This window comes from Balaenoptera acutorostrata, chromosome 15, assembly GCF_949987535.1.
Source record: "Balaenoptera acutorostrata chromosome 15, mBalAcu1.1, whole genome shotgun sequence".
Lineage (NCBI taxonomy): Eukaryota > Metazoa > Chordata > Mammalia > Artiodactyla > Balaenopteridae > Balaenoptera > Balaenoptera acutorostrata.
The window spans coordinates 25,953,951-26,242,308 of record NC_080078.1 but is presented as its reverse complement, the minus strand read 5'-3'; the positions used below and the strand labels follow the sequence as shown (position 1 = coordinate 26,242,308).

General features: G+C 46.4%; 3 protein-coding genes, 2 non-coding genes and 1 pseudogene across 13 annotated transcripts in view; 1 reads left to right on the top strand and 5 right to left on the bottom strand.

Moving 5' to 3' along the window:
- The window catches only part of MYH11 (myosin heavy chain 11), a 106,366-nt gene extending 39,833 nt beyond the window's left edge, over positions 1-66,533 (bottom strand). For 2 of the 4 annotated variants that reach the window (XM_028168049.2, XM_028168050.2), the window contains exons 1-10: positions 66,189-66,533; positions 58,240-58,396; positions 34,129-34,156; positions 22,426-22,528; positions 20,790-20,810; positions 18,458-18,550; positions 15,242-15,305; positions 13,249-13,347; positions 9,894-10,037; positions 1,886-1,981 (exon numbers count right to left, since the gene is read on the bottom strand). In XM_028168049.2, the coding sequence (XP_028023850.2) occupies positions 1,886-1,981; positions 9,894-10,037; positions 13,249-13,347; positions 15,242-15,305; positions 18,458-18,550; positions 20,790-20,810; positions 22,426-22,528; positions 34,129-34,156; positions 58,240-58,396; positions 66,189-66,533 (1,150 nt within the window). The remainder of the gene's footprint in view (positions 1-1,885; positions 1,982-9,893; positions 10,038-13,248; positions 13,348-15,241; positions 15,306-18,457; positions 18,551-20,789; positions 20,811-22,425; positions 22,529-34,128; positions 34,157-58,239; positions 58,397-66,188) is intronic. The other 2 variants (XM_057530214.1, XM_028168051.2) reach the window with 1 other exon arrangement.
- Positions 66,534-68,077: 1,544 nt separating this feature from the next.
- LOC114238632 (small nucleolar RNA SNORA25) lies at positions 68,078-68,204 on the bottom strand. Its single transcript, XR_003623952.2, has one exon. It is a non-coding gene; the product is annotated as a small nucleolar RNA SNORA25 (small nucleolar RNA).
- Positions 68,205-91,616: 23,412 nt separating this feature from the next.
- CEP20 (centrosomal protein 20) lies at positions 91,617-106,783 on the bottom strand. 4 transcript variants are annotated; one of them, XM_007188335.2, is made up of 5 exons: positions 106,688-106,783; positions 103,329-103,526; positions 100,959-101,043; positions 97,249-97,385; positions 91,617-91,880 (listed from the first exon to the last, which is right to left on the bottom strand). In XM_007188335.2, the coding sequence occupies exons 1-5, from the start codon at positions 106,713-106,715 to the stop codon at positions 91,804-91,806; spliced, it is 525 nt and encodes a 174-aa protein (XP_007188397.2). In that variant the 5' UTR covers positions 106,716-106,783; the 3' UTR covers positions 91,617-91,803. The 4 variants fall into 4 exon arrangements, with proteins under 4 accessions (XP_007188397.2, XP_007188398.2, XP_057386200.1 ...); XM_007188336.2 differs by lacking the exon at positions 91,617-91,880 and adding an exon at positions 96,004-96,403; XM_057530217.1 differs by lacking the exon at positions 91,617-91,880 and adding an exon at positions 96,004-96,347.
- A 12,207-nt stretch (positions 106,784-118,990) lies between these two features.
- Positions 118,991-147,994, bottom strand: LOC103016642 (transforming protein RhoA-like; annotated as a pseudogene).
- Positions 147,871-282,046, top strand: ABCC1 (ATP binding cassette subfamily C member 1). 3 transcript variants are annotated; one of them, XM_057528350.1, is made up of 32 exons: positions 147,871-148,040; positions 188,176-188,352; positions 191,155-191,280; positions 194,060-194,197; positions 195,402-195,527; positions 207,249-207,310; positions 209,109-209,240; positions 218,703-218,933; positions 219,624-219,801; positions 221,049-221,210; positions 224,179-224,271; positions 226,365-226,568; positions 235,128-235,274; positions 236,863-236,950; positions 239,638-239,713; positions 241,920-242,046; positions 244,909-245,085; positions 246,990-247,157; positions 249,187-249,370; positions 256,552-256,578; positions 259,392-259,482; positions 261,408-261,540; positions 263,850-264,057; positions 266,125-266,435; positions 270,637-270,836; positions 272,224-272,350; positions 272,922-273,023; positions 275,616-275,762; positions 277,052-277,210; positions 278,304-278,470; positions 279,569-279,763; positions 280,337-282,046. In XM_057528350.1, the coding sequence occupies exons 1-32, from the start codon at positions 147,993-147,995 to the stop codon at positions 280,443-280,445; spliced, it is 4,620 nt and encodes a 1,539-aa protein (XP_057384333.1). In that variant the 5' UTR covers positions 147,871-147,992; the 3' UTR covers positions 280,446-282,046. The 3 variants fall into 3 exon arrangements, 2 of the variants coding, with proteins under 2 accessions (XP_057384333.1, XP_057384334.1); XM_057528351.1 differs by lacking the exon at positions 256,552-256,578 and having other exon boundaries at positions 280,337-282,045; XR_009005303.1 differs by lacking the exons at positions 278,304-278,470; positions 279,569-279,763; positions 280,337-282,046 and adding an exon at positions 276,062-276,512 and having other exon boundaries at positions 277,052-277,175.
- Positions 215,853-215,983, bottom strand: LOC114238637 (small nucleolar RNA SNORA24). Its single transcript, XR_003623957.1, has one exon. It is a non-coding gene; the product is annotated as a small nucleolar RNA SNORA24 (small nucleolar RNA).
- Positions 282,047-288,358: the final 6,312 nt, after the last annotated feature.

Genomic DNA, 288,358 nt, shown 5'->3' with positions numbered 1-288,358 from the left:
GTGACCTCACCCCCAGTGTTTAGCTAAAAGAGGCAATGATGGGCTGGGATGGAGGTGGGCCCCAACTGGGGTCTTAGGGTCAGAACTAGGTTCAAATCCTTGCTCCTTTCCCACTTCCTAGCCATGTGATTTTGGAAAAGCTACTTAGCTTCCCAGACTCTTGCTTACGAAAAGGGTCAGCTATTTGGTACCTTGTTGGGTTGTCAATGGGATTAAATGAGGTAGGTATGAACCTGACATATAGTTAAATTCAATAAGCATTCGTTCCACCATTCCAAGATATATGTTGCAACGTATGTAGTGGAAAAAATATTGGAAACAACTTAAATGTCTATTCATAAGGGAGCAAACAAATATATCACAGTATTTTTATAAGATGGAATACCAAATAGCAGTTAAAGCAATGACCTGGCTTTTTCTTTCTCTCTAGACCAGTGGTTCTCAGCTGGGGATGATTTTGCTCCCACGGGACATTGGCAATGTCTGGAGACATTTTTGATTGTTACACTAGGGGATGCTACGGTTAGGAAACCCTGATCTAGGCAGTTGTGTGTACAGAGTAAAAAAAAAAAAAAAAAAAGTTGCAGAATGATGCCTACAGAGTGATATCATTCATGTGAATTAAAAACACACTCACAAAGCAACACTGTATACTGTTCAGATACATGTGTGTGAAATTATAAACATAAGACCAGAAGGGTATGTGGTACAGTACAATTGTGGTTGCCAGGAGGTTCAGGGACTCAGTTGGGAGAATAAGAGATGTCAGTCTTCTCTATACTGTGTTTTGCTTCATTCTAAAGACAAAGATGTATTTGAAAATATTCACAAATGTCAATTCTGAATGGTGAACATGTGGGTTCTTGCTGTATTCATGTAGTTCTGCATAAAAACTTGTTCTCCAAAAAAAAAAAAAAAATCCATTAGCTGCTTCCTTAACGTGAAGACTAGTGATACACGATAGTTTGGATGTGTGAGGTGGACGATAAATAGTGTAGTTTTAGGATTTTTTACCATCTCTTTTCAAGGGTGCTCTTTTGGTTTCTCTTTCCCTGAGGGTCTCTCCTCAGAGCGAGGATTCCTTTAACCTGCTATATCTGGGAGTGTAAGACATAAGAAACAACTGGCAGCCAAACTGGGAGCTTGGAAAAGCACCCCAATATACAGCCTGAGACGGCGATGTTGAGGCCACAGGTGAGCAAGTTGGGAACCTAAGTCATCCTTTTGCATCAGCCGCCAACAAGCATGGTGGTAGCCAGGCCATCTTTTCAAAACAGGAAACACTGCTTATTTGCAGGTAGGGCTGTCAAGATTTAGGAAAAATATAGAGGACACCCAGTGAAACTTGAATTTCAGATAAACAATGAACATTTTTTAGTATAATTATGTCCCCAATATTGCCTGGAACGTACTTACTATCAAAGATGCTTATCTGAAATTCAAATTTCACTGGGCATCCTTTATTTTATCCGACAATCCCATCTGCAGGGAAACGTGAGGTCTGTCTCCCCAAGACCGTATATGCCATGAGAAATGGGGTGGTCCCTGTCTCATTTCCTGCTGTATCCCAGTGCCCGGCATATAGCAGGTGCTCAAAAATATTTGTTTAATAAAACAAATGAGTGTGGGGTTTTTAGAAGAGGCACTCCCTAAGGATCCTGTCTGATCCAAAACTTAGTTTTTCCCCCCACTCTCTGACTCAAGAACTTTCCACATAGGATCTTAAGCAGTGAAAAGTTTGAAAAAAGAGAGAATTAAGTGATAATAATCTAGTCTAGTTCTTGTTAATGCCCCAGATAACCTCATCCAGAAAAATAAGCAAAGACAATGTGACCTTCCCTCCCATCACCAAAGTCATCAGTTATTATGAAAAAGCAGCAAGCACCTGTGTTATCTGGCATGGACGCCTGGTCTGTGTTTCTTTCCTTCTTGAAGACAATATTCCCAAGTTGCAGGACGGATGACACCACCTTCAATATGGCTGAAGTGAGGAGAGAAGAACAGATAAGACACAAGTGCCAATACCAAGGTTTGGAGTCTAAAGGTCATTGAGGACCCAGAGCCGGCCTACATCTTTCCCCTAAAAAGACTCAGTTCTGAGCTTTTAGGAGAAAGCCAAAGCACCCCAATTCCCTGCTAAGAGGGGAGAAAACCTGGCTGGGAGGAACAGAATATTTTTGGATGGTTGCTAAAAACCTTGCGCTACAGTGGAATACTATGCAGCAGGGGATGGCAATCTATAGCCAGTGGACCAAATCCGGCCCAATGCCTGCCATTGTAAATAAAGTTTTATTGGAACCCAGCCACACTCATTCACTTACATATTGTCTATAGCGGTTTGCATGCTTAATGGCAGAGTTCAACAGTTGCCATGGAGATCGTATGGCCCACCAAGGCTAAAATATTTACTCTCTGGCCCTTTACAGAAAATGTTTGTCAACCCCTTCCATACAGTAAGGAGACTGAATGATTTATGACTACAAACAACAAAATTGCTGTATATCTCACAAATACTAATGCTGAACAAAGGACTCCAAATGCAAACAAGAACATACCATATAAGCCCCATTTACAGAACGTTCAAGAACGGGCAAAACTATGCTGTTAGAAGTCAGGGTGGTGGTCATCCTTGACTGGGGGAAGCTACTAGAAGGAACAAGATGGAGCTTCATGGGGGCTGGTGGTATTCATGTTCTCTTAGTTATAACAGGTACTAGTTACACAGGTGTGTTCAGACACATGGGAAGGGATGGAAGATGGATGGATGGAAGATGAATTGACGGATGGATGAAAGGAAGGAAAATGGATGATAGATGGATCAATGAAGGGATAGATAATAGATGGATGGATCAATCAATGGATTGATGAATAGATAGATGGAGGAAGATGGATAGATGGATGGATGGATGGATGGTTGGTTGGTTGGATAGAGGGAGGATTGATTAATGCAAATGCGTGGCTTTAGATTAACTCAGGTGCAACTCACCCAGGATTTCCAAGAAGAAATCACTGTGTTCCAAGAACAAAACCTAGAGATTCCAGCCTCCTCTGGTTCCTTAGGCCAAACGAGCAGTGACAACCTTTTACAACAGCTGTCCTCACACCTGGCCCAGCTCAGGAGGAGAAAGGCCTAGATCAGCCACCCATATGCTCCCATTTGCCACTGCAAAAATCTACACCCAAAACATGAACAAAGCTTCTGTTGATAGGGCACAGCTGAGGCAGTTTCTTTAATACCATCTATGAAAGGGGTTTAGTAAACTGTCAAGACCAATACTCACAGTTCTTAAACTGCAAATCTAAATTAGGATTGCTGGAACGTCTGCAGAGCCTGGGTAAGCAGTGAACCTCGGCACTCAACCTGGGCACTAGTGAAATTTTGGCCCAGATAATTTGTTGTGGGGATATCCTATGCATCGTTATAGGCTATTTAGCACATCCCTGGTCTCTAACCACTAGATGTCAGTAGTGCTACCCTCTCCCAAGTTGTGACAACCAAAAATGTCTCCAGACATTGCCAAGTATCCCGGGGGGGCTGACTCACGCCTAACTGAGAACCACTGGTCTAAATGAACAAAGCAGATTGATGGGGACTGTGGGGACTCAGGGGGGCCACAACCCTGCATGAAAGGGGAGAGTTGCTACTCCAGTCATGGCCACGGGGGAGGCAAGCCCAGAGCTGCCAGGCTTCTGATTTTTCCAAAGATGATGGAAACCCAGATTTTTATGTGAAATCTACCCAGGTTTAAAATTAACAACTTTCATGGCTGTGGAGGCCAGTCTCTCTTGAGGGCTCAGGCACTGCTGGTTTGCACTTTCTGGTATAGATAGCACTGTCACAGAAATAACAAAAGAATTGTCACCACTCCCGGGTCACAAGAGCCGGTGGATGGCAAAGTGCAAAGTGGAGAGGGCTGCCCAGATAGCAAGGGTGGCAAGGGCTGGCGGTATGGGGCAGTGGCTGAAAGCATGCACTCTAGTGTTAGGAAGTCCAGCTTCACCTTGCTGAGCCTCAGTTTCCCCACCTGCAAAATGGAGAGGGTAACAGCAGTACGTGCTTCATAAAGTTTATATCAGGAGAGATGCTGCAGACCAGGGGCATGGCCCAGTAGGTGTTAAATAGAAGCAGCCACCCGTAGTGGGTTGACTGGTGGCCGCCCAAAGACATGACCATCCGGAACGTGTGAATGCAACCTTATTTGGAAAAAAGATCCCTGCAGATGCAATTAAATGAGATCACCTTAGATTAAACTGGTGGGCCCTAAATCCAATGACAAGTGACCTGATAACAGAGAGAAGAGAAGATGCACAGGGCAGAAGGAAACATGAAGAAGGAGGCAGGTTGGAGTGATGCGTCTACAAGCCAAGGACTGCCGGGAGCCACAGAAGCCGGGAGAGGGGCCTGGGATGGATTTTCCCTCAGAGCCCCCAGAAGAAACCAACCATGCCCACACCTTGGTTTCAGACTTCTGGCCTCCAGAACCATGAGAGAATAAATTCCTGTTGTTTTAAGCAACCAAGTTTGTGGTAAATTGTTACAGTAGCCTCAGGAAACTAATATGCCACCCTTATTACTGAGGAACAGGAAACAGGCTTTCCCAACATGTGGCAGATGTACCACATGTACACAGGGTGGATGGTTTTAGGTGGTATGTGAAACTTTTAAAACATTTCAATAGTTAGGTACTTATTCTAATTTATTTCAAATTGTATAACCAGGACACATACTTAGTGATTGTACAGAACTGTTGTTTAGGACAAAGCCTAGAGTGGATGGGGCTATAGAAATCCACCCTATGCATAAAAATATTCAAACAATGATGATACAGATGAAACCCAGAAGCGGCATCAATTGTGAATGACTGACATCTGGAAATGGACCTAGACAGTCCCTGGGAGGATCTGAGGACGACGCTGGAGTTAGCTGCCAGGGGTTCGTATCTTGGCCATGTTATTAGCAGCTGTGTGACTTCAAGTCAGGTATTAGCCTCTCTGGGCCCATTTCACCATCTGAAGGCCCATAAAAACACCTGCTTCATAGGGTTGTCATGAGGATTAAATGCATAGCACCTAAACCCGGGCAGTGCTCAATAAAAAGTAGTTGCTATGATGTCACAATGATTATGATGGTCTTATACTGTTCTAGCTCCCTGTGCAATCTAGGGCAAGTAATTCTCCCTTGCTGAAGTCCAGGAACCAGAGGAGACCGGTCACCTGGAACCTCATGCAGCTCCAGGGCTTAGGCCTGACACCACCCTCAGCTCCCCATTTTCCTTTGGCTTCTTTGGGGAGGGTTGGGAGTAGCCCTAGATTTATAATCAAGGTTGGTATACACACTGGTCTAAGTCCGTGTCCCATGGGTGTCAGTCATTTGTACACCCTCATCCTAATGCTTGTTCTATAGGCATACCGCCTGTTCTACTATTCACTTAACATTTTTCTTTACATTCACTTCTCTTTCTTATGATTCACTTAGGTAGAAAACTTTATCTTAAGTGAAAAATCAGCTTCCCTTGCCATAAATAGATGGAAACTATAAAAATAAATACAGGAAAGATAAACCATATTATCAAATGCTAGCAAGAGGCTAGGGCCTGCCCAAGGTGCTGGACCTGGGGTCTGCTCTCCAGGGTTAAAAGGGTGATTGGCAAGTGTCAGGGAGGGGCTGAAGACCTAGCAGGTGCCAAACTGCTCCTCTCTTTGAAAGTCATCAGAAGGACTGAAGGGGACTAGAGAAGGGACCACCATCTCATGGTGGGCTTCTGCATCACTTATCACCCAGCAAAGCGAGTCCACAGTGTAGAACATTCTGGGCCCCTTCTAACCTTGGTTTCCATACCTTGGTTCTGACACAGATCTTTATTTTTAAGTTTAAAGGACAAAAGCCACCTTCTCACAGACAAAAACAGAGCACAGTGAATCATAAAGTGGGGCTTGGGATTCCATGAGACCCGAGTGAGTCCCAGCTCCAACAGTGTGTCCTTGGGTAAGTTCCTTTACTTCTCTGTACCTCAGTTTCCTCATCTGCAAGTTGAGGTAATAATGGCCACCCCTTAGGGTTGTTGTGATATTAAATAATGCATATAAAGCATTTAGCACATTGCTTTGTTCCCTGATGTCTTCACTTTAAATATATTAGAAGCATTTCCACGTAAGGCAATGTCTTTCTAAGACCATTTAAAAGGTCCCGTTGCTTTCTTTCATAAGGTCAACCAATAATTGAATAAGGCTTCTATCAATCAATATTTTAGTTTGTTTCAGTTTTTTAGTATTTAAATAAAACTGAACGTTCTGGTACATTTTTTAAAAAAGGGGATTTAGCACTCTTAGAGGAAAACATAGGAAGAATACTCTTTGACATAAATCACAGCAAGATCTTTTTTGACCACCTCCTAGAGTAATGGAAATAAAAACAAAAATAAACAAATGGGACCTAATGAAACTTAAAAGATTTTGCACAGCAAAGGAAACCATAAACAAGACAAAAAGACAACCCCCTCAGAATGGGAGAAAATATTTGCAAATGAATCAACGGACAAAGGATTAATCTCCAAAATATATAAACAGCTCATGCAGCTCAATATTAAAGAAACAAACAACCCAATCCAAAAATGGGCAGAAGACCTAAATAGACATTTCTCCAAAGAAGACATAAAGATGGCCAAGAAGCACATGAAAAGCTGCTCAACATCACCAATTATTAGAGAAATGAAAATCAAAACTACAGTGTATCACCTCATACTAGGTAGAATGGGCATCATCAGAAAATCTACAAACAACAAATGCTGGAGAGGGTGTGGAGAAAAGGGAACCCTCTTGCACTGTTGGTGGGAATGTAAATTGATACAGCCACTATGGAGAACAGTATGGAGGTTCCTTAAAAAACTAAAAATAGAATTACCATATGATCCAGCAATCCCACTACTGGGCATATACCTAGAGAAAACCATAATTCAAAAAGACACATGCACCCCAATGTTCACTGCAGCACTATTTACAATAGCCAGGTCATGGAAGCAACCTAAATGCCCATCGACAGATGAATGGACAAAGAAGTTGTGGTACATATATACAATGGAATATTACTCAGCCATAAAAAGGAACGAAATTGGGTCATTTGTTGAGACGTGGATGGATCTAGAGACTGTCATACAGAGTGAAGTAAGTCAGAAAGAGAAAAACAAATATCGTATATTAACGCATGTGTGTGGAACCTAGAAAAATGGTACAGATGAACCAGTTTGTGGGGCAGAAGTTGAGACACAGATGTAGAGAACAAATGTATGGACACCAAGGGGGGAAAGCCGCAGTGGGGTGGGGATGGTGGTGGGATGAATTGGGCGATTGGAATTGACATGTATACACTGATGTGTATAAAATTGATGACTAATAAGAGCTTGCTGTATAAAAAAATAAATAAAATAAAATTTAAAAATTAAAAAAAAAAAAGGAAATATAGCCCTGACATTTAAGACCTTTCATTGTGGGACAAAAAAGGTCACCTACAAACTTGTTTCTTATTACAGTGGATTGGAAATTCTTATGCCATTACTTTCCCATGGAGCATTGTACTTAAAGTCACAATTATGTAAATGATATTTCTGCTACTTGTTACAGTCTCTGGACTTCTGAGTGTAATTTGTGTCTCTTTTAAGGTACCTGTCATGATGTCACTATCTGTTTATTTGTGTATATGGTCCTTTCCACCCCATTAATTTCTCTTTTTTTAAAGATTTTTTTTTTGATGTGGACCATTTTTAAAGTCTTTATTGAATTTGTTACAATATTGATTCTGTTTTATGCCTTGATTTTTTGGCCGCGAGGCATCTGGGAATCTTAGCTCCCCGACCAGGGGTCGAACCCTCACCCCCTGCACTGGCAGGCGAAGTCCCAATCACTGGACTGCCAGGGAAGTCCCGAAAAAAAAAAAAAAAAAAAAAGGATTTAGCAAATATCTGGCCTTCAGCAAGTACTTAATCATCAGTTGTATTTTTTTTTAAAACAAAGATTAGAAGTAAAAACTGACTCATGTTCCAAATAAAATGAATCATTCTTGCAGAGCTGATGTCATTAAGGAAGGGATGCTGTAAGCACTGGATTCTGAAGTAGGATCCTGGCCAAAATCCACAAACGCCACCCATTTGTTATCTCATTCATGGAGCCTTCTTTTTTCTGGGCCCCAAGTTATCTCTGAAGGAGCTGCCCTTCCTTATACGTTTCATTTTGGCAACTGTAGCCATTATTCTGGGGCTCCAAAGGGGTGTGGGTGTGGGAAGAAAGCGAAATTTTCCACAATCTTGTCCTGGTGTTCCCAAAAGAGATTAACCTTGAGTATAGAGGCATATCTAACCCAGAAGAAAAAGTGTTTCTTGCACAGTATGGAAACCAGAAATATCTCTATGAGCTTTCCTATTCTCAGGACGAAATGTGTTTCTTGGTCATTGGTTGATGATATTGATCAATATTGGTCCATCACCAGAACTGCCTTTCCAGGAAGAACCCAAGTACACCTACTGCCTCAATTACTCCCCCTCCCCTCCGCCTACATGTTCTCAATGAGGCCAACAACCTCTCTACCTCCAGCTCCAAGAATGGAATCGAGACCATAACAAAGAGACATAACAGAGCTTTCTACAACCCTGGCTCATTGTGAGTAGCTCAGGAATATGCATGTCAACCTAGGCAATGTGACTCCATTCAGGGATGCAGGCAGGGAATCCACTCTGCTTATTTCTGCTGGACATAAACCCAATGGATGTAAGGGCTGGAGCCATAGCAGCTATTTTGTTGCCAAGAAACTACTGCCTACTTAAAGACAATGTTGTTGCAAGACCAAGTTCTAAAGACATTCTTTGAGTCCCTAGAATTTGCTGTTCCTAAAACCAGTATCCCTGAATTTTTCAGCTCTGTGAGTGAATCATTTTCCTTTTTGCTTAAGCCAATTTGGTCACTTGTAACCAAAAGAGCCATAACTCATGCAGCCACCTTTCTAAAACAACAATAAACCACCTAAAGTAATATTAATTTTTCTTCTTCTCCTTTTTTTTGAGGGAGTGGGGAATTCAGAGAGCAGAAATCTGTCCTGACCAGAGAAAAGTCCCTAACTAATTCCAGTGGTCCTGAGGCAGGAAAGACAGGGCCGGGCCCAAGGACAGCCTCCTCATGTATAGGCATTAGGCAGAAGGCAAAGCCACCTCTTTGTTTTGCACTTAATGAGGCCAAGACGCATGGAGGAATGGTATCTAACACAGAAATTTTGTAACATCTGAGCAAGAAACTGACCAATAAAACTGTAGAGCATGCACAATAAAAATGCACAGGTTGCTGATGACCCTATAAGACTTTTCACCTGTGGCGCTTGACTAGCAAAGGAAAATTTAAGGGAAAACATCTCTTAGAGCACAGGTACAGTGGTTTCAGCAGAAAAATGCACAAGACTGGGGGCTGATGCAACCTGGTGTAATCCAGGCCACACCTCAGCCTTCCCCTCAATGAACATTCCACCCCTAATCAAAAAGGCTAAACATTCCACCCATTCAAAGGGCTAAAAATAAGATAAAAGGGGGATCAACAACCTTGCGGGGCACCCCTCACTCACGAGGATGCCCACACTCTTCTTCGAGTGTGTAATTTTCACTTCTGCACTAAATAAACTTCTTTGTTCTCTTGCTCCTCGGCCTCAGTATGTGTGTGTGCACGTGTGTGTGTGTGTGTGTGTGTGTGTGTGTGTGTGTGCTTATTTTTTTCCTTAGTGCCTTGTGTTCCTTGCCCAAATTCTTTTGGACGAGTTGAACAAGAGCCTGGACTCTCGGTAAAGCTTTTCTGGTATCAGTACCGAGAGCAGGCACCTCGCTCTCCTCACCAGCACCCCGCCTCAAGGTGGGGAGACTTACACAGCTGCTCCTCGTCATTGAAGCCCATGATCGCCATGGCCTCCACGGTTTCCTGGAACATCTCATCGTCCTGGGCTGCCGGGATGGGCACAAATCCGTTGGAGAGGAATGTGTAGTTGTTGAAGCCCTCCAAAAGCAAGTCATCTAGAAGGAGAGGAAGACGGGGTGGTGGTCAGGAAGGCACACTTCTACTTTGAACAGGAGACAGGAACCTGGTAAAGGGTCTGGCCCATCATAATTTCTTTCCCTTTCCCAAGACTTGGACAGTTTAAACCTTCCTTCTGCTTCATCGCATAGAAGCCATCACCCACCTCATACAGTGGTGCAGGTTGTGCACTGCCCCAGGGTGCCTGGCAGCTGAAATCCAGCCTTGGCTCCACTTGCTAAGCCATGACCCCTGACAGGACATTGCATCTACCCAGAGGAAGATACACCTTTATCTCAATTGCCCAAAAGTACCCTGCCTTCAGGAACAAAGCTGTCTGAAAAGTTAGATTAATCTTTATCCATCCATTTATTAAACTTTTATCAAAATCACACATACACATGGATTTTAAAAATCAATGACTGAGGTATTGATATGAAGCTCATACTAAGAGCCTGAGAAATGCAACTTGCAGCTTCTAGTCAACACTGATCAAACAGAATTTAATGTGAACTTGACGAGCATCCCGAGGGAGGAAAAAGGCACCCTCGTTTTACAACCTTCATCAGCATTTGTCCCTGAATCACCCCAGTTTTTCCTTCTTTAATAATCAAATAATTCTCTAGCTGTATATGATTTTACCATATATATCTTTTTGGACATCTAATTAACACTGTGATTTTTGTTCTATATATGTTGTGTAATAGTTGATCTTGTCCTATCTTCACCAAACATGTTAAGCTTAATAAATATATTTATGAGAAAAAAATTAATTACTATCTAAAGGTTTATAATAAAAACACCAATTGCTTGTCCCATCTTTTCTGCAACTCCTACCTTACCCTACAATAACTGCTTTTATCTCTTTTAACTGTTTTTTTCTGGTAGTTATCATTATCTCTCTATATAATAGGCTTACTATATATTACTTTTATATATCATATTAATGGCTACTTCTGGATATGTCAAAATTAGATATTATCTATTGACTTCCTGCTATGGTGGAAAAAGATTTAGTGCTCTTACAATTGCTTTTACAATTTAGCCTCCCTCTTCTCAAACTATTTCTAGCTGAATCAGTAGAAAAGGCTTATATTAGGGATTGGTAAATCTGGTCTGCTGGTTATCTTTGTAAATAAAGTTTTTTTTAAAATTTTATTTTTATGTTTTTACACAGCAGGCTCTTTTTTAAAAAATTTTATTTAGTTTATTTTTTTAAATAGCAGGTTCTTTTTTTTTTGAATTTTTGAATTTTATTTTTATTTTTTTATATAGCAGGTTCTTATTTGTAAATAAAGTTTTATTGAAACAAGCACTCCCATCTCCTTGTCTATTTTCTACAGCTGCTTTCATGCTACAATAGCAGCCAGAGTTGAGTAGTTGCAAGAAAAACCAAATGATCCCCAAAGCCTAAAATACGGACTATGTGGCCCTTTAGTAAAAATATTTGTCAACTCCTTGTTTATGACATCTATTAAATATTATTCTCTGAAAAGTCATACTCTGTAGCTACATTCCTTTGTTGTTATTCATCCCTTTCTCTCCCAAATTTATAATTGCTTTTTTCTTATACTATTTGCTTTTATGACACTGTCCAATATATCAAGTGTCCTCTTCCAGATCAATCTTTAATTAGGCTGGATTTGATTATACTTTTGGAGGGAATTCAGCAAGATGCTTTTCTTTTTAAACAAAGGGTTTTCCTGGGTCAAGTCACTAGGAAGCTACTTGATAAACTCGAGGTTAAGTTGACCCGAGACACCAGTTAAGCCTTTGGATTAATTGAAATGCCTGATTAAAGTCACAAGGATTTGAGTCTTTGCCAAGATTTCATTATCCAGACCATGGATACATGTGGAAATATTTGATTCCCCCTAAAAGCCTAACCTCTTCCCAGATCTATCATCAAGCATACAAGTGGTTCCTAGGGATCTCAGTTGTTGACTTTATCCTCTCTTGATTTCTGGAACACCGGAGGCAGAGCACAAAACTGGAACCCAGGTTACCAAACAACAAAACTGTTGACTTTGGTGCCAAAGAGGTGGAAGAAAAATATAAACGCTTCTCTTTGGGCCACGCCATCGTGTCTGCACTATAACTGCTAATTTACCTATGTGCCACTGTCTAACATCCATTCCACCTCCCCTCTTTTATCCAAAATTGCTCCAGGTGCCAAGCAACAAGATTAAATAAGGAACGCTGCTTCCCCTAGTGGTGGAACATTGCAATACACCTCATCACAGCAAAGGTACCAGCCCACACGTCCTTTTGGTAATTTTCTAAGCAAAATAACTAACCACGGGTCACAAAACTGATGGGAAGCAAAATTTGTACTGTTCTCCTAAAATTTAGGACTTAAACTTATTACTAGAATGTAGACCATACTATGTACTTGTATTGACTGGTATACTCCTTTTTTCAGCTGTGATTTGTATATTCTTTGCAGTTAGTAGATTAACTGTTCTACATGCCTAGAATGTATAATTTCCTATTGGAGTCTGGTATACAGTATATAGTTTTTATGTGAAAAATATTTTCCTTACAACAGAGGGCAGCAAACTACAGCACATTCCTATTTTTGTAAATAAAATTCTATTGTAGTATAGCTTTGCCCATTGGTTTAGGCATTGCCTATGGCTGCTTCTGCATTACAACAGCAGAGCTGAGTAGTTGTGACAAAAACCATGTGGCCTACAGAACCTAAGAGATTTACTATCTGGTTCTTTACAGAAAAATATAGGTGACCCCTGCCCTACAAAAAGGTCAATTCAAAGTTATTTTCAAAACAGGAATAATGAAAAGTGCTTGGTTCCACTGCCCTTCCAAATTCCTTATAAAATCAGAATGCCTCTTAAATACCTGTAAGTTCTATAAACGTGCAAATATGGCAATTGTCTTTCTCCCTTCCTGGAAGGCACAGATTGTGTCTATTTGGACTTGATGTCGTCCAGTCTAACTGGGCTTGATTAATTAATTATTTAATGCCTAACTGAAATGGACATCTACTATGTCACATAGTAGGTGCTCAGTAAATGAGAATGACTGAACAGAAGCCACACTCACTCACACAAAGGAGATGCTGCCTAGAGATGTGTAGCTCTTTCCCTGGCAGGATCTCAGACTCTGTGTTAACAGCCGATCGATTAACCCTGGATCATAATGAAAGGGAGGGCTGAGATCTCCCAACACACGTCCTTGCTCATCACTTACTTCTCATCTTCTCCTTGGCTCCAGCAATCAGATAGTAAAAGATGTGGAACGTCCTCTCGTCTCTGGCTTGGCGAATCGCCCGTGACTTTTCTAGCAGATCTGGTTTGGGAGGAGTTAAGAATCCCAGGGATACCACGTGTACCTCTTGTGCGAGCATGACCTTCCTCCCCAATCCTTGTCACACCAGCTGCTGGAGGGGAAATCTCCAGGACCCGGGAGAGGTTCCCTGGAGTGTTCTGAAGAGTCTGATTGCTGGGGCAGAGTCAAGCCATCCATGCCTGGTCCACATGAGTTGACCTCCCAGTTCTGGCTCACAGATCCAAAATGAGACCACTGGGTGCTGCTGGCAGGCCCCAGTGCCGGGGAAAGTGAGGGGAACAGAGTGGGGAAAAAAGCATAAAAAGACAGGAGTCAAAGGACTCCAGGATGAAAGACTTATGGGAGGGGCATGAAATGAGATGTTTCCCCTGCAGCCATCACCAACTCCTCTTCTGTAGAGTGAGCTGTCTTTAGATATTACAGAGTAAAAATAATTACACCCTCTATGATTTGTTAATCCCTGTGCTAAATGTTTGACGTGCATTTTCTCATTTAAACCTCACAAACTATCCTAGAAGCTAAGTGCGAATATTATTTGCATTTTCAATATAGGGAAACTGAGGCCCAGGGAAGCTCAGGGAAGGCTCATTTCCCAGGAGCACAGAGCTAGGAAGTGACAATGCCAAGTGTCTGCGGTGGCCAAAACCACCCCAGACAAGGGGCTGGGCTTCAAGAGCTGGGTACCAGTTCTGGCTGGCTGAGTGACCTTGACCCAGCTGACTAGCTGCCTAGCCTCAGGAGACTGTAAACATGACCCACTAATCAATCTAAGGAGAGCTGTTCTGCCATGGGGGGAGGGGATGGTGGGGAGGCACACGGGTGGTTGGGCTCTTGTACCAGGTGGATTTCCCCATGTAAGAACCAGGCTCTACTTGACTGTAACAAAATCTGCAAAACCCTAACCACTGAAGAATGAATGATCACTTCTTCCCTGTGCCCCCAAATCCATTGGATTAGACTGTGTCCCCCACCACAACTCTGTCATGTCAGGTCATGTAGACTAATTTCTCCTCCCAACGCCTCTTATTATACAGGGTCACAAACTCTCATCTGCAATTCCCAAATCCAGAAACTTCTGAAAACCAGAACTCAGCTGGTGGCCTTACCTGTTCTGAGCCCACACGAGGCTATTTATGGTCTCCTTATCCCCCCGTAGGAGAATATGGGTGTCTTTTGCTGTATCTCATGTAATCCCTGCCCAGCTCTGGGAGGTGGGGATGGGGCCTGGTTAGTTGACCCCAGCCATGCCCTGAGCCCCCTCTGGGATGTTAAGGAGCATGAGGGGGCACTGGTGGTCTGGCGGAATTCTGATTCCTTAGATTTACAGAAACAGCTTCCTGCTTGCTTTGCCAGAAGCAGGCTGTTCCTCTGGGAAAGTTCTGTTTCCATTGATGTCCTATCTGTGGGCTGGAGCTGCTCTGTTCCTAAGAAGGACAAGGGGTCCGGGTTTAGCCTTGGACCCTGGCTCGAAAAGGATGAAGCAAAGTTCTCACGATAGCCGATGCTCAACCAGCCCTTATTCTGTCATGGTTCTAAGAGCTTTACATGAATTAATTCACTTGATTCTCACGACACCTCTATGAGGCAGGTATTATTATCATCCCCATTTCACTGACGAGGCACAGAGAGGTTGAGTAACTAGCCCAAGGTCGCTCAGCTAGGAAGAGGTCCAGTCAGAATCAAACACAGGCTGCTTGAGGTCCCCATACCTGGGGACCACCACACTACAAGGCTTGTTGTTAAGGGAAAACAACCCCAGGGGAGATTTGTTCTGGATGGCACCCAAGAGCCTAGGGAGAGAGGGGTGGCTCTTGTGCCCCCCTCAGGCTCTGGGCAGGAGGTTGGTGGGACCAAGGGTGGGAGCCCCAGGTGGCCCAGGCTCAGCAAAGGATACATGTCTCAATGTTGGCTCCCACGATGTAACCCGTGACGTCAAAGTTGATGCGGATAAATTTGCCCTGCCAACAGGAAAACACAGTTCATGGTGGTTTCCCCAGCCTCAGCCCCTCACCCTCATGCTGCAGGCACGTGGGGAGAGAGAAGTCAAGGAACATTCAAGGGAAAAAGAAAAAAACCAGAGAGAGGTTCTTGCAAACACTCAAGAATCTCACAGGTCAGCATCTCCTGAGCTGGGAAGATCGAGGGCCTTATGGCAACAGAGGAACTTAGAAAACACTTTCTCAAATCAATTTCACTTGCTCTTGCAATGACCCTCAGCCCATCATAGCTCTCCCCATTTTAAAGGTGGGGAGACTGAGGCCAAGAGAGCTAGTGGGACCTGCCCAGTGTGGTAGTGCTCCTAAGAGGTAGAGCCATGAGTAGAAGGCACATTTTGCCACACCCAGTGGCTGGAGGCCTCCCCCGCTGTCCCCCTGCCCAGAAACACGCTGGGCCTCCATGATCAATCAAGCCCAAGTTCATCCAGCTGCAAATTAAACCGCTTCTTTGGGGCAGGTGAGCATGAACAGTGATGCCAGGGAGCCACGCTATCTGAGCAGGCCCTGCATAGGAGGCTCTGTAGGCAGGGCTGGGCCATGGCCCCAGCCCCGGGGCCCATCAGATCTCTCCACTTGGAAAAGATGCCAATCCACCTGCCTTCTGCCTCAGCCAAACCACAAAACCAAGGACAGCCAGGTCCCGCATCTGGCAACACTGGCCCTTTTCCTGCTTTCTTAACAGCTGACAAAGGATCATATCCTTACCGCCCTCACCCACCTGTGATTACATGGTGGGAGGCACCATCCCCTAGGCTTGCTTGGGCCTCGACAAAACCCTCACTCTTTCTCCATCAGGAAGTGAGACAGACAGTAGGATGATTCAGGACCATGAACGTCATTGCAACTGTAACAGAGGAACCTGCTGGTCCTGGAGCCATCTTGCCTTCCTCCCAAGAAGGCCTGGGGCACCAGTGAGTGGAGACATTTCAGGGATTCACTTTGAATTTGCTCTCATTTACTGACGTCCTAGAAACTTGCACTGGGTTGCAACGCACAAATGCAGTGCTTCTTGGTGCAGCCAACACAAACCCCAAGAGGATTTTGGAAATCTAGGGGAGGGACTGGAATTGTTACATGACGGTGGCAGCTACTACTCTTAGTGGACAGGGGCCAAGGATGCTGGGCATCCTGCAATGACCAAGAGAGTCCCAGACACCAAGCATTAGCCACCTACCCTATGACTTTCAAATGTCCCACCTGACACTCATGGAGGTGAAAAACCTGTTTATAATTAGCTGAGCCTAGACCCTAATGGTGTTTTAGATAAAAACACACAAAAAATGTTAATGTTGTTCTCATGTAGGAATGTCATATCCATGTAACTCGAGAGCAAATTGTTCTTTGGTTCAGAGCTTTCCAAAGAGTATGTCATCATTCTGGAAAATCCCATCCCATGGCTTCAGTCCCCAGACGAACCCCCCCTCGTCTCAGCCTGCATTTGTAGCTGTCAAGGTCACAGTGATTCTGGTTATAAATGCAAGTGTCTGACTAGTTCATTGTGTCTTCATATGTGATCTGGCCTGAGAACTGATATGCTGAAATGCACATTTTAATTATGATTTGTTTTATTTCTCCTTCATATTATAGCAAGGGCATTGTGCTATTTTTTTTTTAATCTGATGTGTGTAGTAGGTGATGTAATCTATGACTCTAATTTTTCAGGGAAGGAAAGGGAACACTGCATAATTACTTGTAATAAGAAGTGGGTCTGGGGGTTGACAAGGCTGGGGCCCATGCGTGTGAATATGCAGGACACAGAGATACCCACAGAGCAGCTCTACATGGGCGGGGCAGAGGTTTCCACAAAGAGTTTTTCACAGGGTCCCATCTGGTGACTGACAGTTCAGAGGGGCACCCACACATCAGAAGGGGCCTCCTCACTAGTGGAATTCAGTTGCAGTCTTTCCTCCAAACTTCCTCATCAAAGTATCTTTCTGGGCTTCCCAGGTGGCGCAGTGGTTAAGAATCTGCCTGCCAATGCAGGGGACACGGGTTGGAGCCCTGGTCCGGGAAGATCTCACATGCTGCGGAGCAAAACGAGGCCCATGTGCCACAACTACTGAGCCTGTGCTCTAGAACCCGCAAGCCATAAATACTGAGCCCTCATGCCACAACTACTGAAGCCTGCGCGCCTAGAGCCCACGTTCCACAACAAGAAAAGCCACCGCAATGAGAAGCCCGCGCACCGCAACAAAGAGTAGCCCCTGCTCGCATCAACTAGAGAAAGCCCACGCACAGCAACAAAGACCCAACACAGCCAAAAATAAATAAATAAAATAATTTTTTAAAAAAGCATCATTCCTCTTAAAAAAAAGAAGTATCTTTCTGACTCTCCTATGGAGTGGAGGCCCCCACTTCTTTTGTACAACAAGATAATTTTTGTCTACGTGTCATCAACCACCTGTGTTCAGGGTTCTCCTGCCCCCATTAGGCTCAGGTGAGAAAGGCGGGGGGTGGCCCTTGGAACCTGGGAAAGCCTGTGTGGGAAGTCCTGCCTCATTGACTGTTGGCTCCCCAACTAGGCCACAAGCTTTGTGAAGGCTGGAACCACGTCTGAATTGTTTGCTGTCTAGTTCAGGGTCTGCTATACAGTAGGCGCTTGATGAAAATGAGCCAAGTGAAGAGAGAGAGAGAGAGAATGGTGTGTGTAAAAATGCCTGCCAGAATGATTGTATACAGTGGGCGCGTAATAAATGTTTATTGAAACTTGCATGTGCTTGGTACATAGTAGGTACTCAATGCATGTTTTGCTGAATAAATAAATGAGTATTGGGTATAAGTGTCTAGCACTTACTAGGTGCTCAGTAAATATTTACTGAATGAATTATGAATGTCAAATTCTAACAGGGAGCCTAGTATATAGCAGATGCTGAATGAATATTTGTTGAATGAATAGTGAGTGAATGAATGAGGGAGTGAGTGGCTGGAGCACTTGCAGGGTTGTAAGGTCAAGAGAGAACTGGAGATGCAGAGCAAAATGCTGTTGCAATGCACACCTCCATCCCTTCAGCCTCAGACGTCCCCTGCACACACATACTCTGCATTCTCAGGCAGGAGGTGACACCAGGGGACCCGAGCCTTTTCCAGAAAACCCATGTGGCTTTGCTACTTACAAATCGTGAGGAGTTGTCGTTCTTGACAGTTTTGGCGTTGCCAAAAGCCTCCAGGATGGGGTTTGCTTGTAGAAGCTGCTTTTCCAGCTCACCCTAAAATTCATTCACATCTAGTTATTGGAGAAAGTGACGCAGACACTGACAGCTCTGCCCTGGACAGATGTTGTCACAAAACTCTGCCCTTAACCCACAGGTTCTCTCCTATCCTATCACCTACCCATCTGACACCCCCAATGCTAATGTCCAGATTTACTCAAGGATTTCAGAAGAGAAACAAATGTCTGAGCTCTCTTATAGCCGGGACATCTGTAAGGACATCACCTAGGAAGGCCACTTTTTCCTAGATAGGGCCTGCTCATCTATGTGACATCATTGCCACTGAGAACTGCCACACTGTACAACACCAGGATGTCATTTACATCATAGTGAATCCATGGAGTTGTGCAGTGCACAACCTGCCCTGCTGTACACGGCAGTCCTGCTGCTGCTTATGTTTGACAAGCAGCTTTCTTCAAGTTAAATCACTACAACCCTTCTCCTGATGGTTTTAGTCCAATTTTTTAAAGTTGCAATTTTTCCTTTCTCAGGACCAGTTTTCTGAAGTCTCCTATGGAAGACAAGTAAGGAATGCGCAAAACCCACCGGGAATACTTCAAACCGACTGCAGAACAAAGCTTCAAAGCAGGTTGCTTGAGCTCCATTCATCAGGTTAAATGCAGCTGAGACTGTACACAGCCCATCGGCCCCCACTGAGGGGGCTCCTGTGCACAAACGCGGTCACGTGATTAATTGTTGCAGGAAAGGGCCAACAAGGTAAATCATGCCAGGAAGCATTGAGCTGCTCTCTGCCTATCCCCATGACACGGCGGCTGTGGACTGGCTCAGCGGTTCTCCCACCCGGATCCTCCTCCAGGCCGACCCTGGGAAGTATGGGTCCTGAGGGCTTTCTCCTGTTTTCTCTGCTTTTTCAGGGCAGTTGGGCTGGGCTAAAAAGAAGCTGGGAAAGGTTCTAGAAGGGAAAAGGGAGTGCATAGCTTTCTCCCTGCTCCTCTATGCACCAGGAGGCCATCATGGGTGGCTGTCCCTAAAGGAACAGAACAGGAAGCTACTAATTTACATGTCTATTTATTCACATGCCCTCCTCCTTCACAGCTCCCAAAGAAGATGAAAGTGTCATCTCTGTGAAAATCCCAGCCACAGTGGAATCCCCATAATTGGGACTTGTGGAAATTTACAATGAGAGCAAAGGGCTTTGCTTGACTAGTAGGAAGAAGACTAATGGGGTCACTTCTGTCAACACAAACTTGGGGTCCCAATATCCCCAGAAAAAAGGTCCCTTCCTAGAATGGGAGTTCCAGCTGCTGGGGCCAAAAGATCCTTCTCAGGAGAGCTTTGAACATGGAGATCTGGTCCAAACCACTCATTTTATGGATGATGAGACAGTGGCTCAGAGAAGTTAAGTGACTTGGCCAAAGTCACACAGGAGCAGATCCCATAAAAGAAGCCTGATTCTCCTTCTGATTCATCCATGACACTGCCGCCCAGGTCTAACTAAGATGGATTGAGTGTGATCCTAGCACACGCTAGGATCTCTTGATCTGAGGGTCTCTTCCAGGCTGGGACCCATATGCCAGCCCCCCAAGCTCTGAGTTAGAGATGAGTTTACACATGCAGTGGTTTGAGCAGGGCCCGGTTGTGTGTCGCAGTAGCTGGGGCCTTACCGTGCCACCAAAGCTAGTGCATCGTGAACACCAAGACTCCCGTTTCTGGAGCCTTGGGTCAAGCAACCGGCATGCAAAGACAGACACGCACTGCACACACATGCACAGGGACACACCAGTGCACAGGGGACAGGGCTCAGGGGAGATACTTAGGGATGATGGCAGGGAGTGGGGAGAGAGGCATGCCACAGCAGTGCCATTAACTGACTGTCAATCAAGCCAGGGAAGCTTTAGGGCCAGAAGGTCCTAAAAGGCTCAACCAGACGGGACAGACGTCTCCAGGGCCTTCCAGTCAGGGTTACCGGTGGTGGACACATTGGTGGGAAGGGTAATGGGATCCATTCTGAACTGGGGAAATCCATTCCCGGCTGGAGGTCAACCCTGGGAATTCCAATGGGTCCTGTGGGTGGCAACGCACCCCACACCCCACACTGACGTCGGACACCCGCAGGACGGTGTTTCAGTGCGTTTGTAGGTTTGGGTTGTGAAACTCGGGGATCTAGCCCATTCTACCATCAGCTACGGGGCTCAGTGGGTGTGACAGGAGCATGCACATCTAAACACACTCCGTGCCTCCCGTACACACCAGGAAAACACTCCCAGTTACTCACGTAGGCAAAAGATGGGCCTTGCTGTGGTTGAACAATACAGTATAAAACAAATGTCAGTGTTATTTCCATCACACGTACATAAGGGTCTGGAGAATACACGATTTCAATCCCCCCGCTCAGACAGCCTGGATTCTCCAAAATTCTCCAACTAGGAAAGCAGCAACTTTTCTTGGATTCAATTTCCTTTCTGTTTTGCTGCTTTCTTTTCTAATTTCTTAGAGATTCAGACATTTCAAAGTTTTTTAATTGCTGGGGCCGAGGTGCACTCTTTAAAACTGTGTCTCATGAGACGCTGTCTGAGATGTGTTCTCACACACAGAGAAGAAAGTATCTGGCACGTAGCAGGTGCTTGATAAAGATCAGTCACTATTATTAAGTATTACTATTACTTATCATCACTATTCTAGGAAAAGGAAAGGCGGTGGGAAGCAGTGTTTAACTGCCACGTGAACTTTGGCGCTATTTGTTCCTATACACGGTGCCAGAGACAGTGTGGGTTTCCTGCGTCTGTCTGAGGGAGGAAGGTTCCCCAGGCTACAGCCGGTGCCCATCCGAGATCTCCGAGGGCCTCCAGACAAGCTGGTCTCTGTGGTTGCTCCAGTGTTGCCTCTGAGCCCCAGAAGCAAGATCCAGAGTGGCAGGAACCAGTGACACCCCAAGCCTTCTTCAGGCCTCCGCTCTGCCATTCCCCTGCCCCCACCCCAAACCTTCACACAGAGGCGCTGGCAGGTCCTTCAAGCAGCCCCATCGCTTGTCGCCTCCTCTGGGACAGACGAGGCAGCGCTAAGACGGAGGAGGAAGAGAGGGATGGACCCAAGAAGGGATGATTCTAGAAACTTGCTCTTCTTTTCCTTCTAAGCCCTTAATCAAACTGCATCATCATGGGTTGATCTGTATGATTATTTGATGACTATCTCTCTTTCCCACGAGTCCAAAAGCTCAGTAGCTAGAATAACAGTGCCTCTTAGCCTCATCGCTGGACCCCATCCTGGCAGCGCCTGGCATACAGTAGATGCTCAGTCAAGGGCACTGGACCAAAGCCCGTATGCTGAGTGACACCAATGTTCCCATCCCTTGGGGTTCCCATCTGAGGAACACATGGAAGAATGACAGGTGTCCCTCAACACTAGGGAATTTACAGAGATTCAGTTCAGCAGTAGTTCTCGATCAGGGGTGACCGTGCCCCCCAGAGGGCACCTGACAATGTCTAGAGACATTCTTGGTTGCATAACTGAGGGGAGGGGTTGCTACCAGCCTCCAGTGGGGAGAGGCCAGGGATGCTGCTAAAAATCCTCCAAGGCATAAGACAGCCCCACAATTACTCAGTTCAAAATGACTTTGGTGCCACGGTTGAGAAGCTTTGATGTCAATCAACACTCCTCTCATTTCGCAGGAAAGGACCCCTCGGGAGATGATCCTGGCTAAAGCGAGAAATCACCTAGACCCAAACGGGCCCACCTAGGAGGAAAAACATCCCTCTGGTGAGCTGTCTGGGGAGGGGCAGTGAAACACAGCCCTGAGTCCTTACAACGCCGAGTCCTGGCCTTCTCAACGGTGCTGTCTCTCCCTCGGTCAGCCCACGAGCCCGGAGGCCCATCTGCTAAGTCATGGCCACAGGGCAGGAACTACCACTCACCGTGATACTTGTGTCCTTCTTGCCCTTGTGGGAGGAGGCCACCACAGCCAGGTACTGGATGACTTTCTTGGTGTTTTCAGTTTTCCCGGCTCCAGACTCACCTCTGAAAGACACGGGAACAATGACCCACTGGAAACAGCCCCACGCAGGTGTTCTGTGGGTACTTTTCCACAGCTCCGTGCCATTTGCCAGATGGGAAAACTGAGGCTCCCAGAGGGGAGGAGACTTGCCCACCACTGGCAGAGAGCTGGGCTGGGTTTCAAACCCTGCTCCATATCTCAATCCACTCCTCCCGAGAGGATGCGGGAAAGGATGTAGATGAACAGAGTAAAAGAGAAAACTGAGTTTTCCTACCAAGGTCCAAACTTAGGTTTACTTGGAACTGTCTACTTTTAAAAATAAATACTTCGTTTTCTAGAGCAGTTTTCGGTTCACAGCAAAATTGAGCAGAGGTACAAAGTTCCTATACGTCCCTGCCCCTGCCCCTTGACACACAGCCTCCTCAACCATCAACATCCCCCAACAGAGTGGTACACTTGTAACTATCGATGAACCCACGTTGATGCATCATTGTCACCCAAAGTCCGTAGTTTACATCAGGGTTCACTCCTGGTGTTGTACATTCTATGGGTTTTGACAGCTGTATAATGAAATGTATCCACTATTACTGTATCATACAGAATAGTTTTACTGCAAATTATCTATTTTAAAGACATTATTAGGGACTTCCCTGGTGGTGCAGTGGTTAAGAATCTGCCTGACAATGCAGGGGACACGGGTTCGAGCCCTGGTCCGGGAAGATCCCACATGCCATGGAGCAACTAAGCCCGTGCACCACAACTACTGAGCCTGTGCTCTAGAGCCCACGAGCCACAACTACTGAAGCCCACACACCTAGAGCCCGTGCTGTGCAACAAAGAGAAGCCACTGCAATGAGAAGCCTGTGCTCCGCAACGAAGAGTAGCCCCCACTCCTGCAACCAGAGGAGGCCTGCGCACAGCAACAAAGACCCAATGCAGCCAAAAATAAATAAATAAATAAATTTTAAAAAGAAAAAAGAAAGACATTATTAGCCTTGTTAGAGATGGAATGATCAGGCAAGAGACTGCCTTCCAGGAAGGACATAAGTACCTCTCAGAGTACCAGGATATAAGGTAAAAGTTTTAGAAGCTCCCCTTACAAAAAAGGAGAAGAAGGAGAAGGAGAAGAAGAGGGAGGGGGAGCGGGGAGAGGGAGAAGGAGAAGAAGAGGGGAAGAAGAAGAAGAAGAAGGGGACGAAGGAGAAGAAGAACTCGTTATCCCATCAGCCACTGGACAGACATAAGCCCCTTCATCCTCTGGAGAACCCCACTCTAATGGTCAGGTGGCTAGCTAATGATCTCAGTCAAGTATCAAAGAATAAACCTGGTTGAAGTAATTCATGCTAAAGTGTAAATGACTGATAAGTTTAGATCAGCAGGGCGTTGTTTGTCTTATCAAAAGAGTACTCCTAGAATATGAGCAGTGGATTATTTTACCAAAATGGCCTTCTTGAACCAGCTACCTCTTGGCCACTGGAGATCATGGTGGTGGAATTGTTTCATCCAAGGATTCCAGACACTGCCTCTGACTCCCACTATTCTCAGTGAAAGGGAAAGATGACTTCAACCAAATCTTTCCTCCCTTCTTGTCCTCTCCTCTGATTTTCTTTTGTTTTTTGTTTTTCCTTCCTTTGCCTAGACTCTCTTTTGCTGAGCTCACTGAATATTCTGAAACGTACTAATTTTTTTTTAACTCTGAATTTGTCTACCCTGAGGTCGGTTCAAGGTCCTCCACGCTGAACCAGTGCCACCAGCGCTAGTGCAGTGCTTGCCCTTTTTCCTAATTAGGAAATAAAGAAATTAACTTGCTCTGCCAAGGGCCCATTAATAACTTTGCTCATGGCTAAATGGAAGAAAGAGAGAAAGAGGAAGGAAGGAAGGAAGGAAGGAAGGAAGGGAGGGAGGGAGAGAGGGAGGGAGGAAGGGAGGAAGAAAGAAAGAGAAAAAGAAAGAAAGAAAGAAGAAAGAAAGAGAGAGAAAGGGAGAGAGAGAAGGAAGGAAGGAAGGAGGGAAGGAAGGAGGGAGGGAGGGAGGGAGAAAAGAAGGAAGGAAGGAAGGGAGGAGGGAAGGCGGGAGGGAGAGAAAGAAACATGTGCCCTGAATTGTCAGACACAACCCCATGGGTCACCATCTGGAAATCAAGTGTCTGATCTCCAGGAAGGTTGAAACATCTCTCCACGTCTCACGACGATATTAACACTGTCCTCTTCCCTTTCCTAATGGCCTTTATTCCCAATGGTCACATTATTTCGCATGGCCTCAGAGGCACTTTGTGAAATGGGAGCCATGGAGGCATTATCTTCATTTTCTTGAGGAGGACAATTGAGTCCAAAAAATTTTTTTTCTTTAATTTTAAGGAGAGAATTGACTTTTCAAGGGGAGTGGAGGCCCTATGCTAATTGTTTTACATGTATTATCTCCTTTACCTCCCCTCCCCCAATCCTGAAGGTAGGACATATCACTTTCATGTTATTACAGAAGAGGAACTTTGGGCCAGAGTGGGTAAGCAACTTGCCCTAGATCACACAGCGAGGCAAAAGCACACACAGCATTGAAATCAAGTCTCTGGTTCCAATGCAATCAGGACTCTTTCTATGACATTTCACCAAGTCATTCCATGACACAGGCCTAACCCTCTAGGAACTTGCTTTCTAAGGTCAGAGGAAGGGAATGGGGAATAGGAATTGATATTTCTTGAAGACCTACTCTATGTTATTGGGCTCAGAAATCTTTTTATTTAATCCAACAACCTAATGAAGGAGTCATTGATTATCCCCATCACCCACCTGGGGAAACTGAGGCTCAGAGAGGTTGAAGTAGTGTTCTAGGTCATAACTGCTCCTGCTATCACACAGATAGGGAATAGTGGAGTGAGATTTGAACGCAGGTCTGCTTGATGCCAGAGCCCATGTTCTGCCCACTACACTTTTTTTTTACACATGAAATTATTTTCAAACATTATTTAACACAAGTCTTACAAATATATCACATTAGTTGTGGAGGAAGTTAGATATTTTATAACTTCAGGGCTATAATTTATTATTGGCAACAAAAGGCAAAAAACCTCACTGCCAGCATGAGGGCACAGTTTGAAGCAACTGAAATCATACAAGCATTGCTTCATAAACATCGATTTTTGAGTGGCATAGTTTCAGAAAAGATTGATTTTTAAAGGATATTTTAATTATGCTCTAACAGGTGTTTGGAATGAAATGCTATATTGCAGCTATCTGTATGAAGGTTTGGTCAGTATTGATTATTTGGAATGTCTAGCTCTGCAAGAGAGCAAAAAGGAAAGTGGTTTGAAATAGACAAACTCTTGTGGCATACAGTTTATATGACTAGAGGTTGTCATCAAACCTTGAAAATAGTCTTGATGTATTTAAGTGAAAGATGGTGGATGCTAAGCTGTTATAGGAACAAACTATCCGTGTAGCTTATCCTTGGAAATTAAGTTACTGAGTTAAAGTTCTTAGTTTTAAAGACTAATAATAATCCATTTAGATCTTCTTTTCAAATCAGTTTACTCGTGAATGACTGCCATGTATTCATTCTAATTTATCAATAAATTGGCATGAAAAGTTGGAAATTGATCTTTTTTTAACATCTTTATTGGAGTATAATTGCTTTACATTGTTGTGTTAGTTGCTGCTGTATAACAAAGTGAATCTGCTATATGTATACATATATCCCCATATCCCCTCCCTCTTGCGTCTCCCTCCCACCCTCCCTATTCCACCACTCTAGGTGGTCACAAAGTACCGAGCTGATCTCCCTGTGCCCACTACACTTTTATTTTTAAAAGTGTGACAAGGAGGTAGAATGCAGGAAAGACAGAGCGAAGCCCTTACCCCACTCCATCAAGGAGTTCTTCCATATATTCTGGGAGCCTTCACTTGCCTTAATAGGCTCTTTGAAAATGTGACCAGGAACCAATGAACCAAGCCACTCAGTCATTCACACCTTAGTATGAATTATTTCAATTAGGCTAAGGTCAGAACCCTTGATAGACATCACTCCAAACCAAAGGGGCCAGGTTCTGATCAGAGCAAGAGGAAGGAGAGAAAACCTGAGTGAGGAAGACTACCTATGTAGCTGATCCTGAGCCCATTCAGATCCAAGGCAAGAATCAGGACAGCTGTGCACATAGCAACCCCAGATCACTACTGCCCCCTCCTCTTTCCCACCATGATTTCCTCATTCTCCATCTCTGCCTTCAGCCTCTCCCACCTCCTCCCTTTCACAACAAAGACACTGGCATGACCATGACTGTGGCCCTGGTCTTCTGCCTCGCAAGGGCGGGGAAATGAGACACAGACTCTGGGAATCTGCTTCTCCCCACGTGGCTGCTTGGCTCAACAGTTTCCAAGTTTTACTGATAAAAATAAATTATCCTGGGAGGTTGTGCCAAAGAAAACAACCCAAGCTCCAGGCTCATGAGCATCTGAAGATTGATGTGCTCAGGGCTGCTTCAGAAACATTAATACCTTTGCTTTTCTGACCCCTGGACTCTGGGGATGAAGATGTCTTCCTGGTCTGAGCTCCCTAAACCTTGGTCCTGTTTCTTAGGGGACTTGGTGCCCAGCTCCCTCGTCCTGGAGGAGAACCTGGACTCATGACCATATATGGCCTCCTGGCCTTGTAATTACCCCACTGCCAAGTCCTTTTAATCAGTCCAGCCTCAGTGGCTGGAAGGAGCTACCCAATGGCAGCTTAACCCCTCAGCCCCCAGCCAGGCTGGATTCATGGGTGTGTGACCTGTGCAGTCCCATGGGGACCATATTGAGGAGGGCCCTGTGCTTGATTTAATGCTCTGATGTTGCGATCTTGAATTTCTAAATAATTTTTTTAATTAATTTTTTTTTATTGGAGTAAAACTGCTTTACAATATTGTGTTAGTTTCTGCTGTACAATTAAGTGAATCAACTATAAGTATACCTATATCCCCTTCCTCTTAGACCTCCCTCTCCTCCACCCCCCCCCCCGCCCCCCGTCTAGGTCATCACAGAGCACCGAGCTGAGCTCCCTGTGCTATACGGCAGGTTCCCACTAGCTATCTATTTTACACATGGTAGTGTATCTATGTCAAACCTAATCTCCCAATTTTTCCCACCCTCCCCTCCCCCCTCTGTGTCCACATGTCCGTTCTCTACATCTGTGTCTCTATTCCTGCCCTACAAATAGGTTCATCTGTACCATTTTTCTAGATTCCACATATATGCATTAATATACGATATTTGTTTTTCTCTTTCTGGCTTACTTCACTCTGTATGACAGACTCTAGGTCCATCCACATCTCTACAAATGACCCAATTTCATTCCTTTTTATGGCTGAGTAATATTCCATTGTATATATGTACCACGTCTTCTTTATCCATTCATCTATCATTGGACATTTAGGTTGTTTCCATGTCCTGGCTATTGTAAATAGTGCTGCAATGAACATTGGGGTGCATGTGTCCTTTTGAATTATGGTTTTCCCAGGGTATATGCCCAGTAATGGGATTGCTGGGTCATATGGTAGTTTTATTTTTAGTTTTTTAAGGAACCTCCATACTGTTCTCCATAGTGGCTGTATCAATTTACATTCCCACCAACAGTGCAAAAGGGTTCCCTTTGAACAAGGGGCTCAGCATTCTCATTTTGCATGATTTTACAAGTCAGGTAGCTGGTCCTAGCTCCTAGGGTTGAACACCATTTCTGAGTCCATTTCAGCCGTGGTCTGCCATTGGTAGCAAAGCCAAATTGCCTCTGAATCTCAGAGCTGTTCAGTCCCTGGTCCTCATGTGACTCCTAACCCTGCAGCCAGCAAAGTCCTCTGGATTTGTGCTGTCCAACTCCTATACATCCTACAAAGCCCAGTTAAGCACTGCCTCTATTTTGAGTACTGCCTCCAGCTCCCCAGGCAAAAGCAGTGCCTCTTTCCCCTGCAGCATCAATCAGCAGAATAACACAATGGGCTCCAGGGCCAGACTGCCTGAGTTCAAGTCTCTGCTCTGCCCTATGTGACCGCGTGCGAGTCATTTAACTACTCCCATGCCTCAGTTTCCTCATCTATAAAATGGGTATAATAAAAGCACTTCTACGATTGTTATGAGGATTAAATGAGTGAATATATAAAACATTTAGAACAATGCCAGGTATACAAAAATGTTACCTATTGTTACTTTTACAACCATTTCTCTCCTAATGCTTATATATTCTGTTTATATCATTATCTTCAATATTCATACTATCATTAAAATACAAGACATATTTTTCTATTGTTTAAGCCAGGAGTCAGCAAACCATTCTGTAAAGGGCAGATAATAAATACTATAGGCTTGGTGGGGCCTGCATTCTGTGTCCTAACTACTCAGCTTTGCCTTTGTAGCACAAAAGCAAATGTGGAAATAAATGGGAGTGGCTATGTCCCAATAAAACAATAAAAGAACAGACAGGGATCAGATTTGGCCCACTGGTCAGAGTTTGCCGACCTCTGGCTGAAGGGTTCCATTTTAAAGTTCAGACTCCTCTAGAAGACCTCACCCACCTCTCTCTGATCTCATGTCCCACCCCCCAAAGATGCCCACATCCTAATCTCAGGAATCTGTGAATACCTTACATGAGACAAGAGACTTTTTAAATTAAATTAAGGATCTGGAGAAGGGATAATTATCTCGGATTATCCCGGTAGCCCAGTATAATCACGTGTCCTTATAAGAGGGAGGCAGGAGGGTCAGAGACAGCGATTAGGAGATACACTGCTGGCTCTGAAGATGGAGGAAGAGGCCACAAGCCAAGGAATGTAAGCAGCCTCTGGGAGCTGGAAAAGACTAGGAAACTGAGTCAGCAGGTTGTTTTAGCATTTATATACACTTACCTAAGTAGCATTATATCACTAATTTTTGATTATTCATTGTTAAACATCAAATGTTGATTTCCCATTGTGGAAGATGATAATTTAGCTCCTGTTTAACCCTCTCCTCTTTCCCCATAGAAGCAATGTGGTCACATATAGTATTTCCGGCTAAATCAACACTCAGGGTTTGCATTATAAAGATGATGGAAACACTGCACATGCCTGGGCCGCTTTGTCACTGTGATTACTCTTCCTTCTTGCCTAACTTTGATTTCCCCTAGAATTAATAATTACCTTGTCTTAGTGTTTCCCAGTTTTCTATCTCTATACATATCAACCCCAAACTTATTACAAATTTTCTAAATCTTCTCTCAATGCATTTCATTGTCTTCACAATTAAATCGCCACCTGAAACCCTTATTTATCTGGTTCAACACCAGGACCCCCAGGCCTAGCACCTGCTTGGTGCCAGTTGGTGCAAAGTAAGTATTTGTTGCCTGAGTCTGTCCTTTGGCCTTGGGAGTTTGCTGTAAGGAACATTTGGGGGAAAAAAATCTGGAAAAGCACTTTTGAAAAGCAGATAGCAGGCTCTATTTTCAAGACTATGGCAATTAGAATTCCTTAGCACCTGAACTCAGAACCCGTCATTCACAGCTCTAAACATGCAGAGAAAGTTGTGGAGCAAAAGTCTAGAAACAATGGGGTTACTGTTACTATCTGTTAATACTGTGAATAATTCTGTTAATAACATGATTTGTTGACATTGCTTTTAATTGAAGGAGATGCTAACTTTCAGTTAGAAGTTTAAAATGTATGTTTGTGTATGTAGAGGCATATGTTTGTATACACACACACACACACACACACACACACACAGAGTCATTCTCGTTGTTCACACTAGTTATGCTCTATGAAGCCACTGCAAACACTGAATTAGTGATCACTGAACCATCGTCGCTTGTAGGGGAAACACACAGGTAGGTTCCTGTGAGCTTCTGGTCCCCAAATTTTCATCAACCAATCACTATAGTATAACTTTATGTGTGTTTCTGTTTAAAGACACTTTACTTAATATATTGTTGATTCATTGACATTGAACTCATGGCCAACAGCGCTGTGACTCATGCCTGAAGGAGACTCATCTACACACGTATTTCCTCCATAAGGCACATCCCAACCTTCCCGCCCTTAGGAAAACCAGACAGCACTTCGGCACTACACTTGGTGGACGTTTTAAACAGCAAAATCACTAAAAAAAAAAAAAAAAAAAAAAAAAGCTACAAAAATTCAAAAGCATGGCACTAAATATGCCATGAAGAGGACCCTTGTTTACAGTCTGAGCTGAAACAAGAAGGCCGAGTGTCACCTTGTTCCGCCTCAGCTGGGAATGTGTGCGTCAGGGGACCCAGATTTTAGCCCCGCACATGTCCTCGAATGACCACGAAAGCACCATGAGTACTGAATTACTTTGCACCAACTGGCACCAAGCAGGTCCTCCCTGACTCACGCTTCCCGCCCTTCTGAGCTCCCAGTGGGCTGCAGAGGGGCAGCACCCCAGCTCCCTCCCTCTGCTGGTGGAGGCTCAGCTCCCAGACACCCCCCTCTAGACCCCCACCCAGAGCAGGCGGGGGTGCACAGCTCAGACACAGCCACCCCTTCAGCGTCCCCTGCGTAGACGACCCTTGACAAGTGCTTCCAATCCCTGCCAGCTTGCTGACTGGCCCTGCAGCTTCACAGTCGCCCAAGACACTAGATAAAAACACAGGTTTCCCCAGCTCTACCCCAGATCCACTGAGTCAAGAGCTGCTGAGGGTGAAGCCAGCCCATCAGTCTCTTGAACTAATTGCCCAAGACCTGATGTGCAGCCACGGTTGTGGAGAGAGTTCTAACAGAACCCACACTGGAGGTATCTGAGGTGGTTTTATGCAGTTCACGGTCAAGCAAGCAGGGCTTAGCAGAACTCTGGTTGATACAACCACGGCGCTGCATCAGAACCCCAGCAGCCAATCATGGGCACCTGCACTGTGCCAACATCGTGCTCAGCTCCCCCCTACACAGCTCCTTCAGTCCTCCCAACAACACTGGGAGGTGGGCACAACTGATACCCCCATTCTGCAGATGAGGAGACTGAGGCTGGGAGGCTTAACCAACTTGCCCAAGAACAAATTGCTGGCATGCAGCACAGCGGGAAAGCAAACCTAGATCTGTGCCTCCACAGCCTCGCCAGCTAAGCACAGCGGCTACTCTCCTGAGACATCTGCGCCCCTTCAACACTGCACTGTGTTATCAAAAACACCTTTAAAAACCCTGCAGGCCTCTGCCAGAAAGTGCTTCTCCCTCTTCTTCAGAAACAGGGTGGAAGGGATGAGGGCAGGCGGGGTCAAAGTAGGAAGCCTGGTTGGGAGCGAATGCAGGCCGTGGGTGAAGCAACCAAGGCAAACCCCTGGGAAGCCTGCAGTTTTCCAAGAGTCAGCACTGGCCCCAGGGAGAATGACAGAGGCACCTGGTGGCCCGAGTTGCCTCCCCTGAAGGGGAGAGTCGCCTGACACCAGCATTTCCTGCCACTGAGTCCCAGTCCCCCAGACCCTAGGGCATCAGTGCGCTTCCCCAAGTGGCACTCTGGCCTCCTTGAATGATCAGAAAGATCCGCTCTAACCTCTTGTCCATACGCTCACCCCAGCCTGCGAGGCCCTGCATGACCGTGTCCCCGACCACATCCTCCTACCCTCCTCCTTCCTCCCTGCGCCCCACCCACTCAGATCGTCTCTGACCCTCAAAACACAAGTGGTTCCCACCTTAGGACCTTTGCCCTCGCTGTTCCCCACCCGTCCTCCCCCAAATCCTCCTCGGGGCTTGCTCCCTCTCATCACTCGGGTCTCAGCTCATACCCTGAGTGGTTGAGCCAGGGCGGACAGGCTGCAGCTCTTTTCCTCCAAATAGATGCGCTAAATACAAAAGATGCCAGCCATTCCTCACCCCCTGATGCCACAGTCCACGGTGGGGCAGGGGATGGTGGGGCTGTGGCTGGCTCCTCAGTGAAGGCCAGCAAATGAGGTTTGAGCCCTCCAATGGCCTCAAGATTTTTAGGTCCATGTCTCACTATCGACAAAAACTCGCTGTGTGCCTCTGGGCAAATCTCATGACCTCTCTGATTTCTTCCTCTATAAAAATGAGGTAACTGGACTTGAGCAGTGGGTTCCCTGCTCTGCCAGGACACACATGTTAGTCATGACATATGAATATCTAGCTTACAGGGCTTGGTTCTTAGTCAGATATATACATCAGAGTCATATATATGAGTATGTGTGTCTGTATATATAGATATACATATACATATTCATATACATACATATATATATGTAACCCTCACAACAACCCTATTAAGTACCATTCAGCACCATTATCATCATTCCCACTTCCCCACTTTATAGCGAGAACGCGGAGCCCTGGAGAGGTTAAATTTGTACCTGAAGCTACAAGCTAGTGAGAGGCAGAGCCAGGATCGAAACCCGGGTGGTCTGGCTTGTAACCCCCACTCTAAGGAGGCTTTCAATAACATACTCGGTGGACAGTCCCTTCCATGGATGAACCTAGATTCTAATGAGACCTGCAGAGCAGTGGAGTCACATTTGATATGAAGGCTGGGGACCAACAGCCTGTAAGTCAACACAATCAATCACAGAAAGGTAAAATTGAAAAGTCCCTTAAAACATCCTCAAAGCAATGCACCTGTGGCTTGGTATGCAACGCCCCTCTAAAGCAGCCTCTGTGTATAAATGCCAACTAGATGCAGGGATTCCGAGTGTGCAATATGGACAATGCAGGGGAGAGAATGGGCTCGGCGAGGCGAGATGCTCACACCGTCAGGGCCACAGGGGAACGAGACCAGTGGAGGGACCGGCAGAGTCCCATGTCTATTCTCACCCTCACTCTGGAACACATCCATTGGGTGGATGGTGGTGACCTCACCTGCACTAGATCCGCCAGTGCTTGTTTTCCTCCCAAAGCGTGTGGTTGGTTTCTCTAAGCTACGTGAACAGTATGAGACCCCAGCGCCAACAGCCATGACCACCCCTGACACACACAACTCACGCTGGCCATAACCAGCCTGTCTATGTGCTACTGACCTAATTCTCCACCATAATTATCACCCTCCCGCCGCCCCACCCCCTCAAAGCAATATTTGGAATACAAGTGAATGAAAGGGAGATATTATTACGGAGACCAACTTGAATCCACTTTCATATTAAATGATATGAATCATTCCCGATTTTGATGCTCTACGAAAATTTCCTGCAACCCTTGTAACTGACCAGGTGTGTGTGGGGGGGGGGCAGGAAGTGCAGGCTCAGTTATCTCTGAGGACCCTTCCTGGCCCTAAGTTCTGGGACAGAGGTTGTAAACAGGTGGCCCATTGGCAAAGCCAGCCCACAAATGGACTTTATTTGGCTGGAGCTCTGTGTATATGTGTTCATGTAAATGAAGAATATTTAGTTCAGGACCTGGCACACAGTAAGTGCTCAATAAATGCTGGATTTTAAAAGCGGGTGGTCCGGACCAAGATGGCGCCAGGTATCACTGGCAGTTTAGGGGTGCCAGCCTCAGCATCAGAACATTTGTTCGACAAATGTTTAGTGAGCACCTACGCCGTGCCAGGGACAGGGCGGGGGCAGGGTGCACGGAACAGCAAACACATCAAAGAGCCCTGTTCTCATGGACCTTTTTCTTTAATAGGTTGGATCTTGACTCTAGAAAAACAAAAGAAAAAGCAGCTCCACTTACGTGCAGAGAATGGACTGGTCCTCTCGATCTGAGAACAGAAAGAAAAAAAGAGCCATGAGTTAGAATTTGCTCTGAGCTGAGGGTCTGGATATGGTGCCGCCCGGGCCTCCCATTTAAGCTCCTACATGCTGGCCCTACTGGGGGCGACAAGGGGCCAGCTGGGCTCATTGCCCAGGGCATAGGGGATAAGACCAAAGCCAAGAGGGCAGCAGGGCTCTTTTAGATACTTTTCCCGACCCCCTAAAGTCCTGGAGGCAGCCCCAGAAAGATACCGGAGACTGACTCGTTCAGGAGGCAGTGAGAATCCCTGCCCCACCAGCTCTGGAAGGTCCCAGGAGACCCACTCTGCCCAGATTAGGTCACAGACAGAACACCGACTTTGGATCCAGACAGACTGGCATTCCAACTTGGTCACTTCCCACCTCTATGGCTTTGGGAAAATATTCTTAACCTCTCCATGGTTCAGTTTTTTTATCTGGAATATGGGGTAGTGGACATTTTTCATTCGAAAATCCAGTATCCATTTCCTCTTCTTCCAAGAAGAGCATCCTACAGTCCTTAAAGATCCATGTTCCCTGCCCACCCCACCCCCCTGCCATCATGTACAGTCTTGGTGGGACTGACCCACAAGCTACCCCAGCCAAGAGGCAACAACGTTTCCTAGGCTATGTCAATCAGAATCTCTGAGCTCAAACTCTGAGCTGGATCAAGGATGGAGAAGCACAACGGAGGCCCTGAGGGGGCCTCACTTCCTGCCCCCAGAGCCCAAACAGCCCTGGTTTCTAACATTTTCTGAGGCTGGCTCCCCACTCTTCCCACCCCATCTGTGAGCTCCCCAATACTCCTCCAGAAATTCTTTTTCTAGATAAGGTCTCTGTCGCTTACCACCAGAGAACCATGGTGGGTGCACAGGGCATCGTGAGATTAAACGTGATTAAGCAGACATTACTGATCACCTTCTGCTCTTAAAGTGGCCTTAGGGGGTGGAGCCAAGATCCCCTATGAGGGACATGGGGAAGGTTAAACACCTCAATCATCAGCCAGTTAACCATAACTGAGAAAGCAGAGCATCACATCCTCTGCTAGGCAATGGTGAAGCGGCAGGCATTTCTTAACTCCATTCCCTGCTCCATCCCCACCATCACAACCCTCAGCCTCTTATGATCAAAGATCTCCTGGGATCTTGTGACATCCTCCTCCAAACCCCTTCTCAGAGTAATCTTTCTGACACGCTGAACTGCCTGATCACTTGCTCCTTAACCCTCTTCCACTTTGGAAGTTTCTTAAAACGTTAAACATAAATTCATCATATGACCCAGCTATTCCACTCCTAGGAATCTACCCAAGAGAACAGAAACATGTGTCCCTACAAGACTTGCACACAAATGTTCACAGCAGCGTTATCATAATAGCTAAAAAGTAGAAACAACCCAAATGTCCCTCTGCTGGTGGATGGATAAATAAAATGTGGTCAGTCTATACAATGGAACATTATTCAGTCATAAAAACAATGAAGTACCGATACAGGCTACAACATGGATGATCCTCAAAAACATGATGCTACGGAAAAGTCAGACACAGAAGGCTACATATTGTGTGATTCCAGTTATAAGAAATGTGCAGAATAGGTAAATGCATAAAGGGAGAAGGTAGATGAGTGGTTGCCAGGGGCTGGGGCGGGGTGACTGCAAACAGGCATGAAGGATCATTTTGGGGTGTGTAAGCTGGATTGCGGTGATGCTTACATAACTCAATTTATTGAAAATCACTGAATTTTACACTTATCTTGGGAGGATTTTTGGTATGCAAGTTTTATCTTAATAAAGCAGTTTTTTTTTTTTAAAGGATTTTCTTATTTATTTATTTATTTATTTATTTATTTTTGGCTGTGTTGGGTCTTCGGTTCGTGCGAGGGCTTTCTCCAGTTGCGGCAAGCGGGGGCCACTCTTCATCGCGGTGCGGGGACCGCTCTTCATCGCGGTGCGCGGGCCTTTCTCTATCGCGGCCCCTCCCGTCGCGGGGCACAGGCTCCAGACGCGCAGGCTCAGCAATTGTGGCTCACGGGCCCAGCCGCTCCGCGGCATGTGGGATCCTCCCAGACCAGGGCTCGAACCCGCGTCCCCTGCATTAGCAGGCAGACTCTCAACCACTGCGCCACCAGGGAAGCCCAATAAAGCAGTTTTTAAAAGCTGTCCACGGCCCCCAGTGTCCTCAGATGAGGCCCAGAAGGGGAATCCAAGGCCTCCCGTGACTGGCCCTGCCTGCCTCCCCAGCCTTGGCACTTCTATGTCCCTCACTCTTAATTCCCCAGCAACCCCACCCAGATCAACCCCCAAACGCACTCTGTGCCTTTGTTCAGGCTATTCCTGCTGCCTAGCAGGCCTTTCTCTTCTCCTTTCCCGGCCACTTCCCCCAGTCTCGAAGATGACACCTCTTCTAAGAAGCCTTCCACACAGTGAAGGAGCCAGGGGGAGGCTTGGCTGTAAATCTCCGTCAACGCTCCTAAGCTATCACAAATAGTCAACCTTGTTAGAGAGAAGAAGCCCTAAGAAAAGCCCCCAGCCTCCATCAAATAACCTGACTGCTGCCTCTAAGACCCCCCCGGACAGAAATCCTGGAGCTGTCACTGGCTCCCGCCCATCCCCAAGACAGATGTCTTCACTGCCACAACCCCTGTGCTGCCCGAGCGCCCTGCCCCAGGCTGGTTTTCTTTCTCTTTGTTTGTGTCACTGCCCCCACAGAACCATGAACCGCTCATAGGCAGAAGTATCCAGTTCTGGACCCCGCTTCCCTCAGTTTCTGGATCCCCAGCCCCTGAGCCCTAAGTCCCTGACACAGAGAAGGTGTAGCTTGGTGAGCACTGAAAAAAGCCAACCCCAAACCTGGAAGACATGAGTTTCTTGATGGGGAAGTTCAATGTACACACAAGAAACTGAGTCACTCATTCATTCATTCAACAAATGCTTTTAGGGCATCTACCAGGTATTCGTCCCCATGCTAGACCCTGAAAATACCACATAATAGTATCAGCTACTTAGCACCTCCTCTGTGTCATGCATTATTTCAAACATTTGCCTGTATTAACTCATTCAACCCCCATACATCCTATGAGACAGACTAATTTTATCCCCATTTTACAGATGAATAAACTGAGGCACAGAGAAATTTTAAAACTTGCCCACAGTTACACAGTTAGTAAGTGGATGAGGCAGGATTTGAACCCAACACCTACTATTTATTGAACACCTATTATGGACCAGATACACTTTTCTGGCCCTTTCCCTGTGTGGCCTTTGACCCTGACCCTTTTAAGTTTAAGGAAACTGAGGTCAGGTAGCCCAAAGTCACACAGCCACTTCAGGGACCAACCTGGGGGTTGAAGCATCATGCGTCAGAATCTGGGCGCTTTCTGCTGTTCCAAATACAGGACAGGGCACAGGAAATGGAACGGGGGTCCCTAGGGGCCCAGGCTCCAGCTGGATTAGGGAAGGCGTTGGGAGACAAGGCAGCTTGAAGAGACCAGCAGGGACCAGTCAAGGGAAGGAGTGAGGCCTCCTTCCCAGGCCAGAGAAGCAGCCTTACCACCTAAGGTCTAAGGTGACAAGAAGGAAACCAGGGCATGAAGTGACCTCGGGGATGGAAGGATCTGCTTCCCATGAATCAGCGTAGATCCATCCCATCACCGCTGCCACACCTGGTCTGAGAACCTTCGCTTCAGGCCCAGATCCTCCCCTCCCGTCTCCCTGCTTCTGTCCACGCCCCTGCCGTTCTCACAGGGCAGCCAGAGGGGTCTTCTTTTTTCTCTTATAAGTTTTTAAAATTTTGGTAAAACATGCATAAAATTTACCATTGAGACCATTTTAAAGTGTCCAGTTCAGCAGCATGAAGCACGTTCACATTGTTGTGCAACCATCACCACCACCCATCTTTTTCATTTTCCCAAACAAACTCCATACCCATTAAATAATAACTCCCCAGTCCCTCCTCCCTCCAGCCCCGGGCAACCACCATTCTATTTTCTGTCTTTATGATTTCTGACTACACTAAGTGTCTCATGTAAGTGGAATCGCACAGAATTTGTCTTTCTGTGTTTGGCTTATTTCATTTAGCATAGTTTCCTCAAGGTTCATCCATATTGCAGCATGTGTCAAAATGTCCATTGTATGGATATATCCCATTTTGTTTATCTATTCATCTGTTGATAGACACCTGGGTTGCTTCCATCTCTTGGCTACTGTGAATAGTGTTGCTATGACCATGGGTGTACAAATATCTGTTGGTGTCCTTGCTTTCACTCCTTTGGGGTATATGCTCAGAAGCAGAATTGCTGGATTATGTGCCAATTCTGTTTAACTTTTCGAGGAGTCGCCATACTGTTTTCCATAGTGGTTGCACCAGTTTACTTTCCCACCAGCAATGCACCAACATTCCAGTTTCTCCACATCCACATCAACACTTAACTACTTTCTGATTTTTGATAACAGCCATCCTGACAGGTGTGAGGTGCTATTGCATTAGAGTAGAAAAATCTTCTTAAAAGAGTCAGATCAGCCACGGCCTGGTCAAAACCAGCTGGCTAGTCCCAGTGGCCCCCAGTCTCCCCACCATGGCCTACGAAGTCTGGCCTGATGTGTCCCCACCCAGCTGCCTCATTGGCACCTTTCTCTCCTTACCCCTACTCAGCTCCTACACAGCCACCTGCTCCCACAGAGAACACACGCTTCCCTTCCAGGGCCTTTGCCTGGAACACTCTCTCCCCGATTCTTGCCATGGGTGATGCCTTCCCGTCATCTTGAGGGCTTCCACTCCCCGAGAGGCCTTTTCTAAGTCTCTGTCCACAGGGATGCAGGCAGTTGCCTCAGGGCACTCAGGCAATTAACCTGTTTATTTCCTTCACATCACTTAGAGCCATCTGCAATGACCTCTTGTGTTTATCTATCTCCCTGTGCTGGAAAGCAAGCTTTACTGGGGAAGAGGGGGGCTTGTCTGTTTTGTTTAACACTGTATCTCAAGTACCTGGCATATAGCAGGTGCTCAATTATATTTGTTAGATGGATGGATGGGAAGATGGATGGATGGGAGGGTGGATGGATGGATGGATGGGAGGATGGATGGATGGATGGATGGATGGATGGAAGGAAGGATGGGAGGATGGATGGGACTGGAATAGCCCATGCCTATGCATCACTGGGGACCAGAGAGGATAGTCATGACCATATCTGGGATAGGGGGGCAGATTTACATCACATAAGAAGATCTGGTCCACTCCAGGGTCAGATGAATGAGATGACTGTGCAAGCTCCATGGACCCTATGCCCGTCTCCAAACAACCTTCTCTCTATCCCCTCAGATAACAGATGGACATTCTGGTGGCCTGGCTGAGCCCAATCATCAGGACAAAAGGCAGAAGAGCCAAAAGGCTATTTCATTCCTCTTTCTCACTCTCACTTTTTCCACCTTGAGCTGGTAGCAAGGGCCACAGCTGCCCGCAGGGGCCACGTTCAGGGGGTCTGGGGAGGCTCCCCTCAGGCAAGTCTGACCTCTGAGCCGAGGGCCCAGGGGCAGCCCTCGCAGGGAGAAGGGCCACAGGAAAGAGGCAGCCCCTCCTTTGGCATCAGGACTCTCCATCACCATGAAGTCCCGTCTTCCAGTCCAGCTGTGCTGATTCTGATCAGGCCTACATCCCTGCCTCCTGCTACGACTCGTGGGCTGCTCCACAAACCTCAAGAAATAGCCACATCGGCAACTCCCACACGTGTGCCCAAGGACAGACGTTTAAGTTGGTCACTGCAAGAATATCAGCAAAAGCAGAAGACCGGAAAGAAACCATTCAACCAGTCTATCAACTGCAGACTAGCGAAATACATTTTGGTATCTAAAATCTGGTAGGGCATGGGTGGGGGAATTAAATTGGGAGACTGGGATTAACATATACACACTATTATTTATAAAATAGATAATCAACAAGGACCTACTGTACAGCACAGGGACCTCTATTCAATACTCTGTAATAACTAAATGGGAAAAGAATCTGAAAACGAATGGATATATGCATATTTATAATTGAATCAGAAAATGAATGGATATATGCATATGTATAATTGAATCACTTTGCTGTACACCTGAAACTAACACAACTTTGTAAATCAACTATACTCCAATATAAACTAAAAATTAACTTAAAGAAAAATCTGGGGACTTCTCTGGTGCTACAGTGGTTAAGAATCTGCCTGCCAATGCAGGGTACACGGGTTGGAGCCCTGGTCCAGGAAGATCCCACATGCCGCGGAGCAACTAAGCCCGTGCGCCACAACTACTGAGCCTGCGCTCTACAGCCCGCGAGCCACAACTACTGAGCCCGCATGCCACAACTACTGAAGCCCGCACGCCTAGAGCCCGTGCTCCGCAATAAGAGAAGCCACCACAATGAGAAGCCTGTGCACCGCAACAAAGAGTAGCCCCCACTCACCGCAACTACAGAAAGCCCGTGCGCAGCAACGAAGACCCAACGCAGCCAAAAATAAAGAAAGAAAGAAAGAAATAGAAGACATTAAAAAAAAAAATCTGGTAGGGCCACACAGCGGCACATTGGGCAGCCACTGAAAAGGACCAGGCAGATCGTCATGGACTGACGCAGAATAATCTCCAAGACATAGTAAGCTAAAAAATAAAAGGCTAGGTGACATAGCATTACACCTTTTATGTTTTAAAAAGAGGGATATATTTTCACACACACACATATACATACCTAAGGTGTACACACACACACACACACATCTTCAAATACTTGTGTATGTTGGATATATCGTGAAGCTACTCGACACAGCCAATGATAGTTGTCCCTGAGAAGAGGGTCTGAGGGACTGAGAACCAGCACGGGAGGGAGACCTCCCTTCAACTCCATCTCCTTCTGTCCCGCTCGTGGTTATGCTATGAGTATGTATGACTGTTCCCTCATCTCACCAAAAATGGGTGATGTAAAAATAGTCTTTACTGCTCTCAAGGAGCCCATTATGACCATGAAGCTTAGGAAGGAGAGGAAAGAAACAGCTGCCTGCCTGCAGCGTCCCCAGCAGCGCCCACCTCCAGAGTATGTGCTGTGCCGCGGGCCCCCCCAAGCTCCTTCTGTGCAAGGTGACCCGTTCCACCCTCACAGCAGCCCCTGAGCTGGGCACTGGCACCACGGCCACTTTACAGATGAGGACAGTACAGTGGAGTGAGGCGACTTGCCCGAGGTCACTGCAGTGGGCTGACCTGTGGCCCCCAAAGAAATGTCCACTCGGAAACTCAGAAGGTGACCTTATCTAGAATAGGGGTCTTACAGATGTAATTAATTAAGGATCTCCAGATGAGATCATCTTGGACTTAGGATGGGACCCAAATCAACGACCAGTGTCCTTATTTATAAGAGAAAGGAGAGGGGAAGTAGAGGCAGAGGGAGAAGCCCCGTGAAGGAGGAGGCAGGTTGGAGGGATGCAGCTGCAAGCTGAGGATGCCGAGGACCTGGCAGCCGCCTGAAGCCGGAAGAGGAGAAGGGCCTGGACTGGATTCTCCCTCAGAGCCTCTGGAAGGAACCAACCCTGATGACACCTTGATTTCAGACCTCTGGCGTCCAGAACTATGAGAGAACAAATTCCTGTCGTTTTAAGCCACCAAGTTTGCAGCCATTTGTACAGCAGCCCTAGATAACGAACACAGTCACACAGCTAGGAAGTGGCAGGCGGGGACTCAAACTGAGGTGCATGACCCCAGAGGCCTTGCTTCCAGGCCACGGCTTTGTTTTGTCTTCCTCAGATAACCCACAGCCACGCGCTGGTGGCATTTCCTTCCAAGATAAAAACAGTAAAACTTTCATCTCCCCAGTACGCTCTGGAGAGAGACAGAGGTCAGCATCACAAGAAAGTTGTGGAGGGAGGTACCCTGTGCTGGTACAACCGCCAGCTCCTTGGACTGTGCCTCCAACTTCTAGCTGGAGGGAGAAGTCTGCTGAGGACCAGAGCAAACTAGGAAACCAGCTCAAAACGGATTCAGGAAGGGGCAGAAAGGCAAGACGTGGAGGAACCAGCACCCTGTGATCAGCACCCAAGCAGAGAGACAACCCGCTGGGGCTGGCCCAGAGCCTGCACTATTTTAAGGAGTGATTTTGAGATGGACAGACGGACGGGCTATCTCCATCCATCTGCTACAGGGAGACAGGCAGTCTTTCCCAGCAGCCTTGGGAAACCTACACCCAGAGGACGAGAGATTTATAGGGTCAGATGTCCGTCCTGAGGCCTCTCCTCCCAGGTCCCCAGGAGAGGGAGTGGGCTCCAGGGAAAGGCTGGGCAGCTGCCGGGGCGGATCCATGCTGGGCGCTGCCAGGGGACCTCCGGCCTGGGACATTCCCATCGGAAACGCACCGGCTCCGAGCGTGGGAAGCTAACTGTGCCCTGGTTGGTTATGGGCAGGAGGGCTCAGCGTGGGTGCTGCTTGCTGACCCATGCGGAGCCCAGGAGACCAACTTCCCCAGGTTTCCTAGCTGATTCCTTCCCTGAGCTTGAGATCATGTCTGACAAGAGAGAGCAGAGTTCTCTGAATGTGCAAAGCAGTTTTCCCCTCAAGCTTTGCACACACTGTTTCTTCTGCCCAGAGCACCATCTTCATCACTTTTCTACCCGCCTAATCTATTCTTTTTCTCTTTTTTTCCCTTTTAGGTGAAATTCACACAACATAAATTTAACCATGTAAAAGTGAACAATTCAGTGGCATGTAGTACGTTCACAATGTCGTGCAACTCACACTTCTGTCTAGTTCCAAAACATTTTTATCAGTCCCAAATAAAACCCCATATCCTTAAACAGTCACTCTCCATCCCCCACTCCCCATAACCCCTGGCAACCACCAATCCACTGTCTGCCTCTATGGATTTGCCTATTGTGGACATTTCACATAAATACAATTGTATAATATGTGGCCTTTTGTGTCTGGCTTCTTTCACTTAGCATGATGTTTTTGAGGTTCACCCCTGTTGTAACATGTATCAGAACTTCATTCTTTTTTACAGCTGAATAGTACTCCAATGTATAGATAGACCACATTTATGGTTTCACTCATCCGTTGATGGGTGTTTGGGTTGTTTCTAGCTTTTGGTTATTGTGAACAATGCTGCTATGAACACTCAAGTACAAGTTTTTGAGCACCTGTTTTCAATTCTTTGGGGTATATACCCTAATCCATTCTTGAAATGTCACCCTGAGAGTCACCTCCTCTATGATACTTTCTCTGACTACATACCTCCCTAGATCTAAGTTGGGGACATTTCTACTCTACATCCCCCACCCCCAGGGCTGCCACGGACAGTGGTATGAGTTGTACACTGCATACCTCTAAGGGAGAACCATTCACACTGGTCACTGTAGATTTGTATATTTATTACAACCATCTTTCAGCAGATGGAAGAAAGATGCCTTGAGAAAAGGGTACATTTTTCTAATTCTATAAAGGTACCACCTGGTCTAGTGGTGACCCTGGCTCCCATAATCCAAAGATTCCCTCCATTGTAGCACTTAACCTCACCATGATCATTGTTTCACCTCAATACTTTTTAGGAGAAAAGGATTATTTGGAATGGTAATGGACCATTTTCCCTTAATATGACAGGCAGAATATTTCTTTTTCATCTTAGTAAAAATTATGCTACTTTACCAAAGAGTAGAAACAATACAAATGTCCAACTGGTAAATGGATAAACAAAATGTGGTCTATCTATACAATAGAATATTACTCAGCCATAAAAAGGAATGAAGCACTGATACAGGCTACAACATGGATGAACCTTGAAGACATTATGCTAGGTAAAAGAAGTCAGACACAAAATACCACATGTTGTATCATTCACTCCATTTATACTAAATATCCAGAAGAGGTAAATCTAGGGAGACAGAAAGTAGATAGTGAGGGGTAGAACTGGAAGTGGGAATGGGGGAGTCACTATAAGAGGCCACAAGTGGGCACAAGATTTCTTTCTGGAAGATTAGAAAGATTAGATTAGATTAGATTATGGTGATGGCTGCATAACCTTGTAAATTCACCAATAACTGGTGAATTGCATACTTAAAATGGATTGATTTATGGTATATAAATTACACCACAATAAAAGTTTTTTAAAAAACAATGTTACTTTTACACCACCTCTAAATCAAGAGATCTGATTCCTTAAACATCATACAGATCTATTCATTTTTCGACAGTTACAAAACTGCTTTTTTTTCTTAAATAAGTTATTAATTTTTTATTTGGATTACAAAATTAGTACACACCAACTGCAGAAAGTTTGGCAAAGACAAAATCCCCCTACCCTGTGATGGTTAATATTTGGATATATCTCCTTTTCATTATTTTTTATAGCGGTTTAGAGTGATTTACACAATTGATGCCATTCGATGGCGTGATTTTCTAGTCCTTTTCATTTAACATTTGACTATAAGTGTCGACCATGTCATACAGTCTTTGTTGCTGATATTAAATGGGCTTATAACAGTCCATGCGGAGGCTCCTGCTGCTTCTCAACCTCATCTGGTTACTTCCCTCTCCCACTTACATCCCAGCCACACCGGCCTTCTTGGCACTTCCCTAGCACATTGTGCCCATTCCTGCCTCAGGGCCTTTGCACTGCCTCCTCCTTCTGCCTCTAAAGCTCTTCCCCGGTTCTTGATGTGGCCAGCTCCTTCTCACCTTTCATACCCAAGTTCAAATGTCACATCCTCAGATGGAGCACCTCTGACCACCATGCATCCAGAGCCACTCCCTCAGTTTCTCTTGATCCCATCATCCTGTTTTGTCTTCTCCTTAGGGGGGAAAAATAACTCTATAATTTCATCACCTGAAAATTTTTATTTATTTATTTGCTTACTTGACAAAACTGCTTTAATGCTTCTCCTACTGGCCCATGAGTTCCCGAGGGCCAAGGGCTGTGCCTGATCCAGGGGGGCAGGGACCATGTTTGACACACAGTAGGTACTCAGGAAATGCTTGTTGATTTTTTTTTTTTTTTTTTTTTTTTTTATAAATTTATTTATATTTGCTGTGTTGGGTCTTCGTTTCTGTGTGAGGGCTTTCTCTAGTTGTGGCAAGCGGGGGCCACTCTTCATCGCGGTGCGCGGGCCTCTCACTATTGCGGCCTCTCTTGTTGTGGAGCACAGGCTCCAGACGCGCAGGCTCAGTAATTGTGGCTCACGGGCCCAGCTGCTCTGCGGCATGTGGGATCTTCCCAGACCAGGGCTCGAACCCGTGTCCCCTGCATTGGCAGGCAGATTCTCAACCACTGCGCCACCAGGGAAGCCCATGCTTGTTGATTTGAATCAGTCTCAACCAATCATTTTTTCTCCCTCTCAATCTCTCTCTCTCTCTCTTTCTCTCTCTCCCTCTCTCTCTCTCAGAAAGGCAATTCAGATTGAAGCCACAGTCAGCGCTTCTTCCTTTATTCACATATTCACTCAGCAAACAAGTCCAGGGCCCCTACTATGCGTCAGGCACTGGAAACACAAAGTTTACTAAGACCTACTTAGTCTTTGCTTTTGAGAGGCTTATGATCCAGTGTGGGGGTCAGATGGGCAAAGAACTGACTGCAAGATGTGGGCAAATGCCACAATGGGTATATGCCAGAAGTGCTGCAGAAAGGCTGTTTTAACGCTCCCCGAGAGACAGACAGTACCTCTTAGCAGCTGAGGGGACAACTGAGCCACACAGAGAAGGATGTGTAGGAATCCGCAGGGGAAAAGGCACCAAGGAGGCAGCGCATCCCAAGCAGAGGGCCTGGGCCACAGGAAGTCAGAGATGGGAAAGAGCACAGCACAGGAGCAGAGATGGCAGGGCTGGAGCCCGCATCCCAGCACCGCCTGCGCCTGGCTGAGCTGCCCGGCCCAGAGGCCTGGGGTCTGCCTCACCTCACGCCCCAGCCCCAAACGCGCCTGTCTTCCCTCCTTCTCCCGGGCCTAGGGGTCTGGCCTTGGATGAGCAGGTGTGCGGGGGAGCTTTCCAAGGACAGAAAGGGCTCCCTGCTGCCTCCCCTGCACCAGGCCTGAGTCTCCCAGGAGACGCCCAGCTCCCCACAGACCAGCTATTTCGGCCTGATCCTGAAACCAGCTCGTGGTTTCTGGCTGGGGAGCCAGAGGCCTGCAGGCTGACCATAAAAGGAGAAAACCGAGCTGGGCCTGAGAGCAGCCCGGGCTGGCTGCTTCCCTTCCTCCCTCCCGCGCCAGGCTGCTGTGGGACCCACGGAGAGGGAGGTGGCCAAGCCCAGGTCCCCGCAGGGTCACCGCTCCCCCCGACCAGGGAAGGACCTGGTCTCCACCAAGTGCAGAAAGGTGGCTCCCTCCCTAATGCCACCCACAAAGGTGGATGCGGAGGGTTCCAGACCCAAGGTCGGTGCTGGGCCTCCACCCTGGGCCCAGCCAGGTGACAGCTCAGGCCCTGCACTTGCCTGCCTGGTACCATACTCCCCAGGCACTGTCCAAATCAACCCTCACAACCACCGGGATAGGTGCCTCCTCATGGGACAAATGAGGAAACTGAGGCACAGAGAAGTGGGCGCCTTGGCAGAGCTGGGATTTGAACCAGCTCAAAAGCGACTCCCTAAACCTCTGCTCTGTAAGTCCAGGCTTTCCTCTCTCCACCCTCCTCCCCCCAGCAGCGTGGGGAGGAAGAGATTCTGGGTGGGCAGAGGTACTCTGAGAGCTTGTGCTAGACCCCGGCAGGACTCTTCCAGACCCACGTGAACCTCTGGCATCTTTAATAGCGGAACTGGCCAGCTAAGGGGGCGTGGGTACCCGAAGACCGATATCCTCCCCGTGGCCTCCTGGGCCGCAGCTCCCACCTCCACTTTCTGTGTCCTCCTCTCTGCTCCAGCCCCACAGCCTCGTGTATCCCATCAGCTCCCTTAGGCCCACATGTCACCTCGTAAGGAGGCCTCCTCTGCCCTCCCAGCCTGGGACAGTTCCCAGGGTCCACCTCATAACTCCCTGGACCTCCCCGACAACACATGTACTTGTGGTTGGATTTGATTAACATCTGCACCCCTCAGTAGACTGTGTCCCTCACCACAAGCCTCCCCACAGTGAGGCCTCAATCAATACTTTTGGACAAAAAAGGGAACAGCGGGCTAGATTCTCTCTGAGGCTGGGAGGACACAGAGCCGGGAGGCTGGAGCATGCATAGTCCAAGAGGAACACACCATCACCAAGTGTCAGCCAGAACTTCCCAAATCCACTCCCTTAAGCATATCTGCTTCTCCAACTCAATATTTACTGCTTATTTTAAAAAATTAATTCTCCTTAGCTCTTTCCCATCTGTGTGAGACACCATGGGCAGTCCACAATCAGATGATCCTTCTTCCTCATTTCCTGCCAAAGAACGTGATCGTCTCATGATAACTCAGAGGGCCAACCAGACGGGGCCAGACAGATGGAGCTACCAGCATCTCTCACACCGCCAGGCCAGATGCTGAGCAGAGAGCTGCAGCAAAGTCTCCAAGAGGCAGAGAAGCATGCAACTGGTCCCCTCCCTGGGGACGTGTCGCAGGAACACAGTCTCAAGAGCAAAATGACTTGGAATTACTTCCCGGCTCCACCTCTTAGGCAACTCAGAGCATCAGTTTCCTCACCAGGAAGGGATAAAAACCCACACATTCCAAGGATGTGAAAATGAAATGAGACTGGACACACAAAGAGCTTAAAAATACCCAAGGCCCATTCAAAAGCATAAAGTGCTATTACTATTAGCTTTTTTATCATTACCACTCCATCCTCTCTGTCCTCTACAACAGTGAGCCAGTGAAGTGGTTACAGATGGCAGTGATTCTGTCCCAGGAGGACAGGGTATCAGGCCAAGTTCAACCCTTTCTAATTATAAGGCCTAACCCAGTCCCTTAGCCTTTTGGGGTCTCAGTTTCCTCATCTGTTAAATGGGGGTAACAGCACTACACTATCTACCATACTGCCTCAGAGAATGTTTCCAGGGTGGCCAAAGGTGATGTTGCCAGGTTTGACACTCAGCTCGGGGGCCAAGCCACTCGGTGCTCTGAGCCTCAGTTTCTTCAGTCCGTCAAATGGGGAGGCTGTCCTGCAGGGGACCGGCAAGGGCCAAGGGAGGCAGGATCTATGGGGCAGTGAGCCCAATGCACATCGCTGCCCTTCCTGTCTCTGCTGAGCTTACAGGGGAGCCTCTTGGGAGTTGGGGGAGCATGATCCAGCCCCCCAGCGCCTGCCGGCCATGGACAGAGGGTTCAGACTGAGTGTGGGAACTTGCAAAGCAGACAGCGGAGTTTGGATCACTCCACTCCCACAGACTTCTCCGCAGCCTGAAGAGGGTTCAGCCAAGAGCCTGGGCTGATAAAGGTCTGTAGCTGTTTTTTTTTTTTTTTTTTTTTAAATCCCCTGAGAGTGGCCATGTGGTGCTAATTAGGTGAGGACACAACACTTCCAGTGACAGACCCGGACGGTTCCTCTCATCCTCAGAACGAAATCTCATCTGCCTTTCACACCGTCCCTCACCCCAGGGACCCACAGAGGGGCTGTGGGAGATCCAAAGTGGATTTTGTCGGGAAAGCTTTGGTGATGCTTTCCCCACACTCATCATGCTAATTTGCTGAAGTCACTAACGTCAGCTTCCCAAGTGCTGGGCCCTCAACACTAACCCCCTGAGATGTAAGGAGACAGCCCTGCAGGAGCAAACAGCCTTCCATGGGGCAGGAGGGGCCTGTGCAGCAGCTCAGCATCACCCACTTGTCCAGCAAGCCCTGGGCTTTGGAGTCTGATAAACCAAGTTCAAATCCACTCTGATACTCATGTGTCAAGTTCTTCACCTCCCTGAGCCTCAGTTTCCCCAGCAATAAAATGGGGCTAAAAATAGCACCTGCCTCCAGGGTTGGATAATCTGACCAGTCATGTAAACATAGGTCCACAACCAAAGGAAGGGAGGGAGGTAAAAATAAAGAACATTTCAAAGGAGTCAATATTTGTTACGTCTTAAAAACTATCATAGTAAATGTCATGGGAAAATTTAAGACTTTGTTGGCTTTCGTTACTTTATAGTTTAGTGTTGTTTTTATTCTGGATTACATGTGTGGGCACCATAATAGTTTCAGGGCTTAATTTAAAGGTTCTAATCTGATCCTGTCTGCCTTGTGGGTTTGTGGGAAGGATGAATGGAGATATTCCTGGAAAGCCCTGTGCATATAGGAAGCACACAATAAAAATCCACTATCACCATTATTGCTTCTTTGGAAAAGAAGGTGTGAGAGAATTTCCATCGAAAGATAGTGGGTTGAATTGTGAAAATGACTATACTACCCAAAGCAATCTACAGATTCAATGAATCCCTATCAAAATACCACTGGCATTTTTCACAGAACTAGAACAAAAAATTGCACAATTTGTACAGAAACACAAAAGACCCTGAATAGCCAAAGAAATCTTGAGAAAGAAAAATGGAGCTGGAGGAATCAGGCTCCCTGACCTCAGAATATACTACAAAGCTACAGTAATCAAGACAGTATGGTACTGGCACAAAAACAGAAATATAGATCAATGGAACAGGATAGAAAGCCCAGAGATAAACCCACGCACATATGGTCACCTTATCGTTGATAAAGGAGGCAAGAATATACAACGGAGAAAAGACAGCCTCTTCAATAAGAGGTGCTGGGAAAACTGGACAGCTATATGTAAAAGAATGAAATTAGGACACTCCCTAACACCATACACAAAAATAAACCAAAAATGGATTAAAGACCTAAATGTAAGGCCAGACACTATAAAACTCTCAGAGGAAAACATAGGCAGAACACACTATGACATAAATCACAGCAAGATCCTTTTTGACTCACCTCCTAGAGAAAGGGAATAAAAACAGAAATAAACAAATGGGACCTAATGAAACTTAAAAGCTCTTGCACAGCAAAGGAAACCATAAACAAGACAAAAAGACAACCCTCAGAATGGGAGAAAATATTTGCAAACGAAGCAACTGACAAAGGATTAATCTCCAAAATATACCAGCAGCTCATGCAGCTCAGTATCAAAAAAACAAACAATCCAATCCAAAGATGGGCAGAAGACCTAAATAGACATTTCTCCAAAGAAGATACACAGATTGCTAACAAACACATGAAAGGATGCTCAACATCACTAATCATTAGAGAAATGCAAATCAAAACTACAATGAGGTATCACCTCACACCGGCCAGAATGACTATCATCACAAAATCTACAAACAATAAATGCTGGAGAGGGTGTGGAGAAAAGGGAACCCTCTTGCACTGTTGATGGGAATGTAAATTGATACAGCCACTATGGAGAACAGCATGGAGGTTCCTTAAAAAACTAAAAATAGAACTACCCTATGACCCAGCAATCCCAGTACTGAGCATATACCCTGAGAAAACTATCATTCAGAAAGAGTCATGTATCACAATGTTCATTGCAGCACTATTTACAATAGCCAGGACATGGAAGCAACCTAAGTGTCCATTGATAGATGAATGGATAAAGAAGATGTGGCACATATATACAATGGACTATTACTCAGCCATAAAAAGAAACGAAATTGAGTTATTTGTAGTGAGGTGGATGGACCTAGAGTCTGTCATACCAAGTGAAGTAAGTCAGAAAGAGAAAAACAAATACCGTATGCTAACACATATATATGGAATCTAAAAAAAATGGTTCTGAAGAACCTAGGGGCAGGACAGGAATAAAGATGCAGACGTAGAGAATGGACTTGAGGACACGGGGAGGGGGAAGGGTAAGCTGGGATGAAGTGAGAGAGTGGCATGGACATACATACACTACCAAATGTAAAATAGATAGCTAGTGGGAAGCAGCCACATAGCACAGGGAGATCAGCTCGGTGCTTTGTGACCACCTAGAGGGGTAGGATAGGGAGGGTGGGAGGGAGACGCAAGAGGGAGGGGATATGGGGATATATGTATACGTATAGCTGATTCACTCTGTGATACAGCAGAAACTAACACACCTTTGTAAAGCAATTATACTCCAATAAAGATGCTTAAAAAAAAAAGATAGTGGGTTGAACACAGGTATTTAGCACTTCTTCCTCACCAAACCATACTAAAGTGACAGTAAAGGGGTTTTTCAAAAACACATGAAGCCGTTCAAATGAACAGGAGAGGAGAGAACAGCAGCACAACCTGGGAAGCCAGCAAACAGGATGAGTGATGACAGTCTCAGGAGAGAAGTCTAAGCTGGCGGTGGGGAAAGTGGAGAAGCAGAGCCCCCTGCCTCCAGCCCCAAACCTCAGTAACTGGCAGCCCCGGGGCCTCGGGAAAGGGGTAGAGGAAAAAAAACCCCACAAGGACTGATTGAATGTCTGTTTGAGAAGCTGCTAGATACTCCAGATACCTTCTACACCCCTGCAGCCAAGTGACTGCCCTTCCCACAACCCACAGAAGGGGGGCAGATTTATTCTCTGGAGAGGAAGAAATAGAGGGTCTCTGTCTTGGGGAACACCAGGGACCATACTGACAGCAGGAGGATAACACGCAAGTTTGATCCCACAGTTTGAAACCCTCAGCCTCTTCTCAACTAGACCCTCAAAATGATGGTAGACAGATATTTCCCCTCCAGGCAGAAGACTGCACAAGTCTTCTCTGAAGAATCTCATCAGCCCAAGAGAAAAGACTGAAAGATATAGCAGAAGTGCCCTGATGGGGCAGCCCAGCTTCACCAGCCCATAGCCAAGCTCATCATCAGCAAGCTCCTCCTGCAAGCACGGAGCTGCCATCAACTTTTTGGTGCCCATGCATTAAAGCATCCCAGATGAATGGACAGCCAATAATTCACCGGGCATCTGAAGAAAGCCACTAATAAGACAAACATAAATTAAAACAAATAAAAAAGAAAATATGCCTCTTGGAGGAAACAGAGACCTACCTGTGGAAAAGTACCCTCCAAGAAAAGGGACATACATGGAAAAAGAATGCTATAAGAAAGAAACATTCAGGAAACAAAACAAAGCTCTTGGAATTTTATTTTTTTAATGAAAGCAGTAATTGAAAACTCAATGGAAGGTTCATAAGATAAAGTTGAGGTAACTGCCCAGAAAATAAATGAGACGAGAAAGAGATGAAAATCATAAAAACAATCTAGGAATTCCATTATGGAAATAAGAAAACATCTAGAAAAAAACAGGAGAGAGAATACAAAGAGAAAGAAATCATTAAGGACATAATTCACAAAAATTTCCCAGAATTTAAGGACGTGAGTTTATAGATTATGAGGGTCCACTCAGTCTCCAGCACAATGGGTGAAAACAGACACATGCCAGATTCCACCATCATAAACAGGGGGATAAAGAAGAGTCAGGAAAAAAAAAAAGAAGCTTTCAGAGGAGGAGAAAAAACTGGTCATACACAAAGGATCAAGAATCAGATTGGCTTTTATCTCCTCAAAAATGAAACTGAATCTCAAAGCTAATGAAGCAATGCCTTAAAAATTCTGAAAGAAAACTATTTCTTGCTTAAAAATTTAAACCCAGCTAAACTGTCCCTTAAATATTAGAGAAGCATCAAGACTTTCAGATATGCAAGATCTCAATTTGCCTCACATACATCCTTTCTTGAGAAGCTACTAGAGAAAGTGTTCCATTTAAACAGGGAGTAAATCAAGGAGGAAGACCTGGAAACTAGGAAACAAGGAATCCACCATGAGAGCATTGAAGGGTATTCCAAGAATGATAAAGAAGATCCCAAATGTCAGCTACCAGTCATAGAGGGTAGCCAGGGCAGGTCAGAAGACTCCAGTAGCAATCACCTTCATGGGGAAGCTATCAATAGGATCTTGAACACATAGCTAGACATATTAAAAGGAGATTAACATATTTTGAAGGAAAATTTGGGGTAGAATTAGTGATTAAGTACATAGATAATCAAGTTGGGGAAAAAAAGGCAATTACTAACTCCAGGGAAAAGAATAATTGTACCGGAAAAGCAATCACAAGACAGTGCAGAGCTCAGCTGTGAATAACATCTACACAGTCATAATAATGTAAACTCTGAATATAGTTTTCATCAAAGTTAATACAAAACTATGTTGGGATTCTGTGAGATGGGGCGCGCATGCATGTGTGCTGGGAGGAGACAGGAGGCGCAAAGCAAAGGGGTGACTGAGCTAAATCCTCACGTTCCATGATGAAAAGTCAATAGGCTGTTGACTAAAACAGGGGAAAAATTAAGATATGAGCAATATACTCAAGTTTTTTAGTGATTACAGAGGTAATTATCCAAAAATCAGTTAAAGGGTTGATAACGGTTACCCCTGGAGAAGGGGAAATTAGAGAAGCAACAAAGGAGGGCTATTTTTCTTAATAAGCCTTGAGGAATTGACTCTGAATCATCTTCACATATACCTTCACTAAAAACAAAAACTAAAAATGGAAAAAAGGAACAAGGAATCCCTTTAGGCATGTAATACTCTAGCAGCCTATAAAACGGTGCATATGGAATGTTACTATTTGTAGGGAAATCTCAGGGAGAGGGATATAGATATGTATCTGCACACATGTGCAGAAAATATCTCTAGGAGAATATCTAATAAACTAGAAACCATGGTTATCTCTGGGGATGCAAATTAGGCGTCCAGTGCACAAGGGTTGAAAGTTAGAATTTTCAGCTTTTGAATTTGAATCTATCATCTCTCCAAAAAAAAGAAAAAAATTGAGAAATGTAAAAAGTAAACACCACATCATGTACACATACACATATACAAGCTGCACCTTTAAATGCCTACTTCTCCCATCCTCTTCTTCCCAGGGGCTTGGCTTCCTTTGGGGAGGGGGTAGTCAGTGAATTATGTCTTAGAAATCCCCTCCCATATTCCCAACTCCCCTGTTACTATTCTCAGCCAGAACACCACCCCAGCTCCCCTTTCCCCTCTTAGTAAGCCATCAAGGCTTGTAACTCCCCTCCCCTCTCGGACAACCCACCCCCGCCCCCCATCCTGACCCTGGTTGGTTCTTTTCTTTAAACAACTCTGAGAGTTCTTCCTTCATTCATCACAAATATTAACGGAGCAGCTACTCCACGCCAGTCACCAGCAAACACGCCAGAGATTCAGTGATGAGCAGGCAGACAAGGATGGAGTTTGTGGGTTTTATGGAGTTTAGGGGTCCTCGGGAACTTAAGCGTCTACGTCACATATTTTAAACATTTCATTCTGTATTCAGTGAACGTGTTCTCCACCCCTTCCCAACCCCACCTCTTCACACTCCATCCTGTTCCACAGAGGACTTGAGGAGGAAGCCACAGCTGCTAGCTTGACGCCTCCAAGATGGAAAGTTCAGCATGATTCAAGCCGAATGACTATACAGCCTGGGATAGCAACATTCACCAATAGAGCCACAAACCGGGCCCACATGTTCCTTCACAAAAACCAAATTCCCACTTTCTAGAGAAAAAAATTATTTTTCCCAAGCCTATATTTTTCTCCTTGATTTTTTCCTGAGGGGGAGGGATTTTTTTCCATTGGAGTCTATCATCACTAATTTGCCAGGAGGCACCAGGTAAAGCCAAAAGGAATACTATACGTAGCAGCTGTTGATTAACATTTAATCTAAAAAGAGCTTATCTTTTATGGTTCTGTGCACTCATGGCTGTCATTTTCTTGAGGTTTGAAATTTCAAAGTAATTTTATTTATTTTAATTAATTAATTTATTTATTTATTTTTGGCTGCATTGGGTCCTCGTTGCTGTGCGCGGGCTTTCTCTAGTTGCGGCGAGCGGGGGTATGGGCTCTAGAGCGCAGGCTCAGTAGTTGTGGTGCACGGGCTTAGTTGCTCCGTGGCATGTGGGATCTTCCCGGACCAGGGAATGAACCTGTGTCCCCTGCATTGGCAGGCGGATTCTTAACCACTGCGCCACCAGGGAAGACCCTGATATTTCTAAGTAATTTTATATTTCACTATATAATTCTGTGTTAAAATATAGAGCCTAAAAGGAATGAAATGTTATCAGCCCCAGGGGTCCCGGTATAGAGTATAACATTGCCCCATGGATGGAAAGTTGTCTAGGGAGATGAAAGTTATCACAACACAAAAATATTCTTCAGTGAGACGACTATTTAGGAAATCAGACCCCACTGAAACATCTTTCTCTGGTCTGCATCACTGTTGCCCTCAGACTCAAAGGCTTCATCTTGCCAACTATTGGGTGTCAACATCCATTGTCTTGATACAAACACAACAAAGTGGCAGCTCTGCAAAACTGTTGATTTCCCTGAAGGTGCAATGTCACATGTCCATGCCCTCTGAAAGGCCACAGAAAGTCAGATCAATTCACAACCAAATATCAGAGAGTCATTAGGAAAGGTAACATAACAGGGGCTTTGAGGCACTGTGCTAAACGTCAGATAAGTAAAAGCCCTTGGCAAAAAGTGGTGATCTCTCCAATGAGTCTGCAAAAATTATCCTCTTACCCTACACTGCAGAAATCAAGCATGACATGAAGAATGGTGTCTTATGCTCTCACATGGTTCTGTCCAAAAAAAAGTTAAGGTAAAAAAATGAATTAATTTTATACTCAATCTAAGAATTAGCATCTAGTTGAAATTACCACCAAATTCCTATTACTTGTAAAATAAATAAGCCTGTGTTCATAATTTGCAGTGTCATTTTTCAAGCCCGTCAAGCCCCCTTCCCCCTTAATCTACAGTGCCTGTTTTAAGTGATTTTTTTCTGGAACCAATTATTTTCAGATAGTCAAAACATCCTTCATTTCATGCCATCCAGTTCAGTTAGTGTATGAAAGGTTTCATAGCAAAATGGTAATGGTGGTGATCTCTGGGTGATAGAATTATGGGTGCTGGTATACTCTCTTTTGCTTAAATATATGTTTTACTTTTTCTAGAATCAATATATAAGATTCAAGTTTTTTTAAAAGTTACACATATATATTTTAAGAGCACTATAGCAGTGCTTCACTGTCACTCCCCCCTTCCTCTTTGCTAACGAAATTTTCTTTCATTCTGGTATTCAGATAAAATGTGCTTAGTGGGAGCTCCCTCAGCTCCAGGAAAGAATCAGGAATAGTCCAAACCAATCACAAATGTTCCAGTCCTCTTTGCCAATGATTGGTTTAGAGGTTGGCATGTGACCAAGTTTTAGCCAATCAGGCATAAGGGATGCCTGCTGAGAAGCTTCTGGAAAAGGTTTTCCTCTCTGATAAAAAACAGATATAGGAAAAAAACCTAACCCTCCACGTCCTTCATGCTTTTGGATATTATCACATGAGGATGTGATGTCTGGAGCTATGGTTGCCATCTTGTGACCATGAGGAAGTAGCTAAGAAAATCCCCAAAAAGTCTGGTTTTGAGCTGCTGAATTAGCTAAGCCTGAAATCATCAACCTTCAGACTATTTGCTATGTGAGGCAATAAATTCCTGTTGTTTAAGCCACTTTAATTGGTTGCTATGTTTCTCGCAAGCAAAAGCACCCCAAATGATACAAGCACTGTAACTTTGTGATGTTCAGCTTCCCAAAGAGGTGTGTGAATCACCATTTTATACTTTTCCATTAAGGGAGACCACAAAGGATTTTTTTTCACAAAAACACATACCTAACTCCAAGAGTCATCACTTTACAACCTGAGATTGTATCTCCACAACCCTCTTTGCAAGGCTCCATATTCTGGCCTTTGGAGGTAATGGTAGTCTCTCGCCTGGAGTGGTCCAGCTTGAGTCACACCTGTGGGGTTTGGCTAACCCTGTCAGTAACCCTTGGGGAACTTACACCTGAGCCCCTCTACCTTGGGGGGTTATATCTCCTAGGCACACCTGGATCTCTGCCCTCAGGAGCTTCCAGAACTGGGCTCCTTTCAATTCCCAACTCAGAACATTCCTGGAGGAAGATATTCCAGGAGTTGCAAAGTCAAACACAGGGGCCAGGCAGTTAACACAAACAAGTGCATCAGGCCAGGTGAGAACTGGGGAACTGGAGAACTCATACCCCCTCTAAAGGGGCCGCTGACAGGTGGGATCACATGTTGCCAGACGTTCCAATACTTTCAAAACAACCTAGAAATCTGGCTTCTTACGTACGATCTCCAAATATTTAAAAGTTGGCAACTAATTTAGGTATCCTTAAAACTCCATGTGGACCAAACCAAACTTATCTGAGGGCTGGATCCAGGCTACCAGTTGCCAGCTTACAACCTCTAGACTGTTCACACCTAAAAATCACATAACAATTGTGCACAGCTTTAAAACTGCCAAAGCTCTTTTCTGTTGCCCTTTCCCAAGTGTAAGGAGAGCAGAACTCCTGTATCTCAAGACCAGATCCATTTATACGAGGAGGTATTCCATTTATGGGAAGAGGCATGAGGGAACTTTCTGGAACTATTTCCCATCTTGGTCTGGGTGGTGATTATACAACTGTAGACATGTAAACATTAATTTTAGGCTGGACACTGAATTTGTGCACTTTTTGCATTCTACTGTATGTATGTTCTACCTCAGTAAAAGTTATTAATGATAGCAATAATAATAATACATAAACATGGAGGCAATATGCAAAGGTCTTCAGTGTGGAAAAGCCTGCTTTACAATCTTCACCACAAGCTGACAGATGGATCCTATCACTCTCTTTTCACAGATGAGGAAGCTGAGGCTGGAGATGAAAAGACATTTGTACAGGATCCCGCAGGGTGTGAGTGACAGCTGGTTGCAAATCCACATCTGGTTGGCTCAGCCCCAGGGCTGTTCCCCACCCACTTCCCTTCCCAGGTGAGAGTATCCTACCATTTTCCAGATAGCTGGCCTGCCCAGGGCCTCGGGCAGCCCGGGGAGGACAGCGAGCTCTGGAGCGGAAGCCAGAGCGGGCCCATGCCCATATTTGCCCAAGCTATCTGCCCTCCCTTGCCCTCCCGGGCCACAAACACAGATGTTCAGCTTGCTTTTTCCCTTTTTCAGTCACAGCCCTCCTGAGGCCCAGCGCTGCCTGCCAAACTCTGCATTCTTGGTGAGAACTGCAGTCAGGCAGGACAAGAGGGGCCCAGGGAGTGACTGTAAGCAGCCCTGGTGGGCTCCCTGCAGGAGGAGGAGCTCCATGCACCCATGGGCGGCTCACCTTGCAGCATGCTCCGGTAGGCCGTGTCGGCGATTGCGTAGATGTGGGGGGGCATCTCGTGCCGCTTCTTGCCCTTGTACATGTCGATGATCTTCTCCGAGTAGATGGGCAGCTGCTTGTAGGGGTTCACCACCACGCAGAAGAGGCCCGAGTACGTCTGCCAAACAGAGAATCTATCTTATTTCCAGAACCCAGCAGGGACGAGAGCTTGGACAAGCAGCCCGTGGTGTCCGGCCATGAGAACACCCACCACGGCCTGCATTGTCTGAGCACCACCATGTGCATTTTCTCACTTCATCCTCACAGTGGCAGCCTTAGACAGATGTGCTCAGAGTCTCATTTTAGAGATGGGGAAACTGAGGCTCAGAGTCCTAGTGGGAACCTCTTGGCATCACTGACTCTGGATATAGGGGAAGAGGAGCAAGGGGCAAGACTGGATTTGTAGGGCACCTCTGTTATAGTTTATAAGTTCTGGGTTCAGATCCCAGCTCCACTCTCACCACTGTTGCTTCACCTCCCTGAGCCTCGCGGGCTTAAATAACATCTACCACTTCTGGAGCATCTACTGTGCGCCATCCACTGAGCTAAGCACTTCACATCCATCTTCTTCTTTAATCCTCACATCCACCCTGTGACAGGGATACTATGATTTCCCTGCTGCCCGTTTGAGGAAACTGAGGCCCAGTGAGGTTGTCACCAGGTCACACAGCTGCTGGGGAATTTGGAACTAAAATCGTGACAGCTAACCCCAGAGCTCATACTCTTGACCATGAACAAAGCACACACTCCCTTGTCTGTAAAATGGGGATGAACACAGCTGCCCTTAAATAGGAATGGTCCTGACACGTTACACCACAGATGACCTTGGAAACATTACACTGAATGAAAGAAGTCAGACACAGAAGGTCACATATCACATGGTTCCATTTATATGAAATGTCCAGAACAGGCAAATCCACAGAGACAGAAAACAGATCTCTGGTTTCCAGGGACTGCAGAGATGGGGGAATTGGAGTGACTGCTAGCTGGAATGGGTTTCTTTGGGGGATTATAAAAATGTTCTGGAACCAGACAGTGGTGATAGTAGCACTACATTGTGAGTGAGTGTATTACTGCCACTGAATTGTTTCCTTTAAACTGATTAATATGGTGAATCCATATTATATGGATTTTATCACCATTAAAAAAAAAAGTCAGGAATTCCCTGGTAGTCCAGTGGTTAGGACTCGGGGCTTCCACTGCTCGGGGCCAGGGTTCAATCCCTGGTCGGGGAACTAAGATCCCGCAAGCCACATGGCGCAGCCAAAAACATAAATTAATTAATCTTAAAAAATTGTCCTATATGTATATGTATAGCTGATTCACTTTGTTATAAAGCAGAAACTAACACACCACTGTAAAGCAATTATACTCCAATTAAGATGTAAAAAAAAAAAAAAAAAATTGTCCTGCCCTACCAAGCGCAGAGCAGCATGTGAAAATGATCAGAACAGGGGAAGGGGCATGAAGATGCTCGCACACCCTGCCGTGCTGTGCCTGGGGGAGGCGCTGTCCTGGTTCTTACTGTTCCTTACTGTACGCTGGCCTCTCCCATGGGCTGAGGTCACAGCCCAGGAGGGAGGCACCAACCTGTCCCACAGGAACTGCTTTTCTAAACAATAACATCAGTGCTGCCCAAGGCTCTGATGGCCAGGAAGCATGTCTTCCCTCCAACTCCCCCGAGAAGTGACTAAAGGAGGAGGAGCAGATATTCCATCACTGGGTTTCACTCAGAGCAGTGACCAAAGTCACTTTCACTTGACCAAAGTCACCCAGCAAGACCCTGGCAGCACTGAGCTCCAACTTGGCCCACTCCGAGGAGTGGACACTGTCCATAAGGCTGTGGACCTATCCCTGTCTTACAGAAACAATAGATCATTTGTTCATTCATTTACTCATTCATTCATTCATTCATTCATTCTGTGTGTGCCCTAGACACTGTGCAAGGCTCTGGGGTTATACTGGAAGACAAAACACACAAGGTCCTGCCCACAAAGGGCTTTCAGTCATGCTGGCAACTGGTTGAAGAATGAGAGCCTCCCTCCAGGGCACCATTTGCTAAGGGACAATGGTGATGAGAGTTGGGCCTGGGCGGAGGGAGAATGATGTCCCTGAAAAGGTACAGGACTGGTGGGGGAGGGAGGGAGCAATCCCCAAGGATCTCACCACTCCCCAAAAAGGGCAAGAATGAGGTCAACATAAGGCTTATCTAAACATCCATCAGCCACTTACTGAGCACCTACTGTATACCAGGTCTGTGTTAGATGCTGGAGACAAATAAATCAATGATCATTCCTGCCCTCAAAAAGCCCCCAGATCAAAAGGGAGACAAGGACGTTCAAAAATAACATCATAAGAACAAGGATGGAGCCCAGCGTATTATGGGAGCAAGGAAGAGAGGGCCCTAACCCACATGGGGGGTGCTCAGAGAAACTTCAGTGGGGAGGTACTCCCTGCACTGAGATTTAACAGATAAGGTGCTAACCAGCTCAGGTATACAGTGGGTGCTCACTAAATGCCTGCTAAATGAATGCCTGAGGGGTCAGTTAATTACAAAGCTTCCCAGGAGCAGGGGCAGTGCTGCCTTCGTCTCTGTGACCCGGGGCCTTGCACTGGGCCGCGCATAGTAGGTGCTCAATAGACATTCGTTGAACAGGTGGCAAAGCTGTTCCAGGGCAGGGCCTGTGTATCTTGTTCATCTGTGTCCTGGTCCCCAGCTTGGGGCCTCCATGGAGTAAGTGCCCAACAAACGATCGATGGTTTGAATGAAGGCCAACCAAGCCCTACCTCCTCTTCAGGCCTCAACTCCACCTCCAGCTCCTCTCAGGCTGTGCCCACTGCCACTGCCATGTTCTTTCCAGAATGTGTCATTTACAACCCTAACCACCCCTCCAGGGACCTGGAGGCAGTAAAGGGCAGTGGTTAAGAGTATAGGATTGACTACCAAGGATTTTTTGGAGCTCTCATTCTGCTACTTCTTGGCTGTGTGTCCCTGGGCAAGTCTCTTAGCCTCTCTGAGCCTCAGTTATCCTCATCTGCAAAATGGGCAGGTATAATGGCAGCTCCTTCATTGGTTTGCTGTGAGATAGCCCTCGTGAAGCATTTAGCACAGTACCTGGTATGTAATAGGGGCTCAATAAATGTTAGTGACCATCCAGTGCTCCCTTTGTTTCATGATGATGAAAACCTTGCCACCTTGGAAACTTCACATGGAATGTCCTCTCTCCCTGCAACACTTCTCCCTGATCTTCCCAGAGCCATTTCCATCTGCTCTTTCAGGGCTCAGTCTAAATGTCCCTCCTAGACTGCAAGCTGCACACCAGCGTATATCTAGCACCCAGCACAGGGCCAGGCACATAGCAGACACTCAGTAAATATTTACTGAATACAATGAATAAAAGAAAGAAGGGAGGGAGTGAGGGAGGGAGGAAGGAAGGAAGGCATGGCTCTCCCAACTCCATCATCAGCTTCTGAAGGAGAAATGTCACCTTCCTCCTGTTTGCCTAGGACACCTCCTGGTGCTATGTACACAGCAAGCACTTAATCCATGCTTCCAGACAGATCTGAATCTCTGCCCAGTTCAGCACATCTTTCCGGGGCACAGTGGCCCAACAGGAAGGACTAGGAAGGCAGTAGCACACCCCACACAGAAGCTGGGCTTCAGAATCTGGAGTTTCAGTCTCCATTGCTCCAACTTGGTTGGTCTCACCTGACCCAGCCCACCTGCACTTGACTGTGCTTCTGCTTCCCCATCCCCACGAGCCCCTTTCCAGCTGGTCAAGTTCAGAGGTTTCAACATCCCCGCCTCCCATGTCCCAGCCGGCATCTCAGGGCCTGGTGCCACAGCAGGTCCCAGCTGCAGGCCAAGGGTTTCCCTCTTGTGACCGTATTAGGAAGTGACTCCACTTTTTCCCTAACACTTTATATGGTCAGCTGTGGAGCCCTGAGCTCCCAAGGCCTCCGGCAGAAATGAGGAACAGTGGGGGAAGGTGGAAGAGATGCAGGCTTCAAGTCACAGAGGCCTGGTTGAACCTCAGCCTTGCCCTCGTTGCCTGTGTGACTTGAGCAAGAGGCCAAACACCTGAGCCTCTTCTTCCCCATCTATAAAACAATGGATAACCGTACTTTCTTTACCAGGTTGTAGTGCAATGTCATGACTTTCTGAACATGTATCCTAGAGAAAGACCTGGTCCACCGAGAATGTGATCTGCTACAGCCTTGATTTTAAAGGGCAAAAAAGACTGGAAACAACCTAAATATCCATCAGCGGGAGACTGGCTCAGTAATTACGGCACACTGCCCTTTAAAGGAACACATATGTATGTATACAAATATACATGTATTTGCCTCTATATGTGTAAAAGATTGCTGGACGGCTACATAAGGAACTGGTGACCATGGTTTCTCTAAGGAGGGGAACCGGAAGGTGAGGAATGGGGATGAAAGGAAAAGCTCTAAAATACCCTTATATACTATTTTATTTACTATTTGCATGTGTTGTCTATTCAAAAAAATGTTTTAAGTCTGAGTGGTTAGATAGTTGTGAACAGACACAAGAAAAGGCCACAAATAAATAAATAAATAAGAAATTCCCCATTTCCCCCTCCCCCAGACCCTGGCAACCACCCTTCTACTCTTTGATTCTCTGAGTTTGACTATTTTAGATTCTCATGTAAATGGGATCCTGCAGGATTTTCCCCTCTCTCTCTGGCTTACTTCACTCAGCATAATGTCCTCCAGGTTCATCCATGCTGTTACAAATGGCAGGATTTCCTTCTGTTTTAAAGCAGGGTTATTACATTGTACGGTGTATTTACCACCTTTCCTTCATCCATTCATCGTTGTAGAATCTATGTTACATATCTGCATCCAGCTCAAGCGTGCCTTATCTTCCTCCCCTCAATTATCGATCAGCCTCAGGGCGAGGACTGGGCCCTGTGACTCTCGGCATCCCACAGAGAGGGAAGCAGGGGAGCCAAGAGCACTTAACGGGCAAGCCAGAGTCTGATCTGGTCCCTCCCCTGGCAAGTCCGGTCACCTCTCTGCCTCGGTCACCTCGTGTGCAGGGTGGGATGTGAGCTTCACTCTCGCCAGACAGCTGGGACTTGGGACAGTAGCCAGTACAAGCAAGGCCCACATCTTCACTGAGCTCCCTCTGCCTGAAACCCTTGTCCCATCTCCCAGCCCAACACCAGGGACAGAGCCGACTGCTAAGCAGTCATGAAAAATCCCAGGCAGAGAGAAGCCAGCCAACAACAACATCCAAAATAGCAAGAGAGTGCTGGACCAGGAAGCAGAGCCACATGCATGCCCCACATGTGCCATCAATGATCTGCGGCAGCTCAGGCAAGAACCTGCATCTCTAAGATTAGGAGACGGGACACTCTGGCTTCTACCTCTTCTAGACCCAAGAGGACAAGACATCAGCCAGGACCTAAGCAAAAGTGCCTTGTTTGAAATGAGCCTTGCAGAATGGAAGGGAAAGTGCTCTTCTTTATCAAGGGCAAAGTCGGGCACGGCCAGCTGCCTGAGCATCACCTGACACCCACCTGTAATAAGGGCTGCGCCTTCCGCTATCACGCGCCGGGTGAATAACTTGCTGTGCCCCCCATCTCTACCCCTGTCCTCCTTTATCTCCTCTGTCACGGACAACAGTTTCTATTTAAGTGATTAAACTGACCAGAAAGGAACGAGACAGAAGTGGACACGTGGTCATAAGACTGAAAGGCTTTTCATCTAATCTGTCCAGAGAAGCATAGCAGGAATTTGAAGATTTGATTCATTTTTTAATCTGCTCTCGGAATATAGTCTGGGTCTTGGGACCTTCATAAGCCCCTCATTTTTCCTGATTTCTATTTTGGGCTCAAACATCTGTGTCAGAGCATAGCAGGCGAGATTCATATCCAGGCCCATCCTTGACCTCCTTGGATGAAGATGACTCATCTTGGATAGGAGACCCATGGGAGCCCAGCTCCCCTCTTGCTCCCTGCAGACTGGTGTCCTTAGAAATATCCACTCTGTACCAACAGCCCCAGGTTGATAATGCTTCCAAACAAGGAGTGGTATCGACAAAAGGGACTTTCCCTGCTTAGTTAGAGAGCATCTTAGTTAGACTATCCTTAGAGAGCCTTTAGTACTCTGAGCCTCGGCTTTGATTAGCACAACATCCACTGAATGAAGTATGCTTGTCCCATCTTACAGACTAGCATACTTCATTCAGTGGATGTTGTACTAATTAAATGAGATAAAGAGGAGGCATTTATAGAATTATGAGTTGCTCCCCCATTCCCCCTTGGCTCTTTAAAAAAAAAAAACCCATTGTAACCCCCTCTGAACTATCCATAAGAAGAATAGATCATTAATTATGGTACCTCCATAGGACAGGTCACAAAGCCCATAAAGGGGCATTTTGGGGTTATGAATGAGCAATGGGGATGCTCATCACTGACTTGTACGTAGAAAGAAGAGCAGGTCCCCAGCCTAGGTGCACAGGCTTTTCAATATGTAAACACGCACTATTCTCACAAAGAAATACCGGGAATGCACCAACATCTTATCAGCTGTTATCTCTGGGGGAGGACTGATTTCTGTGTTTACTGTGCTTTTCTGAATTTTCCAAATCTTCTGGAATGAATGTGCCTTATTTTCCTAATTAGGAAAAAAATCTGCAGGACATTTTTAGAGATGACAAGGGAGTTTTGTAATTTTCACATGGTAAAACACAAAGGGCAGGACCAGAGGGCCTAAAGATGGAGGTGACTGTTTCCATAAGTTTGCAAAGAATCCAAGAACATCTGTCTGGTAGTAATAAAAATGACCATAACAGCAACAAAACTAATAAAAACAACACCTAGCATGCTGAATGCCTACAACATGCCAGGAAGCATGCCAAGTGCTTTCTTTTCATAGTAACCCAGTCTATGAGGCTGGTACTATTCTTGTGTTCATTTTACAGAGAAGGAAACGAAATTTCAGAGAAATTAGATAACTTGCCCAAGGGATTAACATACCCTTTCTGAGAGGCAAGATAGACAAAGGCTGGACTGGGGGACCCTCTGCCCACCAGTTTGGCTTAATGGGGTTACCATGTCCTTCTATATCCTGGGGAGCTGGCCCACCCCACAAGGAACCTGTACCCCTGAGTCACACATCATCTTGTCCAGACTGCCCCACAGAGCTTTCTGCAGTGATGGGAATATTCTATACCTGTGCTGTCACAGGTGTACAGCAGCCACTAGCCACCGGTGGCTGTTGGGCACTTAACATGAAGCCCAGTACAAGTGAAGAAGTGAACTTGTAAGTATTGATGCTTAATTAGTTTACATCTCAGTTTAGTTAGCCACGTGTGGCCGGCGGCTACCACATTGGACAGTGCAGGTCTAGTCCACTCTCATCTGCACAGTCGACCCAGAGGAGACCAGGTCAGTCTAGGCGTTCCCATTTGGGACAGGGAAGGCCGCCACCAAGCCTCACCAAGATCCTCAGGTCTCCTACCTACTTGACTGCCAGGATGGACCAGCCTTCCCAAGGAGATTAAGAGCTCTTCTTTATCTCCAAGATGGAGGAAGCGCAGGGAACTACTTCACTGAAATCTGCTGAGCGCTGACCAAGCGCCTATGGGATCACATGGAATCTTTGGATCTCCTTTACGTGGGGAGGGTGATTGTTCTCATTTTGCAGATGGGAAAACTGAGGCTTCAAGAGGTGAACTAACCTGTTCAATGTCACAGAACTAGGTAGGGCAGGGTGAATGGGAACCCAGGTCTGGACGATTCCATCCCACCATGCAGCCTCCCTCAGTGAAAACTTCAGCCTCCCAACCTGCACCCCGAAGACATCTCCAAGCCCCTCCCTTCCCTCAGGGGTGCAGGAGGCCAGCAAGAAGTGACTGGCTGCCCCAAGATACTCACGTATATGAGTCCTGAGAAGTACCTCTCCCTCAGGTTGTGCAGCACGGAGGCTTCATTGAGACACGTCAGCTCTGCCATGTCCTCCACCTTGGAGAACTTGGGCGGGTTCATCTTCTGGATATCATCTTTGCCGACCGTGACCTTCTTGCCATTCTCCACTAGCTCCACGACCACCTCATCCCCCTTCTCCTCCTTGATGCTGGCCGCCTCGAAGCCCTGCTTCTCCGAAGGGACCCATACCAGCTTCCTGGCGGCCCAGTCAGCCTGGGCCACTGGGTTGTTGATGAAGTTTTTGTCCACAAAGAGGAACTTCTCGTCATCACTGAGCTGGTCCTTCTGCGCCATGGTGCCTGGTTGGTCCCCTGGGGAATAAGGCCACAGGGTCAGAATTAGACCAGAACCAAGCCCTAAAGACAGGTAAAGCCCTCACCTCACCATGTCTGGGAATGCAGTCTGCAGAAACATTCCACAGAGTACAAAGGTGTTCCCTGCAGGATGGTTTATGTTGTCAAAAAATGGAAACAACCCAAAGGCCCCAGAAAAGGATCTCCAGGGGCTTCCCTGGTGGCACAGTGGTTAAGAATCCACCTGCCAATGCAAGGGACACGGGTTCGAGCCCTGGTCCGGGAAGATCCCACATGCCGCGGAGCAACTAAGCCCGTGCGCCACAACTACTGAGCCTGCACTCAAGAGCCCGCGAGCCACAACTACTGAGCCCGCGTGCCACAACTACTGAAGCCCATGCGCCTAGAGCCCATGCTCCACAACAAGAGAAGCCACTGCAATGAGAAGCCCGTGCACTGCAACAAAGAGTAGCCCCCGCTCACCACAACTAGAGAAACTCCATGCAGCAAAGAAGACCCAACGCAGCCAAAAATAAAAACAAACAAATAAATAAATAAATTTATTTAAAAAAAAAAAAGAAAAGGATCTCCATCATTGCCTGTTGTCCATCAACATGGCATGGGTACATAAACCATTATATTTTCATACAATGAAATGCTATCCGGGGTTAAGATGCAAGAAGTATGTCGAGGTGTGTTGACACAGGAAGATATCCAAGTCTTATAGTTCACTGTAAAAATAAAAGGGGGGTCCTCAAATGGTTAAATAGAGAGTTATCATATGATCCAACAATCCGATTCCTGGGTATATACCCAAGAAAAATGAAAACATACCTCCACACAAAAACTCATAAGCGAATGTTCATAGAAGCATTATTTCTAATAGCCAAGAAGTGTCAAAAAAAACCCCAAATGTCCATCAACAGATGAATGGATAAATAAAATGTGGCCTCTCCATATAATGGAATATTATTCAGCCATAAAAAGGAATGGGGTACTGATATACACTGAGCATTAATGAATCTTGAAAACACTATGCTAAGTAAAAGAATCTAGTCACAGAGGACCACATATTATATGATTCCACTTACCCAAAATGTCCAGAGTAGGCAAATAGAGATAGAAAGTAGATTAGTGGTTGCCAACAGCTGGGAGAGAATTAGAGGGTGACAGCAAAGGGGTGCAGGGTTTCTTTTTGGGGTAATGAAAATATTCTAGAATGTACTGCAGTGATGGATGCACAATTCTGTGAATATGCTAAAAGCCATTCAATTGTAGAATTTAAATGGGTGAATTGTATGGTGTTTAGATTATATCTCAGTAAAACTGTTTAAAAATGAAATATAGGGAATATTGTAAAATAGTAGGTATAATAACCCATTTTATTTAAAAGTATTTAGAATCCATATAGACAGAATAACTGGAGAAATATGCACTTATCAATATAGTTATGAGGGGATTTTTACCTTTTTTTTTTTTTTTTAAAGTTGGAAGATATTTACATTTATTTTTACTTTCCCACATCACCAACCATGGGTATGAGTGGCTTGTATCTCCATCCAGAAAACATAGCACTATCAAGTTACTATTGTATCCAGTGGAGAACTCAATCTTTGGTCACAGCGTAAAGAGCTCCTGGATTTGGTCCCATCGGCCCTCTTTGAAATGACCTAGGATTTTTACTTTTTATGGGGTTTTTTGCCAATTTTTTATTGTGGTAAAATATACATAAGTATACTATCTTACTCATTTTATGACACTAAGTTCAGTGACATTAAGTACATTCATATTGTTGTGCAAGTATCACCACCATCCAGCTCTAGAACTCTTTTCATCTTGCAAAACTGAGACTTCACACCCATTAAAGACTAATTCCCCATTGCTTCTTCCCTCCAGCCACTGGCAACCACCATTCTACTTTCTTTTCTTTTTTGTTTTGTTTTGTTTTTTTTTAAATTTATCTTTTGTTATTATTATTATTTATTTATTTATTTTTGGCTGTGTTGGGTCTTCGTTGCTGCACGCGGGCTTTCTCTAGTTGCGGCGAGCGAGGGCTACTCTTCGTTGCAGTGTGCAGGCTTCTTATTGCGGTGGTTTCTCTTGTTGTGGAGCATGGGCTCTAGGCACGTGGGCTTCAGTAGTTGTGGCACACAGGCCCAGTAGTTGTGGCTCGCGGGCTCTAGAGTGCAGGCTCAGTAGTTGTGGTGCATGGGCTGAGCTGCTCCGCAGCATGTGGGATCTTCCCGGACCAGGGCTCGAACCCGTGTCCCCTGCACTGGCAGGCAGATTCTTAACCACTGCGCCACCAGGGAAGCCCTCTACTTTCTATCTCTACGAATTTCACTACTCTAGGAACCTCATATCAGTGGAATCATACAGTATTTGTCCTTTTGTCACTGGCGTATGTCACTTAGCATAATGTCCTCAAGGTTCATCCATGTTGCAGCATGAATCAGAATTTCCTTCCTTTCTTAAGGCTGAATAATATTCCATTGTATGGATATATGACATTTTGTTTACCCATTCATCTGTTGATGGACACTTGAGTTACTTCCACATTTTCTCTATCGTGAATAATGCTACTCTGAACATGTGTATACTTTCTATTACGTATTTTTGCCATACTTATAGTTTTATAACTTTTATTAAATTTATGATCTACAAAAATAGGTACTTTAAAAACACCTTCAAATAGCCAATCCACATAAGAAAAAGATGTTCAGCCTCACTAGTAAATGAAGAAATACAAGGTGAAGCAGTGAGATATTGCTTTTCACCCACAGCTTGGATAAGATGAAAACCACTGATAGTATCCAGTGTTGTCAAGAGTGTAGGGTCCAGGCCTCTGCATACATCGCCCTTACAGATGGAAAGTTCCTAAAATTCATGCACACCCCCTGACCTGCAATTCGATTTCTAGCAATTTAGCTTAAGGAAACTGAGAATTGCTAACAGATGTATAAAAATGTACATTGCAGTGCTATTTGGAACAGCAAAACCTGCAAGCAATCCAAACGGCCTTCAGTGAGTGCCTTGTTAAATTACAGAGCATCCAGGCAACAGAATCCTATAATTCCATCCAAAATTCAAGATGTAGACTTATTTATGCCACACAAAGATTTTTCCCTTTTGAACCCTCCTACACTGTTGGTGGGAATGGAAGTTGGTACAGCTACTATGGAAAACAGTATGGAGGTTCCTCAGAAAACTAAAAACCAAATTAACATATGATCTAGTAATCCCACTCCTGGGAATATACCCAGACAAAACTATAATTCAGAAAGATACATGCACCCCTATGTTCATAGCAGCACTGTTCACAATAGTCAAAACATGGAAACAACCTAAATGTCCATTGACAGATGAATGGGTAAAGAAGATGTGGTACATATATACAATGGAATACTACTCGGTCATAAAAAAGAACGAAATAATGCCATTTTCAGCAACATGGATGCAGCTAGAGATTATCATACTAAGTGAAGTCAGAAAGAGAAAGACAAATACCATATGATATCACTTACACGTGGAATCTAAAATATGGACAAATGAACCTATCTACAAAACAGAAACAGACTCACAGACATAGAGATCAGACTTGTGGTTGCCACGGGGGAGAGGGGGAGGGAGAGGGATGGACTAGGAGTTTGGGGTTGGTAGATGCAAATTATTACATTTAGAATGGATAAACAACAAGGTCCTAATGTGTAGCACAGGGAACTATATTCAATATCCTGTGATAAACCATAATGGAAAAGGATATTTAAAAAAAGAATGTTAAAAAAAAAAGAAAAAAGAAAAGCGATAATTCATAGACAATGCTGGTTGCAGATTTGCACACAATTTTTGAACATTAAAAGACTATAAATTAATTAAAATGCAAATTATAGATTTGGAAAATAAAAAAATTAAAAATTAACAAAAAGATTTTTCCCTTTAATCTTAACATATTTATTTGTCATTTACATGCTTTAAAATCCTCATTGTAAATGCACAATTCAGTGATTTTTAGTAAATTTACAGAGTTGTGCATTTATCATGATGCTAAATTTTGGACCATTCCCATCATCTCAAAAAGGGTTTCGTCATGCTGGTCTGCAGTCACTCCCTGTTCCTACCCACAACCCTCGGCAACCACTAATCTATTATCTGTCTCTATAGGTTTGCCTTTTTGGGGCATTGCATATAAACGGAATCATACAATAGATGACTTTGGACCATGCAAAGATATTTACGATATCTTTTTAGGTTAAAAACAATATGAATAAATGGAATACTCAGCAATAAAAAGGAACAAACTACATAACAAAATAGACGAATTTCAAAAGCAAGCTCAGTGAAAGAAGCAAGACCCAAAGTCTTCATGCTCTATTATTCCACTGATGTGGAAGTCTAGAAAAGGCAAAACTATGGTGACAGGAAGCAGATCAGTGGTTGCCAGAGGCTGGGGAGGCCACTGACTGCCAAGAGGCACAAAGGAAATTTGGGGGTGATGAAAACGTTCTATATCCTGATTATGGTGGTGATTATATAACTGTATACATTTGTCGAAACTCATTGAGCTGTACACTTAAAAATCAGTGAATTTTTAAAAAAATGGTGAGTTATATGTAGATTATACCTCAATAAAGCTGATTAAAATATTTATAATAGAGTAATTCTTGTCATTTTATGTCTGTGTACACATTTTTAAAAGTCTAGAAAACTACACACTAAAATATTAAACTAGGGTTCTATTTGGTCAAATATGGGACAAGAGTTGAAAGGTGAATATGTTTAAATCCATGAGCTCATAATGATTAAAAAAAATTCACAGGTCATCCTTGTAAGATGCCGGGGAACCAACCCATTGTATTGAAAACTGGTAAAGAAAAAGAGGAAACTAAAACACTGATGCTGCCTTTCTACAAACTGTTCCTCAAGGTCACTATATAATTGACAAGAAGTCTGTCTTTATATAAAATGTCAAGTCGTTAAATGTCCTCTCAACATGGGGAGCCCATTTGTGACAGATTCTCCATTCTGTTGTCTAGATGTGTTCATGAGACAAGGTGCTGAGGCAACAGACTCTTTATAGGCCGATCCAAGGGCCCATTCCAGACCCTCTGACCATACCTGAAGGAGCTGCCCTGCTCTAGGAACACTTGTTCTCACTCAGCTCCTCCAACCCACCCCATCTCTCCTCCCCCATCCACTGTTGGTCCCAAAGAACTAAGGTGCAAGCTGAGTTAGGATGTACAGCCACCAGGACGTAGTGTGTGGTTGATCCCCCTACTTCAGCAGAAAACAATTCATAACTCCTTTGAATTCACCAACATAATCTCCACATGTAGGCCAACAAATCCCACGGAGATGGAGTAACCCCCATATCCCATCAGTGGGCCCCTGGAGCTGGGCAGCCACCTCCTAAAATGCAGACTTTGCAAGGCAAAAATCAGAGGGGCAGTTACTCCCACTTTTCTCTTCTGGGGTGAAAATAACAATAATACAAACCAAAGGCTGCCAACAAATTCACTCAATCTCAAACTTATTTTAAAGTAAAAATACAAATTAAAAAAAAAAAACAAAAAAAAACCCAAAGACTGATTTGTTCAGAAGGGATGGTTATTTCTCCTGGGAGACCTGATCTAGTAGCTCATTTTTTAAAAAAAAAAGATGGAGAAATGGGTGAATCATTCCCTAAATCTGAATAATCACTTCAGTTATTCCAAAAAGTGAACTAAAGAATCGTAGAGAATGTGCACTGTCCCAGGTTTAACAATCACATTTCCTGCATTTTAAAATTGTTATTGAATTTCTCTTGGGATGTAATGAGTCCAACATCCTCCTTTCACCTCACTTTCACTGTTTAAAAAAAAAAAATACTACCTTCTACTTAGAAGAATTCCAGCCAATAAAGGTGGAAGAAATGATGAAACTAAAATGTAGCAATTTTGGAACTCTGAATAAAATAATGGGTCTTGACAATGACTATCAATGTTGCTAAAACATCAGACCATTGATTCTCAAACTTCCTTGTGCATCAGCTTCACCCGGGCAGTTGTGGAGTCACAGATGGCTGGGCCCACCCCGGAGCTTCCGAGTCAGTAGGTCTGGGATGAGCCCAAGACCTGCATTTCTAACAGGTTCCCAGGTGATGCTGAGGATGCTGGCCTGGGGTCCACACTTTCAGACGCACCGTATGAGATGAAAAGCAGACGGCAAACTTTATAATGGATGGATCGGGCTGGCACCACCTATACCTACTCATTAACCTTAACGTTGCAAAAACAAAGTCCATCCGAGGTTATGTGCCTCCAGAGGGGTTGCTCTAGGAAGTGCCACCACCACCAATGAAATATTCTTACAAAAAGGAAAATGGGGTGGGGTTGGGGGACCGAAGCCAACAAAGCCTCTGGATCTAACGCCTATTTAAGGGAAATGCGGGGCACAGAGAACACGCCAAACAAGGTCATGGGCATGTGACAAAGCCCACAAGGTGGGAAAGCATAGAACAAATGACTCCGTTTCTTTAACAGGTAAAGTATTTTAAAAAAGGGTAACCTATAGATTAGAAGGGACTTTGGGACCCACAAAAGAAATGGGAGGAGGGTGGGGGTGAAATGATTGGCCTCATATGGAAGGTGAGTGACAGGAACCCAGGGGTACGTCATACTGCTCTCTCCACTTTTGCATATGTTTGAAAATTTTCATAACGAAAAAGTCTAACAAGTACAATAAAAGATGAACACTGATAGAGGCAGAGAAAGAACTCCCCTATCCTGTCAACATGCACATCCACACACAGAGCAAATCAGAAATAAATGTACATTTTGCTGTCTTAAAAAGCCACGCTTTAGGGACTTTCCTGGTGGCGCAGCGGTTAAGAATCCGCCTGCCAATGCAGGGGACACGGGTTTGAGCCCTGGTCCGGGAAGATCCCACATGCCGTGGAGCAACTAAGCCCGTGCGCCACAGCTACTGAGCCTGTGCTCTAGAGTCCGTGAGCCACAACTACTGAGCCTGCACGCCTAGAGCCTGTGCTTCGAGAAGCCACCGCAATGAGAAGCCCACGCACCACAACAAAGAGTAGCCCCTGCTCGCTGCAACTAGAGAAAAGCCTGTGCGCCCCAAGGAAGACCCAACGCAGCCAAACAAGTAAATAATTAATTAAATAATTTTTTTTTACAAAGCCACCCTGGGACTTCTCTGGTGGCGCAGTGGTTAAGAATCCGCCTGCCAATGCAGGGGACGTGGGTTCGGGCCCTGGTCCGGGAAGATCCCACATGCCACGGAGCAACTAAGCCCGTGTGCCACAACTACTGAGCCCGAGTGCCGCAACTACTGAAGCCCGCGCACCTAGAACTCGTGCTCCACAACAATAGAAACCACCGCTATGAGAAGCCCGCGTACCACAACGAAGAGCAGACCCCGCTCGCCGCAACTAGAGAAAGCCCGTGCGTAGCAACGAAGACCCAACACAGCCAAAAATAAAATAAATAAAATAAATAAATTTATAAAAAAGCCACCCTTTAAGTGAAAAGCTTTGAGCAACTGAATGTAACTGTCAGAAAAATAAAATTTACTTGACAACCCCTCCAAAAAGAAAAACGGATGAGCTAATCAGGGAAATTTGAACACTGACTCAATATGTTTTATCCTAGGGAATTGGTTAAATTCTTTGGTGTGAAAATGGTACTGTGATTTCACCTATTTAGAGAGTCCTTTCCTTTTAGAGAAGTATCTCCTTTTAGAAAATCGTGAAGGGACTTCCCTGGTGGTGCAGTGGTTAAGAATCCACCTGCCAGTGCAGGGGGACACGGGTTCGAGCCCTGGTCTGGGAAGATTCCATATGCTGCGGAGCAACTAAGTCCGTGGGCCACAACTACTGAGCCTGAGCTCTAGAGCCCCCGAGCCACAACTACTGAGCCTGTGTGCCACAACTACTGAAGCCCACGTGCCTAGATCCCGTGCTCCGCAACAAGAGAAGCCACTGCAATGAGAAGCCCACGCACCACAACGAAGAGTACCCCCCGCTCACCGCAACTAGAGAAAGCCCACGCACAGCAAAGAAGACCCAACGCAGCCATAAATAAATAAATAAAAAAGAAAATCATGAAGTATCTATAGATGAAATGATAAACCTGGGGTTTACCTCCAAATAATCAGGGCAAGGAGGAAATTTGGGTGTAGCCAAGATCGGCCCAGTGTTAATTGCTGGTGTCGCATGATGGAGTACCTGTAGGAGGGTTAAACTCTTCTGTCTACTTTTGCATGATTGACATTTTCCTTAAAAGGAAAGATATTACTACACAAAATTTATAAAACTATCTTCTACATGTAAGCAATGTCAATATCACACCATCTCCCACTTGGCTGTATGTCATACCCAGGACAGAGTTTTTTGAACACCAAACAGTGATACTTAACACTCCTGGCCTCCTCACAGGCCCTGGGCTAAATCCTTCACATGCAGGATCATCGAGCGACACCACCACAGCCTTAGGAGTTCCGTTTGATGGTCAGCTCCACCTTACAGACATGGAAACTGGGGCTCAAAGAGGTGAAGGAATCTGCCTGAGGTCACACAGCTAAAAAGTGGCAGAGCTGGGATCCGAACGCAGGTCTGATTCGAAGCCTGTGCTCTTCTGTCTCCTACACAAGCTTGATGGGCTTGACAGAAGCTCAGTGGAGTATTTGCAATCAATGAACCGACACTTTTAAGGCACCTAGCACAGTGACCAGCACATAATAAACATTCAAAATGGGACCCAAATCAGATGAAGTGAACTATAGCTCCACACCGTGATAAGAACAAACCTCACAAACACTTGTGTGAAAGAAGGCAAACACAAGAAGGACATACTGTGTGATTCTGTTTGCAGGCAGAACTTGAAGATGCTGCGAGCTCAGTTCCAGACCATCTCAATAAAGCAAATATCACAATAAAGCAAGTCACATGGACATTTTGGTTTCCCAGTGTTTATAAGGGTTACGTTTACACTATGCTGTCATCTATTAAGTGTGCAACAGCATTATGTCGAATGTCTAATTATGTCAACATACGCACCTTAATTAAAAATACTTGATTGCTAAAAAATGTTAATCATCCTCTGAGCCTTCAGCGAGTCATAGTAGCAACAACAAAACCACTGATCACAGATCACCATAACAAATATTGTAATGAAAAAGCCTTAAATATAGCAAGAATTACCAAAATGTGCCACAGAGACACAAAGTGAGCAAATGCTGTTAGAAAAATGGCACCGATAGACTTGCTCGACACAGATTTGCCATAAGCCTTTAATTTGTAAAAAAAACACAGTATCTGTGAAGCGCAATAACACGAGGTGTGCCTGTGTATGAGGTTCAAAACCAGGCAAATCTAACCTAAGGTGGTAGATGTCAGATGTTGTAACTGGAAGTGTAGGACATGATGGGGGTTTGTGGGGTTGATGTTGTGTTTCTTAATCTGAGTGCCAGTTACATGGGTGTGCCCACTTTGTGGAAATTCACTAGGCTGCATACCCACAGGGAGGTGTACTGTTCTGATATAAAGTGTACTTCAATGAAAAAAATTTTTTTTCTTTTTATCTTTAATTATGGTAAAATACACATAATAAAATTCACCACCTTGAGCACTTAATTGTGCAGTTCGGTAGTATAAGTACAATCAATGAAAAGTTTTTGAATGGTAGCCAAGTATACGCAAGAGGGCCAGGAGACATGTTTTATTTGTTTTGAGCAACATGACAACAAAGTGGGCTCTTTCTAATTACGATGTTGGTGAGTTGCCTTACAAATCAGAAAAGAAAAGCAAAAACAACAACAGAAAAATAAAAGGACAGAGGAATTCCCACTGCCTAATCTAGGACTCAAAAATGCAATCAAGATCAAGCACAAAGATTCAGTCTCTGTCCAGAAAAAGGAGAAAGGCTGGGTTGCTTCCCATGTCTTTGAAGTCTGACAGTCATGATGTGTGAAATCTGCTTTGGTCAAAAGAAAGAAGGGGGCTTCCCTGGTGGCGCAGTGGTTGAGAATCTGCCTGCCAATGCAGGGGACACGGGTTCGAGCCCTGGTCTGGGAAGATCCCACATGCCACGGAGCAACTGGGCCCGTGAGCCACAACTACTGAGCCTGAGCGTCTGGAGCCTCTGCTCCGCAACAAGAGAGGCCGCGATAGTGAGAGGCCCACGCACCGCGATGAAGAGTGGCCCCCACTCGCCGCAACTGGAGAAAGCCCTCGCACAGAAATGAAGACCCAACACAGCCAAAAATAAAAATAATAAATAAATAATAAATTAAAAAATTAAAAAAAAAAAAAAAAAAGAAAGAAGGGGGCTTCCCTGGTGGCGCAGTGGTTGAGAATCTGCCTGCCAATGCAGGGGACACGGGTTCGAGCCCTGGTCTGGGAAGATCCCACATGCCACGGAGCAACTGGGCCCGTGAGCCACAATTACTGAGCCTGCGCGTCTGGAGCCTGTGCTCCGCAACAAGAGAGGCCGCGACAGTGAGAGGCCCGCGCACCGCGATGAAGAGTGGTCCCCACTTGCCGCAACTAGAGAAAGCCCTCGCACAGAAACGAAGACTCAACACAGTCATAAATAAATAAATAAAAGAACGTGAATTTCTTTAAAAAAAAAAGAAAGAAGGAAAAGGGAAGAGGAGCTTGGCTTCACCCTAGAATGGCGTTTCTCAGAGTGTGTTCCTTGGAACCCTAATCCCTCAAAATATTTGGGGTGGGGTGGGGCAGGATTCAGGGAGGTTTAGACACTCTTCAGAAATCAATTCTGGGGACTTCCCTGGTGGTCCAGTGGTTAAGACTCTGTGCTTCCAATGCAGGGGACGTGGGTTTGATCCCTGGTCAGGGAACTAAGATCCCACATGCCTTGAGGCACGGCCAAAAAAAAAAAGAAATCGATTCTGTGGTCAAATCCATTTGAAAAGCGCTACACATCTACCCACCCCATCATTAAGAGGGAGAACTCCCATCGGGATATCCGAGGTCCTGACATCTGAAAGTTATTTCACTCCTTTGAGCCCATGGCTCTCAAAAACATTTAGCCACAGACCTCTTTTCCCACCAAACACTGATTAAATCCCATAGATTTGTCCTTGAGAAAATGTGGTGAGCCTAGCAAATTAATATTATTAATATTAATAATCATAGCTGCTGCTCTATCTTATTGAATGCCAGCTATTATCTCATTTAATCCCCTCAAAAAGGCTATGCGAGGCACCATTACCTCTGGTTTACAGATGAGGAAACTGAGGCACAGAGAGGTTAAGTAACTTGCCCATCATGGCACAGCTAGTTATGGTGGAATCTGAATAAAGATATATTTTCAAAGTGATCTTTTCTGCTTGGTCTACCTTCTTTGAAATAGGGAGAGAACTTGAGGACTGAAAGAAGTACAGACACACACGGGACACAGCCTGCATTGGTCTGCGGCAACTTGAAGTCTCCAGATAACTTGGTTTTACTGCCGCAAGGACTCGCCTCAGCATGCACCCAGAGCCTTGAGTTTTTAAAATTTGGGGTAGTGGACAATCAGGCAAAAAGTGTCAGGTCAGACATTAGGTGAGGCACAGGGGGGAATGCAAAGCAGTTTGCAAGACTGCAGCAGTATCAGAGAGCACAATTCTCCATGCACTGAATGGAAGGAAAACTTGGTCTGCACCTCCCTGCTGCTAGAGCAGGGTTTCTCTCAACCTCGGCACTGCTGACATTTGGGGCTGGATAATTCTTTGTTGGTGGGATGGATGGTGGGCAGAAGCCATGTAGCTTCTGTAGAGGGGGAGTGGGGGGCAGGCCGAGAGTGGGGGGAGGGGGACTGTCGTGTGTAGTTTAAGGCCATTAGCAGCATCTCTGGTCTCTACCCAATAGATGCTAGTAGCACACCCTCCCCGCCCCAGTCATGACAACCAAAAATGTCTCCAGATATTGCCAGATGTCCCCTGGGGGAAAAAATTGTCCCAACCAACCTGGAATGCCAAGTGTAGAAGGTCACATGGGTGGAGTGGGAGCACATGAGAGCAGACAAGAGACAGACACCCAGACAGCCGAACCTCAAGGAGACTCCCCACCGACCTGGTTTCTTCCCCTCAAGCCTTCCTCCCCCACCACCCCCCGTCCAATGTCCTGCATCAGCTCCGAGAGCTGAAAGGACACCTTCAGGATCATTACACAGGACTGATGGATACTACCTCCAGTTCATGATCAATGGCGTTAGCAATGTCTGACACGGCCGAGTGTGTCGGCTCCGTACACAGTCCTGTATTCCTCACCAACAACACCCAGCTTCATTCCTTGAGCACAGACAAGCTGTTTGTTAGCCTCTGTAAGACCACAGTGTTACAAGTCCTTGTTCTGCGCCGAACCTGCTGGTTGACACTGGGCAAGTTACTCTCCCTCTCTGGGCCTTGTGCTTTTCATTTGGAGATAGAAATATGGAGGGCTGGCTAGCTGTAATATTTTATGATATCTGTGATTCCAGATCAAAGTGTTGAAGTTGAACCAACTGAGAATGTTTAACTATTTTAGCTTGTTTTAGCATCGGTTTTATTTTCCTCAGGGGAACTCAGGGGTAAAAGATCTTGCCCCTTCTGCTTCTGTATTAATGGAAAATGAATAAAATACCCCAGAGCCCAAACAGTAACAGGATTTGCACATCATCAGGCCTAGTTAACAGCTTCCCTCAGTGTTTTACTGCCAAGATTTTAGACCAGAGACACCAACCCAAATGTCCCTGGGGTCAGGTGAGCAATGCAAGGTGACCCAGGCTGGAGGTGGCTGAACAGAGCCCTCTGGTCCTGCCCAGAGAGCGTGGCAGCTTCTCAACTCCCGCTGGGGTGAGTGAGAATGTGGGCCCTGCATTGCCAGATTTCCAACAGACCCTGAAGTCTGCATTTAGGGATGAAATACCCACGCCTAAAGTTAAATCACTGCACATTTTGAATGCCATGCAGGCAAAATGAAAACCCTCTGGGCCTGATCTAGAACACGAACCACCAGCTGGCGGGACCTCTGCAGAGGAGCAACTATTTCAAGGCCTGGCCCAGGTATGGGAGGAGCCAAAGTGGAGAGGGAAGCAGGGAGGGGGGTGGGCCCCCCAGATGCACCAGATCTCCAAGCCCCAAACTGTCCCCACGAGTAATCGGTACTCTAAATCTGTCATTAATAATAGGCACAATTATCACTGGGCCCTTTCTATTCAAGGGATATCGGGCCAGGCAATTTATTATATACACCATCTTGCTATGTCTCCTAAGTGTTCAGCAAGGTGGGCATTATTTCTTATTCCTATAAGACTATGGAAGTCCCGGAAGGTAAATGAAAGTAAAGGCTTTTGTTTGTAAAAGTTGGAGACGAGATTTGAACCCAGATCTGACACCTGATCTACTCTTAGCAAAAAGTCTCTTCCTTGCTTGAACTGCCTTGCATGGACTGGTCCCCGTGCCACTCCCCCACCAGCTGCACCCCCTTCTGATATCTGCCTAGCTCATTAGAATACTGTTTTTAAAGCACCTCCAGAAGGAAGTTCTTATAATCAGTAAAGCTAAATTATTTTTACCTCCCCAAGAGAACTTGGTTAGCAAGAGGTCTGGTGGCTCTCCCGGAGGATGCTTTGAGGATTGGAGAGAACTGGCCATTTCTGGCCCTAAAAGCCCTACTGTGTCTTATGTCTTGCAACTCTGGCTTACCACAGCTTAAAAGAAATGTAGTCTCCTATATGCCCATTTGAAGTTTAAATTTACAATGTCTTTAGAGGACTGTTTAGCAATATCTATCCATTTTCAATGTGCATGCTCTCTAACTTAGCAAATCACATTGCTGGGAATTTATCCTACAGATAAACTCATGTAATTAGACATAAATAGATACACAAAGATGGTCCCTGAAGCCCTGTTTATATGGTGGAGTGAAGCTGGTATGTTTCAATAAGAGGTTGTTTCAGTAAGATGCTATCTTTCCACATAATAGAATATTACACAGATGATAAAAAGAAACACCACAATGTGCTGATATAGAAAGATGAAGATATGTAATCAAGTGAAAAAAAACACCTAATTTACAATGCCAATATTCGTGCAAAAAAGGAAGATTTGACATAGAAAAGTTTTGGAAAGATGTGCAAGAATACATTAACCATGTTTATATCAATGTCTAAAGATGGGGAAGAGTGGAGAGGTGGGGAAGGAGAAAGAGGGTCAGGAGTTCTACCTGGAGAGGCATTCTACCTGGAGACCAGGGAATGGCTATAATGACCCACAGGGGTCTCAGACACTGGCCCCTTCTGAGATTCTGTATCATTTGCTGCATGCTTCACCAGCAGAGGGAAGGAAGTTCAAGCCTGCATGGGTGAGCAGGAGGCGAGCACTATGGTCCTTTCTTAGGGACTTTGATGAGGGCTGTTCCTCCTTAACCCCCAAATCACTGATGCAACTCAGAGACACCCAACTTCCCCCTGCAGGAACAACGGGCAGCGCTAGCTTCTTCCTCCATCATCTGATCCCTTACAAAAGTTTCTTCAAAGTCAACTATTCAAAACAGAACAAAACAAAAATTTCCTTCAAATTCCGACTTGGCCTTTTCCAAACTCAGCCTTTCCCCCATGGTGTGGCCATAGTTAACTGTATTTAAAGGTCAGGGGTAGAGGGAAGAGACCCCTGGGAGCAAAAGAGTCACCGTGGAAGCCAGACAGCCTCCTCCCACTCACAGGTGAGCTCTTAAAGGATGCCCTCGAGACCCTAAATGAATCAAAAAAGGGCCCATAAACCTGGTATCAGTCATGTTCCTGACACAGGTGAGGAAGTGTATCTATATTTGAGTGGAAGAAGAATAGGAACTGAGTTTATGAAAAGACATTACACAAAAAGAAAATTAAGGGCAAGTTTCTCTTTTACAGAAAGACTATACCATAAGGTTCCTGGTTCTGCCAAGTACCAGATGGGCTACACTGAGCAAGATCCTTAAGGTCTCTGGTCATGTATGTTATAAATAACCATCCACAGAAGTTCACCGGGGGCCAGATACTGTGCTAAATCCTTCATATGCATGATCCCCTTGAATCCTCCCAAAAGGGCAATCCCTTAGGCTCTGCAGTTAGAAAGAGCTAGGTTTGTAGAATCTTGTCTTCCTCATTGGCTAGTCGAGCTATCTTGAGCAAGTTATTCAGACTCCACATTTGTAAAACAGGGCCAATAATAATAGCATCCATTCCAAAGTGTTGTTGTAAAGACTTAGAAACATGATGCCTGTAAAGGACTCAGTGTGTTGTCCAGCAAAAGTGATCAACTAACATTAGCTATTCTCAGGAGCCCCATTTTACAGATGGGAAAACTGAGGTTTGGGAAGGTCAACCTGGATGATTTCTAAATTTGCTTGTGATGTTCTCGGATTCCAGTGGATTTAAAATTGGATGTGGTTTTCCAGAAAAATCTAATGTGTATCCAATTTTAGAATTACATGGTTGTGCCTACAGCATAAAATCCACCTGTTCGGATTCAATACACTGAGGAAAGGAGAAGACAACTTTCCCACCCCAAAAATAAAACTTCCAAATAGGAGAGAGTAGGAAAAGGTAATCCCCCTTTCCTCCCAAATGTCTTCTCCTCTGGACTCCCCCACTTGTTCCCAAATGGGAAGGACAAGGGCAAAGAAATCTCCAGAGGCATGACCAACAAAGCTGCAATACAAGGCTAATTTGTGAGGGGGCCCGAGGATGGCCTCATGGAAAACGCTACCATAAATGGGCATGTTTGCCTCAATCTCAGCCCTCACACAGAAAAGTAAGGATAACAAATCCATAACAAATACCTTGTACGGAATAACACGTCTACTTCAGACATGATAATAAAATACACAGTGTTTACGAGCCCTAGAAGCTTCTCGAGGAAGGCCCGGCTAGTTCACGTTTTGGACTCTTGGGATGGCAGCCCACCTAATCTAGTCATCGGGCCAACTAGATGACCCACCACAGGGGACAAACAGTGCATTTTATTTTAAATTTGCAAAGAGTCAGTTTATGTTTTCTTCAAAGAGATGATAAAGCACTTGCCTTACTGGACACGTCTGGTCCCATAAGAAACCTGATTCCAACAGAGTTTTTGTTCATGGTAAAGAAAAAAGATGGTGGGGTCAAAGGTATAGAATTAGCATCAGAGAGACACAGGAATGGGATCCACCACTTGTTAGCTGTGAGACACTGGGCAAATTACTTAACCTCTCTGAGCCTCAGCTCCCTTGTATACTAAACAGGTATCATAATGCTTCCCTTAAAAGGTTGTTGCGGGGCTTCCCTGGTGGCGCAGTGGTTGAGAATCTGCCTGCCAGTGCAGGGGACACGGGTTCGAGCCCTGGTCTGGGAAGATTCCACATGCCGCGGAGCAACGAGGTCCGTGAGCCACAACTACTGAGCCTGCGCGTCTGGAGCCTGTGCTCCGCAACAAGAGAGGCCGCGATAGTGAGAGGCCCGTGCACCGCGATGAAGAGTGGCTCCCGCTTGCCACAACTAGAGAAAGCCCTCGTACAGAAACGAAGACCCAACACAGCCAAAAATAAATAATAAATAAATAAATAATAAATAAATTAAAAAAAAAAAGGTTGTTGCAATGATTAAATGAGATCAATTAGGTCAAACGCTGCTACAGTGCATGGTACATAAGTGCTCTATCAATGGTAGTTTATCTCAATGGGAAAGCACCAAGGAAAGACTGCATTTCCTTCCATGGATCTTCAATATCCTATTTCACACACTGCTATCCAATGACTTTCAGTTCTGCTTCTTTAAGCTCCTTCTCTGTATAAAATGGCCACTTTGCAATTTAATCTATCAATTCTTAATACTGTGGTAAATGCTCGCTTTCTTGGGGTTTCTAAATATTTACTTTTACTTCTTGATAAGTATGGCTTTGAATGGTGCCTTTCCTCAAGCAGCCAAATCCCCACCAGCTCTCAGTGCAGAGAGAGAACATACAACAGGCAGTAGCCACTTTCTCTCACTTTGCCCACTTAGTGGGACATGAGAGTAACATGTGTACTGGATGCTCTGCAGGAAATCCCAGCCCAGTCTTAGCTAACGCACCTGCAGACTTTGTAAGCAAATGTGGACTCTGGCATCCGTCTGAGTATTTGAGGCCCTTGGGGTCAACCTGGATGAGATTTTTAAAAATCTGGAGGGGGGTTGTGTCTGGAAGAAAATCCAGCTGTAATAAATAAACTGGATCATAACCAGCCTATCACTCAAGGGTTATCAGCAGGCATCCTCTAGAGTGAGGAAAAGACACTCCCCTTTCTGCCCATGTGTTTTTAACTGATATAATGCATTAACAGAACTAAGCAAGCTCCACTGGAAGCCATACTTTGCCTGCCTATGTGATAGGAAATGACTTTTCAGTGAAGCTCAGCTGCACTCTTTTTGTGCCCAGAATAAAAGAAGCCTGGCTGTTCAAGCTGGACCTCTGTGATTTCTAAGGGAGCACATCTCTCAGATTTGCCTCATAACAAGAATCATCTGGGACTCATATAAATAGGGAACAGTTTTTCTGAAGATTCTAGTGTAACTGAAGTTGGGCCCGGGCATTATCTTTAATAAGTACCCCCAAGGTGGTACTTATCATTGGTTACCTTGGGAGGTGCTGGTTTGGGGGAAATCTAGGATGATGGGGCAGAGAGAAATGAAAATTGTGACCCCCCCCCAGCCCCAAGTCCTTAAGAGGAGGACAACAGATGCTCCTCACTGCTGCCCAGCCCCTGTAGGATGTCTTCTAGGATCCTTAAACCCTCTACTCAATTTCCCTTCCCCCACCAGGACCACATACTTACAGATCTCCAACTGGGGGGAGAGCGGAGAAGAAACTGGATGGAGAGCTCCTATCTGGCACACCTCCCAGGCAGGGGCATCCAAACCTCCCCGCTCGCCTGGGACGCCTCTCTTTATAGACCCGGAGCTGCCCGCGGGAGGGAAAAGGGGAGGCGGCGGAGGGGGGCGGAGTGGGTGTTGAGTCCCGCGCTGCTTCCTCCGCAGCGCCACCTGCAGGGTCCGAAAAGCGCGGCTTTGGTCCAGGCCTCGCGCGCACCTGTCGCGGCGCCGGTAGAGGGGCGCACCCGGGCGGGGGCGCAGGGGGCCGCAGGGCTCCCGGGAAAGGCGCAGCGGGCAGCAGCGTTCGGGGCCAGTGTCTGACCCCGGCTCTGGGACAGTCACCGAGACTCCGGGTCCCTAAAGAAAGGGGTTGAGCGGCCGTTGTCTATAGGGGATGCTTGAGAATTTCTCCCTTGAGTCAGTTCCAGCCGCACGGGCTTTAACCGCTTCCTCCGCGTGGGAGGAACTGTGGGGGGCGGGGGGGTCGAGTTGACATCTCTTCTCCCCGCTCCCCATTTTTCTTCGCCCCCCCACTACCTGGAAAGGGCCCGGCCGTGCTGCGTGAAGGGTAGGGAAAGGGGATTTTTTGAACTTTGCAAAGTACAAGGCAAGACTCCCCAACTCTGCTGGGAATTGTGCAGAAAGGGGAAGTTTTTACTTTTCCCAACTTGGCATCCCCACCTCTACCCACAAGCAAAAGAAAAAAAAAAAAAGGCCCAATTGTTGTGACTTCAGGCCCTGGGTGTGCCATTCACTGGCTGTGTGACCTCAGGCAAGTCATTTGCCTTCTCTGAGCCTCAGTGTCCGAAGCTGAAAAGTATGTGCGTGTGTGTGGGGGGGTGGTGGATGTGTGTGTGTGTATAATTACGTAATTTGCAAGGCGCATGTCAGGATCCAAACAGAATGTGGGTGCCACGGCGCTCCTGAAAGTTCTCTTCACCTGCTCCTCCCCGCCCCAAGAAATTCTTGCAAATGAAGCTGCCTGAAAGTTTCCTCTCTCTCCCTCCCTCTTAGTACCACTCCCTTACCCCGTGTCCGCCCCACCCCCTCCTGTGTGTCTGACACCGTGTCTCTCCATCACCGTTTCTGTCTTGTTCCGCCTTTTTTCTCTATGTCTCCGTCACTCTGCCCACCGCTGTCTCTTTCTGTCCCTCTGTCTCACTCTGTCTCTGGTCTCTGTGTCTCTGGCTCCAGATCTCCCTCCCTCTCTCGCTCTCTCCATCTCTCTCCACTCTGTCACATGCACGCACACAGGCCATAAAAGGAAGCCGCGGCGGTGGGCTGGCCCCGCGCCAGGCCGGGGACCTGCGGGCAGCCGGGCGCCCCGCTCCCCGCCTGGCCCGGCTCCGAGGTTCCCGGCCGGTCCTCCCTAGCCGGGCGGGCGGGAGACAACCCAAAAAGGGCAAGCGCAGGCTCCTTCCTGCAGGAATTCCCAGCGCCGCATACCAGCCCGGGGCTGCCGCTCCCCCTGACTAAATATGGTGCCAAGCGGCCTCCCGGCGCCCCGCGGAGGTTGAGGGGGTGGCATCCGAGGCCAGCGGGGTGGGAAGGGGACCCTTCTGCTCCCGGCAGAGCCAGAAGGGGGCAGCCCCCAGTCCCCCGTGGGTCCCAGCTGCTTCCAGCCAGAGGGTTTACAGACAGGGTTAAAGATGTTGGAAGACCCTTACCAGGCTCTGTGCTTGGCACTCGCCCCAGTCTTATCCAACAAACCCTCCCCCCAACCACGAGGTCGGGTGATGGTGGGGCCTTTATTAATACCCCCATTTTGCAGGTGAGAAAACTGAGGCCCTGGAAGAGTGAAGGGATTTGCCTGAGCCCTCACTGGGTCTGGAGCCCACTGTTGCCATGATTCACTTCCAAGAGAGACTTTAAGGGGAAATGCCCAGGACAATTAGCCTTGAGGCTAAAGACTCCTCTCTGAGGTTAGATAACTAAGTTTGAATCTGCCAGTGCCATTTTCTAGCTATTTGGCCCTGTGCCTCAGTTTCCCTACCTGTAAAATGGGAGGAACATCAGTCACTTCTTCACTTCCCAGCTGTTTGTAAACAGTCCTTGAGATGATCCATGTAAAATGGAGATAGTACACTGCTTCATGTTAGCTGCTATTATTCAAAACAAACATGAAACCAAGCAGAGTTGCACCAGGCCTGGGGGACGTCATAATGGTGAGAGCCTGTCCTGCCCACTGTTTCCTGCAGGCTACCAGTCTCCTCTGTAGAGTTCTGCATCTCAGACCCTCTCGGTCCCTTCATCCCTCCAACATCTTGCCTGCTTTTCACCCCTGAAAACACGCAGGCCCAGCTCTCTACCGGACAATGGGCCTAAGTCAGAGAGTCAAAAACAGCCAGCATTCAGTTGGCTGGGACGTTAGGGGTAAAGTTCTTCAGAAAGTGATGAATGCGCTGCTTCCCCACGTGCCTTTTAATGTCTGCACTGTAAAAGGAGTGGAAATTGTCTCTGCGTTAGTACAGAGCTGATGTGGAGCAGAGAACAGGAAGGGGGAAAAACTGAAGTTGATCATCCCCTTCCCATCCTGGAAAGATAATCCAGAGCAGGCCGTCAGAGTCTAACTTGCTGGCCTCAGAGTAAAAACGGGCACTTTTCTGGAGGCATTAACACTGATATTCCAAAGGGGTGCATTTGACTCTTTAAAGAATTTGGTAACTTTTAAAAGAGAATAATTATAATAAATTATCAATAAATGAAGGCTTTATAACAGACACTGAATTGTACTACATTATCTCACCTAATCCTTATAACAACCCTATAAAGTACTTAAACATTTTTTTTCCCATTTTGCTGTGGAGAAACCAGGTTTGGTGAGTGAAATAACCAGCCAATTTAGCACAGCTAGTTAATGGTAGAGCAGGAATCCCAACCCTGCCTGTGTGATGGAGTCCAGGGTAAGGAGATGAGAAGTCTGAGGTCTTTAACTCATCATCTCATAGTGCTCATAAGCACTATGAGCATCTCATGGTGCTCATAAGCACCAGCCAGGCAGCCACAGGATTGTCAGTGAGCCTCTCTGAGCCTGTGTTTTCTCAAAGCACAGATGGTCAGAATCTTTGCCTCAACATGGAAAGTGTTTCATACCCTTCTGGTATACTCTAGAAGTACTCAGGGACAGTGTGTGCACATAATAGTCATTCAATAAATATCTGTCCAATGCAGAAGCTCAGATGTTTGAATCTTCAAAATCAGATGCCTCCATTTTATTTCTCATGGCTCAAAAAGCCAGTTAAAGATAGAGGGGGAAAAAAAGTTACCTTCAAAAAACATTACTGTGGCTGACTGAGGGCTGTCAAGTAAGTTTCCCTGGCATGTCTTCTGTGAGGCGCTGTGTACTGGGAGTTTCCATGAACTCATGGAACAAGATAGCAGTGGGGAAATTCCACTCTCAGAGTCTTTTTTTTGTTTTTTAATCAAATAGCTTTGATTTTGCTACTAGGTTCAAAAACTTCCAAAGTGTGATTCCCTCCAGTTTTTAATAACATCAAAAACTGGGTCCAAGCATGGCTCCTGCATGTCCTTCACAATTATTTAAAAGTGCATCAGCACTCGAGTCATCCAGCTCAAGATCTGCACAGGACTCTGCCTCCTTGTGAATAAAGGGCCATCTTTCCTGACCACAAGCACGGTTCTGCTCCAACTCTCCTGGGCATAAGCACTTCGTTTCACTCATCATGGTCCCCACGTTTCTCAAGGTTCAAGACTGAATCACACAGTAACTTGCAGTGCTCTTTCCTTTATCACCAATTTCCAGCTCTGGTGTCTTGGTAACTCCGGATTCTCTACCTCTATCAGGAAAGTCCTAAAATTCTCAGTAAAAATAGTTTTATAGTTTCTTACAAAAGTAAACATATTCTTACCATATGACCCAGCAAGTCACACTCCTTGGGATTTACTCAAATGAGTTGAAAACCTATGTCTGTACTAAAACCTGTACACAGTTATTTAGAGCAGCTTTCTTCATTAATTGCCAAGACTTGGAAGCAACCAAGACGTTCTTCTAAGTAAGTGAATGGATAAACTGTGGTACATTCAGACGACAGAATATTACTCAGCACTAAAAAGAAATGGGCTATCAAGCCATGAGCAGACATGGAGGAAACAAAAGCATATTACTAAGTGAAAGAAAATATGAAAAGGCCACATACTGCATGAGTCCAACTATATGACATTCTGGAAAAGGCAAAACTATGGAGACAGTAAACAGATCAGTGGTTGCCAGGAGTTAGAGGAGAAAGGAGCGATGAATAGAGCACAGAAAATTTTTAGGGCAGTGAAATTACTGATACTGTAATGGTGGGTGGATACATGTAACTATACATTTGTTCAAACCCATAGGCTGTACAACACCAAGAGTGAACCCTGAGGTCAACTATGGACTTTGAGTAATAACGATGGGTCAATGTAGGTTCACTGATTGTAACAAATGTACCACTTTCGGGGGTCATGTTGATAACGGGGGAGCCTGTGAGTGTCTGGGAACAGAGGGTATGTGAGAACTCTGTACTTCACACTCAATTTTGCTGTGAACCTAAAACTGCTTTAAAAAATTGTCTATTTTTTTAAAGATAATTTTACCTCACTTTCATTTAAAAAAATTAATGAAGACCACACAATCCTTGCAGAATGGTTGTTACAAAAATGAAATGCCAAGTGGCGGGGAAGCATTGTCCTAAATGCCTTTAAAGGCATATTTTCACAAATGTTAATCATTCATGTACACTTGGCTTCAGGTTAAAAGAACACATCAAATTTTACATAATCATATAGGCATGTGAGTCATATATAAATGTGTTCTTGCACATAATTATAAAGCTATTAGTTTATTCTAAGCAAGCATATATGCTAAGCTTAAATTTATCATCTTCAAACGCCACCTCTGCTCTTGCTATGAGTTTTTACATTGCCAAAGTTTTAAATGTCTACTTTTCCTAAATCCCACTTCAAGTCCAATTCCCATCCTATTTTTGTATAAGTTTTCTCCTAAAACTTCTCCTGCGTGTCTGGAGGATAACTTCTCCCAACAACCTCATGAAAACCACCAGCAGTGATGTACTAATTTAGTTGATGAGTTCATGAGAAGAGTTTGATGGGTCCTCTTTGTTTATTTTTGTCTTTTCCTTCCTTGAATTTAAGTGTCTCAGCTCAGGAACCTATTTAAACTACTAGAACATATGGGAATTCCCTGGCGGTCCAGTGGTTAGGACTCAGAGCATTCACTGCCAGGGCCCGGGTTCAATCGCTGGTCAGAAAACTAAGATTCCACAACGCACGTGGCATGGCCAAAAATAATAATAATGATACTAAATGCACTTTTTCAAGCCATATGTGGCCCCACAGATTATGATACTGTCCCCTCAGAGAATAACACCACCAGCCCCTACCACTGCCACCCTATGAAGAATAATCGTCCCAGGGTGATATGGCTGATGCCAAGTACCCTCAACCTTACTCTGCTCCCTCCAACAACTAGGTTCCTGGAGATCCTGAATGAAGGCCTAGGGAGCCATCGCCAAGCCTTCTTCTGGTTCCAGTGGACATCTCTTGATGACAGAACAGTCAGAGGAACGCCCTTTGCACAAAGGTGAGTTGCTTAAATTTTTTTTTTTTTTATTAAATGATACACTGAGAGTATAAAAGTTGCCTAGGTACAAACCAGTTATAGAATAATGCATACAAATGCGCTATAGACTACATGTGACAATTCTGTTTAGCTTCTATTTTGATGATTTTATATCAGTATCCAAAATGACAAACTCCAGCATTTTTTCTTAACCTAGTCCTGCATGATTGCAATTCCTGAGGTAAACAGTGTCCACTACCAACAACCCTGCATGTAAACTAAATCCTCTGAGAAGAATTCAGATATTTATACTCCGCATACAATACAATGGAATTCATAATTGTAATCAGGTACTATAGATTTCATTTAAAAAATGGAAATGAGCCCTTATAATACTTCTACATCTGTATATGTAATTTTAGCCCACCAATAGGGCCTCTCAAAATCCTTTGACTTGTAAAGTATGGTTTAAGGCAATTTCTTTAATAATTGTCTGCATTCAGATAAAAATTCTTGGTTAATCTGTAAGGACTGAACCCTGACTAGCACCAAAAATAAAATCAAGTTTCAATAATTTCCAAAAGTAGCACAGAATCTATACCCTGAAAAGAACGCCAATTCTGTCAACTACAGCCCTTATCACCTTCCCTGTAGAAAATGTTTAAGCTAAATGTTGTCAGTGTACAGGCGCCCATGCAGTTTTGTTCTGAATACACCTTATGATTTGTGCCAATCAGGTGTCTACTATAATAGTTTGTTGTTTTCAGTGAAATCAGTCTGAAGACTCCACATTATAAAAATGTCAATAAATATCAAAGTAGCATTTTAGAGATGGCATTATAAGAGCTCTTACTATTTTTCTACCCCAAGAATAAAAATCGCCATTTAATAAGACATTCAGAGCCCATACAAGTAAGGGTTGGCCCTTTCATAGCTCATCTTGTAATTGCACAGCTGAAGGCCACATGGAGGTTAAACAATGCCATCTTTTAAAAGGTACTTTCTGGTATTTCTCATAAAGCCTGTCTCTTCATGTTTATTCCACATTCTTCACGTAATAAATTCTTTGTTTTACTTACAGCAGAATTAAAAGAATTATTCCCCCACACACACCTTTTAATTAAATCTTCTAGGAGAAGCCAAACTGTCTACGTAAAGAAGAAGTACGTCGTTACCAAGTTCTAAAGTTCAAATTTAGGTAGTAATTCAGATATTTAAACCTAATTATAAATGGTTATCTGAAAAATAGCTAGTTCCACCCCACAAAACAATCAAACTTTATAGGAATTATAGTTTTTTCTGGTTTTGGTGTTCTTTTAAATTTTTTTTTTTTAAACATGAATGAATTTTCCTATAAATCCACATAATTCCAGCCTGAAGGAAATTTAATTAATGTGCCATGGTAAAGAACAGAGCAGGGAATTCCCTGGCAGTCCAGTGGTTAGGACTCAGCGCTTTCACTGCCGGGGCCTGGGTTCAATCCCTGTTTGGGGAACTAAGATCCCGCAAACCATGTGGTACAGCCAAAAAAAGAACAGAGCATATGGCTATAAAGACCTGATTATTTTTTTAGACGAATTTATAGGGTACTAAAAAACCCTTTCATTTCTCAAAAATTTAGGGGCCTTTAAAATCTTCCTAAAAACAACACATTTTCTTTCAAGTCAAATCTGGTAAGCTAGATGACAGAGTTAGCTTTTATTCACAAATGCAGTAAAACACAAGGGGCTAAAGGTTTTGCAGAAACTCACATTTCCACAAAGTACAAATACTAGAGATGAATTCTGGTAACATTAGGAGAATAAATAAGTTATTTAATACATACAAGTTTAGAAAAAACGCTCCAAATGGAAATGTCATCTCTTCATTGTGGGAGAAGCGTGCAGGTTTTCAGTGTTGGCGCGCCTCCCCTGCTCCTTCTGTAGGTGGTCCTCTGCAATGACCAGAAGCAAAGGTCAGTACTCACCCCAAGTAAAAATGGGCAGCAGGCAAACTTATCTACATATATTATAGGATGTTATATATTTAATATTGTGTGAGTTCCTTAGATGGCTTAGGACAATTAAAAAAAAAGGTTTTTTTTAAACACTATTGAAGAAATCAGAAATGTTTAGTACTAGGGACTCACTCTAATTATTCACAAGTGTTTCCTATTTTTTTTTTTAAGTGAATAGAGTACACCCTGGAGTAAACCCATGGGTAAGTACTTACAAACTTACACTGTATGTAAGGAATGGAATTCACAAGAAAGGACTGTGTATTCAATTAGTATTTTGAGGGATGCCAAAGCTCAACTAAAAAGAAAAAAAACAAAAACAAAAAACTTTTCTTCAAATAGAAATCCTCCCAGCAGCACCCTCTTGCGGCAAGAAGAAAACTAGCATGGTTTACAACTTCCTACCAAAATCCGAAAATCCTCCGAGAAACTGTAGAAAATGTTCTTCAGCCAAAAACAAAACAAGAAAGTTCCATGCAGGTTCAGAGAAGCCCAGAGCCCCTGTGACCAAACACTGTGCTCCAGAATAGTAAAGAAAGGGCCCTAGTTATGTCTGATCCATTTCTTTTGTCCTGGGGGAGAGGGTAGCAGGCAGAAGTATTCTCTATTAAAAGAACCTAAAGAGACTTAACATCCAAATGTGACAAAAATGCAACGCAGGGACTTCCCTGGTGGTCCAGTGGTTAAGAATCCACCTTCCGGGCTTCCCTGGTGGCGCAGCGGTTGAGAATCTGCCTGCCAATGCAGGGGACACGGGTTCGAGCCCTGGTCTGGGAAGATCCCACATGCCGCGGAGCAACTGGGCCCGTGAGCCACAGTTACTGAGCCTGCGCGTCTGGAGCCTGTGCTCCGCAACAAGAGAGGCCGCGATAGTGAGAGGCCCGCGCACCGCGATGAAGAGTGGCCCCCGCTCGCCGCAACTAGAGAAAGCCCTCGCACAGAAACGAAGACCCAACACAGCCATAAATAAATAAGTAAATAAATAAATTTAAAAAAAAAAAAAAAAAAAAAAAAAGAATCCACCTTCCAATGCAGGGGACATGGGTTCGATCCCTGGTCGGGGAACTAAGATCCCAACCAGGGAACTAAGATCCCACATGCCACGGGGCAACTAAGCCTGCGTGCCACAACTAGAGAGCCCACGCACCACAATGAAGACCCAACGCAGCCAAAAAAAAAAAAATGCGATGCACAAACTAAATTCCTAAGAAAACATGAACCCCCCCAACCCTAACCCCCAATTTCCCAAACACTCTCTACAAGTAAAAAAACAAAACCTTTTTAATGACCATTTTGATAACAGGAGACAAAAAAATACAAATTTAGACAAGTTGTTAGAAATATGCAATTGTAGCACCAAAAATGCACACTAGATTTGCTAATTCTGAGGACAAGGTGATGTACACACAGTCTTGCTAGTCCAGAGCAGTCCTCATCCTCAGAGGCAGTGCAGAGTGCTAACACTACCACAGGTCTGGAAAATTCATCCCCCTCAGTGTTAGGCAACTTTGCTGGAAGAACAAGATCAACAACATCCTTAGGGCAAAACCATTTTAGGTTTTCTAGAAAAGTGTTATAAAAGAGTGAAGTATGTCACTCATGTACTTCATAGATGTGCAATAATGTTGAGCTGATAATGATTTTCTCTATTATAAAATATCTGGGCTTTTATTTATAGCAAAAACTACCTTGCTTTCAATATTACAAGCACTAACATCAGCAGCATTAATGAACTGGCTACCATTTCAAAGGTGAGTGTGCCTGTTATATAAACCCTCTTCATTTTTTTTTGTACTTTGAAAGCTTTAATAAAGGAAGTGCTGTCATGATGGCAGGCTTTGGACTTATCTTCAAATAAGAGAATTTAATTCTAGTGTTTTATATTTCAGCTGGATGACTTTGTGTAGATAGAAGGTATATAATCTGAAGAATAATTATTTTAATACCTTTATAATTTCTCAGTGTTGTCAAATAAAACTTATGTATCTTTCACACAATAAGCTGGAGTTGAGAAAGCAAATGGAATGCCTAAATGTATTACTGAAACATAATGCAATTTGGGGCTAACAATTCTTCACAATTCATTGCACAACGAGGTCCCTGTTGTGCCAGTAACATTTTTGGTGATCAAGAAAAATAATTTGCAATATCACTGTTCTCCTATTAGTGCACTCATTCTCCTTTCTGAGTCTTCCACAGAATAGGTACCCAAAGCTTTGTTGACCTGAACTCGAATCTTTGATGTCTCTGGCACTTTATACAGACAGGAGCCAAGGTAATCCAAGGACTCTTGCATCCTCTCTAGCACACCCTGCCCCCACCCACCCAACTGGAACTAAAAATACCAATGTCATGGGTTTGCTGTGTTAACACGTGTTAATGTGTACAATACCCACTGGTGACAATTAAAGAGAAACTGGCATTATCATATATTCTTGGCAAGTATGTAAAGTGGTAAAGCCTTTTTGGAGGGGAATTAAACAATATCTACTACATTTTTAATTTTTTTTTTATAGATTTCCATCTAATGTTTTTTTTCTTTTTATTTATTTATTTATTTATTTATTTACTTATTTTTGGCTGTGCTGGGTCTTCGTTTCTGTGCCAGGGCTTTCTCAAGTTGCGGCGAGCGGGGGCCACTCTTCATTGCAGTGCGCGGGCCTCTCACCGTCGCGGCCTCTCGTTGCGGAGCACAGGCTCCAGACGCGCAGGCTCAGTAGTTGTGGCTCACTGGCCTAGTTGCTCCGTGGCATGTGGGATCTTCCCAGACCAGGGCTCGAACCCACGTCCCCTGCATTGGCAGGCAGATTCTCAACCAGTGCGCCACCAGGGAAGCCCTACATTTTTAAATATGCATATGTTTTGAACCAGCAATTCTACTTCTAGGCATCCACATAAGAAAAATACTAATGCTACCCTGCAATACTGTAAAAGCAAAAAATTTAAAACATAAAAGTAGGACTTCCCTGGTGGTGCTGTGGTTAACAATCCACCTGCCAACGCAAGGGACACGGGTTCAATCCCTGGTCGGGAAGATCCCACATGCCGTGGAGCAACTAAGCCTGTGCGCCACAACTACTGAGCCTGCGCTCTAGAGCCTGTGAGCCACAACCACTGAAGCCCGAGCGCTCTAGGGCCCGCGTGCCGCAACTACTGAAGCCCACACGCCTACAGCCCGTGCTCTACAACAAGAGAAAACACCACAGTGAGAGGTCCACACACCGCAACTAAGAGTAGCCCCCGCTCACCACAATTAGAGAAAGCCCACGAGCATCAACGAAGACCCAACGCAGCCAAAAACAAAAAACAAACAAAAACAAAAGTAGATCAGTAAATAGTACTATTGATTAGCAATAGTACTATGGAATACTACAGAAAGGTAGTAGAAGCAGATCTACATAAATTGATAAAACAAGTGAAAAAAGCAAACTGTAGGATAATATGTACAGGAACAGTGTATATAAATTTAAATACGTAGAAATGACTCCTGAAGGACACCCACCAAGCTGCTAACAGCACTACCTTCTGTGGAGGGGAGGGAAATCAAGGCATTAGGGAGAGGCAAGGAGGTTAGAGGGAATTTCACATTATACTACTGATGTTTAGAGATCTACTCTTGTACCGTGTGTTTTGTTTTGTTTTTTAAGTTCTTGCCAAATAATAGGCAATAATGACAGTTCCTTACCAATACTTGGAAAAGGAACTAAGAAAACTTCTCCATATTCTTTAACTGGAAAGTGTACAGGAATGGCAATCAAGGGTGCTGACTCTGCTAAAAATGATCAGCTACAGGCTTTAGATGAGTCAATGAACCTCTTAGTCTTGGTTTTCTCAACTGTAAAATAAGTAGATGGGAATGATTTCTTTTCCAATGTTCCATGGACTTAGAATTCTAAGATATATAGAAGGATAACTCCTAGTAAAGTCAGAACTAACCTCCAAGAGATCACCCTGATTCACAAATATTTTGCTTTCAGATCTTAAGAGACAGAGTAAGTATTTAACATGATCAATATATTTTTTAAAATATTCACAATTATCTCAAAAGGCCATTAAATACTTTCTTTTTCAAAAAATTTATTTATTTTTTATTTATTTATTTTTGGCTGTGTTGGGTCCTCGTTGCTGTTCGCGGGCTTTTTCTAGTTGTGGCGAGTGGGGGCTACTCTTCATTGAGGTGCACAGGCTTCTTATGTGGTGGCTTCTCTCGTTGCAGAGCACGGGCTCTAGGCACGCAGGCTTCAGTAGTTGTGACACGTGGGCTCAGTATTTGTGGCTCGCGAGCTCTAGAGTGCAGGCTCAGTAGTTGTGGTGCACGGGCTTAGTTGCTCTGCGGCATGTGCGATCTTCCCGGACCAGGGCTCGAACTTGTGTTCCCTGCATTGGCAGGTGGATTCTTAACCACTGTGCCACCAGGGAAACCCAACATGATCAATATTGCTCATGGCAGTTCAGGAAAACTGCAAAAGACAATTTGCACTTTAGATGTTTCTTAAAAGTTTATTTCAACAGTCAAGATTTATATTTGTTCTGGGAATTCCCTGGCAGTCCAGTGGTTAGGACTCCATGCTTTCACTGCCAAGGGTGCAGGTTCAAGAAAAAAGATTTATATTTGTTCTGATAATCAGCTGCCTAAGCCCCACCTATGACTATCCTTAAAAAGAGAGATAAACTCTCAACCATAGTTGGAAACACTGAGCTATAAACCATTCAACTTAGATTATCAAATTGAGGTCCTATTGCTGATATAATCAAAACAACTGAAACCTCATTGGAAGAGAGAGCATTCTTAAAAGAAATATGAGCTATTCTCCTAAGAATTTATTTATAGATAACTACAACGCTACCACAAAGAGTACTCCCCCCACCCCCTCAAAAAAAATCCTGAAAATGCAAAGGACAACACATAAACCTCTGACTGCTCTATCTATATTCAGCAATCTTGCCTTTTTTCAGTCTTAGAGGGAAAAAAATTGATAATGTGATAAAAAGCTCTTTCTTCAGTATGCTAAGGATCTAAGCTACTCCAAAGAGTACAAATCTATGTAAAAATCAAGTTTTTCAACACTTCTTTATAGAAATTATATCTAAGAATTTTGTCTAGTCATCTCCCCACCCCTCGCAAGATTCTCCTTCTGAAAAGCATTGTTTTTCTGAGTATAAATAACACAGGCTAACTATACTGGATATAAATGGAATTAAACTTTGACTCAAAATCTTAGGAAAAACTGTTCCAAAGATAAAAACAGATAGGAAGAAAATATACTTGCTGATAGCTAAATGATAAGTCTCAGAAAACTCATACCCATTTGCTTTCTTCCATTAGGTTGTCTGCCAAGATTTGGGCTTGGAGGCTGAAGTGAAGACCCTTTCAGAAATGTATTTTGGATGTCATCCTTAGTCCCATGCAAGAAATGAGCTAAAATTCCATACAAGAGAGGTCTATAGCAGGAAGAAAATCAAAATCAATTCAATTTGAATAAATAGGAAAAGCTTAAAAATATCTACTCTTTAAAAGGTAGCCTCTGACACGAAAACAGCCAAGTAATTCACCAGACTTAAAAGAAAAAAGATGCATGGTTATCATCCAAATTGCAAACTGTTCATGCTTTTTCAAATTTAAGTGTACCATTTAACTCTAAAGACAATTTTAAAATCCAGAGAAAACACGTTAACAAGTTAAACCTCACCTAAGCTGAAATACAATTTCAATCAATGCACAGGAATCAGCTTTTTTTTTTTAAACTCCGAAGTCCAGTATAAGATTTCCCACTACCTAACATGGTCTGATACAAAACAACTATTCAATATATACTTACTGGATTAATAAATCCTTGCCTGGGTTCAAATCCTGGTCCTGCCACTTGACCTCAGCAAGATTCTTAACGTCCCCAGCCTCATAAATGTTTCTTCCTCTATAAATGAGGATAAGCATAGTCTCTACCTCATAGGGCAGTTATGGACGAAATGAGTTAATAAATGTCAAGTGCTTAGAACCATGCCTGGCACATATTAAATGGTATATAAATGCAAGCTATACAGGAGTCGGGTAAGAACTAATATTTTAAAAGCTACTTTACAGTTTACAAAACACTCTTCTCTCCCTTCATTTTATCCCCCCCTTGTGATGTCATAATCATCACCTCCAATTTAGAAATGAGAAAACCACAGCTCACTGAGGATTTGCTAGAGATTGCTTAGATAGTCAACAAACTTTACACTTGAACCCCAAGTCCCATATTCTTTTCCTTACAGCATGCTGCCTGGAGATTTACATTAGTGCCCTTGCACCAATGGAGGCTGCTCTGATGACAATAAAGAGTGGTTTTCCCTTGTTTCCAATATCACAGTTGAAAATATCAATTTAATGGATTGTCTTTTTGAGATAATCTATCTACTTATTAGCAGGTGTGATGGTTCAAAGTATGACATCCTTTCCCTTCAAAAGGTGGAGTCTAACTGCTCTCCTCTTGAGTGTGCGCTGAACTCACTTCTCAGGAACTGAGTAAGGCACTAAGTGACAGCACTTGCAACTTCAGAGTCTAGGTCATAAACGGCATTGTGGCCTCCTCCTTGCCTTCTCTCTTGGTCACTCTCTCTGGGGTAAGTCAGTTGCCATGTCACAAGGACACTCAAGCTGTCCCATGGAAAGGTACATGTAGTGAAGAACTGAGGCCTCCGACAAGCAGCCATGTGAATGTGTCACATGGAAACGGATCCTCCAGCTCCAGCCAAGCCTTCAGATGACTGCATCCCCGGCCAACATCTTAACTGCAATCTCATGAGTGAGACTAGCCACAGAAGCCACGCCCAGATTCCTCTCCACTGATAATAAATGTCTGTTGTTTTAAACCACCAACTTCTGGGGTAATCTGTTATACAGCAATAAATAACCAACTACACACAAAAGCAATTTTTCCATACCACAAAGAAACCAAGAGAGTGAGTTTCTCTATTTAATAAGATGCCTCAGCTCTTATAAAAGCTTCATACAGGAATATAAAATAGGTCTCTTTGTCTACTTTAAACCATTGTTTCCCAAAGTGTTAACTGGTCAAAGAAGATTTTTAAATTAAAAAAATTCTGTTTTCCAAATTTACAATAAAATTTACCTAAGATTTAAAATTTTTAAGACATATTAGAAAATATAAAACTACCACATTTAACCTGCAGCTTCATGAATATTAAGGTTTCTTTTTTCAAAAATCCTACTTAAAAAAGAGATAATTGTTTTTAAAGTACAGCTTCACAATGCCTTATTTGCAATTTTGAAAAACAAACACTCTGAAAACTAATTTTCTTCATAAATTTGGCACAAATTCATTTGGTGGCATGGCTTGACCTAACATAAGGTTATTATACACTTTATCCTACTTTTTGTGAAAATTCTTAAGTTTCACTGAAAAATGTTAATGTGACTATTAGTGCTACTTCAGACTTCCACTGGACCCTACACCATACATGGACCACATTACTTTTTAAAATCTAAAAACTTTTCAATGGAAATGTTTTAAAGCAATAAGTGTCTTTCAGAAAGCAAACTATTGGCAGCGTGACACGAGTTAGAAAAGAAAGTGACTGGAGAGAAACGGGACAGACGCCTCCTGAACTGCACGGCACAGGGCATGAGGACAGACAGGCGCTACTGCACAGGCCAAATTGATAAGACTCGCAAAATGACTTGTGGAGAAGTGAGAAGGAGCCAGAAGTGCAAGTGAGCTCTCAGGTGAAGACCTGAATGGCTGTATGAGGAAGCTACGAGGGGGGCTTGAAGAGATGAAAATAATGGACTTGATATTTGGACACACGGAGTTTGAGATGCCAGCAGAAATGTAGGTCCATAAATTCACGAGCTCTGTAAGATTTAAAGCAGAGTCACCAGCGTGGAGACATCATTAAAGACTCAAGACTACACAGAAAAGTGGGCAGGGGGACAAGAGGAAAAGAAAGTTAAGGACAAGACTTGGGGGAGAGTGCCCAAAATTTAAAGGAACCCTAAAGGAGCCAATGAAGAAACTGTGATGACCATTAGGGAGACAGAAAAACCAAGACAGTAAAGGGTCATAAAAGACAAATGACAAGAAGAAGTGTTTTAAGGAAGAGTTGTCAATATTACAAAACACTGCAGAAACTCAAGTAAAGCTGAGCTTCTCAAATTGGAAATAGATATATACCCACTCTTAGTGCTAGGGGCCTGGTACGAAGTACAGGTGGCATATGATCCCAGAACACTAATTTTACACAAAGATTTGAGGGAGAGTTCAATTTAATTGGCATGTCATTTAAAACATTTTAATGGTAAAAAAAATTATATCATGAAGTAGAATGAAAAAATTCAATAAACTTTTAGAAAGAGAAAACATAAGACTTCAAAGAAATTTCTTACTAGGAGAAAGCTGCTTTGATCTATGTTCCCAGGCCTCCGAGGTACAATTTTTTCTGCCATTCAGGGATCCTCTAGAAAAAGTTTAAGAAACACTAAAGTAGGAAAAAAACTAAGAAACTACTAGAAAGTGGTCACTCTTTTTCAAGAGCATAGTTTCAGTATAAACGGTGAGGGGAGAATTTTAAATGCAGAGAAGGCAAAAGAGGGGGTAATAACAAAATGAAAGCAGCGGGTTGATCTTCACTAAGTTCAGTGATAAAAGGAGTTAAGAGGTTTTTTTGGAGAGGGGAGATTTGAGTACATTCCCAAGTTGAAGTGAAGGAAGCAGTGAGGGGGAAGAGTTAAATGTGAGGAAGAAAACAATTGATAGAGCAAAGCCTCAGGTAAAAAACAAAAGGATGGATCAAGAAGCCAAGAGACATGACCCTTAGGATGAAGCAGGGGTGCTCAGTCCTCTGAAACCACATGCATTTAGCACCTACTCACAGCTGCACACCGTGGACATGTGCTAGACACACACTGGGCCCAAATAAATACCTACTGAATTAAAATGAAATAAAACCACTGCTATGCAATTATGACTCTAATACAACAATATCTGAAAACTTATTTTTTTAAAAACTTCTTACATTGTATTATCCTTTGATTCTTCAAATGCATTTAGTTCACGGATGAGAAACTGTCTGTCCAATGGAACTATGGGTTGACCAGATTCTGGGGGGAAAATCATAAAACACTGATCTTTATTAATGTAAAAAGTAAATAGGATTTTGATAAAAACCACACTTACGAGGTGTACACATTTTTCAGATTTTAGAAGAATGAGGATGGCACACGCCAAGGCACATGCAACTGTATGTGATTTTATGACTTTCAGAATAGCTACTTTGTTAAATGCATATTTTAATACAGTTTAACATAAACTTATTTTTTAAATCTCCCAATTTTGAGTTGGGAAAATATTGTTTCTATATACTAGACTTCAGAAGTCCTATTTTCTAAGAAGCCTGTAAACTAAATACATGACAGTGCTGATATCCGTTTGGCGGCAATAAATCTAAAAGTACAATGAACACTAATATGAAGTGCTGGCAAGGATACAGGGCAACTGGAACCCTCATACTCTGCTGGTAGGAGAACAAAATGTTGCATCCACTTATAAAGGTAAGCATACACTTACCACACACAACCCAGCAATACCACTCTTAGCTCTTTACCCAAGACATGAAAACAACGTTCGGCCAAACCTTGTAAATGAATGTTTATAGCAGCTTGACTCATAACTGTCAAAAACTAGAAACAACCCCAATGTCTATCAACTGATAATAGATAAATAAACACAACCATACAATGGAATGCTATTCGGAGGGGAAAAACAACAGCATGGTCTCAAATGTGTTATGCTGAGTGAAAGGAAGCAGATTCAAAATGCTACATCCTGCATGGTTTCACTTATATGACGTTCTAGAAAAGGCAAATGATAGGTACAGAAAACAACAGATCAGAGGTTGCTAGGGGTTTGAGGGTAGGAGAAGAGGTTGTCTACAAAGGGACACAGGGAATTTTTTGAGGTGATGGAAACGTTCTATATCGTGATTGTGATTGTGGTGGTAGTTACACAACTGTATGAACTTGGTAAAATCCATAGAACTATATACTAAAAATGGTAAAGAATCTTATATGTTAATTTTACCTCATTTTTTTTTTAAAAAGCCAAGACACTGTAGAAACTTGACTATTGTCATTATATTCCATTCTAGGTAAGCACAAGTCCAAGACATCTAATTGGTGATATTTTCATATTCTTCTTTTCTGATTATTAATGTATTATATAGCCATCTATAACAAACTGAAGAAAGTGAAGATACTGATATTGAAGATCCTTAAACCAATAAAAATCATCAGTCTTTATTCAGTTAAGGTATTAACATTCAGTTAACATTAAATAAAAGATCTAGAATATTAACAAAAGATCTATCGAATGGCAAGTTCCAGCACCACAAATAAGGAATCCATTCTCTCTTCCAAAATCCGCTTCATGATCTCTTTTCTTTGATGAGGCATATCTCCAAGGCACCAAACAGTCTTAAAGCACAGATTACACCCTGAACAAGGGAATCAAGTTATGTACATGCAAGGTGTTTTGATCATCCTCCCAACCTCATCTCCCCCAGCCCAGAGGCAATGCTGATCCTGACTATTGTGCATATTCTTCCAGTTCTTTTGCTTTCTTTCTTAAGAAATAAAATTTAACAGATAAAGTAAATTTCTTTTTAATTGCTGACTCCCTCCCCCCAATACTATTTCTCTCCCTCCCATCACTAGAATGAGTTTGGAGTTTACCTTCCTAATCCTTTTCTTTTTTTTAATTGAGGTATAGTTGATCTCTTCTTTCTTTTTTTATTTAAGTATAGTTGGTTCACAATATTATATTATATTAGTTTCAGGTGTACAACACAGTGATTTGAAATTTCTAAGAGATTATCTAATCCTTTTTAGATATTATGCTTTCACATACATTTGTATACAGTGCCTGATCAATACATGGTAGCAATATTTTGAGGCTTTATCTCCAATGTTTTATATTTTTTAATAAAGAATATATATAAAATCTGTGTGTATTTGTGTGTGTGTGTGTGTGTATTTTTAAAGCATATACATAGAAAAAAGACTGACAGCACATAGGGTAAAATGTAAAGAACTGTTTACTCTCAATACCAGTAAACAAGTATTTATTGTCAGTGCCAGGAATTATGATTTTTCAAAGTATGCACCTAGTTTAAGTGTTTATTGAGTTATTTTCCCCTACAATACAATAAACCTCACGAGAACTTGTTCAAGCTATGGAAAGAGCCCGTGTGAGTTTTATGTCCCAGTCATGTCCCAGATGATACTGTTTGGTAATGGAATTAGATTTCTAGGCTAAACACTTTCTGAGAATTGGGAGAAGGGAAGAGGCAGATTTCATATCAGGTAACTAACAATAAATAACCTCTTACCTGCTATGAGGACAGATGCTGTATACTTATATTTGTTGAATTCCAAATACTCCCGAATTAATTCATTAATTAGAAGGTTTTCATGAGACAATGATGGTCGAGGTTCACTTTCATCATCAAGAGCATTGAAAACTTCAGCTCGAATCCTTGCTTTTAAATGCCCTAATACTCCTCTTTTTTCCAAGGTGTCCTTTAAAACTGTTAAATATAAAATATTAATGCTTCAGTTACAGAAGAAATTTTGTCGTTCTTAGCTAAACTTTGAAGAAAAATGCTTAAAAGGTAAATGGCATAACACGCACTTTCAACCTATACTCTATGACAAACTGAACAATCATCACATTAGCTACCACAAGCCACATTTGCAATAAAAAATAAAGTTCCTAAGTTGCGATGATTTATTTTAATATATTTAAGCAAATGCAAGTTTATCCTTCCAACATCGTCACTGTCAGAGGTTACAGCCTGATACACATTCTTTAGTGAAGAAGAAAATGGGGAGAGAAATATACTTAGCTTACTGGGACCTGAACTTATCTCCCAGTGTCTCATATCTTTTCAAGAATGGTTGTCACTGCAGACAGGTTCTGTATGTCACTAAAACCCTCTGGTCCAGAAAGTAGATGATTAAAGATAACAAGTACACTCCAAAAAGGAAGGACTATGTCATGTCCTTTGTATAAAAACTGATACCCAGAACCCTTGGGAAATGGCCCATTCTGAACAAAAAGGTGGGCTTTTGTTCAGGGGGTTTGTTTGTTTGTTAAAGACAATTATGAGTTAATTCCTTAAAACAGTAAGATTTTGAAATTGTAAGCCTACTTAGAAATCTAACATGTAACTTTATCAATGCCATCTCAAGGAATCAGGGATGTATATGCTGAATGTAATCTAACTTCTTGATAAGCAAGGGTCATTATTACAAATATCAATAGTTATGATAATGAGATTTAGCTATAAATACTAATATGGATAGGGCTGAATTGGCATCATCCCTTGCAGTGGTCTGGAACCTTTTTTTCCTCACGTTGTCCTTAATAGCTAAATAACAACTCCAGAGAATTAACACATTTCACCCATAGTGCCTAGAAGAGAGAGCTGCCTAGAGGCATTATAATACTGTGCTGTATACTACTGGCGTAATAAATATAGTTTAATACTGTATTATGCTATAAATAAGTACACCACAATAATGACAATTCAGAAAGGGAGCCCAGGGACTTCCCTGGTGGTGCAGTGGTTAAGAATCCGCCTGCCAACACACGGGACACGGGTTCGAGTCCTGGTCCGGGAAGATCCCACATGCCGCGGAGCAACTAAGCCCGTGCGCCACAACTACTGAGCCTGCGCGCCTGGAGCCTGTGCTCCGCAACAAGAGAAGCCATCGCAATGAGAAGTCCGCGCACCGCAACGAAGAGTAGCCCCCGCTGACCGCAACTAGAGAAAGCCCGCGCACAGCAACGAAGACCCAACGCGGCCAAAAATAAAATAAAATAAAGGGAGCCCAGGGAGTGTATCCAAGTAGGCATGGAGATGAAATTTTTTTAAGCTTTGATAAACAACAAAAACCTGAGTCAGGTTTCTGTCGATTAAAGAGATACAATCCAAACTAGACTTTAACCTTTCTTGGCCCTTATATTTAGATTCATCCCCTCAACCTTTTTTGCAGGTGTGTTAAGAGTAGTTCTCACCCAGTCAGACTGTGTAACAGGTCCATAAAAGGAAGGTACAGCTTTGTTATGTTGGGATCATAACCGAACCCTTGTTCTCCAATTCCATCTTTAGAAATTAGACGGAGAGATTTTTTCCCCCCAATTACTCTGTATTTGCACACAGCACAGCCTCGAACTCAGCAAAGAAATGAGAATTAATGAAGCTGGAGTTAGGAAACCCAGCATGTCTCATCACTACCTCAGCGGTAGATCACTAACTCCTGCCTCACTTGTTTTCTTCAACATGAGTTCTATGTCTCAGAGGTAGAACCAAGTAAGGTGGAAAAATGTGAGGTGAAAGTGCTTTAAAAAGGTGAAAGCCCATATAAGATAACTGATTGGCAAGCATTTTCAATGGGTTTCTCTTGAACACTAAGCACATTCAGAGCTGAGGAATGCAGGAAAAGCATAAAGGGCTCCCTACATCTGTGTAGGACATTGCTTGTCTAGAGAGTTCTAGGGTTCCATCATCCTGATCTGCCCTCTATTATCATGTTTATTAAAACACTGTACCATGACAATTTCTTTGGAAAGAGCTTCTTAACCTGGTTTATATTCCAAAGTATCTTTAAATCCTCAGAAGTTGCATGCAATATTACAGGTGATATGTGTTTCCTGGGGAGAGAGTTCACCAATTCATGTCAAGTCTGTCCTTGTGGATAGAGGTATGCCTTTTTAATGATTGTTCACCAGTCCTGGGCTGCAAATATACATTTAAATCAATAATTCCTGAATCATGTTCTCAAATCATACTCTCCCCACCAAATCTCTAAGAATCACTGATTTAGAGCCTAAATTCCCTGAAAAATGGAACTGGTTTTACTAGCCGGGCAGCAGTATCACTCAGTAACTAAGACCTGCAGGTCTGGTGCAGCATCTCTAGGTTCTCACTCTGCCTCTTTCTAGCTAAATTACTTTGGTCGATCTGTTTCACCTCTCAGCGCCTCAATTTCCTAATGTACGAAATGGGCATAAGGTTGATACACAGAATCAGTTAGATAACACAGGGGCTGGGCTGTGCCTGACACATAAGGCTCGATGACTAATAACTATAATTACTATTACTTGTTTGGACATCTGCGTCAAAACTAACGGTGTACAAATGTCCTCAGCTTAAGGACTCGAACCTTTGTGGAACTTTTCCTAAAAACACAGAAGAATGGCCAGGCCAGACACCTTTCTACCTCCACTTTTTCCCAATGGAAAATCGCGACCCACCTCGCAGGTGGTTGTAAGGATGCAATGACATAAGCAAAGCAAATGGTTTAGGATTGTGCTGAACACCAACAATGGTGGTTTAGATATTGTAATCATCAGCCCGGAGGGAAAGGCCCGGCCCACGGCCTCGCCCCCGTCGAGGTCCAGAAAGATGCGCCAGAGCCCCAAGGTGCAGAACTATAGACCTCTCAGGTACCTGGGGATCCTGGGACTCCTCCAGCTCAAAGCCGGTTTAAACATTGCCCCTATGCAACTACATCCCCCCAGAGCCCCCGCGCGGCGGCCGCCACACCCTCTGGATGCTCCGCAGGCCCTGAAGTCACAGAACGACCCCCGAAAAGGCTGACTAGTGTTCCGCGCACCCTCCTTTCGTCCCATCCTTTTCACAGGCTGAAGGCCGACATAGTTCAGCTTCCCATTCGTACTCACCCGCCTTCAGCTCGGCAACAGTCGCCATTTTTCAACGGCCCCCAGGGGCGCGCCTAGGCTGCGCGCACGCGCAGCTCCGCCCCGCTCCGCGGCGTGGCCTGTAGCCAATAGGCTCGCCGCTCTCGCCGCGCCTAGTCCCGCCCCTCTTCGTTTACGCTCTCCGTGGTTGGATGGGTGGTGACGGTCCAGAGAGACCCTACCAATCAGCGAGTGCTCTAGGCGGGCCCTGCTGAGGGAGGAGGGAGGGTAAGCCCGGGCTGAGGCAGGTCGGAACCTTACCAGGAGTCCTGCTGGCACCCTAGGGCTTAACTTTAGCCTTCATGATTTGCCCACTGCTAATCTCTGCAGCCTCAAGTACTAATTGTTAATAGTTACCAGGTGTTAAACTTGAGAATGCATCCGAATCACCTGGAGAACTTGTTAAAACAGATTTCTGGGCCCCACTCCTGGAGTTTCTGATTCAGTAAATCTGGGGTGAGGTCCGAGAATTCCATTTCTAACAAGTTACTAAATGAGGCTGATGCTGCTGGTCTTGGGGATCACCCCTTGAGAACCACTGTATTAGGGCTTACTATGAGCCTGACACTCTTATAAGTGCTTTACACGCGTTGACACTGATTTCTCTATTACTGCTACATTTCACAAAGGCGGAAACTGAGTGTTTGAAGACTGCAGAGGCGTAACCAAGGTCACCAGCAAATGGTGGAGGTGAGATTTGAATCCAGGCCTCTTGCTCTTCAAAGCCTGTTCTCTCCACTGGCGCTTAATACTGGGCAGTGCACATAAGGGATCCAAGAGCTATTTGTGAAGATGATTGATGAACGAATAAGCTCTAGCATCCCAAGGAAATGAAGAAAAAGGAACAAGGGAATAATGTACCCAAAACTGAGTGTGAGGTTCTATGATTCCAGTTGTATTTCCAGAAAGGTCAACATTTGTGACCTAGAACACTGCCTTTTAAACTACTAGTCTTAACCCAATAGCAGATTTTGAAATCTATTAGTATATCCCAGTGAACATATTTTCAATGAAATGGAATGGAACAAATAGAAAACATAGAAGTATTGTTTTTGAAACTTTTGTTTCAGGTCTATATGTGTGTTCTGGTTCCTGGTGTATTTCTTAAAGTGGATGGTGGTGAAAAAAAGCTTCACAGCCATTGTAACCTAGAGGAACCCATTCCTGTTCCAAACTCGATTCATTTTGACCTCGTGGGACACAGATCTGTTCTGTAACCTTAGAACGGTGCTATCCTGTCGCACTTCCCTATTCTGTAAAACCCACAGTGCCTGAAATCCTAGCCAGCGTCTGAAGAGATTTACAAAGATTAACTAAATTCCGTAGGCAGAATGTTTGAGCTCTTTGGAGAAAAGCGTTTGTGAATATACTGATGAGGAACTCAGAGAGAGGCAAATAATAATGATTAATAGTGGTAATCATACAATAACTACTAACCTCCATTGCCACTCTGTGGGTGGCAGGCCCTGCTCTAAAAGCTCTACTTTAAGTACTCACCAACAACCCTATGAGATAGATATGCATAGAGCAGTCGTCTAAAGTGAAATCTCATTTAAAATTGTAGTGATATTGGGTAATACACTGTGTTGGTGACGATGTGGTGAAACAGGTATTATTGCGTTGTGGCCAGTAAGTTCGTTCTGTTTTTTCCGTAAGATGTTATGGAAACACCAGAACGAACTTTTTGGCCAACCCAATGCTATACCTAGCTGGTAGGCAAGGAGACTGGCCCCACCTTCTCAGAAGGCTGTTTGGCATACCTGAACAACATTTCACATCCTCTGGCCCATCAATTCTAGTTCTAAGAATATATCTTACAGTATACTCATACCCGATTACAAAGGATATGTGTATAAGAATATTCATTGTAGCACTGTTTGCGGTAGACAAAAATCTATATATACCTATGGGAATGGCTGAAATATAAACAACTGACAATGACAATACCAAATGCGGGTGAATTGGCATATATTGCTGGTAGAAAGACAAAGTGGTACAGTCACTTTGGAAATGAGTTTGGCAAGTACTTATTAAGTCAAACATGCAGTTACCATACAGCCCAGTAATCCCACTCCTAGATGTTTACCCAAGAGAAATAAAAGCTTATGTCCACACAAAAACTAGTATGCAATAATAGCAGATTTATTCATGATTGCCCCAACTGGAAATGACCCAATGTTTTCCAACTGGTGAATGGATATAAACTAGCTGTGGTATATCTGTACCATGGAATATAACTCAGAAATAAAGAGGAACCAAACACTCATACACACAACAATATGGATGAATCTCAAATGCATTGTGCCTAGTGAAAGCAACAAGGCTCAAAGGCTGCATCCTGTATGATTCCATTTATATGACATTTTGGAAAAGGAAAGTCCTTTTGGACAGGGTACAGAAAGCAGATCAGTGGTTCCAGGGGCTGGGGATGAATGAAGGGGATGACTATGTATAAAGATGCACTAGAGAGGCTTTTGGAGTGATGAAATTGTTCTGCATCTCAGTTGTGACTACATGATTGTATAGGTTTATCAAAATTCATAGAGCTGTACACTACTGCATGTATACCTCAATCATCTTGAGTTTTAAAAAATAACTGGAAATAACAATATCATCAGTAGGGGGATTGGTTAAGTAAATTAAGGTAAATGAAATACTATGCAGTCATTCCAAAGAAGAGGGAGCTCTAAACATATATATGTAATTATCAGAAAGATGCATAGATAGAAATTTTTAAAAGCACGGTCCAGGAGACTGTGTGTAGTATGTCACCGATGGTCTAAAGAAAGGGAAAATACTATTTGTTTACCTATGAAACCATTCTCCATATAATTAAAAAGCTCATCCTTCTCTGTGATGACCTAGATGGGGGGGAAGAGGAGGAGGGAAGTCCAAGAGGGAGGGGATATAGGTATGTATATAGCTGATTCACTCCATTGTACAGCAGAAACTAACACAACATTATAAAGCAATTTTACTCCAATAAAAAAAATTAATACATAAAAATAAAGAGAGGGAAGCTTGGGGCAAAAAATACCCAAACCAACTCATCCTGAAACTGTGCCTCATAGGATTAACAGAAAATGGGCACTAATAGAAATTCTTGAGGTTATCTAACAGCTTGCTTAAAAACCCCTCTGCTTGTAGCCCACCTTCACTAGGCAAGCTTGCCTTAATTATTTTGTTCAAATTGCATACGCAGCAAGCTTCATGAAGCCTAAACAATAAGATGTTTGCCTGAGTTGTTTTCCAGGAACTTGGAGTCAGCTGTGTCTTGTTCAAGCTCAATCAGGCTAAGACTGTTTGGGACCACCAACCCTAAAATTGGGCCTGTGCGGGCATCTGATGAATAACCTTTTGATGTCAGAGGGCCAGAAATGCCACCCTCAGATCATGCTAAGTGCCTCCATTTTTGAACATACATCCCATGAAAAAGCGTGTAACTCAGAGATGTCTGTGTAGAACAGTGATTACCTCACCTTTTCCCTACCTCCAATCACCTTTCCCCATATCTAAGACCAACCTTCTTTTTTTTAAATTAACTAATTTATTTATTTATTTATTTATTTATTTTTGGCTGCGTTGGGTCTCCGTCGCTGCACGCGAGCATTCTCTAGTTGTAGCGAGCGGGGGTTACTTTTCGTTACAGTGTGCGGGTTTCTCATTGAGGTGGCTTCTCTTGTTGCAGAGCACGGGCTCTAGAGGGCAGGCTCAGTAGTTGTGGCACACGGGCTTAGTTGCTCCGCAGCATGTGGGATCTTCCCGGACCAGGGCTCGAACCCGTGTCCCCTGCACTGGCAGGTGGATTCTTAACTGCTGTGCCACCAGGGAAGCCCCATCCTTCTTCTTTATCCCATAAATATCTCAAGCCTCTCGCCTTCAGGGAAGTGGATCTGAGATTTGTTCTCCTGTCTCTTCACTTGACTACCTTGTAAATAAACCCTTTTTTTGCTGCAAATCTTGGCACCTCAGCATTTTGGCTTGTGGTACATCAGGCAAACAAACCTGGTTCAGCAATAGCTATACACGGCACACATCTGAAAAGATATACGAGAAAGTACAAACAAAAATTGCCCCTGGGGAAGACTGGATAGCTAGGGGTCAGTGGTCAGAGAGAGACATTCTTTAATCCACAGAGTAATTTTGATTTAAATTTTTAATTATGTGTATACATTACTGTGCACAACCAGCTGTGTGCAGGTGAAACTTGATAGCCCTCCTTTTGACCACATTAAGGATCTTGACATGCTCAATTCTTGAAGTGGGGCAGGGGGTAAGTAACACCTCCCTTGACCAATGGGAGCCAGTGAATAATCCATGTCTCAGGTGGACATTTATGAGACATATTCTACATAGTTCCCTAGAGGGTCTCCAGTGGGATTAAGCCCTAGTTGCACAGAGCAGTAACCAGCTCAGTAACTCACCACTGCACTGATTTCACCTTCTTCCCAAGTTCACTGTCACACTTCCCCCCACTCCAGTTTCTCAGAATTCTTCCCCACAAAAAACTATTTCCAAAATAACTCCTTGTCTCAGATTTTGCTTTTGGGGTTAAACCAAGCTAGGACAATTGAAGGAAATGCAGAGTTCTTGAACGATTCTTCATCATCGCAATGAGCAGTTTCAGCTTCTTGACACAGGATCGTTGCAACTGATCACCTCAAGTGCAATAAATGGCAGCTCATGAACTTCATGGAATCTGAATTCACGAGCTCTTATGATGACAAAATGGGAATTTTTTTGTTGCAGCTCACTTTTTTGCTTGTTATCATTATGTAATATTGCACGCTGATGCAAATATTCAGTTGGCCAAAAAGCTCGTTCAGAGAAGCCAGACAAACTTTTTGGCCAACCCAATATATGTAACTGATGTGTACAGAGAGCATTCCAAATGAGGGAAGGAAGGGTACATAGAGGAAGGACCTGAAATATCTTCTCGAACCACAGAGACTTGCTTTGGTGTTTTAATAATCTGGTTTCTGGGGTTGGCTGCCTCTTTCTGTAAATAAAGTCCAATTAGGACACAGCCATCACCACTTTCTAATGTAGGGTCTGTGGCTGCTTTCATGCTACAACAGTTGAGTAGTTGCAAGAGACCACTTGTAACGGGGTCCACAAGCATAAAATACTCAATCTGATCCTTTAATTAAAAGTTTGCCAACTCCTGACTTCTTGTTCTATGATTTTTCTAGACAAAGAGTATATTATTAACAAATGGACCATTATTATTTTCAGAGCAATATCCATTAATAATAAACAGAGCAACCAACATTTATAAGCCCTTACTGTGTGCATGTTATTTCACGTCATCCTAAAAATACTGGGACTTCCCTGGTGGCTCAGTGGTTAAGAATCCGCCTGCTAATGCAGGGGATACGGGTTCTATCCCTGGTCTGGTAAGATCCCACATGCCTCAGAGCAACTAAGTCCGTGAGCCACAACTACTGAACCTGCGTGCCCTAGGGCCCACGTGCCACAACTATTGAGCCCACGTGCTGCAACTACTGAAGCCTGAGCCCCTAGAGCCCGTGCTCTGCAACAAGAGAAGCCACCGCAATGAGTAGCCCGCGCACCGCAACAAAAAGTAGCCCCCACTCGCCGCAACTAGAGAAAGCCCTCACACGGCAATGAAGACCCAACACAGCCAAAAAACAAACACAAAAAACAAAAAACCTGGGAGGCAGGTATATCATCCCCTTTCATAAAGAAACTGGGGTTTAGAGAGTTTATGTAACTTTCAGGTAAATGGCAGATGACCTCAAGTCCACTGACCCCTGCTCAGCTATTTTCAGTTATCCCTAATGAGAGGCACTTCTTCCCAGCCCCTCCCATTGCCTCCCCCTCTTACCACTGGACCTTTGCATATGCCCTTCCCTCAGCCTGAAAACTTCTTCCTGCTCTCTCCTCTCCCTCTTAGTTGATTTCCACTCATTCTTCAGATCTCAGTTTATATCTCATTTCTTCCTAAATGTTCTCTGGCTAGAATAGGTTTCTCTTCTCAGATCTATTTTGGGGGCTGGGAGGGGCTGAGAAAAGGAAGGGATATAGAGATAGGAGAAGGCTTCCAAATAGAGATGCACCCCACCTGGTCCCCCAACCAAGGCTCAAGGTCATGCCCCTTCTTGAGGGCAGACCACTTCCAGTGCCTGGTCCATGCTGGAGTATAAACGTCCAGACTTCGCACCCCAGCTTGGGACAATTCCGTGGGAACCCCTCAACTTCAGAGCTTCCTGTGGTAGGTTGAGGCCTTTCTGGGACCCAGCTTCCTCCTCCCCTCTCCCGATCCCCCTCCCTAGGTGTTGAACCCAAGAGCCCTCCCTAATAATAATCTCACTTCCTAATAATCTCACTATCCGAGTCGGCTTCTCTGGGAACCTGCCACTCAATCCCAGAGACCAGGGGTAGCTCCAATTGCCCTTGGTCCCCTACCTTCCCCCAGTTCTCTAATGACTCATCACTCAGCAATTCCAGAGCTTAGGGCATTCCCTGAATTGCACCTGGAGAGCGGCAGGAATGTAAAGCCACAGTCATCCTCAGAATGCCCCAGAATTCCCCCACCCTACACCAGCACCATGACAGAGCCACCTACATAGGCTGGACTGAGACTCTTTGTTTCATGTCTGGTGCCCACACTGGACTACTTTGAAGGACAGAAACCTTGCCTACCTTGCTCCTCTCTGGTAGAACAAATATTTGTAGAATGACTGAATGAATGAAGTCCTGCAAGGTGGCTCATTTTACAAATGAAACTGAGACTCAGAGAAGTAACTGACCCACAACAATTGACTATGAGTGGTGGAGTGGGGATTGCAGCCCAGCCCTTCTCCTCCAGAGGGACTAAGAAAATGGAACCCACGGAGAGCATAGGTCCTGATTTCTGCACTGTGGCATATACATAGTTCTCACATTGGAACGTTGCCATGTAGAATATTTTAAAATGGAATTTTTGGGGGTAGGAAGAGGCAGTGGCAATTAATGTAAGTCCTTTAGAGGAAGTAAAATGAATCTACTAGGTAAAATGACATTCTCATGCCACTGCCAACAGGACATTTTTGGAGGGATGGATGAGCAATAAATTCAACAAATGCTTTGTTTACCAAGAGGGCTAAGGATTAAGGAATTCTTGAGGTAACTCTTGCTGATGTGTTCTATCAGAGGATCCCAGCTGGACCAAAGCTGCTTGTTGAGATCAAAAGAGTTAAGTGTCCCTTACCAAGATTTAGTCACCTCCCTCCTGGTAGGGTGCCTTTTCTTAGGAGCTGCAGGAAAGGCTGTCTGGAGAATGGGGGTGAGGTGGGGAGTGCAGATGGAGTTTTACAAACTGGAGACAGCTACTTTATAGAAATGGTATCCTCAACAGACAAGTCAAGGCATCTCTTGAAAATATGACACGCCTGTACATAAGCCATTCACAGCCCCCAAGACTTTGACATCTAAGCTGCTGAGTCAAAGGGATGGGTCTGAATCCCAGGGGAATTCAAATTCTTTCTGGTTCATTAAGGAGGAAAACAGCTACTGTCTTTTTTTGCAATATTGTTGCACTGGGCACAGTGCTAAAAATAGGAGTGACTTATTTTTTTTAATACTTGCCTCTTACTAGACACTGTGTGAGACATTTTGCATGTATCATGTAATTGAATCCTCACATTATCCCAGGAGGTAAGTATTATTGTTATCCTGCTTTAAAGATGAGATGAAGAAACAAGGCTTCAGGAGGCAAAGTGACCTGCCCAGTTCAGACAGCTGGACTGAGACCTGACCATTCAAACAGTCTGATGCCAAGTCTAAGTGTTGCCAAACAAAGTTTGTGTGCCTGAAGCATAGTAAGGCCAAACAAACCAAAAACGTCAGAGTTTGGAGCAGAGAAAGGTTTACTGCAGGGCCAAGCAAGGAGAGCAGGTGGCTTGTGCTCAAAAACCTCAAACTCCCCAATTGTTTGGGGGGAGAAGTTTTTATAGGCAAAATTTGGGGTGAGGGCTGCAGGGTGTGTGACTTTCTACTGATTGGTTGCTGGTGAGGCAACAGGGTGGTACTCCAAGGATCTTGTGCTCAGCCTCAAGTTACCATCCTCTACCCATGTGGGGGCCATAATTCTGCAGAAGAACTCAAAGATATTGTTATATATATATTCCTCGAGGAGGAACCAGGACGCTGCCCCAAGGCTGCACTATTGTTTCTTGACTGCTCCTCCCTTGTTCCTGCATTCCCTCCCTTCCCATATCTGCCCTTTTGGAACTCAGGGAAGGTCAAGGAGACTGAATGAAGCTTATTTCCTACAAAGAAGAAATGGGGGACACAGAAAGGATTTGTACCCGGGAGCCCCACAGGGTCCTGCTCGGTTTCACAGGGTTTCCTGTTTCATTCATACAACAAGTGGACAGACTATCTGATATTCCAGATGGGCTAGACAAACCTATGATGTGTGGTCGTTATAATGAACTTACAGATCCACACAATAAGGACGTTTTCATGCTGGAAAAGAAGGTAGGATAAAGATGCTGTCTTGTCCAAAATCTCCCCCAACTTTCCTAGTCTTTATCTCAGTTAGGGCTTTCGTGTCCTCTCTGAGCTCCAATCATTGTGAGACGATACACACTAAAACCGAAGCAGAGAAGGGTCAAGTACCTTGTTCGAGGTCACAGAGGTCACACAGCTGTTTGGGAGAGGAAAATTTCTCCTTTACCCCTTTGGGTTCTTTTGACTGGTCTAATAATGAAATTGACATAAGAGAGAGAAACAGGAGAGAAACAAATCTAATTTTGTACATACGGAGGTCACACAGGTATAGGACCTAAGAAATGACCAAAGCAGGCTGTTTATAGACCCTTTTAGACAAAATAACAAGTGAAGGTCACCTGCTTTAAAGCTTTTCGGTAATATTTGTGGAGAAGGTTTTGAAGATTTGTATTTGCTCTTGACAAGTACATTGACCCTCCAACAACACAGGTTGTGAATTTCAATTCACAGGTCCACTTAGACATGGACCTGCACGTCCTGCACAGGAACCACATGATCTATGGTTGGTTGAATCCGTGGATGTGGAACTGCAGATACCAAGGGATGAGTGTAAAATTATAAATGGATTTTTGATTTCTTGGAGGGTTGGTGCTCCTAATCCCCATGTTGTTCAAGAGTCAGCTGTAATCTTAAGGAGGCTGTGATTTAGAGTTTGGGCAAGAGAGCCCTTTTAGCAGTTTGTATTTTTATTTTTTTTAATTTTAATTTTTTAAAATTTTATTTATTTTTGGCTGCATTGGGTCTTCGTTGCTGCACGTGAGGGCTTTCTCTAGTTGCAGCGAGCGGGGGCTACTCTTCATTGCGATGCATGGGCTTCTCATTGCGGTGGCTTCTCTTGTTGTGGAGCATGGGCTCTAGTGCGCACGGGCTTCAGTAGTTGTGGCTCACAGGCTCTAGAGGGCAGGCTCAGTGGTCGTGGTGCATGGGCTTAGTTGCTCCGCGGCATGTGGGATCTTCCCCGACCAGGGCTCGAACCCGTGTCCCCTGCATTGGCAGGCGGATTCTTAACCACTGAGCCACCAGGCAAGTCCCCAGCAGTTTGTATTTTTAAAAGCCCTCAAAAATAAAATAAACTAGGGAATTCCCTGGTGGTCCAGTGGCTAGGACTCAGCACTTTCACTGCTGTGGACCCGGGTTCAATCCCTAGTCAGGGAACTAAGATCCTGCAAGCCTCGAGGGGAAAAGAAAAAAAAAAGTAAAGTAAATGAATAAATAAAATATCCTCTCTCTTTAGTCTCAAGCAAGTGTGGGCATGGTTTTAGATACCTCCTGGAGTATTTACATTTCAAAGACAAGGTAAGGTTTACATCTTCAAGGGACATAGAGAGAATGCAAGTTTTCTCCTAAGAGTTTTGGAGTGTAATTTTCTATTATCAGAAGTCTACGGTAATTGCTGTTAAATTTTTCCATCTTTCTGAGTGCATAATTCAACTTTAGGCCAATTCACTTTAGAGGAGACAGCCTCTAATATCATACCTATCAAATCTTGACTATTAGCCTCCAGCTGAGCTACTTCCTGGTCATTTGCAGGAGGGCCTGGGAAAAGTTCTGGCCACCTGTTTCCTTCGTGAAAGGGGATGGGGGTTTAGACCAGGAATCCATAGATCCAAAAGATCTTCTAGAGGATCAAGGACAGGCTGTTGGGGATAAGGGGTGTATAAGAGGGAGGGAAAGGGGGAATTTATGCTAGATTTGGTTTTTAATTTTGTTCTAAATTTAATTTCTGTTCTTTCATCTTATTAAGAGAGTCCCAAAGGCTGGGTGTTATATTTCTTTGTATCCACTTTTTAGTTTGGTCTTTTCATGGGTACCAATGAGACAATTGTTTGAAGATGAGAAAATTGTCAGTTTAGAAGTTTTTCCAATTCAAAGGATCCATTGTCTGGCGAGTAGCGTTTTCTTAACAGCCACCCAACCCAATAAGCCTTTTTATGGCTTCATTGTGGATTCAAGAGGTATTCCCAAGGAGAGTGAAAAGATGCAGCTTTCACAAAATCCAGGAAGTTCATTCCCAAAGAGAATCTGCGAAAGCAAAGCAAAAGCTCAGTCAGGCAAGGTGACATCTCTATCAATCACCCTGCTGTATTGGCTCTTGATAACATTCTTACAAATGCATCTGTGGTACCCTTGCAACTCTGATTTCCCACCTAGGACAGCATTGCAGGATCCTGGTTATCTACACAAGCTCTATTAAAATGCAGCACTGGGTGTGAATGCTGGATAGTTACATGGCCTTGAACAAATTGCTCTACTTCTCAGAGCCTTGATTTTCCCATCCATCAAAAGGAGAGTAATCATACCCACTTCCTGGGATGTTGGCTACAAATTAGCTAATGCATGAGAAGTGCTCAACACAGTTTTTTAGAAAACTGCCTTTATTTGATTAGTAGTTGAAAAATATTAACAGATACAGAAAAACAGTTTAGTCAGCTGGAGAGACGATAGACACTGAACGCCCCCCAAAAGAACTGACGGGAGGAAACCTGAAAGGGTGAGGAAAAGGGACATTGTGAACCAGAGCCAGACCCCGCCACCCAGGTGAGGCAGGTTACAGCACCTTCTGAAATGTTTAAGTGCCTCAGGCATGAAACCGAATTCCAATTTACTTAGCCCAGCCCGGGGCCAGGGTTACTGGGATGTGTGGGGCGGAATGAGACACATTCCGGGGGCTGAGACGGCCATCTTTGACTAGAGAAACTGACAGAACGGGAATTTTTTTAATGAATTTTTCATCTGATTTTATTTTCAAATACACTTTCTTTAAAAAAAAAAAAAAAGACACTTTCAGCAGGGATGACAAATATCAGTACTAGGAAATCCAGTTATACAAAAAGAAAAAAAAGTACATTTTTAGATACATTTATTTGGGGTAATGTACATTCAGTGGCACTAATTACAAAGTAACTATAAGGTAACTAACATGAAACCATGGAACTGTAACTTTGCCACAGCTGCATGGACTTGGGCCTTTCTGGCTGAGCACATCGTCAAAAACGGGATGCCTACCCCAGAGCTAGGCCAGTGAAATCTGTTAGGAGTAAAGCTCTGCAGCGGTGACTCACCAGAATACCTTGCAGCTGACAGACAATAGGCAGGACGTGTTAGTTATAAAGCAGTTATAACCACTTTATAGTTATTGTCGTGGTCTGAACGCGGGTTGGAAAAGAATTTCCAGACATAAGGCAGAATGTAAAGAAGATAGAATTTATTAGAGGGAAGGGTCACTGCCAGAACAGCAGGCTGACTTCCTAGTAGTCTGGGAGACTCAAGCCCGAACATGTGCTATTGATCAGTCTTTATGGCCAGAAAACAAAGGAATGGTCAGAGGTGAAAATTTCGTGTACTGATTGGTCGAGGGACATATACTTTCCTTCTGTAGGGTGGGAGTGGGACAGGACAGATGCCTTTCCTTATTTGGGACAGGTCCCGCTGCCCAGGTGGGCTCAGGAATTTCATAACCGTCACAACATGGTAGGGAGGGAGAGTAAGAGTCCGGTAGGGGGTGTAACGCTGACACTTTTTCAGGCAGGGTTGTCCTTTGTCCTTGAAGCACCCTTGTCCTTGGAGCACCACAGTTATAACTTGAATTAGCGCCTGGTGTGTCAGATGGGAGAGCAGAGGGCTGTTAGAGCGATGTCAGAGGAACCCTGGCAGGCCAGATGGTTTGGACATCATCGATAATCACGGTTGACTTCTAAACACTGATAGCAAGATGACTTCTGATATGTAATCTTAGATAAATTATAGATAAATGAAAAAGGCCAGTAATCAGCCGCTAAGATTAATAAATAGCTCTTTGAAATTTACTGCATGAGGGCTGTGCCTTGCAGCACAGTTTCCCAAGACAAAGCACCCAGATTTTTCCTTCCTATATCTGGCTTGCAGAGCTGCTCCCATGCCCATTTCAAAAACCTCTCTCACTCCATCTTTGGTCTTTGAGGCACACCCCATCTACCCCAAAGCTCCAATTCTGTTCACCGTATTTCTGCCTTCCTCTAGTTTTCCCGGCTCCTGCCTATCTTGGTTAGCTCCCACCTTCTGCGCTCATCCTTCCAAAGATCCTTCTTCTCCCAAGCAGGATAATGGGACAGAAATGACTACTGGAGTCCATTTTTCTGGGATGTTTTCTGATGAATGTCTGATGTTTCCTGATAAATGTCCCTTTATCAGGGCTCTCAGTGGAGAAACACATCAGTATAACATCAGCATCCAGGTAGGCGAGGGGCCTCAGGTGATCTCTTCCTGCCCACCTGTGTTCCACAAAGCCAATTCTACCAGCTCTCCATCCACCTCGATATCTGCCACGTAGTTTTCAAACACCATGAGAACACACACCTTTGGGAACTGGTCCTTGCTAAACACAGTGACAGAGCACACTGGCCAATAGGGAAGACAGCAATTAATCAAATATTTAATTACAAACTGAATAGGTACTACAATTAAAAAAAAAATACAGGGGCTTCCCTGGTGGCGCAGTGGTTGAGAATCTGCCTGCCAATGCAGGGGACACGGGTTCGAGCCCTGGTCTGGGAAGATCCCACATGCCGCGGAGCAATTAGGCCCGTGAGCCACAATTACTGAGCCTGCGCGTCTGGAGCCTGTGCTCTGCAACAAGAGAGGCCACGATAGTGAGAGGCCCGCGCACCGCGATGAAGAGTGGCCCCCACTTGCCGCGACTAGAGAAAGCCCTCGCACAGAAACGAAGACCCAACACAGCCATAAATAAATAAATAAAATTTAAAAAAACACAAAAAACCAATTGTTTAAAAAAAAAAAAATACAGAGACAACAGGGGACCTGCCTTGGAATGGAGAGGTGGTTAGGGAAAGCTTCTGTCTCAGAAGCTCTGTAACAAACTATCCTAAAACCTAGTGACTTAAACCAACAACAGTCATTTATGTTGCCCACAAATCTGCAATTTGGGCAGAATTCAACCTGGACAGCAAGTCTGGGCTCCACGTGGTGTCATCTGGGGCAACTTGACTGGGATTGGAGAGTAAATTAATTTACGTTAATTTGAGAAACTGCTCCAGAGAAGCATGGTTTCCAGCACAGTTTTATATCTTGTCAGAACAACGAACATTAAATAAGTCAGGGATATATTTCAAGGAAAAAGAAAAAAACCACATAGGTCAGCATGTATACCGCAAGTCAGCATGACCTTGGCACCTGGGAAGGCAGTCTTATCATCAAAGGAGGACCAGCATTGGCATCCAGGAAGAGAGGCATTTAATCTTTATTTTTAACATGGACCTTCTTTTCTTTTGGTCAATGTGTCCTTTTCTCTAATAATTAAAGCAGATGTACAATGTATGTTTGCTGGGCCATAAACAGGCTATTTTAGTTAGCATAAAATGCAAGTTAACGCATGTATAAGCCAGAATGACTTCCCTATATCTCAATATGTGAAAATTTCTTTTATTACTGTCTCTGTAGATATTCATAATCTGGACATTTCATATAAGTGGAGGCATACAAAACGTGGCCTTCTGTGTCCGGCTTCTGTCACTTGATGTTATCAAGGTTCTGGAGGGTTCTCTCGAAGATGGCTCATTCACCTGGCCTGTATGTTGGTGCTGGTTGACAGCTGGGAATTCAGTCAGGGATTTGGGCCAGGGATCCTAGCTCCTCTCCATCGGGGCCCTTTTGTGGGCTGCTTGGGCTTCCTTATGGCATGGTGGCTGGGTTCTAAGAGTGAACATCCTAAGAGAATCAGGCAGAAGCTTTTCACATTTTATGACCTAGATTTGAAAGTCACATAGTGTCACTTTGATGGCTGTCTCAAGCTCACCTGGATTCAAGGGAAAGGAACACAGACCACACTTCTCAATGGGCAGAGTGTCAAAACACCTTGTAAGAAGAGTGTACCAAGGGAGATATAATTGTGGCCATATTTGGATAATAACTGCCACAGCTTCCCTGAGGAAGGGTGACGTTTGACCTGAAAGCTTAAAGATAAATAGGTGTTAACTAGGCACAGTGGTGGAAGAGCATTCCAGGAACATGGAACAGCATTTAGAAAGGCCCTGAGGTGGAGCAATGAGCACATCTGAGGAAGTGAAAGCAGGTCCAAGTAACGGGGGCAGAGAGAAGGAGAGACACAAAGTGAATGTGAAGGGGCTGACGGTGGAGGACTTTGTCTGTCATGTGCTTTAAATGTCTTGTTTCTGCTCAGGTTCTCTTGTCCATTCTTCCAGAATAGACAGCAACCTAGAGTACCACTTGGGGACAGTTACTCCCCCACCCACCCCTTTCAGTGGGGCTGCAAGAGTGAACATCAGTGGGGCTGCAAGAGTGAACATCCTACCCAGTGGGAAGCATTTAGTCAGAGCACAGTGCAAAATAGCATGCAAGTAACCTTCACATCCCCTCCTCCATAGATGGGCATCATTTTTCAGGTGTTGTTGAGATGACCCAAGCTGTTCTGGGTATCACATTCAAGCATTACAATGGTCAGAGGAGAAAAGAGAACAACTTCCAGAATGTCTCCCAGCAAACTGGGAAGAACTTTCCCAGAAACACTTAGCAAAGCTCTCCTTATATTCCATTAGTCTGAATTGGATCACACTTTCTAATCATTTTTTAATTTATTGAGGTAAGATTCACATAACCTAAAAAATCACGATTTTAAAGTGTACAAATCAGTGGCTTTTAGCACAATCACAGTGTTGCACAATCATCACCACTGTCCACTCCAGAGAATTTTCATTGCACCAAAAAGAAATTGTACCCATTAAGCTGTCACTCCCCATTCCCCCCTTCTCCCCACCACAGGCCCTGACAACCACTAATCTACTTTCTATCTCCATGGATTTACTTATTCTGGACATTTCGTGTACGTAAATGGATTCATACAATATGTGGCCTTTTATACCTGGGTTCTTTCATAAAGCTTGGTTTCAAGGTTCATCCAAGTTGTAGCATGTATCAGTATTTAATTCCTTTTTATGGCTGAATAATATTCTGTTATATGGATAGACAAAATATGATTTACCCAGTCATCAGTTGGTAAACATTTGGGTCATTTCCACTTTTGGACTATTATGAATAATGCTACTGTGAACATTTGTGTACAAGTTAATGTTAAAACACCTGTTTTCAATTCTCAGGCAAATATGGAGTCATGAGATTGTTGGGCCATATGGTAATTCTCTGGTTACCTTTTTGAGGAACTGTTAAACAGTTTTATTGATTGATTGATTTTTTTTTTTTTTTTAAGGATTTTCTTATTTATTTATTTATTTATTTATTTATTTATTTATTTTTGGCTGTGTTGGGTCTTCGGTTCGTGCGAGGGCTTTCTCCAGTTGCGGCAAGCGGGGGCCACTCTTCATCGCGGTGCGGGGACCGCTCTTCATCGCGGTGCGCGGGCCTTTCTCTATCGCGGCCCCTCCCGTCACGGGGCACAGGCTCCAGACGCGCAGGCTCAGCAATTGTGGCTCACGGGCCCAGCTGCTCCGTGGCATGTGGGATCTTCCCAGACCAGGGCTCGAACCCGTGTCCCCTGCATTAGCAGGCAGATTCTCAACCACTGCGCCACCAGGGAAGCCCCTGATTGATTGATTGATTGATTGATTGATTGATTGATTGATTGACTGTGCTGCGCTGCTTGTGGAATTCTAGTTCCCTGACCAGGGATTGAACCCAGGCCCTCGGCAGTGGGAACGCAGAGTCCTAATCACTGGACTTCCAGGGGATTCCCTGTCAAACTGTTTTCCATAGAGACTGCATTATACATTTCCATCAACAATGTATATATGTTCCAATTTCACATCCTCGTCAAAGAAGATGTTATTTTCCATTCGTTTTTTATTATAGTCCTCCCACTGTCTATGAGGAGACATTTCATTACGATTTTTTATTTGCATTTTCCTGGTGATTAATGATGGTAAGCCTCTTTTCATGTGCTCATTGGCCATTTGAATATCTTCTTGGAGAAATGTCTATTTAAATCCTTGGCTCATTTTTGTTTTGGGGGTTTTTTTTTGAATTTTATTTTATTTTTTTATACAGCAGGTTCTTATTAGTTATCCATTTTATACATATTAGTGTATAGATGTCAATCCCAATCTCCCAATTCATCCCACCACCACCACCCCACCCCCGGTCGCTTTCCCCCCCTTGGTGTCCATACGTTTGTTCTCTACATCTGTGTCTCTACCTTGGCTTATTTTTGAATTGAGTTCTTTGCTTTTTTGTTGTTGAGTTGTAAAAGTTTTTTTTTACATATTCTAGATACTGGAGCCTTGTCAAATACGGGATTTGCAAATATTTTCTCCCATTCTGTGGGCTGTCTTTTCACTCTTTTAATAGTATCCTTTGATGTACAAATGTTTTTACTTTTCATGAAGTCTAATTTACCTATTTTTGTTGTTGTTGCTGCTTCTGCCTTTGGTGTCATATTTAAGAAACCATCGTCAAATCCAAGATCATTAAGATTTGCCTCTAGGTTTTCTTGTAAATATTTTATAGTTTTCACTCTTATATTTGGTTTGTTGATCCACTTTTTTTACATACACACACACATATATGTACATATATATTCTTTTTCATATTCTTTTCCATTATGGTTTATTACAGAATATATAGTTCCCTGTGCTTTACAGTAGGACCTTGTTTATCTATTTTATATATAGTAGTTTGTATCTGCTAATCCCAAACTCCTAATTTATCCCTCCCCCACTCCCTTTCCCTTTTGGTAACCATAAATTTGTTTTCTATGTCTATGTGTCTGATTCTGTTTTTGCTTTTTTTTTTTTGGCTGTGCCACATGGCTTGTGGGATCTTAGTTCCCCGACCATGGATCAAACCCTGGCCATGGCAGTGGAAATGCTGTGTCTCAACCGCTGGACCACCAGGGAATTCCCTCTTCCTGTTTTATAAATAAATGCATTTGTATCATATTTTAGATTCCACATATAAATGATATCATATGGTATTTGTCTTTCTTTTCTGACTTACTTCCCTTAGCATGATAATCTTTAGGTCCATTCATGTTGCTGCAAACGGCATCATTTCATTCTTTTTATGACTGAGTAGTAGTCCATTGTATATATGTACCACATTTTCTTTATCCGTTCATCTGTCAGTGGGCATTTAAGTTGTTTCCATGTCTTGGCTATTGCAAATAGTGAACACTGGGGTGCATTTTCTTTTCAAATTATGGTTTTCTCCGGATATATGCCCAGGAGTGGGAATTGCTGGATCATTTGGCAACTCTACTTTTAGTTTTCCATAGAGGCTGCACTAACTTTACATTCCCACCAACTGTTGGTCCACTTTGAGTTAATTTTTGTATATGATGTGACTTCAAGGTCCAACTTCCTTCTTTTGCATGTGAATATCCACTTGTTCCAGGACCATCTGTTGAAGAAATGTTTCCCTAATCAACTGACCATAGATGTATGAGTTTATTTCCAGACTCTCAACTCATTTTTAATTTCAATTTCATTGATTCAATCAATTTCATTGATCTATATGTCTATCCTTATGCCAGTACCACAATGTTTGGTTATCGTAGCTTTTAGTAATTAAAAAAAAATTTTTTTTTTTTAATTTGGCCATGCCACGCAGCTTGTAAGATCTTAGTTCCCCGACCAGGGATTGAACCTGGGCCCTGGCAGTGAAAGCACTGAGTCCTAACCACTGGACCACTGGGGAATTTCCAGTAAGTTTTAAAATCACGAAGCATGCATCTTCCAACTTTATTCTTTTCCCAGATCATTCTGGCTTTTCATGGTCCCTTGCCCTTGCAATACCATATAAGTTTTAGGTTTGGCTTTTCCATGCCTGCAAAAAAGGACATTGGGATTTTTACAGAGATGGCATTAAATCTATAGATTGTTTTTGTGCAGTATTGCCATCTTAACAATATTAAGTCTTACAATCCATAGAGACACAATGTCTTTCTATTTATTTAGGGTTCTTTAATTTCTTTCAGCAATGCTTTGTAATTATTAGGGCCAGGAATGAGGCAACTAGGGACAGCCCCTATACCCCAGAGCCCACTGAAATTATTCAAACTAGCCAATCCTAAACTGCCTACTCTACCTTTCCCATTCCTTCCCTTTGAAACTCCAGTGAAGGCTTTTGTCCACATTTCCTCCTTATGCCTCTACCTCCTGACCAGTTCTGGTGTTTCCCTTTGTGACCCCTGCCACAATGTGGCATGCTCCCTTTCCTTGGGATCTGAAGGTATAATAAACTATCTTTCAAAGGCAGTCATCTCCTAATCTGTTGGCCTCACCATGCCTGAATAATAATGAAACCTATATTTAAAAACAATCAAATATTGATACAATATTGAATAAAGGTAGCAAAAGTGACATCCTTGTCTTGTTCCTGACCTTAGGGGGAAAGCTTTAAGTCTTTCATCATTGTATGTGATGGGGTTTCTTATATATCCCCCTTATCATGTTGAAAAAGTCCCAGTTGTTGGAGTATTTTTAGCATAAAAGTGTGTTAGATTTTATCAAATGCTCTTTTTCTCCATCAATTAAGATGTTCATGTGGTTTCCACTCCCCCTTTTGTTCTATTAATTTGGTGTATGACATTGATTGAGTTTTTAAAATGTTGAATCACCTTTGCATTCCTGGGATAAATCTCATTTGATCATTATGTAGAATCCATGTATATGCTGTTGCAGTTGCTAGTATTTTGATGAGGATTTTTGCCTCTATATCCATAAGGGACATTGAGCTGTAGTTTTCTTGTGATGTCTTTGTCTGGCTGTGGTATCAGGGTAACACTGGCTTCATAGAATGAATTAGGAAGTATCACCCTCTCCTATTTTTTTAAAGGGTTTAAGGGGATTGGTATTACTTCTCTTTTACTACATATTTTTCAGTTATTTTCTTAGTGGTTCCCTGGGAATTATTATTAATGCTTAATTTATAACAATATAGTTAGAATTAATACCAACTTAGCTTTAATATTATACAAAATTTTTACTGCTACATAGCTCCATTCTTCCCTTTATGTTGTTATTGGCACAAATTACATCTTTTTCACTGTGTGCCCATGAATATAGATTTGTAATTATTGTTTTATGTTATTGTCTTTTAAATCACATAGGAAAAATGAGGAGTAACAAGCCAAAAATACATTAATACTGACTTTTATATTTATCTATGTAGTTACCTTTACCAGTGTTATTTATTTTTCCATGTGGATTTGAATTACTGTCTAGTGTCCTTTTATTTCAGCCTGAAGAACTCCTTGCAACATTTATTGCATGTCAGGTCTACCAGCAATTATCTCTCCCAGTTTTTGAAGTCCCTTTGAGCATATTTAAAATAGTTGACTTGGGACTTCCCTGGTGGCACAGTGGTTAGGAATCCGCCTGCCAATGCAGGGCACACAGGTTCGATCCCTGGTCCGGGAAGATCCCACATGCTGCAGAGCAACTAAGCCCCTGTGCCACAACTACTGAGCCTGCACTCTAGAGCCTGCAAGCCACAACTACTGAGCATGCGTGCCACAACTACTGAAGCCCACGCACCTAGAGCCGGTGCTCCACAACAAGAGAAGCTACCACAATGAGAAGCCCGCGCACTGCAACGAAGAGTAGCCCTTGCTCGCTGCAACTAGAGAAAGCCCACGCACAGCAACAAAGACCCAACACAGCCAAAAATAAAATAAATAAATAAAATAGTTGACTTAAAGTCTTTGTCTAGATATTCTGTTTTTTTAAAAAATGTATATAATTAGCTTTTGTTTTGTTTCTCAGTTCAGGATTCAATCAAGGCTATGTGCTGTATTTAGTTGTTATATCTTTTTAATATCTTTCAGTCCAGAATGATTCCTCCACCTTTTTCTTTTTTTTAATGATATTTGCTTTTTAGGAGAGCCCACGTCAGATGTCTAATAGAATGTCCCATTTGATATTTGTCTCATTGTTCCCTCATAATTGGATCCAGGATAAACATTTTTGGCAAGATGATACATAAGTAACGTGTATGTACAGTCTTTCCAGGGCAATGATGTTGGAATGAATTGGATCCAAACATTTTTGGTTGTGATGTCACTTTGGTCAATATTCAAATTTCCAGAAGAAAGAATCTAATTGGCCAGGTTGGTTCACATGCCCACTCCTTGGCCAGAGAGGGAAGGCATTTTGACTGACAGTCTCAGCAAGAATGTTCTCAGTGAGGAGTAGGTAGCTCAGCAGAAGAAAACTTAGATGTTGTTGAAGCAGGGGGAATGGATGCTGAGTAGGAAAAAATGACGAATGTCCACTATCCCTCTATCTTTCAGTGATCTCAGCCATTCACTTGACTTCTACTGTTTACTCTATCAAATTCTCAGAATGAAAGCTGACTTCTTGGGGCTTCCCTGGTGGCGCAGTGGTTGAGAGTCTGCCTGCCAATGCAGGGGACACGGGTTCGAGCCCTGGTCTGGGAAGATCCCACATGCCGCGGAGCAACTAGGCCCGTGAGCCACAATAACTGAGCCTGCGCGTCTGGAGCTTGTGCTCCGCAACAAGAGAGGCCGCGATAGTGAGAGGCCTGCGCACCGTGATGAAGAGTGGCCCCCACTTGCCGCAACTAGAGAAAGCCCTCGCACAGAAACGAAGACCCAACACAGCCAAAAATAAATAAATTTAAAAAAAAAAAAAAAAAGCTGACTTCTTTCTCCATTTCCACACCATGTTTACAGCTGTCTGCTCAGAGCCTCTACTTGCATGTCCTAAGGGCATCTAAAGTAAAACTTAATGCCTTCTCCACCTGCCCCTACTCATCCAGCGGAGGAGCTGAATTATCTACAGCTCGATCACCCCCACCAGAAACCAAAACCCAAATTCATGACTCAGCGTGTCTAGTCTTGTGGTTTGTAGTTTTGTCGCATCTTTTATAGCCTTTCTCTCTTTCATTCCCACATGTATCATCCGAGACTATGCCCAAAGTGTTGTCTGGAATTACAAGTAACAAGGAAGAAAGAGCTTTTCAGGTTAAACACATTCAGGGAGCATTGGGGGACACAAATTTATTTATCATAGAACTTCTCAGAGCCTTGAATAAGCCAATGTGATTTTTAAAGAATAGATATTCTTTTCTTTTTATTTTGCAAAATAATTCAATTTATGGAAAAATCGCAAGAATAGCACAATGAACTTCCCAGTATTTGTTGCCTGGATATATTAATTGTTAACATTTTCTTACATTCTCTCCTCCCTTTCTCTCTTTCTTTCCCTCTTTCTCTCTCATATCTATATCTATATACCTATATCTAAACCTATATCTATATCTACCTATGAGAGAGGATATATTTATATATATGTACATATATATATACACATATATCCTCAATATATATACTCTCTATGTATACTGTCAAATGGTTCAGCAGTAATAACATATATAATTATATCGATCTGTATCTATAATTATTGCTGAAACATTTGAGAATACGTTGCATACATACGTAAATACTTCACTTTGTATTTCCTAAGAATAAAAACATCTCATTGTTTCATAAATAGTCCATTGATAAATCCATATGATAAAAGTCTTATCTCCCACATCAGAGGACAGCTATACACTTTGGGAAGTGCTAGTTTACATTATTTCTATAGGCTCTTAACTCAGTGGTTCCCAAACCTGGCTGCCCATTACCGCCATCATTATTACCGAACAGTAAATGCTTATTGTATACAGATGTAAACATTTCACATGAATGTACTCATTTAATCTTCGTAGTAACTCTAAATAATAAGTATTATCATCTCTAGTCTGTACATGAGAAAACTGGGTTACAGAGAGGTTGCCCAGGATGCACAGCTGGTAAGAAACAGAGCTGGCATTTATAGCCAGACTATCTGAAGGGTATAATACACTTCTCCCAATGATTCTGTTGGCCAAACAGGTTAACTACTCCTCTCACTGATATTAAGGCTTTTTGCCTCCTTCTCCTCCAAATTCTAGTTGCCAGATGAATTTACAGAAAACACATCTTCTTCTGTTGCTTGTGAGTTAAGGAAATTGTCATTCAGTGGAGTGGTTAAGAACCAGGACTTGGAAGTCAGTTCTGGATTTCCATCTTGGCTCTACCCATAACCAGCTCCATGGTTTTCAGCTGGGCACCAAGCATCAGTTTCCTCAGCTGGAAAGTGAGGGTTGGATCAGAGGAGGAGATATGCCCAACACTCAGGAAAGGGCTTGGCGATCAATCCATGGCAGCTAATAATTGTGGTTATTATTATTGGTGGTGGTGGTGTGTTATAAACCCCTCAGCCACAAATGGGCAAATTATCAGCTGATCTTTGTCTCTGTTTCCTCACCTATAGAGTTGGGCTGTTAATATATTGTCTTCTAGGAGTGTTGTGGGGGTTAGAGAGAGGATGTAGTGTTTCGAACGCTGCCAGGCACATAGTGAGTATACAATGAATGTTGGTTATTACTATTATTTATTCTTTTCTTTATCACTATGCTCCGGACAAAAGGTTCTACTTAGAACAGCTTGAATATGCTCCATTGTTAGCTGCTTCTGTGTGTTTTTCTTTGCTGTGCTCTCTGCCTGGGACACCATCCCCATTTCCCTGTGTCAAAACCCCAATTGTGTCTCCTCCTGTCCCACCAGCAGTGTCCTTGGTGCCAGGGGAGACTTTCCTTATCCCCCCATTAGGACTTTATTCATCTCATGGGATACTTATTTCCAGCTTTGTATAGAAATCTCTTGTCTTTTCTCCCCTTGAAGGAGCCCCTTTCCCTACTTCAGGTAACATCTAAACCAGAGCAGACCCCATAACCTGTTACCCTAAAGAGACCAGAGCCATTTTTAGAAGGTGCTAGATAAAAGCCTGCTTGGAGTCAGGGAAAAAACCCCCACAGATCCCTTTGGTACCTCCCATCTGTCTGTTGCCAAGACTCAGAATAAATGCACTGATAGGGACTGACTCCCACTGTTTCAGGGGCTGCTGCTGAGTAAGCTCCTGTCTAGGGAGAGACCTTACCACACCAAGAGCTTCGTCATTGCCTAACGGGGGCCCTCAGGGCTTTATCAAGGACAAGGGAGCTGGGGAGCCTCCTCCACGCAGTGAAACTGATAGAAAGAAACACAATGGGCAGAGGGATTGCTACAAAGGCGGGTGGGCAAACAAGACAACACAGGCAAGAACCTTCCCTTGCATGAGATGTTTCAACTGCTTTCTGGGGAGGCAGATAAAAAACAGTCACCAGAGTCCAAGCCCTCCCATTCTTCATTTGCAAACTGTTAGGCATCTTCCTTAGATAAGCATTTTGGGGGCTCTTGCTAATTCCTGGGGACTGAAATAAACAACAGCTACTGTCCTTCAGAGCCTGCTGGATGCCAGGCCCTTCAAAGGTGTTCTCCCAGTGACTCTCTGCCAGAGTGGCAGGTGTCCCACCTAGCTTCGAGCCTTTCTCTCACGTCCCCTTCTCAGTGAGGTCTGCCCGGGACACCCTACTGAAAACTGCAACTCGCCCCCACCTCCACTCCACATCCCTGCGTTCTCAGCACGACCCTCACCACCTTCTAATGTGCAGTTTGATTTACTTATTAAACAGGTTTGTTGTCTGATTGTCCTCCCACACTCCACAAGGGGGACAGCCACAGGGTGGGGCTGGGGGTCTTTGCCACTTAGGCTCATTTGGGCATCCCTAGGGCCTACAACAGAGCCTGGAACATTAATACAATGTATGATCTATGAATCGTTTATTATCGTTCATTTATTTATTTTCCTTTTCAAAAATATTGTTTATTTTTGTATTGAAGTATAGTTGACAATAATTACAATGTCAAATAATTGTCCATAGTTAATTGACAATAATTTACAATGTTGTATTAGTTTCATCATTCATTTAACCAGTCCCCTTCTGTTGAACACTTGGCTGTTGTAAACCTTCTGCTATTATAAACACACTGCAGTAAACATCCTTGGGCAAACAGCTTTGCACATTTGTGCATTTATATCATAGTAGAGATTCTTCCATATAGAACTGCTAAGTCAAAAGTTATGGAAAGTCTCAATATTAATAGATACTGCCAATAAGTCTTCCAAAAAGGCTGTTTCCATTTATACTCCCACTAAGAGTGCGTGAGAGGGCCCACTAAGGACTGGTGAAATCGGGGTGGGGGTGGGGAGGATCCCAACTCATCTACACTTGCTGAACCTCTAATATCTGCAAGTGTAGAATCTTAATGTTAAAGGGACGTAAAAATTCATCTCATTCTCCTTCAGCTCCCTTCCCAAGGCAGTAATCCTCTCCAACACAGCTTTGTTCTGAATTCTTTCCTTGTCAGGGACAGGGGTTAAACTTCCCTCCTATGGTTTTCAGGATAAATTGCTACTGACAGGTGACTGGGTCAAAATCTGCTTTCCAATAACCCCACCCCACCTATCCTGGCTCCATTCTCAGGAGCCACAAAAAACTGGGCTAATCCTTTTTCCATGTGACAGCTCTTAAAATATTTGACGACTGTATCAAATCTCCTCTAAGACTTCTCCTTCCAGGGTAAACCTCCCCAGCTCCAGCCAGACACACCCCCTGGATGTGACAGTGTTGACCTGGGGACCTTTTAGGTTAGTGGCCAAGCGTAAAAGCTTTAGGGTTCCCCAGGCTTAAGTTCAAGGTCCTGTTCCCACACTTTCCAGTTGTCTGACCTTGGCTAAGTCACTTCTCAGACTTTAGTTTCCTCCCTTGAATAAATTATATAACAATAGTGCCCACCTTATAAGGTTGCTGGCTGGGACACATTCTTACACACACACACACACGCACACACACACACACACACACACAAATCTAAAACTATATTTTATGATGGTGTTGGTATAAAGACAAATATAATAAAAGCAGGGTTATATTTATTTATTTTTCTTCTGATTCTAAAAGAATTAAAACATTTTCCTGGGGCCTTCAACGCATTGTGGCCTTAGACTGTGCCTTCTATAACTGATGGATACATGGGCTCTGGTAACTGGGGGGAGTGAAAAAGAGAAAATAGGCCAAGTATATAAAGTTCTTAGCACAGGGCCTGGATCTTTGTAACTTAATAAATGATGATCACAAATTTAAAAAAGGACTGTGCAGAGAACAGAGTGTGACACTGAGAACGCTTCCCCACAGACCTCTTTATTAGTGCCTGTGGGCTTTGCAGGTCCAGCTTCTGAACACAAGTAACACAGTCACTGGGCCTGTGCCTTCTCACCTTGCCCGCAAGAGTCTCGTGAGAGAGTCTGTAAAAAAGATCCAGAGTCTATGGCATTTATGTTGAGAAAAGAGGTGTCTTATCTGCTCAGACTGCTATAACAAAATACGACAGACTGGGTTCGATCCCTGGTCTTATAAACAACAGAAATTGATTTCTCACAGTGCAGGAGGCTGGGAAGTTCAAGATCAAGGTGCCAGCACGGTCACATTCTGGTGAGGGTCGTCTTCCTGGTTGATAGCTGGTACCTTCTCGCCGCGTCCTTACATGGTGGAAGGGGGCAAAGGAGCTCTCTGGGTTCTCTTTTAATCTTTTGTTTTGTTTTGTTTTTTGTTTTGGCCGTGCCACGCGGCATGTGGGATCTTAGTTCCCCGACCAGGGATCGAACCCACAGCCCCTGCAGTGGAAGCATAGAGTCTTAACCACTGGACTGCCAGGGAAGTCCCAAAGCCAATCTTTTTGTTTGTTTGTTTTGTTTTTGTTTTTGGGTCTCTTTTATAAAGGCATTAATCTCATTCATGAGAGCTACATCCTCATGACCTAATCATCTCTCAAACACCCCACCTCCTAATACCATCACATTGGGGATTCGAATTTCAACATATGAATTTGAGGGGGGTGAGGGGACACAAACACCCAGACTATACCAAGAGGAAATACACATTCCATCAAAAGAAACCTCTTCAAAAGAGGGTCAAAAAAATCCATGAACTAGTAGAAGATATTTGAAATATATGTAAATGGCAAAGCATTTATACCTGGACTAAATAGAGCTCCCTCAAATCATTAAGAAAAAGACAGTTGATAGAAAAATGGCAAAAGACTTTAAGATGCCCTTGCAAAAAGGAAGAAATCGATATGGCTAATAAATGAAAAAAAAAAAGTACTCAGTTTCATTTGTAATCAGGGAAATGCAAATTGAAACCACAATGAGATACCACTACATACTCTATCTACAGCACTTTTTCTGAATGCATGTTATATTTTACCATTAGCGTGTGTTTTTTAAATGTATACGATCACAAGGTAAACAAAAAATTGCAAACAAACCAATAAGTGAAAATTCTCCCTACCACTGGAACTCCAAACCCCTCCCTCCAAATACGTCCTGTTACCAGTGGCTGGTGAGGCCTTCCAGAGACTGTGCTTGCAGTAGCATCTATGCATAAGCAGCCACCTTTCCTCAGATAATTAGTGCCATACTTACATCAATTAGGGTTTGAACAGGGAAGCAGAACCAGTATGAGTCCTTACAACTCATAATAAGGGATTTATTACTGAGATTAAGTCTTATAAAACTGTGGACGCTGGTGGAGAATTCAATGGGCCTAAAGTTGCTGGAGATCAGCAAGGCCAGCAGTTGGGGGGTGGGGGGAAGCTAGACATGAATTGGAAAGAAAGAAGGCAAACTACAACCCATATCTGTTTGTGACGTTGCCCTTTTTATTACAGTCATTCTGGTGTGTATAATGTGGCATCTCATTGTGATTTGCTGAAATATTTTAAAGTAAGTTCCAGAGATCATGACATTTCACCTTAAATACTCCAGTATACCACTCTAAAAAATTATCACTTCTGTCAGTTCAGAAAAGTTTTTTTTTAATTATTATTTTCTTGATAATTTTCTCTCCTTTGTTTTCCCAGTTTTATTTTTCTCAGAGTCTTATTATTTGGATATTGGACCTTCTGTTGTGGTCTTCTAATGTTCTTTTTTTTTTTTTTTTTTTTAATTAATTAATTAATTTATTTATTTTTTGGCTGTGTTGGGTCTTCGGTTCGTGCGAGGGCTTTCTCCAGTTGCGGCAAGCGGGGGCCACTCTTCATCGCGGTGCGGGGACCGCTCTTCATCGCGGTGCGCGGGCCTTTCTCTATCGCGGCCCCTCCCGTCGCGGGGCACAGGCTCCAGACGCGCAGGCTCAGCAATTGTGGCTCACGGGCCGAGCTGCTCCGTGGCATGTGGGATCTTCCCAGACCAGGGCTCGAACCCGTGTCCCCTGCATTAGCAGGCAGATTCTCAACCACTGCGCCACCAGGGAAGCCCTTTCTAATGTTCTTTATTTCCTCTTCTCTCTGGAAGACTTCTTCAAATTTTTTCTTCCTCTTGTTTCATTGAATATTTTTTACTTCTTAGTTTCTTGATTTCCAAGAGCTTTTTTTTGTTGTTGTTCCCTGAATATTCCTTTTAAAAGATATCTTGTTCTTTACAACTTAAATTTATACAGTGCTGTATATCAATTACATCTTAACACTGGAAAGAAAAATAAATAAATACATTTTAATTAAAAAAAATAAAAACATAGCCTGTTCTGTTCCAGGAATGCTATATCATCTATTATTTCTCTAAGATGTTTATGGCAGCTTTTTAGAAGTTTACTTCCTTCCTCTCATTGTCACTGTTTCTCCAAATCCCATTTTCCTGCTTGTTTTGGAGTTGTCTTTCATAATAAAAGCTTTTCTCAGATGACTGGAGTCTTTGGCTGGTAAAATGTGTGTACACATATATTGACAGCATCACTATTCACAATAGCCAAAAGATGGAAACAGTGCAAATGTTCAACTGATGAATGGCTGAACAATGTGCTGTATATCCATACAATGAAATATTACTCAGCCATTGAAAGGAATGAAATGCAGATACTTGCTACAATGTGAATGAACCTCAAAAATATTATGCTAAGTGAAAGAAGCCAGACAAAAGGTCACATAATGTATGATTCCGTTTACAAATTCCATTTGACGATTTTCATTATTCATGGTAGATATGTTCTACAACGTCTCTGGGAACACTTAGTGAATACGGAATCGCTGCTTCTAGGGAAATACAGTTCCTGTGAACCTCTGGTCACAACATTTTCATGAACCAATCAACACATAATCTTGATTTATATGTGCTTCTTTTTAAAGAAATCTTATTTAGGGAATTCCCTGGCAGTCCAATAGTTAGGACTCCATGCTTTCACTGCCGAGGGCTCAGGTTCGATCCCTGGTCAGGGAACTAAGATCCTGCAAGCCGTGCGGCGCAGCCAAAAATAAAAAAAAAATTTTTTTAATTAATTTATTTTATTTATGGCTGTGTTGGGTCTTCGTTTCTGTGTGAGGGCTTTCTCTAGTTGTGGCAAGCAAGGGCCACTCTTCATCGCGGTGCGCGGGCCTCTCACTGTCGCGGCCTCTCTTGTTGCGGAGCACAGGCTCCAGACGCGCAGGCTCAGTAATTGTGGCTCACGGGCCCAGTTGCTCCGCGGCATGTGGGAATCTTCCCAGACCAGGGCTCGAACCCGTGTCCCCTGCATCGGCAGGCAGATTCTCAACCACTGCGCCACCAGGGAAGCCCCCAAAAATTTTTTAATTCTTATTTAATACATGTTGTTGGTTCATTAACATTGAACTCACGGCCAACAGCACTAAAACTCATGCATGAACAAAGCTTACCTAACACATGTACTTTCTTGGAACACTAGCCAGCACTTCAGCACTATACCTGGGACTATTTTAAACAGCGAAATCACAAACAAAAGGCACGAAAATGCAAAATGTGGCACAAAATATACCATGAACACTTGTTTAGAGTATGAGAGCTGAAATAAGAAGGGTGTTGCCTCCTTCATCCTCAACTGGGAACATGCATGTAGAGCAACTCAAATTTGTTGCTGCTCCACCAATGACCAGGAAAGTCCACAGCTACCAATTTTTTTTTAAGATTTATTTTTATTTATTTATTTATTTTGGCTGTGCTGGGTCTTAGTTGTGGCTCATGGGATCTCTGTTGCAGCATGCAGACTTCTTAGTTGCAACATGCGGACTTCTTAGTTGAGGCATGCAGACTCATTTGCGGCATGCGGGATCTAGTTCTCCAACCAGGGACGGAACCTGGGCCCCCTGCCTTGGGAGCATGGAGTCTTACCCACTGGACCACCAGGTAAGTCTCTCGATTTTGTAATTACAAATAAGTTAAAGTTAATGTAGTAAGACAAATTCAGAAATATGGAATTGACATATAATGAGGATTACCTGCATACATAATAATCCAGAATAGGTCAATCCATAGGGACAGAATTCAGATGGATGGTTGCAGAGACAGGGGGAGAGGGGCCTGGGAAGCAACTGCTTATGTGTATGGGTTTCCTTTTGGGATGATGACAATGACTTGAAGCTAAATAGAGTTGGTGGTTACATAACATTGAGAATGTACTAAATACCAGTGAATTGTTCATTTTGAAATGGTGACTTTTATGTTGTATAAATTTCATCCAAAAAAAAATTGACACATCACTCTAAGCAGGACTCTGAACCTCTCTTTTCCCTTTGGTGTGGTGATCATCCACCTTCAGATCATGGCTGTTCCAAGAAACTGAGTGAAGACAACCCACAAGGAGATAAAACTTGAGCAAACAATACACTAACGCTGTTTTAAACTACTGAGATTTAGGGATTTTTGTTACTGCAGCATAACTGAGCCTGTGTTGACTATTTCAGAGGTCTAAGCCTGACTGTCATCATTGTGGGAGCCAAGTGGGGTTGGGAGCTTGAATATCTCACCATTTCTAGGTACCCTCTCACTTCATCCTCCTGTTTTCAGTTTCGTGACTCACTCCATCCTCTACTCTGCCCCTTCCCAAATCTAGACTCTCTAAAACTTCCTGTCTTACTCTGTGGCTGGGAAAGATAGAGTCACCTGCTCTATAGGGTGGAAGAATCCACCCTCTCCTTATACTGACTTCCACACAGTTCTTCAGCTTTTGGTCCCAACTCACCCCAGCCTCCATATATGATGGGCATTTTCAGTTTCTCAGGTTCCTCTGGTTTGTCCACTGGGGATTAGCTTAGTTCTTGGCCTCCGTCTCTGTGTTTGGCTAATTCACTTCCCACCTGTTTTCTATCTTCTGAAATTTTGTCAACATTCTTCATCTAATGTTGTTTCCTCTCCTATTCTCCTTTTCCTCATTAGTTTAACCTTTCTTGTTCCTCAGTGGTCATTTCAGGGAGGTTATGGGAGGGAGCAGCGAGAAAATGTGTTTAATTTGTCATGACTTACTGGGGTCATGAGTGTTTTCCTGTTCATCAGCTATAGACCAGCATAACCGTTTCTGGTGGGTGTGTAGCCTCCCACAAAGGATATTTGGTGATGTCTGGAGACATTTTTGGTTGTCGCAATGGGTTTTGAGATGAGGGGGCTACTGGCATCTAATGCGTAGTGGACAGGGATGCTGTCAGACATCCTACGATGCTCAGGACAGCCCCCACAACAAAGAATTATCTGGACCAAATGTCAATAGGACATTGAGAAACTCAAAAGTCGAGAAACTCTGTTCTAAAGGGTTCCTATTGTCTTCAGGATAAAATTCAGACTCCACAGAACAGCCTACAACACCCCAGCCTACCTTTCCTGCACTCCCCCTGGCTCACCATGCTCCAGCCACAAGCATCTTCTTTCTATTCCTGGAACACACCAAGCTTGTTTCTGCCACAGGACCTTTGCACTTGCTGTTTCCTCAGCCTGAATCTCTCTTTCCCGGGTTTTCTGGTTGCTGACATCCTCACTTCAGGTCTCAGTTCAAATGTCACTTCCTTTGTGAGACCCTGATCAACCCAACTTCCCCTCTCCCCCCACCCTCACCCTCATCCTTATCCGAGGAACAGTCTATTATATTTATTGCACTCTTCAAAGTATCAACTCCTGAAACTGGCTGTTTTTCTTCCTTTGTTTATATTTGTTTATTACTATGTTATCTCATGAGAGCAGGGACGTGTCAGTCTTGATCTTGAGCATTTTGCCTGCACATGGTTTCTGCTCAGGAGATGCACAAAAGGTCTTGTTTAGTGATCTTCAAGTATTTTACTTGTGTTTCTTCTTAAAGAATTTCTAAGAACTCTGTACCCCTTGCATATTTTTAACTTGACATCTAAAATTTTTTTTAATAAATAAATAAATTTATTTATTTATTTATTTTTGGCTGTGTGGGGTCTTCGTTGCTGTGCACGCGCTTTCTCTAGTTACAGCAAGTGGGGGCTACTCTTCATTGCGGTGCGCGGGCTTCTCATTGCGGTGGCTTCTCTTGTGGTGGAGCACGGGCTCTAGGCACGCGGGCCTCAGTAGTTGTGGCGCGCAGGCTTAGTTGCTCTGCGGCATGTGGGATCTTCCCGGACCAGGGCTCGAACCCGTGTCCCCTGCATTGGCAGGTGGATTTTTAACCACTGCCCAACCAGGGAAGTCCCTAAAATTTGTTTATTGTAAGTTTAAATAGTTGCAGTCTTAATTTCCCAGTTATTATAAATATTGATATTTTAGAATATAATTTTACTTCATACTTTAGATATACCTATCATCATTTATTTTAAAAAATCCATGAACATAATCACACACCATCATGGAAATAAATGGAGAATTTTGTAGAGAAAAAAAAAAGAACAGGCTTTTAACAACTGGAAGTTTTATTTTACCTTTTTTTTCTCTCCTTGAACTTGTATTTCCACTCTATTTCTCCCACAGACTTCTATCCTAATATTGATATAATACGTGAAAAGTTTTAAAATTAATCACCAGATCATACTTCTCTGCAACAAAATGTTTGTAAGTTATGTTAATATATATGTGTATGTATATATAACGTCCTGTTTCCCTAAGACTCTAATTTTGAAGAGTATCCTGTGTTCATAAGGCTCTAAGAGTTAAATGGATAACTAATAAGAACCTGCTGTATAAAAAAGTAAATAAAATAAAATTAAAAAAAAAAGGCTCTAAGTGTTAAAATTTTCTCTAAATTATCATTACAATTATTATTTGAATATAATTGATCAAAACAGCATAAATATACCACATTATGATCAGTAATTGTTATACATTGAAAAGTATGTTTTATTCTAAATGAGTCTTTTAATGAGATGGATGAGCTAGTTATTTTTTGGTGTTTTTTTGGGGGGTGTCCATCTGTCTGTGGATAAATATTATTTATTGCTGGAATGGGATAGAGTTTAGAAGAAGCTCTATTCCTTTTTTTTTTTTTTTTTTGCTTTTGTAAAGTAAATACTGAGAAATGTTTTTCACATAAACAGGAGACTGGAATGGAAATTTTGTCACAGCCAAGTAATTCAAGGTCACCCATGTTTTTTAAAAAATATTTATTTATTTATTTGGTTGCACCGGGTCTCAGTTGCGGCAGGTGGGCTCCTTAGTTGTGGCATGTGAACTCTTAGTTGCGACATGTGGGATCTAGTTCCCTGACCAGTGATTGAACCCGGGCCCCCTGCATTGGGAGCGCGGAGTCTTATCCACTGCACCACCAGGGAGGTCCCCAAGGTCACCCATGTTTGAATGCCTATTTGCCACACATCACATTATGATTCATTACCAGAAATTATTTGTAATAATCTATTATCCAACAAGTCTTGCAGTGCCTCCTTCAGGTTGGTTGGAAGCAAATAGGAAATCATCCGAATTGCAAAAGGATTTGTTACCCAGTCCTTAGGCGCATTGCCTTTTCTAACCACACACTATTATCTTTATGCTTTTGTTCAGCATCCAGGTTTTTACACCACAGCACAACGTGCCTTAGTAAGTTTCAAGATGACTGAGAAGCATTTCCCTTGCTTTTACAGAGTGGAGGAAGGACAATTGTGAAGGCAGGAACACCTTGGACGCAGGCCCTTTCTCAGGCATCTTAGTTCTAGGAGAGAGAACACACAGAAGCTGAGATCTAAACAGATTCTCCTTCTCCTCTATTGAGATATAATTTCATAAAGATATGTTTTATACAGATATAGTTTAATAAAATGTACCCATTTGAAGTATCCACTTTGATGATGGGTTCTGACATGTATACACCTAATTTCCACTGCATTCAAGATATAGAAAATTTCCATCATTCCAGAAAGTTCCCTCATGTTTCCTTGCAGTCAATCCCCCCTCACCCAGTAGCTCCTATTCCGGGAAGAATGTATACTAACCTGAATCCAATCAAGCCTTTAGATCTAACGTTTACAGAAAATACAGGGGACAGAGGAACGCAGTAAACCACGTCAATGAAGAAACAAAAAAGGAGAAATCCAGAATGTGGGGTATTCTACAGTATAATTGTCTTGCTCTCCTCAACAGGACAATGTTTTATATATATATAAGAGTGGGGAGTATTCTAGATGAAAAGACACTTAAGAGATGAAACTGCTAAATGTAGTACATGATCCTTAATTGTAGGAAAGTAAAAATTGGATCGGACTGAGAGATCCAAAACTCAGCCAGGCCATTCTTCAGGCTGGGGTAACAGACATGATAAAGCTGGCTGCAAAGGTACCAGAAAATAGTATTTCTTCCAAGGACACTCACAGCTTTAAAGTGCCATAGTACCCGCCCCCCACCCCTCTTTGAGTGACCACTACTTTCTTACCCGCTGAGAAACTTCGTTCTCTAAAATTATAGAAAATTTGCAGTTTGAAATTCTATGAGTACCAATGACATGCCTTTCTCTCTCCTGGAACTCAGACACTGAGAAGCTGCCTTGAGTTCCAAGCCAGACACAGAGCTTCAGATAAAGGTGTTCTGAATACAGTGGTCCACAATTATTGAACGCTGTAGTTTCGGAAAAACAGGACCCTGGGTCCACTTGGCAGTCCAGGCTGATATTAACCCTTTTACTCCTAGACCTCTTTGAGCATATCAAACCTTGCTTCCCAGCTGCTAGCCCTGCTTCCGCCCCTCCCTGCCCAGCCCATGGTCTTGTCGACTGACAAAAAATGAACAGCCTAAAAGCTGAGAATTATGTTTTATTCAATGGACTTTCTGAGGACTCACGCCTGGGAGACAGCCTCTCCAGATAGCTCTGAGGGCCTGCTCCGAAGAGGTAAGGGAGGAGCCAGGATATATAGGAGTTTTTGCAGCAAAAGCCAGGTAGTTGGACCAGCAAAAGGTTACTGTTAATCAAAGAAAACCAGGCATCTCAAGTCGATGAATTTAGTGCTTCTCTATGCATGGGAAGATGCAAGAATCTGAGCTCACTGAAATCATTCCTTTGATAGGCACCTTAACTATCCAGGGCCAGTATCCTGCTTTTCTCCACCCTGAATCCTCTCAGGGTGCACAGTTGGAGGTGGCTGCAGGGGCTGATGGCTTGATGGCCACAACATCCTTTGTTTACTGATATGGCAGGTGACATTCTTCATCACAGTCTATTTTCACCCAGCAGCCCAAGTGATGCTGATAAAGTCAAGTCACACCAGCAGCTCTGCTCAATTCCCTCCCGTGACCTCCTGCTTCACTCCAAGGATAACCAAGTCATCGCTGGGAACTATGAGGCCCTACGTGAACTGGCTGCATCTCCCTTCCAACCCCACTGGGTTCTCTGCTCTTATCCAAGCTTGGTTGTCATGCCTCAGCCCAGGCCTTTGATTTAGTGCTCCCCCAAAATCCACTCTCCCTTCGTACATTTACTTAAATGCCACCTCCTTGGTCCGTCTTCCCTGATCACTCAGTCTAGATATCCACCCTCCTGACCCATACTGTACATTTTTCTTCTCAGCATTTAACTATCCTAAGTCATCTATATTAAACTCTGTCCTATTTCTCTTGTAAACAGGTAAATCTCTTTCTCTCTCCCACCAGAATCTCAGCTGCACCAGAATCTCAGCTCCACAGTGTGGGCAGGGGATTTTGGTATGTTTTGCTCCCTGATGTAGGCCAAACTCCTAGACCACAGGTCAGTACAATTTTTCAGGTAAAGACCAAGGCAGTAAACATTTTAGGCTTTTTGGTCATGCGGTCTCTGTTGCAACTACCCAGTTCTGAGCTTGTAGCATGAAAACAGCCATGAAAAATACATAAAAGGGGACTTCCCTGGTGGTGCAGCGGTTAAGAATCCGCCTGTCAATGCAGGGGACATGGGTTCGAGCCCTGGTCCAGGAAGATCCCACATGCCTCAGAGCAACTAAGCCCATGTGACACAACTACTGAGCCTGAGCTCTAGAGCCTGCGAGCCACAACTAGAGAAAGCCCACACACAGGAACAAAGACCCAATGCAGCCAAAAAAAAAAAAGAAAGAATTCCATAGAGCATTAAAAAAAAAAAAACACATAAAAGGACTTGTGGGACTATGTTCCAATAAAACTTTATTTATACAAACAGGTGGCTGGTGGTAGTTTGCCATCTCCTGCCCAGAACACTGTTTGGCAATAAATATTTGCTGATTGAATTGTGAAGGAAGATAAGGTCATGCTCTTATTCTAGGAGGAAGAAGAACCAATTAAAAAATTTCAGGAACTTCCCTAGTGGTCCAGTGGCTGAGACTCTGCACTCTCAATGCAGGGGCCAGGGTTCGACCCCTGGTCAGGGAACTAGATCCCGCATGCCACAACTAAATATCCCACATGCCACAACTAAAGATCCCATGTGCTGCAGCTAAGAGACGACGCAGCCAGATAAATAAATAAATTAATTAATTAAAAAAAAGAACTTGAGAGTCTGGCAGGAATAACTGGGGAAAGGAAGGTTAAAAGACAATTAAAAAAAAAATTCAGATCGTGTTAGAGTAGGGGTGAGATGAGGGGATGGTGGCTACTCGAGGTAAATGAAGTAGGGAAGTCTCTCTAAGGGGATGGCATTCGAGCTGAGGCTGGGCGAGCAGGGAGCCCAGGCTACTTGAAGCTTCGCAGGCTGAGGGTTCCAGGCAGAGGGATTGGCAGGGGGAAAGATTTGGAGGTGGGATGGGCTTGGGGTGTTCAAGAAACAGAAAGCTCTCAGTGTGGCTGCAGCAGCACAGCGACCGAGGACAAAGGGGTTCAAGAGGACATTGGGGATGGGCAAGGACCATATCATAGAGGCCTAGTAGGATTTTTTTTTTAAAACCACTCTATTTTGCTTCCTTTTTTCATATTTTTTTTTTTAGATAATTGTTATTATTCACTATTATTATCAAAGCAGGATTTTTTTTTAAATTTATTTATTTATGGCTGTGTTGGGGTCTTCGTTTCTGTGTGAGGGCTTTCTCTAGTTGCGGCAAGTGGGGGCCACTCTTCATCGCGGTGCGCAGGCCTCTCACAATCGCGGCCTCTACCGTTGCAGAGCACAGGCTCCAGACGCGCAGGCTCAGCAACTGTGGCTCACGGGCCTAGTCGCTCCGCGGCATGTGGGATCTTCCCAGACCAGGGCTCGAACCCGTGTCCCCTGCATTGGCAGGCAGACTCTCAACCACTGCGCCACCAGGGAAGCCCCCATATATTTTTTTATTGTGGTAAAATGTACGCAACATAAAATTTACCATCTTGACCATTTTTAAGTGTATAGTTCTGTGGCATTAATTATACTCATACTGTTGTCCAACTGTCCCCACCATCCGCCTCCAGAACTTTTTCTTCTTCTCAGATGGACACTCTATACCCATTAAACACTAAGTCCCCATCTCCCACCTCACTCCTGGCAACCACCATTCTACTGTCCGTCTCTATGAACTTGACTACTCTGGGAACTTCATATAAGCGGACGCATACAATATTTCTCCTTTTATGACTGTCTTATTTCACCTGGCATAATGTCTTCAAAGTTCACCCTTGTAGCATGTGTCAAAATTTCTTTCCCTTTTAAGGCTGAATAATATTCCATTACATGTATAGAAGACATTTTCTTTATCTATTCATCTATTGATGGACACCTGGGTTGCTTTCACTTCCTGGCTATTGTGAACAATGCTGCTATGAACATGGGTGTGGAAATATCTTTTCAAGTTCTTGCTTTTACTTCTTTTGGGGGTCTACCCAGAAATGGAATTGCTGGATCACATCCAGTAGGATTTTGTACTAAGCACGACAGGAGGCCAGGGGGGCTTTATGCAGGGGTGTTGTTTCCTTGCTTTAATAGGACTCCTCTGGTTGCTGTGTTGAGCTCTGATTGCAGTGGGGAGGGACAGGGATGGGGAGACCAGGCAGGAGGCTGTTACAGCAGTCCAGGTGAGAGACAGCAGTAGCTGGAAGATTCCAGTATGGCTGGGGAGGCCTATATGGAGCAAGTAAGTAATTAGATGATTACAAATAGTGAAAAGTCCTGTGAAATAAGTGAACAGGAACATGGTACTCTGATTTCAGGGAAAAACAGAAAGGATCTCTCTGGCATTCTTAATATATGATTCACTCAACTCATGGTCTACCAGGGCTGCTGATGCTTGGAATCCAGATCCTGCATTTTCACCATCAATTTATTTTGTTTGTTTTCATTGAGTGGGTTTGGCCCAGGGCCCAGAGCTGCTGGGTCTGAGGGTGTTCATTACTGTACTTGAGCCACAGGTGGGAAGGAAGGGGCTTGGAAAGAAGGGGAGGGGAAGACTTGTGAGTCTGTGGCTGAAAAAGAAGTGCGGGGAGGGTTTGGTGGTTAAAGCAGGGCTGAGTCTCCTCTCTGCTACATCCCAGCTGTGGGATCATGGGCAAGTTATCTCATCCCTCTAACCTTCAGTTTCTGCTCCTGGAAAACGGTATCCTCATTCATTTGCTCTGTCGTCTGCTTGCTTCTCACGAAGGCAGAGATCTTTGTTTTGTTTACCGAAGTGTCTCTACAGCACCTACATGGTAGGCCCCAGTAAATATTTTTATTTTATTTACTTATTTTCTATTTCAAATTTTCGTATAACTTTTTTTTTTTTTTGGCTGCACCTTGTGGCATGTGGGATCTTAGTTCCCCGACCAGGGATCGAACCTGTGCCCCCTGCAGTGGCAGCACAGATTCCTAACCATTGGACCGCCAGGGAATTCCCTAAGGTATAACTTTTACAAAGCAAAGCATAGCAAACTTAAATGTCCAGCTCAATAAATTTTAAAATGTGTGTGTGTGTGTAAACCATCTAATGACCACCAGATCAAGTTATAGAACATTTCTAGCTCTCCAGCAGGCTCTCTTGTACCTCGTCCTAATCACACTCCCTAAAGGTAACCACTATTCTGACATCAATCAACGTTTATTAGTTTTTGCCTGTGCTTGAACTTCATCTAAATGGGATCATGAAAAATGTACTCTTTCATGTTTGGCTTCTTTTGCTCCTTATTATGTGTCGTGAGATTTGTCCATAATGTTACATGCATTAGTAGTTTGATCCTTTTTATTTTTTTGCTGTGTCACACCACAATTTATTCATCCTTTTGACTATTGATGGACAGTCAGGTTGTTTCTAGTTTGGGGCTATTTGAATAAAGCTGTTCTGGACATTTTTGGTAGATGTCTTTTGATGGACAAAAGCACTCCTTTCTCTGGGAAAGGAGTGGAATTGCTGTGTCACCCTGTAGTTGTATGTTTAGCTTTAGCAAAAATTGCCAAACGGTTTTCCAAAGTGGTTGAACCAATTTACACTTCCACTAACAGGGGGTGAGTTTCGGTTGTTCCGCATCTTTGCCAAGACTTGGCGTTTTCATTTCAGTCATTCTGGTGGGTGTGTAATGGTATTTCACTGGGATTTTACTTGCATTTCCCTGATGACTAATGATGTTGAGCACCTTTTCATAAAAATAAATATTTGTTGAAAGAATGGATGAATAAAGAACTTGAATAAACATGGAAAGAAATCTGACCATCTCGTACCCCGCTTAAAATCCACAAATGGCTCCCCATCACTCATGGGGCCAGGCTGAAACCCCTCCTCTAGCCAACAAGATCCTGCATGCTCTGGCCCCTCCTGATCCCTCCTGCCCCAGATGAGTCCCTTCTGCTTCTGTCTCTGATTCCTGCCACCCAGACTGTCTTCAGGTTCCTCCAGGGACTTGCTCTGTCCTGCTTCATGGTTTTCCATAAGCTGTTTTCTTCATCCCAGAACACAACCCAGGCCTCATGAAACCAGACTCATCACTTGTATCCCAGTTCAAAAGACCCTTCCTCCAGGAAGCCTTCGCTGACTTCCACTGCCAGTAGGCCAGGACCTTTTAAAACCCTCTTACTCCCACTTTTTCTTCCTAGCTTTTATCACAGCTGTAAATACACTTTATGTGATTATTTGATTAACCTGTTCCCCTCCCATTAAAAAAAACACTTTAACCCCCCCCCCCCCGCAAGAAACCCCAACACTTTAAGCTCCATAAGAGCAGCAACTTTGTCTTGTTTCCAGCAAGACCTGGCATATAGTAAATGCTCAGTAAGTATTTGTTAAATGTATAAATGTCAAGGCAACAGCCCAAAGAGCATGATAACCTGAAAGTAATTATCCCATAAAAACTCACTCACCCTGAGGGGAACCTGGGCCAATAAAAAAAAATCACAGAAAACAATCCTATCTCACTCCCTCCCTCACTAGGTCCATGGCAGGGCAGTGGTAGGGGGAGGGGGGTCGGTCTCAAGTTCAATCACTGTTCCTGTTTTATTTGGTGCAGCTGGTGTGTGTGTGTGTGTATGTAATGGAAACCATACATCAGGCAGGGGATTAAGGAGGAAAGCTTTGACTCCCAGGCCCCAGGCCCAGCTTCTGTCACTGACTGCCTGTATATTAAAAAGAGACAGTATGGCAAGATGGTTAGCATTATAGATTCCTCCCTTCCCGATCAGTCACCTTGGATTCAAAGTTTGGTTCAGCCACTTACGGTCTACATAATCCCTGACAAAGTACTCTGCCTCAGTTGGCCTCAGTCTCCTCAACTGCAAGATGGGGATAATAATAGTACTTACCTCTTGGGGTTCTTGTGAGCATTACACAAGTTAATTCATGTTCATTGCTAACAACTCAGCCTTAGGAAGCCCCATGACTGTGAATGCTTGTTAATTATTACTGTATCTCTAGGCCTCAGTTTCTTTACCTCAAAGGTAAGGATCAATAACCTGGTTATTTGCTAAGTGCTGCAGAAAAGGTGGAGAAAATGTCAAACGCTGCTTTGCACACAGCTGTTTGGGATGGAGATTGGAGACTTCAGGCCATGAGTGCTCTGGAGTCAGACTGGTCATGGGTTCCAATCCCACTTTTGCCACTTGCCAGCTGTGTGACCTTGGGCAAGTCGCTTCACCTCTCTGAGCCTCAGTTTCTCCACCTGTAAAGCGTAGATTAAATAGAGTATCCACCTCCTACTGTTTCTGCGTCAGCTCTGGAGTCAGCAGTATGGGTAAGCCCGGTGACGCTGGAGAAGTCACTCAAACCTCTCTGCCTCTTGTTTTCTTCCTTCATGAAAAGGGAGTCATAACAGTGAGGGTGCAATGAGGACGCAGCTACGGTGTCTGGCACTCTCCTGGCTCATAGATGGATCAGTATACTTTATTTCCCCCGGTTGTTTCTATTACTATTGCTGTCGTCGTCGTTGTTGTTACAGCAGGATTTGAAAACTGGTCGCGGGGTCTGAGCACAAAGGTCGCGACCGCATCTGCAGCGGCCTTCCCCGGGCCTCCTATGAGGGGGTAGGATCGGGCGCCCGAGGGTCCGCGGCTGACCGGACGGACCGGCGAGGGTGCAGCCTCCCGCCGCGGCCCACGCGGGCCGGACGAGGTGAGCGGGGCGGGGCCGTGCGGGGCGGGGCCGCCGCATCCCCGTGACGCGCCGGCCAACCAGGCGGCGTTGCGGCCCCGGCTCTCTCCGCCGTTGCCTCCCGCCCTCGCCGCCGCCGCCGCCGCCGCCAACAGCCGGGCCAGTCTGTCCGACGCTGCTCGCCGTGCCCGAGCCGGCCGCATGGCGCTCCGCGGCTTCTGCAGCGCCGATGGCTCAGACCCCTTCTGGGTAAGTGCTCGGCGGCCGCCTGGGCCGCGTGGGGCCGGCGGCGGGGAGGCAGGCGGGTGGGGGGAAGCGCCGGGCAGGGCGGGCCGGGCCCGCAGCCCCGGGGACCCCTGCCGCCCCGAGCGCCGGGCTCCCCACCCTGCAGCTGGCCTGGGGCCTCCGCTCCCCATCCCGCCCGCGGCCGGCCCCTTCGGGAGTGCTGCTGATGGGGGAAAACTTGGGTGACTCGGCTTCGGGGAAGCAGGGCGTTGGGGAGGGGTTGCCTGTGCCCGGCTCTGGGGCTTTTGGGGAAAGGTGAGGGGCCAGAGCCTGGGGGAGGGGGCTGAAAAGAGGGGCCCTTTCCGCTTTGGGGTTCCCTTTTCGATTAAAAATAACCTGCCGGGGAAGGAGGCGCCAGAGGTGGGGGGTGTCTCGCTGCTTTAGTTCCCCCACCTCCTTTGTGGGTTGGAGCCCCCTTTTCGCAAACACCCCGTTACCAAAGGGCTGAGCTGGGGAAGGGCTGAGGCTGGGGAAAGGGGCTTCCAGCGACTGGGTTGAGGTTTTCCCCCTCCCCACTTGTTTTGCATCCACATTAGTCTCCTGTGGTTACAAATTTTTTGGTCATCTTTTACTTTCCTTTTGCTTATACTTTGAGGGGAGTTTGGGGGAACAGGGGGAGAATTAGGGAAGTTTGAGGAACAGCCAGGAAAGAAGGTAGGGCTGCTCACCCCTGCTCTGACTTGCCTGACCCTGGGGTCAGGTTTGGGGTGCAGCTGAGGATGCCCAGTATCCTGGTACCAGTGGGCGTGCCATTCCACCCCTGAAACGTGAGGCTCGTCTCTGTGGGGAGCCCCACCTCCAGGTTTCTTCTGAATGTCCATTGCTGAGCCTGCTGAGTCTTCGGAGTCCATTCTCTGTGGTTTAATCCCCAGTGTCTTGGGCTTTAGTTTCCCAGTAATGCTATTTGCCTCTTTGTTACAGGAAGCACTCTCGTGTCCCACCATCTTGATTATTGGTAAACACGGAATGCAGTTCTGGACAGGATAGTTTTCCCACTTTTGTTTAGGAATCACCCTTGGTTCTTTGGAGCCAGTGATTAGCATCCAAAAATACCTTCTTGTTCTGTTTTGTGGTCCTCTCCTTGCAGGCTGCATTTGGAGTGTTGAAAAGTCATCCTTGAGGGCCCCGTGGGAAAAGCTTTATTTTTGGGAGGTATCACTTTGTAGAATAACAAAACACTTCTGGGTATGTCTCACATTTTCAGGCCAGTGGGATCAGAGATTTACTCTGGGGCTGGAAATAGTCCAGAGCTTTGCACTCAAGGTCCAGGACTAATTGGAGAGCAGACTTATTTGCAAAGTAGGGTTGTACTTAGCAGAGAGAGGAAAATCTGAGGAGTCCTTGCTCCCCGTACCTGGTGTAACAACAGCAAGATAATTTCTGCAAGAATTAGATGGGGATCTGGTCTAGTGTTGGCTGTGAATACTGGAGTATTTCCTTGTTTATTTTCTTCTCCTAAATTACAGAGGGGAAAAAATAGGCGACCGTAAACTAGATTCTGCACCAGGATGTATTTTATTGATGGCAACTGGCAGTTGATGTCAGGTTTTCCAAAGTCGACTGGGTTTGGGGGTGTCCTCCGTTTATTTAGCTGAAGAAGCTCGTCCAGGGGAAACAGTTGTGTTTTTTCTCCTGCAAGGACTTTTGCTACAGAAGTTGCCAGGTGGTTGGCTTTCCCTTCTGCCAGGCCCTGCATCTTCCCCCAGTCTTTGGCCTTGCAGACTTTCCTCTGCGCTTCCTCCCTCTGGATTTCTAGACTTGCTGGATGTCCCAATTTCTGGAGGTGCCCTGGAACCAGAGTTTGAGAGTAGGCAGCTGGGGCATGAGAACTTCCAGGTAGCAGGAGAAACCAAATGTAATTGAAAGCAGGTGACTTCTGTGTTTTCCAGGGCACACACTCAAGGCCAGGAGAGACTGTGTGACCTTGGGCAAGCCAGTGTGCCTCTCTGTGCCTCAGTTTCCTCATCTGTAAAGTGGGGGTGGGGGCCCCCAAAGTCTCAACCTCCTGTGGTTGTTTTGAAAAGTAAATGAGTCCATCTGTTCAAGTGGCTCAGCCTGTGCCCTGCACAGAGTTAAGCAGTGGTTACTGTTATTCTTTCCAAAGATGAAGTTGTGTGTTTCGGGTTGCTTGTCCTTCCTTTGGAGCCACTTTTTCTTCAGCTGGGGCATGGGATTGGGCCACCCACCCAGTCATGCCTGCCTCCTCCCTTGACCAAGGTCATATGTTTAGAAATAAAGGCGACTAGCCCACCTGAGACTCTCGTCAGAGCTTTGTTCCTGGGCCAGTGCCTGCCTCTGAGCCTCAGGAAATGGCCAGAAAAACCAGCACGTGGAAATAGCCCGTGGTGAGTGTTTGGCTGACTTCCCACCTTCACCCAGGCAAATACTCTGGGATGGAAAAAGAGGAACTTGGTTATCTAAATGGAAAATAGGGGCTGGGTTCCCCAGCGCTGGGTTTGCCTTTATTTTTTTTTTTTGAGGGTGGTTGTAGGGGGGTGGGTAGGAGGGACTGTTTTGTGGCTGATGTTTAAATGATGGTTGGGAAAATGGGCACGGGCCTCCCCTTGCGAGTTAGTTTTTTAAAAAAATTTGTTTATTAATGTGTTGCATGTCCAGCGTAGAAAAATCAGAAAATGTCGAAAAGTAAGCGACAAGTCAGTAAGCAGTGGAGTATGGCGGCTCCGAGCAGTGCTCACATCCCTGGGGTTCAAATCCTGGCTCTGCAGCTTGGGCGAGTTACTTCCCCCTCCATGCCTCAGTTTCCCCATGTGTATAATGAGGATGGTAACACGGTACCAAGAGAATCCTTGGCAGGTGCTTAGAATGTTGCTGCTTGGTACACAGTTAGCACTTAGTACATGCGAGCGGTGCAGCAACTGGAATTTTCTAGTTAATTTTTGCTGCTGTACCTGCTGCTGCTGGGGATGAACAGAAGTGGCGGATCTGTGTCATGGTTCACGGAGTCCTGCTAATATTTGGTCCTGGTGCTATTTGCCACGGAGCTGCCCCGAACCATCTTCCACCTCAGTAACCCCCTGAATATTCAGTTTAACTGCTAAAGGGTGGGAGAAACGGAGTATTTTAGAAACCATTTGAAATTCTTCTTGGCGTAAGGTCTGACCTTGGGGTCAGTCTAATTCCTGGCGTAATTAGCTCCCTTAGGCTTTACAACAATGTAGAATGAGCGGATTTATTTTTCCCCCATCCCTCAAATTTTCTGTGGGTTTTTAGACGCATCACTGTGCCTTCCTCCACCTTCCTCTCTGCCCCTCCTTCCAGTCTCCTCTCTCCCTTGCGGATTAGAGCCAAAGGGCCCCTGGAACTGATGCGGTCTTCCCCTCCGTCCACCCCACTTCACGCATGTTGAATCTGAGGCCCAGAATGGCAGCGTGACAAGGCGGATGGCTTTGGGAGGAGAAAAGCCATTTGAGAGGCTAGGGCAGGACAAGGGCAGGGCAAGGGCTAGTTCAGGGTTCCTGGGTTCCCCTCCAGCCTTGCAGAACGAAGCCCCAGCTACCCAACAACAAGGAGCAGTGATCTTCTCCCAGCTGGACCGGCTCTGTTTGTGATAGTCTTGGAGGAGCCTCACGTTTGGAACGCAGTGGTGGATGGAAAATCTCTCTTTCCATTCATGTTCTCAACTTTTTGGAACTAACATCTCCACCTGGGTGTCTCATGGGTGGCTCCAGTTTACCGTGTCCCACACGGAACTTCGAGCCCCCTCACCCCAGCCCTCCCCATCTTAGTTGATGGCAGCCCTGTCCCCAGAGGCTCAGGCCCAAACCCTGCGTCATCCCTGACTCCCCACCTTTGCCTCCCGTTCCACAGCTGATCTGTCAGCAAATCCTGTTGCCTGTTCCTTCAGAATGCCTGCTTCTCACTGCCTCTCCAGCTACTGCTCTGGCCAGAGCCACCATGGGCTCAATCCTGCATTTGGATGTTCCTGCCTCAGTGCTTTCCCTGCTGCCCTCCTTGGCCCCTACAGTCTGGTCTCAACCCCGCAGCCAGAGGGCTCCTGTTAAAGACAGAGGTCAGATCCTCTCCCCCTTCTGCTCAAGACCCTGCAGCGACGCCCCACTTCCCTCAGGGAAAAAGCCAGAGGGCTTAGAGAGGCTTACAAGGCCTGACAGCATCTGGTCCCCTCACCTCTCTGACCACATCACCTGGTACTTTCTGTCTCCCTCACACTGCCTCAGGGCCTTTGCACTTGCTGTTTCCCCTGCCCAGAATGTTCCTGCACCTTCAAATCCTTGTTCAGATGTCACCCCAGACAGCCTTTCCCTGACTCCCTGCCGCTTCCTTGTATTCCCAGTCCTACTGGCTCCTCCCCACCCCCCCACCCCAACCCAGTACGTACTGCCATCTACACCAAATCTTTTACTTATTTATTTTGTTTACTCCCTGTAAACTCTCACCAAAAGGTCAACTTCACAGGGGCAGGGGTTTTGCCTGTGCTGTATAATCCCAGCACCTGGAACAGTGCCTGGAACATAGTAGGTGCTCAGTAAATATTTACTGAAGGAATGAATGACATGAAGCTTTGGAGTGGCTTGTGAGCTGGGTTGAAACCTCTTTCCAGAGCCCTCTAAGGATGAAATAGTCCATTACCTGTTTGGAATGGATTCTCAGGTAGAACGAGCCTTCCAGCTTCCACATCCAACTGCTTATATTTTGTCTTGCAAAGGTCAGAACTGAGTCTGGTCGGTCTCTTTTTCCAGGACTCAGAGCCTGGCACACTGTAGGCTCAATTAACATTTGAATTTGAGTGTCTGAGGTACAAGTTCCTTGGGGGGAGTTAGATCTAGCCCACTAGCGTGCTGCTTTGGCTTTATTTTAATGTTGAATTACTGTGATTGCTAATATTTACAGAGGGGAAGAATTCACAGAAAAATCTGCATTTCTGACTTTTGAAAAATCAGAAGATCTGATTGCATGAGGGCCCGCGTTTGTACATGGTGGTGGTCAGCTGGGGCTGCCCCCTCCAGAACAGGCCTGCTGGCCCCAGATTGCCACAGTCCCCGCTCCTCCTTATTGCAGCTTTAATTCGTAGGCCCGGTGTCCGTTGCCTTTTTTCTTCGTGCTTTCTTACCTGGTCTGCTTCCCTCACTGATGGACCCCACCTGGCACCCATAGGCATTTGAGTCGGCAGATCCTACTTTGAAGCCCGGCCTTTTGGTGAGGTGACTGGGGCCGCCCTGGCTCACTGGTTTGGTGCTGCTCTAGCTTGGTCATGTTGGCAGGAGGGGGATGGATAAACAAATTATCAATGCCCGGGGAATTTGAAGCAAGCGTCTAGTTTGTGATGTTGGCTCCAGATTTTCATGGTGGGATAAGGTCTAGATTTCATCAGATCTTAATGGTCAGTAAAACTCTAGCCCATAAAAACTTACCTGAACGTTTTGCCAAAATAAATAAAGGGCTAATGAAATGGATTGAGATAATGACAAGGACTTGAACATCCTGAGGCGAGTGTTTCCCCCAACCTGGCGTGGTAACTGGGGCAGCGTCTCTTCCGGTGGAGCTGTGGAACCCCTGCTTCCCTCTTGAAGGCTGAGCAGTGCGGAAGCCAGCGTGGGGGAGGGGTGGTAGGTGTGGAGCAGTTTCTCGTCCTGGGCGCTCTTGACCTTTGGGGCCAGATAACTCCATTGTGGGTCTGCCCTGTGCGCTGTGGGCTGTTTGGCAGCATCCCTGGCCTCTACCCGCTAAATGCCAGTAGCACCTCCCTGCTGTTGTGACAACAAAAATGTCTTCAGACGTTGTCAGACGTCCCCTGGGTGGCGAAGTCCCACAGCCTTTGGTGGGGAGGAATCCGGAGAAGAAATCTGGGGCAAGACTTTTGCCTCAGCCCTCCTGCATTTCCTTAAGTTTTTAGGCTGTTGAATGTCTCCCGTAATTGGCTTACTGGGGTTGCTGTGGAGAAGCTTAATGAGATGTTAAGGAGGTTAAACTCCAATTAGCTAGAGAAGCGATTGCAGCCGTTTCCATGCGGTTTGCCGCTTTCCACCCAGGGCTTTTCTCCCCGAATCCATTTGGGTTGGGAGTGGGGTTTCTGACGGCTCAGTCCCAGGGTGAAGTGCTGGTCCTTAGAAGTCAGCTTTGAAGCGCTGCTCCTTCATCTTAAACTGCCCCCAGGATAGGTGGACAATTACAAAGTCGAGATTCTACTTAAGTTTCCCCTTGGTTTAATTGTGGGGTTTCATCTCCTGGAGGAGGTTGCCAAGTTCTGGAAGATGGGTTCTAGATGACCTGGGGAGAGCGGCATCCGGTACCCTCGGGGAATAATTCAGGTTTTATGAGGCTTTTTCCTTCCCTCTCAGTGAGTTGTCTCCCTGAGAACCTTCGTTTACCTTTTATTGGCCTCTTGGGTAACTATTGATACTTGCTTGGGGATGCCTTCCTCTCTGGAGAGCAGTTACCAAGTGCCTGTGTTTCCCCGGCACGGACAGCTAGAGAGTGGTTTTTACAACACTGGATTCGTTCTCCTGTTCTTCCCGCAACCTTTTCTCACTTGTTCATTTATTCAGTCTTTTATTATTAACTGAGCACCTACTGTGTGCTGACACTGTTCTAGACGCTGGGAATACAGCCATGAACAAGGCAGACGAGGCCCATGTTCTCATGGAGCTTACGCTGGGGATGACCAAAATGATTTTGGGTGGCGGCAAGTGCCGCAAAGACGTGAACTGGGAAGCACTGGGGTGCAAGCTATGATAGGGGCATGTCCAGGGAAGGCTTTTTGGAGGAGGTGACATTTGACCTTTGACCTGAATGGCAAAGCTGGCTGTGCAAGGGCTGGGGGAAGGGAGTCTCAGATAGAGGGAACAGCAAATGCAAAGACCCTGAGGTGCAGAGCCCATCTCATGAAAATCTTGCCTGGAGCATTCTGCAAAAATCCATAAAGCACTAATAAAATGGCTTGTGGTAACAATAAGGGCTTGGAAATTCCAAGGAAGAAGCTCACTGCAGCTTGGCGAGGAGATGGAGCGTTACTTGCTCCCCGATAGTCATGGGCTTTTGATCCATTTAGGTTTGAATGAGTCTCAGGTTTATATTTTTCAATGAGTATCATCTGTTTCAGAACCTTAGCTGCACCATTCAGATCAAGTTGGGATTCCCCACAAGGATTCCCCCTCCAAAGACTTTTCAGGGCCCATTAAGATGATGAGGGGCTTTTCTTGCATGATTAAGATGACTTTCTATAGATTGCTAGAAAACTCTTCTTTTAAAACTAGATGTTGGAGTGAAGTAAGTCAGAAAGAGAAAAACAAATACCGTATGCTAACACATATATATGGAATCAAAAAAAAAAAGGTTCTGAAGAACCTAGGGGACAAGACAGGAATAAAGATGCAGACGTAGAGAATGGACTTGAGGACACGGGGAGGGGGAAGGGTAAGCTGGGACAAAGTGAGAGAGTGGCATGGACGTATGTACACTACCAAATGTAAAATAGATAGCTAGTGGGAAGCAGCCGCATAGCACAGGGAGATCAGCTTGGTGCTTTGTGACTACCTAGAGAGGTGGGATAGGGAGGATGGGAGGGAGACGCAAGAGGGAGGAGATATGGGGATATATGTATACATATAGCTGATTCACTTTGTTATAAAGTAGAAACTAACTCACCATTGTAAAGCAATTATACTCCAATAAAGATGTTAAAAACAAAACAAGACTAGATGTTGAATTGGCCTGGAAGATCTTGCACGGTAACTTTTTTGATTGTGCTATTACTTTCAAAAAATTATCTTTTTTAAAAAGTTATAACTTTAAAAAAAAAGTTATAAAAATCCCAGAATAAAACTATATTCTAGAAGAATATAAAGGGAAAGTAACAGTTTCAGTACTTCCTCTCCCTGTGCTCTGTTTGCAGAAGTCGCCATTCATGGTAGTTTCTGGGGTGTCCTTCTAGAAAATTTCAACAATATGCAAATATGTATGAAAGGTGAGGGGGTGGGGAGAGATTGAAAATGAGTATCTTTTTTTCCTCCCCAAATAGTTTCATATTCTAAATAATGTTCTGTATCTGGCTCCTTTCACTAAGAAACCAGTGTTGATTTTCTTTACATGTTAAGTCCATGCAAATTGAAAGAAAAAGGGAATAATACTTTACAAGCCACACTTTCTTCTGTTACAGGACTGTGCTGTGTATTCACCCAGTCCTCCCTCGGTTGCTGTCAGGGTCCTTGGTTCCAGTTTTCAGTGTGATGAACGGTGCTGCCACAAGCACTCATCTTGGTACTGTATGCAAATAGATGTAAATGACAGAGCAGAGTAAATCCCTACCCCCCCAGAAATTGCTGGGTTGGGGGATATGTGCATTTTGACATCTGACAGTTCTAATTGTCAGGTGGAGCTGTAGTTTATACTCCCACTAATGGACTCACCAACATTTATTAAGCACCTGCTATGTTTGTGGCGTTTGAGAGCATTGATCAGACTGGGAATTGACCAGGCTCATGTTGCTTCCCTGTGTATGAGAGGGTTTTGCCCAGCGGAGTTAAACCTTATGTTCCAGTGGATTTGGTCCAGAGAATGATTGGTTTAGTTCTGATTTTAAAAAGATATGTTTAAATTTTAAACGTTCTTTGACGTCTTTGTTGTTTAAAAAGTGCTTTTATATCAACAGTTTAACAACAGGTGAAAGTTTTACTCATAATCTAATGCTAATACAACTAATACATGTGAATACAACTAATGCATGCTAATACAACTAATACATGCTAATACAAGCTAATACAACTCGGATTTAATTTTTACATGTAAACTTTCTAGTTTAATTGTAGAGTTTTTTTGTTCCCAAAGTGATACTCCTTGTGAGAAAGCAACATAGAGATATTTAAATAAAGCGTGAACTCTCTCTCTAATCAATAACCAAGCTATACTTCCTGTCCTTTCTCTGTAATCATGGAAATGTTTATAAACATAAATAATATGCTTAAAAATAAAATGGGTTATGTTATAATCATCACTTTTTATTTTTGCTTAACATATGATACGTGGCAATACATAGAATCTCACTAGTAATTCTTTAGTGAATTGTATAATATAGATTTGCTATAATTAATTCAGCCATTTCCCAGTTAATAACATCGCTTGTGTTATTCCCCATTTTTTGTTTCTGTAAACAATGCTCCAGTGAACATTCTTGTACATGGGTTAAAATTATGTAAATTTTAGTTTTTAATGGGTATTGGCTGGTTATTTTCCAGAAAAGTTGTAGCAAGCCCATTCCTAGTGACAGGGACTGAGAATTCCCATTTCTCTGCATCCTTCCTGACACTGGACATGGCCGAATTCTGTTAATTTGATGGACAAAAAAGATATCTTTTTTCACCCACGTTTCCCTTAGAAGTTAGAAGCTGAACATCCTACAACATATTCCCTGGTGATTTGCGTGCTCTCTTCTGTGCATGTCTTTCTTTCAGTGTCCTTTTTGTGCATCTTTATTCTGGTTTGCTTTTTCCTGTTAATTTGCAGGGGCTCTCGGTATATTGGGAATCTTGCCCCTTTGTCTATCATGTGTGTTGCACATATTTTTCCATTGGCCATTGTTTGTTGGTGTGTTAACATCTGATTCTTGTCCAGATTTTTATGTGGTTTTGTAAGGTTGCACTTGTAGAGTGTGTACTATTTTCTATCCCACATTTTCATTTATCCTTGTAAGAATTTTCCCATGTTCCTGCACAACTTTTGTAATTATACCTTTAAATGTCCAAGCAGTAGTTCCTGGTATTGGTAGACTGTAGTTTATATAATTATTGCCTGTGGTTTGACATTTAGGTTGCTGTTTCCCCCCTTCTTTTTTTTTTTCTTTCACAGAGAACATTGTAATGAATATCATATGGGTAGTGCCTGTTGACTTACTTTCTTAGAACATACTTTTAGGAGTGGAGTGAATATCTCAAATCATCGGTAAGGTTTTGTCCTGTCTACAGCCTGGCTTGTGTTTAAAAAAGTGGTGGCTCAATTCTAGCAGGGTCTCTCTAAGGGTGCCCATTATTATTGTTGTTGTTTTTATGATTGTTAATAACAGATGACAGGTGCATATTAATGGCAGTGCCTTCTGCAGTCCCTCTAATCAGCCTTATAAGGCTGGAGACCAGTGGCCCAGGGGAAAGCTGGAGCTGCAGGGTGCTGGGGAAGGTGACCTGGTAGTTATAATTTAGATTATCCAGGAGCCCTATGATAAGGCTTCTTCCTCAAAAACAGTTTCACTCATTCAGGGTTGAGGAGAAAAGACACGTGGTAGTTTAGGTTCTGAGGACTGCAGTTGTAGTGTAATGGGGCTCTCCCTTCTTTTACTTTTGTCCACTGAGATCCTTGTGGTCTAGGTGGACCACTTCACACTTGGTGCTGGGGTCAGGGCTGGCCCACTTCCAGCTCATTTGCATATTTGGTGGGGAGGGTTTGGAGAAATGGCCCACCCCCTCAGTCAGACCCTCTGTTCCCAAAGAGGATATTAGTTGGGGTTGGTGGTGGGGGGGCCCAAGCATTGGCAGCTGAAGGCATGGGGATACTTGGGCGAGGAGAAGGTGTAGCTCCAAAGAAAGCCAGGGACATATACGGCTGGGGTCACGAAGCCAGGTTCAGGGGCCCGGGTGCGAAAATCGGTCCTGCCAGTTCCCAGTGTGCGACCTTGGGCCAGTCAGTTCACTTCTGGGAGCCTCAGTGTCCTCATCTGTGAAGTGGGGATCATGGTCATGCCGTGCATCTCATGGAGTTGGAAAGAAAAGAGGGAAGATACAGAGGATGCTTAGCTAAGCGTGGCAGGCACTCTCTGTGCTTCTGCAGGAGGCTGGACAGGAGGGGACAGTGATGGACACTTGGGGGCAGTGGAGCGGGGATTTCTGGTGTGGCACTTCTCTTCTGCTTTATCACCTCCTTGTAACCTCTGGGCCCACGCAGGCCTTGGCAAAATCAGGATGGAGCCCAGCGCGATCTCAGGGATTCACACTACCGGTCCCCAGCATCTGAGGATTTGGGCTAATTCGCCCAGTTATTATGGGGTGTCTGTAGGGTGCCCGGGTCTGGATGAGGCATGCCAAGGTGTTGGGTGTCAGCTCTGAAATTGGGCTGATGGGTGGGGAAATTCATTCTGCAGATTTTCTTTGTAGTTGAGGATTAAGAAGACTTGCTTAAGTACTTAAATCCATGGCACAGGAGTGAAGGTGGGCTATGACAGCTGAGACTGCTGACAGATGCATACTTGGGAAGTTCCAGGTTTTCAGTTACTGTAAAGATGGTCACGATTGAATTACTTAAAGGCACTTCTTTTCTCTTATGCTCTTGTTTGTTTGACATTATAAGAGGTCCAGTATAAAATGAAACAGTACAGGAACCAGTATAGTAGAATGTGAAAATCCTCTGTAATTATGCTCTTCTACAGATAACCTCTTATTGGCATTTTAATTTTCAGTCTCTTTTCTCCGCACATCCCAAATATAAGATATTTTTTTAAAAGCAGGAACAGGATTTTCTGAAAACATTCTTTATGTTTCAGTAACTGTGCATCTTGGATTCAACCTATTTTTAACTAACATATTTACTCTAAGGTGAAATGTCAACATGAGCCTAATTAAGTAATTTGCTAATAATTGTTTCCTCTCCAGGCGGTTGGATAGCCTTGTTTTTTAACTTCTGTGTAAGGGAGATCTGGGAAAGATGTGAAGCAAGGTTGGGTGGGTGTCAGAGGGGCATGTTTTCCACCCTCTTAGATGCCCCTTGCAGGAGACAGAGCCTCCGAGGGTCAGTGCCCCAAGACTGAGCTGTGCTCAGAGGACAGAGCTCTCACCTCTTGGTCCCGTGGCCTGGGCCCATTCAGTTGACGTTCTCTGGGTGCTCCTGATTATCCTTGCACTGAACTTGATGCTGGGAATCAAAGATGTGCAGAGCAGAGCTCCCTGCCATCTTTGAGTTCCAGTCTTGTCTGGGGATTGAACAAATGAGTGGAAAATCATAGCTGTGCAGTGCTACGAAAGGGAGCTCTGTGATGTAGTAGGGGGTTTGATCTGATCCAGCGAAGGAAAGGAGAGACTTCCTGAGCCTATATGATGTTATAGGTTTGGCTGTATGTGGCATAGACCCTAAGCACAGTGGCTTAAGATAGAAGCTAAATTCTCTCTGGTGTAAGAATCCCAGTTTGGTGTGGCAACTCTGTCCCTGAGGGTGTCAGGGGCCCAGGCCCTCCTGTCTTGTTGCTTTGCTGTCCCCAGGTGCTGCCCACATTGTTGACTCAAGAATGTGTACCCCTGGGACTTCCCTGGTGTGCCAGTGGTTAAGAATCTGCCTTCCAATGCAGGGGATGCAGATTTGATCCCTGGTCGGGGAACTAAGATCCCACATGTCGCAGGGCAACTAAGCCGGTGCACCACAACTACTGAGCCCGTGCACTCTGGAGCCCGCACGGCGCAACTAAGACCCGACACAGCCAAAAATAAAATAAATAAATATTAAAAAAAAAAAAAAAAGAATGTGCGCCCCCACGTCCACATTCCAGCCAGAGCGAAGGGGGCAGAAGGGTGCAACCCAGAAGTCACCCACGTCACTCTGTTCACATCCCACTGGCTAGTACCTAGTCATGTGACCACATCTAGCTACAAGGGAGTCCGGGAAATGTAGTTTCTTTTCTGGACAGGCATGTGCCCAGCTGAAGATTAATTACTAGGGGTTCAGGAAGAGTGGGTGTTGGAGTACAACTAGCAGTTTGCTACAAAGACAAAAGCAGAAGATAAGAGTGTTCTAGGCAGTGGAAAAAGCATGAACAAAAGCCCCAGCTTAACAAGGAAGGCCAGTATGGAGCTTGGAGAGAAGGGGGGCTGGCGTGAGGAGACAGACATGGACCTCTAGACTTGGATCCTCCAGAAAGTCTTGGTTGCTTGATTTTCTGTCTTTAGCACCAAGGCAGGGGTATTTTACATACAATCCTTACAGGCAGCTTCCTTTCTAAGTGTTGCAAAGAACCAGTGACTGAATCAATTCTAGTCTTATTTATTTATTGGCTGTGGTGCAAGGGATCTTTGTTGCTGAGCTCTGGCTTCTCTCTAGTTGTGGCGCACGGGCTCCAGAGTACGTGGGCTCTGTAGCTGCTTCATGTGGGCTCAGTAGTTGTGGCACGTGGGCTTAGTTGCCCCACTGCATGTGGGATCTTAGTTCCCCGACCAGGGGTCGAACCGGCATCCCCTGCATTGCAAGATGGATTCTTAACCACTGGACCACCCGCGAAGTCCCCAATTTTAGTCTTTAGTCCTATTTTACTGGGTGACTTCGGTAAGAATTTATTTTTGTAAATAAAGTAACATACATTGAGGATTATTCTATGTCAAGTAGTGCCTTCTTTGTAAATTCTTTGTTTTAGGCCCATGGTAATGCTGGGTATGTGCTCTTATGACCCCTTATTTAGATGTGGAAACTGAGGGCACAGTTAAACTTGCCCATGTTCACACAGCTGGCAAGGGTTGTAGACAGTGTTCAAAGCTTCCAGTTTGACCTCAGTGCCTGCCCTCTTCTCCACTGTCTCACCCTCAGTCCCTTGTGTGTAGTCTTCATGATTTTGACATTTATATCTCACTTCATACCTATTAGGATTGCATTTGGCTCTAAGAAACAGAAAGCATAACTCCAGTGGCCTAGACCTAAAAGTATTTATTTTTTTACACATCAGGAGGTCTAGTACCTCTGGCGGTTGCTGGCATTGGATTAGCGACCCAGTGGTGTCAGGGCTGACACCATTTTCTTTGTCTTTCCCTCAAGGCCCCAGAATGGCTGCCATCACATGTAGGTTCAAGGTAGGGAGAGAGAAGGACCACACCAGCCTCATTTATCTCTTTTTATTCAGGAAAGTAAAAATCTTCCCTCAAAGCCCCTCTCCTGGTGCTGTAGACTTCTGCTCATGTCTCCTTGGCTGGAGCTGGATCACATGACCACCTCTAGCTACTAGGGAGGCAGGGAAAGTGAGCATTTGGTTTTATGCTTCTTTAGCGGGAGACAGCGAGAGAGAAGGGAGTTGGGAAAGGCTGTTGAGGAAGCTAACCAGTAGTTTCTGCCACCTACTTATTTAGTACTTTTCTTTAAATAAGTTCACTTTTTAAAAAAAATCTAAATAAATTTATCCCCAAAGGAAGTTTCATGTCACTTTTGAATTTCTATGAGGTTGCACTTTGGTCATATTCTTGTATTTACCTAATAGCTGTTAAATATGTCACCACTAAATGAAAAAATAGGATATTCTGCAAACTGCCTAGATGAGTGCTTCTCTCCTCCAGGCAGTTTTGCCCCCAGGGGACATTTGTCAACATCTGGAAATGTTTTTGGATGTCACAACTGGAAGGAGGGTGCTCCTGGCATCCAGTGGGTAGAGGCCAGGGGTGCTGCGAACATTGTGCAATGCGTAGGGAAGCCCCCCAATAACAAAGAATTATCGGGGCCCAAATGTCAAGAGTGTGAAGATTGAGAAACCCTTGCCCAGACTCAGTCCACATGCTGCCATGTTTTGGGCGAGGCCATGATTTGCTAGTTACTTATCACTGTATGTGTGATTCTGTTTTCTCCCGGGTGACCGTATATCGGTAACACTTTACATCTGTAGCCTGCTTGTACTTTTTTCAGGCCTCTTCCCACAGCTAATCAGATCTCCAGCAAACCTGAGAAGCATACATGTGGATGTGAATTCAGCATGTTGCTGCTCCCCAAGTACCTTATAGAAATTGAGGAGGAGGGAGCTCATGGACCCAGAAGTGGTTGAAATAAAAACCCTTTTCCGAGGCAGATCCTATCTGAGTGCGTGTTTCAGAAAGAACACTGTGCTGGCAGAGAGGATTTCTCTCATGGGGCCAGGCAGAAACCATGGCCTTTGGGAAAGGGCTGTACGTCCTTTGTTGAGTAGGAGGTTTTATTGCCTCCTCTCTGCCTGGGTTTGGCAAAAACAACCTGGCCTGGGCAAGGGCCTGGGGAAGGAACTGTGGAGACAAGAACGCAGCTGGCAGGTGGAGATTATCAGATCAGGCTGCTGGCAGTTTTGCCCTAGGTGGCCTGGTCAGGTAGCTTGACAGTTACACTCATCCTCCCGCACCCCCATTAAAGTTACTTGAGTTGTTCTGGAGCCGTGCTGAGGAGGTGGGGCAGGGTGGTGATTGCCTCCCTCCTAGGGTTAGCTTGGCTAAGAAGTAAGGGCAGTTTTCATTTCTCCTTCTTGATTCTGGAAACTTAGGAGAAAGCCTCTTGCCATCCTTCATGGTGCAGTAAGATTAGAGAAGAGGCTGGGGTGTTGAGAGAGGCACACCACATCTCATCGAATCCAGGAGGCCGGCAGTTGTGACATGCATCCCAATTTCAGGGATGCTAGGCTATGAAAACGTGACCAGCAGAGATTGTAGGATGCACTGATCTCGAGATGCAGACAGATGTCGCGTGACGAAACGTGGGTCTTTGAATTGATGCAATAAGATAATAGTTTCTGTTTTCTTTTTGGCCACGCGGCATACGGGATCTTAGTTCCCCGACCAGGGATCGAACCCGTGCCCCCTGCAGTGAAAACGCGGAGTCTTAACCAGTGGACCGCCAGGGAAGTCCCAAGATAATAGTTTCTGATCCCTCCCTCCTCTGTGTATTATTGCTGTAGGTCCAGTGCTAAGCACAAGTGAAACCACAGCCTCCCTGCCTCATGGAGACCAGTTGGGAAGATGTTTAGAGGAAAATAGCAACACAGGGAGCCAGTGTAGCCTCCGCTCAGATCCTGGTTCTGCTGCTTGCCAGCAGTGTGACCTCAGTAAAGTGACTTTACCTCTCTCTGCCTGTGTTTTCTCATGTGTGCACAATGGTAGCGCCTGCCTCATAGAGTGCTAAAAGTAAATGAGTTACTATACAGTTACGGTGCCAGTCCTATCACTGCGAAGTGCTGTTATTATTACTATTGCTCTCCATCGTTGTTATTACCATCGTCTTCATCATCATCATCATCGTTAACACAGCAGTCCCTGCTCTGGTCCAAAGTGAAATCTGAGGATCCGGGAGGAAGCAGAGATGGAAAAAGTACAGGCCAGCGATGTAGGCCCCTCGATTGGCCCCCGAGTTAGCCACAGTTGACTTCTGGTCTTCCGGGTAACACGGTCTCCTTGGCCCAGGTCAGGGAGCGTTTTCATTCTGTGCCTCAGTTTCCGCATCCGTAAAATGGAGACTAGTGATAGGACCTGTCTCCTCATAGGTTTGTTTCAGGGATTAGACAGGTTGAGACTGTGCCTGGGACTGTTTAAGGACTTTCTATGAGGGTATCTAAACCTCTCCAGAAAAACAAGACCTCCCTTCCACCTTCAGCACCAAGCATTTCTGTGATGTGGGAATCCTCCCCTAACCCTTAATCACAGCTCTTAGGTGGTTGCAGATGGTGTCACACTCTTGTTCTCGGTCTGCTTTCACATGCGGGTTAAAAACCCTCATCAGAGGGCGTGAGCTTGGGTGGCCAGTGCCTGCCCCTCTCTGTTGGTGGCCTCTCCAGGGCTGGAGGTGGCCCCGGCTTTGGTTCGTGACAGCTCGGTCATTTTCAGCAGGATCCCCTGCCACTGTTTGCTCGGCTCTTGCGTGCCTGAGAGCTTCCTGGTTGTCACTGAGAATGGCCCAGCATGTGAAAATTGTTCCTTTTCTTGCTGTTTGAGTTATTTCCTTTGGGCTTGTGCCCATAACTAGGATTGTTGGGTCACAGGCGGGGACAGAGTCTCTGGCTTTTCTTTGCGCGTTTCTGGGTTGCTCTTCAGATAGATTTATTCACCCCTTCTTTCATTTGTTGAAGAGGTCTTTAATGAGCACCTCCTGTACGCAGGTGATAAAGGACACGAGCCTGCTTTGGGGAGATTACAGGTAGGAGGGAAAGAGAGACACTTAGAACTCAAACAGGAAGTAGTTGATAGTGCAGACGTGCAGGGCATTTGCAAAGCTCTGGGGACTGTGCTAAGCTCTTTATAAGTCCTAATGATTCCGTCCCACAGTAGTGGAGTAGAGACTGATGGGGAAACAGAGGCAGAGAGACATGACGTCACCCAGCTAGTAGATGGCAGAACTGGTTTCAAACCCAGGCCATCTGGCTCGAGTCTGGTTGGTAACCCCGGTCCTGTGCTGCCCCATAAACATAGGGGCACTCACTGAAGGAAATACACGGGGTTTGGTCCTAGTGAAGAACCCGGGAGGGGGGCGCTTTAGACGGGTAGGCCTCTCGCCTCTGGCATCGCTGGAAGGATGCGAAGGAGCTGGCCTGGCCAAGGGCATTCCAGGGCCAGAACAGCGGGTGGGAGCCCCCGAGGTGGGGAAAAACCTGGGTGAAATTGAAGGACAGTGGGGAGGCCATCACAGCTAGAGCATCAGAGGTCAGGGGGAGAGTATCATGGGCCAAACTAGGGGCACGACCATGCCTTACAGGACCCAGTAGGACTGATGATCATAACTGTCACGGTGCTCGTTAGTCCCAGGCCCTGGACAAAACACTTTCCATTTAATCCTCAAAAACAGCCCTATGAGATTAATAGACTGTTATCATCCCCATTTTACAGATGGGGAAACTGAGGCCCAGGGCGGTTATGTGACTTGCTCAAGGTCATACAGCTCATATGTAGCAGAGCTGGGATGGGACCCCAGCTGTTTGGCCCAGAGTCTAGGCTCTCAAGGGTGGCACCATCTCCACCGTGATGGGAGTGTCCCTGGTTGTCACAATAGTGGCCTGTTTGACAGTAGCCACTGTGGGTGCTTCCAGGTCAGTGGCCATGGTAGGAGGACTCAGGTGGGCCAGAGTGGAGTCTTTTCTGACAGACTGTGTCAAATGACTTTGACTAAGTCTGGAGCAAGACAGATGAAAGAAAGTCTCCTTGGGGAGGCTTCAGCATTGCTGCACATGGCTTTATGAGCTGTTATCCTCACTCAAACAATGATAACGACAACAACAACAATAATAGTGGCAGTAATAATATGGTAGCAGTAAGCAGCAGCAAGTTCAACCCCCAGTGGCCACTCCCTCCCCTAACACTGGGTTTTTTTGTTTATTTATTTTTTGGCCATGTTGCACAGCATGTGGGATCTTAGTTCCCCAACCAGGGATTGAACCCATGCCCCCCTGCAGTGGAAGCGCAGAGTCTTAACCACTGGACCACCAGGGAAGTCCTGTAATGTTGAGTGTTTATAGTCCAGTGAGAGATGAGTGGCTCAAAGTCAGAGAGGTGGAGTGACTCCCCCAAGGCCACACAGCCAGGAAGCGGTGGTGATAGGATTCAAGGCCTTCAGCTCCAAAGCTTGTGCTTTTGGCCATCGAGTTGTGGTCCTCTTCAACAGTGCCCGTGATGCTTCTTGGCACGGATGCGGAGCACAGAGTTCAGATTTCAGTTGGGAGTAGAGACCTTGGGACATGCAGATGGGTGAGCCGGGACACTCTTTGCGTTGGAAGGCTCTGGGGCGGGGGACCGTGACAGGGTGTCTCTAAGGGATTGTTTTGAGGATGAGATGGCTTTCCCAGTTTCCTGTTCTTGGCCCTATTCAAGAGAAGGGAATGAAAAGAGTAAGCCAGGAATTTTCTCTCTCGGTTTCACAATTCCTTGGAGCTTTTGCAGCATGTAGGTGATGCAGCACTTCCTTGGTGCTTCATTGGAACCCTAAGTGAACCTCCCCTTTGCTTTGCTTAACTTGTTCAGGCCCTGGCCTGTCCTCCCAGCCCTGTTTGTCACCCAGTCCCCTCCTGGCACTTTGTTGCACTTCTTTGTTCCACTCACACGCCCTAAGCTTGTCCAGCAACTGCTTTCCATCCTGCCGTGTCCCCCCTCTTAGGACACCGTTCCCTCCTGTCTCCATATTGACAAATCTGGGCCCCCTCCCCTTAGATTTTACCTACTTCAAGAAGACTGCTGAGTTCTCAAGTGGAAATAACAATAATGACAGTAACTTCCACTAATAGAGTGGTCACCGGGTACCCGTCTGTTGTCACGTGTGTATTTTCTCAGGGAGGCAGGACCTGTAGCAGTGAGCCAGCCTGCCTGCGTTGAAGTCTGCTTTGGCCACAAGTCTGTGCCACCTTGGGCAAGTTCCTTTACCTCTCTGTGCCTTGGTTGGTTCCTCTGCAAAATGGGAACAATAGTACCCACTTCAAAGGGTTGGGTGCGAGGATGAAATAATGTGATGTGTGGATTCAGTCTTCATGATGACTCTGAAAAGCAGGTATTATTGTCCTTGCCGTGTGGATGAGGAAGCTGAGTTTTCTTCCCATTCGCTTTGTGAATTAACCCGTCTCTCTTTTCTGGAAGTGTCTTGCCATTTATGTGTATGTCTTCGATGGCACTTAGTGCTTTCAAAATCCTTTAGCCATTTATGTACCCGTCCTACCTTCTGGACAAAGTTCTAAGCTTCTTGAGGGCAGGATAGGACGTGGATGTTTCTGGTTCACCCCTGTTACAAAGTGGGGCTTAGGAAGTGTGTTAAATGAATGGATGGCAGGTGGGTGGGTCTTGAGAGTCACTAGGTAGTGGCAGGAGTGGGGCCAGATGGAAAAGCTGTTAAGACAGTGGATCAAAACTGGGGCAGTTTAGCCTCTAGGGGACATTGACAAGATCTAGAGACATTTTTATTGTCATGACTGGGGGCGGGGCAGAGGATGCCACTGGCTTCTAGTGGGTAGAGGCCAGGGATGCTGCCAGACATCCCACAGTGCACAGGGCAGCCCCACAGCAGAGAATTACATGGCCCCAAATGTCACTAGTGTGAATGTGAGAAACCTTAGGTTAGGGGAACAGGTAAAATCTAGTTATAAGCAAGATAACAATGGGAAAAGACATTGCATTAATTTTTTTTTTTTAAACAAGTGCAAACAAGTCCCGTCTAGATGTTTCCTCTTCCTGAGGTGATGAAGTGGGGGGATCTATGTATATTTACTAATTTTTTTGAAGAGTGTTAGGTTCTAAGGACAGCATATATAAGGTGAAAACTTCACGGAGTTAAAATGACCCTGGGCCTTATTCATCTTTTTAAAATAGCTTTATTGAGATATAATTCACATGCCAGGTAATTTGCCCATTCAAAATGTACAATTCGGCAGCTTCTAGTATAGTCACAGAGCTGTACATCCATCACCACGACGTCTTGGGGGGAGAGCGGGATGCAGAAGAAATAATGTATAAAATGAGCAGCATCGGAAATTGCTGGCATTCAGTGATTCTTGACCTGTATCCAGGGTTGGCAGACTTTTTTCTGTGAAGGACCAGGTTGTAAATATTTTAGGCTTTGCAGGCCAAGAGGCAAAATTGAGCCACGCCGTTGGCAGAAGGCCAATTGTCACTTTTTACATTTTAAATTAAAAAAATGTGGAATCCATTCCTAGTTTGGGGGCTGTACAGAAGCAGGCAGCGGGGCAGATTTGGCACATGTGTTGTAGTTTGCCAACCTTTGTCCTACACAAATGGCAATTCATATGGTTCATCTTAGTCATATACATAATGTTATATACTATATTGCATATTCCATAACAAATGTAATATAAAGTATTAAATAAGATAATATATGACATCGACAAATAAATAATATCTGAAAGAAATATGTAGTGACAGAGCGTGGTGAGTGCCCGAAGGAAACATACAGAGTTCCATGAAGTAGTTAAATGAGGGATTTGTTTGAGCAGGCCTTGGAGGTTGGGCAGGACTCCCTGAGGAAGGGATGTTTCGGCTGAGAATGGAAGGATACCTCTGAGTTGAAGTCAGGGCAGAAGGAACTGGCCGTGTAAAACCCTGAGGCATAGGGTGGTCCAGGAACAGCAAGCCAGGGCTAGACCCAGAGGCTGCAGTGAGGAGTTTTAGGCAGAGTGTGATGGGATCAGGGTTGCAGGTTGAAGCTCTCCCTTTGGCTACTGTGTGGAGGAGGGACTGGAGGAGGATCGGGCCACCTGTTAGGAGACTGGGATGGAATAAACATTTGTCAGGTGTGGGATGAATTGAAGCAATCACGTACCTTCTAGTGGTGCGTCACTTTTTTGTTTTATTATTTCAAGTTAGGATTCAAAAGGATTTCTTATTTATCAGAAGGTCGTGGCTAGGGAATTCCCTGGTGGTGCAGTGGTTAGGACTCCACACTGTCACTGCCGGGGCCTGGGTTCAAGGCCTGGTGGGGGAACTAAGATCCTGCAAGCCACACTGCAGGGCCAAAAGAAAACACCCCAAAGTCGTGGCTATGTCTTATTCCAGCAAACCCATACTCTCTCGTTTCCTTGATGATCTCTCTACCTTTCAGTGGCTAGCCGAGCACTGCCCAGGAGAAATATAACACAGGCCACATATAGAATGTTAATTGTCTGGTAGCCACATTTAAAAAAAACAGGTGAAATGATTGTAATAATATATTTTATTTAACCCAGTGTATGCAAAATATTATCATTTCAACGTGTAATTAATGAGGTATTTTGTATTCTTTTTTTTCATCCTAAGTCTTTTAAATCTGGTGTGTGTGTTTTTTAGCACATCTCAATTTGGATTAGCCTCACCTTAATGGCCCAATAGCCCCAGGAGGCTGGGAGTTACTGTATTGGACACTGAAGGTGTAGGTGTTTTCTCTTATTTTGTTAAAAATTAAACATTATATAATAATATTATAATATTTATAGAGCTATATATACCTCCAGGAATTACATACTACTTTATTTACTGATTGCCCCCCTAGGTTTATTGAGATATTATTGATGTACAACATATGTAAGTTTAGGCTGTAAAGCATTTGATACACATGTATATTGTGAAATGATTACTACAATATGGTTAGTTACCACCTCCATCCCCTCACAGTTACTTTCTTTGTTTTCATTTTGTGGTGATAATTGTTAAGACCTACTCTCTTAACCATTTTCAAGCATACAATACAGTATCTCATCTTACAACTGGAGGTTTGTACCCTTTGACCAGCATCTCCCCACTTCCCCCACCCCCAGCCCCTGGCAACCACCATTCTCTCTAGTTGAGTTCAGCTTTTTTGGATTCCGCATGTGAATGAGAACATAGCACTATTTTCTCTCTCTCTGTCTGACATTTCACTCAGCATGATGCCCTCAGGGTTTATCTGTGTGGTCACAAACGGCAGGATTTCCTTCATTTATGGTTGAATAATATTTCACTGTGTATATGTATGTGTGTGTGTGTATCACATTTTCTTTACCCTTTCATCCATTGATGGTCACTTAGCTTGTGTCCATGTCTTGGCTGTTGTGAATAATGCTGCAGTGAACATGGGGTATGGATATCTCTTTGAGAGTGATTGCATTTCCTTCGGGTGTATTTCATCCTGTTTTAAGGACTACATTCCCACAGGAATCCCTGGGTCAGCGTTTATCTTTAGTTTGGTGACTCTCATTGTGTATCTCCAGGTTATCACACTTAACCTGGGCCACCTTGTTTTCCGCCCGCGTGGCTTACGAGCGATTAAGTGAAGCCCTGTTGGTCTTCGGGTCAGGCTGTCCGTGCTTTCTTTAGCTTAAGGAGTAATTTCTAAGGGAATTCATTGTGTCATTGTTTGGAATAGCAAAAGCTTGGCAGCCACCCAAGTGGCGGGCAGTAGGGACTGTGCAGAGGGGATGGGCTTATGGGGAAGAGGGAGACTGAGTAACTTTTTACTGTTTGCCCTTGTATTTTACACACATATGTACATAACATATACGTACTTAAATTTGAGTCATGCGTTGCCTGTTAAAGTGAAATTTAAAGATGGATTAATATTTTCCATTGTTCCCCGCTCCCCAAATCATACAAAAGTATTTCCTAAGCAGCTCCCCTGGAGGGGGAGGCAAGGCTGAGCCCGGTCTTTCAGGAAGGTGTCAGAGGTGCCCCCTGGGCCAGCAGAACCCAGGGCGTCAGGGAGCACGTGCTGTGGAGGCTGAGTTTGATTCAGAGCAGGACCAGGTCAGGTTGAGGTGGGGACCAGGGCCTGCCCGAGCGCGTGGAGGCCCGCAGGAGCGTCTGCTCGCTGGGGACATTGCTGGCCCTTGCGCCCTGCCGGCTCTGTGCTGTATGAGTTTCCCATGGCTGCTGTAACAAATCACTGTAAACTTCTGGCTTAAAGCAACACAGATTTATTGTCTTCTAGTGCTGGAGGTCAGAAGGCCAGGATGCGGTGCTTTGTTCCTTCTGGAGGCTCTTGGGGAGAATCCATTTCCTTGCCTTTTCTAGCTTCTAGAGGCCACCCACGTTCCTTGTGTTGTGGCCCCGCCTCACTTTGACCCCTCTGCTTTGGTCATCACATCTCCTTGTCTGACACCTACCCCCCACCCCCCACCCCCGCCCCTTTTCCCTTGTAATTCCCTTGTGAGTCCATGGGGCCCACCTGGATAATCAGGATCATCTCCCATCTCAAGATCCTCAACTTAATTACATCTGCAAAGTCCCTTTTTGTCATGTAAGGTAAAACACGCACTCATTCTGGGGATTGGGATGTGGACATTTTGGGGGGCTCTGGCCAGCACAGTTCCTGGCACATTGTAGGGGCTCAGAACATCTTTGTTGGGTGAAAGAATCATTTGGTGAGGCTGGAAATGTGGAAGGGACATAACAAGAGGTGGATCTGGCAGTGACATTTGTTGACCACCTACTGTGGACTCTGGCTCATGGTTAATTGAGTGCATGTTTGCATCATCTCATTAGTATTCCCACTTTACAGGTGTGGAAACTGAGGCTTAGTGGCTTGCCCAGTGTCACATGGTGAGGAGCTGAAACTCCATCTGCCTGATAAGGGGTGTGTTTGGGGAATAGGGCCTCTAACCTTGGTAAGGGCAGGGATTCTCTTAAAATGGGGTATCTCAGCCTCAGCACTATTGACATTTGGGGCCGAGTCATCCTCCGATGGGCAGCTGTCCTGTGCATTGCGGACGTTTAGCGGCAGCCTTAGCCCCTACCGGCAAAATGCTCCTAGCACACCCGACAGCCCCACTCCAGGAGTGACACCAAAAATGTCTCCAGACCTTGTCAAATGTCCCCTGGGGGAAAACTTGCCTCTGGTTGAGAACCACTATCTGAATACATAGAGCAGATGATGACACATCAGATCCACAGTCTCCGTGCCACTCAGAGTGAAGGTCAGAATCCCGACAATGGCCTGTGAGTCCTGCACAGTCTGTCCTTCCCCAGCTCCCGCCTTCCACCCTGACTGCATCTCCCATTTCTCTTGAATCATATTGGCCTCTCTATTATTGCTCCCAAATGCCAGATATGTTCCTACGTCAGGGCCTTTGCACTGGCTGTTTCCTCTGCTTGGAGCGCTCTTCTCCCAGATTCTTTTCCCAAATGGCCAGTCGGCTTACTTACTTGTTTCTTTCAAGCCTTTACACACATATGCCTTCTCAGCAAGGCCTTCCCCCTTCTCTGAGTCCTTTTGTTGTTGTTCTTTTGGGGTTTTTTTTTGTTTTTTTTTTTTTGGCTGCACTGCTCGCTCAACTTGCAGGATCTTAGTTCCCAGACCAGAGATCGAACCTGCACCCTCTGCAGCGGGAGCACAGGGTCCTAACCACTGGACCGCCAGGGAATTCCCTCTCTGAGTCCTTTTATTATTTTTTTAAATAAATTCTGTTTAATTTTATTATCTCGTCCTTTTATTTTTTTTTTTAATATTTATTTATTTATTTGGTTGTGCCGGGTCGTAGTTGCAGCATGTGGGTTCCTTAGTTGTGGCATGCCAACTCTTAGCTGCGGCATGCATGTGGGATCTAGTTCCCTGACCAGGGATCGAACCCGGGCCCCCTGCATTGGGAGCGTGGAGTCTTAACCACTGGACCACCAGGGAAGTCCCCCCTCTCTGAGTCCTTTTAATCATCACTTACACACACTATATTTTATATAATACATAGTTTGCGTGTATATATATTTCCTCTCGTTGACTCTCTGTCTCCTCTCATCAGACTAGACTGTCAGATCCAGGAGGGCAGCCCTTTGTCCTGCTGTTCACTGCTGGGTCCTCAGCACCTACAAGGGTGCTCAGTGGATGGATAGATGCTATCCCTCCTGTTTACTGCTGTGTCCCCAGACATGTTCCTGTGCCTGGCACATGCCTGACCCCTGACAGGTCCCTGGAACGTGACCAAATGGAGGATTTGGTGAAGCTCCAGAGTCTGATAAGAGGAGTCGGCAAAGGGGTCAGGGCTGGATGGAGAATGCAAGGACAAGTGTGTAATTTGCGCATGTGCTCACTGGGCGGGCTGGGGTCAAGGCAGGTCGGAGCAGACTGCCTGCTGCTGACATTCAAAACACCTGTGATGGGCAGCCGTGGCTGTTTTCTTCTGGGCGCTCGAAGTCCTGTTCAGGCAGAGTCTTTTTTTTTTTTTTTTTTTTTATAATTTTTTTTTTTTTTTTTTTCCCCCTACTTTATTTATTTATTTATTTATTTTTGGCTGTGTTGGGTCTTCGGTTCGTGCGAGGGCTTTCTCCAGTTGCGGCAAGCGGGGGCCACTCTTCATTGCGGTGCGGGGACCGCTCTTCATCGCGGTGCGCGGGCCTTTCACTATCGCGGCCCCTCCCGTTGCGGGGCACAGGCTCCAGACGCGCAGGCTCAGCAGCTGTGGCTCACGGGCCCAGCCGCTCCGCGGCATGTGGGATCCTCCCAGACCAGGGCTCGAACCCGTGTCCCCTGCATTAGCAGGCAGATTCTCAACCACTGCGCCACCAGGGAAGCCCCTCAGGCAGAGTCTTACTTTTGCATGTCACTCCTGTCCCTGTCTCACCAAAGTATCCAAATCTGCAACCTGGGCAGGAGGGTTTGGTGAGGATTTGGGGCTCTTTCCCCGGGCATGGCCAGGGCCTTCCCAGGCGCTGGGGGTAAGACCTGGATGCCGCCCCGCCCCTCCCCCCAGGTTTCTGGGCTTTATTCTTAGCTCTGGTGAGTCAGAGGGGGAAGGAGGGCCGCGGCTCTGCCCGCAGCGTGATGCTGGCTGGCACCGCTGCCTTCTCCACCGCTGTGTCGGGGCTGTGGCCTCAGGCCTCTCCCAGATCTCTTCCAGGACTGTGTGGGGCAGTGGAGGCCCCCTGCCGCCTCTGTAAACAGGATTAATGTCCAGAAGCCCAGCAGGTCCCCTGACCTAACTTGGGCCTCCCAGCGTTCTTTTTCTCGGCTTCCCTTTGCTCCAGAGCTGCCCCTTTGCCGGGGATCTCGCACCCGGGATGGTTCTGCATATGCACTTTAGAGACGGCCTGTCGCCTCCACGCCCAGCCCCTGCCCCTCCACGGTGGGCCCAGTCGTTGGCTGTGTCCTGCAGATCTCCTTCTTTCCTTTGCTGGGGGGTTGGCCCCGGCTCTGGAACCAGCCTCTCTGGGTTTGAATCCAGGCTCTGCCAGGTGCTGCCCGGGTACCTTACGACAAGTCTTCTCACCTCCAGTTGCCTCTGTGTCCCTCCCTGTAAAGTGGGAATAAGACAGAACCTACCTCATAGGGTGGTGATGATGATGAAATGGCACGATGCACACTGAACCCAGAACACGGAGCCTGTCGTTACAGTCAGGGCTGGGTAAGAGCTGCCGTCTTATTGCTGCTATTGCTGTGGTCAGTCTGAGTTTCAGCCCCCTGGGTTTGCACCCTGTACCCTCCCAATCCCAGCCCCTGCCGCCGATGAGGCCGCCCCAGCCAGGCTGAGCACTCACCCCCGCAGTCCGAGTATTGGTGCCATTATTAATCCTATTTTGCAGATGAGCGGCCAGGGTGGGAGAGAGGAGCTAATTTTCTGAAGGTCAAGAGCCAAGTGAGTAGCAGCAACTAGATTCAAACCCAGGCCAACCGGTTCCAGGGTCCCCACTCTTGGTGGCTATTGCTGTTGTTCGTATTCCTTTTATTCCCTTTCCCCTTTCTCTCCCTCCCTCTCTTACTTCTCCGTTTCTGAAAAGGTGGACAGGCGCCTGGGTCCCTTCCGCCTGCCTTGTACACGTTTCCTCCGATCTCTGGCTGCTCTGATCCTCTCAGAGCCTCACCCTGACACTTTCTGTCCCATCGCCCTTCCGCTTCGTAGCAAGTGGTGTCCTTTGTAATTATGTTTTGATTTGTGACCTTATGTCTTTAAAGGACTGTGAGTCTTAAGAGGGCAGAGTCTGCGCCTGGTTTATTCCCATATCCCCATGATCAGCCCAGAGCTTGGCATGGAGTAGGCACTCAATACATATTCATTGCATGATGGAATGAATGAATGAATGAATGAATGAAAGCTTGCACTTGTGTTTGTTGATTAGTCCCTTGGCCAGGAACTGAAACTGGAACCTTTTGGGTCATCTCATTTAACCCTCCCGATCACTCTACAATAAGTGGGTCCTGGAATTAGTCTCATTTTACAGATGAAGAAACCAAGGCCTGGCAAGGCTGCTGCATTAGGGTAGTGGGGGCAGTTTTGCCCCCCAGGGGCACATTTAGAGTCTCTGGAGACATTTTTTTTTTTTTTTTTTTTTTTTAAATGTTTTTTTTTTTTTTTTTTAAAGGATTTTCTTATTTATTTATTTATTTATTTATTTATTTATTTTTGGCTGTGTTGGGTCTTCGGTTCGTGCGAGGGCTTTCTCCAGCTGCGGCAAGCGGGGGCCACTCTTCATCGCGGTGCGGGGACCGCTCTTCATCGCGGTGCGCGGGCCTTTCTCTATCGCGGCCCCTCCCGTCGCGGGGCACAGGCTCCAGACGCGCAGGCTCAGCAATTGTGGCTCACGGGCCCAGCCGCTCCGCGGCATGTGGGATCCTCCCAGACCAGGGCTCGAACCCGTGTCCCCTGCATTAGCAGGCAGACTCTCAACCACTGCGCCACCAGGGAAGCCCTGGAGACATTTTAACTGTCACAACTGGCTGTGTATGTCGCTTGCAGGTTATGTGACCTCAGTTTCTTACTCTGTAAGAAAACTGTAAAATGGGTTTAAGTATAGTACCTGCCTGCTAGGGTGGTTGGTGAGGATTAAACCTGATGTGTGCTATTGGCATCTATTGGGTGGGGGTCAGGGCTGCTGTTCAACGTCCTACAGTGCACAGGCCAGCCCCTCAAAGAATGTTCTGGCCCCAAATGTAAGTAGTGCTGAGCTTGAGAATCCTTGTTTTGGGGCACATATCTGTGACCCGGAGGAGATTAGAACCCAGACCTTGAACCATCGTTCTTAACCATCCCCCTGTATTGCTCACATTGGGTGGATGGGTAGGGAGAGTTGTAGAAGATTCTGTGTCTGAGTCAGCACATTGCTTCTCCATTCTGTGCCCATGAGCTTGGAATCCCCAAGGCCTGAGGACAGCATTGCCTTGCAAGCTGCCTCTGGCGGGACGGTGGGGCCACTGGCCTCGCAAAACCCTTAGCGCTCCAGGCACCTGGCTGACGGGTGATGGAGCCCGGGAATTAAGAACTCAAGTGTCAGACAGACTCTCTTTGGGTTCACATCCCCGTGTTGCCTGACTCTTCCTGGCTCTGTGAGCCTGAGCCAGTTCTGTAAACTCCCTGGGCCTCAGAGTCCTCACCTGAAAAGGGGGAGTTTTCACATTCCCCACTTTGTAGGGCTGTTGTGAGGTTTAAATGGACTCACACTTGGAAAACACTTAGCACGGGGCCTGGTGTGGCCACTGTGCTTTTATGATAGGCACCCAATAAATATGTGCTCTCTCTTTATTCCTAGCTCAGCATTTAGAAATTTCTCCTCTTAAATTCCGGCTGCTGCTATTTATTTATTTAAAGTGTGAATTAGTTTTGTTTTTGTTATTTTTTAAAGGTAATACATGTGGAGTAAAATAATTCAAACAGTACAAAAGATAATAAAACAAAAACTAGTAGTCGCCTTCCTCTCACCAGCTTCGGCCCTACCCCCTGGAGATAATCACTCTTCATGTTAACAAAAATGTTAGCTTTTGTTGTTCTTGTCCCCTGCTAAGAAAATTTCCCTGCCTAGGCAAACGTCTATATACTCCTTTATACTAATTTTAAGTGGGAACAGTAATACATGCATATGATAAAAAATTGCAAACAGTACATTTTCTACGTATATAGAGGCATCTGCACTGGGATTCAAATTCTTGGCTGTCCATACTGCTTGCAGGCTGTGTGACTCGGCCTCAGTTTCTGTATCTGTAAAATGGGTTTGGTTATAGCCCTGCCTCCTAGAGTTGTTTGTGATGTAAAGCCCTTAGATCAGTCCTGGCACATGATACTAAGAACCTTACTGACTCTTTCGCTTTCCATAGACAGTAGAAGGTAGCACACATTTCTTCATTTGCTTCACATCTTCGCTCAGAGGACATCTTGGCTCAGAGGCCTTTCCTGTCCACCATGATCCTCTGTTCCCTTGATTCTTCGTCAGGTCATTTGTTGCCTAGACATACATAGAGTTGTTTGTTTGTTTGTTTAGTGTCTACCTCTTGTGATAGAATGAAACTGATAATGGAAACCTTATTTACCTCCGAATGGTATTGGCACATAGGAATCTCATGATTAATAGTTGTCCATTGAACTTCCCTGGTGACGCAGTGGTTAAGAATCTGCCTGCCAATGCAGGGGACATGGTTCGAGCCCTGGTCCAGGAAAATCCCACATGCCGCAGAGCAACTAAGCACGTGCGCCACAACTACTGAGCCTGAGCTCTAGAGCCCGTGAGCCACAACTACTGAGCCCGTGTGCCACAACTACTGAAGCCCGTGCGCCTAGAGCCCGTGCTCCGCAACAAGAGAAACCACCGCAGTGAGAAGCCCATGCACCGCAACGAAGAGTAGCCCCTGCTTGCTGCAACAAGAGAAAGCCCGCGTGCAGCAACGAAGACCCAATGCAGCCAAAAATAAACAAACAAATAAATAAATAAATAAATAGATTAAAAAAAATTGTCCACTGAGCCTTAGAAACCTGATGGTTGTAAGTTATTGAGACAATTGAATGGGAAAAGGGATGTTCAGGCCCCGGGGGAACAGCCTGGTACTAGTAGGTCCTCATTACTCGATAGTGTCAGAGCAACTCTGCTCACGGATGCTGGTGATGCTGAGCAGCAGTTCAAGTTCATAATCGCATCCCCCGCCCATCCTCCTCTCTGCAGCTTCCCTCCTGTCCCGAGGTCGGCCAGCTGGGTCCAGGCAGGACCGTTTCCATTGTCTCCACAGGCCCCAGCCACGTGAAGCTGTGTCGGCAGGCCAGGGCTGCAGGGGCAGCCCTCCAGAGACCTTAGGCTCTGGCCTAGGGGACACCTGGTACCTGGGCGCTCCTCTCCAGAAGGATTGCAGCCCTGCAAGCACCTTGATTTTAGCCCAGTCAGACCCATTTCAGATTTCTGACCTCTGAACTATATGATAAGAAAAAAGTCTGTGTCATTTTAAACCACAGAATTTATGGTAATTTGTAACAGCAGCTGTAGGAAACTAATACAGGTAACTGGTTCTGAATTTGGTGGTGTTCTGGGGATTCACATCTTCCTCTTGGCCCAGATTCCCTGTGGGTGAAGGCATGTGCTCCAGAAAGCTCTGTTAAAATTCTTATATTGCCCATCACTAGGAGTTGGCATCAGGGGTGGGGTGGCTCAGTAGTCAGGCTTCCTAGGTTTGAGCCCCAGCCTCATCCCTTACAGGCTGTGTGATCTTAGGCAAATTATTTGACTTCTCTGTGTCTCGATTTCCTCATCTACCAAATGGGGATCAAAACAGAACCTCCCTTCTGGGTGATCATGAAGATTGAGTTAATTCATATAAAGTGCATGGAAGCAATACCTGGCATACAGTTAGTGTTCAATTAAAGCTAGGTGGTGTTATTATCGATAACAATATAAGATTGTCGTATTAAGAGTATAATGCTATAAACGTCATTTATTTTTATTACTGATGTAAGAATTAAGATTAGTGACAATAGTCCTTTATTGAGTGTTAAGATATGACACTGAGCTGTATGTATGTAATTTTATTTAAACTGTAGAATAGCTTCAGGAGATAGGTATTCTTAGCCGTTAGTCATAGGTAAGGTTCAAAGAGGTTAAATAACTTGTCTAAGGTCACACAGCGAACAGAGAAGGAAATTGGACCTGTAAGAAAAGGGACAAGGGGACAGATAATCTTTTGGGGAGGGGAGGAGGGGTGATGGGGAAAGAGAATAGGAAGAAAAGTGGGTTCCTAAAAGTCAACTGAGGCGGTTATAAATAATAGTAATAATCAACATTTATTAGGGCTTTTAGGATCTCCTGTGGAGGAGAAGGTAGTAGCTCCATTTTGCCGGTGGGCTTTTTGAGCCTCAGAGAAGAACAGTGACCTATCCAGCAGTATGCTACTAGTAATGTCCTATCCCTAAATTCAGTCGTGTCAAGTTCTGAATCATGTTGTTGTGTAAAAGTTGACGTAGCGGATCAGAACTTGTATTACTAGGGTGCTTTGTGTTGTAAGTGAGAGCAAATTTATTTCAAACTTGTGTAAAAGTCCAGTGGGAGGGTGGGCTGCAGGTGAAGCTTGATCCAGCAGCCCACAGAACACCAAGCATCAGTTTCTTTCATCTCTGCCTTTCACGATGTCAGCTTCATTCTCACACTTGCCCTGGTGGTGCCACCCCTTCCTCTCCACTCCCAACTCTTGGTGCTTCCCTTATAAATGGCTGAGACACCTGTCAACCCCACATCCTCACTTGTCCGTGTCACTGGGGACAAGAGAGTATGTGTCCTTGTAGTGATTGGATTGACTGGGATCAAGTGCCCATTCTGGAGCTAATCACTAGCATGTGGGTAAAGGACTCTGCTGATTAGCTGATACTAAAGAGGACCTACCCCTGGAGCTTTGCCCCAAGCATGTGGCTGACTAGAGGATTTGTTTACGAACAAGAGCCAGCGGCTGTTGCCAGAAAAGGGAAAATGTGTGTGGGGCTTGGACAACATAAACCCACTGCAGCATGGCCTTTGGGAAGATGTCTTATCTCCTGGTGCCTCGATTTCCTCATCTGTGAAATGGGGATAACAGCAGTGCCTCTTCTGAGGGCTGAGTGATGTGCCTGGCCCATCTGTGCTCAGAATGTGCTGGTTGTCATTATTCCTCTGAGAGAGGAGGGTGCGACATGACACCACACAGTAGAAATTGTATGAACTTCAAGCTTGTGGGCCAAGCAGACTTGGACTTGTTCCCCAGATCCTCTAATGTCAGCGCTGGAGGGGGAGGGACATAAATGGGTGACGAAGGTGTCCTGGGAAGAAAAGCCTCAGTTGGGGGGATCAGGGGATGCCCTTTCTCTAAGATTTCCATGGGCCGGGTTCCCGGAAGTGCAGAGCCTGGGCCAGCGCTGGTGACTGTTTTCCAGACTCCTGGAGCTGAATTTTGTTTCCCAGTAGTTGGGCTGATGGAAGCTCCATTAGCAGAAGCAGGGAACAGTGGTCCGACCAGCTTGATTTCTGAAGCTCCCTGCGTTTGGAGGTAGAGCCCCTAAGGAGGAAGACTGGGGTTAGCTGTCGTCTCTGGGGTCGGGGAAGTCTCAGTGAGTCGTTCTTCCTTAAGGGCGGCTTTCGGCATTCCCTGTTTCCCCCAGAAACCCCAAATAGAGGGGGCCCCACTGCCTGTCTTCAGGGGTTGTCAAGGGGATTGCACAGAGGATTCATCAAATTCCTGGCAAGTGAGGGACCTGCAGGAGGCCTTTGACCCTGTTACGTCACTACTGTGACAGTGTTGTGGTCAGGGCCACTATTGGCGGGCGGTAGTGGCAGCGGGGATGGTGCAAGTTCACGGTCACAATCGGATTTCCTCTTTCATGCCTCCCCATCCTTCCGCCTCCCTCCCATCTCTGCCCTCTCCGTCAGGGCTGGCCACCTGGCTTTAGCAGGAAGCCGCTGTCTGAAGAATAAACCCCTTCCTTAGCTAAGCGTTTCTGCGACCTCTCATTCCCCGGAGTTCTGTGTCCTTAGATGCTCCCCAGTCTCCTCTTGCTCACTTCCTAACTTGAACTTTTCTTTGTCCCTTAAGCTTCCTGACTCTGGGCAGTGCTGGGGTTAGTGGTGGAGATTATTATTAATTATTGGTGTCTGCAACTAATAGCCATCACTTACCAACTCTAGACCATGCCAACTGGTGCAGAGGATGGGCCCATTTGATACTTTTTCCAGGCCTGTGTGTTTTCCTGACCACACTGGTAAGGAGATTGAGGCTTGGAGAAGTTAAGTGACTTGCCCAGGTTCACATGAGGTCAGGGCCTGAATTTTAATCTACATCCATCAGACCAGAAAGCCAGGGTCATAGCCAGGTTCTACCTTGATGGATTGTTTGTTTTTGTTTTTTTTTGCATTTTTGAATTTTATTTTATTTACTTTTTTATACAGTAGTTTCTTATTAGTTATCTATTTTATACATATTAGTGTATATATGTCAATCCCAATATCCCAATTGGATTGTTTTTTAAATAACAAAGTAGGGGGACTTCCTGGTGACGCAGTGGTTAAGAATCTGCCTGCCAATGCAGGGGACACGGGTTTGAGCCCTGGCCTGGGAAGATGCCACATGCCGCAGAGCAACTAAGCCCATGTGCCACAACTACTGAGGCTGCGCTCTAGAGCCCGTGAGCCACAACTACTGAGCCCGTGTGCCACAACTACTGAGCCCACGTACCTAGAGCCTGTGCTCCGCAACAAGAGAAGCCACTGCAATGGGAAGCCTGCGCACCGCAACAAAGAGTAGCCCCCGCTCACCACAACTAGAGAAAGTCCACACACAGCGATGAAGACCCAATGCAGCCAAAAATAAATAAATAAATAATTAAAAATAAATTAATTTTTAAAATTATTTTTAAAAAGTAGGAAATAATGCTGGTGAGGGGAGACATGGTTTGGGCCATTTGTTTACTCAGTTACCTTTGTGTACCTGCTGGGTGAGGAGGAGAGGAGTCAAAAGTAAATACCACACAGTCCTGGCACTGAGGTCCTTGCAGGACAGAGGTATTGACAGACATGTGACAAAATCATTGCAATGTACAGGGGGTGTCCTGATGGTTTGGGGAGTGAGGAAGAAGGCTTCTTAAAGGAGGTATCTGAGTTGGGTTTTGAAGGATGAATAGGAGTTTGTTACTGTGGAAAGACAATGCAAGAAGAGCTTCTAGCAAGACATATCCCAAAGAACCATTCATTTGACTAGCAGTTGCGGAATGCCTTAAAGGCAGGGACCATGGCCTTCCTGAATCTCCAGTGCCTTGAGCAGTGCCTGACACAGGCGTGATAAATCCTCCTTTGAATGAATAGTGGAGTTGACACATTGGGGAACAGGGCGGGAGAAATTGTAGAAGAAACAGATGGGGCTTGAATGTGGAAGGCCTCATGAACCGCAGCAAGGATCGGCTCTGAAAGGTGATCCGGAGCTATTGGAGGTTGTTACCCAATAGCAACAGTTGTTGTCAGGGCCACTATTGGCAGGCGGGGGAGATCAAATCTGTCCCATTTAATACACAAGTATTTAAGCCTATGACTTTTCCCCTAAGGAGACCTGACTGCTTTTATTTTATTTATTTATTTATTTAAATTTTTAATTTATTATTTATTTATTATTTTTATTTTTGGCTGTGTTGGGTCTTCGCCTCTGTGTGAGGGCTTTCTCCAGTTGCGGCGAGTGGGGGCCACTCTTCATCGCGGTGCGCGGGCCTCTCACTATCGCGGCCTCTCTTGTTGCGGAGCAGAGGCTCCAGACGCTCAGGCTTAGCAGTTGTGGTTCACAGGCCCAGCTGCTCCGCAGCATGTGGGATCCTCCCAGACCAGGGCTCAAACCCGTGTCCCCTGCAATGACAGGCAGATTCTCAACCACTGCGCCACCAGGGAAGCCCCCTGACTGCTTTTAAACGCAATAAATGGCAGGATCTTCAGTTTCACTCATTGTAAAGAGAAAAGGAAGTTAAGCTACAGGGAGCTATGTTCCACTATCAGATTGGCAGAGATCAAAAGCTTATAATATACTGTGGTTTGGGAAGTAGTTATCCTTGTACCTTGTTAGGTGCAGTATAAACTGATGGTGCCCGTTGGAGGCAGTGTCTGTTTAAATTTTAAATGCATACACCCTTTGATCCAGCAGGTCTACTTCTAGAAAGTTATCTTACAGATATGCTTGCTTTGTGTGCAATGAGGCACTTACTAGGTTATTTATTTATGGCTTCATTGTTTGTAAGAGCAGCCCAGTGCCCAGTCAGCAGGAGGCTGATGATATAAGGTCAAGTCCATCCATACAATGAAATACAAAGCAGCTGGAACAAAGAATGAGGAAGTGTGCAGAGCAGGATGATCTTTCAGATCTGTTATTAAGAGATGAAAGGAAGGTACAGAGCAGGATGTGTGGAGTATGTTTCTCTCCATTTGATAACAGACAATATGTATTTATTTTTGTTATAGATGCATAAAATATTTTCTGGAAGGATACACAAGAAACCAATACTGTCACCTCTAGAGAGAGGAACTGGGAGGTTAGGGACAAGGAATGGAAGGTGGCTTGTCACTTCTACCCTTTGTTCAAAAGAAATAAAATTAAGCTATCAAGAATAAAGTAGATCTGTGGCACTGATAGAGATCAGTTTCTAATGTAAAAAAAGGAAGGTGTGGAACCGGTACGTATTATGGTACATTTTGGGGAAGCAAAGTAGGTAAGCTATATTTGGAAGAATATACAAGGTGTTAGCCATGGTAGTTTTGCCTGTGGGGTAGGAGGGGAGTGCTGTGAGTTCAGGAAGGAGGACTTATTTTTCACAGTGTACCATTTTGTGTAGTTTGGGAAAGTTTTAGCACGTAAAGTAAATGTATTACCCATTAAAAGTAAATTAATACGAAGAGAGACATGGATGAATGCCCCGGTGGATGGGTGGGTGGATGGATGGATGGATGAGTCAGTGGGTGGGTAGTTAGGTGGATGGATGGATGGATGGATGAGTCAGTGGGTGGGTAGGTGGGTGGATGGATGGATGGATGAGTCAGTGGGTGAGTAGGTGGGTGGATGGATGGATGGATGAGTCAGTAGGTTGGTATGTGGGTGGATGGATGGATGGGTGCATGGGTAGTGGGGGTGGGTGGATAGATAGATGGTAGATGGATGGATGAGTTGGTGCATGGATGGATGGGTGGGTGGGTGGATGGATGGATGGGTTCATGGCTGAGTGGATAATTATATCTGATGCACGTATGGATGCATAGATAAATAAGATAAATTTGGCTGTAGTGGGGAGGACTAAGTGGGGCCCGGAGGGGCTGGAAGCAGGGAATGGCTAGAAAGCTACTGCAGGATTCCAGGCAAGGAATAGTTGGGGTAAGGATCAGGTTATTGAATTGATTCACATAGGAACCGAGCTTCTTGTATACCTAACTGTGTATATTAAGTCCCAGCATTCTTTTCTTACTAGAAAGGCAGATGCCTTTGGAATGAGCTTTTTCTGGCAACTGCCCAGAAACTGCTTTGTATATAATAACCACCAACAGTTTAATCCCCATTTTCACCATCACCAATTTGTATGGAAACACAAAAGACCCCGAATAGCCAAAGCAATCTTGAGAACGAAAAATGGAGCTGGAGGAATCAGGCTCCCTGACTTCAGACTATATTACAAAGTTACAGTAATCAAGACAGTTTGGTACTGGCACAAAAACAGAAACATAGATCAATGGAACAGGATAGAAAGCCCAGAGATAAACCCATGCACATATGGTCACCTTATCTTTGATAAAGGAGGCAAGCATATACAGTGGAGAAAAGACAGCCTCTTCAATAAGTGGTGCTGGGAAAACTGGACAGGTACATGTAAAAGTATGAAATTAGAACACTCCCTGACACCATACACAAAAATAAACTCAAAATGGATTAAAGACCTAAGTGTAAGGCCAGACACTATAAAACTCTTAGAAGAAAACATAGGCAGAACACTCTATGACATAAATCACAGCAAGATCCTTTTTGACTCACCTCCTAGAGAAATGGAAATAAAAACACAAATAAACAAATGGGACCTAATGAAACTTAAAAGCTTTTGCACAGCAAAGGAAACCATAAACAAGACCAAAAGACAACCCTCAGAATGGGAGAAAATACTTGCAAATGAAGCAACTGACAAAGGATTAATCTCTAAGATTTACAAGCAGCTCATGCAGCTCAATAACAAAAAAACAAACAGCCCAATCCAAAAATGGGCAGAAGATCTAAATAGACATTTCTCCAAAGAAGATATACAGATTGCCAACAGACACATGAAAGAATGCTCAACATCATTAATCATTAGAGAAATGCAAATAAAAACTACAATGAGATATCATCTCACATTGGTCAGAATGGCCATCATCAAAAATCTAGAAACAATAAATGCTGGAGAGGGTGTGGAGAAAAGGGAACACTCTTGCACTGTTGGTGGGAATGTAAATTGATACAGCCACTATGGAGAACAGTATGGAGGTTCCTTAAAAAACTAAAAATAGAACTACCATACGACCCAGCAATTCCACTACTGGGCATATACCCTGAGAAAACCATAATTCAAAAAGAGTCAAGTACCACAATGTTCATTGCAGCACTATTTACAGTAGCCAGGACATGGAAGCAACCTAAGTGCCCGTCGACAGATGAATGGATAAAGAAGATGTGGCACATATATACAATGGACTATTACTCAGCCATAAAAAGAAATGAAATGGAGGTATTTGTAGTGAGGTGGATGGAGTTAGAGTCTGTCATACAGAGTGAAGTAAGTCAGAAAGAGAAAAACAAATACAGTATGCTAACACATATATATGGAATCTAAGGAAAAAAAAAAAAGGTCATGAAGAACCTAGTGACAAGACGGGAATAAAGACACAGACCTACTAGAGAATGGACTTGAGGATATGGGGAGGGGGAGGGGTAAGATGTGACAGGGTGAGAGAGTGGCATGGACATATATACACTACCAAATGTAAAATAGATAGCTAGTGGGAAGCAGCCGCATAGCAGAGGAAGATCAGCTCGGTGCTTTGTGACCACCTAGAGGGATGGGATAGGGAGGGTGGGAGGGAGGGAGACGCAAGAGGGAAGAGATATGGGAACATATGTATATGTATAACTGATTCACTTTGTTATAAAGCAGAAACTAACACACCATTGTAAAGCAATTATACTCCAATAAAGATGTTTAAAAAAAAAGAATTATAAGTGGTGTGAAACCAATTAAAATAGTCTTTGATATAAACTACTCCTCTCCATGCTCATATTTCCAAGGCTGTCTTCCAGGGCCCAAGTCCAGAGGCATGACCTTTGTCCTTTTAAGGGTTTCTTTGTGTCTAGAAGTTTCCTGGCTAAATCCCTTTGTGTATGTTGACTTTTTAAAGTTTACTTTTCAATGATTCCTTGTTCTTTGTTCTGGAAAAATAACCATTTCTATCATAGAATAATTAAACCTCTGAAGAACCAGTTTGGGTACTTAATACCTAGGTCTTTCTCTCTCTCTCCCTCTTTTTCAAGTCAAATCCTTTTTTTTAACCATCTTAACCATTTTTAAGTGTACACTTCAGTAGCATTAAGTATCCTCACAGTGTTGTGCACAAGTCTTTTGAAAAACTCGGAACATATATTTTGATTGATCATCAAATGTATCTTTAAGTGAAATAAATGGTCTGCTTGTTCCTATCACTTTCTCTTCTGTAAAGTTCTTTGATGTGGCTTTAAAACTTGCACGGAGTTGTAAGAATCCAGGTTCCTTGGCGTTCCTTGTTGGTTTCACTTATCTGATTGTGGGAAGGCTGTTGGAACCGGAGCTGTCTGGACGTGTCTGGAGAGCGCATCATCCAGTGGTGGGGAGAGAGTGCTGGGGGGAGGGGGCTGCATGAGGACTGGCCAGCTGGACCGCATGGACCTTATCCAAAGACTGGCTACTTCTGGCTCCTCCCAATGGTTGTAAGGTTGGAATATGGGCCCAGTGCTGCCAGCTTTTCTGATTTTTTAAAAGAGACACTGGAATCCAGTTTTTACATGAAGTTTCCTGATTTTTAAATGTTGGCAGCTAACATAAGATTTTTTTTAAAAAAAAGCATGCTTAAAACACCAACAACAGTAACAACAAACCATCTGCGAGCCATATCAGCCTGGGAGCCACCTGTTTCAGACCTCTGATTTCATCCCACCTAATTATGGTAGAGATAGGAAATTGAGACCCCAAGATAGGGTAATAACTTTCCCCAAAGTTGTATAATGGTTCAGTGGTCAGATCAGGACTTGAATTAAATTTTCCACTACGGAAGTCTGAAGTTTATTTTTGGGCAGATATAGATATACCTGGTCTGTTTATGTATGTATCTATCTACCTATCTATTTGGCGTGTCTCTAGTGAAATACAGGTGGCTTGTTAAAAAATTAAAAGTAATTGAAACAAATTTGTTTCTGAGGATGGATAGCTTAGTGGTTAAATGCAGGAACTCCAGAGCTGAATTCCCTGAGTTTGAGTTTGGCTCCAGATCTTACGAACTGTGAGATACTGGGCAAATCACTGAACCTCTCTGTGCCTTAGTTTTCCCTCCTGAAAAAGGAATGATAAAGTAATTATAGAATTAAAGGAGATAATACATATAAAGGACTTAGAATAGGGCCTAGAACATAGAACTGCAATTTGGATGTTATCCGTGCTGCTACTGCTGCTGCTGAAGGTGGTGAAGGTGGTGGTGATGATGGTGGCCATGATGGCGATGCTGATGGTGATGATGAAAGTGATCGTGACAGTGATGATGGTGATGATGGTGATGATGGTGGCCATGCTGATGGTGCTGATGAAAGTGATCACAGTAGTGGTGATGCTGATGACATTGATGGCAGTGATATGGGGATCATGGTGATGATAATGAAGAAGAATAGTAGAAAGCTCTTAATTCACAAGATTGTAAAGTAGGAATGATTTATATGACTAAACGACGTGTCAGTTTACAGAATACCCTTTAGGATTCCTTTAAATGGCAGTCTCCATCTTTTGTACAATAATGGAACTTACCACAGGTCCTGGAACTTGTCCGTTAGGTGAGGTGAGACATACCTTTGTTCGTCATTCCTTGTTTGGAGTCTTTCTGGCTACTAATCTTTCCAGTTTGCCTTTTCTCCCTGGGAGGGCCTCGTTGTTCTTAAATCCCATGGCAGCTAGTTTTGAACTCTTCATGGGCCCCTTGTCCAAGCTCTTGGGGACGTCCTGTTGACCTGTGCCTGTTTGTGTCCTCAGGAGTGGAATGTCACGTGGAACACCAGCAACCCTGACTTCACCAAGTGCTTTCAGAACACTGTCCTCGTGTGGGTGCCTTGCTCTTACCTTTGGGCCTGCTTCCCCTTCTACTTCCTCTATGCCTCCCGCCATGACCGGGGCTACATTCAGATGACACATCTCAACAAAGCCAAAACTGTAAGTCACGTGGGAGTTTATCCTGATGTCTGTGTTGTGGGTGGGTGTGTGCTGGGGTGGGGAATGGTGGTTGTGAAAACTGACATGTTCCTTCTGCTTAATTGGCCCTGAGTTCCTTTTACTGGGAGACAGAATAATAATGTGGTGGATAAAGGCTGGGGCTCTGAGTTCAGACGTGGGTTCAGATATCGGCTCTGCCACTTACTAGCTGTGTGACTTTGAGCAAATTTCTTTTTTCCTTCCAGTTTTATTGAGATACAATAGACATGCAGCACTGTGTACGTTTAAGTGTACAGCATAATGATTTGACTTACATCGTGAAATGATTATCACAGTAAGTTTTGTGAACATCCACCATCTCGTATAGGAACAAAATCAAAGAAATGGAAAGAAAGTTTTTTCTTTAAGCAAATTTCTTAACTTCCCTGAGCCTCAGTTCTCCCATGATTATAGTGGGGGTGATAGGATCTATCTCACAAGATTATCCGGAGGTCTTCCTCCCTGACCAAGGATGTCTTTTTATTTTTTTTTTAAAAGATTTATTTATCATTTATTTATTTATTTTATTTATTTTTGGCTGTGTCAGGTCTTAGGTGTGGCACACGGGATCTTCGTTGAGGCATGCGGGCTCTTTGTTGTGGTGCTTGGGCTCCAGGGTGCATGGGCTCCGTAGTTGTGATGTGCGGGTCCCAGGGCGCGTGGGCTCTGTAGTTTGCGGCACACGGGCTCTAGTTGTGGCGCATGGGCTTAATTGCCCCTTGGCATGTGGGATCTTAGTTCCCTGACCAGGGATCAAACCCGCATCCTCTGCATTGTAAGGCAGATTCTTTATCACTGGACCACCAGGGAAGTGCCAAGGATGTCTTTTTAATTTAAAAAAAGTTTTTATCTTGAAATAGTTTCAAACTATAGAGAAGTTGCAAGGATGATACTAAGCACTCCCCCAGCCCTGTATACCCGTTACTCATAGTCACCGATTTTTAACGTTTTGCCACATTTAACATTTTAACCTCATCCTTCTCTTTTGCTCTTTCCATATACACGTATTATTTATTTTTTTCGGAGTCATTTGAGAAAAGCTAGCATCCACCACACCTGTGATTCTTCAGTGTATCTCTTCTCAAAACAGGGATATTCTCTTATATAACAACAGTACAGTAAATTCAGGAAATTTAACATGGACACAATACTTAAAAAAAAAACCTACTGTGTATATTCCAGTTTTGTCACTTGTCCCAATACTGTCCTTTCTAGCACCCCTCCCCCTCCCCCCAGTTCAAGGTCATGCATTGCATCTAGTCACACTCTTTATTTTTCTGTAATTTTAGAAGAACTTTTCACCTTTCTTTGTGTTTTATGACATTGGCATATTTGGAGTGCGTGGGCCAGTTAGTTTAGAGTCAGTTCCTCAACTTGGGCATTGGGACGATGTTCCCTCCTGGTTAGATTCAGGTAATGCCTGTCTGGCTGGAAAACTACAAAAGGGATGTGGGGTCCTTCTCTGGTTACATCTAAGGCCGCATGGTGTCCATCTGCCCCTCGTTGATCGGCTTAATTTTGTTCCTCTGGTTAGCGTGTCTGGTTTCTCCACTGTGCAGGTGCTGGTTTTCCCCTCGTAAGGGTGAGCTTTCTGGGGGAGACACGTGAAGGGCATGTACATACCTGCCCTTCATTCCACTTTCTCCTCTTGACTTACCATGTGTCTCAGTCCTTTTTTAAGCCACATTTCCCAAAATTTATTTCCATAAGCCCTTGGCAAACAGGAAAACTTGAGTGATTTTACTGAAGCTGGCCCCTTGCCTATAATACCGCCGTCCAAACCTGTCTCGTTCAGACCACAATCCAAGCCTATCTCAACATGCTGTCTGCTCCCCTATCCTCAGCTGGATCTGATGTCTTCCTCTTAGACTTCTGGAAGCGCTTTGTACTTCTCTTGGGGAACAACATCTCCCTTTAAAATGTAAATCAGATTTTATCTGTGCCTTGCTCAAAAAACCTCTAGTGGTTTCTCATTATAGGGAATAAAACCTGGACGTCCTCACAGTGGCCCTGCTTGGTCTGGCTCCAGGCTCCTCTTCAGCCGTCTCCTACCACACCCACGGCTCCTGCCACAGCAGCTGCAACCTAAATGAACACATTCCTACCTCAGGACCTTTGCACTTGCCCTCTGCCTGAATTGTTCTTTCCCTCAAATAGTCACTGTTGGCTCTTTACCCAGATGTCACCTGTTGGGAGAGGCCTTCTCTGACCACCCTATCTTACCTGTTTTATTCCTCCTTGTATTACTTCTTTCTGGCATTATAGTATGTATTTTTCAGTTTGTTTCTTGCCTGTTTCCTTCCACTGGAATCGCAGCTCCATGAAGGCAGCGACTTCTGTCTGTTTTATTCTGTTGTATCCTTGGCACCTTGGCAAGTATGTGGCCCACAGTAGGACCCCAGTAAATTTTGGTTGGATGAATATTGTTGGATGAATGGTCATCCTGAGAGGTGCCCTGTGCAGGCTGCTGGGGTTACAGATGTAGATAAGCCAGAGACTTGCGTTTTCAGGTGCTGGGGAGAGTAGTGACCACACAGAGTTGTGCCTGTGGTGCAGGAGAGGTACAGACCCGTGTGGGACGGCCCAGGTGCTGGCTCACCCTACCTAGGGCTTGTTTGTGTTCCAGAGGATACATGCTGTATCTGAAGACCACAGCTGATGGTTTAGGGGGTGGCTGGTGCCCCCAAGGCTGAGATTTTGCACAGGTGCTGGGGGAAGTTCCCTTGCTGTCCATTGTAAGATGTGTATGTACTTCTCTTCCAGGCCTTGGGATTTTTGCTATGGATCGTCTGCTGGGCAGACCTCTTCTACTCTTTCTGGGAAAGAAGTTTGGGCAAGCTCCTGGCCCCAGTGTTTCTGGTCAGCCCAACCCTCTTGGGCATCACCATGGTAAGTAGGGGCTGGCACTGTGGAGACCAAAAGTAGTGGCTGGCATTTAGAAATGAAATGATCTCACAGTAGAAATCCAGAAATACAGCTGTGTTAGGTGAATTTGATGTGGTCTTGTGGGGGGGTAGGGAGGAAGGGATGATGGGGCTGAGGCCTAAAGGATGAGCAGGATGTTAAAAAGTTGAAGGGGCTGGGGGCAGAGGATGATCCAGTTGGAGAGAATAGCAAGTGCAAAAGTCCTGGGGTCGGAGGGAGAGAGTGAGAGTTGGCCTGTGTGGCTGGGGCAGAGACAGTAAGGAGGGGAGAGCAGGGGAGCAGGAATGGCAGGAAGGGCAGAGGGCTGACCCCAAAGGACCTCGAGCTTCAGGGTTAGTGGGTTTTGTCTTGTTTTTCATTCTTGAAGGTGGGTTCTAAACCTTTTTTGTGCCATGGACCCCTTTCTTCTTTGCCAATCTGGTCTCCTTCTCAGAATAATCATAGAACACATAGGCTTACAAAGGAAACCAATCATACACACATATGTATACATATGAAGATTTTGTGATGTACATTTATATATTTACTTGAGGTTTAATTTACATAGGGTAAAATTCACTTTTTTCCTTGAACAATTCATGAGTTTTGATAAACAAATATTGTCAGGTGAGCACCATGTCCACAATCAAGATACGGAACAGCTCCATCACCCGCAAAAGTTCCCTGGTGCCGCCCCAGCCCTTCTCTCCACCTCTGCACCCCGCCCCCCCGCCCGGCTACTGCTGCTGTGTTTTCTGCCCCTATCGCTTTGCCTTTTCCAGAATGTCATGTGAATGGAACCATGGAGGCTGGAGCAGTTTGAGTCTGACTTCTCAGGCCCTGCGGTTCCAAAGATCTTTTTTTTTTTTTAAAAGTCGCTCAGCGTGTTTGATTGTATGGATTCCGCATGCACTGTTTATCCATTCTTTGGGTGCAGGACATTTGGGCTGGGAAACCAGTTATCTTTAATCACAGTTATCAAAAGATTAAAAGGCAAAATAAAAATATATGTGCTTCTTTATGAATGCATTTCAAATCAAGACCTACCAGCAGCTGTGACTGATGCTTCCTTAATTTCCAAATAGCGATTGACCATACATGATAGAGACGTCGTCAGGTTTTTTGTTTTTTTTTTGTTTTTTTTTTGGCCACCGCCCTGCAGCATGCAGGATCTTAGTTCCCCAACTGGGGATCGAACCCGTGCCCCCTGCAGTGGAAGTGCGGAGTCTTAACCACTGCACCGCCAGGGAAGTCCCTTCAGCTGTCTATTTTCAGATACGATTTCTAATGGTGACAGAGCCCCAGGCACTGCTGATGCCATTGTGGTTTGTTGCTTTCACGTGTCATTGGTGGTGCTAATGAGGGAAAGTGAAGCTGTAATGGTTTCCCATCTAAGTTCATGGACCCCTGGGTTCTATCCAGAGCCTGCCCTTGGACCCCAGGTTAAAACCCCCCAGTCCTAAAGGCAAAGGTTCTGAGCAAGGGCATGCCAGGCTGTGCATATTTAAGAGCTGACTGTGGCCTCCAAGTGGAGAATGGATTGTGGGGCAGGAGTGGAAGCTGGGAGGCCAGTAGGGGGTCATCCGGCATAAGGGGATGGAGGCTGAGACCAGGGGGAGCAGCAGGTAAGCTGAGGGCGGGCCTTGGTGGCAGAGCCAGTGTGAGTCGCTGATGGATAGATGCAGGGGGTGAGGGAGATGGGGGACCGAGGAGGACAGATGAGGACAGACAGACGTGTCTCTGGCTCAAGCAGCTGGGGGCTGAGGGGAGGTGCCCTGGGTGCCCGTAGCTCCACGGGAGTCAGGTTCGTGACTGTGACTGGCGTTGGGGTCTGCCTCCAGAGGGCCGCCTGTCTGGGGAATGGCCGTGGCATTTCCTTCTTTCAAGGAAACACAGTTTCATTGTTTATTTTCTCTTCCTGATCTCTAAGTCACATGTAAAACGGAAGTCATAGCTCCGGGTATCAGGAATGAAATAAAATCCCAATCCGCCCACCATGGTTGTTCTCATGAAGTTTCCTGAAGACAGGCGTGTGACAGTAGCAGGTTAAGTAAGTTTCCTGATCTGCAAACTGGGGTTGAAAACAGTTGAAAACAGGCTGCACCGAGTCGGTGCGTGTGAATGCCTCCTATGTGGCGGAGATAAGAGAAGCTCAATAAAGGGGAGCAGTTACCACTGCTGCCCAAGGCACAAGAGCCAGTCAGCGTCTGGGCTGGATTTCCTGATCTAATCGAGGGTCAGCCTGCCACCTGTTTTTGTAAATAAAGTTTTATTGGCACACAGCCGTGTCCACTCTTTCATGTATCGTGTAAGGCTGCTTTCACACTGCAGTGCAGACTTGAGTAGTTGTGAAAGAAACTCCATGGCCCACAAAGCCTAAAATATTTACTCTCCGGTCCTTTAAGAAAAAGTGTGCCGATCTCTGTCGTAAACTGAGCTTTCCCCCGAATTTTCCATCCTGTCCTGGGTCTGTACCTGGTCTGTTAGATTCCCACAGCTCTCGAGTTGGATACTGTTACCATCCCCATTTTGCAGACAAGGCAGCAGAGGCTCAGAGAGGTTCGGTGACTTGCCCAGGGTCACCCAGCAAGGCGAGAGCAGAGCTGGGACTGGAGCCAGGTCCTTCCCAGGCTGTTCCCAGTGCTTCCCACTGGCCCGACAGCAGCCCTCCTCCAGGCCTTGCATCCACCAGGCTCTGGACTGTGGGAGCCTTGGGAGCCTGGCCTTCTCCTGACGACTCCCGTTGTATGCTTTTCTCTTCCAGCTGCTTGCTACCTTTTTAATTCAGATCGAGAGAAGGAGGGGAGTCCAGTCCTCAGGGATCATGCTCACTTTCTGGCTTATAGCCCTACTGTGTGCCCTGGCCATCCTGAGATCCAAAATCATGACTGCCTTAAAAGAGGTAAGTGGTGGCCTCATTTTGCGTCTTCCGTCAGCATCTCCTGGAAGATGCTTGTTCCTTCTGGCTTTTGTGGAAACCGTGCGTTTCCATGGGAACCAGGGGATGGCTACTGCATGGGTCTAGCTTCTTTCCTGAGGATTTCTCTCGCCTGTGCAACCTTTGTTCTAGAACCTTCTTTCCTCAGGGCCCCATGTGTCTGTGTAGCTCTCAGGGGCAGGAGCTGCAGGCAGATGCACACCACCCTTTGAGCCTCTGTCAGCGGTAACAGCCAGGCTAGTTGGCTCTCGGTGTCTATTGTCTGGAACAGAGCGGAGCAGGGAGCAGTGTTTGCAGAGTGGTGGCTCCCTGGGGACCCTAGACTCGTCCCCACGTTGCCTTGGTGCTGCTCTGGCTGGGAAGTGGCTCTCGTTGGCTGCCATCCGCTGCTCCTAAGGATTCTGAAGAGCGTGCTCTTTCAGACTGTCACGTTGTTCCCTGTCACCTTCGGGCTAATCAGGAACTGGCATCAGGCAAAGGAAGGAAGAGTAACTGAATGTTTATTGAGCACCCGCAGTGTACATTTCAGGCAGTCTTTAATAGTGATGGCAGCTGACATTTATTGAGTTGGTGTTTTCAAAGTGCCAGGCCGGGGACTGAGTCATTTCCGTGAATAATCTTACTGGCTTCTCACAATTACCCTGACAGGGTCTCTCAGCTTCAGCACTAGTTGACACTTGGGGCCCGAGACAACTTTGTTTTGTGGGGCTGTCCTGTGGTTGTCGGATGTTTGGGGCAGTGCCAGTAGCCTCCCACTCCTGGACAGAAGTGTCTCTAGACACTACCAGATGTTCCCTGGGAGGCAAAGTCACCCACACTTGAGAACCACTGGTCTGTTTGTAGATGGGGAAACTGAGGCACAGAGAGGTTAAGTAAGTAGACAAAGTCCCACGGCCAGAATGAGCAGAGTCAGGCCTTGAAGGTAGGTCTGTTCTCCCAAGCCTGGGGCTCCTCCCCCGTGTCGGCTGCCTGGACCAGGCAGTGTGGACCACACTGTGACGTAACTGCTTGTCTTCTGTTATCTTGCAGGGGGTAGGGTCAGGGTGGGAAAGCTTGCCGTCAGGCCTGCAGGCTGAGAGAGTGGGCCTTCTGCTGTCTGCTCCCCCGGCCTCCGCAGGTTGCTTCCAGAAAGTGATCTTTTCTTCCTCCTTCCCTCCCTCTTGTTCAGGATGCCCAAGTCGACGTCTTTCGCGATGTCACTTTCTACATTTACTTTTCCCTCGTGCTGATCCAGCTTGTGTTGTCCTGCTTCTCAGACCGCTCACCCCTGTTCTCCGAAACCATCCACGATCCCGTAAGTGTGATCACAGAGACACGTGTGTGTGCATGTGTGTGTGCAAGAGAGAATACACAGTGCCAGCTAACGTTGATTTGAGCCAGTATTGTCCATCTAGGAGCTCCTTCTGTCTTCCCTGAACACCTGGCGATACGTGACATTATCCTCTCCACTCTACCGATGGAAAAACTGAGCCATAGACGTGGCTCGGGGGATTTAAGGAGGGAATCTGATTCATAGTTGTTAACTGCTGTGTTTTCCAGCCCGTTGTCTCATTTGGTTGGCGTAGTGGTTTTAGACAGTGCGAGTGAACTTTTAAAAATCAGGAAATTTCATATAAGTTCTAACTGTCCAGATTTTCTAGAAAAATGTGAAGTTCTGGCAGCAGTAGGACTGTTACCCCACATGGCAGCGGTTGGCCAGATTTGAGGAGCATTGCCCTGGTTTCCTACCGCAGTCCTCACCACTCCCTGCTTCATTAGACAGTCTTGCTTCCGTCACCTACGTACGTGCCTGGCCCCTGGGGGGTTTGAGTTTGGGCCCCTGGGGGGTTTGAGTTTGAGATCCTGGGTCTCTTCCGTCCGCTTGAGGGAAACCCTGCTTGTGTAGAAGGATCTGAGTGGGCGGGGTGGGGATGGCCGCCCTTCTGCTGGTAGCAGGAAAGTGAACACGGTTATTTATCACCCTTGCCTGTCTTCTTTTTCCCTCTCTGCTTCCGTCCATCCTCTTTGCCTTCCTCACTCCTCCCCTTTCTTTCTTCCCTCCTTCTGTCTAGTGCCGAGTGCCAGGCCCCAATCTGGACACAGGGCTGTAGCAGTGAATAAAGCAGAGTTATTGCCACTTGAGGTTTGTGTTTTCACGGGCAGGGGCACAAACAGTAACCCAGGAGCCAAGTATATATCCTATCAGTCAGGTGGTGGTAAAGGCTGGGAAGAAGAAAGTGGGGAAAGGAGGTGGAGATGATGGTTTGGGGTCGTGTGTGGTTTTGATAAAAGCCATCAGGGAAGCTCCCCCCCCACCCCCCCAGGAAACCTCATTGGAGCAGAGACCTGAAGGAGCGAGGGAGCCAGGCAAGCAGATACCCAGGGGAAGAGGTTCCAGGCAGAGGGGTGGCAAGTGCAAAGGCCCTGGGGCAGAGCTGCCGTGAATGTCGCCGGAACAGCAGGAAAGGCCAGTGCGGCTGGAGAAGCGAGAGGCAGGAGGGGGTTGAGGGATGGCCTCTGAGAGCTGGGACAGTCACCTATGGGCCGGGTGGGCTGTTTGGATTTTATTCTGAGAGGGATGGGAAGCCTTTGGAGCATTCATTTGTTGCTTTGTTCATGGTTAGTCAGCTGCTAACGGACGAAATTGCAGTGGGAGCAGTTTTCAGCTGTGGTTCTGCTGGGTTTGGCCTGAACCTCAGCAAAAGGCTGAGGCTGCTTTTGTGGGTGATGAAAGGACCTGTGGGGCATCAGCCTGGAGGAGGTGACGGATGCTCCCAGTGTGAGCTTCAGAAACCCGTGCCCTAGAGTGTGTTCGGAGAGGCCTCATTTTCTCATCTCCCTGCGCTGGGGGGAGCTGGGTTGGAGAAATTAGAAAAGTGTGTATGTGTGTCTGTGAATGTGTGTATTTATGTGTGTTTGTGCACACAGGTGTGTGTGCGTGTGGTGTGTGTACGTGCATGCACATATATTTATGTTTACATGTTTTGCATGTAGATGTGTATGAGTGTGTGCATGTGTGTGTTTTTGTGTGTTCACGTAAGTGTGTTTTGCATGTGTATAAAGTTCACAAGGGCAGCAGCCATGCATGAACACCCAGGGGATCCAGCCCCTGCCTGGCACAGAGGAGCTAAGATGTCTCCGGCCCTCATGTCTGCTATTCGTCAGTGTTTGTATGCACGGGTGTGGGTGTGTGACAGTGGAGTGTCCCCATCAGAAACATTAGATGTCAGGCTGTTCTGTGGAGACGGGGATCGCACTGAACAAGTCATACCCCCCTGAGTGACTGCAGACCCTGGGGTGCTCTGGGGGTAAACTGAGCCCGGGGAAGGCAGAGAGGCCCACGTGGGGATCTCCTGACTCTTCAGGCTCCCTGTGGGGCCTGGGAAGCAGCCTCTCCCAGTGGACGGTCCCTGATGCTTTATGGGGAATTTCTGATTTCTGGTCCCCTCTGGGATCTGGATAGAATTCCTGTCTCTTCTTTCCTGGGTGTGTGTGCATCGGGGTGTCTCACAGAGCTGCCTTCCTCCTCCCATTGTGCTTTCTGCAGTTCTGGGGTGTGGGGCCTTCTCTGCCCAGGTACCCCGACTCTTCTCCCAGCTGTTCTTTTTCTCTTGTGGGAATTGAGGCTCATAGAGGTTGTCTTGACTTACAGCCTGAATCTGATGGTGGAGGCAACATGGTAATGGAAGGAGAGCCTCATTTTGGAGTCAGGCAGACCCTGGGCTTTAATTTCACCTGTGTCCCGTTTATTCTTCCAATAGATATTTATTAAGCACTGTTTTTATACTGCGCTTGGTTCTGGGGACACAGCAGTATGTGAAAAAGTGTGGTCCATGCCCTGCTACGCTTATCTGTTACTCCATAACAAACCACCCTGAATTTAGTGGCATAAAACAGCAACAGTACTTTGTTATGTGTCACAGGCCCGGGCATTGGCTGGTCTCAGCTGCGTGGTTTTCACTCAGGGTCCTTGCTCACGTGTCGGGTGGTTAGCGCGTTGGCCTCTGGCTGGAGCCTCAGCCAGGGTTGACAGCCCCACCTGGTCTCCCCGAGCTGCTTGGGCTTCCTCACAGCGTGGCGGCTGGTCTCTAAGAGTGAGCGCGCACGAGGTGGAAGCTGTGTCACCTTTTAGGACCCAGTCCCGGAGTCACATAGAGTCACTCCTGCCACCCTCTTCTGATTGAGGCAACCACGAAGGTCTTCTGGGTGCAAGGGGTGGGCGCACACAGGCCCCCACCTCTAGATGGGGGAGCGGCCAGGTCTCACTGTAAGAAGAGCGTGTGAGATGGCAAGTGATGCCTGGCCAACTTTGGAAAATACCATCTACTGCATGCCCCCAGGAAGCTATGGTCTCGTTAAGCAGGTCAGCAGACTGTGTGACTACAGTTGAGATGAAGGCTGGGAATCAGGTTATGTGACTTTTGGATCTGACTTTGGGCAAGTCGCTTCTCCTTTCAAGACCTCTGTGTCCTGTTCTTGAAAATGGGTTGAGGCTCGATTTGATGCTGGCTGCACCCCACTCCCTGCCCCGGAACGGAGGCCTGTGATCTGGGGAGGAGGACACTGCTAGGTGTCACTTCTGCTGTCCCCCCGTCACCCTCAGGGCTCACATCACAGTGGAGCCTGGAAGACGGGGTGAGTCCGGTCCCTGTCGCTGTCCCGCCCTCAGAGCAGCAGTCACATGTCACCTGTCCTCAGAGTGAGCAGTCAGCCAAGCCCAGGGTCAGGCGGGGCCAGCATGGGGGCCGGCAGTGCTGACCTTCTCCCCCCTGCTGAGTCACCAAGCTGCCGTCCTCCCCAGCTGGCCCCGGGCCTGATGTGTGACTCAGAGCTGTGTCCTGGCCCTGCTTCCTGGCAGGGCTGCTCCCCTCGGTGCATCAAGTGGGGCCGGGCTGAGTGGGCCTCGCAGGCTTTCTGAGGCTGTCACCTGTCCCCGGCCTCTAGTCCTTTTATCTTGCTGGCCCTGAGGCTGCTGCTTAGGGTGCAGGGAGGGGGTTGCCATTGGCAGTTGGGGGCATCAGGGGCAAATGTGGCGGATAGTAGGCCCTCACTTCTCAAAGTGGGGTCCTCAGACTGGCGGCATCAGCATCCCTCAGCTGCTCATTAGAAATGCAGAGTTTCAGGCCTGCCAAGTCCTGTTGAGTCAGGGTCTCATTTTCACCAGATCCCTGGGGTGGTTCATGGTTGAAAAGCACCGGTTTAGCAAATTCTTAAAAACTGCTCAGCTCATTTGGTGTAAGAGGTATTTTTAATCCTGTTCATATTTTGCTATGAACATTTCAAATCTACAGAAAAGTTGAAAGACACAGCGAGTACTCCCCATCTACCCACCAACTGTATTCTACAAGTTAACATTTTGCTAAATTTGCTTTATCACAAATCTGTCTAGCCAGCCAGCCGGCTAAGATTTTTGGTATTTAAAAGTCACCTTGAAATACATTAGTATCCTTCATTCACACAGTTCACTGTGCAAATCATTAGCCAGAGCTCAATATCTCTTTATGGTTCGTTTTTTTTTTTTTTTTAAAGTAAATTTACATAGTGACATTCCTGAATCTTAAGTTACCATTTGATGAGTGCTGACAAATGAGTAACTCAAACCCCTATTGAGATACAGAACATTCCCAGGACCCCAGAAAGTCCCCTCCTGCCCCTTCATGGTCAGTCTCTACCCCTTGCAGCCCAGAGGCAACTGCTGGGCCTAGACTGTTAATGAGAGCATCGAAAACTCCATTTTTAATTCCTTTCTCCGTTATGCTTTCGGCCATTTAGTGATTCGGTGTTGTGCCGGAGGCTCCTCTGGGCTCGGAGTACCTAGAAATGAACAGACATTGACCACCCCTTAGGAGAGATGGAGGAGGAGGCGGCAGGCAAATAAGCTGCTGCTGCAGGATGGACAGTGGGGTTCTAAGACAGGGAAGTGCTGGGGGCTGCGGGTGCCCGAGGAGCAGTCCTGAACTCAGCCTGGGGTGCCAGAGCCGGCATCCGGAGGAGGGGATGCCTCCGTCAGGCCAGTAAGGTTGAAGGCTGGAGGGTGGATGGGAAAGGTGCTCGTGGTGGTGGAAGCAGCATGTCCAGAGGTCCAGCGGTATGATGGAACTTGTGGGTGTTTGGGAACTGCGTGGACTTCTGCTTGGTTGGGTCACAGGGGCCAGGGACCTGAGCATGAAAGATCAAGGGTAGAATTGGGTGTCACCATATGGACTTAGAATTTTGATCTGATGGAAGGTTTTTCAGCTGGGGGGGGGGGTGACACACTCAGGTTGGAAGTGTTTTGGAGTATCCCTCTTGCTGAAAGGAGGATGCATGAGGCTGGTGACACTTAGGAAAGCCATTGCGAGAGTCCAGGCAGGTTGAGAGGAAGGCTGGCCTGAACAGTGACCCTGTGTGTAGCAGAGCATCAAAAATCAGGAAGAGAAATCGGACAAGTTCATGGGAAAAGCACACATCGTGTGTGCTGCAGTGGAAGAAATTGTGGTCCTGCGCCCGGAGGAGCTTTACACAGCTGAGAAGCGGCAGAGCCAACAAAGAACACCAGTGTAACATGCTGTACCAACGGATTTCTCACTGTCGGACATTTAGGTGGTTCCAACCAATAATAATAATAGCAGCCTTGTGTTAATAAATAAAATTAACGTATTTAATCCTCACAGCAACCCAACTTTGAGGCGGAACTGTGAGTCTCCCCCCATTTTACAGATGAAGACACCGAGGTTCAGGGTGGTGTAGTGTCTCCTGACTTCACAAGGCTGGATTGGGAGTCCTTCCACCGGGTGAACATCTGAGCCTGCATCAGCATCACCTGGAGGGCTTGTTAAAGCACAGATCATTGCCGGGTCCCACCCCCAGAGCTTCTGAGTCAGTCGGTTTGGGTGGGGCCTAAGCCTTTCTATTTTTAACAAACCCCCAGGCACCGTGGATGCTGGTGATGGGGCCGGGTTTCAGAACCCCTGGTCTGAGCTACACTGCTGCTCACGCGTCCCTTACTGCTGGAGTAACTGGCAGAAAACTGAACTAAAAGTAGAATCAGAACCAGAAAAGGTGGGTGGGGACCCAGAGAGTTTCTGACAGAAAGGCCAGAATGCTGAGGGCCCAGACAAAGGTCCTTAGAGTGCCTCGTGCGAGGTCACAGGTGACCAGTTCTCAGAGGACCAGTGCCTGTGGGCTGTGTACCAAATTAGTTTAAACCTCATAGTTTCAGGCCAAATTACCTGCACCAGGTAGAGATGCCAAAGAATGCAGCTCTCTGCATGAAGCTCCCTGCTCCTCTTCCTCTGCTTTCAGCCAGGGCCTGTCTGAATTATTCTTGTTTCTAACCAAATGGGGGATCAGTTAATAATCCTCCTTCCTCCTGGGACAGGAGTTACTCCAGTCTCAGAGGCCAGGAAACCCCCAGCCAGCAGCCCTGTCTTTTCCACCTCGAGAAGTTCTGCTTGGTTTTGGTTGAACGGAACGCCGCCTGGATCCTTGTCCAGCGACCTCCTTTTTTTTTTTTTCCCCTTCTTTCTTATTTTATTTTATTAATTTATTTTTGGCTGCGTTGGGTCTTCGTTGCTGTGCATGGGCTTTCTCTAGTTGTGGCGAGCGGAGGCTACTCTTCATAGTGGTGTGAGGGCTTCTCATTGCGGTGGCTTCTCCTGTCGTGGAGCACAGGCTCTAAGGCGCGTGGGCTTCAGTAGTTGCGGCATGTGGGCTTCAGTAGTTGCGGCATGTGGGCTCAGTAGTTGTGGCTTGAGGGCTCTAGAGCACAGGCTCAGCAGTTGTGACGTGTGGGCTTAGTTGCTCCACAGCGTGTGGGAACTTCCTGGACCAGGGCTTGAACCCGTGTCTGGATTCTTAACCACTGTGCCACCAGGGAAGTCCCTTTCCTTCTTTCTTTAATTATCAGTTCTTGACGACTTCAGAACTCTAATCGTCTGTTATCACATGAGGCCTCTCATGTCAGATAGGGACTTCCAGAAACCGGCTCCCAAACTGATGTAATTTCTTATCTGTGCTGGTGACAGGACCCGCTGTCTGCCCGATGTGACTTCTGATAATCTGAACATCTGTATCTGGATCCAGAGGAGGGAGGAGAGCTGGGGAGACGAACTTAAGGAGGCTCCTGGATTGTGCACATTAGAAACTGAAGTGTTCATGTTGCTGATCCAGCCTTACTGCATCTGGAGGGTGCATTTTCTCGCAGGGGCTGGGATTTTTACCAGCCAGAGTGAGGATTAGTCTCTCCCTGCTGGGCCATCATTTCTTATGGTCTTAGGGGTAGGACTTCATTTGTGTACAGTTGGGTATAAAGGGAATGAATTCACCTTCAGTTACACAGCCGACAGGTTGCTTCGTTCTTCTCCTTCAGTTTTATTGAGAAATAATCAACATACATCATTGATTAAGTTTAAGGTATACAACATTGATGGTTTCATTTACATGTATTGTGAAATGATTACCACAATAGGTTTAGTTGATAACATCTATTTTCTCATACAGGTAGAATAAAAGGAAAAGAAAAAAGCAGTGTTTTTTTTTTGGTTGCGCTGCATGGCTTGTGAGATCTTAGTTCCCCGACCAGGGATTGAACCCCGGCCCTCAGCAGTGAAAGTGTGGAGTCCTAACCACTGGACCTCCAGGGAATGCCCAAAAGAGCAGTTTTTAACTTTATAAATGTTGAGATGAAGATTGAATAACTCCACCTCTCCTTCCTCATCCTCTCCCCCCAATTTTATCATACTTTAAATTACATCAGTAATTAGTGTTTGCATCATTATAACAATTGTAAATATTGTTCACTGTAGACTTGTTTGAATTCTGTGTTTACATGTCCCTTTTTTTTTTTTTTAAGTATAATTGGCCTACAATGCTGTTAGTTTCAGGTACACACCATAGTGATTCGCCATTTCTATACATTTACAAAATGATCATGATAAGTCTAGGTTGCTTTGTTCTTGACCCACAGCTGGGCTTGCCTGATTTTGAAGCAATGCCAGGATTTGTGAGGCCCCTGTGTGTATAAGCCTGACACCCTGACAGTTTGCACTGGGCCTTGTGCAGGTTAGAAAGAGGCATCTGGCCCGCTCCGGGTGGATGAGTTTGAGAAAGGCCCTGCGTCCTTTCAGCCGATGCAGTCCTGCCGCCCTCAGGCCCAGGACCAGCTGCACTTCGGCCCCCACTCGCCCCCTCGGCTGGGCGTCTTTGTGCAGGGCTGACTCTGCGTTGATGCCAAGACTGAAAGAAGGCTGGATTTGGAGGCAGAAGGCCCACGTTTGAGTTCTAGTTCCTCCCCTTAAGAATCGCCATCTTTGGTGTCGTGGGGTCTGATGTAAGCAGGGGTCAGCCAACTTTTTCTGTAAGGAGGCAGATAGTAAATATTTTAGTCTTCGTAGACCACCTGGTCTCTGTCACAAGTACTCAGCTCTGCCACTGTAGCTCAGAAACAGACGTGGACAGTACGGAAATGAATGGGCATCGCCGTGTCCACATAAAACTATTTTGCAAGTGGCCGGACTGTGGGCCTGACTTTGCCAGCCCTGATGTGAAGCGTCTGGTACAGTTCTTGGTGTGTCACGGTCTGCAGGAAATGGCGGACTTGTTACTGTGTTTACCATTAGTATTCACGTTAAGACTGCTAATGTCATTGCTTGAGCTTTTACTCTGCGCCAGGAGCTGTCGTAAGTACTTCACAGGTTTTATCTCATTTAATCTCATCATCACCGAGTAACTTGGCCCAGGCGCCTCAGTTAGTAAGTGGCAGGGCTGGGATTCAAACCTCCCTCTAACCACCTTGCTTCATGTTGCTTCACCCATGGACGCCCCCCACGCCTGGCTCCCACCCCCGCCGGGACCCTGTATTGTTGTTGTTGTTACAGCTCTCACCGTGTATAGTTGTATATTTATTTGCATCTTGGTTTGCTTACGGTCCCTCTCTTCCAAGGCGAGAGGCAGTACTGGGCCGGGACCTCACTGTCTCTCCTGCGTAGCTCAGTCTTGGATGTATTTAGCCACCTCCTGGCATATAAGCAGATCCTCCCTCATTTTTTGCTTAAGAAATAAATGAGTCACTGCCAGCTGTGTCCCGCCCCATCCCCTTCTCTGCCAGCACCTTAGCTTTTTACAGTGGGTGGGAACTGGGCTGTAGTTGAAGTGTATTTGCGATTCCCTGACAACCCATCCACTTCCGGAAGAAAAACCAGCCTACAAAGCAAATACCACCACCTGCTCCAGGAATAATGCTGCGGCCTTAGGTTGGAAAAATGAGGTCCCATGGACCTCATTCCACTTGTCCCTCCTTGCAGTCCCATGAGGTAGGCTGAGCAGTGGGACTGACCGCTCCCAGTTCCCAGATGAGAAGACTGAGACTTTGGGGTGAAAGGACTTGCCCAAGGTCATTCAGCTAGACAATGGCATAGCTGGGATTTGAACCCAGGACCATCTGGCTTTAGGTTGGTTTAGAATGTGGGTCTGTGGGCCAGCTGCATCTGATTAAAGACATACCGACGCCAGGGCCCAAGCCCCAGAGAGAGTGATCTAGTTGGTCTGGGCTGGGACTCTCGGCAGCTGTGTTTACAAAGCTCCCCAGGTGATTCCCGGGCTGGTAGGACTGGAACCTCCCCATGCCTCACGGCCCCCAGAGTGAAACCTGGTGGTTCTCAGCCCAGGCTTCTTGTTTGACTCACTGGGGAAGATTTTCATGATGTAAACTTTCAAATGTATACAACTGTGGACAGCATGGTATAATGACCACCATGGACTGTTTACCCTGCATCGCATGTAAACATTTCAATATGTATCTCGGAAAGATAAGGAATTAAAAAATTTTAATAACATTTTATTTTGAAATAACTTGACTCACAAAGTTACAAAAATGGTAGAGTTCCTGTATACCCTTCTCCAACTTTCCACAATAATATCTCAGAGATAAGGATTTTAAGCAGTGCAACAATAATACCATTATATGGCCTAAAAACATACTAATTCTTTAATATCATCAAGTATTCCAGAAATCCACCATGGTTGCAAAGTGGTGCAGCCTCTTACGTGATATCATTCCTTCATTTGTTAGCGGGACCATTTTATACAAAGACGCTTCCTCATCTCTTTAGTCACCCTGTGGTGTCATAGACAAATGCTTGTTTCTTTCTTTTTTTCTGTTTTCAAAACAACGACTTGGTTCACTAGAATCTTTTCATCAGCGACACCAAGAGGTTTTTCTTCTTTTCCAGTATCAAGATGAACTTGTGTATTTAAACGTTTGTGATGTGTCTCAGTCCTTTTGACTTACTACCTGTATTGCAGCTCAAATGGTCCCTTTCTGGGCTTGTGGGAACCACTTCTGGTTGCTTCTGAGGCCTTTTACCAACCCTCCTCCCGTCAGGTGTGACAAGATGTTCTGGGCTTATCTTGTACATTTCCTGCTCAGCCACTTGGTCAAGGAGACTCTGGGAGTTGAAAACAAAAACAAAAACAAAACAAAAACTCAAGTGCCTGGACCCACCCCAAAACCAGCTAAATCAGAATCTCTGGGGGGTGGGGCAGATACGGTATTTTTTTTTCGAGTGCCCCTGGCCAGGGTTGACAGCCACTTGGGTAGAGTGTGTGTGTTCCCTCATGGGGCTCCCCAGCACCTTATCTCTGCAAAATGCTGGAACGCAGAGCAACATCCTCGGCTAATGATCCTATCACTCCCTGGTGACCCCACCTACACTAACACTTGTGTTTCAGGATTTAGACCTGAACATATTGGCCCTTGTGTGCAGTCTCAAAGGCTCTGTGCTGATTACCCATTCCTTGCCTGTGTGGCATTGAACTGGAGCTCATCTTTGTGGCTCTGGAAAAGAGGTTCTTTGAAAGTTTGCTTAGAATCTGTTGATGATTTCCTGTTGCTCTTGGGATGGAGACCAAAGTCCCTTATGTGGCCTCCAACGTAGACTGAGCACAGCCTCCAGTGTAGACTACTCAGGCCCCCTCTTGATTCCTGGAGCTGGCTATGCTCCCCTCTACCACAGGGCCTTTGCACACACTAGTCGCTCTGCTGGGACTGCCTTGCCTTTCCCCTTCACTTAGTTATCCTCTCCTCACTCTTCAGACCCCAGCTTGACCATCTTCCTCAGGGGCGCCTTCCCTGACCTCTGTCAACTAGATCAGCCCAGTGAGATACCAGTGATCTCACTGGTAATACTGACTTGCCTTCGGGGTATGAGCCTTATCACACTTGTGGTTTTGTATTTGTTCATGTGATCGTTTGATTAATGTCTCTCTCCGGACCCTGACTGTTTGGGACTCACATTCTGTCTCCACTGCTTCTAGCTGTTGGCACCCCGGGCAAGTCTTTTCATTTCTCTGCCCCTCAGTTTCTTTAACTATGAAATGAGGATGATGCTTTTACCTACTTCGTAGTGTGGTTATAAAGATTAAATGAGATAATTTGTGTAAAACATTTAAAACAGAGCTAGCTAGCAGAGAGTGTTAGCAGGTGGTGTTATTGCCCTGGTTTAGGGTTATGTCTGTTCAGATTTGTGTACAGGTGGTAGGCACATAGTAGGTGCTCAGAAAATATTTGTTGAATGAGTGAATGAATGAATGAATGAATGAAAGAAATAGGAATACTAGTAATACCACACCTAAGATTCTGTGAGGATATGAGTAACTTGTTGAGTGCCTGGCACATTGTAGATGCTCAGTAAATATTTGTTGAATGAACAAATGAATGAACTAAAGCAGGGACAACAGTAGGGCCGTGTTTGTTGGGTTGCTGTGGGGATGTAAGATAAGGCAGGTATGGGACTCATTGTACCATTTTTACACATAGCAGACACTCAGGAAACAGTTGCCAGGTAAAACTGGAGGAGCTGCCAGGTGTTTCTTTCCAGGCCACTGGTGCTCAGGAGGGAAGCCCTTTCAGGGTGAAAATCAGTGGCATGAGAGTGGCCGCTGGTCCACTGGGAGGAAGAGCAGTCAGCTGGCTGCTCCCTGCCTAGAGCTGGCGTAGATGAGAAGTTTAACCGTTCATTTCCCCTTTGCTCCCCACCCTGTGCTTTCTCTCCACTAGAATCCTTGCCCAGAATCCAGCGCCTCCTTCCTTTCCAGGATCACCTTCTGGTGGATCACAGGGTAAGTCCTGGTCCCCAGAGCTCGGGCGGCCGCTGGGCCAAGAGTGTGCCACTAGGGCCCCTGCTCTTCTTCCCTTGCCCTTTCCGATGGGGCTGTGTCCCGAGTGTGCCTTCCCTGGGCCGGGGTCTCAGAGACACTCACCCTGACCCCACGTTCATGTGATAAATGCATAAACCTAAACAGCTTGCACCTCTGTGGACGGCTTGGCCTGGGCAAGAAGCTGCACGCTCTTGGCTCAGGTTCGGATTTGGCTGTTTTTTTTGCATTAGGTGTAATTATTGTCGTTGGCATTGTTTCCCCCCATGAGAAAAATAATGCCCGTGCACCGCAGGAAAAGCGGGTAAGAGCGTGGACCAACAGCACCAGAGCACCAGAGGCAGCCGCCGTCCACAGCTCAACACACCCCCTTCTCGCCCTCCTTTTATTTGCACACTTTTTTCTTTACGTTGTCAGCATCCTACTGGGGATTATTAAAATCCCTCCCCCAACCCCCAAGCATTTTTCCTTGTCTTTATAAACTTTTTACAAACATTGTGGTTTTTTTTTTTTTTTAGTTTAATATTTGTCTTACTGAACTATTTTTCAGTTGCTGTTAAAGAACAGCGCTAGGACAGTTGGTGTAATTTCAATATGGACTGTAGGTCATGCCAACCAGGCTCATATTTCTGATTTTGGTCCTTGTACTCTGGTTATATCAGAGCATGTCCTTTCTCTTAGGGGGATGCACACTAATATTTAGGGGTAAAGATGTGTAGAGTCTGCAACCTACTATGAAATGGTTCAGAAAAAAGAAACACTTCATTTTATTACGCTTCGCAGACACTGTGTCTTTTACAAAGTGAAGGTTGGTGGCAACCCTGCGTCAAGCGAGTCTGTTGGCACCATTTTTGAGGCAGCATTCGCTCACTTTGTGTCTCTGTGTCACATTTTGGTAATTCTCACAATCCTTCAGACTTTTTCATTATTATTATATTTATTATGGTGATCTGTGATCCATGATCTTTGATGTTATTACTAGGATTCGCTGAAGGTGCAGATGATGCTTAGCATGTTTTAGCAATAAAGTATTTTTAAGTTAAGTTCTGTATGTTGTTTTTTTTTTTTTTAGACATAATGCTATTGCGCATTTAATAGATTATAGGATAGTGTAAACGTAACTTTAATATGGGAAACCAAAACATTCCTGTGACTCGCTTTATTGCAATATTCACTTTGTCACGGTGGTCTGAAACCGAACCCACAATATATCTGAGCTCTGCCTATATGTGTTTGCATATGCATGTATCTAGAGACAGAGGCAGATACAGCACACTTAAAATGTTAACAGTCGTGAACTAGGTGAAGGGTAGACAGGAATTCTTTGTAAGATTCCTGTGATTTTTCTCTGAGTTTGAAATGTTTCAAATAACAGGTTAAAATATTAGGTTTGCTTTTTATCATGAAAGTATTCAAACCAGAAAGACTAGTCTAATAAACCGCAATAAACTCATCACCTGATTTAACGATGGTTAATGCTTTGTCATATTCTCCTTAAAAATATTTTTTTTAAGTAAATTAGAGCCATCCTGCTATTCCTCCTAAATATTCTGTATGTATCTCTAAAAATGAGACTGTTTTTCCTGGGTGACCTAACAGTAAAATTAGCAATAATGATTTAATGTGCCCGCATGTCCATTATTCCTTATTGAGATATTCCTGAGTTGCGGCCGCCTTCGGTCGCATGGCTGTGGTGGCAGGGAGGGTCGTCGTCCTCCTCCTTCTGACTCTCATCGCCTCCCACCTTGTGTTTCGGCCACAGGATGATGGTCCAGGGCTACCGCCAGCCCCTGGAGAGCACTGACCTCTGGTCCCTGAATAAGGAGGACACGTCAGAACAAGTTGTGCCCGTTTTGGTAAAGAACTGGAAGAAGGAATATGCAAAGTCCAGAAAGTAAGTGCCAAGCATCCTGCCCCGGGGAAGCTGGGCACTCACTGGGGCAACCCCGTAGCTCCATCCCTCCACCTCTTACTAGCTTCTTGGCCCTGGGCGGGCTGCTTCCCTCCTCCGAGCCACGGTTTGCTCATCTGCAGAATGGGGTAGAGTGTGATGTGTAGCTAAGGCAATTTGGGGAGGAAAGAAGAGAGAAAGATGTCAAGTGGGAGAACGATTTTGTTTTCCGTGACCCTTGGCGAGCGTGTACCTGGCTGTGTGACCCTGCCCTCCCCGAGTCAGTCTCATTTTCCCTGCTTCTCTCCGAGCATCTGGCATCCTGAATGTTCTCGCTGTTTTAAACGTTTTGGTTCAACACGCCACGTCAACTACTTCTTGAGGTGTTCAGCCTAAGAAGCCCCATTCGATGGTGATTTGGGCTGTACTGGATTTTTTTTTTTCCAACAGCCTTTAATTTTTGGAGCAGTTTTAGGTTCACAGCAGTTCTGAGCAGAAGGTCAGAGGCAGGTGCACCCCTGCCCCGCTGTCAGCATCCCCCATCAGAGGGGCACATTGGTGACAACCCATGAGCCCACATTGACGCAGCATTGTCACCCCGAGTCTGTGGTTAACATCAGGGTTCACTCTCGGTGTCCAGGATTTCAGACTCTCGCCGACGAGAGCTGCATGCCAACCCCGAGCTCTATCATCGGGTTATTTGGGGAATCAGGCCAGGGCCTCCCCAGCACATACCTTACTTCATCAAATCTAGGACGTCATCAGTTGTGCGATGCATCATTATTTTACGCACCAGTGAGAAAGAGAAACGGCTGCCGATTAAACCAGGACATGACATTGACATAAGACGCGTCCTGCGTCCACGGGAGCCAGAAGAGAAATCACGAGGGATTTGGTGGCAGGGGACGGTGTCATTACTTATGTTGTCATTACGGGGTTGGGCCTGTTGTCCACCTTGGAGAGCTGGCTGACGAGAGCCCAGCCTGGTGTGTGGCCCCGCAGAGCAGCTGGCCTCCCAGGAGAGAGGCCCAGGCTCTAGGTCTGATTCCTCACCCGTTGCAGGAGCGCCCAAGTTCCAGGTCTTCACTCAGGCCGAGGCTGTGGATGGGAATGTGGGGCATCGTGCTGGCCACCAGGACATCAGTGGAGGACTTGTGACTCTGTGCCGTGGCCCGTTCGGGGTGGCCACGGACAGAGGAGAAGTTGTCCCTTGGGAGGTGGATTGAGCTTGAGCCTCTGTGGTTGGGCGTTGTGAGGAGATAGCTGGTGCTCTGTGCACACCACACAGCTCTGGCCTTGTCCCATGTCTGTGACCCAGTTGGAGGTTCTCAGGGAGAAGTGGGATCTCTGGTTCCCTTCGACCTGGCCTGCAGCCTCCTTCCTGATGAGAGGGCTGCGTCCTCAGCTTGAGTTACCCGAGCCTCGCTGACTGCTTGGCTCCGCCTCCTTCCCATGTTGGGTAGCAGGGGATGCCCACCGTGCTGTCCCCTGGGGCTCACCCAGTGAGCCGGTTGCTGCACATGTTGTAGGAGGGGCTGGCAAATGAGGCTTCGTGGGAAGAGGACTGGCCGTACGGCATAAAGCTCCATCACGGGCCTGGCCCTTCGTTGATTTGTTCAGCAGATGCAGTTGATAACTGCTGATATGCTGAGTGCAGTTTAGGCCCTGGGGGTTCAGAGAGTGGAACAAGATAGACAGGCTCCTTGTTTGGTGCCACTTACATTCCGTGTGGGACACAGGGAGTTGGGAGTCAAACACAGACTGTTGAGAAACTTTGAAGAGCCTTAGTGTGATGACGAGATTAAATGGGGTAATGAGGGTGAGAGTGACTGCGGGAGCTGATGCAGGTTTGGTGGTCAGGGATGGCCTCTCTGAGCAGAGGTTCGTGTCAAAGGAGGGAGTGAGCCACGTACAAATGTGGGGACAGGGCTTTCCGTTTCACGGAAACAGCTCGTGCAAAGGTCCTGAGGTAGCGGTGAGTGTGGCATGCTTATGGAGCAACCAGGGGCCCCGTATGGCTTGAGTGGAGTGAGAGGTGGGGAGAACAGGAGGAGATAAAGTAGGAGAAGTGTTTGCAGGGATCTCATAGGCTATGGTACTGGCTTAGGGGTTGACCCCAAATGCGGTGAGAAGACCGGTGGGTTTTACACAGGGCAGTGGCATGCCCGGAGTTCTGTCTTATATCAGCCAGTTAGGCTGTGCTGGGGAAGGTGGTTTGTGGGGCGAGAGTAGGGGCAGATGGGTCAGTGGCTCTGTTCCCAGAGGCGTGAGCCACATCTGGCCCTGTGACCCACATGGGTGGGGAGGGGAGAGTCCTGTGCTCTGGGCTGCTGGGTGCCCCAGGGCTGCCGGGGAGCAGGTGACCGCGGCCTGGGCAGGAGGGCTGCCTTGGCTTCTTGGCCTCGGGTCTCAACCTCCCCCCCTGCCCCCAGTTCTTCTCCTCACCCCTGAGTGACTCCTCTCAGGAGTCAGGTCTGAGCTGCTTCCCCTGCTCCCCTGACCTTTGGGTTTTAAAATCCAGTGCCTCACTGGTTTTCATTAGATGATTTTGAGTTTAACAAAATGGAGTGGAAATTTCTCGACTTACGGCCTCCCATAGGTTAAGGCCATTTTGGACTGTGGTTCCTGCTGGAATGACTATAAAATGGTTTGGTGGCTCTGGAAAAGACTTGGGCAGTTTTTTTAAAAAGTTAAATAGTTATGATACCACCCCACCATTCTACTCCTAGGTGTACACCCAAGAGAACTGAAGACATATGTTCATAAACTTGTGCAGGGATGTTCGTAGCAGCTTTATGTGTGATGGCCAAAGCTGGAAGCAACCCAGACAACCATTAACAAGTGAATAGATGTGCAAATCGCGGTGTAGCCATGCAAGGGAACACTTGTGAGCAAAACAACAGAATGAACTATTGGTACACTCAGCCACATGAAAATCTTTAAATAATTACGCTGAGTGAACGAAGCCAGGCAACAGTGCATACATACTAGGTGATTCCATTTATATACAATTCCAGAAAATGAAAGCAAGTCTGTAGTGACAGAAATCAGATCAGTGGTTGCCTGAGGTAGGGGGAGGTAGTGAGATGGGAGGAGAAATTACAGAGAGGAGAGCTCTTGGGGGTGATGGGCGTGTCCATTATCTTGGTTTCCCTGATGGTCTGACAGGTGTGTAAATCTGTCAGAACTCATCAAATTGTACACTTCAAATGTGTGAACTTGATTTTACATCAGTTATACTCCAATAAAGCAATGTATAAAAAAACAGTAGTGTTTAAAGAAAGGGTGACCATTTTACTTAATTGTCTCTATTACATAAAGGAGTGCAAACAGCAAGTAACAAACAGAAACAAAGAAAACAGAATGCTCCAAAATACAGGTGTTAAGCTATGGTTCTCAGCCTTTCAGACCCATTGCCCCCTTGAGTAATAAAGATATTGTAACATCTCCTTAAATGTACTTTAAGGAAATATATAAAAATAACCCACTCATGTATCTTACTTTAAAAATCAACAAAGTGTTCTTGCTCAACTTTAACAGAAACTAAAAGGCAAAGGATTTGTAATAAAACGTCATCCATGTATGTCTGTGTGTAAACACTCAGGCGCACGCTAGAATAGAGAATGAAGAATTGCTGAGTGCTCCTAAGTGGAGCCTTCTCTGTGGCAGCAGCAAATCTCGACCGACCCAGTCTTGTGGTTCTGGAGACCAGAACCATCGTCACCCTCATGGACAAGGTTTTGCAAAGTGGTGATTCATGCTTGGCAAATTTCTGAACAGAACTTAATTTGCACGCTGACTGCATTTCTGAAAAAAATCGAGGTATATTTAAACTTGCAAAAAAAAAAAAATACACTCTGTGTATGGATTTATGCCAAAGATGAAGTTAGAGTGTAGATTTAGGTGATCTGGGGACTTCCCTGGCTGTTCAATTGTTAAGACTCTGCTCTTCCACTGCAGGGGGGCGTGGGTTCGATCCCTGGTCGGGGAACTAAGATCTCACAAGCTGTCGGTGGTGGCAAAAACAAACAAATAAACAAACAAAACCCCCCATAGATTTAGGTGATTTTAGGCAGGCTCTTCACCTACATGGATGCCTGGTAGGATCTTGTTTCTTTGGGATGGTCCTGTACTCAAAGAGGGTCTGGTTTCTGGCCCAGTCATTGTGACATCAGAGGGTGAGAAACCCCCTTGACAGCCTGTTTTTGAGAAACAAAAAGCACTCTACGACAACAGCAACAAAAAGGGAAAGAATGATCTCGAGTCATTTGTATTTGTGCTGAACACAGTCAAAATCCTGCCAGGGCTATACTTTCCTTGCGGGGCTGGAGGGGTGGGAGTCGGAAGGTGGCTGCCATGCCCATCTGTGGTTTCCAGAACTGTTATCCCGTATATTGTGAGCTCGAAGGAGAATGAAAATGTGAGTTAAGGGTGTAAAATCCGTTCTCTGCAATTGTAGGTCAAATCTGCCCTTCTGTGTTATACTGGGTATTACGGATCAAAGACAATGCTCAGAGTACATCCAGAAAATCTAGTTTTAATTGAGCTATGATCTTTATAAGTTTGAGATTTTTGCCTTTGCCTCAACATTAGGATCTTATTTGTTTAACAAATGACAGACAAAGCCTGCAGTAGCTCCTCGTGGCCCTTTGGTTGGTTCACGCACCTCCCAGTCTGCTCTCTCAGCCCTGCTCTGGTTACTTGAGGTTCTTGGAAGGGCTGCCTCACCTCTTTTCAAAATCCCTTAGTTCCAGGCCTGGCTTATCCTGTTCCCCCTGCCTAGAGCACCCTTTCCTTTCCCAAGTGGACTCGATCCCTCATCATGCAGGTTTCAGCTTTGATGTCCCCTCCTCCAGGAAGCCCCCATGATAGTCCCCCTCACATGGCTGATCCGTTTCTCTCACAGGGCTGCTCGATGGTGGGGCTCTCCCCAGGGCCCGGCCCAGAGCAGGGCATTCGTGGAGGAGAGAGCAATGGGCACCTTTGCCCATATAAAAATCTCTTGGGTGAGCAAGTTCCTTTTTCTTCCCAGCCTCCAGCTTCCCCACCCCTTCCTCTTCCCCTGTCCTGAGCAGTTTTCTTCTGACTCAGACCTTCCCTCTCCAACATTCCTTTCTTTCCCAGCCAGACCATTCAGGTGCCCTGCTTTCTTCCTCACCCTCCAGGAGTGCCAGCTTCCCTTGGAGAGCTCTTGTTCACTGGATATTTTTTCTCTCCTGACTTGGCTGTAGCTGGTCCCTTCTACTTCTCTAGACCCCTTTCTCCCAGGCCTGAGCCTTCCTCCTCTCTGCCCTCCTGAGACCTTCTCCCTTGCCCTTTGGCCGCCCATCTCCTGGCCACAGAAAACAGCCTGGGTCACTGGCAGCCCAGGCAGGCCCAGGGCCAGGGCCCAGCTTAGGACGTGGTGCAGAAAATGAATGCGGAGGGGGGAATGACTGAGCCACTCCCTGCCCCCCTGCCCTGCCTTCTTGTCTTCCTTTCCAAGAGGGCATGTGTGTGCTGAATGAAATCATACTAAAAATCCCCGCCAGAATCCCAGCTTCAGGGGAAGTCAGTAAAGTGAGCAGGGAAAGAGCTTACGCAGTGACACTGACAACACGAAAAATAGAAATAATCCTCTGTGGTTGGTGGAATGACACCCCCCCCCCAAAAAAAAGATGTCCACATTCTGATCCCCAGAACCTGTGAATATGTTACATGGCAAAGGGACTTTGCAGATGTGATTCAGTTCAGGATTTTGAGATGGGAGACTATTCTGGGTTATTGGGGTGGGCCTGATGTCATAATCACGAGGTTCCTTATAAGGAGGAGACAGGAGGTGAGAGAGAGAAGACGCTGAGCGGCTGTCTTGGAAGGTGGAGGCAGGGGCCACGTGCCCAGGTGTATGGGCTGCTTTTTTTTTTTTTTTTGGCTGCTTTGGGTCTTCGTTGCTGCGCACGGGCTTTCTCTAGTTTTGGTGAGCGGGGGCTACTCTTTGTTGTGGAGCACGGGTTCCTCGTTGCGGTGGCTTCTCTTGTTGTGGAGCATGGGCTCTAGGCACACAGGCTTAAGTAGTTGCAGCATGCGGGCTCAGTAGTTGTGGCACATGGGCTCAGTAGTTGTGGCTCGCGGGCTCTAGAGCGCAGGCTCAGTAGTTGTGGTGCATGGGCTTAGTTGCTCCGCAGCATGTGGGATCTTCCCCGACCAGGGACTGAACCCATGTCCCCTGCATTGGCAGACGGATTCTTAACCATTGCGCCACCAGGGAAGTCCCTGTAAGCATCTTCTAGAAGTTGGAAAAGGAGGAAACAGATTCTCCCATGGAGCCTGCAGGCCCACCTTAGATTTCTTTTTTCTTTTTTTTTTTTAATCCGTACAAATCAAGCATTTTATTTATATAGCAAGGGAGCACTCCTTTATTCTCCATTTAAATACCATACTTGAGATTTAAAATGACAGTTGGCAGTGTACTACAGGATGCTAAATAAGACTTCGTCCGTATTGCTTTGGATATCTTGATATTTTGTTATATTTTCCATCCTCCATTGGAACAATTATTTCAGCTTCCTAGAAACATTTGAACAGTAGTTAGATGTTTGCCCAATAACCCAGTACCCTCCAGGTTTTTGAAGTGAAGAATGTTACTTGTGCAAGTCAGAATCTGATACCAGTTAAATAGTGACAGCTTTGCCGATAAACAAGAATGTGCTCTTCCATGGCTAGGAAGGGAGACTTCCACGGCTGACAGGTCCCAAAGATACATGGAGCCAGCTTAGATTTCTGACCTCCACAACTATGAGATGTTAAATTTGTGTTGTTTCAAGCCATTGAGTTTGTGTTAATTTGTTGCAGCAGCCATAGGAAGTTCTACAACTTCACCCAGAGTTTAGATTTTATTCTGGATGTAGTGGGAGGCCAGCAGTGGAGTTGAGGTTGGGGTGATGCACTTTAGGAGGATCCCACTGGCTGCCGTGCAGGGACTTGGTTGTTAGGGAACGAGAGTGGAAGGAAATGGGGGGAGTGGCGAGGAGGCCCCGGCGATGGTCACTTGCATGGGTCAGAGGCTGTGGCGATGGAAAGCGTGGATGGATGGATGACTGCACACATCCCGGGAGGGGGATGGACACAACACGTGCCTGACTGGAGCTGGGAGCGTGGAGGGGAGGGGTTCAGGGATGATTCCCATGTTTCTGGTCCTTTCCTGGGGTGAGGAGCATCGAGGGGAAGGATACGGACTTGACAGAGCCCAGACCAGTGCCCACGGTTTGGAGTGGGGACGGAGGAGGGAGCCAAAGCAGGTTGGGAGGCTGTGGTCTCCAGGAGGGCGTTTCAGTTGGTCCAAATGGTCAGATGTGGCTTAGATGGGAGAGGCAAGAATCCCCTGTGATTAAACGATGTTCAGTGAGCTTATGCAGTGGACGATTGTGTTGGGTGGACGATGGGGATGAAGCTTGGTGCACATTTCGGGGATGGAGCCCACGTTTGGCCTTTTGAGGATGTTGCTTTGACTGCATTTTGGGAGAGGGAAGCTGTATGTGTTGGTGCGTAACAGGTCACCCCAAAACGTAGCAGCTTTAAATAAGAATGAACATTTACTATGTCACACAGGGTCTCTGGGTCGGGGGTCTGGGATGGGTCTAGCTGGGTAGTTCTGGCTCAGGGTCTGCCATGGCTGCAGTCCTCTGAAGGCTTGACCAGGGCCGTGGATCTGCTTCCACATTGCACATGGTTGGTAAGACTGTGCTGTCTGTTGGCAAGGTCTCACCGTGGGGGCTTCTCCAGGAGGCTGGTGGAGTGTCCTCCTGACCCGACAGTTGGCTTTGCCCTGAGTCAGTGATCCATGAGAGGGCAAGAAAGAAGCCACAGTGTTTTCTGCAACCTAATCTTGGGAATGACACTCTCTCTCCGTCATTTCTGCAATATCCTGTTACAAGTGGGAGGGGACTTCACAGGGGCATGTATGAGGGTTCCGATTTCTCAACATCCTTGCAGACCTTGTTGTTATCTGACTTTTTGATGATAACCATCCTAGCGGGTGTGAAGCAGTATCTCATCCTGGTGTTGATTTGCATTTCCCTGATAACTTAAGATGTTAAGCAACATTACATGTGCTTATGCCGTTCGCAGGTCTTCTTTGCGCCTTTTATGGTTGGGTTGTCTTTTTCTTTTTCTTTTTTTTTAATTTTTAAAAAATTTTATTTATTTATTTATTTATGGCTGTGTTGGGTCTTCGTTTCTGTGCATGGGCGTTCTCTAGTTGCGGCGAGCGGGGGCCACTCTTCATCGCAGTGCGCGGGCCTCTCACTGTCGCGGCCTCTCTTGTTGCGGAGCACAAGCTCCAGACACGCAGGCTCAGTAGTTGTGGCTCACGGGCCTAGTTGCTCCGTGGCATGTGGGATCCTCCCAGACCAGGGCTCGAACCCGTGTCCCCTGCATTGGCAGGCAGACTCTCAACCACTGCGCCACCAGGGAAGCCCCGTCTTTTTCTTATTGAGTTGTAAGAGTTCTTTATTTGCTCTAGTTACAGGTCCCTTATCAGAGTTTTGATTTGCAAATATTTCCTCCCATTTTGTGGGTTGTCTTTTCACTTTCTTGGTGGTATCTTTTGAAGCACAAAAGTTTTTGATTTTGATGAAGTTCAATTTATTTTTTCTTTTGTTGCTTGTGCTTGTGGGGTCGTATTTAAGAATCCATTCCTAAATCCAAGGTCCTAAAGTTTTGCCCCCTCTGTTGCCTTCCAAGAATTTTATAGTTTTAGCTCTATGTTAGGTCTTTCATCCATTTCGAGTTAATTTTTGTATATGGTGTGAAGTAAGGGTCCAACTCACTCTTTTGCCTGTAGCTATCTAGTTTCCCAACACCATTTGTTGAAAAAACTATTCTTTTCCCATTGAACGGCCTTGACAACCTCGTCAAAATCAATCAGGTTTATTTCTGGATTTTTAATTCTGTTGCATTGATCTCTGTATATGCTCAACCTCATGCCTGTCTTGATTATGGTTGTTTCATAGTAAGTTTTGAAGTCGGGAAATGTGAATCCTCCAACTTTGCTTTTCTTTTTCAGGATTGTTTTGGCTATCCCTTGAGTTTCCATATGAATTTTAGGATTAGCTTCTCCATTTCTATAAAGAGCCAGCTGGGATTCTGATAGAGATTGCACTGAATCTGTAGGTCATTTTTGGGTTGGCACTTTTCTGTGCCCTTTACCTATATTAAGTCATGTATAGGTGAGGTAGGTCCTACTATTTCCCCATTGTACAGATGAGGAAACTAAGGCCTAGAGAGTTTAAGGCACTTGCCTAAAGTCACACAGCTGGCCAGGATCCTGAGTCTGTGGTCAGAATCACCGTGCTAAGCTGCTTCTCTGCAGCGACTGGTTTTCTTTGGCTAGGCCTCCCTGTGGGGGGGGGGCCTTCTCCGGCCTTCTGGCCGGTGGGCTGAGTGCCTGGCAGACCCCACAACTGCTCCTTGCTCCTCGTGTTCCAGACAGCCGGTGAAGATCGTGTACTCCTCCAAGGATCCCGCCAAGCCGAAAGGGAGTTCCAAGGTGGATGTGAACGAGGAGGCTGAGGCTTTGATTGTCAAGTCTCCCCAGAAGGATTGGAACCCGTCCCTGTTCAAGGTGTTATACAAGACCTTTGGGCCCTACTTCCTCATGAGCTTCTTGTTCAAGGCTGTGCACGACCTGATGATGTTTACCGGCCCAGAGATCTTAAAGTAAGGCCTCCTCCCTCTCAGCCGGGCAGCTCTTCACGTCCTTGACCTTCCACTTGCAACACCCTTCACCTTCCCTTAGGGTCACGTGGCATGCTCCCGAGGGCACAGGGCCAGGCCTGTACATCCTTACCTGCTTTGCCTGATGCTTTGCTCTAATACAACCATCTTAATTAAGGCCACGTTGGTTGCAAGTAACAGAAACCTTACCAGGCTCCCCTGAAGCCAAAAGGGGGAACATAGAGGATTATCTTGGGAAACCAAAAGCAGGGAAATGTCAGATTGCATGAAAGCTGCAACCTAAACCCAGAAAGGAGGTCACCTCTCTGTTTACCTCCCTCCCTCCCTGCTTCTGTCTGTCTCTTTGGTGCCACATGTTCGTTCTCTTTCCCTCCCTCCCTCCCTCCCTCCGCCCCTTGTGCTCTCTACTTGGTCACTTTTGGGTGATGAGGCAGAGCAATCAATGCGAGAAGCCCGGGGCTGCGCGCCCTGCCGTGATTACTCCCCCCCACCCCCACCCCCCCGGCATGGGCATCGCCATGTGGGTTGGGCTTCCCATCCATAAAACTGGCGTTGAGAGTGCCTGCCTTGCCTGGCTCAGGAGAAGGTCACCCGCGGAAGCCAGAGGACTTGTCCCCACGCGCATGCATTTCGCGGTCTCTCACATGGGGCTCTGTCCCTGCTGCCCCACAGGTTGCTCATCAGCTTCGTGAACGACAGGAAGGCCCCAGACTGGCAGGGCTACTTCTACACGGCGCTGCTGTTCGTCAGCGCCTGCCTGCAGACCCTCGTGCTGCACCAGTACTTCCACATCTGCTTCGTCAGCGGCATGCGGATCAAGACCGCCGTCATCGGGGCTGTGTACCGGAAGGTGGGCCCGCGGCTCCCGCTGCCGCCGCGGAACCCCTGGGGGCGTGACCGGGTCACATCTCAGGCCCAGCTTCTGGAGCAGTGGCATGATGGTGGCCTGAGTGGCCACGGGTGGCAGGGAGTGACCGTCAGGCCTGAGAGCTTAGCAAAGCTGATCCCAAGGGCGAGCCTGTGGCATGTCCGGGAGCCCTGGGGTCAGCTGAGGGTAATTGGATTTCTTAGATGGCACTTGATTTGGGGAGATCCAGGTTTGAATCCTTGCTCTGCTGCTAATAGTCTGTGTGTGAACGTGTTCTAACTCTCCATTTGAACGGAGCAGATGGTATGTTCCTTGGGTGATAGATACTCAGCAGGTATCTGGGCACGGACAGCCTTAAAGGACCTGGATTACCTCCTCGGTCCCTTCATTTCTTAGCCTCTGGGCCACGTGGGTTAAGAAGAGACTATTCAGCAGGTAGTCGGGAAAGATGGACTTGATCATTGGCTCTCGGCCCTGTCTGCAAGTTAGACTCACCCGGAGAGCTTCAGAAACTTCCAAGGACCAGGCTGCACGCCAACCAACTCAGTCATGATCTCTGAGGGTGGGACCCAGGCATCCGTACTTCTAAAACTCCCCAGGTGACAGCATGAAACCATCGAGAGCCAGGATGAATTTGTCCCTCCAGGGGATGTTTGGCGATGTCCAGAGACATTTTTGATTGTCATAGCTGGGGGTGGGGGCATCTAGTGGGTGGAGGCCAGGGATGCTGCCGAACATCCTAAAATGCACAGGACAGGCCCTCAGAGAATTAGCCTCAAATGTCAGTAATGGCAAGGATGAGAAACCCTGGCTGAGACCTTGGTCCTTCAGGCTGATCTGGGGGCCAGCAACGTCAGCATCTCCCGGGAGTGTGTTAGAAATGCAGAGTCCCTATTCCAGTCCTGTGAAATCAGAAGCTGCACCGTAACAGACTCCCTGGGGGTGCGTACACACGCAAGTGTGTGAAGCCCTGGTTTAGGCGGCCTCTGAGGTCCCTTCCATACTGAAGGGCCCAGGATGGGGAGGCAGTGAGTGCTGTCGATAAGAGAGTGGGCTTTGTGATGAGACACATGGGCTGGGAAGGCAGATAAGCTGCCAGGAGAGGAGAAAAGAGCAGTGAGTGGCCTCTCGACTGTTGAGCTGTCTCCTTCCTCCACGTGGGCCTGGAGGGGAGGGCGCTGGGCTGTCGCCTGCCACGCTCACCCTCTTTCCCTCTCCTTTGTCTCCAGGCCCTGGTGATCACCAATTCAGCCAGAAAATCATCCACCGTCGGGGAGATCGTCAACCTCATGTCTGTGGACGCCCAGAGGTTCATGGACCTGGCCACGTACATTAACATGATCTGGTCAGCCCCTCTGCAAGTCATCCTTGCCCTCTACCTCCTGTGGCTGGTGTGTGTTTGATGTCATTCCCGTGGCGCGTGGGGAGGGGCCTCCATGTGTGGGCATTGGGGGCAAGCGAGTGGGTGTCAGTGATAAGAACCTGTGTAGCTCACTGGCATTTCTTGCCGTCATTCACGTTTTATTTCCTGGCCTGTCAGCCAGTTCCTGGATATTTTATTCCTTTCTTCAGTTGTTGGGTTATGTTCTCTAGGGTGGCATGGTATTCATTTGCATTTGTCTCTTCTTGACAGTGTATATAGTTAACAACCCTATAACATACACATTGTATTTCTCCCTCTGTATCCTCCCAAATGCTAACCAAACTCATTTATACACAAGTCCCAAATTATGTTGGTTAAGAGTCTCTTGGTTGCAGGGGATAGAAATGCATCTTAGAGTAATATAAGCAAATAAAGGGAATTTTATGGGTGCATGTAACTGAAAAGTCCAGGGTCTGGCTTCAGGTAGGGATGGATCCAGGAGTTCAAACAGTGCTGTAAGAATTCAGTCTCATACTCTCATCATTTTTTAGCCCTGTGTTTCTCTGAGTTGACTTCATTCTCAGTGGGATTTCTTCAAATGGCTTCCATAGTGTTGGGCTTATATCATCTTCACAGACAGTGGTGCCAGAGAAAAGAGATTCCTTTTTGCATTCCTCTTTGTCTCACCCGGGTCCCAGGGGGCACTCTGATTGGCTTGGCACAGTCCTATTCACATCCCTGAACCAATCACTGTGAAATACGCAGAGTTCTCTGATGGGCCACCCTGGGTCACATGCTCTCTCTCAGTGTGGAAGGGGTGGAGGTGTGATTGACAGCCCTTCCACATGGGGAAGGGCAGTTCCCAAAATATAAAGATGACAAGCAAAGATGCTTATAGCCTAATATGTGCCTTATTCTGTTCTACCCTTGGGCCTTTGCACGTGTCTTTCCTTCCACCATGAATTCCCTTTCCTCTTTCCTCCCTACTGATGGAATCCCACCCAAAGTTCAAGGCTGTGACAAAATGCAACTTCCACTGATTCTTTTTCCCTCTCAGTTAGGTGGACTTCTTCCATCTAACAGATGTCTTGGGGCATCTACTTCCCCAGAAATTGCTGCCATAAAACACTTCTTTTAGAATTGCCTTCAAGATTGGTCTGTGATCCACTACAAAATTGCTTTATTTTAGATGAGAGTTGCTGAATGTGTTACTGGTATCTGGGGCCGGATAATTCTTCGTTGTTGAGGGCTGTCCTGTGCATCGTAGGATGTTTAGCCGCATCCCTGGCCTCTCTCCATTAGATCTCAATAACACACCACCTCCCCTCCCCCACACTCCCACCATCGCTTGTGACAGTCTCCAGATGTTGCCAGATGTCCCCTGGGGGAATAGTCCTCCCTGGTTAGGAACCGCTGCTTTAGACCAAAACCAGGATTTCTCTATTTGACAGTCAAGAACACGACATAAGATAATGGGGGACAGCGTGGCTCTGAAATCAGGCTGCCTGGGTTCAGATCCTGCCTCTTCCAGACCTTATTACTTAACGTCTCTAAGCCTTGGTGTTCTCATCTGTAAACTGGTGATAATAAGGGAACCTCATCATAGTGATGTTGGGATAATTGAATAAATTAGCACAGGTAGTGTTCCCTGAACAGTAACATGGTACAGCGACGTGCTTGGTATCTTTTAGTTACTATGATTTGCTCTCAGAATTGATTCCCAATGCTTTAGATTGTTGGTAGAAATCACCTTCATGCTTAGAGGTGGATTAATCTTCACTGGGCAGAGATCCATCACAGAAACAAGCGGTAGCAGCATTTTTTTGGTAACTAGGACTGGAGACCCCGAGGGTGACTCCTTGGAAGGGACTAACACGCTTACCCTGTAGTTCCATCCGTCTGTCTCAGCTAAGCAAGTGTGCACTGGACGGACTTCGTAAGCTGTCTCTTTTTATTTGTGTAACTTGGAAGTTGAAAAATGTTGATCTGTATCTTGTCTCAATCATGACCACTTAACCTTTCTGAGATGCAGTTTCCTTATCTGCAAATGGGATAACAGAACAGTCTACAGGCTCTTATCTACAAGTCCCCAAATCAAAGAGCTCTGAAAATTGAAAGTTTTTCTTATTTGGTGGCAAGACTTGACTTGAACTGATGTGTGATTTATAATTTTGATTATCTCTCTCGTGGGAATATTCCTATTTTGCTACTGAAAAAAATCATTGCATTTGCTTCTGGAGCACTGTGCCAGGGCCCTGTGGAGGTGCGATACACAGGCATATCTACCTGTGTCAGGGGTCCCCGAGACCCCACCAGGTTCATGATTTGCTAGGAGGACTCATAGCTATCATTTATTACAGCAAGATTAGCAAAGTTCGGAGGGAACCAAGGACAAGCTTCCAAGAGTCCTCTCCCCCTGGAGTCACACAGGATGCACTTAATTCCCCAGCAACGAGTTGTGACAATTGTGACAGCACATGTGAAATGTTACCAGCCAGGGAAGCTCGGGAGAGACCCTGTGCCCGGGGTTTTTATTGGGGGCTGGTCACACCGGCCGCCTCTGCCTGGCACAGACCAAACTTCCAGACTCCCAGAGGGAAAAGGGGTTAATCAGCAGAAACCATATTGTTCATGCAAACAGTTTAGGCGCAGTGAGTCACTCTTATCAGTTCTGAGAATGGTGGGAACTCTCCCAAAATCCAAGCACCCAGGCGCCAACCAAAGACCTTTGAACAAGATAAGCCGTCAGGTGGGCCATGTTCACTGTTTTCTGCTCCACATCCTGTTACCTTTCTGAAATCCTTAAGTTCTCATTTGCAAAACTCAACCTGGTCCCAAGGGTTTCGGATAAAGGATTGTGGCCTTGAGCGTTCTTACAGGGTTTGTGGGACCCCAAGGGATGCTCCCGGATAAATCTGAAAAGTAATGCGGCTACACGGGGTGGCTCAGCCCGTGGAAGCCCCGTGCTAAGGCCTTTGTTCTTGTTCCTTCCATAGAACCTGGGCCCCTCCGTTCTGGCTGGAGTGGCTGTGATGATCTTCATGGTTCCCCTCAATGCAGTGATGGCCATGAAGACCAAGACCTACCAGGTAGGGGGTGTGTCCACACAGGGCTCCAAGCTGCACCCCTGCCTAAGGCCTTTCCACTTGGGTGTTAGTTGAGTTCCTTCTGCACAGGCCTTGGGGGTCTCAGCCTTGTCTGCCTGTGGGAATCCCCTGGGGAGCTTTAACAAATGCTGATGCCTAGGCCCAATTCTGGGGATTCTGATTCATCTAATGTGGGTGAGGCCTGGGCATTGGGAGTTTTTAAAGCTTCCCAGGTTATTACATTGGGTCACTGAGGTTGAGAGCTCCCGAAATAGTTAGACCTCATGGGCCAGTGACTGAAGTCCCATCTGTGAGCCTCCAAGAGATTCCTTATTTCCTATAGGTGTATTCCTTTCCGTGTGTGTGCATATTCAAGAGCTGATTAAAAATCACCCCTTGCTTTTCTCCCCATTTCCTTATGCTGGTTGCAGGGTTAAACTCTTTATTTTCAGAGATACTTCGTATTTTTAAAGTTTTTAAATACTCAAGTAACAGAGTGAATGCCTTTTCATTATAAAAGAAAGTTCAAATAATACAAAAGTATATAGATTAAAAGGACATGTCCCCTTCCCTGTCCTTTTTTTTTTTTTTTTTATTTATTTATTTAATTTATTTATTTTTGGCTGTGTTGGGTCTTCGTTGCTGCGCGCAGGCTTTCTCTAGTTGCGGCGAGCGGGGGCTACTCTTCCTTGCCGTGCCCGGGCTTCTCATTGCGGTGGCCTCTCTCATTGTGGAGCATGGGCTCTAGGCGCGCGGGCTTCAGTAGTTGCGGCACGCGGGCTCAGTAGTTGTGGCTCGCGGGCTCTAGAGCACAGGCTCAGTAGTTATGGCGCACGGGCTTAGTTGCTCCGCGGCATGTGGGATCTTCCCGGACCAGGGCTCGAACCCGTATCCCCTGCATTGGCAGGCGGATTCTTAACCACTGCGCCACCAGGGAAGCCCCTCTTCCCTGTCCTCTTAACCACGGTGAACACATTGAAGCAAATCCTTCTAGAACTTTTTATGTGTTTATATAGAGATCGGACTAACTATATAGTTAGGCTTGGTGTGTATATGTGTGTGTGTGGCATGGTGTTATCACTGTATATATTTTAACACAAACGGGCCCGTTTGGCAGAGTGATTTTATCGTCCGACGCCATGCCTGGGGGATCTTTCTGCAGCATGCCATGTGGTCTGACTTCATTGTCTTGAACTCGCGCCTGATGGTCCATAACAGAGACAGGCCAGAGTTCATTCCTCTGCTCCCCCACTGATGGCTATTTATGATGTGCCTGTGGAATTTCAAATGCGAGAGCTTGGCCGTGCTGGTGATGCCGAAGGAGAGAAGAGTTCCAGGACGTGGGACTGTTGGAATGAGGTTTGGGGAGGAGGGAGGAGAGGCGTGGGAGGGGCATGGGGCTGTGTCGCCTCTTAGCCTCTTCCCTGAACGGCCCACCTCTGAAACGGCTTCAGTCTCTGGCTTTGACCTCATGTTGCTTAAACTGTCCTCTTCTGTGACCCAGGAATGACATAGCACTTCATGATAGGGTTCTCGTGAGCAGGACTAAATGCACTTGAAAAGCTTAGAAAAGTGCCCGGCGTGAGGAAAATGCCAGGTGGCCTTAAAAATGCTTAACAACTGTGCAACATGGGCCACCCAAATGGTCAGAACCAGTGCTGGCTGGTACAGAAACACTTCAGTATTTTAACAACCATGCACTGCCTGAAAAGCAGTAAAGAAAATAAGAAAATGGAAGAAAAAAAAATATCATCTCTCGGTTTAGATCAGCAGAGTAGGGCATGTGCCGCTTCCTGCCTGGGTACCTGAAAGGTTTTTCTTGCCTCTCTTCCTCCCTTCTGAATTTAAGAGGTTTCCCTGATGTCAAATTTAATGTGATTCGAAGCAGTTTTTTTCCCTTGAAAAAAGAATCCTTTGGAGTGCTCTCAGGGTCAAGAGTTAGGGTTCATAGGGATTGCAGGCCAGCTTTCCCACCCTTAGGACGGCCCATTTTTAATAGATGGGGTTGTTGAGTGTTGGTCTGATGCCAGGGCCAGAAGTGAGCAGCCAGCCCCCAGGTGTGGTTTGGAGACAATTGACTGCTCCTCTCTTCGAAGGTGGCCCACATGAAGAGCAAAGACAATCGGATTAAGCTGATGAATGAAATTCTCAATGGGATCAAAGTGCTAAAGCTTTACGCCTGGGAGCTGGCATTCAAAGACAAGGTACTGGCCATCAGGCAGGAGGAGCTGAAGGTGCTGAAGAAATCTGCCTACCTGGCCGCCGTGGGGACCTTCACCTGGGTCTGCACACCTTTCCTGGTGAGTGAAGCCAAGTTTATCCTGGCCCACATTGTTTGATGTTTTATTGTGTTGTCATGCCTAAATATTTTTCAGAAGTCACTGTTTCAGCAAGTCAGCAAGACCTTCTCCAACCACTCCTTTTTAATAGTGCCACTCCCACCTTTTGTTTTATTCACAGCATTTACAGCTTGCAGCCCAGGGATACTCAAAGTAGCTAGTTGAGGAACTGTTTGTTACAGGTTCACGATAAGATGAGAAGTTTGTGGTGGAATGTAAACTTCTGCTGTCTGCTTCCTTCATTGAGAAAGTCTTTTTTTTTTTTTTAATTAATTAATTAATTTTATTTTTGGCTGCGTTGGGTCTTTGTTGCTGCACGCAGGCTTTCTCTAGTTGCGGCGAGCGGGGGCTACTCTTCGTTGTGGTGCATGGGCTTCTCATTGCGGTGGCTTCTCTTGTTGTGGAGCACAGGCTCTAGGCGTGCGGGCTTCAGTAGTTGTGGTGCGCAGGCTCAGTAGTTGTGGCACACAGGCTTAGTTGCTCCGTGGCATGCGGGATCTTCCCGGACCAGGGCTTGAACCCATGTTCCCTGCATTGGCAGGTGGATTCTTAACCACTGCGCCACCAGGGAAGTCCCGAGAAAGTCTTGCTAAGAAAAAAAAATGTCAGCTGAACTACATGCGTGCTTGGGGCCATAGTTGAGCTACGTTATGGTATCAGCTCCTTATCTACTGTCATCTGGTCACAAACCGCAGATTGGCAGTGACCTGTAGACCACACTTCAAGTGGCAATGCCAAACATACTCTGAAAGTCACTTATTATTTCATGAATTGTCTGCCTCTCTCCACTAGAATGTCAGCTTCAGGAGGGCAGGGATTTCTTCTGTTCACTGCTGTATCCTGGTGCCTAAAATGGTGCATAATAGGTGCTCAACAAATATTTGTCATTCACTGAAAAAAAATTCAAACTGTACAGAAAGTTATGAAATGAAAAGTATATTGTCCTCCCTTCCATCTGTCCCTTTCCTCCAAAGTGACAGTTTTGTATGTCTTCTCAGGAAAAAAAATTATGCATATAGATATTTTTAAAATATTTGTAATATATTCAAATGGACTCATCCTTACGTGGTGTTCTAGACCTTTGGACTTGATATGTAACCTCTCAGTTCATGCATTCAGATCTGCTTCGTCTGTTTTAATGATGTATGCTTGTCCAGAGCATGGATGTGCTGTAGTTGACTTAACCCATCTCTCGTTGCTGGCCTTTTAGGCTGGTCCCTCTTCTTTGCGGTTATGACCCACACTGCCCTGAATGTTCCCATATGCATATCTTGGGGTACTGTAATGGGTCTGTCCCTAGCTGGCCAACTTTGAAAAGTTTAAAGACAATAGTGTGAGTTAACTATTTTCCAAAGCTGGCCCCAAACCAGGAGACAGTATGGACTGTGGAAACCCTTTAATCTCAATTGACAGTTGAGCATGGTTATGGAGGACTTCAGATCATGCCCCCCATGTTTATTTTTTCTCTCTGTCTTAACTATGTCATTCTTTTTTAAAAATGTTGTGCTAATAAGTATTACTTAGCTACATTGGCAAATATATATTCTTATGGGAAGTTCCTGTGACTAAAACCACACATTTTCATAAATTAGAAACAGAATTTTCTGTTAGGCTGCCATCCGCTTCATCAGAGTGGAGTTGCAGGTGGAATGTTGAAGGAAACTCCTGCCTTTTCAGTGTTTGTCAAAGTGTATCCATTCTGACGCTGGATTTTGTTAGGCTCAGCTTAATGTCTCCCGGAGTCTTAACCCGCACACAAGGCAGTGTGGTGGAAATCAGTGACGCTCAAACTTGGGTGGGCCTCCCAGTCACCTGGAGGGCTTGTTACAATGCAGCTCACTGGGCCCCACTCAGAGTTTCAGATCCAGTCGGTCTAGGTGGGCCCTGAGTGTTTGCATTTCTAACACGTTCCCAGGTGCTGCAGATGCTCTTGGTTTGGGATCCACGCTTTGTCCTCAGCAGTGGGGCCCATGGACCAGCAGCACCGGCATCGCGGGGTTGCTTATTAGAAATGCAGATTCTCAGGCCTCACCCCACACCAGGCTAAGACAGACCTGAGTATTAGCAATCTCCCCCTGGGTGATTTGTATGCACATTAAAGTTTGAGAAACACTGGGAAAAAGGAGGAGTAAGCAAACATTTTCTGTATAGGACCAGCCAGTGAATATTTTGGGTGTTCTGAGCCGTGCGATCTCTGTTGCAACTGCTCCTTTCTGCCGGTGTAGTGCAGGAGCGGCTGTGGATAACACGGAATGAATGGGTATGGCTGTGTTCCTGTAAAAATTACTTTATAGACCCTGAAATCTGAATTTTATACACTCTTCATGTGTCATGAAATATTTTGATTTCTTTTGATCCTTTAAAAATATAAAATCCATCCTAAGCTCATGGGCCCAGACACAGATGGGTAGACCACAGGCCACAGTTGGCTGAGCCCTGGCTTAGAGGAATGGAATGTTTTGCTGAGAGTCAGGACTCCTGCTGAATTCTCCTGCCAGCTCACGGTGTGACCTGCAGCGGTCATTTCACCTCCCTGCCTCTGGGTTTTTGAGCGTGAAAGATGAAGGGGTTAGGCCCCAGGGATGTGACATTCGGGCCCTGCCCTCCCCCGCCCCCATACCACAGCAGACACCCCCGGTCTGTCGTGGTGCTCTCTCCCACTGAGTTATGTTCGAGCAACCCTCCAGGTGACTGCTGCCGATTGACTGGAGTTGGCCCAAGCAGCGACGTCTCTTAGCTGTTCTGAGATTCTGTGTTCCCTAAGATCCCCTGCGGCTCAAACACACCAGCATTCCAGGCTGGAAGGGTCTGCTGTCTCATTCTTTTCATACTCTAGTCTCTCCAGCTTTCCCCAGGTCCTTAGCGACTCTCTTGGTTTTTTTCAAAAGTAAAAATATAAGACTGGATGGTATAGAGGATGTTCGTTCTATTTTTTTTTAAACTGTTAAATAGTCTCTATGTATTAAATACAACTGCTAAATAGTCCTTATTGTATATATGATACATTTTAATTTAAAAACAGAAAGTAATGCATTCACATGGTAAAAATAGTTAAAGCTGTTCCAAAGAGGGTCTGCAGCTGAGTTTCTCATCCCCAGCGCTGCTGACATTTGGGACCCAGTAATTCATTGTGTCTTTGTTGTGGGTGCTGTCCTGTGCATTGTAGGATGCTTAGCAACATCCCTGGCCTCTACCCACTAGACACCAAGTGGTACCTCTCCCCCCCACCTCCCCGGTTATGACAGTCAATTTTTGATTGTCTCCAAACATTGCCAAATGTCCCCCAGTTGAGAACCACCAGTCTGCAGTGAAAGGCACTGCTCTTTCCCTCCGCAGACCCCCCATCACCTAACTTCCTTCTCCATAGCGGTTTCTTTTGTGTATTTCCAGAGAGAGCCTGCATGTATACCAGCATAACATTGACTATATGCAATAAATGGAATCAAACTTAAACGTCTCTTTTATTTACTTTACTTTTATGCAAGTGATAGCAAATCGCACAGAAATTCAAGGCATCTGGATTGCATTTTTTAAAATAGGAAAAGATCTGCAGTCAGAAGGGTCAAGCACTAAGGTTTAGTCGGTGGGTCGTGTTACACTTAGGACGAAGGGGACCTTTCCCCCTTTCCCCAAAACCCTTTGCTCTGTACATCAGATCCTCTGACAAAACCTGCAGTTTCCAGCTTGTCACCCACACTGCTAACCCTTCAAATATCATCTCCTGCCCTGGCTTCCGTTAGGAGGCCTCAGCAAGAGATGCTTAAGAGTGGGACTGGCTTTTCTTGACCTTGAATTTGCCATTAAGTTTTTGGGTGACGATGGGCTTCCAGAGACGGTGTTGGTTCAGCTGTTTGGCATGAAACAGATGAGCCCAGGGGTCAGTCGGGGACCTTGGCCCTGACTGAGACACTGAAGCCTCTGACTACATTAGGATAAAATATGTGGCCTTCGGTTCCCTTGGAAGGTGTTTGCATGTGCTTTCCACTGGTGAATTCCTGCACTTCAAGGATGATGTGTTTACCCACTGGTAGGTGTGATGGAAGACAGAGGCCTGGGGAGGTCAGGCAGGAATGGGGATGCCATGTGGCAGGATTGATGGGACTGTTTTTCTGGAATATAGAGCCTGGCATTTATCATGTCCTCATGTCCACCTAGTGCACTTTCCTAAAATAGCATCCCTGTCAGTATTTAGCATTTGCTCTCTTGGAAGATTTGTGAGCTTCTTGCCTTCTCTGTGCCTTGTATGTCCGTCCCTTCTTTAGAATAATTATCATTCCATACGCTAATTACCTGTTGTGCAGTTCTCTGCTGACTAGAACATACATGGACCTTGTCTTTTTTTGCTTGTATCCCTAGAACATAGAGGACTTGGCAAATGGTACCCACTCACTAGGTGTGTGTAGAGGAATGACTGACTAAATGAATGGACAGAAGATTTGAATAAACTGTATTAGTCAGGAACTATCTTGCTGGGGTTTTGGGTGTGACTGGACCTAGGTGCTCCAGCGATAATGTTGGGTATAATTCCTCCTCTGTCTCCCAGCTCTGCTTTCTCCATGGTGGTTTCTTTGTCAGATGGGAACTCGCCATGTGATTACAGTTGATTCTGTCATCTCAGTAACCACAGTAACCAAGGAGAGAGCTCCCCTTTTCCCATTAGTTCCTGCAAAGCTGTGGGGTTGAGTCTCATTGGTTGCTGTTGGCTGCATGCTTGTCCCTGAATCACTGGGGCCAGAGAGCAGGGATGCTTGGATTGGCCAGGCCTGGGTCATGTGGCTTCTTTGGAGATTGGGGTCAGGTCCAGTGTGGGCAATTCATCTGTGGCTGAAGCTCATGGACTGAGGTTGGGGGAGGTTCAGCTCCCCAAAGGAAAACTGACGTGTTGTCACCAGCAACAAGAGTGGATGCCGACCAGGCAGAAGGAACAGATGTCCTCATGAAGAGATGGCAGATTTTTAGGGGTTGGGCTGGGGAAGTTGGTTCCGTCATTTGCCCCATTTCTCAGCATGGGGGGAGGCTCTTTTAGCACTCAGAGGGGGGCGGTAGTTCTTCCTTGTTTGCGAAGGATTTTTCGCACCCTGGACCCTCACCCTTTAAGGCTGTAGCAAACCCCAGCTCCCCAGCCGCCTCCACACACTTGCAGACACTCGTGCTAGAGAGACCCTGGTGCATATCTGTTCCCCACTAGACCGTGCGTCTCAGGATCTCCAAGGCTGCCTCACACAGTGCCTGGCACACAGTATGTGCCCAATTAATAACTGATGGATGAATGAGTGACCTCTGCTTCCTGGAGAAGTGGATGATGTGGGTCTGACGGGGGCCACGCGATGTTTCTCCCTCTTAATGCGCTTCCTGTGCTGCCAGCAGCCGCCCTATCAGTTGGGCCAGTGGAGCTGGAATATTCTGGTGGTGAGATGCCTGAGGCCTGATTTTCTCTGTTGCTGAAGAGACACCCTTGAGTGTGTGCTTTCTCGCCCTTGGGCAAATCCATCCACCTGCCTACCCATCCATCTACCTACCTCTCCATCCATCTGTCTACCCACCCATCCATCCACCCACCCACAGACATTTCCTGGGTATCTGCCATGATCCAGGTGCTGTCCTAGGCACTGATGATAGAGCAGTGAATACTAAAGACAAAAACCTGCATGCTCATGGGGTGTTCATTCATTCTAACTGGGAGAGACAGATAGTACACACCAGGCATGATAAATATATAGTATGCTAAACTGTCATAAGTGCTATGGGAAAAAAAGGTTCTGGTTAGAGTGATAGGGAGGGCTTGCAGTTTTTAAATAGGATGATCACGGGACTTCCCTGGCGGTCCAGTGGTTAAGCCTCCATGCTTCCACTGCAGGGGGCACGGGTTCGATCCCTGGTCGGGGAACTAGGATCCCTCATGCTGCACAGCGCAGCCAAACAAACAAACAAACAAACAACAACAACAAAAGGGATGATCAGAGGCTTCACTGAGAAGGTGATACTTGAGTCTTAGCCTAATGGAGGTCAGGGGCCTGACCAGGGAGAGGGAAGAGTGAGAGGCCCTGAGGCAGGACTGCGCTGCCCCAAAAAGGAATAATCGTGGAGGCAAGCGGGGCTGGAACAGAGGGAAGGAGGCGGGAGAGTGGTAGGAGAGGAGGGCACAAGAGTTCAGAAAAGGGACGTTTATGAATCAGGTGGCCCCTGGAGCCTGAGTCAAGACTTTGGCTTCTGTACTGAGTAAAATAGACTGATTTTGGAGAGGTTATTATTTTTTTTAATTTATTATTTTTATTGACATATAATTCACCACTTTTATGTGTACAGTTCAGGGGTGTTTAGTATATTCACAAGGTTGGGCAACCATCTCCACTGTCTAATTCCAGAGCACTTTCATCACCCCAGAAGGAAGCCCTGTACTTACTGGCAGTCACTCCCATCGCCCCTGTTCCCCCCCATCCCCGGGCACCCACTAATCTACCTTCTGTCTCTGTAGATTTGCCTATTCTGGATATTTCATTTAAATGGAATCATATAACACGTGTGGCCTCTGTGTCTGTCTCCTTTCACTTAGCATCATGTTTTCAGGGTTCATCCATGTCGTAGTGGGCGTCAGCACTTCATTCCTTTTTATGGCTGAATACTGTTCCTCTGCGTGGATGTGTTTAGAGAGTTTTGAGTGAGGAGAATCTCTGGCTAAGAGGCAAGTGCGTCATCACTACCTGGAGGAGGGGACCTGTGTGTGCAGCCATCCCAGGGATCGGGTGTCAGTGGCTTTTCGAGCATCTAACCTCCCTCTTGGCCAAGGATCCTGGAAAATTTCTATGTCTTCCCTCAGGGTCACCTCGCTCATTAATGTCAGAACCAGGACAGGAACCAGCTCTGCTTTCCAATGCCTTGTTCTTGGGACCCAGTTAATAGACTCTTTGGAAAAATAGTCCAAGGAGTTTGGACCAAGTCCTGAAACAAGAAATAAAACAGCCACTATCTACTGCATTTCACTGTGCCCCAGGTACAGGGCTAAGCACGCTGCAGAAGTGCCTGATTCCTTGCTGCCAGAAGCCCTGCGAACACGTATCATGATCCCCATTTTATAGATGGAAAAACAGAGGCTCCTTTGGAGAGCTGAGGTGACATCACAGCTCAGGGTCACACAGCTGATAAACAGGCAGAGCTTATGGATTTAATTTTTAAGATGTAAGACCTTTTAATAGGTAACAAAGAATTGAGGCAGCTGAGACCCTGAAAATACCCTGGACCACATCCACACCAGAATCTTGGCCACTCCGCAATCTCCTGATTGCCGGACATCTGCCCTGAGCTCAAGAATGAGGTCCCGGGCAATTTGTTTCCCCTAGGGAAAGCCTTTAATGGCTGTTGGCGCCTGGGACTAGCGTGGGGTAGAGACTTTTGCCCATCTGCCAGGGTGCACGGTTTTCCAGATTGCTTTGGTGGTGTATACCAGGTGATCTCAGGGGGGATGTTATTAGCCTCCTCCGGCAACACTTGGCACTGCTCGGGGGCCAACAGGTGGGTGGGGCATGGAGATCCGCCTGTTGATCTTTTCCCTCCTAAGCCATGCAGCCCAGCCTTGGATTATTCAGGGGTCCTTCCTTTTTCCTGGCGAGGGAGGTGAGGTTCTGCTGTCTCAAACAACCGAACCCAAATTCCGATTGCCTGGGAATTGAAACCCCAGGCCCCATTGCAAGGCTTAAGGCAGGTCTGACTTTGTGGGGAAGGGAGTAGCCTTTGGGGGACCCTTGGCTGTTTGTTTTCCTTTTTTCTTTTTTTTTTTTTTTTGAAAACCTATGTTCCTTTCCTGGGGGTATAAAACCCTATACTCTGAGCTGGAAGGAGCTTTCAACAGTAGCACGAATCCTCCACATCCATTTCACTGATGAGATGTCGGAGGCATGGGGAGAGGAGGTGACTTACGTGAGGTCTCGGTGCTCCGATGTGCCTGGGCTCATTCTAGGCCCTGAGGATACAGCCGTGTACAAAAGTCCTTGCCTTTGTGGAGTTTGCATTTCACACTGCAGGAGACAGACAATAAATACCTATAATCTTACAATGTAAGGTAGTGATAGGTGTTATGAAGATAAATGAACCAGGATAAAAGGATGGCGGGAAGTGGCAGGGCTGTTTTGGGTAGGGCAGCCTCTTGGAACAGGAAGAGGGAGTAACCACGCCACCGTCTGGATAGGAAGGTCGTTTTGGGCAGAGGGAACTGCAAGAACAAAGATCCGGAGGTGGGATCATGCTTGGTGATGTTGAGGGACCCTGAGAATGCCATCTGGTGTCCCACGGAGAATGTTGGCGGGAATGGCCCGGACTTCTGGCTTCTGGTCATTGGTTTATCCAGTTCGTTCTTTGGGTGTTTAGTGAGTGCCTGCTGTGTGCTAGACACTGTTCGGGCATTTCTGCTGCCTCCAGAGGCCAGTCGTCAGCCCCTGCAGCTCACACCAGGAGGCTGGAGCAAGTTCCCCGGGCGCGTGTCACTGCTTCTGTGACTGGGACTCTGACTTGGCCCTCTGTTTGCAGGTGGCCTTGTGTACGTTTGCCGTCTACGTGACCATCGACAAGAACAACATCCTGGATGCCCAGAAGGCCTTCGTGTCCTTGGCCTTGTTCAACATCCTTCGCTTCCCCCTGAATATTCTCCCCATGGTCATCAGCAGCATCGTGCAGGTACAGGCGAGGCTGGGGAACTTCAGAGAGGGGGGGGTCTCTGGGGGAAACAAAGCAAAAGGGCATGAAAATCCCCCTGGACGCAGCTCCCTCTGCGCAACCCGTCCCACTGTGGCCGGGGGGCTTATCAAGGCCCAGACTAGTGGCCTTCGTGCTTTTTTGGTCCTGCCCCAAAGAGAGACATAACGTTTTACTTCTCGACACACACTCGAGTGTATGAAACAAGTTATTGCAGCTAGGCTGTCCTAAGCTCTGCAAGATTCTTTCTGAAACATTTGATCCTCTGTTATTCCGCTCGAGTCTGTTTCACCCTGCCCTCCCTTATCCTGTTCTGTGTCTTCAAAAATGCAGCTTTTGACCCACTAAATTGGTTTTGCAACCCATTCACAGGCCTTGGGTCACCATTTGAAAAACCCCAGCTGGCCCCCCTATAATCCCCCCAGCCCCTGTGGTGGTTCTGTAACGAGAGGGAACCGCTCAGTCACACTTGCACCATCTGAAGCTCCTGCACTTTGCTGCCGACAGCGTTTGTCACACTCTTCTCCCTAGCCTTGCACATTTTCCCGTGAAAACCCTTTTCTTAGCCACATAGACAAATTAAGATTAAGATTTGGTTGTACAAGCCCTGGTCAAGGTTTTTTAAAAAAAATAAGCAAGTAAAACCCCTTCTTATTACGAACAATTTCAAATATACACAGAAGTGGAGCGAATAGCACGAGAATGCTGTGTGCCTGTCACCCAGATTCAACATTTTGCCACAGTTACTTTGTCTAATTGTTTTTCTGTCTTCCTCCTTCCCTTCATTCCTTTCTCTCTTTGCCAAAGAATTTTAAAGCAGATCACAGACCTCTTGGCATTTCACCCATAAATACTTCAGCACGAATTTCTTCTTACATAAGTATAACACCATTATCACACCTAACAAAATTAACAGTAATCTCTTAATACCCAGTTCATATTAAAAATTTTTGGGTTATCTCAGAAATGTCCTTACCATTGGGCTGTTTGAATCAGGACCTTTGCTTTTTTTAAAATTTATTTTTGTTGAACCATAATTCACATTGTGTTCAACGTGTGCAACGTGGTGATTGGATCCGTGGATATGTTGCTGTACCGTTATTGCCATAGCGTCAGCTACACTTCTGTCACATGCCACGATTATCATTTCTTTTTTTGTAGGGGGGAACCATTAAGTTCTAGTCTCTTAGCAACTTTGAAGTTTATTATACAGTATTGTTGGCCGTAACCACCGTGCCATGCATTCGATCTCCAGGACACGTTTATCTCCGAGTCGCAAGTTTGTCTTAAACGGGGACATTGCCTTCGGTTGTTTCTTAGGTCCCTTGTCAGCTACGATAGTCCCCCACCGTCTTTTTTAATACCGGTTGTGGGCTTTTAAAGGAAAGCAAACAAGAACCAAAACGCTTTTTGTTTTTTTATTCTAAGGTGTAGGCACTGCAGAACCTTCAGAAATAAGGGAGGATGTGGGCCCCTCCGCACCCAGGGGAAACCACTGTAAGTTAGCCTTGGTGTGTTTTGCAGAAACGTTTTTCAAAATAACTACACCTTGTCGTTGCTTTCTGTGTAGGCCAGTGTCTCCCTCAAGCGCCTCAGGATCTTCCTCTCCCACGAGGAGCTGGAGCCTGACAGCATCCAGCGATGGCCCATCAAAGACGGTGTGTCCTAAGAGAGTGGGCGGACGTGGGGTCTTACCTAGTCTTCCCAGGAGGGTGAACTTGCACTTCTGTTATCTTGCTTTCTTGCTGAGAGGCAGGCTCCCTGGGCGAGGTCCACTACTGAGGGCCGGGTTCCAGGGCCCGGGCTTTGATTCCATACTGGGCAGATGGACGGGCAAATCAAGGATGTTGGAGATTGACCAACCCCCTACCCCCACTAGCTGTGTAGCCTCGGGCAGGTCACTTCAGTGCTCTGAGCCTCACTTTCCCCACCTGGGCAATGGAAATGAAGGTGCCTTTCTTTGGCTGGGTGTTACATGGATTTTTATTGGTAGGTTTGTTTATTTTGTAGCTTATTAATTTATCCTTTCCCAGTCAACCCCCCTGAGCAGGGATTTCCAGGCACTTAATAATAAATATTAATAGCACTAATGGTAGTGACCACCTTTGCTGAAATGACACTCCCGCCACGCGCGTCCCGTCCTAAGGACGTCACCATACTCACCCGTCCGTTGCTCACTGCAGCTCAAGGAGAGGGGCCCCCACCTACAGATGAGGAGACTCACCTGGGTAACTCTCATGGCCAATAAGAAGTAGAGTCAGGATTCACACCTGTGGCCCGTCAGCAGAATCTGTGCTCTCACCCACTGTACAGCATCTCCGCACTGAGATTTATTGAGCACCTACTATGTGTCAGTCATTGTTCTAAGGACTCTCTGTTTTGCATAAGGTTCTCCTCATCACAGCCCTGTGAGGTTGATCCCATTATCAATCCCATTTTACAGACGAGGAAAGTGAGGCACAGAGAAGAAGTTAAGTAACTAGCCTGTGGTTCTCCAGCTAGGAAGTGGCAGCACGGGGATTTGAACCCACACAGTCTGGCTCCCGAGCCCAGTAGATACGGTCAGAAGAGTGAACGTGTGTATATATTGGTAATAACGTGTGAGCGGTGTCTGGCACCTAGCAGGCATTCAGATGTCCTCAGTGACGTGAAAACACCCAGCACAGTGCCTGCCAAACGAAGATCATGGTGGTCGTCCCTTCACCAGTATGTGTGAGAGGCGGTCGGCCTGGGGGCCGGGTTCCTCAGCCTCAGTACCACCGATATCTGGGGCAAGATCACTTTGCTTTGGGGGCGTCCTGTGCATTATAGGTTGTTGAGCAGCACCCCTGGCCTCTACCCACTAGATGCCAGTAGCACCCACCCCAGTTTTGGCAACTAAAGATGTCCCCAGACATCGTGTGCCTCGGGGGTCAAAGTCACCCCGAGTTGAGAACTACTACTCGCTGGAATCTCCCTCCCGATGTCCCTGGCTCGTGGTCGTCCAGTTTCTGCTGTGTGAGGACCGAGTCACTCCCCCCTTCTCACACACACACACATACACATACACAGATGTGAACACACACACGCACGCATGATGCGGAATGATGCCGTCTACCAGGGTCAAATTTCCCTGCCTAACACAGGGCTGAAATTTGGGGCATCCTAGGAGGTTTCGAGCTCTTGAAGTTGTTCACAGCTCACTACAGGAGTCACACTGGAAAACCCCTGGGCCTCAGCCCAGGCCTCAGCCCCACTTCCTGCCCTGACGGCAGTCTCCCGGGCGGTTAGACTTTATGTTTACCCACATTCTCTGGGTGCCAGGTGGGGCCCCCTTGGCAGCTCCGGGCCTCGTCTTGCAGCCTCTAGCTTGACCGACTCAAGTGGCTTTTCTTAAATTCCTTAAATAGCATCTTCCAGCTTCCTCCTTGTTCTCTGTTTCAGGGGGGTGATGGGGGAGGGGGAGGTTAAGTTAGGTTAACCAGTAACTTCCTCTCTCCACAGTTGTTTCTTTGATGGGTGGGGGAATTTATTTCTTCATTTGACAACTTAAAAACACCCCCATCTTCTCTATAGCTGGTTTTAAGTTGGCTCATAATTGAGTCAAAAGTTGTTTTTGTAAGTGAGGGGCATGGAGTAAAAAGAAAATAAGGGGAGCGAAAGTAGATGAAGGCAGAGGTGCTAGAATCACAGAGGGTCCATGTAACGCAGGCTTCGTCTTAAGCACCCTCCCCTCTTCTACCACAATTCCCGACTTCCTGTTCCATCCCTGAGTTTGCACAGTTAACAGTGACCTGTGTTTTAGGAAGACTGGCTTGCTGTGATGTGAGCAGGGTGGCTGGAGGGAGCGGGGGAGAGGGGATGCAGGGAGGTGAGTTAGGAGGCTGCCCTGGAGTCCAGGAGTTTCAGGGCAAAGGACCCCGCTTTGAACATAAAGGAGGGGCCCCAGAGGTGTAGTGAGGGCCCTGGGCCAGCCCAAGCTGATGGGCAGGCGTCTGCGTGAGGGCACTGCTTGTGCCCTGTGACCTTGGCTTCTTTTCGACCCACCCAGCCGGAACCTCCCAAGACTGAGTGAGGGAGGCCCCCAGGGGTCCCCCGACCTTTCCAGATGGTGCAGCCTCCTATCTTTCAGAGGCAGAGCCCTCTCGCGGTTTCCTGCTGCTCTCTGGGTCTGAGGCCGCCTCCAGAGCTGCTGGTTGAAGTTCTTTAGAAACGGTGACTGATGTAACCAGATAATGCCTAGCGTGAGTGGCTAGCAGCTGGAGTTGAACCACTTGATTAGGAAAAACAAGAAGTAAGCGCCTGCTGTTCATGCTCAGGCCGTGGCTTCATCTACGCCTGACATACTGTCTCTGGTGCTTTCCAGCTGGGGCCACAAACAGCATCACCGTGAAGAACGCCACGTTCACTTGGGCCAGGAGCGACCCTCCCACGCTGCATGGGTAAGTGGGACGTGGAGAAAGCCACGGGGCTCTGGGCAAACACAAGTTTGAATTCCAGCCACGCTCCAGCTCTGTTACCGTGAATAGGACACTGCCTTTCTGAGCCTCAGTTTGGCTCGTCTGTCAGATAGATCCAGTCACACCTGCTTGGGCTTCAGCAAGAAGCAGCTGAGAGTGTGCCTGGCTCAGAGAGTTCCCTCAGACTGTAGGTGACAGAAACCTGGTACAGATAGCAGATAGGTTTAGGCAACAAAGGGAAATTTCTGGTTCACGTAACTGAGAAGGTTCCGTTTCGGGGACACTGATCCAGGGGCTCAGACGATGCCATCAGGATTCTCTCCATCTTGTCTTTGTTCCCCTTCCATCTGTGCTGCTTCCTTTTCAGACGTCCTCTCCCCTCACGATCCAGATGGCCCCCGCTGACTCTGAGTGTCCCTCCTACCTCATCAGGAGACCCACTTGCCTCTTATTGGCCCAAGTTGGGTTATGTGCCCCTCCCTGAGCCGGTCACTGGGCCAGAAGAGACTGAGTGCACCGATTGGCCAGGCTGGGTCTGAGGCTGTGATGCCGCCACTGGTGGCAGGAAGGCTTGGGTCAGCTGAAGAGAATTCTTGTCCACTCACGTTTGCTATCAGGATGGATTGTTCTCCATCCTCTCCAAGGTCCCCCAGCTCCCTGGCTTACCCTCTCTCACACCATTTCCACATCTGGGACCCTGCCCACCCCAGTCCTTATTTTTCCAAATCACAGCATCCAGGGAATTGATCTGATTCCCTGGGCAACTTGTCAATTGCCTCTGATTTCTTTCTGACTGGAGGCCTTGCCCAGGGGCTCCTTTAAGCCTCCTTAAGGAGTCCCCCAACACAGGGCCAGATGGGACATTTTTAGGGGCCAGGTTTATCCTCCATGCCCCTAAATAATTGCTCCCTTAACTGGGTAGCCAAATTACTGCTGTTTTTATCTGGGAACGTCGGGAGGGGGCAAGGGTCAAACTCTCCAGAGAAAAGAATCTGTGTTAACACCTCCCTTGATGGGACTGCTTGTTTAGGAAGTTCTTTCTTATGTCTAACTTAACTTCTGTCTGCTTCAATTTTAGCTTTTCTCTCTAGTCCTGCTTCACAACTAAATAGTCTGTACCTGTGCCCCCATCCCTGCCTCCATCCTTCCAGTCTCAAAGACCTTACCTTCTTGTTCCAGTCACCCTTCCTCACCCCTGGAATCCCCCACAAATTTCTCCATCCAAACCTTTTTTCTCCTCAGCCTATAAAATATTCCTGTCTCACCTGGACGATCACAGGAGCTGCCTCACTGGGCTTCCTGTTCTGTTCTGGCCCCTTAATCCATTCCCCTCCCGGCACAGAACAAAAGAACAATCAGTGTGACCACGCAACAGGTACACAAGAATTAAACAATGGCAGCAAAATCCATCAGCCTTTCCACCAATATGTTGAAATCATAATAGCAGTGGCTGGAAGGCAGCCGATGTAGGTGAACCCAAGGAGGCCCTGGACGTACCCGCTTTTCCCCGGGTCGGTGGAATCCCAGCTCCGACTTTGCGTTGGAGGGGCCAGTCTTTCTGGCAGTGCTGTGCCCGTTTTACTGTACTTCGATTACTGTTATCTGCCATAGGGCGATTTCTGTAGAGACATGTTTCTGAAACTCAGATTCACCCCCTGCATGGCTCCCAGCTGGGAAGCGTGTCATTTGAGGCCCTCTTGGGTCTGGCCGCCACCCGCCCACCTCTTCAGGACTGGCCTTACTTCCTCTGCCTCATCTTGTGTCATCGACGTGTCCACCCCTGATCACGCCTGTGATTTCACACCCATGGGCCTTTCCTCAGGCTGTTCCCTGGGTCTGGGGCACACTCACTCTTCCTCCAGAGTTGGTTTTGGGGTGCCCTCTCCCTTGGGCACCGGCATCACGCCCCCAGGCAAAGCTGATCCCCTCTGCTCGGCCCCCCAGGTCTGTCCCGCGGGATCTTTTCTAAGATGCAGGTGCATCCCGGCACCTGTCATGGGCCTCAGGTGCAGAGGCCTCTGAGACAGTTCCCTGAGCTAAGCTCGTCGTAGACGCAGCGGGAGGAGTTTCCAGACCTCGAAGGCTCGCGACAGCCCTGCCTTCTGTCGCTGTCTCCACTTGGGGTCCATCCAGCTTGGGCAGGCCGAGCACCCCCAGCTGAGCCCCAGGGCATGTCGTGTCGTTTCAGCATCACTTTCTCCATTCCGGAAGGTTCCCTGGTGGCCGTGGTGGGCCAGGTGGGCTGTGGGAAGTCGTCTCTGCTCTCAGCGCTCTTGGCTGAGATGGACAAGGTGGAGGGACACGTGGCTATCAAGGTAGGAGGCCTGGGTGGGGGTGGGGTAACTAATGGCCAAGGGGAAGGCCAAGGGCAACATTGTGTTCTCTTTTATGACGACCTTGTTAATCAAGTGGGAACAGCTTCATTCTTTCTCCTCTTCTCTGTGCCATCCTAGGAGGCAAGATTGTGGTGTCATTTATTTCCTGCTGTGTCTCAGCACCTAGAATAGTGCCCGGCATGTAGTGGGCACTCGATAAGCATTTCCTAGAGCGTGGTCTGCAGCAAACTCAAACTCATCTTGCAGGATATTTGGGGAATAAAGAGTCCTGGGCTCAAACAAGCGTGGGAAATACTGCATATTCTGATTCCCTCCCTCTTGGAGACTTATAAGAAACATTAATAAAGTAAAGGCTCTGAGAAGTCCTGCAGGGAGAAAAAAAACTATTTAACTTTGGTTAATCCGGCGTGTCCCAGACACATTTGCCTGCATCTTTTTGTTGTCTGTGTAGCAACTCCTTAAATCCCTAAAATTACTGTCTCCTGGAATCTACTTTTGGGGATGCTGGTTTGTGCCATTGTTTTCATTTCAGAGCAAAATCCTTTGCTGATTATATGATGCCCTTGAGCCTAGCGTGCCTTAGAGAAAGCGTATATTACAATAGTTGGGTCCGGACTAATGACATTTAGCCGTTGTTTTAAGAAATGACCTGTCATTACTTTCAAATATACATTATAAAGTAAGATTAATGGGCAATGTGAACTAGGTTAATGGAAGAAAATTCCAAATCACAGTGGGATCCACATTGCGTTCTGTTTCACTAACCCTGGGTTTCCACAGCTGCAGCCCTATTGATGTGTCAGGCCAGGTAATCTCTGCTGTGGAGGCTGTCATGTGCATTGTGGGATGTTTAGCAGCATCCCTGACCACTACCCATTAGATGCCAGTGGCAGCCCCAAGTTGTGACAGCCAAAAGTGTCTCTAGACATTGTCAGATGTCCCCTGGGGGGCAAAATTGCCCCCAGGAGAGAACCACTGTTTTAAAGTAAAAACGCCTTAAATACAATGATATGATGGATCTTAAAAGTGAGGGTGCTTGAGTATTTGGTTTGATAAGGTTATAGATTTATTTGTGACTGGTTATTTTGCCTTGGTAAGGGGAGTGTTAGAAATGTGTCTAAAACGTTTATTTTTTCCTAAATATTTTAGTTGGTAGGGCTTGTGCATACTGTGTCTGAATTATCTGTGGGTTGTACAGTGAGGCTTTGTGACAGTTTGGCCCCTTTAAGTTAGGGGATTGGAGTCAGCAATTTGGTTATTTATCTGAGAATGAAGGAGAAGAGTTGGGTTACCTGGGTTCCATTCCCAACCTTGTCCTCCTAGAATCCCTTTATTGAAGAATCTTTGATGGCTCCCCTTTGCCTTTCCATTGAAGGCCATACTCCTCACTAGGACCACCAGCCCCCCTGCCTTCCCCTGCCTCCCAGCTCGTTCCTGTCTGTCTTCCCCTCAAGCATGTTCCCGTCACACCAGGCTTCTTGTTCCTTGAACTTGCCGAGTTCCTCTCATCTCCAGGCCTTTGCACGAGCTGTTCCTCTGACTGAAATGCTCTTCCCTCTTCTCTTTATCAGACCAAATTATTTTCACCTGTCAGTGCTTGTTTAAAATTTTTTTTCAATTACTAAAATAAGTGAAACAAATGCCCTCCCCCTAACCTTGATTCTCATGCCACTCTTGACACCTTACATTATGTGGAAATAAAGACAACAAGTTTAGAAATGGGCAGTTTTTATACAGACATCCTTGGTTAAATTTCATCAAGGAAATTTCCTCAAGGACTCCTTCCCTGATGTCCCAAACTAAGTCTCCCTTTTTATTTTATTTTATTTAAAAAATTTTTTTAATTTATTTTTGGCTGCGCTGGGCCTTCTTTGCTTCGTGCAGGCTTTCTCTAGTTGCAGCGAGCGGGGGCTACTCTTCATTGCGGTGCACGGGCTTCTCATTGTGGTGGCTTCTCTTGTTGCGGAGCACGGGCCCTAGAGTGCGTGGGCTTCAGTAGTTGCAGCGCGTGGGCTCAGTAGTTGTGGTGCATGGGCTTAGTTGCTCTGCGGCATGTGGGATCTTCCCGGACCAGGGCTCTTACCTGTGTCCCCTGCTTTGGCAGATGGATTCTTAACCACTGTGCCACCAGGGAAGTCCCTAAGTCTCCCTTTTTTAAAAAAAAAAGTATTATTTTTTTATTGATGTACAGTTGATTTACAATGTTGTGTTAGTTTCTGGTGTACAGCAAAGTGATTCAGCTGTATGTGTATATATATACTCTTTTTCAGATTCTTTTCCATTATAGGTTAAGTCTCCCTTTTTAAAGGACTTTTTAAAAGTCTCATGTTTTTCTCTCTTAGCATTTACCACAACAATAATCAAACCATTTTTTTTTTTTTTTTATCATTCAGGTACTTCTCATTCTTGGGAGTTAGGAGGTTTTTGTTGTTGTTTATTTTAAAATTTATTTTATTTTTAATTTCTTTTTCAATTTTTAAAATTGAAGTATAGTTGATGTACAATATTTTATAAGTTACAGGGTACAATATAGTGGAGCTAAGTGTTTTGTTCGCTGCTGTAGGCATTCAGTGAATAGTTACTAAACATGTAAGTGTAATCTCATCAATGAGGATTTCAGCTCTCGAACTCCTAATGTTGGGGCCAGTGATTGACCTAGCATGGGCTCTGATCCCAGCCCTGGTGACTGTAGTCCTTTGGGACTCAGCTTCCCTCTTGTTAAAACCATAGATGTGATGAAAATGTCTTGTGAAGCAGGGCCCTCCTGGTGGGTGGGTAGGCCGGCTGCTGTCTTGTTCACCAAGTCTGTCTGTCTTGCTGCCTTCTCCGCTTTCCTCCTAGGGTTCAGTGGCCTACGTCCCCCAGCAGGCCTGGATTCAGAATGTTTCTCTCCGAGAAAACATCCTTTTTGGACGCCAGCTACAGGAGCGGTATTATAAGGCTGTGATAGAAGCCTGTGCCCTCCTCCCAGACCTGGAAATCCTGCCCAGTGGGGACCGGACAGAGATTGGTGAGAAGGTCAGTAGGCTTCAGCATGGCCCCTGTATCAGTCAGCTATTGCTGTGTAACAAACAACTACAAAATCTGAATGGCTTATGATGTTAAACACTTACTCTCGTACTTATGGGTGAGTTGACTGTGACTGGTGACCCAGGCTGGGCTCAGCTGGGTGGCTCTGCTCCATGTTGCCGGCCAGCTGATCCTGGCTCCAGGCTGTGGGTTGGCTCAGGTCTGCCCCACGTGGCTTCTTGCTAGGGCCTAGGTGAGGGGGCAGCAGCTCCACAGGGGGAAGCTCTTCTAATGGTGGCAGCAGAAGCCCGAGAGAACAACAAAAAAAATGTGATGTCCCTTAAAGCACACTGTCCTTTCTACCCACAAAGCAAATCACTTGGTTGAGCCCAAAGACAAGGGACCAGGAAGTGCACTCTACCTTTGCAGTCATGTGACTTTGTCACATGACCAAGGGCACTATACAGAGAAGAGGGGTGTCAATGATTCAAATGTCCACAGTTCCTTTCAAAACAGTGATAATGGTAAAAATAATACAATAGCTAACACTTACTGAGTAATTACTATGAGCCAGGCACTGTGCTAAACATTTTATACGTATTTTGTCCTTACAGCAAGCCATGAGATGGGATTTACTGTTAACCCTATGTAATGGTTGAGGAAAAGGAGGCCAAAAGACTTGCCTGAGCCCCTTCCCACCTCAGGGCCTTTGCATGTGCTTTCCCCTCTGCCTGGCTGGCTCACTCAAGTGCCCCCTAGTGGTTACGTGTGTGCGCTCGGGGAGTGTGAATGTTCTACAGCTGCACTGAAGAGCTTTCCCATCTTTGCTTTTAGTTACAAGCCAGTGGCTCCACCAGCTTTCCTAGTTGGTGAATGATTTCTTTTATTTGAGGGAAATCTGCAGCTCCTTGGAAAGAAAAAACAAATTACTAGGGTTTTCTGGGTTTTCAAGTAGAAAAGGAGCCTGAGTTATTGGTAGTATAAGCAGAAAATAACTCAGTGAGAACTGAGTTTAAGGATACAAATGCATCTCCTGGAATCCAAGGGCTGGAATGTGGTGGGGCTCACAGGCAACCTGGGACAGGCAACCTGGTTCCTCCTCTGTCTTTTGTCTCTGCTTTTCTGCACAGCTTTGTCCCTTTTTTTTCACAAGTGTCTGTTTCTGCCACTTGGAGACTCCTCACTTTCGCTGTTTAGGTCCCAGTACCAAATTCTGGAGGGAGAGGACGTGATTGGCTTAGTTTGGGTCTGGTGTCTGCCCTGGGTCAACAAACTGGGGCCAGAGGGACCCTCAAAATGAACCTGGCTGCCAGGACCCCACCTCAGAGCATGGAGAGGGTGGGCATCTCTTGGGAGAGGGACTGGGCAGTTAGCCCATGTCCACTTTGATTCCAGCCAGATATGGAAGTCACGCTGGGTAATCTGTTGCAGGAGGGCTGTGTGGGCCGTGCACCCTGGTTCAAATTAGAAAATGGTGCTCTTCCTGCCGGCGAGTGGGACACAGGCTGGATTGCAGCACCCCCAGGGCACAGCCTGCCTTGACTGTGTGGCTTCACCAGTGAGTGATCCAGAGTAAGAACCAGACTCCAAGATCAGGAGCCCTCCCTGCAGCTAGCACTGTTTGGTGCCACCAGCCTCCCTTTCCCAACTGTGCCGAGTGCCCTGCTCTGCAGTGCCCGGAGGCTCAGGTTTTCTCTTTGCCTGTTTTACAGTTGAGGCCGAAGCCCCTGCCGGGACTTGAACCCACGTCGGTGCAGGCGTGATCTCACACCTTTGCCGCCTGCTCCATCCGCGGGTGGCGGGTGCAGCCCTGAAGGGCCTCTGGCCGCCGTCTCCTGCATCCTGAGCAGGTGGCCCCCTCTGTCTGTCTCTGCTTCCCAGGAGGCCCACCCTTCTAACTTGTGTCTCCCCAGGGCGTGAACCTGTCTGGCGGCCAGAAGCAACGCGTGAGCCTGGCCCGGGCCGTGTATTGCAACTCCGACGTCTACCTCTTTGACGATCCCCTCTCGGCAGTGGACGCCCACGTGGGGAAGCACATATTTGAAAACGTGGTTGGCCCCAAGGGGATGCTGAAGAATAAGGTACCTGCTGCACGGGTGGCTCGGGGTCTGGGTCTGGCCGTCGCTCTTTGGTCAAGTCGCAGTGTGTCCCCTTTGGGATTCCTTAACTTAACTGGACTCGAGAACATGTTTCTAATCCTTCCCTTGGCAGCCTTCCCGGGACAGCCTTCTTGCTCTTGTCTTTATAGGCGGATGTCCTCGGCACTGACTGGAAGTCATTGCTTCCACTTGGCCAAAAGAAGACTCTCTTCCTGATTAAATAACGGGGGGTGGCTTCGCAGAGGGAAATCCCACCCCAAGATCCCCTGTCAGCAGGGAGGCTGCTTTCCCTTCCCTGCTGAGATGGCCATGGGCTAAGGGACAGAGGTTTGAGCAGGAAAACTGCCACCACACCTTAATGTGACAGGAAACAGTTCCTTTCCTCTTTTATTTTTTAATTTATTTGTTTAGGGGAATTATAGGGGAGGGAGGTTAACTGGCTCTTCCTCCCCCTCCCCCATTAAAAAAGTAAGACATGCCCATGGGAAAAATGTAGCAAATTCAGAAAACCACGAAGGAGAAAAACAAAAGCAGTTATGCATAATCCCCCCACTTAGAGATTTTTGTATTTCTTTCCAGTCTTTTTGCTGTGTATATAAGCTTTTTAATAGGATTATCACATCATGCCTAGATATAGTAAACCTCATGCCACTTAACGTGTTGTAAGCATTCCCATGCACACCACAAAAATTCTGTATAATTTTTAAATATTAAAAAAATTGTTTTTGCTGTTGTCAAAGTAACATATGTCCATAGTAACAAAACCAGAGAGTATGAAAGTATATGTAAAATTAAAAAAATGATTCTCCCTCATCCTGCAGCCCTAGCTCCTCTGTGGAAAGCAGGGGCCAGCAAATCTGGCTTGCTGCCTGTTTCTTGGGCAGCCCACCAGCTGAGAATGGTCTTTACGTTTTTAACTGCTTGGAGAAAACCTGAAGAAAAATATTTTGTGACAGGAAAATTGCATTAAACTTACATATCAGCTTCCATAAATAAAGCGTTATTGGATCACAGCCAGCCCATCTGTTTATGTCTTGTGTATGGCTGCCTTCAGACCTGGCAGCGACCAGAGGGCCCATAAAGCTGAAAATATTTACCATTTGACCATTTAAGAAAAAGTTTGCCAACTTGTGTAAACAGTTTGATGAACATCCTCCCAAACTTTGAGATAGTCAGATAAAATGTATACACATGTACAAAACTCTGTACTCTTTTCGCGGAGGGAGAAACGTGAAAAAAATTCAGCTACTGCCTGCACATTTTTTGCAGCAGTGTCATTCTTTTATTCATCTACACATGCATGGTTCCCTCCTTTCCTCTCCTCCAGATCTTTGTTCAAAAATAACCTCCCCGGGCTTCCCTGGTGGCGCAGTGGTTGAGAATCCGCCTGCCAATGCAGGGGACACGGGTTCGAGCCCTGGTCTGGGAGGATCCCACATGCCACGGAGCAAATAGGCCCGTGAGCCACAATTACTGAGCCTGCGCATCTGGAGCCTGTGCTCCGCAACAAGAGAGGCCACGATGGTGAGAGGCCCGCGCACCGTGATGAAGAGTGGCCCCCGCTTGCCACAACTAGAGAAAGCCCTCGCACAGAAACGAAGACCCAACACAGCCATAAATAAATAAATAAATAAAAAAAAAAAAAAAAAAAATAACCTCCCCCATAACCCTTGTTAAAATTGCACCGACCCTCACCACTTCGGTATCCCTTCCCCTTTGCTAATGTGTGCTCACCGTCCAGCAGACAGTGTTTTACTTACGTCGTTCATTTCTCCCCCGACCCTGGAATCTGGGGCAGGAATCTTTGTTTCCCTCCCTGCTGCCCCCCGACCCCAGCTCCCGGCACATGCGTGTTGAATGAAAGCACGTGCAGATTGGAATGCTTCTGCACGCTTGCATCCCAGGCGCGTGTCCAGCCTCAGAGTTGAGATCTGTGTCCAGGTGGGTGGAGGGAGGCGGGGAGTGTCCCTCTCCCGCGCATGCGCTGATGTGGCCGTGTCTCTGCCCGCAGACGCGGATCCTGGTCACGCACGGCATCAGCTACCTGCCCCAGGTGGATGTCATCATTGTCATGAGTGGTGGCAAGATCTCCGAGATGGGCTCCTACCAGGAGCTGCTGGCCCGGGACGGGGCCTTTGCCGAGTTCCTGCGCACGTACGCCAGTGCCGAGCAGGAGCAGGGGGAGCCCGACGACGGTAGGGCTGCGCGGGGCTCCGGCGCGGGTGGTGCCTTGTCCAGCCCCAGTTGTCCCCTGGAGGTTCCCACCAGCCGCCCTGGCAGCTCATCAGGGCATCAGATGGGGAGTTGGGCCAGGCCCCCTCATCTGGAAGGACTTTCAGGGCTGAAGTGAGAGGGGGCCCCAATGCTTTATAGCCGGGTCAGCAGAGCTGGACGCAAGTCCCCACTCTTTTCTGCGATGAGGCTCTGTGCCTGTTGAGTTTCAGGGTCTTGGTGGCAAAAATGGAGGTCGTGATAATTACAGTCCTTCTGGCTCCCAAGAGGCTGTGAGAAGCCAATGGCATATGTGCCATAATCCAGGACAGATGTGAGGGTCATGAGGCCAAATGTGGTGGCTGAGCCTGCAGGCTGGAAGTTGGCAGGACCTGGCTTCGAACCCCAGCTGCTGCTCTTTCCAACTGTGTGATGTCCGGCCGTTGCTGATAAAGCAGTGTAACAACAGAACCAACCTTCAGGCACTTGGTGTAGAATGAATGTGCTAGATTACTGGAGCCTTTGGCACGGTACCAATGACAGCTGCTGTTATTACTTCCCTGGGAAGAGTGCCCCTCTGATGTCCCCATGCACTTGGCATCTACCAGGTCCAGGTAGACCTGCCCGCTTCCCAGCCACCACACCCGCTCTGTCCTCCCAGATCAGGACTCTGAGAGCAGGGATAGTCTCAGAGGCATGCTTTGAATTCTGGGCTGGGAGCTCACCCTGTCTTTATTTGAAGCGAATGGGGTGAGGCTTCTGAGAATCCTGTTCTCTCTCTTATTAGTTGGTTTAAAATTCAGGGAATTGGTTGGCAGCCTTTCCAGGCTCCCCTGTGTTTATGTCAGATTGGCGTCTGGAATGGATCCTCTGCTGGTCCTCCTCGGAGCCTCGACCTGAGTTAATACGGAGAGAGAAGAGGTCACCTGATGCCTTTTCTGCTTTGGTTTCAGCTGTTGCTAAAAAGAGTGGAACAAAAGAGAGGTCACCTGTCCTACTCCGATCTCCCTCTTTCAGGAGCTAATTACAGACTCCCTGAGCCTCTGGGGTGTGTTTGTTACATGCATAGTCCCCAAACAGGTCTCAGATTGGCTCTCCCCCGGGGTGGGGCTGCAGGACTGCCTCGTTGCACAACTCCTGTGGGCAGAGTTGTCATCGAGGTGTCTGTGATGTAAAGACACACAACAGCAAGTGGTTGTTGACTACTTACTGGGGCTTCTGTCCTCGACAGGGGTTATCCTGTTGACTGCTTCTAACGGCTTTTCATGAAAGAGGTAGGATGTGGTTCCCAGTTCACTGGTGAGGAAACTGAGGCTTAAAGAAGCTTGTCCCTTCTGTGTCTGGGGCAGGCGGGTCCCTGTCCCTGTGAATGGGGCCGATCACTAAGAAAGCTATTTACTATTCATTGATTTAGTCATTCAGTAGGTGTTTCCTGAGCACCTAATATGTGTTAAACGCTTGTATTATTTTCCTAGGGCTACCGTAACAGAGTACCATCAGCTGAGTAGCTTAAACAACAGAAATGCCTTTTCTCACAGATCTGGAGGCTGGAAGTCTGAGATCAAGGTGTCAGCAGGGTTGGTCCCTTCTGAGGGCTGTGAGGGTTCCATGCCTGTCCCCCAGCTTCTGGTGGTTTGCTGGCAATCTCTGGCGTTCCTTGGCTTGCAGAAGCATCACCCCAGTCTGCCCTCATCTTCACATGGTGTTCTTCTCCTTGTGGTGTTTCTATCTCCAAATCTCCCCTTCTTATGAGGACACCAGTTATATAGGATTAGGGTCCATCCTCTTGAGCTCACCTGAACTTATTACATCTACAAAGACCTTATGTCCACGTACAGTCACATTCCAAGGTACTGGAGGTTAGGGCTTCAGTATATGAATTTAGTTGGCGGGGGAGTATAATTCAGCCCATAACGGTACCATTCTAGGTTTTGAGGAGACAGAAGTGAACAAAATATAGGCAAATCCTGCCCTCGTGGAGCTCAGAATCTAGTGGGAGAGAAAGGCAGTAAGCAATCAGCAGATGAAGATGGTGTCATGCAGCATTAAGTGCTGTGAAGGAAAGCACGTAGAGTAATGGGCCGGGGAGTGATGGGGGTTCGGGCAACTCAGGCAGGGTGGTCAGGGAAGCCCTTTGTGGGGAACAGTGTTCTGACACAGGGAACAGCACAGGCCTCAGCCCGGCGTGAGCTCGGTCTGTTCAGGGAACAGAGAAGAGGCCAGTGTGGCCACACCGTGGTGGGCAAGGGACAGGGTGGGAGACGAGGCTGGCGGGGGTGTGGGTGGGTACCCTTCGGGGCCTTCAGGGTGGGGAGTTTGGGTTTTGTTCTCTGTGCAGCAGGAAGCCACTGAATGTCAGAAAGGAGAGGGCACACAGCAAGAGTGCACACCTTCATTCCTCTGTGTTAGCATTTGCTGGAGTCCTCGTAGTTTTTAATAAGTTCCTTATTGAGATATAATTCACACACCATACAATTCACCCAATTCAATGATTTAAAAAAAAAATGCTAGTATTTTATTTGTGCAGCCATCACCACAATCAATTTCAGAACATTTTCACCCCGCTCACCTCATACCCATTGGCAGTCACTCCCCATTTCCTCCCAGCCCTTCAAGTCCTAGGCAACCGCTCATCTACTTTCTTTTTTCCCTTCCGGTTTTGAGACGTAATTGACAAAGAGCACTGTGTAAATTTGAGGTGTTCAGCATGATGATTTGATTTACATACATCCTGAAATGATGACCACAATAAGTTTAGTGAGCATCTGTCATCTCATATTGATATGAAATTAAAGAAATAGAAAAAAATTTTTGTCCTTGTGATGAGAACTCTTAGTACTTACTCTCTTAACAAATTTCATATGTACACACAGCAGTTTTAATTATATTAATCATGCACGTTATACCTCTAGTACTTATTTGTCTTATAACTGGCAGTTAGTACTTTTTGGCTACCTTCATCCAATTCCTCCTCACCCCTCCACCTCCGGTGACCACAAATCTGATCTTTTTTTCTCTTTTGGTTTTTTTTGAAGTATAATTTACCTGCAACACTGTGCTAGTTCCTGGTGCACAATATAGTGATTTGATATTTCTATACATCACAAAATGACCGCCACACAAGTCTGCTTTCTGTATAGATTTGTCTTACTCTGAACATTTCATATAAACAGAATTCTTTAACGTGGTCTTTTGTGACTGGCTTCTTTCACTTTGCCTGATGTTTCCAAGGTCTGTCTGTGGTAGCTTGCATCAGCACTTCATTTCTTCTGATTGTTGAATTGTGGACACGCAACGTTTCATTCATCAGCTGATGAGCATTCGGGCTGTTTCCACTTTTTGTCTATTATGAATAGTGCTGCTACAAACCCTAGGGGTTTTAAAAGAAAAGTATTTTCTTTTGCCAGTGCAAGATAGCTGACGCTCCCTCCAGCATTTAAACGCCAGGTTGGAATGAGTTTCTACATGTTCATGCTCCTGTGGTTGGAAGGTTCTGCTGTAAGTCTAAGCTGCTTTCCTCTTGCTGCAGAGTCTCCTTCCTCAGATTGTCTCTTAGCCCAAGTCAAGCCAAGGTCTCACGATGGGTGGTGGCAACTTCAAGATCACTGTATTTCACCGGCCTGCTTGGTGGGCTGCATTTAGGCAAAAATAACCCTCTATGCTTTCTAAAGTGACGTGTGTGGGTTTATCTGAATCTTTTTCCCAGAATGAGGTCTCTCTCTCCCCTTTCTATCCAGCTGAGCAGGGACTGTCCTTATATCTTGTTGAGTTTTTTCCCTTCCCTTCCTCTCCAGCCGCCCGCATATCCAAAGCAGGTTATGCAGAGTATGGAATGCTGCCAGTTAAAAAAATTTTTTTGTGTGCACGTCAGCACTTAATTTAGTGGTGAAAATACCATCCACCACCCTAGCACCACTGTGGGGTTATTTCCCCAATTCAGCCACCCAGCCCCAAGCTGGGCAGGTCACAGAGGTCATCTGCCCATGGGTCTAAAAATCAAACGCCCTCCCCCCTTTCTTTCCACCTCTGTGGAGGGGCCCTGGCGATAAGGCTTGGCGTCAGGGTCCAGTCTTGCTCAGCTGTAGTCAACTCTGAGTGCCAGTGACCTTGGATTTGTTTGAACCACATTTTTGGCTCCTTCTAAAGGGAAACTTTTGTTTCCTCATTGGATTAATCAGGTCTTTTTTAGAACACGCAGGCTGAAGGACAAGTGTTTGCTGTGAGGGGATTCTTTCTCCCTGGGATGGGGAATAGGAGCTAGGCTTGGGGTTAGGGGAGACTGACCCCTCCCCAGGGATATGCATGATCCTGTTTCTAGGAGACTTTTTGTTTGTTGGTTTTGGTTGCAAAGAGAGTTACAAAGTAGTTCATTAACCCTTGTACTTGGAAGGTATAGAACATTTTTATTTTCTCTGGTTTCTTTATTAGGAACCTAAAACCTAGCATGGCGGTTTTCAGTAGAGAACATTTGTGCCTTCCGGGGACACTAGGCAATGTCTGGAGACATGTTTGGTTGTCACAGTGTGGGTGGAGGGAGACACTCCTGGCATCTAGTCGGGAGAGAGCATGGGTGCTGCTAAACAACGTGCAGTGCACGGGGCGACCCCCTCTGTCCCCCAGGAGCGGAGAATCACCCAGCCCACGATGTCAGTAGAGCCGAGGGTGTGAAAGCCGCTCTGTTGTGACTTCTCTCTGCCCAGGTTCTTCCCTTGTCATCTTGGGAGAAAGACTTCGATTCCAACGACCTGCCTGCTTTTCAGAACCTTATTCGAGATATCTCTCAACCTTGTCACTCATTTTTTTCCCTTTTTCAGATTTTTGGGGATTTTTTTTTTAACCTGATTATAAAATCAATATGTGCTCCGTGTAGACAATGGCAAAGTGTAGAAAAGCTCCAAGAACCAGCAAAAAGAACATCCTTCTGCTGTTGCACTGCCCAGAGGGGAACTGCGTTGGCATTTGGCCTCTTTCCCACCTGTCTCTCTAGCCCAGGACCTTTTCCCTGAGAAGAGTAGGGTCCTAGGGTGTGCTTTTGTCATCAGTTCTCCTGTCCCTCTTTTGTTTCTTAACGTCAGGTCCCAGGCACCTCCCCATGTTGCAGAAGTCTGTTGTAAGCACCGAACAGCAGCTGGAGAGTCTGTCAGACAGATGGCACATTCCTCCCCGCTGCCCTCAGTGTCCGTGTTTCTTCCCCTTTTGAGTCTGAAGAACTTGCAGGGCCGAGGCGGGAGGATAGGGCTGGGAGATGTAGCCGATCGATTCCGTTTTTGGTCAAAAACCAGCCGTTGACTGTAAAACAGTGACTTGAATTCTTCCCTCAAGGGGGAGGCTTGCCTGCTGGCTCTTGCCCAAGCTGAGTTCCAGAACCTTCTTGAGAATAAACAGCGAGCCTGAGAGGTGCCCGCCTTGAGGGTCAGTGGCTGGCTGAACACACGGCCCGGGCAGCGCTTATGTGGTTCAAGGGCTGGGGTGGCGCCTGGCTTACTAGTATCACAGGCCCATCCCTGGTGCTTAGAAGCACTCAAAGAAGAGTCATTGGGTTGCAAGTTTTATGTCTTTGCTTCTTAATTATTTGATAGCACCCTCCCTCTCCCAACCCCCCACCATTCATATTTTTTCCTTACCCTGCTTTATTTTTCTTTGTAGCATTTAACACTGCCTGACAGTATATTCTGGATCTACTACTTGATTATCTCTTTTTCTCCCTTGGAATTTAAGCTCCATGAAGGTTTTTTTTTTTTTTTAATTTATTTATTTATTTATTTATTTATTATTTTATGGCTGTGTTGGTCTTCGTTTCTGTGCGAGGGCTTTCTCTAGTTGCGGCGAGCGGGGGCCACTCTTCATCGCGGTGCGCGGGCCTCTCACTGTCGCGGCCTCTCTTGTTGCGGAGCACAGGCTCCAGACGCGCAGGCTCAGTAATTGTGGCTCACGGGCCTAATTGCTCCACGGCATGTGGGATCTTCCCAGACCAGGGCTCGAACCCGTGTCCCCTGCATTGGCAGGCAGATTCTCAACCACTGCACCACCAGGGAAGCCCCTCCATGAAGGTTTTTTGGTCACCTCTGTATCCCCAGGGCTGAGAACAGTGCCTGGCGCATAGTGGATACTCAGGAAATGTGTTAAATAAGTGACTGAAGGAGTTGCATCTTGATTGTTTAAGGCATGCCCTGCATAACCATCGGACATTAACACATCTGTGTATATATCCCAGATTGGAAAGAACCATGAGCGGATATTGCCCGTTTCTCTCAGGGCTGGTTTAGAAACCACCTTTGTGGGTTCAGGCTAGGAGATGTCACCACTGTGGCCGATATTGTGCCCCTCTGGCATTGGAAGGTCGGCTCTGCTCGTTCACTTGGCCATTCATTTGTTAATCCATCCATCTGCTTATCTGCTGTGTGCCACGGGGACATCTGGTACATGAGCCACCATATGAAATGGTGCCCCTTGGATTGTGCAGTGCACATCCTGTACAACCCCACATGGCCATCGGATGCACCAGGTGCTGGGAGTAGAGTGGTAGAGAAGACCTAGGAATGGTCTCAAGAGCTCACAGTATGATGGGGGAGACAAACACTAAATAATCAAGGACATCATTGTGCTAAGCGCGGTGCTGGAGGCGAGCCTGGGGAGCTGGAAGAACCCTGAGATGGGGTCCCCGTCCCAGCCTGGGGGGTCCAAGATGATATCTAAGCCAAGTCACCTCCTCTTCCCCCTTCTCTCCACGTGGAGCTGGCTCAGAGCAAGGTGCTCATGTCCTTGAAGAAGCAGAGGCTGTGGGCTGGTGAGAGGCCTGTGCCGTCTCCCAGCTGGCACACCTGCCCTACGCTCTGTAATACTTTCTCTCTCTCCCTCTGGTGCCCGGAAAACAGGCGTGAAGACAGAAGGTCTGTCTGCATTTTTCTAGCTCTCTTTATGTTTGAACACTTGCAGCTTTTAGAGTAGGGGGCTGGCCCAGGCACTGTACTTGTCAGGGATGCACCCAGAACACGTGGGATGGGGAAACCACGGCACAAATGCAGCAGGTCCCTCAGCTGTCCTTGCCCCTCACCCTTAAGGAAAGACATTCATCCAAACCCTCTGGGCATTTAAGTGGGGGAACTCAAGGGTAGGGAGTTTTACCTTGGTACTTAACACTTTCTTGGGTCTTGTGAATTCCCAGGCACCAATGTGATGGATGAGGAGGAAGGTCAGTGACAGCGGGGTTGGAGTTGGCTGTGCTTGCAGAATGAGGCTGCAGATGGACTTGTCCTGCTGCTGCATGCCTGGGAAGGGACCCTTGAATGTCTGCCTTTCCATCCCTTTCCATCATTCATCCAGCATTTATTGGGCACCTGCTCTGTGCCTGGCTTTGTGGTTGGCCCTTGTGGATACAGTTCGAATCTCCAGATTTCTTACAGGCCGGCTGAGTGACCTTGGCTAAGCTTTACCATCTTTGCAGGCCAAATGACCATGACCAGCATGCCTTGAAGGAGATCCTGGTTGCGAAATGCCTGGCACACAGTAGGTGGACGATGAATGGTAACAGTTTGATTATAACGACCCCACCCATACCTCCTGGGCATGATCAAGACCCAGGCAGGCCAAGACAGCACCGGGCTGATGGCTTCCTGATGGAGTAGCTGCCAGGTGGCTGGGGCACCGGAGGTGGGATGTTTCTAGAAGAACTTCAGCAGGAAAGGCTGCCCTGGCTCCTTCTGGTGACAGAAAAGTGTGAACCGGCCACCAGAGCAGACGCCTCCCTCCTGTCTTCCGTAACCGGCACCTGTGGCTGAGGGTCCAGACAGAGGCCCCTTTTGGAAGCCACAGGAGCCAACGCCAGCCAGTTAAACTAGGGTGTTTACAGGCAGCTCAGAAATCAAAGGCAAAACTGAACAAGCAGGACTCAGGCAGTGGGAACTCTGGGCATGAGACTCCTTTAGGACAGAGCAGTTGGACAGATCTTTGGTCCTGGGGCCACCGACGGCTGAAAGTGCCGGGGGGAGGGGTTCTGATAGGCTGGCCTTGGGCAGGTTCCCCCTTGGCTGGGGAGCCTGGGCGTCCTGGCAGACAGGCCTGGGAGACTCGGGGGGGAGGGGGACTAAGCCCCTGCAAATTATGGCGTGGTGCAGCACACATGTTCGGTTCCCCTCCTAGGACTCTCTGTCCCTCCCTTGCAGATGAGAATTTTCCAGCTGCCCCAGTTGGCGTATCACCTGTGGGCTAATTGGGTGGAGAAGACGGGGAGGCAGCCATGGAGGCCACTGTGGGGGCCTCTACTGTGTGGGAAGCAGGAGGGGGAGGGAAGGTTGAGGCTCCCAGAGGGCCCCTGGGCAGCCGTGCAGGACAGAGGGCTCTCTGAAGCCCCCGCCGCAGGACAGGTGTCTCTGGGAGTGTTTTAAAGCATCCCCATCCCTGCACAGAGCAAGACAGTCAAGGCCGGGCTTGGGCCCCAGTGCTGTGCATGTATATGAGCACTGTCTGCATGCGGCTGCATGGGAAGTCCTGCTTGTTATCACGCTTCTGTTTGTTTTAGGGTTTTTTTCCAATTAAAAAAAAAAAAGATGCTGATATTTAAGGAAACATTTAAAGCAGTGATTCTCAATCCTGGCTGTGCCCCAGAATTATCTGTGGGACATGTTTAAAAATGCAGATATAACAGTAAGCGCCTCATCAGCATCTTACATTTACCGAGCACCAGGCACAACCTCATTTCGTCCTCCCACTAATGAGGGCGGGTGCTGTTGTTGCTCCCATTTTGCAGATGTGGAAGTTGAGGCTCAGAGAGGTTCATTGCTTCTGCAGTACCCACAGCTGGGAAGTGAGAGAACACTTCCCACACGTCCCAGCTACCTGACTGTGCTCTCAGCATGGGGGTTGGCCTCCCTGGCAGAGTCAGTGCAGGGACCTGGCTGGCCCAGGGCATCCTGGGTGATTCATTCACAGCCAAGATTGAGAATCATCAGCTCAGAGCTCCTCCCATCAACCCAGGAATGAGCCCCAGCCCTGGTTCCCTTCCATCTTCTGTTTCTTCCTGTGGCTGTCGCCTGAGAGAACCTGCCTTTCTGGATTCTGCTTTAATTCATGTCACATCAGCATGTTCTCAGGGTCACTGCTGGCTGCGTATTTATCCCTTCATATAACTTCTGTCCTGCATCCCCTCCTCTTCTGGGGTCAGTCCTTTGGAGCCCTACCTTATGCTTCTCTCTCCTGCTTTCTCTGTCCTGGCACCAAAGAGTGAGGAAATCAGTGCAAAGTGAGCGGTAATAAACGTATCACTGAGTTGTTGGAAGATTAAAGGAGAGACTGTATTTCAACACAGCACAGTGTCTGATGATAAATGTTAGCCACTGTTCTTAAGGTGACGGTGATCATTGTTGATGCTGGGCGGATACTTCCTGGGATTGGGGCAGATATCCGGCTGGTATGGTGCCCCGTGGTGGCTGTATCAGTTGTTGAAGTGTTGAAATAGTTCCTTATTACTGGAAAAACAGCCACTGCCCTAGCAATCCCAGGTACCCCTTACCCTGATCTTCAGGCCCTCCCCTTGATCCGGCAACCAGAGGGTTAACTCTTGGCTGGGGGCATCTGGGACTCTAGTGTCTGATGCCCTTGTCAAAACTAGTTGTCATTTATTTTGGGTTTCGCCCTTGTTTGGGATGCTTGGGGACCAGAGGACTGTGCCCTTTCCCCCGAGTGGTTCACTGTGTCCTGACTCCATTATCCGAGCTTCACACAGCACAGATGCCATCACCAGAACTGGATTTTACTGGTCGCTGCTGGCACAGGACACTTGCTCGGGCCCAGGGCCCTTGAGACGGTTGCAAAGCACCATCCCTGCCCCAAGGAAGCTGGCTCCAATATCTCCTGCAGCCCAGCTGGGCAGCCTGTCCGTGGCTACAGCAAAGCAGGTCTTGCTTTCTGAGCTTCCGGGAGGCCAGGTTATCTGCCATCTCCCCCCACAGTGACAGGTTTTGGTGTCCAGCTCTTAAAGCCACGATTCCCCCTCCCCGCTTCTGCCAGGCTTAGCAGGTGTTGGCAGGCCAGGGAAGGAGGTGAAGCAGGTGGAGAACGGCATGCTGGTGACGGACGCTGCGGGGAAGCAACTGCAGAGGTAAGGCGGGGGGTGGGGGGTGGGGGTGGGGACACCCTGGGGATTCTCCCAGCATCACGTTTCTGCCCCCTGCCTGGGGGGTGGGGAGAGGAGGGAGAAGGGTGCCCGCGGCGAGGCTCACCTACCAAAAAAGGCTTTCAGCTTCTGCCTCCCTCCCAAATCCTTGGGGGGGGGGGACTTCACTTCCCAGGGAACAGAGGCCCAAAGGGGAAACCTGGTTCTGTTCCTGCAAGGCAGCACGGCTCACACAGGCCTCACGATTTACCCATCCGTCTGCGCTTCTGACACTCAAGCTCCCTACATGGTGTGGCTCTTTGCTCAAGTCACGCCGAGGGGCCTGGAACGTTCAGGCTTTAAGAACCAGCAGCTGATTCAAAATAGAGTAATAGTGACGGCTGCGTTTTATGTCCTGTTAGGAGCCAGGCACAGTGCCAAGCCCTGTACGGTCTGTGGACCTGGAGGTAGTTACTGTCATCTTCCCATTTTACGGGTGAACAAACTGAGAGCTGTCCATAGGTCACGCAGCTGCAGAGAAGCTGAGCTTGAATTTGAACCCGAGTTCGGCCTCTGAGCCAGTACTCCTAAGTTCTACACTTCGGTGCTTTAAAGAAGGTTGCTTTTGGTTAGATCATTGGGTGTTTGGAGGAGTGGCATTAACCTCCCTGTGCCTCAGTTTCCTCAGTTGTCAAATAGGGTCTTTGGTGCACTCACCTTGTAGGGTTGTAGGGAGGCTTGTGTGATTCGCTGCCTGTGAAGCCATCAGCACTCAGTAAATGCCACTCAGTTATTATTTGGGTGAGCTGGGGCCGCCTGAGTTTACTTCTTTTGGGGTGGGGAGATTTCACAGAAATGGGCTGGGACGGAAATTGGCACAAGCATCTGTGCCCCTCAGAACCCTGCCCACGGTCCCCTCCTGAGCCTGGCTTTGTATCATACACGAGAGGTGGACATACTTCCTTCCTTCTCTGCTGGCGCACCAGTCCCGGTGGTGAGCTCGGTGTGTGTGTGTGTGTGTAAAGCACTTAGAACAGTGCCTTGCCCGGAGTCAGCCGGGGGGTGAGGGGACACTGCCCTGGTCTGTGCAGGCGGCCAGCATAATCAGTCTAAGAATTAGCTGAGATGAGGCAGGCGCCTACAGGCTGTCCTGGGACGTAGGGGCAGGTGACTGCGAGAGAGAGCCACAGGTGGACTGAGCAGAAACACACAGAACACTGGGTATTCGTTTTCCATTGCTACATAGCCAAGGATCACAAGCTTAGCGGTTTGTCATCTCAGTTTCTGTGGGTCGAGGTGTCCAGGCACAGCTTAGCTGGCTCCTCTGCTCAGGGTCTCTCACAAGCTGTAACCAAGGCATTGGCCAGGCTGGGGTCTCAGCTAAAGGCTCGGCTGGGGAAGGGTCGGCTTCCAAGCTCATGTGGCTGCCTGCAGGACTCAGTTCCTCAGTTCCTAACTGGCCACAGCCTGGAGCACCCCTCCATTCCCAGCTCCGTGGGCTTCTCCAACCTCCACACTCGCTTCATCAAGGCAGGCAAACCAAGAAGGCAGTAGAGTTGACGACCAAGGTGGAAGTCGTACCCCATCCCTTTGCTTGTGTAGGTCTGAGCCGTGTACACACACACACACACACCATGTCATTCCCCAAGCATACACCTCCCCAGGGAAAGAGACTGCCCCAGGGAGGAAAGCGCTCTGGATGATGATCTGTCATGATCTGCATAAAGCTGGTGAGTACTGGTGGGCAGGAAATGCTTTCTGAATAAAGTCCGCATAAAGGAGCGGTTCTTCCGTGGGGCCCCGGGGCCAGACCCTTCCCCTCTCGGGGTCACCTATGTAAAATCAGAAGGGTGAACTAGTTTGGTGCTTTGGGGGCCCACCTCTGCCCAGGGCCTCCATGCGGTTGACGCCCGTGTGCCTTGCTTCCCCAGACAGCTCAGCAGCTCCTCCTACGGCGGGGACATCAGCCGGCACCACACCAGCACCGCGGAGCTGCAGAAGCCCGGGCCCGTGGAGGAGGACACCTGGAAGCTGATGGAGGCAGACAAGGCTCAGACTGGGCAGGTGAGGGCGGCGGCCCGCGTCGCTGTGCGTCCCTGGGGGCTGGGCCCTGTGCGGAGTGCTGGGGTTGTCTTAATTCATGTCTTCCTCACAAGGAGCCTCGAAAGGTACTGTTTTAAGGGCCAGAAACCAGACCGGAGGGCCTAGGTGACTTGCCCCAGGTCACAGCTGGTGCGTGACAGAGCTGGGATTTGAACCCAGCACTCAGACTCCAGGGTTGGTATCTGTAGTCTCTGCCGTCCTGACCACCGCCTCCTTTGAGCAGCTGGGGCCCTTGTTAGCCGTAGGTGACCCAGGCGCCTTAAATCAGGGCCTCCACCTCACGGGGTTCAGTTGTGTGTGCCTTGGTTTCAGGTCATCACAGACTCAGCCCTATAGAACATTAATTTATAGTGGGGGTGGGTGTGGGATTAGGATTTCAATTTACAAATTCGGGAGGAGACACAAACATTCCGTCTATAGCAGTAACAATCACAAACTTCTCTTTGTAACAAGGAGAGCAGGTTTCAAGCTCTTGTTTTACTGTGTTTTTTTATGATCATCTGTTTCAGGCAAGTGTCAATTTTCTGTTTATGGTAGTAATGCAAAGTTTATTTTTAAAATTAAAGTGGTCTTTTTTTTTTTTTTTAATAGGGAGTAGTGTTTTAAAAGTAAGTTTAAAAAAAGTACACAAATAAAAATGAACCTATGAAAGGTGATACGGGAACGAGCAAGGTTGGGGCACTGTTCTCTCAGATCTACCTGGACACATCCAGAATTTCCCTGGCCCTCTGTTTCCAGCTCCTAACCTCATCTTGGTCACACCTGTGTCTGGGGGCAGAGGTGGCTGTAGGGTGTTTTCCTCCCTTGCTCTTAGTGACCCTCCAGGGAGCCAGAGAAATGCCCAGAATCAAGGACTTGAGAAGGAAGGGCCAGAGGTGCTAGGCCCATTTAATCCTCACTTAATCCCCACACCACCCAGAGCAGGTGGGTCCCGCCAGTATCTGCATTCTACATGCAAGGAAAACAAAGACCTGGGGGCTTGTAACTTGCCGAAGTCTGAACAGGAGCGGAGCTGGGCTCAGCCCACCCCGGTCACTTCTGACTCCCATGCCCACCTTGTTCCTCTGCTCATGAGGAAGGGTCCCAAGTCCTGCAGAGCAACTCGGGGTCAGCAGGCAGCTCAGCTGCATGAGGGGGCCAGGTGATGAGATAAACACGTTCTTTATTCTTACACCTCCTCCCCACTCTTTCAGTTTGAAGAACAGAGACTTGGAAAATAAAAATCAAAAGGAAACACTCAGCTATACCTTGGACCTCTGTTCTTCCACCTGCTTCCTTTTTTAACCAGACTGCACCTCAAGCAGATGATGTTTATGACCCAAAATTCAGCATGAAAAGCCTGATGTGACAATGAGCACACACACAGGGAAGGATAGCTGGAGTTTGTTGAAACCACGCCCGGCGGGTTGCGTGTGGGGCTGGCCCAAAGCACGTTGTCCCTGTCTGTGGTGTTCAGCCACCCTTTGCGTGGCTGCACGTAATTACGTAGCCCCCATGCTGGGCTCCGTAGGGATATAGGAGTGAAAGAAGCCCCCAACTGTCACCTGGTGGAGTTGGGGAACGGGCTGAGCAATGGGAGGCCAGTTGCGATTGGGAGGAATTGGTGTTGGGTGTTCAGAGGACTGGGGGTGGGGGGGATGTGACACTTGGTCGTGGGTGCTAGGCAACACGTCCCATCTTCCCATTTTCTTCAGACTCTTTGATGGCTCCCTAATGGTCCTGGAGTAAAAATCTGAATCCTGGACAGGATCTCTCAGGCCCTGTGTGGTCTGGCCGCTCCCTGTTCTTCAGCCTCATGTTGCTCCAGCCATCCTTTCCTCCTTTCAGGTTCCCTCCTACGTCAGGGCCTTTGCACATGCTGGTCCCTCCGCCTGGAGTGCCTTTTTTCCATTTTCACCTGGTTAATTCTTTGATGTCCCTTCCTTAGGGAGAACCTCCTCTGATACCTCCCCACCCTGGGTTAGGTCAGGATGCCCAGTTTTATACTCGTATGAAATCATGTACCGCTTCCAGCCCTTCTCTGGGATTATGCATTTATCTGGGCAATGATTTGATGAAAGCCTGTCTTGCCGCTTGACTGGAAGCTCCATGAGGGCAGAAACCTTGACTTTGCTGCTGATGACTTCTTTGCCGAGGAACTAAGGGGGAGGGGGTCGTAGGCATGAGCACAGGTTAGGGGGCTGGACCACAGGGTCTGTTGAAGTTCCTGACCTTGGGTGGGCATGGCTGCTGGGTGCATTCTGTAAGATGCCTTCTCTCCCTGGTCTCAGGTCAAGCTCTCCGTGTACTGGGACTACATGAAGGCGATAGGACTTTTCATCTCCTTTCTGAGCATCTTCCTTTTCCTGTGTAACCACGTTGCTTCCCTGGCCTCTAACTATTGGCTTAGTCTCTGGACTGATGACCCCATCGTCAATGGGACCCAGGAGCACACGAAAGTCCGGCTGAGCATCTATGGAGCCCTGGGCATTTCTCAAGGTGGGCCTCCCTGCCCCCCCACCTGCTGTCGGCACTTGGAGCCACTTCCATGTCTTCTTACAGGATTGGGTCCCCCAACTTGTCAGGGTTTTGCAGACCCACAAACCAAACACACATGAATAGTAACTATCACATAATAGACACTGAGGTATTTGTAGAATGAATGTTTCTCGAATGCTCTGTTTCGTGTGGCCCTAGGAGACAGAGGGAAGGGGAGCTCCAATGTGCCCATTTTACAGATGAGGAAAGTTGAGAAATAGAAGGCGACCGAGGGCCCTTGCCCCTCGTTGTTCTGGCAGGGTAATGGTGTTTCTGTAAAGTCTTATTTGAGGACTTTTGCCTGCTGCCTAAAGGTGGGAATTAGTTTATACTAGTGGTTCATAACGCAGGCAGTGTTGTCCTCAGAGGACATTTAGCAATAACTAGCGATACTTAGAGTTGTCACAGCTTCAGAGTAGGGGTGGGTGCTACTGGCATCTAGAGGCCAGGAATGTTGCTAAACATCCTGCAGTGCACAGCACAGCCTCCACAGCAGAGGATGTTCCAGCCCCAGATGTTAATAGTGAGGAAGTTGAGAAATCCTGCATATACCCTTCCTGTGGTCCCATGATGGTACCTAGACACAGCAGCGTTAATAGTCATAGCTAATGTTTACTGAGCACTTACTTGGTGCCTGGTTCTGTTTTGAACACTTTAAGGTGTTTTAATTTATTTTACTTTTGCAGCAATCACATGAGGTAGGAGCTAATGTTTTCCCCATTTTAGAGATGCAGAAACTGAGGCCCAGAGGGGTTAAGTAAGTTCCCCAAAGTCATGAAGCTAATACATGGCACAGCTGGCATTGAGCAAGGCAGTTTGGCTCAGAGCCCATCCTCTTCACCACCACGCTACATGGTCCCTGAGCTGTGTGTTTATGTGCTCATAAAAATGATGTTTTTATGATAAATAAGTGTATACAATAAGTGTATACAGTCTGCATTTTGAGCACTTCTTGTGTACCAGGCACATTGCCAGGTGGGCCCTTTACGTTCAGCAGTGCTACAAGATGTGTCATTGTCCCCATTTTACAGTTGAAGAAACTGAGGTGCAGAGAGCTTAAGTGACTGAAGGAAGGTCCCATGGCTGGTGACTGGCAGTGATAGGATTTGGCTCCAGAGTCTGTTGTCCTAGCCCCTGCCTCCTGGCTTCCTTCTTTGATCAAGGAGACCAAGATCGAAGCCTCTCCATCCCTGTGAAATCACCTCTCTGAACAGAAAGGGTGCCCTACTGTGGCTTGTTTGAAGGGACCATAAATGTCTCATGATCTCTAAGAGATGGCTTTGAAAAAACCAGAAGAGCAGGCATGGAGTTCTTAAATTTCTCAATCCCTAAAACTCCCTCAAAGGGCTAGGGTCTGTGGCCTCCAGATTATAATTAAGAGAAGATAGAGCACAGAGAGGGTGTGATATTGACCTGGACTCACAGCAGCTGTGTCCGTTCCAGAGCTGTGCTGTCCAGTATGGTAGCCACCAGCCTCATGTGGCTATTTGAATTTCAGTTCATAAAAATTAAATAATATTAAAATATCAGTTATAGAGTTACACTAGCCATATGACAAATGCTTAATAGTCGCATGTCGCTAGTGGCTACCACATGGGACAGCACAGATACGGACCATTTCCATTACCACAGGAAGTCCTGTTGTACAGCGCTGGTCTAGAGGATGTGGCATACAGATTAAGAGCATGACGCTGGAGCAGGCTGCTGCCATTGGAACCCCAGCGCTGCTTCTGATTGGCTGAGTCTATTGAGGGCAAAGGAATTCACCTATCTGAGCTTCAATTTCCTTACCTGTGGCATGAGTACTAATAGAACTTATACAGGGTCCTCATAAGGATTAGATGCATGTAAAACTCACACAGTGAGGTTTGTGCATACTAAGTGCTCGATTAATAATTGCCACCATCATTATTGTTATTAGAAGCTGGGAGTCCAGGCTGCTTGGTCCACATGGTCACATGGCCACTCGTCCCTGCCCTCAGCTCGGTCCCTCTCCCATCGTGGAATTTAACACAAGAGTGTTTGTAGGTATCACAGTGTTCGGCTACTCCATGGTGGTGTCCGTTGGGGGCATCTTCGCCTCGCGCCGCCTGCACCTGGACCTGCTGCATAACGTCCTCAGGTCGCCCATGAGCTTCTTCGAGCGGACCCCCAGCGGGAACCTGGTGAACCGCTTCTCCAAGGAGCTGGACACGGTGGACTCGATGATCCCGCAGGTCATCAAGATGTTCATGGGCTCCCTGTTCAATGTCATTGGCGCCTGCATCATCATCCTGCTGGCCACTCCCATGGTAGCCGCCATCATCCCGCCCCTGGGCCTCATCTACTTCTTTGTCCAGGTAAGAGGTGGGGTCTTAGGGTCCAGGACGAGCCCAGCTCTGTATCACTCTCCATGTGAGCACAGGGCTCCCTTTGTTTTATGTTTCCTCAGTGTGGGGCTGTGGAGGATGTGCTGGAGGAGGGTTAGATTTATTTTTGTCAGTTTTGAATACCTAAGTTGATTGTTTTTAGCTTGCAATAACCAAATATCCTTTTTTCCTAATAATAAGGGTTTTTTTTAAAGCTGTAAGTTATAAAAGAAAATAAGCTATAGCCATAAAGGCATCTTTATTATTAAAATTCCTTTAAGTATGAAATTCTTTAGGTCCTAAGCCCCCTGCAGATAATGAAGACATGAATAACAGCAACTTAAATATTTTTTTCCCTTGTAATAGAAATCTTGAGGTGTAGGCTATTCAGGGCTGGTGTGGCAGCTCTATGAGCTTGTTAATATCCCAGACTCCTTCACTGTGGGTTGTTTTTTTTTGGGGGGGGGGGCGGGGAGGGTGTGTTGTTCTGTCGTCTTTGCCTTCCGTTCTTAAGTTGGTCTCATGGTCCAAGCTGGCTACTGGAGCTCCAGCCATCACATTTGTATTTCAGAAAGTAAGCTTGAGGAAAGGGAACAGGGCAGCAAGGGAGCATTTGACAGCTGAGTCAACATCAGCTGTGGTGCTTCCAGTTGACAGATGAGCATGTTGAGGCCCAAGTGGTGGAGCTGGGAATGTGAACTCGTGCCTGATTCGAAAGCTCTGGCTGGTAACTGCAGTGCTGCATTGTGCTTTCCTGCCTCTGAGAGGTTAGCTGCAGCACAGTTGCTAGTGGGGGACTGCTGTTTAGATGGGAGCGTAATGATTGCTGCACAAAATAAGAGTAAGAAACCACGAGGTGCTCCATACCTCAAACCGCACTCTGTGTGGCCTGTTCGTGTGGGTCCCGGGAGGCCTTGGCCCAGTCAGCCAGCCCCCAGACCCTCCCACACTGTGGCCCAGTGACTGGTGAGTGTGAACAAAGGTGGAATCAGAGCAGGTCCCGGACCCTCGTGGTGTTCTCTTTAAATTGGTGCCAGCTTTTCTAGAAAGTCATCCAGCTGCATTTACCAAAAATATTATCCGAGTTCATACCCTGGCTGGACAATTTCCTGAAGGACCCAATTCAAGAGAACAAAATGGGCCAAATGTGACGTTTGAGGCAGCTCAGATATCTGCCAGTAGCAGGGCCTTGAGCATACCATGGAAGGACTGGGTAATGGAATGTTATGTGCCTTTTTTTAAATTAATTTATTTATTTTTGGCTGTGTTGGGTCTTTGTTTCTGTGCAAGGGCTTTCTCTAGTTGTGGCAAGCGGGGGCCACTCTTCATCGCGGTGCGTGGGCCTCTCACTATTGCGGGGTTATGTGCCTTTAACGGGAGAATTAGGAAGACACTGTTGCGACGCCGACAATTTTATTTTTAAACAACAAAGCGAATGAAGTTAGCAAAGGACCAAGTTGTCAGCACACTGTCATTATAACTAAGACGAAGTGCATCATGTGTGTGGGCAGGACTGGAAAGATGAGGCACAAAAATGAAAACATTGCCTTTCTAAGGGTTGAGATTATGGGAGAATTTGGTTTTTTAATGGCTTTTAACTGAGTATATGCTTGTCCTGTAACCCAGCAGTCTCAATCCTCAGTGTGTATGCAAAAGAAGAGAATCTATCAAGCAAAAAAAAAAAAAGCTAGAATGTTCTTTGCATCTTGATTCATGATAGCCCCAAATGTCCATCACAGGAGGATGGATACATACATTGTGGTATATTTATACAATGACTCAGCAGTGAAAAGGAATGAGCTACTAATACACACAAGGAGGATGAATCTCAGAGATACTATGTTGATCGAAAGAAGCCAAACACAAAAGAGCACATTTGTGTGATTGTGTTTTTATGAAGTTGAAGAACAGGCAAGTACAATGTGATAAAAGTCAGAGTAGTGGCTATAAGGGGTATTGACTGTGAGAGGACACAAGAGAATTTTCTAGATTTTGATCAGGTAGTGGCTATGCAGGTGTAGATAAACATAAAATCCATAAAGCTGTAAAGATTTAGTGCACTTTCCAGTGGATGTAAGTTGCATCTCAAAAAGTGGCTTTTAAGGGTATATGTGTGTAAGGGTATGTATTCTCTCTCTCTCTCTCTCTCTCTCTCTCTCTCTCTCTCTCTCTCTCTCACTCTCTCTCTCGGGAAAACATCTAAAAGGTTATACACTGAAGGGCTTCCCTGGTGGCGCAGTGGTTGAGAATCTGCCTGCTAATGCAGGGGACACGGGTTCGAGCCCTGGGAAGATCCCACATGCCGCAGAGCGGCTGGGCCCGTGAGCCACAATTACTGAGCCTGCGCGTCTGGAGCCTGTTCTCCGCAACAAGAGAGGCCGTGACAGTGAGAGGCCCGCGCACCGTGATGAAGAGTGGCCCCCGCTTGCCACAACTGGAGAAAGCCCTAGCACAGAAACGAAGACCCAACATAGCAATCAATCAATCAATTAATCAATAAAAAAAAATAAATCTTTAAAAGGTTATACACTGAAATCTGAATAGTGCTTATCTCTGGATTGTGGACTTAATGTAATGTTTATCTGATCTTTCTGTCTATATCACTCCAAGATTTTAAAAACTGGATATACATTACTGTTTTAACTTAAAAGCAAGTCATTTTTAGAAAAAGGAGTGTAAGAGGTAAGATGATGTGGAATTCTGTTTGGGCTTCCACATTGCTGGAATAAGGCATTTCTGCCCGTGGAATTGTTTGGCATCCATGAAAATTACCCGGCACACGTCTTAGTGTCTCGGCTCTCAGCCCGCTGCCTGGCACAGGGCAGGTGTGTGTCGGGCAGTTATTTTCACTCATGAGACCAGGCAATGTCTTGGTCTCTGGAAGAGTAAGGTGAGTCCACGAGGTGGATTACGTCTCCTGGAACAGAGCTTAAAAGGAAAGCTAATAATTATTTTTTAAAAATCAGGCTATTCCTTAACAAAAATAAATCTCAGGTTAGCTTTTTAGAGGAAATAAAATTCTGAGGACATGACAAGTGGAATAAATTGAGCAGGTAAAATGTTGTGGAACTGTTTCCACCCAGGATGAAAGAAAGCCAGGGAGAGGAGATGATTCTAGGAGAGGGTAATGGGGACGGATGCCGGGGGGCCTCGAGCCAGGCAGGAGGTCTGGATTTCATTTCGCTGCCAGAGGAAGAGATGGCATCTGACCGTGTGCAGGGATTGTCAGAACCACTGTTCTGAGATGGCCCTGGTTGGTGTGGTCCCTGGCTGAGTTTTCAGAGTTTCTGGAGCCCCAGAAGGCTGCCCAGCTTGCAGTTCAAGTGACCACGTGAGCTGCCATCCAGAAAGAAGTGGCTGACCTTGGAGGCCCTGTCAGAGCCACCTGTTCTGTTCAGTGCTCTCCGTGGAAGGTCTCTGCCCCCAAAATGGCCCAGGGCACCCGGCGCAGGCCAGGAGGCAGGAGGCCATGTCCCTGAGCACCCGGTGTCTGCTTGCCAGACTCCGCTGTTGATGAAGCGGCGTTACATCTGCAGCACGTCCAGGAGAATAGAGGTGTCTTCAGATGACCAGTCCAGCCTCTGTCACAGCTCCTCAACACTTCCAGTGAGCGACTCCATCTTGTTCCATCTCTAACGAGCTGAATGCCCGGGGTGAGGGCAGGAGCAGAGCGGATGTGGTCCCTGTCCATGGGGACGGGCGGAGGCAGGGGTTTGCGCTGAGATCTGGTTGTCATAAAGCCACACTGCGGCGCCCATAAACCCTAGAGGTCAGTGGTATCAGAGGGGCCATGCAGTGCTGAGGTTAGCACTTTGACGGGGTTCAAACTAGCTCTGCCACTTCCTAGCCACGTGACCTTAGGGAAGAGGTTGTCTTTAGTTTACTCATTGTGAAACTGGAATGAGCACCTCGTACGTTTTTGGTGAGGATTGCATGAGCTGATATATGTGAAAGAACTTAAAACAATCCTAGGATGCTGGGCTCCACGTAAGCGTTAGCTGTTATCATCATCACCACCACTGGCAGTATTGCGGGCGCTGTGCCTGCTGTTCGCCAGGTGAGTCGGGACACCCGCTGAGAGCAGCCCAGCTCCAACATTTCGCCCCTGGAAGGATCCAGACTTTCTCCAGCTCAGCCCTGGGAGGCTGGGATGAGGGACCCTCGCCCACTCCCCGTCTGTTCTCTCCCACAGAGGTTCTACGTGGCCTCCTCCCGGCAGCTGAAGCGCCTCGAGTCGGTCAGCCGCTCCCCGGTTTATTCCCACTTCAACGAGACCTTGCTGGGGGTCAGCGTCATCCGCGCCTTCGAGGAGCAGGAGCGCTTCATCCGCCAGAGCGACCTGAAGGTGGACGAGAACCAGAAGGCCTATTACCCCAGCATCGTGGCCAACAGGTGGGCGTGCGGCCATGGGAGAGGGCGGGGGGAGCCTCCGGGTTCCTGGATGAGGGTGTGGAGCCATAGACTCGGTGCGAGGAGAGGACAGTATGACCATTAAAAGCAGAAAGGAGCACGGTCAGCTCGCAGCTCCAGGGGCATTGGAGTGCAGGGACAAAGAGTTCTTCTGGGGTCAGAAGATACTGCAGGAACCATCATTTAGCTGTTGTCCTGGTGATACAGGACCATCAGTGACGGCAACCTCAGCTATTGAGTGTTTTTGTGCCATGCTTCTCATCACACCACCCCCGTGTGATGAGTATTGGAAGCAATTTACTTATTATTAGGTTGAACCATGTGAAATTGCCATTTGGGGGATCAAGAATGATTAAACATCATCAATCAAAAAAAGGGGTAGAAGTTTGCTAATTATTGATGAATCTGGAAAAATACCCTCCTCACTTGCTTACATCCTGATGTATTTTTTGAGGTGTGGGATGGAAAACTCTGGAGAGGGGTAATAGCACCCTGGAAATGACCCACTGTGCACAATGTAATCCCATCGTGTAAGACTGGGCAGGGAGATTGTGAATTACTGGAGAGAACCTTGCCTTCCCTTGAAGAATTTTTAGGGAGTCTGTCAAAATCTGGGTGTGTGTGGGAATAGCTCACCCTGAGGACCAGTCACATGGATCTTAACGCTGTAGTGGAAAAAATATTGATAATAGTGTCTTTTCTAGAATGCTTTACATTTTAAAACATTAAAATAATGTTCCTATGTGATATCTTATAAAAGTTAGCTTTAAACCAGTAAACCTGTTTATATTTTAAAGGTAAGGTAATACATTTTAATGTTTCTGAAATGAGGGTGATCTGGGTCTGGGAACCCTTTGGCTGTGTTGAAAATGGTGGTTTATTTCTCACTCCCACCTCCCCCTCTCCGGCCAAGAAGAAAGTTATTTTAAATCAGGGGGTGCCTCTTACAGTTGATGATTTCTTAGTATTTAGGAATTTTCTGGGCCATATTTTTAAAAAACGCACACACGGGTATATTTTAAAGGTTTCAGTGAGAAAAAGTTGGTTCTTAAAAAGGCAGGCTTCAGTTTCCTGGAAAGGTCACTTCTGGAGGACTCTATTTAAGTTCCTGGGGTTGCCAGATTAGTGAGGAATTCCTGAAATCATGTCCCTTCGGCCCTTCCCCATGTCCCATGAGCAGGGCAAACGAGACCTCTCTCAGGAACTATCGGGGAATTATTTCGGTTAGCAAAGTGGCCACCTCCCCCCGCCCCCCCAGCTGGAAATCAAGTCCCTGAAAAGCTGACTCCGGGCGCGTGTGTGTGTGTGTGTGTGTGTGTGTGTGTGTGTGTGTGTGTCCCCGTCCCCCTCTGCCTGTGTCTCCACGTAGGTGGCTGGCTGTGCGGCTGGAGTGTGTGGGCAACTGCATTGTCCTGTTTGCCGCCCTGTTTGCAGTGATCTCCCGGCACAGTCTCAGTGCTGGCTTGGTGGGCCTCTCAGTGTCATACTCACTGCAGGTAAGAGGGGGTGCTCTCAGGTGGATTTTCCAGTTCTCTTAATGGGGAGCCAGTTGTCAGGTTTTGGGGCCTTTGCTTTGGATCTATGTGGGAGCGGGGGAGACGAAAGGGGGCCAAGTAGAGTTTGAGGAGCAGGTCTAGAGCCCAGTGACCGACTGGCGCAGGAGAGAAATCAGATGTGCGGCCCTGCTTCCCCCATCAGCCAAGGAGAGTCCTTGATGGCATGAGAGGATGCCCCCAGCTACAAGAGAAATGTACTTAATCCTATAAATTTCCCTTGAAGCACTGCTTTAGCTACATCTCCCAAATTTTTGATACATTGTGTTTTCTTCTTAACATCCAGTTCAAAATATCTCTTCATTTCCTTTCTGATTACTTGTGTGGCCCCTGGGCTATTTTGACATGTGGTGCTTGCTTAAGAGACACAATGTAGGAAGTCTGGCTACAGTATGTGGGGTTGCTGTTTTCTGTACCTTTGTTATCTGAAACATTTCATAATTAATAATGACTTCCTGAAAATAAAGCAACTCTCGCTCACTCTAGAAGCTCCATGTGCCTCTTCCACTCACAGGTCACCACTTACTTGAACTGGCTTGTTCGGATGTCATCCGAGATGGAGACCAACATTGTGGCCGTGGAGAGACTCAAGGAGTATTCGGAGACTGATAAGGAGGTAAAACAAGCCCTTGGCCTGACCTCCTGGCCATGATCTTCGGTGTGGCTTTACCCAAAAGAATCCTTTGAGCCCTACCATGTGGGCCTTCAGTAGGCAACCTCTGTCTGACAAAAATAATCTTCTGTTATTTGTTATGTATTTTGCGGGGGGGACTTACATTATGGAAAATGAATCATACTAATTTTCTCTTTAAATAAGTTTAAAAATTAAATACAAATGAGTCGTTTAAAAATATTAAAAGTCAGGAACAAGAGAATCAGTACATGGATATTGCAAAAATCATGTTATTGGTAAGGAATTGACCAAAGTTTGGGAAACCCTGCATTTATTTAACCCAAGTCCTCATTTTATAGGTGGAAGAAAAAGGCATGTAGGGAGGGACGATGGCTGGTCTGAGGTCACACATGGTCCGTGGGACAGCTGGGAGTAGGACCCAAGTCTCCAGGCTTTGGTGCCATGTTTCCCCTAATAACTGCCTTATTCTGCCCACACACCACCTCCGAATAGCAGTAGTAGTGTTAATAATGGTAATAGCAGTGATGCTTGGAGATACCACCATCCCCACTACTACCAATAATAATAGTAATAGGGACACACATATTGTGCTCTTGTGGGGTGTCAGGGCCTGGACTAAACATGTTACATAGACTAATTCATTTATTCTTTACACAGCCTTATAACTCACATTCTGCTGTTATCCCCATTTTGCAGGTGAGGAAATGGACAGAGAGAGGTTAAGTTGCTTGCCTAAGATCACATGGCCGGTAAATGGCAGACCCAGGATTTGGGTGTGTGCCTTTATGCCGCACTTTATTCCAAGAAAATGCCCCTTGGGAATGAGACCAAAGTGACCCTGGTTAGACTCTGTCTTGAGGATTTACAGAGGTGAACTACGCCAGGTCCTTTAATGCTCTGACTCGGTGAACCAGGGCCCACTTCATCAGACAGCATCTGTCAGAATGGTGTGAGCGCCCCCTGTGGAAATAACAGCACATTACACCAGGAGTTTCCCACCCTACGTTGAATTTATCTATTTATTTATTTTTAATTTATTTTTATAAAAGCTTTCGAGATGTAATTCATATGCCACGCAGTTCACCCGTTTAAAGTGTGAAATTCAATTTAATTTACTTTAAAAAATATTTTACTTATTTTACTGCTTTTAATTATTTATTTTTATACTTTTAGAATAAGAGCATATTTGAAAAAGACCAAAGAAAGATCACCAGAGTCCTACCACTATTAAAATATATGTATTTACTTATGTGTTTATATATATTATGTATGACATTTATTTATAGGTAGAAAGCTCCACCCACTTCTCTCCAGTCCCCTCTGTGTTCTTATAGCATGTCCCCTTATTTATATAAAGGGTGTAAAAAAAAAATTAACGTAAGAAGTTTATGGGGGAGAAAGGATGGACTTTCTCTTTTTTTATTTATTTATTTATTTATTTATTTTGGGCTGTGCTGCGTCTTCGTTTCTGTGCGAGGGCTTTCTCCAGTTGCGGCGAGCGGAGGCCACTCTTCATCGCGGTGCGCGGGCCTCTCACTGTCGTGGCCTCTCTTGCTGCGGAGCACAGGCTCCAGACGCGCAGGCTCAGTAGTTGTGGCTCACGGGCCTAGCTGCTCCGCGGCATGTGGGATCCTCCCAGACCAGGGCCCGAACCCGTGTCCCCCGCATTGGCAGGTGGATTCTCAACCACTGCGCCACCAGGGAAGCCCGGACTTTCTCTTTCATTGCCCTCACCATTCCTCTCCTTCCCTGAAGATAGCCCTGAGCCTGGCCCAGAGCACATCCAGGTGTAGACCTCAGGAAATGCTGAACTGAACTAAGCAGCTTTTCAGAAATAGGGGCTGTGTGACCCCAGGCAAGTTGCTTTCTCTCTCTGTGTTTCAGTTTCCTCATGTGTAAACTGGGGATAGGAGAGACCCCACTCGTGGGATTGTACTGAGGATTAAACGAGGTAGTGTGATAGAGTGACCTTCAAGTGTTAGCTGCTGCTTTTACTGTCGACCTCCAGACCTTAGAAGCCATTGGAGTATCTCACCTTTACCCTTGTGTCTGTCTAGAGAAGACCGCTCATTCATTGATTCAGTCCATGAGTGTTTATTGAGCACCTACTATGTGCTCTGGGCCCTGGGATATAGCAGTGAACAAATAAAAGAACCTGTCCTCATAGAGGGGATTTCTAGTGGGTGTGGGTGACAGAACAAGCAAATATGTACTTAACATGCTAGGAGGTGGGTAAGTGCTCTGAAGGAGAATGGAGTGGGGGAGGGGAGAGACGGGCCCAGGGCTAAGAGGGTGGTCGCATTGACCTGAGATCTGTAGCAGGTGAGCAGGTCCAGAGGGTAGTTTGGGGAAGAGCACTCCAGGCAAAAGCAGCCGCAAGTGCAAAGGCCCTGAAGCAACAGGTGTGGGTGTTCATGGAACAGTCCAGAATTCAGCGTGGGGAGCATAGTGAGCGAGGGAGAGGGCCGTGCGGTCAGAGGGGTCATGGAGGCCGCTCACACAGAGCCTTAGGGCGCGCACGTGAGATGGACTTCAGACTCCTGAACCCCACCCCGCCACCCACTGTGACTGCAGGCTCCCTGGCGCATCCAGGAGATGGCACCGCCCAGCAGCTGGCCCCAGGTGGGCCGAGTGGAGTTCCGGGACTACGGCCTGCGTTACCGAGAGGACCTGGACCTGGTTCTCAAGCACATCAACGTCACCATCGACGGAGGGGAGAAGGTGGGTGCACTTTGACTCCCACCAGTTCACGGTCGGGCGTAGGTTGCCACCAGGCAGATGAAATGAGCTTCGTCATTTTCCCAGTCTGTCCCTGTCCCAAACCACAGGGTGGAGTGGCCTTTTGGGGAGGGGCTTATGGAAGTAGAAGCTGCTCAGAGAGTGTCCCAGCAGGGTTGCAGACTGGTAGCCCGAGGGCCAAAGGAGGCCCACAGATAACGTTTTGAAAGAAATCTAAGTTGCAAATGTTGAAAAATCTGGAATGTTTTATATAAAAATCCATTTCCTGCTTTTCTTGAAAGATCAGAACATCTGGCAACACTGGGCCCATCCTCCTTGCCTGGCTCTTTCTAGACAAGACATGAGCCTCCCAGTTCACCGACTGGTCCCTTCCTGCTCCATTCATGTGCCCACTCGGCCTGTAGGCTTTCGAGTTGGCAGTCTCTAGAACAGAAAGACGTCATCGTCACTACTAGGGATGGCTCAAGGGACATGTGAAATGGACAGAATTTTGGAACGTATTGCTGTTCCTGGAAGACATCCTTGCCCTGAGACCAAGGGTCCTCCTGGCCGTTTGCCAGAAGACAGTGTTTCATCTCTGAACATACGGATTTGTTAAACTTCCTACCCCAAGGCTCAGAATGTTCTGTTCCCATGAGAGAATTTCTCCAACTTATAACAAGGGGAGGAACAGAGTGGGCGGTGTTCTCACTGACGCTTTATGGCTTATGTTACATCATGAGACTCTGCTCTGTGAGTTGCTGTCAGAGGGTGGAGGAGCTGGCCTCTCCGGAGCCCAAATGAGAAGGGAGAGTTCTAACTGGAACATCAATCATTGGCCATTAAATGGGGAGCCCAGTTCCCTCAAGAGAGGATAAGTAGAGGCCAGCTCGTATCCCTAACCTCTTTTTGCTTACTCAGCTGGGATGCAGGGGGATCTGCTTGAACCTTTGAGATGTTTCAACAGCTCAGATATTTCACCAGAACAATCTGATTATTACTTAATATTATCTTGAGTTGAAAATAACTAACTTATAAAAAGAGCTGATTATAATTTTAATTTCTAAAAAGAGCTGGCAAAGAGAAGGGAGTCCTTCTTGACCTTTGGCCAAAACAGCCCCTAAAGGAATGTCTCTGGGAAGCTGCTGAGGGTGGGGGCTATGGTGGGAGGTGGGTTGACCAGATGACTGAATTGCTCTGGGGCTGGTACTTAAAATGAGGGCACTATGGGGCAGGAGGTAACCCCAGATAGCAGCATTCCCACTTCACCCTGGGCCCTTACTGTCCCACAGGTTGGCATCGTGGGGCGGACAGGAGCCGGGAAGTCATCCCTGACCCTGGGCTTGTTTCGGATCAACGAGTCTGCCGAGGGAGAGATCATCATTGACGATGTCAACATTGCCAAGATCGGCCTGCACGACCTCCGCTTCAAGATCACCATCATCCCCCAGGTGGGGCCGACAGGCTGGGCTGGGTCACGCTGAAAGCGATGTGTGTGTATTTTCAGGACAAACCTACCTTTATTCCTACGTTGTTACTTTCATGGTTTTTTTCTTTTTACTGAAATTATGCTATGTTTCTTCATGGAATCTCCTCTTAGCACATAAATAACAGTGGGACTTAAGCAGGTTTCATTCATTCCTTCACTCCTGCCACCCAGTAGGCAGCTTCCTGAGCATCTCACAGGATCCAGTTAAGATACCGGCTTCTCTGCCGGCTGTCGGTCAGCACGGGGATCTCTGACCCTCCCAAGAGCTAGGCGAGAAAGATGAATTTTCTAGACTGATGCCAGTAGGTGGTGATTCCTTAATACGTTGCCTTTTTTTTTTTTTTTTTTTAATTTTATAGCTACTTTATTTATTTATTTATTTATTTTTGGCTGTGTTGGGTCTTCGGTTCGTGCGAGGGCTTTCTCTGGTTACGGCAAGTGGGGGCCACTCTTCATCGCGGTGCGGGGACCGCTCTTCATCGCGGTGCGCGGGCCTTTCACTATCGCGGCCCCTCCCGTTGCGGGGCACAGGCTCCAGACGCGCAGGCTCAGTAGTTGTGGCTCACGGGCCCAGCTGCTCCGTGGCATGTGGGATCTTCCCAGACCAGGGCTCGAACCCGTGTCCCCTGCATTAGCAGGCAGATTCTCAACCACTGCGCCACCAGGGAAGCCCAATACGTTGCCTTTTAGTGTTGTTTTGCCTTATATTTCTTCTAAGGTTCTTATTTGGAGGCGGGATGGGGAGGAATCCAAGTACCTTGCAATTAGGAATTGCCCATGCTGCATCTCCCTTCCCGAAAGTTCCCAACACATTTGCATATTGAATGCTCTGGGAAATCTTGCAAGAAAGAAATCTGTTTTATTTCACTTAACCCAGAGTTTTCCAGGCTTTTTTCCCCCATTATTGACATCTTCAGAAGTGGTGATTCCAAGGGACTCTGAAACCCCATTTTGAACAATTCTGGCAAGAACTTTCTACATTGCGCCTCTTTGCCCCACCCGTGTCCACCGTGACGTGAGCCTCATATGTCATCTGCCATCTTCCCTCCGAACAGGACCCCGTTTTGTTTTCGGGTTCCCTCCGCATGAACCTGGACCCATTCAGCCAGTATTCGGATGAAGAGGTCTGGACGTCTCTGGAGCTGGCCCACCTGAAGGGCTTCGTGTCGGCCCTTCCCCATAAGCTGAACCACGAGTGCGCAGAAGGCGGGGAGAACCTCAGGTAGGCGGGGGTGAGGCCCCAGCCGGGTCTCCTCGGCTTCAGCTCTCCCTCCGTCAGGGCGTTTGTAGGTGTTGTCCATTTCCATCTGGTTCAGACCTGGGTTTGAGTCCCAGCTCTGCCACGTGAGCTGTTTTGTCTCTTAACCTCTTGGGGCCTCAGTTTCAGTATCTAAAGTGGGTTTCAGTCTAGGCTCATTTTACCATGAGGTGTAACCAGGATGGCCAAAACGCTTCCTTGCTTACACCAGGTCCATTCAATGGAGAGTGGCTATCAGTTGTTAAACTTTGGAAAGGCTTCTCTTCCAGTCAGTAAATAGCACTGCTCTGAGCCCTCCGTGTCCCCACCCACTGCCCCAGCTGCGGTGGTCCGTCTCCCAGGCTCCCCAGGATCCACCCATGATCCAGCAACTGAAGTGTTAATGCCTGGCGCAGCAGGGATCCTGTGCCTCTTTCACTTATCCATCACCATGACAACCAGGCACCGAACCTCAGGTGTGTTCAACAAGAGCCGTGACCGCTCACACACTGGGGCGGTCAGCCAGGCGACTCTGCTAGTCTTGGCTCACGGACGTGGGTGGTGGCCGCTGGCTGTAGGCAGATCTATTCGGCCTCTACTGGGGGCAGTTAGATTCTGCCCCGTGTGTCCCTCATCCTCCAGCAGACCAGCCCAGGCATATTGTCATGGTGATGGCAGAGGTGCAAGAGTGAGCAAAGCCTGGTGTGCATTCCCATTTCAAGCCTCTGCCGGCCTTATGTTTGCCAGCATCCTGTTGGCCAAAGCCAGGCACGTGATTGAGTCCAAAGTCCGCAGTGAGGGGCCCTACAGAAGGCATGGATATGAGATCATTTTTGCTACCTGTTATTTTGGATATCACCTCTGAGCCCTGTGTTGAGAACGATTCTGAGCCTGCTTCTAGCTCAACGGGAAGACCGTTCTGATCGATTAGTGATGTCTGCCATGGGCACAGATGTGGAGAGTGGAAGCGCTCTCCTGGTCTAAGCAGCACCCAGTGTCTCTTCTCCCTTCTCTCAGTTCAGGCCTAGGCTCAGGGTCGGGGTGGTTTTGACACTGTTTCCTGGTCCTTCTCTCCCGGTCAAGCGTCGGGCAGCGCCAGCTTGTGTGCCTGGCCCGGGCCCTGCTGAGGAAGACGAAGATCCTTGTGTTGGATGAGGCCACGGCGGCTGTGGACCTGGAAACGGACGACCTCATTCAGTCCACCATCCGGACGCAGTTTGACGACTGTACCGTCCTCACCATTGCTCACCGGCTCAACACCATCATGGACTACACGAGGTGATGCCCTGGCACAGAAGGCCTCCGGACCTTGTGGTCCACCCCAGTCACCCGTTCGTTCATTCATTCATTCATTCATTCAACACTGTCCTTATGCCTAGTGACAGCCTGAGCTGGTGGAACCTCTCTTTGTCCTGGTTAGTACCAGGCATTTTTTGACATCACTCAATCATTTATTCAGTCAGCACGTGTGGAGTGCCTGCCACATTCCTGGCTCTGTTCCAGGCACTGGGGACTGAGCAGGGAGCTGTCAGACAGGGAGCCTGCCTAAGGGACCTTATAGATTAGTTGGGGGCTGGGTGCAGAGACAGACAGTAAACACAGCAACAAATAAAAGGGAATTGTGCTGGGAAGGAAATGTAAAAGGCGATAGTACTGGGCGTAGCATCACAGGACATTGACATTGACTAGAACTGGGGTTGAGGATGGGCAGCCAGGTAGAAGGCTACTGTAAGAGTCCTGGCATAGGGTGTTAGGGGCCTGACCCAAAGCAGGGACTTTCCCAGATGGGCTCTTGGGGCACGAGGTGCCAACCCCTTCCCCACCCCTCATGTCTGCGTCCCCTCCTTGCAGGGTGATTGTCCTGGACAAAGGGGAGATCCGGGAGTGTGGTCCCCCCTCCGGCCTCCTGCAACAGAGAGGTCTCTTCTACAGCATGGCCAAAGACGCTGGCTTGGTGTGAGCCCAGAGCGGGTGCAGCTACTCAGAACTGCAGGGCCGACATGCCAGCAGCCAGGGATGAGTCGGCATCCTTGGGAACCCAAGCCTCGCGTAGACTGAAACCAAAAAAAAAAAAAAGAAAGAAAAAACCAAAACACACAGAAAGCAGCCACCCTCTGGCCCCCTGCCTGGAATTGGCTGTGAAGAAACAGGAGAGACACAGGGATGCGGTGCCCCCAAAACACGCACATCCTTGCCTCTGTTACCCCCACAGACGCACACACGTTCTCACGCCCCTGGGAGGGCACATGTGCTCTGTGGGGTGGTTTGGGCCGCCAGACTTCCAGAGAAATCGGTTGCATAAAACATGCTAGTGACCAAATCCAGCCAACTGCCTCAGATCTCTCCAGCCGAAGTCTGTGGTTTCCAAGCTTTCGAGAAGCTCCCTGGTCCCCGACACCTCTCTGTCCTTGCCTGGCTCTACCCAGATGCTTGTTTCCCCAAGGCTGCAGTTTGGAGGTGAGGGGCCTGGTGAAGATCATTTTCACTCTCAGGCAGTGTCCTGCGGGCCGTGGACGCGCTTCTCACCAGCCATCTGGTCTTCTGGGTGCTCAGACGTGGGAACCAGTGTCACAGCACTGCCTCCACCGGGACTTGCTTCATGGGCCAGAGGCCGCATGTCTCCCAGCGCTTCTCGTTGACGGGACTGGGCTGGCCTCCGGGTGACCTGGCCCTGGAGCTCCAGGCCGGGAGAGTTCTCTCAACGTCGACTTCCCCGCTTGACTGCTCACCTCCTCACCCGCTCCCGTCTTTGCCTTGCCTTCCTTCCTCCCTCTTTCTACCTGTAGCTAGAATGGGTTTACGCCTCCAGGTGCTGAAAGAGAAGACCTGCTCATGGTTATGCAGCGTTCAAAGCCAAGAGCGCTGGTGCCTCCAAGTGTGAGCAGTTGGTACTGAAAAGAGCCCCGTTGAGTCTCCTCCTTGTTCTTAGATTTCAGTTTCTCACCCGGGGCCTCTGGTTGGCTGTCAGGGGCGGCAGGGTGGAGAACTTGACTTATGGTTACTGAGTCTCTTCTGGGACAAGAAAAGAACCCAATCGTGAGTGTCAGTGATTTTCTTTTTCTTTTTTTTTTTTAAGTACTGCTCTAGGGAGAAAAACAGTCTCAAGACTTTAATTTCTTGGGAGGAAGTACTGGGCCGAGGAGCGGCATCCCAGGGAATGGCCATGTTGGCTCAGCATCTGGTGGTTGGTCCCTGTGTTCCTGGAAGGAAACGGGCAAGTGGGGTCCTTTCTTCAAAGCCCTTTAGGTCCCTTGATTGGAGACCAAAGTGAGACCCAAAAAGCAAAGAGAGGTCACGGCTGCCCCAAGATTCATGCTCGCTATGTGAATTACGTTGCTGACTTCAAGCCAGAGAAGCATCTTTCTTCTTTTAGGTGGAAATACATATTTATTTTTTGTAAGTTAAACCATTATTTCACATTAGATAAACCAAGTGTTTCTTGGGGATCTTTTTGTAATGACTTACACTGGAAACGTGAACATTTGCAAATAATTTGCAGTAAAAAAAAAAATATTTTATTTCTTTCTAAATGACTGTTCCATTTTCTTTCTAGCGAAGGTTCCTGCCATCTCTCCAGGAGTCGGGATGGGGCACCCTCTCATCTGCTGCTGTTCTTTCTCCTTGGCGAGCATGTTGTTTCTAGCGGGAGCTCTTGGAATTGGGAACCTAGAGATTAAGAATCAGGTGGGGTTTGGTGGGGAATCGGTGTAGCACGGTGGACAGGGTCCTGTCCTTGTCATCTGCAGGCTGTGTGACCCTAGGCAGGTCACTTAGTCTTCGTGCCTCGGTTGCCTCATCTGTAAAATGGGGCTGATCATACCTGCCTCCTGGGCTTGTTGTGAAGATGAGCACTGATGTGTGTGTTACGTGCATGGGTTGACCCAACCCAGGTTGGGTTATAAGACACAGGCAAGGCAAACATCACAAGTGGCAAGAATTACCCTTGGAAATCCCTTTGTGGTGTTAGGCCAGGCTAGGCTATGCTGCAGTAACAAACTAGCCATAAACTCTTGGGACATGAATACAAGGGTGTATTTCTCATATATTTCTTGATGAGGATCAGGCGCCTCTCCTTTGGTACGATGACTGACAGATCCAGACTGTTCTGGTTTTATGACATCGCCTCTCAGGGGCTGGCTTCTGGGTCACCACAGCTGGGGAAGGGAAATTGTGGACGACTCACACCCACTGTTAAGTGTCTCAAACCAGAAGTGACACAAGTCAGTTCCACTCACAGCCTGTTGGCCAGAATTAGTCACATGGCCCCACCAGGCCACAAAGGAGGCAGGAAATGCAGGGACGCTTAAGGAAGGAAGCCCCTCCCTGTGGTAACTGATGTTATTTCTGAGTTTTGGATAGTGGGGGAGGAAGACCGGGGTGTTGGGATCTGAGTTCGTATTGGTGAGTCTCGACAGTGAGGAATGCCAGGATTTGGGGAGCACACACCCCAGAACCATGCTCCAAGGACACACGCAGGTGGAGCGGCCAGCGCTGGCTGTGTGTCCCCTACCCGTCCCCCGCCTCCAGGCTGCCTTGTCTGAGGAGCTGGGAGGTGAAGGTGCTCAATGAAAAGCAGCTGCGAGGTTGTCACCCTTAGAATGAGAAGCACTTGGATGTGCGCTATGGGGAGTCGATTTTAGATGTGGGTGTGTCTCTGTCTCAGGGCCTGGCCCTGAGTATTAAAATCCTGGGTCAGATGCTAAATGAGTGTGCGATCGGCGTGTGCCTTCCACGTCATGAAGAGGGGCGGGTGCAGCATTAACCCTGAAGAGGGTGAGCCAGGGCGTGGAGGGGGGTGTTAGGGGGCCTGCACACCTCTTCCAGGTGAGTGCCCCAGCGCCGTGGAAGGAGAAGGGGAGAAGCAAGCTTTGTTGTGCACCTGCTGCGTGCCAGGCCCTAGGCTCAGCGCTTTGCACAGCTCTCCCCGTGGGAAGGGAGCCCCGGGCCAGAGAGCATCCCCAGCCATGCTTGCCTCCTCGCCTCGCTGCTGTTCTTCCAACCTCAGGGTCCTCTCTCTTTTCCCAGACGTCTGCGTCACCTGCTCCTTTCCCTGTTTGACAGGGGCAGCTCCGTGCAAGCAGGGCTTTAATGTCTTTATTTCTTGCTGAAGGCTCATATGGCACGTGCTTAGTGACTGCATTCTCCAATCTGGGACTGTGCTGTCCCTGTGCCGGGCCGGGACCCAGATTGAAGTCGCTGGGACCCTAGAACTTGCCCTTCCGGAGTTGCAGCTTCCTTGCTGGTACAACTGGGATCTTTGTAGCCACCTGGCCAGGTGGCTGTGAGGATGAAGACAGCCATGCCTGGCCCTTAGGATGCCTTCATATGTGGTGATGCCATCCATGCATTCATTCGTCTGTTCATCCATCCACCTAGTCATTCCCTCCATCCATCCATCCAGTCATACGGTCAGTATCTATTGACCCCTCCTACGCGCTGTGTACCACGCTGGGTGCGAGGGAAAGCACAGCCAATACAAATGCACAGATCTCTCGTCTCAGTTCAAGAAGGAGCCCTTTCCTGCCCTTCTGGTGGGATTCTAGAGTGGAATTCATCTCTTATCCATGAGCGATGTGCTAGAGCTAAAGAACTGTGCGAGAGGCAGTGTGGTACAGTGGTTAGGACGTGGGCTCTGGCACCAGCCTGCCTGGGTTCAGATCCCTACTTACCTACACTCTGTCTCAGTTTTGTCACCTGTAAAAGGGGCCTAATGATAGTACCTTCCTCAGCAAAGCATCCTAGTAAGGTGTGGGGTGACGTACCTTCCCCCTCCGATTGTGAGGATTAACTGGGTGACAGGCATTTAGAGCAGGGCTGTGTGTTTGCAGTGACCAGTGGGACTCGGGTGAGGTTTAAGGACCTACCGAGAGAGGCACTGACCAAGGAAGGTCTGTACATAGCTTTCCTGCCTCTTAGCTGTGCTCACCCATCAGCCAGGCCCTGCTGGCAGGAGCCATAGCCAGGGGATTAATGGCCTGGGTAGCCCACGGGCTGGTGTCCAAGGAGCCATGGGGTGGGCCCAGCAGCAGCCTTGTTAGTGGGCTCTTGCGGGCACTGGTTCCGCAGCCCACACTCTGCTTCCTGGCAAAACACCTCCCTCCATGAAGGAGGCTCTTGTGGCCCTGGAACAACGCCACGTGACCATGCCAAGCACACAGCTGCCACCTTTGCCTGCAGTCGCTCTGCCAGGGCATCAGCTGGCTCGGCTCCAGGAGGAGACATGAGAAGCACTGTGTCTGGTCCCTTCCTGCACCTTGCAGTAGGACAGACACCCACACGAGATGACTTGGACTTTGGTGTTAGGCCCAAGGGGAGATCCCTGCTCTGCCACTTACTAGCCAGGTGGCCTTGCCAGGTCACATCCACTCTCCGAGCCTCAGTTTTCTCATCTGCAAAATGGAGCAAAATCACTAGTAATGATGGCGTTTTGTTGGCATGACGGGGGCAGGCAAGGGATGCAGACCCCTACCCCATTTTGAAGGTATCAAAATGAACTCTGGTCACATCTTGAAAAGGGGAGGCAGCCATGACTGGACCTGGATTTAGATTCCTCTGGGCTGAAAACCCTAAGTCAGGATGGACAATCAGAAAGTCCCCATGAGGTTAGGAGGTCAATAGGCACAATGAAAAAGTGTATACAAAACAAAGATAACAACTCAAGCCTTAAACTATTCAAAGGAATACAGAAAAAAAAAAATGTCCCCATGAGCTGTCTGGGACAGGGCAGGCCCTGTGTCCAGGCAAGTAGGTGTGTGTCCACGGGCCTCTCCTGACACACCAACACAGCTGTTGCCCAGGTATCAGTGCATTATTGATGGCGGAGACCCATGACTCAACTGGCAGTGTCTGGAGGCATTTTTGTCACAACTAGAAGAGAAGGTGCTCCTGGCTTTGAGTGGGTGGAGGCCAGGGATGCTGCTGACGTCCGACAGTGCGCAGGACGCCGCCACGTGGACTTGCCCACCCCGCATATCAATAGTGAAGAGGTTAAAAAAAATCCTGTGGTATCTGCCCTCCTCTGCTGCCCCTCAGAGGCCCGTAAACAACAGTATCGAGAATAATAGCAAACGATTATTGAGCACTTACTTTGTACCCTGCTTGGCTCCGACCCTCTCTGAGTATTAACTTGCTCTCTCCCAGCTGCAGTGCTGGGGGTCAGTGCAGACCCCTGGGCGGCCATAGTTATGATCCGGGGATGTGTTTCATTTCTCACGCTGCCCTTTTCAGCTGTGTCCCTGTGACCTCAGGCTTGGCTACTTCAGGCTCTCACCTCTTTCCTGGTGCCTGAAGCCATTTTTATTAGAATGCTGATCGCTGACACAAACAGGCCCGAGCCTTGTGCGCTGTGTACTGACCTTCATGGAAGCAAGCGCTGGACCTTGACCCACCCCTGACCTCGGCCTTCCAACAGCGTCTCCCCCACGGCGCCTGGCAGGTGAAAGTGTGACCAGAAATGCCCTAGGTGTTCCATCAGCTGCTGGGGCAGATATAGTCCTGAATAAACAAATGGATGAAATGCACCAAATCCTGAGCAAATTCTCCCGGTAGGGCCCAGGAGACCTGTCTCTTCTCACCTCCCTTTTGGAATTGAACTGTGTGCTGGGTGAGGGCTTGTGCCCAGAGAGGCCCTTCCCTGGTGTGGGCTGTGGCTTGTGCATCTGTTCAGACATGATGCTCCCTGGAGCTCATGCATGAGGGTGGAGTAGCGGTTCTCAGTCCTGGCTGCACGTTGGAATCATATGGGCTGGAGACCACACCAGTGGTTGTGAGGGCGGGGGGAGGTGGGTGTGGTTACAGAATAGCAATTTGAGGGGTCCACGTGGAGACGGAAGCAGTCAGCATCCCGACTGTGGTGATGGATGCAGGAACCTGTACGTATGATGCAAAACACACACCCAGTGAGTACAAGTAAAACTGGGGAATCTGAACAGGATCGGTGGATTGTACCAATGTCAATTTCCTGATTGTGATATTGAGCTGTTGTCTTTTAAGATGTTACTGTTGGTTTCTCAGGTGAATTCTACCAAACATACAAAGAAGTAGTCACACCCATCCTTCTCAAACTCTTGCAAAAAATTGAAGAGGAGGGAACACTTCCAAAGACATTCAATGAAGCCACCATCACCCTGATACCAAAACCAGACAAAGACACCACCAAAAAGGAAAATTACAGGCCAATATCTTTGATGAATATAGATGCAAAAATTCTCAACAAAACATTAGCAAACCAAATCCAACAACGCATAAAAAAGATCATACATCACGACCAAGTGGGATTCGACAAAGTGCGATTCACCCAAGTTCACAAGGATGGTTCAACATACGTGAATCAATGTGATACGCCATGTAAACAAAAGAAAAGACAAAAACCTCATGATCATCTCAATAGATGCAGAAAAAGCATTTGACAAAATTCAACATCCATTCATGAGAAAAACTCTTACCAAGGTGAATATAGAGGGAACACGTCTTGATAATAAAAGCCATTTATGACAAACCCACAGCCAATATAATACTCAGTGATGAAAAGCTGAAAGCCTTCCTGCTAAAATCTGGAACAAGACAAGGATGCCCACTCTCACCTCTTCTATTCAACATAGTATTGGAAGTCCTATCCACAGCAATCAGACAAGAAAAAGAAATAAAAAGGTACCCAAATTGGAAGGGAAGAGGTAAAACTGTCATTATATGCAGATGATGATATGATATATAGAAAACCCTAAAGACTGCACACAAAACTGCTAGAGTTGATAAATTCAGCAAGGTAGTAGGATACAAGATTCACATACAGAAATCAGTTGCATTTCTTTACACCAACAATGAAATATTAGAAAGGGAATGTAAAAAAAAAAAAGTTTTAAAATCACAACCCCCAAAATAAAATACTTAGAAATAAACCTCACCAAGGAGGTGAAAGACTTATATGCCGAGAACTATAAAACATTAAAGGAAATTAAAGATGATTCAAAGAAATGGAAAGATATCCCATGCTCTTGGATTGGAAGAATTAATATTGTTCAAATGGCCATACCACCGAAAGCAATCTGTAGATTTAATGCGATCCCTATCAAATTACCCATGACATTTCTCACAGAACTAGAAAAAAATAATCCTCAAATTCATATGAAACCATAAAAGGCCCAGAATTGCCAAAGCAATCCTGAAGAAAAAGAACAAAGCAGGAGGCATAACTGTCCCAGGCATCAGACAATACTACAAGCCTACAGTAATCAAAATAATATGGTACTGGCACAAAAACAGACATATGGATCAATGGAACAGAATAGAGAGCCCAGAAATAAACCTGCACACCTACAGCCAATTAATCTTCAACAAAGGAGGTAAGAGTATACAATGGGAAAAATAGTGTCTTCAGCAAGTGGTATTGGGAAAGTTGGACAGCTGCATGTAAATCAATGAAGTTAGAACGCATCCTCTCACCATGTACAAAAATAAACTCAAAATGGCTTAAAGACTTAAACATAAGACATGACACCATAAAACTTCTAGAAGAGAACATAGGCGAAACATTCTCTGACATAAATCGTACCTATGTTTTCTTAGGTCAGTCTCCCAAGGCAATAGAAATGAAAACAAAAATGAACAAATGGGACCTAATCAATTTACAAGCTTTTGCACAGCAAAGGAAACCATAAGCAAAATGAGAAGACAACCTGCAGAATGGAGAAAACATTTGCAAATGCTGCAACCAACAGAGCTTAGTTTCCAAAATATACAAACAGCTCATACAACTCAACAACAAAAAAAATGAAACAACCCAATCCAAAAATGGGCAGAAGACCTAAATAGACATTTCTCCAAAGAAGAAATACAGATGCCCAGTAGGCACATGAAAAGATGCTCAACATTGCT

Bases quoted from the DNA above. Each gene is read 5' to 3' on its own strand.
- CEP20 (XM_057530217.1), bottom strand. From the start codon at position 106,715: ATGGCGACTGTTGCCGAGCTGAAGGCGG. The intron at 101,044-103,328 runs GTAAGAGGTTAT...TTTTCCCCCCAG, and splicing joins AGCATCTGTCCTCATAGCAG to AATCTGGTCAACCCATAGTT. The intron at 96,348-97,248 runs GTATGAGTTTTC...CTGGTGGCACAG, and splicing joins TAATGGAAGAAAGCAAATGG to TGGTTAAGAATCCACCTGCC.
- ABCC1 (XM_057528350.1), top strand. From the start codon at position 147,993: ATGGCGCTCCGCGGCTTCTGCAGCGCCGATGGCTCAGACCCCTTCTGG. The intron at 221,211-224,178 runs GTGTGTGTTTGA...TTCCTTCCATAG, and splicing joins CCCTCTACCTCCTGTGGCTG to AACCTGGGCCCCTCCGTTCT. The intron at 226,569-235,127 runs GTGAGTGAAGCC...CTCTGTTTGCAG, and splicing joins GGGTCTGCACACCTTTCCTG to GTGGCCTTGTGTACGTTTGC.